Source organism: Ambystoma mexicanum, chromosome 12 (assembly GCF_040938575.1).
Source record: "Ambystoma mexicanum isolate Mex_15411 chromosome 12, UKY_AmexF1_1, whole genome shotgun sequence".
Lineage (NCBI taxonomy): Eukaryota > Metazoa > Chordata > Amphibia > Caudata > Ambystomatidae > Ambystoma > Ambystoma mexicanum.
Window position 1 is genome coordinate 1,027,468,416 of NC_090936.1, and position 288,358 is coordinate 1,027,756,773.

Sequence of the window (288,358 nt, forward strand, 5' to 3'; positions counted from 1 at the left end):
GTATGTCTGTCAATTTCCATCAGTGACAAACTCTGTCATTTTCAGCTAGTCCCTCACTATCAGTGTCAATATCTGTCAGTCTGTCAGACTCCCTGCTCACTATGTTCAGAGAGGCACAGCTTCACCTCAATGATGAGGCCCAACAAGTCTGAAACACGTGCATGGGGTTGCTGTTGGTACTCTTGTTCAGATAGGAATTGCCATAGCATTTCGGTGCTGGACTGCCCATGTGGGTGGGACAAAGACTGATATGCAAATGGATATCTCCCATCTGTGAAAGGTACAGTGAGCAAAGAGCGTGTGCTGCAAACTCTCATCTCAGAAAAGGTTATCATGCCATATTCTTTCTGGAGAGGAGCGCCTGCTACCTTTTTTGGAACTCTTTATGTCAGCATTAGTCTCTTGCAATGGCTGTCTCATGCTCTGTCAGTGTCAATCTCCCTCAGTGTCAGAGTCAATCTTGCTCAGTGACAGTCTCACTGAGTGTCAGTCTCTATCCCTGTCAGTCTCTGTGTGTCTTTCTCTGTAAGTTTCCATCAATATCAATCTCTCTCAGTGTCAGTGGTAGCCTATGTCATTCTGTCAAGGTCATTCTCCATTGCAAGTACGTCATAATCTCATTCTGTTTCAGTGCCAGTTTCTACCACCTTCAGTATGTCTCTGTCAATGCCAGCCTCCGTGATTCTCTTTCTGCCAGTGTTAGCCTCTGTCAATGGCAGTCTCTGTCGGTGGCAGTCTCTCTGTGCCCGTCTCCATCAGTGTCAATCTTAAACCGTCTCAGTGTCAATCAGTGTCAGTCTTTGTCCCTGCCAGTGTTAGTCGCTATTAGTATTTCCATGCCAGTTCCTGTCTTTCAGTGTCAGTAAATCTCTGTCTATCTCAGTGTCAGTTCTCGTTGCGAATGCCAGTCTCTGTCAGTCTCTCTCAGTGCTCGTTTCCCTGCCACTCTGTCAGTGTCAGACTCTCTCACTCGCTATCATGGTTATTCTGCCTCTCTGCCAATCACTCTCTGTTAGTGTGGGCCACTGCCTGTATGTCTTCCTATGTGACAGTGTAGCTGCCTCTCTCCATGACAATGGCCCTCATTACGACCCTGGCGGAATTCGGAAAACGATGGCGGAAATGCAATACCGCCATCGAATAGCGCTCGGTGCGACTATGACCCGTCACCGCAAAGTACGATGCCATTAGCGACACCGTAGTGAACGCCAACGCTAACTGCACCAAGCACGCGCGCGCGCGCCATGCCAAACCGTAAACACCACCATGGCGCAACGGTACGCCAATTCCGACCCCAGCGGACATGTACCTAACGCCATCAAGCATGGCGGAATGCACCATTCCGCCATGGTGAGAAGTACGGCATCGCGAATCAACCGTAAACGGCCCCACTGACTGCCCGTACACCGCTCCCTGCCCACAAAGTACAACTCCCCGTAGGTGCAACGAAGCCACAATGCAACCAGTGAAATGCACAAGTCACCCATGCATGCCAACGAACAAATGAACCTCAAGAGGGGCCAATGGGAGCTGCAGGGCACAGATGGCACGAATACAGAAGCCATCCCAATGGACATGACCACAGTCCCCCACCAAGAAACGCACGCAAACACAGGCACCTGTGACCAGCAATATTCAGAAAATCACAACATTCCACCAGTCCACCTGGCTGACCGGCATCTGTCACACAAAACCCAATCCCCCGCCCCTGAGCATGACAACATTCAAACTGTCATATTGGCAGCCCCCATCCCTGACCTCACGGGCTTCGTAGGCAAACGCGCCCAGTACAGGACCACGCAACAAAACTCCGAAGCTGGAACCCAATGCAGATCCCCTCACAATACATCGCTCCCCAAATAGGAATATGCCACATCACTTGCAAAGAAGAACGCTACACGGCCCATATCAGAATAGAATTTTAATGCACATCAATATCACCAAGCCCATACAGCCATCAGGCCATGAACTCCAAAACACATTTCACCATTGTGGGCTGCATCCGCAAGAAATGACCAGCCACTACTTGTGTGACGCCCTGTTCCCTCATGGTACACAGAGCCACATTCACGTACGAAAAGGCAACATGGAAGCGCACAGAACCGCAGGGCCGTCCCAATGGGGAGGCACTAGTCCAGCTGAAAGGCCGAAATGTTGCTCCGAGCCACCAGTACTGCGTAAGGGCATGTGGCCCATTGGCGATCGTCCCATAAGATCGTAATGCTGCTCCACTGATTAACACGAAGCAGCAGGTGTCGGGAGTAAAACCCATCTGCAGGAGTGGCATACAGATGGCAGTGGCAAAAGGGGAGGAGATACCTGTCAACCAAAAGAAAAGAAACAGAATAGAATGGCCATCAGAACTACATTCGAACAACTCACTTCAATGATCACACTAGATCCACAGCCATATGCATGCAAGCCCACTCCAAAGGATCATCACCACCCCAAAACCACTTGCGAATCATAACTATCTATATCGAGGTGAAAACACCATCACAAACGAGTGTACCTGTGCATGCGTCTGTGAAAACAGAATCCTTCAGATGGGATTGGTAACGTGCATGGACACAAGTGTCTGAAGGCGCGTCGAGACAGGGAGGGCTCAACAAGGCCAGATAGACGATGGTCCCACTATGGCAGCCCTGCATCACATAGCGCAGGGGGGGCGGACAGATCCCAAGAAGCCCTGTACATGGCAAACTCTGTATCAAATCACCTGCCCATGCATCCATTCATCATTCCCTCATCCCGTAATGAAAACGCCTGAATATTTACTCACATAACATTAGAAATATCCATTGAGTCTGTGCGTTATGCAGCCTGCAAAATCCACAGTGCCCCAGCACGTAATTCCAGTCTAGTGAAGTAACATGTATTTGGGAACGTCCTGCCTTATCGTCCACTACGCAATTGCGCATCCCATACTATTCATATCAATCATAGCATTCTCGCCATGGCCCCTGTCCCAAGGACATTGAACAATAGAACGTTATATTTGCAGTCAGACCTGTGGGCATCTCCTCGCCTGCAGCTGAAAACCGAAAGCGCCGCCCTTCGAATTCCTCATTTGCAACATCACGTCGAAGAGGCATCTGTGGCCGTTTGAAAACACTAATTAATCCATCGAGTGCGGCTGTGTGTGAAAATGGCAACTGCCTTCACCCACGAATGGGACGCCCCGCCCGTCGTTGCAACTCGGTACAGTGATGAATGAGGGCCCACCGTTACTCGAGTACTACGTTCCACTGACCCTTCACAACTCTGTTTGCGACTGCACAGATAGTATGTGAAACAATGGGACCACAGCAGAATGAACATATCAACCAATGTTACACGGCCATCGGGTACAAATACAAGATTGCAATAGCAAGATGCCATTCCACGAATTGCAGCGTTGTGCGCGGGACGTGCTCGGCCAAAGGGGAGAGCAGTTTGCACAGGTGGAATGAATCACCACAGGTGGAGGCCATTCAGCCTGAAAACACATAAATTGCACACCCAGTCTCCTCCCACAACCACACCCACTCCGAAATGCTACCGGCAGGACTCGCGATGTTGGCCCTGGGGGACCTGATAGCACTGCAAGTACTCCAACTCCAAGAAGAAGACGAACACCAACTACAACCGGTCGTACGGAGGAGACGCAGGAGGAGGAGGAGGCCAAGGCAGGGCCAGCAAGGGCCGCCAGCACAGCCACTACCACCACGCAGGCAGCCCGCAATCCCACGCCTCCGAGCACATCCGTTCAACCTCACTGATGAGCAGATCCACACCCTCTACCGTCTGGACCGGGACACCATAACCGCCATTGTGGACATGACACAGGCTGACCTTGTCAGCATGATAGATAGCCCAACCGCCATCCCACCCCTACTGAAGGTGGTGTCTGTACTCCACTTCCTGGCCACAGGCACCTACCAGCACACAGTCGGACAGTTGCATGGCATTTCACAGCCACTGTTCTCACGGACACTATTGCAAGTGCTCGATGCCCTCCTGAAGCACGCAGACGACTACATCTCTCTACCACGCTCGGAGCAGGAAATTACGAACACAAAAGTGGGATTCCATGCACTTGCCGGCATACCGGGTTGCATTGGTGCCATCGACTGCACCCATGTGGAATTGGTCGTCCCACATGCCATGGAGGCCCAGTACCGCAACCGAAAACAATTTCATTCTCTGAATGTACAAATGGTGTGTGACTCCAACAGGATCATTACACATTGTTGTGCCCGATTCCCTGGATCAACCCATGATTCTATGGTCTTGAGGAACTCTACAATACCACGCTACATGGAGCGACACGCAGGGAACAGATCCTGGCTACTCGGTGAGTCTCATTTCATGCATGATGATGTGGGGTATGTGATGCGGCAATGACCTGGCAGGAAGGGGGCGGGGGGGGTGTGCGTACGTAGCAATGGCATTCCACATAATTCGTTTATCGTCCACATACAGGTGATGCCGGATATCCACTGAAGAGATGGCTCCTCACACCAGTCCGGAACCCACAGAACCAGCATGAGGAGGACTACAACCATGCCCACTCACGTACCCGTGTAGTCATAGAACAGGCATTCGGCCTACTGAAGACTCGTTTCCGCTGCCTCAGCAGGTCTGGCGGGGCACTCCTGTACCGCCATGAGAAGGTTGCAAAGATGGTCATGGCATGTGTCATGCTCCACAACATGTGCGTACGTAGAAATGTGCCCATGCCCCCTGACGCAGAACTGCAAGCACCTGAAGATGGTCATGATGAGGGTGGGGATGTGGCAGCACCTCAGGGAGTCTGCGAGGCACCGGAGGCCCGTGACATTCGTCAGCATCTCATTGATGTATGCTTCTAGCACTCACGCCTGGTGGCTGATACATGGACACGGGACTCGTGGCACTGTGTGTGTCTGGGACATGCACAATATGGACTGTACGCCTATGATGGCCTAGTACACAAAGATCAATGTCCACACATCTCATTGGTTGATCGTGCACTTTTTATGGCATATGTGATATCATGTTGTACACCCTATCGACCCGCCACCCAAGTGAGCCCAACACACCCCCTCCACCCTCCCACCTCCCCCCCGAACACCAGTGTCCAAAGATGCTCATCGTCAGTGGGCAGTCGCTATTGCAAGCCCCCTCTGCGGGTATCAGGGGCACCCCTGCCTGTGGAGCGCAGGTTCCTCCCAGATCTACGTTGGGGGCTGCCCTGGACGGAACTTGCAACGGATGATGTCTCTGCCTGCTCACGTCCATGCATGTCCCTAAGGGTTTGCGAGAGCTCAGTGAGCACACGGCGCACTGCGGCAAGTTCGGCACATACGTCTTTGGACGTCGCATGCAGTTCCCCCCTCAGGCTCTCGGTGCTTCTCTCCATTTGGACTCTCAGGCTCTCGGTGCTACTCTCCATTTGTGCCCTTAGTGTCTCTGTACCTCTCTCCATTTCTGCCCTAAGTGTCTCAGTTGATGTTTCTATGTCTGCCTTAGTGCCCCCACATTCATCGGCATGGTCCTTGAGGAGCGTGGCCAGTTGCTGCTATTGCACTATTAACTGGTCGAGGGACTGTTGCCTCTGCTGGGCCATGGCCATTTGCGGGGGTGTCACAGAGGGGCTGTTGTCCTCATGTTGCCCTGCCACAGGGCTTGTGGGGGATGGCCAGTCGTCGTCTTGTGGGTGCCCCTGCGTGGTATCCTCATGTAGTACGGGATGGGACAGACAGGGGGATTGGGACAGGTCATGGATGGATCTGACTTCGACATCCCCGTCTTCTGTGTCGGAGCATGCTGCCATCAATGGGGTGTCACCTATGGTGCTGCTGCCACCGGAGGCAGTGCCTTCTGTGGCATCCGTTGGGGGGACCTGTGGTGGTGGTGTTGTGGGCATGCTGGCTGCTGGGGTGCCTGTTGATGTTCCCTCCTGTGTGCTGCCACCTGATTTGTGCTGCTGCCGTGTCTTGATGCGTGCAGCTGAGGTGGAGGGTCTTTGGCCGTTGGTCTTGGCCCTCTTTGCAGGTGTGCTGGTAGGGGTGTCCTGCAGCTCGTCGTTTGGATCGGACCCTGTGGTGGAGTAAAGGAGGGCGAGGGTTATTGGTGGGTCTGTGGGAATTGGAATGGCATTGTATCACATGCATTGGGGCGGTACCTGAGGGTGATTTGGGTCGGGGCCTTGGAGGTGCTTCCATTTGTGTGTGGAGTGAGGGTGCAGTTGTTTGGCAGCCTGCAGTTAGGGTGTGCCTGCTGCACGTGTAGTGCGTGTTTTAGGGGTTTTTAATTATTTATGTATTTATTGTGGGTTTTAACGTGCGCTATCAGGACGATGTGTGTGGACGTTCTCCTGGACATGTGTTTCTGTTGCACTATGGGGACACATGGTGCTTCACATGGATGGACTTTGTGGTTTTGGCATTGTTTCATTAGGCCCACCTACCTGATTCTTCGGATGTCTGCACTCCTTTCTCCATCCCTCCGACTCCCTCTATGCTCTCCATTCCGATGGTGGAGGCACAGATTTCTTCCCAGGGGGTCAGCTTGATGGGTGATTCCGACCCTCCCCCGGTGGCTGTGGCAATGTTGCGGTTGGCAGAGAGTATGCTGCGGACGCGTATCCGCAGGTCGTCCCATCGCTTACGGCATTGCTGTGGGGTGCGGGGTGCGGTCCCCACCGCACTTACCCGCTGTGCCACCAGAGCCCATATGGCCTTCTTGTTTGCGAGTGCCGTCCTGGTCATTTGCGTGGAGAAGACGACGGCAGCATTCTCCTGGAGGGTCTCTGTTAGCACGGTGAGTTCCTCACGGGAGAAGTGGACCTGCCGCTTGCGGTCGCACGCTTTCTTCGCTACTTTTCCCATTTTTCTTGGTTTCGCTAGGGTGGATGACGGGTTGGGTTGTGTCTCAGGGTAGTGATTTTAGTGGTTGTGTGGTTTTAGTGGTTTTATAGGTGTACGGCGGGTTGTTTCCCGTTCCGGGCCCGTGTTTTAACTTCCGTTTCCGTATATTTCCGGTCACCGTACTTTACGGTAGGCGCACACTGCGGTGTCCGCTGTGATGGGTGGCGGTATTGCACCTAGGGCGCCGTACGGCGGCGGTGTGGGCCGTTTTGGGTTCATTTCCGCCATCGCGGACTTTGCACTTCCGCCATGCCGTGGTGCTCGTGCCCGATGGGTCGGAATGGGCCGCACTTTGCTCCTTCTTGCAATGGCGGAAACGCTATTTACGCTGTGGCGGTCCGGTCAGTCACTTTCCGCCAGGGTCTGTGTCTGTCTCAGTGGCTCTGCCTCTTTCTCCTGTATGGGGTCTTGGTGCAGGCATTGATAGAAGTGTACCAAAAGAAGTAGTGGAACTGTGGTCTCGGCAGGGGAGAGGGGAGGTGGCAGCATAGTGCAACATGTGACAAGGTGTTGTGGCTGGGGCAATTCAATAGTTGAAGTGACTAGCAACTAAGGCTCCTATTAAAACTTTACACTTGCACAGGGACATGATTGACACATCCTCTATACAGAATGGCGAATATGGTCATAAAAAGTAGAGGAATGGTAAATAGATACAAATAAAAGCAGTGGAACACTGCTCCTGACCGTTCCTGCTCACTTCGATCACAGGGTGCAGGAGTGGCTTTTTGTAGTGGGAGGGGTCAAGCCTCTGGAAGCTGTGCACGAGCAACATTTTGCTGTTTGTTCCTGCTTTGTGCCTCCTTGCGTTATAATAAAGTCTTTGAAGCTGGGCGATGTGGGTGGAATTCCCAGCCACCACTGCACAGACATCCTTGGTGCATTAAATATGGAATATTTAGAGGCGTATTTTAAGGTGCGTCATTATTACTAGTCGAGTTGTATGTGTAGGGGTCAAAATGAAAGCCCTGCATACTTATTGTTGCTTAGATGAAAATTCATAGTAGTACGCACTCTTGTCCAGATGTATGATATCTCAACAAACTGTTAACTAGGCATTACTCAGTTAAAAACACTATAAAAGGCACAAACACTGGATCGAAATGGAGTGCATTAGAGAAAACACATTAGATCAAATTCACAATTCATGCCCCTTGGGCTGAGGCAATCCAAAAGGTCAATCCAACTAATCTCCCTCTGGAGTAGTCTCTTTTGTACATCTCCCCCTCTCGGACCCAGTTTGACCCCTACACATACAACTCAATGTTTTGATTCTGGCTGTGGTCCTGCAGATTGTGAACTGGTCAGTACCAGGAGTTTCATTGAATAACTCTGTAACATGATGGACCTGTGGTATGGCGATGTAATATGAGTCTTCAGCAACTGTATCACTCATTCAAGAATGTGAACGGCACAACCGGCAGGGTGACCAGTTGGATCCTCTAGCAGATTTGAATACTGATTGCTACGAAGTATATCACTCAAGGTGCAATGGAGAGTATAGTTTTACGAAATTTAACTATCCTGATTATTGTTGACAACCAGTTGACAACTTTTTTGACAGTCTATGAGGGTACGATGCAGGCAGGTGCCTGAGCATCGACACACCTGTGAAGACTGTCACTCTTTTGTAATCAAGCGGGGGTAGGGGCACTAAGCAGTTTTTTTACTGCCATTTTGCCCCTCCCTCCGCCACTCTTAATCCAGGTATACCTCCTCTCTGAGTTATTTTGCTAGACCCGACGTACCTGACCAAATTGACTCATTATACTGGATGGTGTTATTAGTTATTAAGCCAGTTTTACTGGCACGCAGATCTGGGAAGGGATGTGGATACACTACACGAGAACAGCAATGCGGCGCATGGTCCCTGCACATCCCTAGCAACAGTAGCTATGGTACGCACGCGCAGCACTGCGTCTGCCCTCAGTATATGCCTTAGGAGTTTAGTCGCTACACACAGAGTGTGGTTGGACCAACTTGATCGTTTGAGAATAGATGACCTAGTCGAGCCTTATTAAAGGATCTAATAGAAACATGATTGTTTTACGCATTACGATCGCGCCCATGATACGATGTCCCATACGAAGATGGCGCCTCGCACGGGTCGCGCATGCGTGGCTGCTCCCATGGCAACCTACTTTGCTTGGCAGAGCAGTGCAGCACGTCCTTGTAACAGGCGGCTTTCTTCGGCGTCCCTTGGGAAATTCCCTTCCAAGTAAGTTTCGAGTAAATACAGGCGATTACTGATCACAATCGTTGAATTATGCAATCAACATTGATACGAGAATAGTGGCAAACAGCCCACTCCAAAGCTTACGTTGATTACAGCCTATCTGGCTTGAGAGCATACAATCTAATATCACCCCTCTTTCCTTTTTCTCCAAACCTCCAGTTGCGCATTGTCAGAGCCACAGCCCGATACAGCCATTGCACCCGGCGAGACATTTGGTTCTTTTGACCGGGTGATAGATGATGAATTATATTAACAGCACTTGAGAGTTTGACCCTGCACCCTTGATCTAATACTCACAAACTGTTTTGCTATGTCACTTAAATCATACAGGTGGCCATGAATTATCTCTGCTTACCAAGGAAAGCAGGTCAGTCTATCTCCATTTTGGAGAGTTACCCCAAACTCTATATAAATCTAAAGAGTGTATCCTTATACTTTGTAGGAATCCCTACCGAATTTTGTTGAAACTAAAACACGTCCTGCCCTGAAGATGGATATCCAATAATCCGAAACACGTTGGCACTAATTACTTAATGGGAGTGTCTTTAGAAAAACTTCTGAGCAGAGTGAATGTAAAGGCTCAGAAACAGTGAAATACAAATTTGACAACTGTCTTGTATATGAATTACTCTATCATGTTATACTGAGATGAAGTGTACTTTACTTTTGTACTTTACCGCACATGGTTTGTTTTAGAGCATCCTTTTAGCTCAATTGAAATGCTGTCCTTTGTTTTTGTATTACAAACTGACTTGTATGAACTAATCTGTGAATTAAATTAGTTCTTTTACACACATCCAAGGTATTGGTGTGGTGTTAATTAAATCTGTTTATCAAATCTGTTGGCGATATGATGTAATAACAATCGGGTCTGCCTCACACCTGTTTGTTCTCAGCCGGATTCATTCTTGGTTGGAGACTCACAGCTAGACAGGGCTGAATGTACCCGGTTGACTAGTTGAACATTAGATCAAGCCAATCACACCATTCTGAAGACTGGTGAAAACTGAGCCTTGTCAAACAAATATTCCCGCGATGGAGTCTTTAGTCTCTGCAAGGCAGAATTACTACTTGGGACTAGTTCCCGCAAGGAGTGCAGCACAGTGTTACCGGCCAGCAACGGTCGGTGCATGTCTGTTCTTCAGTATTTTGAATCTCGAGTGGCCTCAAGCTTCTCCCTGCTGCAACTGAAATATCATATACCAGAATGACACAGAGTACATAAGACCCTTTGGGCAAATTTACCTATAGTAAACTCTAATTATTGTTGGTAGTGCCTCCCAACCAATTCTCTTTTCATCACTGATAACATCACATATCTAGGACCCTTTTTTATGTTCACTCACATATCTAGGCCAGGTGGTTTTGTTCATGAACAGTCAGAATATGGAAATTTAAAAGCTGCTACATATATAGACTTTAACATTGTTGTAAGTTCTTAAAGTATTTTCATTAGGGTTTGGTCTCAGCTCATGGTGCACATACACGGGGCTATAAGCAGGCCTCAAAAACACAATTCATTTATACATGAAGATGAACTTTAATATTATTGACATTTTCTGGTGCGGTTGTTTCTTTCTCCTTACTTTAGTGTTCCTGTATGTGCCTCTGAATTGTATGCATTCTGGGTCTTCATATGTATTCTTTGTATCTTTAACATTACTCAAAACTCTGATAAAGTACCATTCATTATTTTACTTTCCAAAATGATAAGATTAAAAATATTGTACTTGTGAATGCTGCAGCCATTGCCTATGCATATGTTCGATAAGGTTCCTGTATTAACAACACTCCGATTTAATGTTTTGTTTAGATGAGTACATTTTTTAATACATGAAGTTTGTGATAGCTCTCCCGATCACCCCTGACATCTTGTTACCAATATTATAAGTACAACCACTTGTAGGGACTGTTTATCAAAATTAATTTCATATATGAAGTCATCATTGATGTCATCAATGACATTTGTGATGTCATCTTCGATGTCATGGGTATTAGTCCTAGCAGTGCACGGTGGTGGCGCGAGTTATGGTTGCTCAGTTTCCAATAACTGGCGAATTTCTGGGGCTTTTTGATTTTACTGGCAACCATAATGTCCCTTTAATAACATTTTTTCACTGAATTTCATAGGTTTTTATTAGTGCAACTTTACCAAAGTGTCCCTTTAAAAACATTTTTTCACTGAATTTCATAGGTTTTTACTAGTGCAACTTAAACATAACGTCCCTTTAACAAAGTTTCTCCACTGAATTTCATAGGTTTTAACCTGTGCATCCTTAAATTGCTACAAGTTCCTTATATTATACTCACCCCCATTTAGCAGCTGTAAAGTCCGTAGACATTGTGATAGTCCGTGGACAGAACTTAGCATTAACAAAACTCAGAGGCAAGGGAAATAACAGAAAATGTTCTACCCATCATCCAACAAACACATATACATAAAACAACATCACTTATATTTACTGCACCCCAATATACCTTTTTGTACGAACCATCAGTTAAAAATGTACAAATTATTCCTTTCATTTATTACACTACATAATGGAATGCACCAAGCACAAACCATAACTGTAGAGCTCATATTATCACTTCAATATAACTCTTCATACAAACTCACATACACCAGGCGCTCATTCCAAAACAATCTCTCACCAAATAGTAAGTACACTGTACTTAATTCCCTATTATTATCCTTCATTATGTAAACATTTCTTATAAGCAAATGTCACATTTTTTTTTGATTGCGAAAAGGAACATCCAAAGGATACAATTTGAAAGTGGGTATCAAAGGAATTTATTAAACCTGATACATCTTTAATATGACTTGAATCATGATTTAATCTGCACTTACTGCAAAAAATTACATAGCAGGAAAGAACTTTTTAAGAACACATCTATAAAGGACAATTCATACTATTCAAACGTGCACCCATTCGTCCACAAACATCCATCAATCATCAATTCACTCATCCAAAACAACAATGTCTACATAATTGTAGACATCTTTCGCATACTGACAGGCTTTGCATTTCCTGCACTTGTTAAAGCCTGCAGTTGGTGTATGGAGCCAAGTTGGCCCAGTGGATGGAGTAAGTGAGCTCATAAAGCTGGAGACAAGATTGTCCTTAAGGGAGATAGAGCGTTGAAATGTTATATTCATCCCGTCTCCCAAAATCGCTCCCAAGTGTTCATCCAGTTGAAGAACATGCCAGTGTTTCCGCATGATCTGTTGTATATGCTGGGAAGTCGTGCCATAAGTGAGGATGAGTCGGGTCGCACTGTTACATATATCTAATGGTGGCAACACTTTAGTTATTAAAAGAGAGGTGCGATCCTGGTCCCTAGCTTTGTGATAGGCTCATTCAAGTATTCTTTTTGGATATCCACGCTGTTTGAATTTATGGGCCATACATGCACATTCTACGTCAAATGTCTCCAGCTTTGAACAGTTCCTTCTGATACGGATAAATTCGCCATACGGTATGCTCTATATAAGGGAGGTGGGATGATTGCTTTTGGCATGAAGCGGTATATTCGAACTTGTCAGTTTTCTATAGAGTTCTGTGACAAGTTCTTCCTGAGCCACTTTAACAAGAATATCGAGATACACGATAGCAGTCTTGTTGTACCTCTCTGTGAACTGGAAATTTAATTAATTATTATTCAATTTCTTGACGAATTCCAGCCACTCGGTACTTGTTCCGTCCCAGGTGATAAATAAATCATCTATATATCGCAGCCAAAGTATTATTTTAGCTGTGTTGCAGTTGTTGTCTGTATGCCATACCACAAACTTTTCCCACCAGCCCTTAAACAGATTGGCGTAAGTAGAGCAAATGTAGTCCCCATAGCTGTGCCCTGGAGCTGTACATAAAATTCTCTGTTAAATAAAAAGCAATTGTTTGTCAGACAAAGATGGATCATGTCTAATATCATTTGACTGTGTGATAAAAAGTTCATAGACCTCGTGTGGAGAAAATATTCAAACGCGCGCAGGCCATCTTTGTGTCTTATCAAGGTATACAGGGATACCACATCTCTGGTGGAGAGCAAGTATGTAGGTTCCCAAGTAATGGCATCAATTTTATTCAGAAAATCTTTGGTGTCTCTCAAATATGATGGAAGTGTGCTCACAAAGGACACCAAAGTCTCAAGTATTCTCATACAATGCCCCACAAAGTGTCTTAATAGGTCGGCCTGGGGGCTTCCTCATGCTCTTGTGTACTTTGGGCAAAAAGTAGATGGTAGGCATAACAGGGAACTTCGGGTGTAAATACTTCCACATGTCATCCTCCAGTAGCCCCTTGTCTTTATATATATTGAGCAAGTCAAAAAGATTCGTATTCATACCTGCAGTGGGATCTTCTTCTAATTTAGCATAGCAGGAATGGTCATTCAATTGTCTTGCTGCCTCCTTGATGTAATCCACATGGCTCATCACAACAATATTCATACCTTTGTCTGAAGGTTTAATGATGCAATCTGGTAATGTCCTAAGATGTTTAAGAACACTCTGTTCATGGTGGGTGAGGTTACCATTGTGGCTGCATTTGGTCTTTCTGATTGTTTTCAAGTCGTTAATCACTAAATCCTGGAAAGCTTCTATGTGTCCTCCCAGATTGAACATGGGATTGAATCTTGATTTGCACCTGAGTTGACTGGTCCCTGGCCAATCTGTACATATGTTCATGGAATTCCAGTCTAGATCTCTAATATCATCAGATGTCGGACAGATGTCGGACAGTCTGATCCCAGGTTTATGAGATTGCCGAATGTGGTCATATCCTCAATGGTAACAGGGGTATATCCCACGGGTGTTCCTTGTGCTGGTTGCTTGGATGGATTCTTGGCAAAAAAACATTTTAACCTGACTTTTCGCATATATTTATCAAAGTCTATTCGCGCTTCAGCATAGTTGTAATCACCGGTGGGGCAAAAATTGAGGCCACGATTTAATATTTTTTGATGGTCATTAGAAAGAGGATATGAGGAAAGGTTAATAATGGACATATCGTATATATATATATATATATATATCACTGAAAAAGTTAATAAAAGGACGTTGTGGTTACAAGTAAAATTGAAAAACCCCTGAAATTTGCTAGTTATGGTAAGCTAAGCAACCATAACTCACGCCACTACAATGCACTGCTAAGACTAACACCCAAGACATCAAAGATGACATCACAAATATCATTGATGACAGCAATGTCCTTGCCAATGCTCCTCACGAGTTTGCTCGAAATACGCCCATGTTTTATTTTTTAAAAAGTGTCAAAATGTATGTACATACAATAGTCATATAACTTAACCCCCACTTCACAAAATCCATTCAGTTTTTACATGAACATTGAAGGTTGGGGCTATAATCTTTCTCAAAACTTTTGTCAACATTCGTCAAATAGCATCAAAGTTACAAGCCATAAAATCAACACATTTTCTGGCCAATCAGAGGCCAGTCCTCGGACCGAACAGGGAAGTGAGTCTGCGGAGCAGACACAGATATCACTAATTTTTTGGCCTCACGTTTTGGTCATTAAAAAAAAAAAACTACTGGACGGATTTTCACCAAATTTACAAATGCACGCTTTCGGGACCAAGCCGCTGCTCCTGCGCACATTTGGTGAAAATCTGTCCAGCAGTTTGGGCTGTAGGTGTGAGCAACATTTTTTCCCCATTTAGTCTAGGGGAAAACAATACATTTTGGGACCGCCCCTATAACTTTGCCCCCCCTGGATCAAACCTCACCAAACATTGCAAACAATTTCAGAGTGGGCCATATGCTTTTTTTTTAAAGTTTGGTGTTGGTTCGTCCAGGGGGAGCAAAGTTATAAGCTGACCAAAAAATGCTCTTCCTATCGGTTTAGCAACTTAACTATAACTACACGGCCACTACATACGGTAGCTGCCCTGTACTAATTATTAAATTGCTCAACTCATACAAAGAACACTTTTTTGATGGCTTCTAAATTTGCCCCCCAGGCGACTCCTCACCAAACTTTGGAAAACAAGTATATGGTCCCCTCAGAATGTGCTTATGAAGTTTGTTGCGGTTTTGTCCTTGGGGCAAAGTTGCACGGATGGGTCCCAAAATGTGAGGAGTTCCTCATCAAATTAATGGGAAAAAAAGTTTGCTTGTGCCTACAGCCCAAACTGCTGAATGTATTTGTACCATATTTTCACTAGGAGCGGCGGTGTGGTCCCAAAAGTGTGGTTTTGTAAATTTGGTATAAATCTGTCCAGTAGTTTTTGGAAAAAATGGCCAGAAATTAAGTAAAGATTAATATGTGATATCTGGATTTGATCCACAGATTCATTTTTTCATTCTGAGTCGGCTGATACCTCTGGACCTACCAGGGTCTGGTGTGACGACCATGGACACAGTAGGTGCCCATTGATTGTATTTTCAAAAACTTGGAGGTGTTTTAGATTTTTTATAATGGTCGCCATGTTGGGTCAGCGGACAGCCACCAGTGTCCATGGATATCTCAGGGATGAAAAAGTTTGGAAAACACATTTGGCGTTATTTAGTGCCTGAAAGATAGCATGGAAAGGATGGGGGAGTGGAATAAAGTTGATATGGAACTCTTTTTATAGGTGAAAAAAGGGTTTGCAATAGTTCTTTAAAGTTATTGCTAAGTTTATTACATTTTAAAGACAAGATCATTATTTCATTCTGTTCAGTTGGGGTTTGGGATTGTATTTCTGATTGTTGGGATTATGTATACTTAATCTCTGGTGTAGTTTTCTATGTAAACTATTACTATAAGAAAAGTTCCCCATGAATTATATTATTTGCTAATATTGATAGATGTATTGTTTACCATTAGAGATTTTATCTTCACTCATTTCTTCTTTGGGAATGTTTACTTCTAGCCACTGAAGTGTGTTTTCCTTTTCTTTTAAAATAAAAAATGATGATATATTTTTAATCAGAAATGTTTATATAATGAGTGGTAATAATATATTTGGTTAAGTTGCTCAACTTATAGAAAGTGTACTTTTTGGCAGCTGATGAATGAGCAACAAAGTTTGCAGAGAGATGCATGCTAATTGGATGTTTGGAAATATGAGGTGCATCATAATTTTAGAAATGGTTGCCATATTGGATGGCTGGATCATAGTCTTTGTATGCGGACATCGTGGTGAGGAAAAGAAGTCTGGAAAATATATTTGGGGTTATTTTGTGGACGAAGGGGGCCTGGAAACTGTGGGGGAATGGAAAGCAGTTGATATTGAGCAATTTTTATAGGTCAAAAAAAGCTGGGCAGGTGCTGCTGTGTCCAGCGTTAATTTTCTGTCTGCAGATGTTATTGGGATTGTGGGGGAGGGGTCTGGGTGAGTCTTTTTATTTGAAGGTGTATTGTACATACTTTTTATATGGTTTAATTCTATTGTGGTGTTTGTGGCCAGTGGCCACATTCTTGGGGGCATGGCAGTAGGCTGTGCCCCCAAGAATCTGGCCACTGACAACATTCAGTACAGTAATATGTGTATAGTTATTATAGGTACTATAGGGGGAGAATACCATATTTGTAATATGGTGGGATGATATAATTGAAGTGTATGTGGTATTTATGATATTAGGACAATTGAGAATAGTGTTCCTTGATGTCTCCGCCGCCTTTCACACAGTCAACAATTCTATCCTCATTAAAAGGTTACATGATCACTTTAGCATCATGCACCGGGCATTAGACTGGATGGCCTGTTTTCCTCACTACCCGCCCTTCCCAGCTCCAACTGTGCCATTTCAAGTCCACCACCTCCCTGTCTACTTGCAGTGTACACCAGGGTTCTATCCTATCACTGTGGCTCTTCAATATCTATTTTGTCTCTCTGGCTCACCTGATGTCCTTCTTTTCTCATTTTCAGTGTTATGTTAATGACAATCAGCTGTCCTTAAACTTCCCTCTACTAATTTCTTCTCCTCGTTGTTTATCCCTGATTGTCTGACCGCCATCCAGGCTTTGTGTTTGGCTAATATTATTTGTCTGAATGCCAGTAAGGTGGAGTTCTTTCTTATTGTGACACTCTGTACTTCTACCCTCTGGCCGCCCTGTTTGGGCCCTCTATTCTCACCCATCCTGTGAGGCCCAAAACATTGAGGTCATTTTTAAGCCCTCCATCTGCTTTACCCCTTACATTTAGGAGCTTGTAAAAAATATACACTTTCAACTTCACCTCCTTATAGGCATTCTATCGTTCCTCACCTTCCCCCAGAAGCTCAATGTCTCTAAAGCCCTAGTCCTCTCTAGGCTGGACTACTGCAACAGCCTCTCGCTTAACCTCCCCTTTCGTTGTCTGTGCCCCCTTTGGCTAATCTAGAATAGGGTTGCAAGACTCCTCTGCCTGAGCAGTTAGCCAGTGGCCTCCCACTTTGGCATTCTTGGCACTTTCCTTCTGGGCTCCTATCAGCACTTGGCAATACCCACATCCTTTTCCATTCATATACTTCTCTTACTGCACAATGCATATGTATATTAATAGCAGTAGTGTGTACAATATTTTGGGATAAGCAAGAGAAATGCAGATGCAAACGATTTCTAGAACATTGTGAACTCGTGGTTGGGGTGTGGAAGTTTACTATGTTGATAGGGTTGCATTTGGAAGTGATTGGTGGGTAGATATGTGACTGTTTGAAAGCAGGAAATGAGGGAGTGTTACAAAAATAACAATGAAAATGGTAGAAGGGCTATCTTGTGCGATGGTTTGCATGTGAAATCCAGGTTTTTTATTGATGCGTGGCCTGAAAAGCGTACTGCAGACACCACAGATAGTCATGAAGGTCAATGGATTATGTTCCTTGTTAAGTAAAGTAGACTGAGTCTATGAGCTTATTTTTTTAGTTCTGTTTTTAGTTCTGTTTTTTAACTGTGAAAGGTGGTTCCTAAAGGAACCTTTTTTGGTGCTTTTTGATTTTGAATTATTTTGTATTTATTTTTTTGGAAGGACAGGCCAGGAAGTAAGTTGGGGGGTGGTGGGGTGAGGGAAGGGGCACCAACAACAGATATGGAGGTGCAAGTTGACAGCGAAAGATGTTGGGAGTGCGTTAAATCTAGAGGGCAGTGTTCCTCATTACAGCCTTGAAAGCACTTGGAACCTGGTGTGTTGCAGTATGTACAGAGTACTGTTGTTTTGGAAATATATCAGTTGTCAGCCTCTTTTATGGCTTGCAAGGTAGCTGGTGGGATTTTGTGCCCCACATGAGTAGCCTATGTGGTGGCAGTATTAGTTGAGGAAGATGAGGTAGAGGAGACAGCCTACTACTTCCTGAGAAAGGAACAGCCTTTATCAGGTGGTTGAATTTGGTGTGGCAGCGCAACGAGGTGGTCTCGTAGGAGTAAGCATGTGCTCTCTCCTGGATTACACATGGAAAATTAGTAAGAATAGGTCTAGGAGCTGTGCAAGGGTAAATTTTCAGCTTGAAGCTCCCTAAATCAGCTATAAATGCAGCTTCAAACTGTTCATAGATCACAGACCCATTTGTGAAGCATGGACCGATTTGTGAACATGTCATCAAGCCACGCAATGCATGTAGTGACATGACACTGGGCTTCTTTACAAGGCTGCGGCCAGACTTGCAAGATTTACCAGCACCTGGCTTGCCAGATTTACCGGGGAATTACAGCCCCAGCGGTCCGGAAAGTCAGGCGCCAGAAAAGTAAAATCCCCATTCCCATTGAGTCCCATAGGACTCAATGGGAATGGGGAGCATGGATGCACCAGCATCACGTGCAACAGGGCCGGTGCTTCCATGTAAATCTACGAGCGGGTGCCATCCCACCCGCCAAGTCAGACCTGGCGGGCTGGACGTCAGCCACTCGCAGACTCTGAGTGTGCCGGTCCGGTAACAACTGTCCCGCTAGGCTTACCAGCACCATTGTTACCATAACGGCACACGCGTAATGAGGCCCATTGTCTGGAAAGTCTGCGATGATGTCAGACCTTAGCGAACGTTGGCAAACAAGTTCCTACAAGGGGTTGTGTTTACAATATTGGTTTCACAATGTCAGGGGTGATAAGGAGACATATCATGAAGTACATCATGTATTAAAAAATGTACTCATGTAAACAAAACATTATTTTGGAGTGTTAATACAGGACCATAATCATATATAATTAATAATAATAATATTAATAATAATTATAGACACATGTAATGGCTGCAGCATGCACCATAGAAGTAAAGTATGTTGAATTTAGCAATTTTGGCTACTAAAATAATGAATGCAGCTTCAGCGTTTTTAGTAATGTTAAACATGGAATGCATAGTAATAATTCAAGACTTACTACTTAATTGTGTTAGTACAAACAATGCAAATGAAGATCCACAATGCATACAAATCAGAAGCACATTCAGGGAAAGTAAAGTTAGGCAAAAAAGAAACATCACCTGAAAATGTCAATAACATTAAATGTCTTCATTATGTATACGAATGAATTGTGTGTTTGAAGCCTGCTTATTGCTCAATACATGTGCACCATGAGCTGAGACCAAACCTTAAGGAAAGTACTTTAAGAACATCCAAGAAGGTCATTGTGTACATGTATAGCACATTTTCAATTTTCATATTCTGACTGTTAGTAAACAAAACCGCCTGGCCTACATATGTCAGTCAACAAAAATAAGTGGTCTAGATATGTGATGTCATCAATGATGTGATCAATGACATTTGTGATGTCATCTTTGATGTCCTGGGTGTTAGTGCTAGCAGTGCATGGTGATGGCGTGAGCTATGGTTGCTTAGCTTACCGTACCTGGTGACTTTCTGTTTTTTTGGGGGTTTACTTGTAACCATAACACCCCTTTAACAACTTTTTTTTCACTGAATTTCATAGGTTTTTATTAGTGTAACTTAACAATAACGTGCCTTTATCATAGCACTAGTACTACACATGATAACAGCCTGATATCGCACATGAGTCAGCTCCTCTAAGAAAGCTCTGCTGTGGAAGGTGGTATGTATTCTGGTCAGGGCCGCACCTCCTCTTTGATCTCTTTGTGAGGGCAGGTAACACCCTCCGGCCGACACAGCTGCACAACAGACAGATGTCATGGGCCAGGGCATCAAAGGAGCACATCCATTTAAAAGGAGTAGCCTCACGCCGGGGTGCTACATCGCTAAAGGTCTTTTTTCTCAGTGATAAGGGATGCAGGTGGGATTATTATATCCAGGAGGACTCTGCTCAATGGCAGAAGACTTCGACCATCTTGCTTCTCACTTTCTGTCCCTATCTTTCCTTCCTGTATATCCACTTCATCTGGAGCAAAGCACTTTGGGTGAGACATCAGAAAGGCAAAAGTACACTCCATTCAAGAACAGGGATCGGACCACTAAAGCAGGCTAGCTTTCGACCAAGCATTTGAGGACTTTTGCCTTTTAAAGAAGGGGGTCTCCCACCCATTCATAAGATTTGCTCAGATCCTCTCGGATCCATTAAGGCCACAGATTCACTCTGAACATCTCACTGGACTTCATTTGGGAACAATGTGCACTTATCTGATGCCTGAGGTGAATAATGCATTATAATCCAAATGAACAGTGTCCAAGAGCACACCTATGTTTAGTAAAAGTAGAAATCCATTTAGATGATGTAAAGCAACTTGGGTGCGTGGGAGGTAAAAATAGCCGGTCACATAGGCTAAGAAACAAAAGAAACTATAGATGGGACCCAAAAAATATTATTACCCAGTACTCTGCAGACCTTTGTACTGGTTGTACTGGTAAGAACTAGTCAGAACTTAATGAGTTTCATTAATGATTGGGATACAAGTATTCCATAAGTAAATTACAACTTAAACAATACATGAAATGCTGTAAATCCAACACAGATAATTATTATTTCTTAATGATTTAAGAATAAGGTCTCCCTTGCTTCCCCTGTGGTCTCCCTTGCTACCCCTAAAACACTTGTGCTCCAACATATAAAGCCCAAAACTCACGTGCAGAGTAAAAACACAGTGTTACTCAATGAACACAGTCAAAAAAGCAGAAAAGGCTGCACACAATGTGTTTCACCACCTACTGGTGGCTTGATCACACAGATGTGTTGCTGTTTTGGGCTATTCATACATACAAAATACAACTCTATGGTTTGAACAGACTTGTCCTTTTTTAATTTTTGCACAAATTGTCCTTCACATTGTTTCTTGGCTTTTGTGGCTGCCATTTTGTAATGTAGCAATATATAATGAGAAATGAATATCTCTCAAGGGCACAGATAGTTTAAACATTCCAAATATCACCCACATATTCCACAAGCATAGATACATTCAAACATATTGCTATAAATACAAATTGAAATAAAGTGACTATGTGCCTTGCAAAGTTGCATGTAAACACATTTAGCACCAGAGTGTGTACAAAGTGGCTAGATGTGAAAATAAGAAAGTAAACTGTAATCCAAAGTATCTAAGTACCTGGCATAAATTTGTAAGACAATCTCAGTCTCAGTTGTTTAAAGTGGTGATACAATGGTGATCACTATTTGTTCATAAAGTTTCTAATGAGAAAAACACACGTAATACATGGTTGGATAATGTACCGCTGGCCACAACTCAAAAACACTTCTCCTAATGCTCAGAGTTTTATAAAGTGACTATGTGCCATGCAACAATGTATGTAAACACATCTAGCATAATCCTAGATGGCAAGAACTAAATGTGCAAATGTGCATGTGAACTCTTTCCCAATGTACCTAAGTGTTCAGAATGAATGCCTGAAACAACTGCAGTTCACATTAGGATATAATGTGAAATGCATAAAGCTAAATGTATATACATTTTGCTTTATGCAGGCATTCATTCTGAACACTTAGGTATATATATATATCTATATCTATATCTATATCTATATATATATATATTCAGTGAAAAAACTTTGTTAAAGGGACGTTATGGTTAAGTTGTGCTACTGAAAACCTTTGAAATTCAGTAAAAAAACTTTGTTAAAGGGACGTTATGGTTAAGTTGCGCTACTAAAAACCTATGAAATTCAGTGAAAAAACTTTGTTAAAGGGACGTTATGGTTCAAAGTAAAACCGAAAAACCCCTGAAATTTGGCAGTTATGGTAACATAAGCAACCATAACTCGCGCCACCGTGCACTGCTAACACTAACACCTAGGACATCAAAGATGACATCACAAATGTCAATCTGCCACAGATTCGTCAATTGGCACCACATTTATAACCCTTTACAATATTTTGATACCCCCCCCTCTAATTTCTCACCCTCTTGACAGAATCCCACCAACCTTTGTAAAAAGCATTCAGCATTAGGTCTAGAATAAATTTCCCAAATTACATGCAGTTTCATTGAGTGGTGCCAAAGTTATAAGCCACTCAAAAACTGCTTTTCACCAACCCTGTTGGTGAAAAAGCAGTAATGCAGAAATAGGCACAGATGTCCTTGGACATCTGAAGTGTCTGCGGACACCACAGGACTGTCCTGGGACACCTTGAGTGTTTGCGGACTTTGGGGATGGAAAACACCTGTTTTTGGCCTCTTATGGCCATTTCCCATCCCATCCTCATCACCCCCACATCGCCCAAAGATTGTTTGTTGAGTTTGATAAAAGCAAGGGTGCGTTTTTCTTTTTTTTCCTACCGCAGTGTCTGCGGACAGCGGTAGGAATCCAACATGGCGGGGGAAACTGGCGCATTTCACGCTTTTCCCCATCCAATCATTGTGCGCTCCTGATGTCTGCAGACTTCACGTCACCCAGTTAACTGTCCGCATGACAGAACGAACAGGGAAATGGGTCAGCGGACCGAACCCAGATATCACTTGAAAAGAAAACTACTGATGGATTTACACCAAATTCACAAAAGCTCCCTTTCGGGACCAAGCCGCCGCTCCTGCCGCAAATCTGGTGAAAGTCTGGCCTGTAGGCATGAGCAAATTTTTTCCATTATGTCTATGGAAAAAATAATACTTTTGCGGCCCCACCTATAACTTTATCATCCCTGGACAAAACCTCACCAAAAAGATTCTGAGAGGGCCACATAATTTTTTTGCCAAGATTGGTGAGAATTCTTCCAGGGGGAGCGAAGTTATAAGCCGCCCAAAAAGTGCTCTTCCTGTGGGTTTAGGAACTTAACCATAAGTACACAGATGCTACCGCAGGCCGTGTAATATATATATATATATATATATATATATATATATATATATATATATATATATATATATATATATATATATTGTTTTTATATTTGTTTGTTCTTTTTAATAATGGAAGCTCCTGGGCTGTGGCTAGCAGTATGTGACTCTTTGTTTCTGGGGTGGCTGGCATTCTTGTTCAGGGCTAGTAAAAAAAAATATATATATATAAAACAGGAGGTTTCACAAGTGTAACACTTTGATCAGGTACCCTAAATAAGAAAGAATATGAATAACAATAATGTGTCTTTCTGGAATACTGTACAATACCTGCTAGACTCAAAAAAGTTGTATTTCAGGCACACTTCAGGGGGTGAGTCACTGTGCAGACAAAAACTTGTGAAAACCATTTAGAGTAGAATTAGCATCCATTTCGGACTAGGTTTTTTGCGGTTGTCTCTGTTACAATCATCACAAGACATTCCATCTTGGTGTCCTCTGTCACTTGACAAAATCCTTGTGCCTAAAAGCTAGTGTAAGTGTTGAAATGTTTGACCATAGCACATAAAGTGGCCCTTGATTTCAATGTGCCACAATTAATGCATTGTTGTAATATGCCTATCTTTCCTATGTCTCTGGCATTCTGTTCAGGATGTTTGTTTGCATGTATGAGGTAATGAGTCCCCAGAATACGGGATGCTGTGTGAGTGTGCCGCTTTCCCTGTGCAACTCTAAATTCTCTAACACACGGTTATGAACCCTCCCAATGGTTTGTATTTTGCCAACCGCTGAAGCCTGAAAAGTAGATCCAGACAGACCTGACATGTGGCCAACTTTGCACCAGACCTGCAGATGAAATGGCCTGCTGTTAAATCTCAGTTACCAGTCTAATGGTATCAACTACAGAGTGTAATTGCTTTCTGACTTTGAGAACATTCAACACAACAAAAAGGGTGCCTGGCTAGGCCCTGATATGCCCAGGTGGGTATATCATAGTATTTCACAAATAATCAGTGTGAGAGGTCACAGATAAGGTTCTTTGTTATGTTAATACACACTCATGCATTGAATGACAGATGAATGGAACTGTTGGGGTTACCAAAACTTGAACCCTTGGCTATTTATTTAGCAAGACAATTTCTCAGTATTTATACATTTTTACAAGACAAACCCAATAACAGACAGCTCTTTCACTTTGACAATGTGGTAGTACCACTGTGTACCATCCTCTTAGATGCAGGATTTAACTCAAAACAATGCACATTATCTATCATACATTACACAATATTTACAAACGAGCATGTGCTTTCCAGGGCATGATGTAAGTCTGGAATACCAAACAAAATACAATGTGACATGAATAACAAGACGATATAACAGGAAGGTTGACACTATAATGTAATGTTTCAGCCAAAAGTAGCTATTTCTTGAAGCTTTTAATGAGAGTGGCCTTCTTCAGGATGGGAGAGAAGTGTTCTCGGAGTCCGTAGGGTATCTGTCAAGGGGCAATGACAGTTGGAAGTGTGCGTTAGAACGGTATGTGATCTCGGTATGGGACTATTTTATGTCTTAAGATTAATATTAGACACTCAATTGAACTAAAGAACGCCACTGTCCCAATATGGAACGCTGGTGTAGAGTTTACCATCATTTACAAATGCTACAATAAGTGTCCGTAAACAGGTCCCTCTGTAATTGGTGGTGGCTGCTTGTTAAACAATGCTCCATGCCCACTACATGGGTGTTGGAGAATCCAATGGCTCTCTGTAAAATCAAATAATAGAAAGACAGAGGAGTGCCTGTGTCCATATAGGCATGTGGTGGTGCCCAGTAACCACACTAATTATTATCAGGAAAATCTCTTACCTCATGTGTACGTTACAGAGCACATCTATTGAGAGGTCCAGCTGAGAGTTCAAACGTGTATTTGTAATCGTCTTAATGCATGGATCTGCGGATAAACATATCGAAGATTGGTGTCATCCAATGCTTTGCGTTTAAATCCTACCCATCCCCCCTATTGTGACTAAAACAAAATCGGTTGGTTTGGTGCCGGCTGCAGAAGCGGCCCTTCTCTGGTCAGGTCATGCATATGGTATGCGCTCCGTGTAATATGGACATGCATTACATTGAAGGAACGGCATGCCTGTGTATGAATATGTGAGCGGTCCGCAGCCGCGGGTCCTGGACGAGTGTCAATTTCTGGGCGGTGAGAACTCGTGACATGGGAGAATTCTTTGTGCCGGGTAATCTAGTGTGACTAATACAGGGACGCGGTGAAGTGCAACCCAAGTGATTGCCGTATTACTTACTTGCGAGAGAGACAAGCCGGACCTACGCGCCTGTCTCATACGTGCATATTCTTGCAAAAATGCTGAGTGCGTGTTGCCGGGGCGACGTTCGTAAAAGCGAAACTAACTGTTCGCCTGAAAGTCTCTCCCCTGCTGGTAGTGTCCAATCCGGTCTGGAGAAATGGACCAATGGGCAGAGGGGTGTGTGCGCCAAGGTGCGCTGTCATACATTGTGTTGAGCTATTACTACTTTCAAATTGTTTCGAGTGTGATACCCGAGGACAATACATATATCCATAGCTCAGTGTTTGAGTGGTGATCGACACACAGGAATAGTGTTATACTGTCCTTCGCCATCTACGGGCCTACCATCATTCATGTGAGGTATCCTGGGATGTGTAGTTCTGATCAACAAAAGGTTTACAAAGCATTTCTCAAATCCATAGTGTGTGCGGTCCGTCTGGGAACATTTTTGATGTTATATCCCACTTTATGGTAGTTGAGATATATATTTGAATAGTAGGGACGTTTTTGACATACGCAGAAATATGAAAATAGATCTGAAAATATAATCGCCTATGCAGTGTGTATGTTGGCTCACATATCTTAGGACTTTACAGCACACATTTTGCATTGGCTAATTGCATGGGCAGTTAGAATTTTACAACACAAAACTTGCATTTTGGAGAGAGACCTATTGCATTTGGAAAAATACATTTTGCATTTGGTAAACACAATGGGACATTGTGAATATGTGTAAGAGCCAAGGATACAAATTAAAGCCATTTCCACGTGTAATGAGTATCTTGTCTAGTCTCAGAGTATGTTTTTCTCTCATATCATTGAATGTTGGGGTGGACGTGTTCCAATTGGGGAAGAAAACTAGAGAATTGCTGGCACATAACCTCAATCCTTATAAAGGTACCTCTCTCTCAGATGCCTGACATGGGTTATGCATGAGTCTTCTAGTTTATCCACTTGGCTCTAGTGGGACAAATAGCTCTAGTAGGCCATGTTTTGCTGGGCTGGGGGAGCCACAGGCATGTGTTAAGGCTAAGAGTGTGTTCTTGGAGCATGTTCATGTCCTCCCTCTCTGCTTGTTAGTTCCAGAATGTTTCCATTCCACTGTGATATTCAATCCATTTTTTACAGAGTCCAGTCTATGTACCCACTGCTGTTCCAATTTCGTGAGGGATGGGTTGATGTCGCCTCCTTTTTTTGTGGGGTCAATTGTTGTATAATCATCCAGGTTGGATCCTCATTGGTATGTCCAAATCTTGTGAAATGGTCTACCAGTGGTTTATCTGCAACCTTGTTTTTGATACACGACCTATGCTCACATATACTTTGTTTAATAGGTCTGATGGTTTTGCTGATGTAGATTAGATTGCAAGGGCATCTGATGACATAGATTACAAATTTGATTTCGCAGTTGGTGTGGTTTCTGAGGAGCCAATGAAAGTCCTTGTGTGTGAATGTTTTGCTCGATTTGGTGTGCTTGCAGGCCACACCTTGACCACAGCTGAAATTACCCACCACGGGTGGTAGATTCCATAGTGTGTTTATTTCTTTGTCAGTGTGTGCACCAATGTTTCCCTCAGGTTTTTGTTTTTCTTAAAGCAAACATGGGTTTCCTGTCTAAAGATCCCTAATTTCTGATGAGGTACCAATGTTTGTTGATGGATGATTTTGACAAATTGCTGAAACCCGGCAAGGCCAACTCAGCCTTTCATCCTCTGAAGTCGTTAAATGAGTACCGACACACGTTGGGTAATTTTGTATGTATATGTGTTCTACTATAATTATCTTAAACGTAATTGCAATATAATAACACAGCATTATCTTGTGGCCTTGGACGTCTGCCTGCATTCTCCGTAATTTGGTAATATGGGCCTAAACACACTGATATTAACGATACATATGGTGATCCATTCTTGTATGACATGTATATGACATTATAGTGATATCAAAACCATATTTTTCATAGTGCACTTAGGAACAATGCTATGTGATGCCACTTCCTGTTTTGTCAAAGGGTGAAAGGTTGTGTTCCATAGCTTCCGTGATTTCACTTTGGGGTCGGGTCAAATGACTTCACTTCCTGTGAGGTCATCATAGGTCAAGGGTCGTGTGATGTCACGTCCACTACCCCTTGATTTTTGGTGAAACTATGGCCCTGCCATATTCACTGCTGAAGATGCTTTATAGATGATATTTTCTTTGTTTGGCATGGCAGGAGTGAATCTGTACATCAGTTCACTACTTGGCTAAACCGATGGAATCCTAATCTTAATATCAAATTGAACTGGAACACTGAGGACTTTGTATTTCTTGATTTGCAATACACCATGTGAATAAGAACCTCTATACAATGTTGTTCACATTACCGACAGACAGACCTTACTAGAGTATTCTAGTCAACATCCGAGACAGTTGAGGGATATTCTGCCTTAAAGTCTGTTTTTGCGGTTGCGGTCCAATTGTACCTACAAACAAGATTATCAAACACAAGTCAATGATATGATCAAAACATTTCTTCAACGAGGATACTCATGATGTCTTTTGAAAAGAACAGCAAAAAGAGTATGGTATACCAACAGGAACACATTAATACACTTTCAGAACAATACCACAACTGATAATTCCCACTGTGCGTGTGTAACCACCTATTTGTGTTTCACCCACAAATTGAAACAAATGGACCACACATATTGAACTACTCTTGATATTGCTAAAGTTACAGAGCCACACCTGTTTTTTGCATTCAAAAAGGCTGCAACTTAAAAGACAAGCTGGTCAACCCGACTTCAAATTATTTTGGCTGGCTGGGACAAACCACTTTCGATGTGGTTGCTGCTCAGTATGCTCATTCATCAAGAAAAGAAAATAATTCACATACAATCAATTCAGGTGAACGCTGAAACAATGTACCACGTGCCAAACAAAAAATACCATCTACACTATCATATGTCCATACAATAGATAGTATATAGTGATGACTACATGCTGCACCACCACCCAAATTCTGAACACAGTTCAAGGATCAGGAACGCACAAATGCAAGGAACTCTGAAAAACAATTCAGAGTCAGCACACTCAGACAAGATAGCAGCAACATTTTGATTCTTAGTAGACTTTATAAACTAGAGCAACATTGGATCCATAGGTTGGACACGCATAATGTAGGGCTGAATGAACAACTAATCTGGGCCCTTTTACTTCAAAGATGAATGTTAGAAGTGATGCCTGCCTGGACGTTACTACACTCATTGCTGTGACCATTATGCGGCTGTCTCAGTTACAGCCCACCTGCTCTGATGTGCCCATGGTTTCACAACTGGACACACAGTGTAGTGTTTGACTGGGGGGTATACCACAGCATTGAGGGTTTGCACTGTGCTTTTCTAACATGTTCAAGTATGGTTTCCTATATGTCTCATGGCTGCACAATGACAATGCGAGCGATAGTGTGAATGTCTGTTTCTCAGACTATTGCGATTATATCTTTTTAAAGGAATTTGGCTTGGCGTGGGTACTTTTTAGCTATTGCAGATAACACCTTGTGCATTTAAATATATAATTTATTGTGATTTCACTGTATTTCAATATGGCCGTCCACTAGTGCCTTAGCCCAGTAACTAGTAGCAGCAGTACTGCTGCTAGAGAAGGCACCATTTTAAAGTTATTTGATTTAAGACTTGTGAATGTAGTACGACCTATGCATTTTGTCAACACTACACACCGAGACCTTTGTTCAGTGAGCATTGTGTAACGATATATGTAGAGACAACCCTTAACATGAGGAGTCGACCAGCCCACCCCACAAGATATAATTTATTTTGTTCAGGCTAGCCCTGTATATGACTCATATAGACAACACAAAGAGGAAGAAAACCCTGTACTATTTAACAAAATTAAATTAATACAGATTCATTTTCATTTCAATGTAATCAAGAGGTTATGCTCCCCCCTTACCCTCACAAGATATCTTATTCATCTAGTGTGGATTCCTGCAACTACCCATCATTCGTACAACCACACTCTCAATCGTACTAACACATGCTAACACAGACCCACATGTAGAGGGCCGAAGTTATACAATAGCAATTACAAAACAAGAAGACTAAATTGGAGTCTTAACAATCTGATCAGCTCCCCGTGTCTGTTTATTCAAATACAGCAAGCACTTTCAATAATGAACACTCCAGACCATTTCTCTGTAAAAGGTGGTGATTAAGAGAGATTAACACCTACGTCACAGTCATTTGTAAACAATAGGCCCCAAGCAGTTGGAAAATGCTAATCACCAAAACTCAATGACTTATGTCAGCTCGAGTTTTGGCTGTCGCTGTGATAATCAATATTTTGGTCACATAGGGCCTTCTTCAGGGCAAGAGAATGTTAGCATTGAACATGGTTCTGAACACAGTCAGAAATGTCTGCAAAATATGAAAAACAATATAAGTAACAATGTGTGTTAGATAAAAATTGACTTGAAAATAAAATATACAAGATGGAGCAATAAATGAGATTGCATCAAATAGAGTTCTCTGTCGGTTGACTGTCCAACATGCACACCTTCTTTTGGGCATGGAAGACAAGCAATGTGCCAGAAACAGCATTTACCAGGTCCTCTCTCCGACGGGTTCCCACAGAAAGTGCCACCACCGGGGAAACCTAAAATGCAGGCCAATGTTGTGATCCAATGTGAGTGGGTGACAGATTTGAGGAACCAACATGTTGTCTGGGTGATTCACAGATGGGGGACCTGCATGCCATCTAGTTCCTCAGGTATTAACATGCATGTGAGGAGAGAACATGTGTCACAGTATGCTGGGGAAGGGGGCACTAAAAGCAGCCTTACCTGGATAAAATGTTTGGTCCTGCACTGGGCTGTGTGTGCAGCCTGCAGAGTGGAGGATAGGGCAATGTATCCATACGTACCAGCAGCATACAAGGGCTGCCTGTGTGTGCAAAATATATCAGACACCTAAGAGTGAAAGTTAGACAGACAACGCATGAATCAAAGGTTTCATCTTGCGCCAATGAGAGAGTCCATGACGACGACATGTTGGTTGTACAATGGCTAAGAACGCTTACCTCAGAACAAGGAAGGGTGAATTAAGTAAGATCAAGACACTGGAGCCTGCTGCGTGGTGAAACCCTGCACAGTAACCGGATGAACCTGCTGTGTGGCATGTGGCCATTACTGCATCCATCAAGAAGCCAAAGATCGGAGTTGTAGGGATGGTTGTTAGCCAGCAGTGCTTGGCAGTTCTGCAAATACCTGTTCAAACAGTGTTGCGTTTGCATGAATATTTTCACCAGGTTGTCCTGGGAACTGGCAGATCCTGCTAGGCTAGGAGTGTGCCTGTGTTCAAGCGTCTCCTACATTGGCTCAGGACTGCAGGGTGCGCTTCCCTGGTGGCCATGTTGAGGAGGTGTGTGAATGGTGAATGTCTAGTCACTACCTGGGTTGGGAAAAAACAATGGTGGCTGTGTGACAGTTGTAAGATGTAACAAGTGTAAGATGTTGTTTGACAAGTGTGAAGTGTTGTTCATGGGATTGTGGGCCCATGATGCTGTGTATCCTGTGGATAGCAAGGGTAATCACGATCTGGACTGAGGCGTGCCTGTCCTGTTCAAGTAATAAGGCCTGACAATGGGATCCCATCAATCAGGCCATTAATGTGGGTTTTTAAATAAAATAATGGATCCAGGTCTGCTCCAATGTTAGGTGTCTTGCAGGGTTCAGAAAACCGAACATATCAGGTTTAAACTGACCTATCACTATCCATGTAATAGTGTTGTACCAGCGGTGCATTGGCTGTGCTTATTCTGATCTTACTGAGATTTTCCCCAATATGAGTGCCAATATTTCTTGTGACCATGCCAACATAAAGTAAGTCACAGGGACATGAGATCACATAAATCACATTCTTGGAATTACAATTGGTGAACCGTTGTAGAGTCCAGTTAATGTGCTGGTGTACAAAAGAGTAGTTGTTCTAGGTGAAGGCGCACACTGCGCAGTTTCCACATGTTGGCACCCTGATACTCTTATGTGGGACACTTGTCTGTCTGTGATGAGGGTTGCTTGTCTTGTGCCATCTCTGGTTCAGAATCTTGAGTGAACCAATTTATCCCTTATTTTAGGGCTCCGCTTGAGTTCAAATAGTAGCATTTGTGTGGTACATCATGTTGACGTAAACAGGTGCCAATATGTCTTCATCAGTTTGTGTATTTGGTTAGTTTGGGTTGAAAAAGTGGTCACACAGATAACTCTGTCTGTAGGATCAACAGGCTCTTTAGGGGTCAAGAGTGCATTGCGGTTGTTGAAGAAAGTCCTTTTTGCTGCATGTGTCAATATCTTTTGGGGATACCCACGCTGTCCCAATCTCTCTGCCAGGTTTTGAGCCTGGTCCTTGAAATTAGCCAAAAGTGTGCAGTTCCTTCTTAGTCTGAGGAATTGTCCATAGAGAAGGTTCTCAAGTATTGTCCTGGGGGGCTGCCTTAAAGTAGCAGCATGTTTCTTTCCATAGATCCTCAGAACAGATCTGTGTAGAGCAACCATTCCCTGTGGCTCATAGTCAAATGAAGGAATGGTATTTGGTGCCTAGTAAAATCGCTTGAGAAAGCCAGGTTAGGGTGGCACTGATTTAGCCATCTTACAAATCCCAGCAGCCCTTCTTCCTGTCCGACCCAGATGAAAATGATGTCATCCATATATCAATGTAAATGAGTTATAGATGTTGTGCATGGATAGTTATGAAAGGCATACATTTCTTCAACTTTGGCTATGAAGATGTTTGCCAAACTCAGGGCAAATGAAGCACACATGGCAGTGCCTTACTTTTGGAGGAAGAGTGTGGTGTCAAAACCAAAACAGTTGTTACAATGGGCAATTTCAAATAGAGCAATAATGAACGTGATAGAAATCACTTGCGGCAAATATCTGGTATCCAATCTGTTCTGCATGAACCTAAGTGCTTAATTCTGCAGGATGTTAGTGTACATTGAAGCAATATCAAGAGTTTCCAAGATATTGCTTCGCGGGGGCAAAAGCCATTTCTTCAAAAGTATTGATGGCAGATGTCGTATCTCTCAGATATGTTATGTTAGCCACATTTGTAGGGCGCACATTCACCCAAGGGGCATCTGGGCGCAAGGATCTCACTGCTGGCTAAGACAACTGACATCTAAAATAGCATCGTTTTCAAGGATCACCTAAATTAAAAGTGATTCTTGGTACACCTTAGAGCGAGCAGCAAATCGTTTCACAATTTACCAGTGGCAAAGGTAAACACTCGACCTCCAACTCTAGATAGCTGGATTTCCAGAACAGCCACTAAATGAGCACTTCAGGACCGATGAGTCTGTCCTGGGACCTAGGGAGGGAGAATATATTTTGGAGATAGTCGGCCCCCTGATGGTAAAATTCCAGATGAACTAAACACAAGGGGCCTCATTACAACCCAGGCGGTAAGTTACCGCCTGGGCCGTGACTTTACCACCATGGCGTAAACTATGTTTACACCATGGTGGTAGGCGGACTTACCCAAATGCCCAAACGATAGTCTCTCATAAGCTGCTGAAAGGCATTCTTCTCTGTGAGGCTATTCAAGCAGCACCACTTACACTCTGCCTAAGCTCCAGGTGTGCTGCTTTAAGTTCCTCAGTAAACCAAGGTTCTGAGGGGCATCTATGAGAATGAGTAAGTTTAAATGCAGTGGCCTGGTCAGCCACAGAGGTTAGTGTCTGAGAAAGAAAAGGACATGTCGGCCATCAGGGCATTCCTGCACCTGTCACTAATCAAGGACAACATCAGATTATGATCCACTGGGTGCCAATTGTGCCTCAGGGTGGCTGCTGATGAAAGGTTATCTAATACCTCTATTCTTTTAGTGAAGAATGGTACAAAGCAGTGGTCTGACCACAACACCTGCCTCACTGGGGAGACACAGATATTGGAATCAGATGAAAATATAAGGTCCAAGACACCACCCAGCAAGTGAGTCGGCTTACGTACGGAGTAGTGGAGACCAAGATCCAACTGCAAATCAAAAGACTGAGCTAACACTGGGGTCTTCAGAGAGTTGTACCTAATATTAAAGTCCCCCAGCACCACTAAATTGTTAAACTTAATTTGGAGGGATGCTACCAAGTTCAAGAATGGGTTGAAGAATGTAGACTAGGTACCAGGAAGGTGATATACAATTAGAAAATGTGAAGAGAATGACATGGATACCATAGAACAAACTACGAGAGTCTCCATCTTTAAGGTGCGAGGTATGGGGATCATAGACAATTGATCAACCATTTTAAAAATAATGGCTACTCCACCACCAGAATGGAGAGCTGCCTGATCCAGGTGGATAATGTTGTACTCATCAGGAAGTGCATGTGACAGAGTGGGTGCAGACATATCTGCAAGCCATGTCTCTGTCATGCAGACCACATCAGGTGAGTATTCAAACAGGAATGTGTAGATAAATGCAGCATGGGACACCAATGAGTGGCAGTTAATTAAAAAAAGCATTAAGTATGCACTTCCCATCAGGTGCACTAGCACTTCTGAAAGAATTAGCCGTGATGAAGTTCAAAGGTAGCACTGTATCTGGAGGAGACACATGGCTTTCCATGTATAACTGTATATGCAGCACTTCGTAAGTATCATTTCCCTGCACACTTGAAAATGCTAGCAGTTTTGAAATCAGATTAGACTTTTGATAATACTTTGGATTGATGGAACACTTCTTCCTTCTTTACCTTGATGCAATACAAATTCTCAGTCTTCTATTAGGGTCAGTTTCCAAGTCTCAGGAGAGAGTGTGCATCTTTCAATTAAGAATTACTCTTGGTTTCATTTAGCAACACACTTCTATACATAGCACCAAAAACCCAGACTTCAGTGACATTTGGCACCCCTCTCTTTAAGGGCCAGGTCTGAGGAATGGTGACAGTTAGGAATTGTGTTTTTAGACAAGATTGGCCCTTTCCTTTAGGGAAGTCTGGGGTTGACACGAAAAGTACCCAATTACATTAACAGACTATAGTTTTCAAAGTACACTGGGAATTAAATGTGTTAATTGTTAATGTTAACAAAATCACCCTGTGATGTTTGGCTATAGGATAATAATTAGAATTATTATTTATCAAATATACTAAGGATCTACTTCCTTGCTCCCACCTATTAACTGAGGTGAAGGTATTAAATCAAACCAATCCCCACTATTGGTTCTGTTGGACAAGCAACTTACAATGCAAATCTCTGGCTTTGGCGCTCCAGAAAATACATCAGTGTTTCAGGATCCTCTCTTGGGTAAGCACGGGGATCTGGCACTTCGGTTAAGGATAGCCAACAGCATTCATCCCACTGTTCTGCTCTCCTTTTCAAAAAGCTCAGCCTCTTTAGTCTTTCCCAATTTCTATCACCCAGGCAATGTTAAATCTTAATCCAGCTTTCAATATTAGCACCAACATGATGTTTATACAGCAGTTCTGACAAGGTTAGATTCTGCCACCTTCTTTCAGTAATCACCCAGATGATTTGTAGGCAGTTCTCTCCTTTCCCATTGTGTGAGGCATATTTACCCTCTAAGCCATGACCTCTGAAATATTAAAATTGGGAGGTGTTAACGTATTAGCCTTGAATTTGCATGTGACCCCTACAGTTCACTGCCCCCAAGGCTCAGCCCCTCTCTGCATAGGCCCCTGGAGTGATGAAGTTGAATTGATTGGTAGGATGAACCCACCCATGGTAGTTTTCATTGTACACTTTTACATTCTTAACCTAAAGAATCACTACATAACAAATACTTCTGTTTTACAAATAAACATAACAACATATATATTTTTGTGTTCCTCTAATCATTGCAGACTTTTTACCCCATTTCACAGGAAGTTGCAGGTCAGACTAGTGTTTTTCTGCACTTTACTCACAAATAAAAAAAGTTATTATCACGAAACTTGACAGGCAGTTACATGATTCACTAAGTGACCACCTCTACAACCTTTGGTCTTGTGACCATTTCTGGAGAGCTAGAAGCACATTTTAGGTTGTAGCAGGGTTTCCCAAAATCTAATTTTAATGAAAGTGTTGGCACAAACACAGCACTGGGATAAGCTTTAAAATGATGCATGTCTAATTTTTAGATTCGAAAGTTAATGGGCAAAATGTAAATCCTAATATAACCCTATAACTGTAGGATCATCAGGGTTAACCGAAAAGCCTGAAGGGCTAATGGAGGGCCTTACCATTGATGTGGAACCTCGGGAGGTTGGGCTACCTGCAACCTGGGCAGGACAAGTGGACCCAATAAGATCAAGAACTGCCACTAAGGAACAGCAAAGTAATGAACTGAGGTGGTGTGCATGTCTAATTCATATTAAATTGGTCAAAACAAATCTGACATCAAATAGCCCGTTCTTAAACAGAACCTAGCTCCTGGAGTTATTGCACATGGTCCCAGATTCAATGCTGATCTTTTCAAAAGATATTGTAAAAGTAGAACTGCCTGATATCGACAGTGTTGACAACTGGGTGGTAATGACCTGTTTCTCCAGTAGTTGTGGACAGGATTGGCAAGAACACCTTGGCTCTAAACCAACTTGGATTTGATATGCAAATATTCATCCCAGCCACACAGAAACCAGCCAATAATAAAGGAACTAAGGGTGAGGAATAGAGACCTAGTGCCGAAAAAAGCACCCTACAGTCAGATCTAAAGAGGCTGCCGGGATGTTGGAAAGAGGTTCCTACCCGCCTTCATTGACAGAAGAAAAAGATTTGCCCTAAAGGTCTGTCAATACTATCATGGAATTCCAGAGGGCATGGTTCCTTTTTATGTAACGCTGAGGTATTGAGGATAATGAGTGCCATGTCATGTTTTTGCATCCAGGAAACGTGGCTATGTGAGCCTTTTCATTAGATGGCTATACACTGATTTCACATCTGGCAAAGCATCCTATGTTGGGTAGACCAAAAGGTCGACTTTGTATAGGGCTGAAAACTTGGTGAAACATGGTGGAATACATGGTGGGCCCCCCAAATATGAAGTTCGTAGCAGCAACCATTTTGAATCCTAAGGATAGCCTATGACCAATTCTGGTGACAACTTTATACAACCCCCCAGAAGGTGCCCTGACAGCTGAAATTATGGCCATTTTGACCAGAACTCTCAGAGCATGGCAAATCACACACAAGGTGGGGGGTGGTGGTACCCCACAATTTTAATGTGGATTGCTGTCAAAATCAACTGAGAAATGGGGGAGAGAAGGTGAACAAAGGAATAAGGGGCTCTCAGAGAGCTAGGGAGTTTATGAGAATTATGGCTGAATCTTAACCCTATACAACCAGGTAAAGAGATACAAAGTATAACTTGGTCCAACAGTAAAACAACCTTGAGGATTGACTTCATTTTTGTGTACAGCTATATACTCTATCCTTTGTTTTCACTGTATATAAGACAGAACTGGTTTTATGTTTTGTGCCAGTTTCTCAAAAAGGCAGGATCGCTTTGACAAAAATTCCAATTGAGGGAAAAAGAAGTGAACCTGTATTGAGGGCACACAGAAATTCTGCATCTGGCAATTTAAAATGCCACCTCATAAGGTATTTACAACTTCTTTTAAGGGTTTGTTTATAATAGAAACTCAGTCTTTTGGGCATCAAAAATAAACATTGCAGTTGATATATGATCCTGCATTTGTCTACAGACATCTTAAATTGATTTTCAACAATTAAAACAAGGTTTAAAAACTGATGCGGTCTTCAATTGACACATTTGTTCTGAAGAGGCTGGGCAGAATATGCAGGCAAGTTCGGTCCCACTTGCTCCAAACCTCAAGTATCTTGAGTCAACCATTTTCCTAATGTCATATCTTTCTTGTGATTTATTATTTTTACTGTGTAGGGACATATTATCCTTTCTCATGTCTGTGTTGCTTTGTGATTAATTAATTCATACAAATCATCTGATGATGGTGGTTCTATGTGATATGGTTATGGAAAAAAGGCGATTTCTTTTTTTTTCTTGCACTTTATATGCAGGTAGAGACCCTCACAGCTCCCCCTTCTTCCCATACAATATTTAATTACCCAAACAACGCACCACACATACATTCATCGAAAGGGCAAAAAATACATTTGAAAAAATCATTCTTTTTGGCAGCAACACTGAATACCATGATGGTTTGGTCTAAAACACTCCATATTTCTAATTGTAAGCACTTTTTATGTGATTTATATAATTTAGTGATGTTGACAAAGCAGCAGTGTGTTGATTCACTATACTACATTATACATTAAGTGATTTATATGTATGCAAAAGATTCTTCGTGTATATTCAGTTCTGTGATTAGAATACATTAAGTTCAAATTAGCATAGCCCTCCCTTTTATGTTTGCCTGTCCAACTGTATGTGGTTAACCTATTAATAGTTCTTATAACATTGTTTGCAAAAGGGGGCTTGTCTATTTTGCATAGAGCCCTCACTGAACCTGAGGCGGCATAGCTGTGGGGAACAATGCTACACCATTGGCCTAGAATTGAGGTGTTATATCGTTGACCGTTTTTTCCTCCTTTGACCCTCTAAGCCTCCAGCTTTCAAAAAATGGAAATTTCCAACTCTACCTTCTAAAATGTACCCTGCCATTCTTAAATTTCCCCCACAAAGTGGAGGTGACCAATGCAAAGTTCCTTCTAAGGTTGACAACTGGAACTGTCGTAGGATGGTCCCCCCAAGCATCTACTCTTCATCGGATAATCCAGAAAAAGGCTGTGATGTTTTTCCTTGGTCTCACACAGAATTATCAGGTCATATCTACACAGAAATCCAAGTACTTCCAATCCAGATCTCTGAGACCCACCTCTTTTGGGTTCATAGTGGTTCTGAGCTTCTGGTAATGGAAACATGGATGCAGATCTCTATGATTTGTAAAGCACTCCGCTGCTTTCCAAAACTAGGTCCGTGCTCAACGAATACCCTAATAATAAAAATATTCTTTAAATAGTCCGTGGGCCCAACTGTTAAATTCTGTGCTTTAAGAGTAAAGCAAACATGACCAGTGTTGTCACTGGAGTACATTGAATGTAGGCCAAAACAGGCATGTAACGACACTTGTGATGTGTGCTCCTCCAATGATGCACAGCAAGTGTGCATTAAGCGCAAAGCAAGGATAAGTGTTATTAAGTGGATAGAGTGGCAAACATTCAATGTAGGACAGTGTAGCCAAGCAATAACACGTGTCATGTTTGCTTTACCCTTGAAGCACAGTAAGGGCAAAGCAACCCTAAGTGTTATTACATGGAAAGACTGGCCTACATGCAATGTAGGCTAATCTAGCCACATCATAACACTTCACTTACTATTTTTGGATTACCCTAATCCTGTCACTGTGAATTAAGCGTAAAGCAAACAAGAATGATATACCCCCAGCAGACTCCATCTCTAAATGTACTAGTGGGACTGACGCTCACACATGCACACAACAAATTCACCTGCACATTCGCACATCATTCATACTACTCCTTGCATGCACACATTCATATAAACAAGCATGACATACATACATCATTATACTACATAAATACATATATACACATTACATGAACATGCACTTACCTTACTTGCAGGCACCCTCCACTCACACCTCTGCTGCCAATTGGAGGAGTGCCCTCCCCTTGTCTTCCCAACGTAAACAAATGCTGAATGACAGGAGAGGACTACTCTCCTGATAGTCAGCGTGTCTATGCTGCTAGCACAATAATGGGAGGTAGTGGGGCCGGTCTACTGATGCCCTTCTAGCTTTTATTATTATTACGCCCTGATGAAATGACGGGGAGGAAGACCCCTGTGGATAAGCAAGATGACAGACCAGGGGAAATCCCACACCCAAAAACAGAAGAGACCAAAAATGTGACAAACTCTGGTTTCATTTAACAACACCCATATAAAACAGGACAGAACAAACATTAGGTACATTTCTGTGTCTCGCAGTGACTTCAAGCTTCACAACATCTTCAAAAGGTGTGTGACATCATCATTAACGTTTCATTGCACAACATCCTAGTAGTGATTAGTCATTGGTGGCTTTCTCTGCTTTGGCATTTTGGAAGGTTACCAGCATATGAGCACAATAGAAGGTGCTACTTATCCACAAGCCAGGACATTTAGCTTTCAACATTGCATTACCTTGTATCTTTTGTGCTAAGGAATGGATGAGAATGAAGGTCTCTGTCTGTCTGTATCTGGTTCTAATGAATAGACATTATCATCCAACTGTGGTTCACATCTGTGAAGACCACATTTTGGAATATTCTGATCAGCATTTATGAGGATGATTTTCACCCTTTTTACTGTGGGTGTCGTTACCTCTCTTGACCTTTAAAGAAGTGTTTGAGCTAATTTTCTCTCAATAATAAGTCTGAGTTGGTTGAAGTCTGACCTTCCAGCATTACTTGTTTCATTGCTAATCCAAATGGACTTTGTCTCACGCCTGGGAACTGAATCGGCTGTACCTTTTGGGTGCTGACTCAGGCCTTTGTTTCTTTTGTGGCCTTGGCAAACATATGCTCATATTGTCTATGCTGTTCAGCTGGGGTTTTCTGCTAACTCAGGGATCCATGTCCCCGGTCTACCTTAAAGCTTCTCCTCTGTCTCCACTCACCTACATGTGGCTGCGCCATCCATTATGTTTTACATGGCCACTCATTTTATTTACGTTCTGCACAACCAACCATTATGTGTAGTATTGTGCATCATATGTTTCAACATAGGAAGTGTGTGTATTCTCTAACCTGTTGGATGCAAGCATTTTCTTCATGTCGAAGTGCATTTTCACCTATTGGTTTTGAATCTTCGTGATGGTGTGTATGTGCTTTTTGTCTAAAGCACCTATGTTTGTCAGAGCTCAACAGTGATGTCATTTTGATCACAGCTCATTCATGTCCACAATAGCTTGTAGGTTTAGTGGTTCTTCGATCCCTGTGGGGTAAGGTTGGTAGGGTTTTTTTAGCGAGTATCATCTCTTCTATCTGCGATACGGTGGTGGCGGTGAGTCAAAGACCACCAGCGATGTTCACCTGCCATTTCTGTGGCATTGGGAAGGGGAGGCACCTACTAAAAGAATGACATGTGCAATTGTTTCTCTTCATTACCCCCTATGGTCGAGTCCTCAACCACATTTCTTGGAGGCCCCTCCCCAGAATTTAGTACCTTGGAGATCCATATCTTCGCCACTACTCTCAGGTTATCATGATACTTCACATGTTCGTCCACATTCCAGGTCATATTGCAGCACGCCCCATCTAGTTTATACCATACCTAATGTGTCACGTAATTGCAGGCACCCTGGGTTTAAAATAATGTTGTGCTTGGGGGAATAATGTGACTCTGTGCCAAGTGAGATTGGCACTACATCAATGGTTTGTGTTTGCTCCTCTGCATTAGTGTCCAAGTCTAATAATATTTTCATTCCTACTGTCTTCTGGGTAGTCTTCTTACTTTGTGTCGTAGCCATCTGATAACACAGAACAAACAACACTAATATTAGTGCACCTATGAGTACTTTGAAGCTGTTTCTCATCCAAGAGGGGATCCAGGAAAAGATATATGTGAGCCAATCATCATCCGTCCCCACTGCATGTTTCTCCTCCTCCATTCTGGTGTGCAGGTCTGATAATAAGGTTATGGCCTCTGTTAGGGTCCCATTTTTTCATCATGAGTAGGTGGGTGGGTAGGTACAATAGAATGGAATGATCTGTGTGCAAACCCAGCGCCCCCATTGCTGTGATGAGGTTGAGGACATTCTTGTTTTAAAGAGTCATGAGCCTTATGGCTCTGAGTGCCACCTTTATTGTGTTGAACCATTTCACTGTGGAGTTGATTGTAACAGCTCCCAACCGGTAATTTGCAACCATTTGGCATTTACATTTTCCTGTATGCCAGGAAGACCGAATCAAAGAAAATGTTTATCCTACTGAACAATCTGTGCTCCTCTAGTATTGCATCAAGTGCTGCCTCCATTTTGCTGGAGATATAATTGCCTCTCTTTACTCTGTTGAGTTCCAGAGATCTTGTCTTACTCTGATGTATATCCATTTTGGGAAACACATAATTTTGTATGTCCGGTTGGGGTATTACCAGGGCTGGTGTGTTCAGTAGTACTAGGAAACATATCCCTTCCCAATTCAAGGGCAACTGCATGTGAGCATTGAACCACAGACCCAAAAGTGCTCCAAAAGTAGTGTGGTGCCGACCTTCATACCAGGTATTTTCGATATGCGTTTGCAAACTTCATTTGATCCACCCTTTACTGGACCATCATTTTCCAAGCCAAGTGATGCATTCCTATGTGGTATTTTGGCATTCGGGTCCTGCTTCACTTTCTACTAGGTTGGGCAATTTGGAATACTTCTCCCATCCATTGAGGCACTCATCATTCTCCATCTGTACTACTTCTACTGGAATCGTCAAACATGTCTGTGCCTTAAATGTTATCAGCGCCTCAACCCACTAATATCCTGTCAACACCTGTCCATGTATTAATAGCTGAGGACTTTCCCAACACCCAGGCACTACCCCTAGCTCTTTGCTCCCTGTTTTGGGGCATTGCAACTCCTTCTGCATCTCTATTTTAGCATCCCCTCTGTTTGACCATCCAGTAAGCATTTTGTCTTTGCTCCAATATTCTTCTATTATTGCTTGTGTTTTTATGTGGCTATTCTCAAAAGATAATCTTTTTTGTGACATCGACTGCAAGGTGGCCTATTTCCCTTGGAATTGACCCCTACCCGTGCAGAGCGCCAAATGCATGGGCACTGTGCTCTAGTTGCTGGAATTCTGGTGGGCACAAATGTCATTGAGGCTGACATGGCATAGGGAATGTGAGAACACATGTAGCATCTCTCCCCTGAAATCTCTCTCCCCACACAGGTCATGTTCTGGTACCACATATTATTGGTCACGTGAGCCGAATTGGTCATATAGGATTTATTTATTGAGTGGAACTGTGATGGGCTGGGTCACTGCTTCAGTTACTAGAGGAACAGGGAGGACATGTGTGTACATCGGATTATGTGTGTGATAAAGATCATCCTTCTGTAATGCTAGGACGGCAAAGAGGTAGAGACAGCAGAATGTAAACAATATTGCCACATTGGTCTTTGCTGTTGAGTCCAATGTTGTAACTGTACACGTTCATTAGATGGTACTTGGGCTAAAAGCCTGTGCTTAGCAAATTTTACTAGGTTTATCATTATATATAATGTGTAATACTTTCAAGTTCATGTCTAAATTTCTAATGCTCACAGAAAGAACTGTATAAGTACCACAAGGAATATCCTCTAAAAAATAAACAGCATTTTTACATTTTTAGCAAAGCAAGAATTGGTGTTCTGCTCTTCTTGAGTATACTATAACTATTTATTACAAATGCAAGAATGGCATAACTGAATGCTTGAAAAGGCAGCATCTAGTGACTAGTTATTTTTTACTTGTCAAAAGTACACCTCGTCTTCTTTTACACTGCAGGTAGGAGTCTTTTTAAAGGCACATTTTGTGCAAGCAGATTCTTTTTCCTGTGTAAAAAACGACAGTGTGCTGGTTTGTGTGTGTGCTAATTGTCTGTTGATTCCTGTCTGCTCCTTGTCATTGCTCGGGTCTGCCACTCTGCTGTCTTCTTCTTCTGCTTGAGCTTCAATTTCTGGGACTTGGGGCAGAGGGATCTCAACTTTGCCAGCTTGATGTCTCCAATATTGATGCAGGCTTTCCTTCTGGCTACCTTTCAGCTGTGCGGGTGATATCTCTATGATGAAAGGTCCATCAAAACGTGGCTTGTTCCAGGTCTGGGTAAAGTTTACTATCAGTACTCTGTCCCCTGGGAATAGAGGAGAGGGTATGAGAAGTTCTTGAGACACTATTGTTGTGCTGTCTTCATCAATATTCTTCAACCTCCCCTGCCATGCTTTGATCTGTTGGGCAATTAAAGAAGCTCTAGCCATCCCAGGTGCAAGGTAATCATGCATTTCAGCTCCCAAAACAACAGAGGCATTCTGGGCGTGACTTAACGGTCTTGGGAAAGGAGCAAGAGGTATACGCATATGGTATCCTTTCACCAACTCATGAGGAGACAAGTGGTGATTTGAGCCAGGTTGGTTGCATAAGCCAAATAGTTCAAGGGGCAGGCAATGAAGCCATCCCTTTTTCAATGTCATGTTCAATTTGGCTATTTTATCTTTGAGGGTGATAAGCACAGGAAGATGTATGCTTAATCCCCAGCAGGATTGTGATGTTCACCAAATGTGGTCCATGGTCAGGTCTTCACACCCCCCCATCATGGGAATACATCTCTGACAAGGAAATTGGCAACACTGGAGCATCAGGGTGGGTGCATGGACTGGCTTTGATCCATCAAGAAAAGGGGCATACAACTACCAACATCTATCTGTAGCCATTGCAAGTTTGGATCATGTCTATATGATCTATATGCAAATGTTGGAAGGGTCCAGTTGGATGTATTGCTCCTCTCACTACTCGCAGGGAGTGCCCTGAAGCATATTTCTGGCAGACAACACAGTTGAAAATGAAGTCATCAATATGTTCTGACATGTTTGGAATAAACCAATCTTCTATGATCTGTGCTGCAAGACTCTCTTTACTTGTATGGGTTGGATGATGGAGCTGCTCTAATGCTACTTTCAGTAACACAAGGGACATAACCGGTTTGCCGGTGCTATCCTGTCACCACATTGCATTTGTGGGGGATTCTGAACACCCCATTCTCTTTCACAGTTCCTACTCTTCTGGCGGTGCCCATCCCTGAAGCTCTACTATCTGTGTGAAGGGCAATGAGTTCAAACCTTCCTTCACTACCACATTGCATGCGTGTGTGCATTTGATAGGTGGTGTGTCAAATTCAGTTATGTCAGGAAAGTATGCTGCTCATTTGGCCTCTGTGTCAGCTGCTTCATTGCTGTGGCAAATTATGTCCTCCCCCTTGTGTGGGCTGTACACTTAACCATGGCAATGGCCACTGGGAACTCTAGTGTGTCTATGAGCCTGTCCAAAAGGAGTGTGAGCTGCACTGGCATGCCATCAGCATGTAGGAAGCCCTGCCTCTTCCAACATGACAGTTCTGCATGCACTGTTGACTTCACGTAGGCGAAGCCGGGGTACACTGTGACCTCCTTGTCCTCCAGTGCCTCAAGTGCCACAATAAGTGCTAATAACACTGCTGCTTGTGCTGAACAATGTGAGGGCAATCTCACGCTCCCCACCACCTCAGAAATCCGATTCTGTCTCAAATTTACCACTGCTATCACAGGTGTCTCACCCTTGAAATCTGGTCAATTGTCAATGAACCTTCAATAAAAAACACTTCCCCCATCTCTGACATGGGATATGTCATCATAGTACTCTCTATACTTTGCTCAGTCATAAACATAATCTCCCTACTCCACTGGCTCTGCTATGAATGTTGCTGAGTTCACTACTCTGCATCACACTACCTTGACTGCTGGGTTCAATTTGGCACATTGGCATTGGATTTAAATCATATTCCTTGGTCTGTGTAACCACATCTTGAGTTCTGGTGTCCTGGTAGGATAAACTTTGGTGACCCAGAACTCAATAAGGGGTTATATAGACCAAGGAATATGATTTAATTTTGATGCCAATGTGCCAATTTATTAACAAGCAAGAGACTAAGAAGCAAACACAATTTTACTCCAGTGTTTAAGCTATACCCATTTCAAATTGACCTTATTTGGAAGCCACTGGGTTTGAGAACCAAGTAATTATAGCCTTGACAAAGACAAAGTGTCGAAACACAAATAGGCTGTGAACAAAACTACTTTGGAGGGAATTAAAACACTACGCTATGGTTTTGAACTTGAAGTTGCTGCATTTATTGAATTGTTAAATAACCCATACGTTCTCTGTCTCAATATACTATTGGCTAAGTGGGAGGCACTAGTGGAAATTCTGAATTGCACGTTAGCTGTGGGGTTTTTCGGGTTAACTCTAGCTCATAAGTGACGCTGCTGGCCTCCATTTTTCAATATTGTGCCCAAGCGCACTTATAAGTGGATCTACTCCAACTTGTATACTTTTCCTTGTACCAACTATCTGCCAAAACTGTCATCAACTGTACTGAATCCTTTCAACGCTGTTCTTCTATCTCACTATACATCAAGATATCATCCACAAAGTGATCTACTGTGCTATCAAGGTGTAGGTTCCCTACGTCCATCTGGACAACCCTGTTAAATTTAGAAGGGTACTCACTGTATCCTTGGGGTAAGGTTGTATGTTTCCACTTTCTATTTCTTGACTCCTCATGAAGGGGGATGGATAATAATGCATTGGATGGTATGTTGCATAATATTGTCGCTGGGTTGGGGACCAACAGAAATTCTGCCTAAACAATATTATTTAAATCTCCATGATCCCCCTGTTGCTTTTTTCACTGTGTACCCAGCTGTGTTACATTGGGATTCTGAGAGTACAAATAGCCCCTGCTGAACTAATGCAGAAATCGGTTCAAAAATACCCTTATCTGCTTCCTTGGACATTTGACATTGGATACTGGTTTACTCATGGCAAGATTGTTCCTGGCTTCAATTTGATCTTCACTGCCACAACTCCCTTCATTAGGCCCGCATCATAGGGACTACAAGTCCACAAAATGCTGGGTACCTGGGCCAGTCGTTCTCTAGAAATCATGGTGTCTTTTTTATCAGGGCCAACTTTTGTGGCACTTCCCTTTTCTCAATTCTCATCCAATAAGTAATGCTTATGAAAAACACCACTTCAATGTCCTCCTCATCATCATGATACAACTTTTCACCTGTCATGTCTGTCAGTCTGTGTCCCTCTTCTAAAGAATTATTGCCCGCCATGCTTTGCCCTTGTCATCAGATCTAGTGGGAATATTTGTACTTCCTCTTCGTCCATGTGGATCTCTGATCTAAACGAAATCCCTCTGGGTAATCTCAGTATTTTGTCCTGTATCCCAGGGAGCCATGCTACGAGATTCACCCCATACTGGAACAGCTTGCTGTAGCAATTCATTTGTATTTGTACTAGGCATTATGATGCCATTTGTGCTGTAATGTATTTCGATATGCAATTGGCATTGTTTATGTCAACGGTGCTGCCTGCATCTGCATGCCTGGATTGCTTGGGTTGAAAGACTGAGGAAGGTTTGTTTGGAATGGGGTGAGCTGTCAGCAGTTTGACTGGAGGGTGGCTGGCACTGGATGCAGACGGAACACCGGGTTAATAACCAATAAAACTTACCTGTATAATACTTCATGAAGTACTGTGCATACTTCATTTGGCGACGCGGATAACCCGGTGCGCAGGAAACTCACGAGCCAGAAGAGAGCTGACGCTCCGGATGAATGTTGAGATTCATCTGTGCTGACAGACGGAGAGGGGAGGCTGTGTGAAGCAGCAGTGGAGGCATCATCGAGCCGAGAATCGAGAGATTCGGAAAGCCAGCGGACTTTAGCGAGGAAAAGCGCATCGTACATGGTAACAAGGAGATTAGAGGAAATGACATTAAGACGTCACGCTATGTGACGCCATTTTGTCAGAATTGAGGAAGTCAGGCTGAAATCAATACAGCACGCTTCTTCCTTGTCTCAGTGAGATTTTGAGAGATATTGCTATCAGGAAGTGACAAGTAGAAAGACATTCAAGGCATCAGCATTCAGCCACCTGCGAGTTTTCTACCAGGTTCAGGCCAGCCAATCGTAGCATGGTCTGAATGGAAAGAGTTTTGAATAAACTATATTCAGACTGTTGAACACAAATGTTTGACACCCAAAAAGAAAAAAATGCTATTACTGCATGCTCTAGGTTTGGAAGGTCAGAGGAAAGATAGGGAGCTTCCAGAACTGACAGTGGATGAAGTAGGAGACAGCGTTGAGCATGAAAAAAAACTAAGGCAGTTAGACAGATACTATACACCGGAGATAAATGTTGCCATTAACAGATACAACTTCTACATGAGAGCCCAGAAGGAACAAGAGAGTATAGAGGGGTATATATCAGCTTTGAGATTATTGGCCCGCACATGTCGTTTTGGGAACTGTATCACTTTGGACAAATTGATTAGGGATCAAATAATAATTCACACAAGGGACTAGTTAATCCAAGACAGACTATGGATGGTGGGGAATCCATCCTTACCAGAGACAATTGCGATAGCGAAAAGGATAGAACACAGCCAATTATGCTCAAAAGTAATAAAAAATAAAAAACATGAAGCCACTCAAAACATGTTGCAACACTAAAGCAAGAATGTGCAAGAAGCAGAAGAATAAGGGTTAGTGAATGCAGTACGCACCAAAGAATGAGTTGAAGATATCACAAACAGGAGTAACAGCCATAGGATCAGAATACAAGGACATAAGAGGAAATTTTAAGAAATCTTGGGCAAGAAGTGACTCGAAGGCATATTCACCACAAACAAAAGATGGAGACAGGTGCTTCAATTGTGGCAGGTTAGGTCATAATCCATACTCTAGAAATTGCCCGGCGATTGTACAGAAGTGTGGGAACTGTGGAACAAAGTGACACTTTGCGTTATGTGCAGGCGTAAAAAGAGAGCATCAGTAGTACAAGAAGAAGAGTCTCATGTAGAAAGGGTCTTTGTGATTTAGGAACCACCTGGAGGAGAGTTTAAGTGTCCACAGTGTGAAGTCAATTTGGACAACTAGAAGTTAGTTGTCATGGTGGATAGTTGCTCATCTTACACTATCATCACAAAAGGGACTTGGTGGAAACTAATTACGTAGGGCAGGGGTGCACAACTGATTTTGACAGAGGGCCGAAAGTACCTTACATGAGGGCTATAGTGGGCCGAAAAGTAAAAGTGGGCGGGGCGGTAGGCGGGACATGTCAGGAGGCTTTTTCAACCCCCAATTTGTATTAAACACATGGAAAAAGATGTTTTTGAGGGGTAACGATTTTTATTGCATTTCAAACTTACATTTTGTACTACACATTTTCCATTGCTATCATTTATTTCGATTTAGTTATTGTATATCGTCTGTTTAATTAAATTATATATATTTTATTGACCCTTGATTGGACATTCCGTTATTTTGGACTGCTATAGTTTGCTGTTTGGGTTACCCAAGAGGAGTATGGCCTTCGTTGAGTCAGGTTTCCTCAAATAAGCAAAGGATGTACATCTCCTAACTGTGCCTGTTTTAGCTTTATTATTGAGTTCACTCTTGGAGTGCAACACTATGCCCCATGGCTCCCATCCCCAACCAAACACTATGCCCCATGGTCCCCTCACCCCCAACCAAACACTATGCCCCATGGCTCCCATCCCCAACCAAACACTATGCCCCATGGCCCCCTCACCCCGAACCAAACACTATGCCCCATGGGCCCCCTCACCCCCAACCAAACACTATGCCCCATGGGCCCCTCACCCCCAACCAAACACTATGCCCCATGGCTCCCACCCCCAACTTAACACTATGCCCCCTGTCCCTCACCCACCAAGCAAACACTATGCCCCCTGTCCCTCACCCACCAAGCAAACACTATGCCCCCTGTCCCTCACCCACCAAGCAAACACTATGCCCCCTGTCCCTCACCCACCAAGCAAACACTATGCCCCCTGTCCCTCACCCACCAAGCAAACACTATGCCCCCTGTCCCTCACCCACCAAGCAAACACTATGCCCCCTGACCCTCACCCACCAAGCAAACACTATGCCCCCTGTCCTTCACCCACCAAGCAAACACTATGCCCCCTGTCCCTCACCCCCAAACAAACACTATGCCCCCTGTCCCTCACCCCCCAACCAAACACTATGCCCCCTATCCCTCACCCCCAACCAAACACTATGCCCCATGGCCCCCTCACCCAAACCAAACACTATGCCCCATGGCCCCCTCACCCCCAACCAAACACTATACCCCAAACACACTCGCAAGCATGCACCCATACAGACCCGAACCCCCGCCCCCAACGCAGCACACACATTCTCAAGCATGAACCCATACAGACCCGAACCCCCGCCCCCAACGCAGCACACACATTCTCAAGCATGCACCCATACAGACCCGAACCCCCCACCCCCCAACTCAGCACACACACATGCACCCTTACAGACCCGAACCCCCCACCCCCCAACTCATCACACACACATGCACCCTTACAGACCTGAACCCCCACCCCCCAACTCAGCACACACACATGCACCCATACAGACCCGAACCCCCCACCCCCCAACTCAGCACACACACATGCACCCTTACAGACCCGAACCCCCCACCCCCCAACTCAGTACACACACATGCACCCTTACAGACCCGGACCCCCACCCCCCAACTCAGCACACACACATGCACCCATACAGACCCAAACCCCCCACCCCCCAACTCAGCACACACACATGCACCCATACAGACCTGAACCCCCACCCCCCAAATCAGCACACACACAGACCCGAACCCCCCCAACCCCAACTCAGCACACACACAAACATGCACCCATACAGACCCGAACCGCCACCCCCCCAACTCAGCACACAAAAAACATTCAAATCAAAACATTCATACACATCCGACACCCACCCCCACCCCCGCATTTCAACATACACACAAAATACATTCAAATACAAACATTCACACACATCAGACACACCCCCCACCCCCGCATCTCAACATACACACAAAATACATTCAAATCAAAACATTCATACACATCCGACACCCCTCCCACCCCCGCATCTCAACATACACACAAAATACATTCAAATCAAAACATTCATACACATCCGACACCCCTCCCACCCCCGCATCTCAACATACGCACAAAATACATTAAAATTCCAACATTCATACACATCCGACACCCCCCCCACCCCCGCATCTCAACATACGCACAAAATACATTAAAATTCCAACATTCATACACATCCGACACCCCCCCACCCCCGCATCTCAACATACACACAAAATACATTCAAATCAAAACATTCATACACATCCGACACCCCTCCCACCCCCGCATCTCAACATACGCACAAAATACATTAAAATTCCAACATTCATACACATCCGACACCCCCCCACCCCCGCATCTCAACATACACATAAAATGCATTCAAATTCCAACATTCATACACATCCGACACCCATCCCCGCATCTCAACACACACACAAAATACATTCAAATTCCAACATTCATACACATCCGACACCCCCCCATCCCCCCATCGCAACATACACACACAAACATAAAGTAAAACAGACCCAACACACAAACGCAAACAGACCACTTACCGGAGACGTGCTGGAAGGCAGGTAAGCAGGAACGCTGGAATCGTACTACGGCTGGCGTGGTCCAAGGCTGAAATGCCTTCCGGCATCAAGCCTTATGGACCACGCCAGCCGTAGTGCTGGCCCTCCATTGGGTCAGCACACACACACTACGTGGCTCGTAGGAGCAACGTGGTGCATGTGTGCTGAGCCAATGACGGCCAGTGTTTTGTCCGGCCCGGAAGACAACAAAGACTTTCCTAATGGAGGGCGGCCGCGGGCCGCCCTCCATTAGGAAAGTCTTTGTGCCTCGCGGGCCGGACAAAAGAGCATGGCGGGCCGCAACTGGCCCGCGGGCCGTATGTTGTGCACCCATGACGTAGGGCCTCGTATGTAATTTGAAGACACCTGACATAAGAAATCCAGGTGGGTTTGAAGGTTTGAAACTATAGATCAAGGGTTGGTTCACCAGCATAATACAATTCAAAGATTGACGAGCACAGGTGAAAGTGTATTTGGTGGAAAAAGGGGTGAATATAATCGGGTGGAGAGATCAGGCGGCATTGCGGATGAGGTTGGATCCTTGTGAGGAGGAGCCAGTATTGTTGGTGAGCAGCAACAATGAACAAGTGAAGGAAATTGTCTACAATCCAGAAAACATCTTTCAAGTGAAATTAGGTCTGCTAAAATATTTTTTTTCACAGAATAAGACTGAAGCGAGGAGCAGTGCCATTGACTAATACCAAGGCCAGGCTAATACCATTGCTTTAATTGGTAAAGTAGAGCAAGAACTGCAAAGACTTGAAATGGAGGATGTCATTGAGAAAATAGAGTCATCGCAGTGGGTGAGCCCTATTGTTGTAGCAATAAAAAAAGAATGGGAAGCTAAGGATATGTGTGGATTTAAGAGTCGTGAACAGGAACATTATTGCAGACATATCCTTTGCCAATCATTTCTGAAATGTTGAACTGCATTGAAGGTGCAGACACATTTACCAAATTGGACCTATCAAGTGCCAACCACCAAATATCCCTAACTAAAGATTGTAGAGACATTACTGATTTTATTACACCTTTTGGTTTATATCGATATAAACAAATGCCTTTTGGCTTAGCTTCTGCAGTAGCAGTGTTCCAGAGGGTTATGACACATGTGTTAAGGGGATTGGTTGGAACCTTAGTATATCAGGATGACATAATGATTTATGGCAAGGGTGCTGAAGAACATAACAGAAGAAAGAATGACGTGTTGTCCAGGTTGAGTGCTAGTGGATTGAAAGTGGAGCGGAGCAAATGCAAGTTCAAAGTAGAGGAAGTTGAATACTTAGGTCATATTGTGAATGGAAAGGAGTACAACCCCAAGGTGGAAGCCATGAAGGCAATCAAAGATTCTCCTGATCCCACTACGAAAGACAAACTCAGGTCGTTTCTTGGGTTATGTGAGTATTACAATATGTTTATAGAGAATTTCACCAGTATTACCAAACCATTGAGGAAGCAGTTGCGAAAGGATGTAAAATTCATTTGGGATAACGAATGCAAAGCTGCAGCTGAATGTATCAAAAGAGGGATTTGTGTAGCTGTAGAGTTAGGAGGGTCTGTATTTGGAAGACAGACACAACTCACTCCAGATGCCAGTGGAACTGGTTTAAGGGCTGTTTTGTCTCAGGTTACAGAAGATGGTCAGGACAAAATCATAAATCACGCATCCAGAACAATTACTGATACCGAGAGCAGATATTCAGTTATTGAAAAGGAAATTATATCTTGTGTCTGGGCAATTACTTACTTTAGAAAATACTTATGAGGACATAGATTTGTGGTGCACACTGATCACAAACCATTGCTAGAAGTACTTACAGTACAGGGTATGTGCAAAGCTACTTCTAGATTAGCCAGATTGAGTGTTAGATTACAAGATTACCAATTTATGGTGAGATATGTTCCAGAAAAAAAGAAATCAAATAGCAGATTTTTTGTCAAGACTGCCTTTGGTTGACTGCAATACAGATTCTAGTGAGGATATTGAAGTGGTGGCGACTGTGTTTGAAGTGACATCAAGGTAAGTGTGGTTAGATGAACTCACAAAAGACCAAACCTTAATCTAAGTCATGAATTTTACTACAATGGGGTGGCCAGATAAGAAGTTGTTGGATGATGAGTGCACAACATTCTGGTGAATTAAAGATGAATGTTGAGGATGAGCTACTACTTAGAGGAGACAGGTTGATTCCCCTGCAGGTGTTGCAAATGGATTTGATTGAGAAGGCTCATCATGTACAGCCAGGTATCTCAGGCATGAAGAACAATGTAAGAGCCAAATATTGGTGGCCGGGTGTTGACATAATGGTTGAAAGATTCATTATGAATTGCTGGCCTTGGAAAAATTGCGACAAGAGCTGCAAGAGCTCACAATGTTGCCCATCAGCATGTCCAATGTTGAATCACCATGGGACACAGTAAAGATCAACATGGTAGGGCCGTATGGAGATTTAATGCATGAGAATAGATGATTGTACTTGTGGCTTACTATTCCAGATGGATGGAGGTCAAATTAGTAAGCACAATTGACACCAATGAGATAATAACATTTTTATTGCAGGTATTCAAAAGGGAGGGCTACCCCAAAGTTGTGATAAGCGGCAATGGGGTCCAATTCATAAGTAAAGAAATGAAAGATTTTGCCAAGCATTTAGGAATTTATTGGAGGTTCTCAGCATACTATCATCCTCAAACCACTGGTTTGGTGGAAAGATGCAATAGAGTTTTGGTAGAAACAATTGAGCAAGCTGTGAGGAATAATATGCCTATAGAGGAGGCACTCAAGGAAATGATTTGGAGTAGTATGGTTTCTGTCAGAAGGGACACAGGTAAATCTCTGTTTGAAATGATGAGAGGTAGAGTGCCCAACATGTTGCTCAATCCTGTTTGGGTTAACAATAGAAAGGAGGAAAGGTGTGACAAGAAACGTATTGAATATGAAGAGGAGAGGAGGTTGAAAATTGCACTGGGTGATTTCGTTAGGATTAATAAAGGACGTGCTGTGAGAAAAGGTGAATCCAAATACTCTGACCCTGTGAAAGTAATAGAAGTGTTTAAGCGAGCTGTTAGAGTTCAAGGTGGCTCGGTGTGGAATATGGATAGGATCAGTAAATGGAATTGGGTAAGAGGTGGTGACATAGGTGTACGAGTCAATAGGAAAGAAAATAGAAGAGCAATTGAGTTATTTGAAGATGACACACATATGAAATTTAACGATGTGGATGTGCACCGAAGAGAGGATGTTTGTGACGTTGATGGTGAGAGAATTGTGCAGAGCACAAGAGTCGGGAAACCTCCAGTGTGGTCGAGAGAGTATGCAATGGATTAATGGATCATCACATCCTGGAGGGAGATATGTTCACAGTTGTATCTTGTGAGGGTATGTTAAGATTTGCATATACTCTCATTTTGTTCTTTCTTGTAACTTTATATTTTTGTTTATTTAATTGGTTCTGGGGGGGTGGATTAGTGTAGTAATTCATTTGTAATTCATTTGGATTTGTACCAGGCATTATGATGTCATGTGTGCTGTAATGTATTTCCATATGCAATTGGTGTTGTTTATGTCAATGGTGCTGCCTGCATCCGCATGCCTGGATTGTTTGGGTTGAAAGGCTGAGTGAGGTTTTTTTGGAACGGGGTGAGCTGTCGGCAGTTTGACTGGAGGCTGGCTGGCAGTGGATGCAGGCGGGCACCTGGTTGATGACCAATAAAACTTACCTGTATAATACTTCATTAAGTACTGTGAATACTTCACTTGGTATTCAGGGGTGCCCTCTCTGTGCTGTCTGAAAACAAAATGCTAGTATGAATTCCTGTGCTTTAATGTAATGGATCCCCGGGGTGGAAAACACGATTCCCTTGCCAGCGAATGAGATGGTCATGTTGAGTTTGCTCAACATGTCTCTTCCCATTATGTTGACTGGTATCTGGCGGAAATACAATAGTGGAATTGTGAAGTCGTGTTCCCGACAGTGAGGGGAAATTCGTCATTGAATGAAACCAAATTTGTGGCCCCAGAAAAGCCTTGTGCATTCATGGTAACATCTGATATTGGGACCCTCCCCTTCCTAACACAGGACCTGATTGCCCCCATTTCTACAAGAAAAGAGAACATTTTGTAAACTATGGTCACACTGACTCATGGCTCCTCTTACCGGTCAGGTGTAACAGATAGGATTGAACACATCAGGTCAGTCTGTGGGCTGTCCTATTGTAGGTATCAGTTCATCCATGTCCCTGTGTAAGGATTCCCTCCCTACACAGTCAGGAACTCTATCCTGGGTTTGGGTGTCTGCACTTCGGTAATTAGGCTCCATGTGGCCCTGGTGTTCTGCTGCTCAGTGACTGTTGTGTGTGCACGGTACTTGTTGTCCTGGTTGTGTTGGCAGCGCATATGTCTGATACTGTATGCGATCTTGAGCATAATAGTTGGGCTGTTCTGCGTACTGGGGATTGGGCCATCCGCCCTCTTGGGTTCTAACAATTCAGTTGCATTCCTCCCCTCTCCTTACTCATCCAGGCTATGTGACCCATCTTCCTGCATGCCCAGCATTGCATGAGGTGGTCCCTGTTCTGGGCTGCCACCCACCAAATCCTCCTCCTCCTTGTGGAGCCTGAAATCCACTCCTTCTCCCTCTGGGCATGCCCCCTATTACCCAGGGCAAACAATTGTACCCCCCCTTCTGTGAAGCTCCTTCTGCCATTGGCTGATCCTGCTGTGTGTCCTGCATAGCCACTCCCTCTTCACTTGTCAAAATAGCCGCTTCCATTGAATACTTTGCCAATTTTATCTGAACGGATTTTGCTTCAAGTCTTCTATCCTACAATATTTCCTGGCACACTCTTGCAACTGCTGGCAGTGGTGTACTATCATTAACTGGATCTCTGGCAATTGCTTTGTCTCATTCCCCACTAGTTTCTTCAATTGCCTCTGCACTGGCTCGGACAACCCCTGACATGATATGGTCTACTGTCTTGTCCCACAGCTCACAAGTCACAAGGAGCCAACGCTCTTGAATCTCTTGAATATATTCAATGGATTTTTCATCTTCCTTCATTTCTGACCTATCGGGATACTGTACCATACGGCAGCCCTACAATTATGAAAAGGCTCCCCATCATGCGCTGTTTTCTGTGCCATCACCCCAGGCTAGCCCACCAATGTCTAAATGTCGTCAGCTCTCTCCCCAATAATGGCAGTGAGCAAGCTTTTTATGTCACCCACTGCTATCCCTGCTGTGCATTTTTCTACCTCATTAATCAAATTTCCGGCCCCTGATGTCAACTTGCCTTTCTACTGTTTTTCCCCACGAGCTTGACTCTTTCCTCTGTGGAGACCCTCCTGTGCTCCTCATTACCTTGAGGGTGGCCCTGCTATGCCTCCTGCTCTGATACAGTGTCCCAATCATCCTTTGTATCCCTGCTCCTTCATCCTCATCAGGAAGTGTGTGATGTTTCATTATTTTTTTTCAATTCTCTAAAATGTCTCTCGCAGGTCCTCTCTCTTCTACTCCTGCTCCTTACTCATTTCATTCTCTCGGTGCATACACTCTTTAACAAGTCACTAAACATCTTTCCACCATCATGTTCTATCCTGTTCTATCTCCCTCTCTCGTTCCCTCTCCATTTCTCTCTTTGCTTTTTCTTTAGATTCCCTCTGTGCCTCCCTTTTCACCTCTTGTTCTCTCCCCCTCCCCCAGTCTTCTTGCTCCTTCTTCTAATTCTCTCCTCCTTCCAGTCCTTTGCCTTCCTTTCCCTTTCCTCCACTTCTTCTATCACCTTTTCCCATTCTCTTTCATCTGCCTCAAGATTCTTTCTCTGCTGTGCCTCGTCATTCCTCTTGTCCTGTTTCCCCCTCACTTCCGTCTCTCTGTCTTGTGTCATGTGGGCTTGTCCCATTGTGTTTGAGCAATATCTGTCCTCCCACCCATTCACTGGAACTGGTCACCACGCCTTCCCTGTCACTTTCTGACAACTTTGCCTGTAGCATGCACGGCTCTCTATATTCACTAAGTGTATGTCCTGGCTCCTGATTATTTAGTGTGGGTATATTTAGTGTGCCTTCACTACTATATGCACAGGGTGCATATACAGGGTTGGTTTAGCCTGCCACTGCTTTCAGTTCCTTCAATGGGTAAAATCCCTGTCCCGCAGTTAGTGGGCCAGTGCTCAGTGGAGTAACAGGAGGAGCTGTGGGTGTGCCGCCTCAAGTTGTGCTGGTTAAGTATCCTCTGTCTCTGGGGGAGGGCTCCACCATGTCCCTAAACATCTTACATAGCTCCAAAATTGCTTATCTATTGCTTAAATTATTTCCCTTATATGCAGCATGTAAATATAAAGGCAGGTGTTGCAGCATCGAATTTGAAAGACTGCCCTCCGGGGGCCAGGCTTTAACCATCTTCACCACTGTTTTGCGAGTCAATTTTGCATTATATTTACAAATCTTAGCCTTATACTGTGGAAGGATCTTGCACAGATTCATAAGGGGATCATCTCTCATGATGGCACGTCACTCTTTTGACTGCTGAAACTTAGTTGACCACAAAGAAGCATTGATTTCTACTCAAGAACAGTTGGACTCTACTCTCCAAATTTCTAATCAACAATAAATCTATATTCTTCAAATTTCAATACTTTCCGAACCTTTCCACAAGCCTACGCAGCTTCATCAATACTAATTGGGGTGTGCACCACACACACCGCCCACACACCAACCTCCGCCCTTAAGACAAACCAAAGCTTCACATGTTCCTCAAACACGAATCAAGAGCAATACCACATTTTTGCCCCTACCTCGGCCAACTCACACAGCTATCACTTCACCACAATCTTTGAGCCCCTACTGTGGGCAAATGAAACTCTTCCTGTTAATTCTCCAAATCCAATTCGCAGCTTACTACTGGCAGACACCTCTTTTTCGACTTAACCTCACCCCTTTTCACTGGTGCCAGTAGCCTAGAGGCATATCAAACATATGCCCTCTCAAATTCCCACAATATCCCAACAAACCCCATGGCAGTCTTTCTGCCTCTTTCTTAGGCAAGGAACCCGTCTCTTCTCTAATGGCTGACCCTCACAGCAAAGAGCTTTCTTCTATGCCCTACACATTAGATAACCATTCACTTTTTTTATATTTTATTATCTCAACCTACCACTCACTCCTCTCTGAGTTTTGTATTTTTTTTATTTTTTTTATTTACTGTGTTACACAGCAGTTATACAACAACATTTTAACACATAAGAAAAGCAGCCGATAAAATTAAAAAGAAGAAGAGTTTCCAGCCTACTGGCATGGGTTACCAAAAGAAGAACAACTTTTTCACATAGAATAGTGAAGAATATGATGTAGGGCTCATGGTCCCCCGCCCCCATAAAGTGTTCCCAAAGTGTTTCTTCAGAGAAAGAGTGATCTAGGCCAGCGGCTAGTCTGGCCACTGCCCGTAGGGACATTGTCAACACGCACAGAGTCGTCAAGTGCTGCAGTTTCCAAACCACCACTGCCACATAGCCTGCATAGCCATAGAGGCCTTCAGATTTGTGCCCACGCCCCTGTTACCTCCAAAGTTTTTACAGAGTGTGTTAAATGTACCATATCAGGGAGTTACACACAAAATGCTCCATATATTACAGAGTATTTCCCTGAGCCAAAATATACTCAGCGAACAGTCTTCTGTTCTTTGTTAGCTGCTCCGCAACATACTGTTCATGAAAATGTGCATGACCCACCTTTTTCATGGCCATTTTATAGCGGAGGGTAGGACCAGCAGATGGCAACTTGAGGTGCCACTGCCAACCACCGGTGCACAGATTGCACAATACGATACAGCACACTGCCCATTGCATGAGAAAATGTGCTCAATGCTGCCTTGAAAATTATGGATTTCAGTGTGCCGTCCACTGCGTTGGCCAGTCGTCAAAAGATGTTCAGCAAAGACATCTGATGGTTTGCTTTGCAGGAGTATACCTCGAACTCTGGAAAAATGGTCTGTACCGGTCTACAGCTAGACAAGCAAAATACTCTCTTTAGCAACATTATTTCAAGGGCTTCAACTTGCGTTTCGACACCGAAATGCCAACATTCAGCACCATACAAAAGTATGGGGCTAAGCTTAGCCAAAAATAGCTGGGTTAGAATTCCAGCTGAGTATCCCCCCAGTGCGTGCCAAACTCACAACTGATCCAATGGTCTGGGCACATCTGTCCTTGACGTGGGCGAGATGAGAGTTACCCCACAAACCTTCCTCAAAGTTAATCCCCAAATACTTGGATTCTCTGACTACCTCAAGGGGAACACCCTCTAAATGCCAGGGGATAGTAATCCTACGGCGGCCAGGTGGATGGAATACTAAGACCTTGGTTTTCTGAATATTGACTGTGAGGTCCAGGGAGTCACAAAAGCTCTTTAGGGAGTTTAGCGATGCCTGCCAACCTGCTGGGGTGAGGTCTAAAAGGATAATGTCATCAGCGTATCCAAGCCACTAGAGGGGAAAATCCCCCAAATTAGAGGGAATCGACTTGGAGTTTGCCATTGCGGTTCCCATGTCTGCAAGGTATAAGAACCAAAAAGGGAGCAAGATTGCAACCCTGTTTTAGACCTAGTGTCATCGGTATACAGGCAGAGAATGACCCAAATTGATGCAGTCTGATCTTAACTCGAGTTTCTGTGTGGAGCTGGATTATCATGAACAAGAGTCTGGCTGGAACATTCCAAGCTCACAGTTGTCAGAACTTTTTTCCGAATTTCGGTGTTGAAAGCGGCACTATAATCAATGAAGGCTGCATAAACGTGACATTGGCGTGTTGACCATGCCTGTTGGATTACAGCGTGCAATGCAAGGCAATTTGTCAACATACTTGAATCACATTGAAAACCAGTTTGGTTAAGTGGGGTTAGATTAGCCTCAGTAGCCCAGGACTGTAAATTGTCAAGGAGCATGCGTCCATGGATGCGTGTAAGGATCTTCGCGCCTTGAAACACTTGTGTATAGGCGCGTTATTAATGACATATCATACATCGAGCATTGCCAGGAGGTCGTAGTTACTTGTGAGAGAGCGTTCACCCTTCTTCCAAATAGGAATTTTTTCCACATTTTCGACCAGACTGATTCAGGAGCACACACAAGGTCACACTCAGGGTGGTCTCCATTTACTAGCTCTCAGAAAGGTGTGACTGCCTTTACTGAGAGTGGCCACCACCAAATTCTGTCGAGAATACTCCTGGTTATATCAGTGTTGTTTAAGCCATTTCAGATGTACATACTTGACTTGTTCAGACATAGCGCATGTGTAAAAGCAAGAGGAAATATCGAGGCTGAGTACCGCAAAAGGAAATACACCAAACACAGGTTTATAAAGGTTCATAGATCTTTATTCGACTGCACAGTTTACAAAGAAACAAATCAGATAGATATCTGGCCCTCAGTACATCACAGTGAATACCAGCCCTTCAGTGTGAGAAGTGAGAGGTACTGGACATATGGACATTCACACAGTTATACAGTTTTAGTAACAATGTCCAGCCCCTCTGCAAGTTAATAATCCATGGTCTAGAGTTCGTGCCGATTTCACTTATGGCTTATACGACAATATGCACACGGATTACATTCAGTTTACATACAAACAAGTTACAATGGCAACAGTGTATTCCCAGGTTTAGCAGTAAGCCTTAGCACATGTCCCTTCACAATGCAGTTCAGCCAGTGTCCACGTTCGATATTTACTTTACATTGTTTCGATGTCTGTTTGCAGATGAGGCTTATTGGTACAGACAATCCTAAAACCACAAGTCAGGCATGGGACAAGGTCTCTTTACCCAGTCCAAACAATCGGCCTGCGGACAGTCTATACATTAACTAAGGTGCAAGGGTTGGGAAGGCTCGGTTGCAAGTTGGAAACACAGTCCACCATTTTAGAACACAGAGTGTTCATTTGAACAGAAATCAAAATGGCGGATGATCCCAGAATGGCAGCGAAGTCAATCTAATATCGGAACATTTGAAACGTGGTTTTCTTTGCAGAGCGACTGGGATTAGGCCAATATATATTAGAAAGGAGCCACAATATGATTTCCCATTTAACACATGGGTATATGGCTCGAGTTGCATGTTCACGCCCCTGCGCAGCTCCCTCCTCTTAGTGACCACTATGTCATCCTAATGGTGCTGATGGTTGCGTTGGAGAAGGGTAGGTCTGTTTCTCCTGCTAGAATTATTTCTGAAAACGTGGTCAACAAATTAACAAATCAATTCACCAAAGTCGTGGATCACTTGCATGGGATTAAAGCCACCACTGTCAATACCCACAGAGTGAGAGCGGCTGATAAAGGAGTCCAGGGCAACACGTAAGTGTACTGAAGCCACAGCCAAACTCTTTTCATTCCAGGATTTACAGTTCAAGGAAGAGTTCACTGTTATATTACCAGTAATCTCAGGAGCCATTGGTGGTTCTGCGAAATTCAAGGACATACCTAGGCAAGAATGATCAGCCTCAAGCTGGGGATAAATCCCTTAATCAACCACAGGCCCTGCACCATAGGACTGGAAACCATTGTCCAAGATGCTGCTTGAATTAGGGCCAAAATGAGTACATTTAGAGGATTATCTGAGCAGGTGACACCATTAATCATGGCAAAATCGTAGGAGTAGAGGAGGGTTGCACACTTTTACATTAAAATGACTTAGAAAGAGCAATGTATTTAACAATCAAAAATATTTTAAAATACAGAAAGGTGTAAGCATGGGGGCTACCTTTGCACCCCAGGTGGCCAATCTTTACATGGCTACCTTCAAGACGAGATATGTTCCTGTTATACATCAAGTTACACCTGACAGCCATCCAGAATATGAGGAAAAACTACAAACTTGGAAGCGTTATATCAATGACGTTTTCATCATCTGCAAATGGTCCAGTGCATCCCTGATTGAATTTCACAAATGGTTGAATACCTGCAATAAAAATATAAACTTTACCATCGAATGGAGCAGAGACCAAGTACGTTTTCTAGACTTAATGATCAAAAAGCAGGTACATTTCAAGAAACGTCACTGTACAGAAAGAAAACCGACAAAAATACACTCCTGCATTACTCCAGCTTCCAGCTCCAGGCACTCAAGTATAACTTAGCGTGCGACCAATTTTTACAGATATGACGTAACTGTACAGCCAGAGGAGACGATGACATGCATGCACAACAACTAAAAGAACATCTACAGACACAAGGGTATCCGAGAAAAATTATAAAAGATAATCTGAAGGGGGCGGCCAATACAAATAGTGAGACGAGTCTCACTAAGATGGGAAAAAGCCCTAATGACCAACCGGTGTGTGTAACCACGTACAACCCCATCAGTAATGATATTTAAAAAATCATAAACCGGAACTGGAGTATAGTGCAGAACCCAGGGAGCCTTTCTAAAAGGCCAATGATTGCGTTCAAGTGAAACAGTAACCTGCGCCAAAGGCTGGTACACACTTACCGAGATGGACCAAAAGAACAAACCACCCTAAATCAGTGGGGTCTACCGCCGATAACTGGACACCACAGATGCAGCAATTGCGTAGTATGTCCACTGAGACCAAACATGTCTTTGAGTATGGTAACATCAAATAGGATTTAAAAAGCCACACAAATTGCGGGAAAAAAAATGTCATCTACATTATCTCGTGCCACTGTAATCTACTATATGTGGGAAAGACGATGCGAGGGATCAGAGTCAGGATAGGTGAACACCGGTGATGCAACAATGTGAGCGACAAGTCTCTGGTCGAACACTTAAAAAAAAAAGAATACAAGGACACAGATTTGAAATGGTTTGTGCTACAAACCATTAAATCCAGAAGCAGAGGAGGAGACATGGAAGCAGCACTGCATAAGCCGGAACAGTGTTGGATTTATTCCCTAAACACAGTCCACCACGGTCTACACATATTCGTAGAGTGGAATGCTTTAGTGACTCACTAAGCACCTAGATGCAAAACAGAAAGTGGGGCCATCGTACTTATTTTATGGACAAACAAGAGATGAAGACATCAGATGGTTCCCCCCACCCTGGTAGTAATAAGGATCTCACTATCCGTGCACACTAGACTACAAATCCCATAATACGCTTCAAGTTTATCAAAAACCACTGCAATGGCTTTTACACTGTCCAAATGTTAGAAGATACAAGGATATAAACTTCCATAATGCTCTTCACGTTTGCCAAAAACCATTGATGGTTTTACTCTGTTTAAATCTAAGAAGATACAAGGATATCACAATCCACGTATACAGGACTACAACTCCCATAATGTCTTGCGCGCATAGAAATATAAGAAACCAGAGTTTGGGAATAGACACGAGATACCATAGTTACCTCGCCCTATTGACAGTGGTAGAACATCAAGTAAGTTATGCCCGGTCCAAATTATGACATTAACGTAAGATGTACTTCGTGAGGATTTGGTCCTCTTTCTATGACCATGGACGTACCCATGCGGCGGTCTGCATTATACGAACAGCGGAGGCACGTACGCTCAATGCTGTTGACATCAGATAAGAAATCGGACCGAACACAGAAGTGCACAAGAGAAAGGTAAGCCAGGCGAATAGAAATAGTGGCCAGGGACTATACAACCTAGTGAAAATAGGTTAACTAGCTCGGGCCATGACTGTGTGCACACCAGATCATCCAATCTAGTGTGGGATACACACAGAATGCAAGTCCGGTTTGCGACTATCAGTAGAACTAACCAAGAAGTTACACATGACAAGGCCGGAATCCGGCAACCTGTATTAACTTACATATTTTATGTAAATTATCCCTATGTCGTTACAGAAACCACGTGCCTATCCGAATCCAAAGGACACTAGCACATGCTAGTTAGAAGATTTATCTCTCCCCGCACACGCAATCCAGACACCATGCAGATCTATAGCACGTAAGAGCAGGCTGTTACCTCACGATATACTATAGGCATAAGGCTAGATGTACAAATACTGCGTTCTCCGTCCCATTGGATAGGTGAATATCTGCCCAGCCTCAATGCAACCAAATCATTTGACATCACAGCAAGACGGTGTATGTCAATCCTGAGAGATCAGCATCTGTGAAAGCCAGCACTAGACGACACAGGCACACTAAAACATCCTGAATCAGTAACTAGCCTTGTTGACAAGAACACAAATTGGCTAATAGTCGTAAAGAAAGAAACCTAAAAACAGGCTATGGTGTTTTATGTTCCCCCTCTGCAGGACAGGGTGCATTGCATTGTGTACACGAGAGAGAAGTAGGTGGAAAGTACATCCACCTAAAAGTGTCACCTTTGGAACTTCTTGTCCTAGGTGAGTATATATGGGTAATTTGATTATTCTCTGAGCTTGCATTAATTGCACATTATTTGAGATGACTAGGTTCCCATAATTCATTATAATCAATGTATCATTATATTTGTAGATCACGGAGCACTCCCCATCTGTTATAGAGGAAAATAACACTCACCTGTTATCCTCCGTCTTGAGGAAGGTTGGCCAAACAACTGGGGCAAGACCATCTGCTCCCACAAAATACAACCGAAACACGTGTCAACAAACAACCATCCCCTATATGTGTATAGAGGGATAGATCTAAGAAATATTCGAGTGAAATTTAGGAAATATGTTTGTTATGTTGGCTTGGGTTACAATAGACATCTATGCCAGTATATGATTATTTTCGAGTATGAATATGCTATGCATGATTCATGAAAGAATAGTTGAATGGGAGAATGAATATGAGTTGGGCCTGTGATCAAGTTGATGAACTATTATAATGAAATGAAATGGAGATTTTGTATCGGTAAAAAATGTATGACCTATACATACCAAATCTTGTCATCATTGTCTATTGGTCAATTTTCGATTACCAGTGTGACTGAGCAGCCAGGCTTATCCCAAGAGGGGTAAATGTGAGCTGTAGAGCTATAGCAATGAAATCCACAAATACAAGTATCCAAGTAACACTTACACTCAAGGTTTTTGTTACAGTTATTTATTCATTTAACAGTAGTTTTTAAATAAGCATTCTTTAAAAAGGGCAATGTATGTAACAATCACATGCACTTTAAACATACTTTTTTAGAATCAACACAAAGCTTGTAGATACTCTTTATGGATGCTTCATACACACTTCCTACACCCTGAGGCAATTTAAATGCCATATCATATATCATACTTGTACACTTTGTAGATTCAGAGGTTTGTAGAAAGGAAAGGGAAGGAAGGGGGTTAAAAAGGTTCTCACAGCATGTGAACACTTAAATTGTTCAATTAAGTCTAGATGCAAACCTTTCCCAGAGATAATAGTTAGACACCAAGTTATCACCTATGAGGGACAGTAAGTATCAAAGTCAAATGGACTAGAAGAGCTTGCAGGGAGCCAGCACAGCCAAATTCAATTGGAACACAGTCTATGGAGCTCAGGCACTTCTTAGATCATACAATCGTGCACAAAGTTAAAGAGTTTGTTTAAGAAAAATCACTGTAGGGTCACGAGCTGTTACACTTGTGAAAGATAAAGCTGAAATCAACTCCAGAAAAGCAGCTACTGCACGTCTCAAATGGGAAGAGCAAAGATACAGACACTGAAGTAAGTACCCCAAGACCGAACAGTACCTTTGGTTAGAAGAAGAGTGGTCCAGCTATTTTCAGTCTGGTAGCAGATCCTGGGTTCCTGGGCCTCAGTCGTGGGGACAAGATGGAGGACGTCTGGAGGACTCCTGCTGCAGCAATTCGGAGGTCAGCGGCTGCTAGGAGCTCTTTTCAGATCAGCAGCACTTTCCAGTTTCAGCGCTTGGTAAACATCACCACCGTGGAACTTGGACAATGGTTGGGCTTTCTTTCACCTCTTGAGTCCCGTACTCTGGTGACGGGACTTATTCTCTGGTCATCCTGCTTCTGGAGGGTCCTGGTGAGACTCCTGGGGCTTCTGGCCAGATCACAGACATTGCACTCGACTACGGATTTCTCGACCCCTTGCACTCAGTTCCTACAGCAGCAAAGAAGTACAGCCAGTTGGAAAGGTGGTCCAGTGGAGTTTGTCTCTGGGTTAGTTGGTCCCACTAACCCAAGGGAAGTCGCCCCTTCCGTAGTTTCTCTTGTCGATTAGAAAAAAGAGTTTCAGCACAGCAGCAGGGCTTCACCAGCTAATTCAATGGTCCAGGAGGATGCAGCAAGCTTTGTTCGCAGTTTCTTCATCGGGTTGTTCTTCCCAGTGGTCGCCTCTGTCTTCAGTCCTAAAACCCTTGCCTTTTAAGCAGGTTTCTCCCATTCATGCATAGCCTAGCACTCACTCAAACAGCAGGGTGGCTGTCCTAAAAGGACAGCCAATCAGGACTGGGTGCATTCAGGCATTCCTTAAGATAAAGGACAGGGGCATTTCAGGAACCTCCCTCAGTTCCTGCCCTTTAAGACACACTGGAGCCAGAAGTGGATTTCAGTACTGAAGCCCACCAAAATCAAAATGAACAAAGGGCTCAATCCTGGCTTGACGCGCAGAGTAAAACCCAAGAAAGACCCCACAAACAGAAAATTGCAAAAAAAGAATACCAGGACCATTTTGACAAAATGGTCACCCATGGGTGCTATACTGCAGCTGAAGATTTAGCCTGCGGTAGAAAAGCACAATGGTAGAAAAATGTAAGCACTGCCACTAGCCATTTAAAGTAGTGAGGGTAACATAAAAAATGTTATATGAGTAGGTTGGAAAAGGGGCCACTAAGTAACCTCCATTTAAGATGGTGTGTGCTGGACCTACAAAGAGAAAAGGTAAGTAAAGTCAATTTCACTTAACTATTCTTGGGAACAGTAGTTCACACAAGAAAAGGTATTTAGACTTTAGGAGAAATCTAAAGGATCTCCCTGTGACACTGCACTGAAGGTGCTGTGTGTCACCATACAAAAGTAGATTCCTATGGAGTTTGTCAGACTCCAAAAACAAAGTAAACATATAATCCAAATCAGGTCAGAATCACATGAGAGAGTGAGAAAAAAAAGGCTCACTCACTCCAGGGTTAACATTAAAAAGTCCTCCAAAACAAAGGAAACATATAATTCAAATCAGGTAAGAACACATGAGAGAGTGAGAAAAAAAAGGGCTCACTCCCTCCAAGGTTAACATTAAAAAGTCCTAAGGTCGAGCAAACGAGCTGGGGGTCTCTAAGGTTGAAGGGAATTAGCACAGAAATGAGAATTCTCCCTAACACAGGTCACAGGGGTAACAGTGGGGGGTAAGGGTGATGCACCACACATTGCAGCTGCAATGGATTAAATCTACATATTGCCCAATGGCATTAGTAAAGAAACCTTCATTTCCGTCCCAACCAATGCTTTCACAAATGTCTGCCACCTATGTGAATGGACCTCAAACATTTGAGAGCAGCTACCAACCATTTCCACAAAAGAACTGTTAATTGTCTGAGGAAGATCCACATGTAGCAAAGCAAAAATAAATTGTATACATAGAGTAAGTACTCAACGGGGGACAATCAGATTATTACAAACAATCTTATTGGCCCTTGCTGTGTTCTTAACAGCCTGACAAGACTCCAGTTGCAGATGCATCCCTCTGTGTTCCTTCCACGAGTGGCCGAGATGGACAAGGAGAAGGGACTACATGCATTCCTTTCTCCTGTTCAATTGGCAGCCATTTTCTTTGTTTTCCTGTTTCTCTATTTTTCTAATGGATGCCATGGACAGGGAGAATGGACTACATGTAGTCCCATCTCACGTTCTATCGCAGACATCTTCTTTGTTTACTTTTGTTTTACTCTTTTCAATGGCCAACATGGAAAGGGAGAATGGACTTCATATCGGTGGGTATTTTGTTTTTCTTTTTTTCGATCGTTGAATCAAATAAAGACACTATTAGTACCCCGGTCCAATGGGCCTGAAAACTAATAGCAATAGGCCCCTCACCGGGGGGTCATTACTGCATCATTTAATAGCCTGGGGCCTTTGTTATGGCCTGTGCTTTGCTTGAACGTGTAACTATAGGCCTCCGGGCATGTGGGGTGCATTTAAGGCCCTAAACAGAAACCCCCTCCAAAAATGGCCCTGGTTGCTTTTATTTCATCTGAATGACATGAAGTTATGCACTCCATTGAAAAACGGCCCTGCGTTGTTTTGTTTTACCTAAACGACAAAAAGTTATGCACAACATCCAAAAACGGCCATTGTTTTACTTTTAATTCACATGAGGGGCAAGGATCTCAACATTATAACCCCACACAGCTTTTGCTTTCCATTTTATTTAAACAGCAGCCCTTGAAACACTGCAAACGAAAAAATAAAACGGCTTGCACACGTGTAAAAAAGAAAAATGTATTTAAAAAGACACTGTTAAAGGATAGTTCTGCTCACACAGAAATGGCAGAGAAAAATGCTGTGGGGACAGGGTTGACTAAGCAATGTACATTATGTTTCCACCCACAAGACTTCAACCACCTTGGAAGAGGCACATAATATTGGAAAAAAACAGTTGTTGGGCTCAGGCAGGAAACTTCTCAATTGAAAGCCCTGCTTCCCAATAGAAATCGCACCTACTAGAGAATCAGACTGAAATGACATGTGATGTACTGAGGGCGTTATAATTCCCTGCTCTGCCAGACTTGAAGGCAGGGGCACAGGGATTTCAAGGAAAGCAAGTGTGGCTAAAAACCTGACTGGGAAGTGTGAGTTCCTCCTGCACCCACTACCAAGGACAAACTGACAACCTCAAATGGGGTAATAAAAATCTGTGGTCACCGGCTGTGGGGGATATAGAGCCCCTCCCGCAGAGGGGGACCGATCCTCCCAATTAACATTAAAGAATTGAGTCCATTTTTAGGCATTTTTGTAGTAATTAGAATGAGAAATAATTTTGTTTTATGCTATGTTTTTATGTAATTTCCAGGCGATTTTTAAGAGCTAAACTGCATTTTCCTAGGACTCTGGGGATTGAAATTGCAAGTTAAGACTAGTTTCTGGTTGCTCGGAAGATGTGACAATTATGAGTTCTGATGGAAAGATGGAAGGTGAAATTAGGAACAAGCTTGATTGTTTGCAGAGTCATAACTGTTATACATATTATGAAATTGACAAAAATGCGCTGAAGGGCCATGCTACCTCGTACGGAGTTGGCGATTGGCTTACCTAATTTCCTATGACCCACTCAAACCGCGTATCTAATGCATATGTCAGGGGATAGTAGAAATATGAAGTTATGAGACATAACTGGGTTTTGTCAAAAAGTGGCAAAGAGAACAAAGAAGGCTAATAAATGCAAATAGACAGATGAAACTCTCTTCCCTTGAGCCAATCATGCCAGGGGGGTAGAGAGAGGAATGGTAAACTGTCGATTCCGATGGGTAGAGGTAATTATAGAGTACTCTCCCTAGATTGCAAAGTGAATGATGTCATTTGGGCTATATAGGGGGACTGCACTAAGTCAGGAGAGACACAGAAATCCGGGGAGACAGGAGAAGGAGGACAGAGAGGAGGCAGCTGAACCATACCATCTTTGAGAGTTCAGTGACCAGACCACTTCCCCAGCTGTCCAGAGTGTCCTGAGATCCAGCTGGCTTTCCAGAATCCCAAACCAAGGCAGAGTACAGGGACCAGACCCCTTGCTTAGTTATCCAGAGTGCCCTGAGATCCAGCTGGCTTTCCAGAATCCCAAACCAAGGCTTACTTTGTAAGTAGCAAATATCCCTAGCCCTAAAATGCATAAACCCTTTCGTTTTGTAGCATTGCATCCATTGAAAACCCCATTGAAAACCTAACTGAAAACTCATTTGAAAACCTCACACTGCTAACTCCCAATATGGTTCCTGGACAGGGCCTATAAAGCTTAATTAGAAAGTACAATGTTGGCAGATGCTTTGTACACAATTAGACAATACAGTGGCACAGTGAAGTAATTGCTAGTATACATCCTCTGTCCCAACATTCACCCTTGTGTAATCTTGTATTAAGAATAACATTCTACCCTCAATGTTCTAATAGGAATATTGCCCCTCTCTTTTGGGCTTCACCCAGACCTATTAACTTGGGCTGATAGATTTCAAGAACCTGGCGATGGACTCTGACTGCTTCATTATTTCTTAAATATAGTTAAGTGTTGCCTAGCAGAGGAGGGGCTGCTTACTGGAAAAGTGTCAGCACCTCACCTGTCATTTTGGGTATGATGAAAAGTACAATTCAGTTTCACAATGATAAACATTATTTACAGCTCATACTATGTAGCAAGCATTATACAGAAAAATAAATCATTATTATTATTATTATAATTATTATTATTATTATTATTATTATTATTATTATTATTATTATTATTAATAAAAATAGCTCAAGGAAGGACTCATAAAAAGGTAGATAGTTCTGAGGATGGATGGGTAGATCACTGCCATATTGGGGGCTGCGGTAGCTGATATGGTGCAGGGGCCACAGGGTACTTGGGCCCTGGAGGAGCTCGCCTAGCACACTTAATGCACAAACTATGTGTGCCTTAAAACAAAATGATTTCTACAATATAGAGTACTGTAAGGCTGTGATAGATCTCTGGTCATTTTCATGTTTTCATTTGTGTTATTATTTAAGGCAGCATGGAGCTTGCACCTTTCTTTCCCTTATTGAGGGTGCTGTATAGTTGGCTGCTAGGCCACTGTTCCCCAATCAACCAGCGAAGCAGAGTCTGAGGTCTGACAATAATTGTTATGCCTTGGCCGTGGACTGGTGATCATTAAGCAGCAGCAATGTGTGTGAAGTTGAACTATCAAGGTAGATTTAAAAAGGTTTTGTAACACACATGAGTGTTTGAAAGTGTTGCAGCAGTAGGTGTGTGTAATGTGGAATGTGTGTTGTTTACATGTTTGTGTGTGTGTTAGACAGGCCGGCTGTGTGTGTGCATGTCTAGCAGAAATAATTGTTTTGGTTTTACAAGAGGCGGGTGAAAAAAATAATGGCTTTTTAGTGACAGTTACTGGAATAGATTGTGTGTGTAGCGTCATAAGAGATTTACAGTCACCATGATGACATATATTGGGCCTCATTACGACCCTGGCGGAAAGTGACTGACCGGACCGCAACAGCGTAAATAGCGTTTCCGCCATTGCACGAAGGAGCAAAGTGCGGCCAATCACGACCCATCGGGCACGAGCATTACGCCATGGCGGAATCCTAAAGGCTGCGATGGCGGAAATGACCCCAAAACGGCCCTTACCGCCGCCGTACGCTGCACCAGGTGCAATACCGCCACCCATCTTAGCGGTCACCGTAATGAGCGGTCACCGTAACGAGCGTGCACCGCAAATTACGGCCACCGTAAATATACGGAAACGGAAGTAAAAGCATGTGGCCGGAACGGGAAACAGCACGCCGCACAACTATAAAATCCGAATCCCAACACAACCATAAAAAATCCGACCCTGACACACATCCCAACCCGTCAGCAACCCCAGTTAAAAAAATAAATATGGGAAAGGTAGCCAAGAAAGCGTGTGACCGCAAGCGGCAGGTACACTTCTCCCGAGAGGAACTGACCGTGCTCACCGAGACCCTCCAGGAAAATTCCGCCGTCGTCTTCTCCAGTCAAATGACCAGGACGGCCCTTGCCAACAAGAAGGCCATATGGGCCCTGGTGGCACAGCGCGTAAGTGCGGTGGGGACAACACCCCGCACGCCACAGCAATGTCGCAAGCGGTGGGACGACCTGCGGATCCGCGTACGCAGCATACTTTCTGCGAACAGGAACATCGCCACAGCTACCGGGGGGGGTTCAGAGTCGCCCATCAAGTTGACCCCCTGGGAGGAAATCTGCGCCTCCACCATAGGAATGGAGAGCATAGAGGGAGTCGGAGGGATGGAGAAAGGAGTGCCGACATCCGGAGAATCAGGTAGGTTGGCCAAGAGAAACAATGCGAAATCCACAAACCACGAACATGTGCAGTACCATGTGACCCCATAGTGCAATACATACTTTGCCCTGACAGCGCCCTCTAAAAGTCAGAATGAACAAACAAATCAATCAAGAAGCCATAAACAACCCCTACATGTGCAGCATGCACCCCCTAACTGCAGGCAGCCAAATGAATGCATCCCCAATCCACACGAAAATGAGACCACCTCCAAGGCCCAGTCCCAAATCAGCCTCATGTACCACCCCAATGCATTTGATACGTTGCCATTCCAAATCCGACAGACCCATAACTAACGCTCGCCCCTCTTTACTCCACCACAGGGTCCGATACCAACGACGAGCTGCAGGACACCCCTACCAGCACGCCTGCAAAGAGGGCCAGGACCAACGTCCCAAGAGCCTCCACCTCAGGTGCAAGGATCAAGACACGGCAGCAGCAGGAATCAAGTGGCAGCACACTGGAGGGGACTGCAACAGGCACCCCAGCAGCCAGCAAGTCCACAACCCCAGCACCACAGGTCCCCCCAAAGAACGTATCTGATGGCACTGCCTCTGGTGGTAGCAGCACCATAGGTGACACAGCTGTCATGCCAGCATGCTCCGACACGGAAAACAGTGCTGGCGACGTAGGTACCATCCATGACCTTTCCCAATCCCCCTGCATGTTCCATCCCCTACACCATGACGAAACCACGCAGGGGCACCCTGAAGACGACGACTGGCCAACCCCCACAAGTCCTGTGCCAAGGCAACATGTGTTGAGCAGCCCCCCTGTCACACCACCGCAAATGTCCATGGCCCAGCAGAGGCAACAGTCCCTCGACCTGCTGATCGAGCAACAGCAGGAAGCGTCCACGCTACTCAAGGACCATGCAAATGAATGCGGGGGTACCAGGGCAGCCATGGAAACATCCACCGAGACACTCAGGGCACAAATAGAGAAAAGTAGTGAGAGCCTCAGGGGAGAAATGGAGAGAAGCACCGAGAGCCTGAGAGCACAAATGGAGAAAAGCACCGAGAGCCTGAGGGGGGAACTGCATGCGACGTCCAAAGACGTTTGTGCTGAACTTGCTGCTGTGCGCCGTGTGCTCTCGGAGCTCTCACAAACCCTCAGAGACATGCATGGACGCGAGCAGGCAGAGACATCATCCGTGGCAAGTTCCGTCCAGGGCAGCCCCCAACGCAGATCTGGCAGGAACCTGCGCTCCACGGGCAGGGGTGCCCCTGATACCCGTAGAGGGGGCTTGCAATAGCGTCTACCCACGGACAGCATGCATATTTGGACACTGGTGTTGGGGGGGGAGGTAGTAGGGTGGAGGGGGTGTGTTGGGCTTCACTGGGTGGCGGGTCCATAGGGTGTATAAATCAAATCACATTAACAATACAGCACCTCATTATCATCCAATGACATGTGTGGACATTGATATTTGCGTACGAGGCCTTCATAGGCGTACAGTCCACAATGTGCCTGTACTACACACACACAGTGCCACAGGTCCCCTTTCCGTGTAATAGGCACCATGCGTGGTTGCTAGAAGCATGCATCTATGATGCTCTGTCGGATTGCACGTGCATCCTGTGCCTCATGGACTCCTTGAGGTGCCTCCACATCCCCACCCTCATCATCATCATCATCTTCAGGTGCATGCAGTACAGCGTCAGGGGGCATGGGCACATTCCTACGTATGCACATGTTGTGCAGCATGACACATGCCATGACCATCTTAGAAACCTTCTCATGGCTGTACATGAGTGCCCCGCCAGACCTGCTGAGGCTGCGGAAACGAGCCTTCAGTAGGCCGAATGCCTGTTCAATGACCACACGGGTACGTGAGTGGGCATGGTTGTAGTCCTCCTCATGCTCGTTCTGTGGGTTCCGGATTGGTGTAAGGAGCCATCTCTTCAGTGGATACCCGGCATCACCTGTATGAGACGAATAAAGGGTGTCAGTGGAATGATAGTGCTAAGTAGCCCCCCCCCCCCTGCAAGGTCATTGACGCATCAAATGGGCCACGATGTCATGCATGGAATGAGACTCACCGAGTAGCCAGGATCTGTGCCCTGCGTGTCGCTCCATGTAGCGTGGTATTCTTGTGTTCCTCAGGACCATAGAATCATGGGTAGATCCTGGAAATCTGGCACAACAATGCGTAAATATCTTGTTGGAGTCACACACCATTTGCACATTGATTGAATGAAATTGTTTCCGGTTGCGGTACTGGACCTCCATGGCATGTGGGACAACCAATTCAACATGGGTGCAGTCGATGGCACCAATGCAACCCGGGATGCCGCCAAGTGCATGGAATCCCACTTTAGCGTTGGTAATCTCCTGGTACGTGCGTGGTAGTGTGATGTGGTCGTCGGCGTGCTTCAGGAGGGCATCGTGCACTTGGAAGAGTGTCCGTGAGAACAGTGGCTGTGAAATGCCATGCAACTGTCCCACTGTGTGCTGGTAGGTGCCTGTGGCCAGGAAGTGGAGTGCAGACACCACCTTCAGTAGGGGTGGGATGGCGGTTGGGCTATCTATCATGCTCACGAGGTCAGCATGTGTCATGTCCACAATGGCGATTATGGTGTCCCGGTCCAAACGGTAGAGGGTGTGGATCTGCTCAGCAGTGAGGTTGAACGGATCGGCTCGGAGGCGTGGGATTGCGGGCCGCCTGCGTGGTGGTAGTGGCAGTGCTTGTGGGCCTTGCTGACCCTGCCTTGCCCTCCTCCTCCTCCTTCTCCTCCGTCTCCCCTGTGCGCCCGGTTGTTGTACCTGTTGTTGTTCGTCGTCTTCTTGTAGTTGTAGCACTTGCAGTGCTATCTGGTACCCCAGGCCCAACATCGCTAGTCCTGCCGGTAGCATTTTGGAGTGGGAGTGGTTGTGGGAGGGGTTTGGGTCTGCAATATATGTGCTGTCGGCCTGTATGGCCTCCACCTGTGCTGATTGAATGAATCTGTGGCAGATGCAATCCCTTCTGGCCGAGCACGTCCCGCACGTAAGGCTGCATTTGGCCGCATGGCATCTTGGGATTTGAATCATGTATCAAATCCCGATGGCAGTGTGATGTACTTTGACTGATCTTCATGCTATGCTCCCATTGTTACACATGCTATGATTGCAGCCGCTTACATACCTGTGAAGAGTCAGTGGTATGTAGGGCTCGATCGATGGCCGACCCTCATGCAGCACAGTAACGTACTTCACCGACGGGCGTGGCGTGCCATTTGTGATTGCAGCCAGTTAGCATCATGACACACAGCCGCACTACATTGATGTAATTGTGAATGCAAGCGTTCACAGAAGCCTTTTCGACGTAATGTTGCAAGTGAGGAATTCGAAGGCCAGCATTTTGGGTTTTGAAGTAGCGGCGAGGATACGCCCACAGGTCTGGCTGGGAATGTAACGTTCTATTGTAGAATGTCCTTGGGACATGGCCCATAACGAGCAGGCAATGAATGATATGAATTGAATGGGATGCGCAACAGCGTAGTGGACGATAAGGCAGGACGTTCCCAAATCCATCTTGCTTCACAACACTACAGATCCGGCCAGGGGCACAGTGGTTTTTGCGGACTGCATTACGCACAGACGCGATGGAAGTTTCACATATTATGTGAGTGAATATTCATGCGTTTTCATTGCGGGATGAGGGAATGATGTGTGGATGCATGGACTGATGATTCCGTTTAGGGTCTGCCATGTACATGGGTTTTTTGATTCACTCCCCTTCCCCTGCGTTATGTGATGCAAGGCTGCCATAGTGGGACATACGTCTATCTGCCCTTGTCGGATCCTCCCTGTCTCGACGCGCCTTCATACACTTGTGTCTAGGCACGTTACTAATCCCATGTCATGGGTTCTATCTTGACGGACGCATGCACAGTAACCGACGTTGACAATGGTGTATTTAGCTCGATTGGTTTCGTTATGATTCGATACTGATTTAGGGGTGTGTATATTCCTTTGGAGTGGGCTAGCATGCATATGGGTGTGGATTTGGTGTGTTGAATGAAGATTGTAATGCATCATGAGTCCCGTAATGCAATCGGTTGATTTGTGTTTCTTTTGGGTGACAGGTATCTCCTGCCCTATTGCAGATGCCATCTCTACGCCACTCCTCCAGATGGTTTTTACTCTCGACTCCTGCAGCTTCGGGTGAATCAGTGGAGCACCATTTCGATCATATGGGACGATCGCCAATGGGCCACATGCCCTTACGCTGTACTGGTGGCTAGGTGCAACATTTCGGCCTTTCAGCTCGACTAGTGCCTGCCTCATGGGACGGACCTGCGGTTCTTGCCGCTTCCATGTTGCCTTTTGGAACGTTGATGTAGGCCCTGTGTGCCATGATGGTACAGGGCGTCACACAAGTGGAAGCCGGTCAATTATTGCAGATGCAGCCCTCGGTGATGATGGTTGTTTTGGTGGTATTTTGCAAATTGCTGTGGGGCCTTTGTCATTTGGATGTGCATTTAAATTGTATTCCGATATTTGTCGTGTTGCGTTGTTCTTTGCAGGTGATGTGGCGATTTTCGCTTTGTGGCGGTATGTATTGCGTGATGATCTGCATTGTGTTCCGCCTTCTGAGTTGAGTTGTGTGGTACAGTACTGGCCGCGTTTGCCTACGTAGCACAGTATGGTCACGGATAGGGGCTGCCATTGTGACTGTTTACATGATGTGCTGTTCAGGGGCGGGGGATTGGCTTTTGGCCGACTGGTGCCTGTCAGCCAGGTCGATTGGTGGAATGATGGGTTGTTCAGAATGTGGCTGGTCACAGGTGACTGTGTTTGCGTGCGTTTGTTGGAGGGGGACTGGGGTCATGTCCATTGGAATGGCTTCTGTATTGATGCCATCTGTGCCCTGCAGCTCCCATCGGCCCCTCTTGGGATGAGCCTGGCTGCTCAGTCACTCTGCCGACTTGTGTGGTACATGCTTCTGCTGATGGTTGGTTTGTTTACTGGCATGAGTACAGGGCTGGTGCAATCCCCCTCAGGATGCTGTTTTGGATGTTGCCTTGCGCTGGTGGCAAGCGATGGGGGACTACTGTTGTTTTGTGTCATGTGTTCTTGATTTTCATTTTGATGTATTGTACCTTCACATGCCTGTGCTGCGTCAGTACGGCTATGGTGACATGCCGTACATGGATGCCCACTCACGGGGCGCTTTGAGCCCCTGCATGCTTTTCTACGTTGGCATGCATGGGTGAATTGTGGATTTCACTGGTTGCATAGTGTGAGTACATTGCGCCTGCCAGGAGTTGTGCAATGAGGCCAGGGAGTGGAGTACAGGCACTCAGTGGGCCATTTACGGTTGGTTCGCGTTGCCGTATTTCTCGCCATGGCGGAATGGTACTTTACGACGTGCTTGATGGCGTTCAGTACATGTCCGCTAGGGTCAGAATTCGCGTACCGTTGCGCCATGGCGGTGATTCCGGTTTTGCAAGGCGCGCGTGCGCGTACTTGGTGCAGTTAGCGTTGCCGTTCACTGCGGTGTCGCTAATGGCATCGTACTTTACGGTGACGGGTCATGATCGCAACGAGCGGTGTTCGATGGCGGTATTGCATTTCCGCCATCATTTTTCCATTTCCGCAAGGGTCGTAATGAGGCCCATTGTGTCTGGATGTTAATGAAAGTGGTATACAGTCCTCATACTGGCATAGATGGTGGCTGCTGGTTCATTAAAGTGATTGATAGTTACCATACTGGCATAGATTGTGTCTACAGCTTCATGAAAGTTATTTACAGTGACTGCAATTGCCATGAATACATTGTAGCTGCAACTTCATGAAAGTGATTCACAGGGAACTAGAATACTTGTGGCTGCAGCTTCATAAAAGTAACTTAAAGTGTCAATGCTAGCATATGTTGTCCACACAGGTATCATGAAAATGCAGTAAACTACTCCTGTGTGCTTTGGTGAACTGGCATTTACTGGATTTGTTCATGTTTCCAAGTGTTACCCTAGAGAATCTATTGTAAAGTTTAGGTCTTCTAACTATATTTTTCTAAAACATTTACCTTTAAAATAGGCCATTTCAAAAAAAAAAATTAAAACTTCTCGGTCAACAACTCTCACACAGACCTCCCACATTACTCGGAATCCATCTCTAAGCGTGGTTGCTGAAACTAATTCGTAGGAGACATTAATGTCCCTTCTCTGAAAATGTTCACCTGCTCCAATTGACCTTAAATAGCTTACAATGCTGGTGCCCTCTCAGGAGACACCAGCACTCCCAGCAACAAATTATGTCACTTCCACAGGAATGTGTACTGAATAATTTTACACACAGTGGTGACTGATACATTTGGACCCCCTTGTTCCTACACTAGGTGAAAGATGTAAGGTTTGATTAAAAACATATATATTTCATCTAGTGCAACGTTGAGTGCATGCCAGTGGCAGCATGGCCATTATGTCCATTGTGCATGCGCGGTGGCCCAATGCCGGCTACAGGAGTCTGGGGCTGGCCTGTGCTTCTTCAAAGAGCTAGGAGCGGCTGTTAACATGGCTCTTTGGGGGGCAACGCAGTTCGTGGTTTGACACTGACGTAGATATGACATGGAAGGGATGGGAAGACTAAGGACCATCATATGGTGATAAACGAGATGATAGGCTTCGCAACTGGACACATTTAATTTCATGAGTTGGGCCATGCATAAAGTTGTGTTTACCCTAGGTGACATTTCCCCATGTCTAGCAGTGCCAGAGAGTGCCAGTGTGCCCCCCCCCCCCAAAACAAAAATGTGCGAGCCTCTTTAAGCACATATACACTCGTAGTGCAAGGATGAATGTCTTTTAGACACTCAACTGTTCCGGCGCGGAAAGAGTGTGCTGTGTAGAAATTGGTCTTTGCATGTGCCTGGCAGCAATGGGAACAAGCCAAAGAAGAAGCAGGGGTTGAAAACCTGGCAGGTGCACCAAGCTAAAGTCCCGCCGTTGACAAGTTAAAGAGCTGCCAGTGACCACCTATTAATATCAAGGAAAGTCTGCTTGCTCCCCCTCCCAGCTCTCGACCTTACTACCCCCATCCCGTGGTAGGACAGCTCTTCTGCTCTACTTGAAGAGATCCTTCAAAGAACTCTTATAGAAGTCAGCAGGTGGCTTGATAATAGACACAGCATCCCTAGCCCTGACAAAAGTGGCTGCAGCTTGGGTCTGACAGCTGTGACTGCAGGGCGAGTTCTGACAGCAGGAAGTCCAATAACCGTGAATACCCCACTTGGACTGACAATAGTTACAGCATAAGGCTAGCCTGCAGCGACTCCGCCACAATCTGCAATAACTGTGCGTGCTGTGGGGGGCCAGGGATTATGCCATTTTCCATTTATCCTCCTTTAAAATGCACTGTAAGAAAAATGGAGCTGCCACGGCCCACTGGCACATCAACTTTTTAATACACTTTAATAAGAGCATTTGCTGTATTCGTAAAGGAAGCGTTTCCCAATCTTTAATGAAAGGAAAACTTTCTTTATCTTTTTGGCAATACTTTACCTATTGAATTTAAATGGCACTTGTCCCCACGGATCACCTCTTCTCTTCGCAACAGTGGGGTTCTATTGTGCATCGACCGGGGTTAAGAATATAGCATTGCAATGAGGTGGGTGGGCACCAGGATATATTGTTAGTCGATCTGTAATACCGGTGGGACCTTCAAGGGTAGCTTTGGTGCTCGCATGGCTGCTCCCTGTTCGCCTGCTTCCCTCTTGTGAAATGATGGCTGCCTGTAGACCGACGGTATGGATAAAGGACCAGAGTTCGTTGGGTCCCGGTGGTCCCTGAGCAGCAGCCCTAATGTCTTTCACCGGAGCAGTTCATTATGCCTTCCCTGTTCTCCTTCCAAACCTTTATTTCCGGGTCAAACATCGGACTGTCAAGCAGTGTGTGGGGGACCTCATGCCACCCTCAAATGCCTGCTGTTCTTGGATCCTAACTATATACGGACTGTTTCCCGCAGTTGCTCTTTACCTCTCTGCCCAACAGTACCTTGTGTCTGTGTTCGTATTGTCCTCTTTCTGTTTCCTTGCTTTTGACGCACAATCAGTGCATTCTCTGCATGGACCTTTGCTTTTAGTGATATACTGCCTACTTGCACGTGACTGTGTGCTCTATAAAAACGGACAAGCATACATACATTGGCCGCTCGGGTCTGAGCCAAAGCAATGCACTGTGGCTGCTTTTGTAGAACAACATTTCGTGTACGTTTAGAGTACATGCAACAAAAAAAACAAAAAAAACACATTAACTCGACAATGTTCTTAATCCAACAATAACTTCCCTTGACAAAACCCGAACAATAACAGTCTGACCAGGCTGAATTGTGTATTAAATGTAGAAATACAAAGTATATCCTTAGCAGGAGTTTGTGCCTGTCTGTGCCTGATGAAGAAACGGGTTCCTCCATTTTGTGGCCAGGATGCACACGGTTCTCCTCGCCATCTTTTTATGGGGCCATTAGCTTAGCCAGGGGCAGGGGACTGGCGAGATGAGCATCGCATACGGATGAACCTGTCTTGATTTTTTAAACTGGGGAAATCACTGTCAGATGCTGTGAAAATCAGACCCCTGTGGCTAGTTATCTGTTGTAGACTGCCTAACAATGCATTTTAAACATCTAATAAATCACCCAATCAACCCACGACTGGGGAAGCTGATGGCAAAACTTTATAACTCTTTTCCTAAGTTTCACTTTAAGTTTGTGGCTGTTAATGTCTTTTACTGTTGGCTGTGGAGGATGACTGGGCTGCTCAGTTGTAGGTCAATTTTTCCAAGGTTGGGAATCAATAACCTTATACTTCCTTTATGTGGAAGATTCTACATTACCGCATAGTGACACATTTTGATTTCAAAGAGAAATGGTGTACACCACCCCATACAGATTTTGTTTTACTGCCAAATAGGAAAGTATACATGTGAGGGGGTGCCATCTGTGAGGGTGTAGTAGCCAGAGGTTCTTTGGTTTTTAATAAAAACTGAGGCTGGTGATTCTGTCTCAGAAGTGAGATCTGCTAATCAGACGCCACTTTCATAATACTCTATAGTGAAAAGTTTATTGGAAACATATACCTTTTTTGGGACTATCCACTGACCCCCTAACATCTGCTATGAAGTTTTTCAACATGACAGGTTACAGAGGATATGAAACCTGTTGGAACTCAAAAATTGTAATAGCTAGGGGCTGACTTTAACTGTGGGCAACCCTGATTTAAATTACATATAACTGTTTCACCCCAATGCCTGGTGACAAAGTGATAATTATATAAATACATATATTTGGTTTGATAGTTTGGTCATGGGAACATATAATTACAAAGGACAAAACCATGTGATGTAATTATTTTAATTATTATTGGTGTGGAATAGTTAAATAAAAAACATGTCACACTATACACAATTAATTTATATACACATATTTGGAATACAATAGTTACAAATATAGATTTTATTTTTTTGAATCATCTAAAAGGAACACATTATTTATTTTAAAAAAACACATCACTTAAAAACCACACCCCCAAAAGACATATCACTAACACGTCTTCTAGCATATAGATACAAGTTAAAGTATAACATCAAATTCATCATATACAGAACAGAATATTACAAGTATTGTCATGTCTAATAATATCACCTGATTTGATGTAATTTTATAATCAGCTATGTTTCCAGTGACTCTTTCAACTGACAGGACCGTCTAGGTATCAGCTGTCTGGGACTGCGAGAACACCAAAATAAACCATTTGGGGCCAGCCCTAGAAAATCCCCTTTGTTTTGTCTGGGAATATATGCACCTTCACAAAAGAACAGTAAACATTCCAGTGTGAAACCAGTGCTTCAAATGTGAGCCCTGCCATAGCAATAAAGAGGACACACCAGGGTGGTAATTGCTAGAGACTCCATAATACAGGGCAGACAGAGGAGAGAGAATACTTACAGTAGACTTTTGAGCAGTTGCAGCAAAGAGAGGGGTTCCACTATCTTGGAATTTCTTACGACACTCACATTTCCTTCGCACTTTCCCCACTTCCGGCAGACACAGCACTATGGGACTGACATCATTAGTCAACGGCTCTTCTCACAGCATCCATAACTTGAAAATTACAGAAAGCTTCAAATGGACCAATCCTCTTCGGAAAATCGACTATATAAGGGGAGTAAAACAACCCCCTTGGTTGAGCCATGTTTGATTAATCCGTGGACATCAGAAGATGAAGGTTTCAACTGGAACTGTATTGTGCCACAATCTGCACACAATCATCTGTCATAGAGGTGAAGATAAAGGCTCCTGGGAGGTAGCAAGATCCTCCTTCCACCCATCCAAGAGAACCATTTGTGTTGAACCGCTGTGTGGGCAAGTTCTGCTGCTGTCTGAACACTGCTAGACAGGCTAGCCTGCTCACTAGAGGTAACAGCCCTGTTTTATGCTGGTTGTCAACCTCCTGGTGCAGAAGGGCATAAAAGGTCTCACCAAGAGCTTGAAGGCCCTGGACTGTGTTCTGCAGCAACCAAGAAGCCGGGGGACAGCTCTAGGCTCTGTTTACCTCCTCAAACCACTTTCAAGCAGATGCAGCCACTTTTGAGTCATTTTCAAGCAGCTCCCAGAGGACAACCAAAGATGGCTTTGGCACTCACTGCTTCTTAAATCCACTTTGAGCCACTGAGGTCTTGACTCACCTTCACCTGACTGTGCCACATTCATCTTTGAACTGATTGCTGCTTCAAACCTGCATCACATCGCTGAATCGTGTACTACTTACTCAACCACTATGCCCGCCTGATGTTTCTGCCGATTTGGGCCAGTCATCGCTATGGGACCTCACCGGTTCTCTGGACCACATCAAACCACATCAAACCAAATTGACTGTCTCAACAATGACTCGATCCTTTGGGAGCACTTGACTTGAACATCTCAACATGTTATGACGCAAGAGTTCATGCCTGATGCTGTTGAGGCCGCCAAAATAAATATGGAGGTACAGACAGTGGTTCTGTCCAACAGGCCTGGTTTAGAGGATCCTTGTGACAATTTCACATACTACTCTTTGGGCCTCATCACGAGTTGGGCAGTATCCTGGTGGTATTACCGCCGGGATACCGACAGGGCTAATAGCGTTAGCACCAGATCACGGGTTTGGCGGAACAGTAATTCCCCCTTCCCAATTGGGCCCAATGGGGAATTTTGGGTGCAACTACCATCAACGGTATTACCGCATGGTATTTGCACAGAAAATCAGCAAATTACCCAAAACCCATGATTTGGCAGACCTTAAATGGGGCGGTAATAGCGTTACCGCCACTTTTAAGGGTTACCACCAAACTCGTGATGAGGCTGTTTACGTTTTAAGTAGATCCATTTGATCTGGAACATTTCTGCAGAGACTATTGACTGTCTACCCCTCTATACAGACCCAGAGTGCCTCTTTCAACTTAGACTCTGCATATGCTGTGTCTTCTTTTACAATGGTGCGTTACTAATGTTTTAATTAGAATGTTTTATACTTTTAGTTTAATTAAAGACTCCTACATTTACAGAGTCTTGGTTGGACATTAATTTATTTTGGTTCTCCAGGATTATTAACATTTGGAAGCTTCTTTGCTAGAGCATAGCCCCCTTGAAGGGTATATATGGCCTGTGCTGGGCTCACTTTACCACAACAGGAGATATTGGTACACCTAATGACTGTACCTTTTTCATGTTTATGATTGAGAACACTGCTGATTTAAGTAGTAGTGTGGGGCTCAGTAGGGGATTCATACACTACTCATTCATCCAATCCTGCAGATCAGAAGTAATTTCATCACACTGGTGGACAGAGGTTGGGATCTAGCACAGATTGCTCATACAGCGCAGTCAGCCAAAATGAAATAACTGTACAGGCAATGCTAGAAACTTTGCCAGGTGTTTATTTTTTATTTTTGCAAAATGAAGTTTGGACATGATTCCATGAAGAGCTTTAAATCCAGCACCATTCGTAATATGCGTCAGGGAAGGGGCCTCCCATTTGGCAATATGATTAGTAAAACTGAAATGCTGAAAAGCAGTTCAAGATGATAAGGAAGCAATGATGGCTGAGCAGGACCAGGCAGTGGATGGTAACCTTGAGCCCCCAAGCCATGTATACATTCTAGTTAGGGAGACTGGGGGTAGTAGATCAGGAAAGTGTGAGTGCTAACTGTTACCACCATTTTTCCTAAAGGGTGGGATTGTGGTGCCCCAAAGATTCTGAGTTTGGATGAGGTACAAAGATTCTGCCAAGACGGAGGTTAGTCACACTGGAGATGACCTGGCTGCTGGAAAACTCCTTCTGGAAGAAAAGAGGTTAGCTGTAGCAGAACAGAAGAAGCAAACATTTGATAATGGTAGATCTGTTGAAGCTGGAGATTGATCAGAAAAGATTCCAAGCTATGGAACCCAAGCCATCCAAATACTCCATATGAGATGTAAAACATATATTTGATGGTTTGAGGCACTGGAATTAGCCTTCTAGTTCCAGGTGGTGCAGAAAGGATTGTGGGGTGCAGCTCTGATGAGCCACTTCCCGACTCAGGACACAGATGTCGTCATTCAGTTGTCTTCCAAAGAGAAGCCCATTTATTTTAAAATGAAAGCAGCAATGCCCAGGCAGTTTTGTAAGTTCTGATAGCAATACCCAAGGAGCTTTAGAGAACTCACAAAAAGGTACAATGAAACCTTTGAGGAGTTAGCATATTTGTCTCCGAAGTATATGTGTGGTTGAGTGACTGGAAACAGAGTGCACACATTTGGAAAATTGTTTCATTTGGTTTCATATGAGCATATCCTGAACAGTTGTGAGGCAAAGTTACATCGGCAACTAGTGAACAAGGCTACTACAGCCCCTACAGAGCTTTTAAAGGCTGCTGACTGCTATGTGAGTACTCATGTCAAGAAAAAGGTTCAGACAAGCAAACCCCCAACTGAAGAAAAGGCTATGACAAAAATAAAAACAAAGAGATTGCAGACAAAGGTTCTCATTCCTCTCCCAAGAAATGCCTCCAAAAAAGCTGAAGAGAAATCCCAGCTGCAGGACATGTAAGCCTCTAAAGAAAAACAAACTGATTGTGCCTTTAACACTATGGCACCAACAACCTCAACTTCCACATGATGTTTTTTTGTGTGAGGAGTTGAGGGGGGATCTGTTCTGTGAAGGCACACCGAACCGGGACATCATGAGTGGTTTATAAATGGAAACAACACTTCTGCACTGTGCACCATGGCTACTAGTGTCACAGCTGTCAGGTGACAATGGATGCAAGATGGGTAGTATATCGAAGGTACAGATTGTAATGTCAGAGGTTTTGATTGCCTCAGACAAGTCCAATGGCAATGTTACAGGTTTGCCAGAGAGGCAAAACCTCCACATGGAAAGTGGCAGTCAAGAACCCCATTACAATAGGTCTGTTTTAGGCATTGACATTCCTGACACTGACTTAGTCACAGAGGTTACTGCACAGAGCTAGAAAATAGGTGCTGGGTTCCCTAGTCCCAATACTCTACTTGCTGGAAAGTTCAGGAGACCTGCCCCACTGGTAGCCCCCAGCCTATGTCCACTGAGTCACCTGTCTCTATAGCAGAAACACCAGTGGCCACCAAACCACCCACTGTGATCGAGAGATACTGATTAAAGTCAGAGTTGCCTGCTGGTGTAGAAATAGAACCTGAGATGGTGGACATGGAAGTTTCAAACCTGAAGGGAATGTCAGAACTAAGAGATATTTCCTCAGCTGGAGACCCAAGACAGTCAGAGTGTGGCTGTTTTCCCATGCCACAGGAGGTTCCTACTGGACTTTGCTTCATAATTATCTGGTGGCTGATCACACAGGAGTGACCAAGGCATTTGACTTGTTACCCCAATTCATATCTGGATATATGTACTGGGCTACATATGAGAACGATACCTGTGATGTGGAGTGGGCAGTTTGCATGTTTAAACCCTGCATTTGATGAGTATCACTTTAGAGTCCAAACTGACCACATGCCTTGGAGGTGGGTACTGGCCATCCTATGGGAGAATCAAAAGGTTTTGCATTAGGCCATGTCCTTAAGAAGAGTCAATATGACACTACCGTCTAAGCCTCAAACTCAACACTCCAATGCAGATGGCCTTTCTATGGGCTTTTGACTTGAACATGAGCAAGACATTGAGAAGGATGGTAAGCAACAATTCTTGGCTGTGGCTGTGTAACAGAATGTTGTCTGTGAGTGCCTACTAGCCTGAACTTTTTGTTTATTTTTAATGCAAAATAATGCTTGTAATTCTATCATAGTACATAAGGTCTTCTAATCAGATCTCACTCTCATAATGTCCCATGCAGAAAAGCTTAGTGCAAACATGTATTTCTGTTTGGACTGTCTACTGTAACCCACACCTCCTCCCAAACCCCCTCAGCCCAGGAGGTGATGTGTAGTCTGGCTACATGATAGGGGACAGAGTGCCATGTGCATTCCTGCAAACAGCCTATTGGAACCCAAAATGTATAACAGTCATGGGTGTGATTTAACCGTGAGTAAGTATGATTTCATTTACATATAACTGTATGCCCCAAGGCCTGGTGGCAGATTAACACACACAGATGAACCAAATCTGGTTTAATATGATGATATATTGGATTTTACAATTTCAACAGCCACAACCCTGTGGTGCTCTTGTATTGTCAGCTTGGTTTCTAGTTACTCATTGCACTAACAAAGTTCTACGCGCAACAGCAATCTGAGACTGAGTTTGACTCCAAAACAAAACAATTTACTAGAGCCTTTTTGTCGCAGGGCAGACAGCGATCAGGGGGAGTTAAAGGAGCATGCTTAGTAGTTTCAGGCAGGAGAGGGTTTTTACTATCTTGTTATTTATTAGTTTACTCACATTTCCTTTGCCCCATAGCCCCCACTTCCTGCCATCCATGCGGTCTGGGACAGATATTACCAGACACATACTTTTTTCGCAGCAGCTATAATTATAACCTTACATGAGGCTTGAAATGGGTCAATCCACTGTGGCAAATTGACTATATAATGGGGGAAACCTCCCCTTTAGTTGAACCGTGTTTGATTCCTCTTTGGGCATCTGAAGAAGAAGCTTTTACCTGGGTGTTTATTGGGGTAAATTCTGAACACAGTTCTCTGCCATAGAGATGAAGATAAAGAATCCAAGGAGAAAGCAGGACCCATCCCAGTGTAACATTTGGAGTCAACTGCTGTGTGGAGGAGGTGACATCCCCTGTAAGGGTTCACTGTCAGGCTTTCTGGCTTAGAAGGGCAGAACAAGAACTCAGGGTGTGCCTGGAGACCCTGAATGGGGAACCCAAGGAACCAAAATGCCAACATAGAGCGATGAGCTCTGCTTACCACCTCAAACTGTTTTCAAATCAACTCAACCACTTTTGAGTCCTTCCCAAGCTGCCGCAAGACCCCAGTATCTGCCTTTGACACTCACTGTTTCTTCAATACTCTTCGAAAACATTGAGCGGTTGATGTGAACATCAGCTGGCTGCACTCCAGCAGACTTCGAGCCCATCCCACTGCAGAAACATGTTACACTGCCGGACCTTTTTGAACCGACATGACTACTTTGAGACCGCCAACTCGATTCCTCAGCCGATTCGTACTAATCACTGCTTCAGGACCACATTGAATCACAGGACCACATCAAAATGTCTACTTGCCTTTCTCAGCACTGAGTCAATCCACTGGGACCACCCTAATCATTCATCTCAATGCCATTTCTACTCATTGGAAAGCACCTGTTATAGTCTTGAAATAAACAGGCACTTCCACCAGCTGCTAGGTATTGCCATCATATTATGTACTCATGCCATTGCCTGATATTTATTTTTATATATAAAGTGCAGGAAGATGTGGCTTTCATGCTATCAGGCCATGAAGTTATAGAACAATGAGATATTTAGTGGAATGAGATTGTCTTCATATGCCCATGCTCCCCCATCACAAGTTAGCATTTGTCTTTACCTGGTAAGAACATACTCAATGGACAGGTGTTTCCTTCAAATTCCCAGGCACCGGCATTATTTGGTAGACATTTTCAGCACTCAACAGTTATTGTCATAGTTTTCGGAAAGTGAGTCGTGTAATGCCCAGGTGATCATACGGCACTGCTAACATAATCTAGGCTTCTTGATGTGTTGCCTTTGGACACTCACTACATTTTCTTCCAGGTTTGCTCAGCAAATGCCAAGATTCTCCTGACAATTGGCCGATGTTGCCATCATTTGCTCAGGTACTTACACCATTCAAACAGTATTGCCAACAGTTTGCGAGGTCTTCACACCATTTCCTAGCTATTCCCATTGATTGTGGTGGACCTCTCACCATTATCTAGTTATTGTCAACAATTTCCTAGGTACTCATACCAAATGGCATGTTTTACCATCAAATACCTAGATAGTCACACTAAACGCCAGTCGTTAATATGATTTGCCACACACATACACCATGTGCCACCTTTTGCAATGAGATGTCCTGCTACTCCCCTGATGATGTTTCTAGACATGTTCAATCTATAAAAGTCTCATCAAAGCAGGTTTTCCCCCGCTCATTCAGAACCATCAAGGACCACATTGACACCCTTGCTGCAGTCTTGGACGATTTCTGCAATCACTTCTTTGCTACTGTAACTTTCCCCTTTCCCCTTAAGCACTCCCTTGTGCACCCCTTCTAAAGAAGCCCTCAGCCGATCCTTCCTCTCTGGCTGACTATTTCCCTATCTCCATCACTCCTTTTCTGTGCAAACTCTTGGAAAAGCTGCCATCTCCCAGCTAAATCTGTATACAGAATACTGAATCTGTTGGTTGCCTCCACGACCATCAGTCTGGTTTCAGAGCTGCTAGAAGCACGTAAACGGCACTCCTGAACACCTGTGAAGACCTGCTCTCCAATCTTGACTCCCTTCTGCCCTCATTATCCTCAATCTGTCATCTACTTTTGGCAACGTCAACCATGCCATCCTGCTCAAATGCCTCTGTGACAACCTGGGTATCACTGATCAGGACCAGGCCTGGTTGACCTCCTTTCTGACAGACCGACCCTCCCAGAACCAACTGTGGTCTTTCCTCTCTTCAATCTCTCTCTCTATTTGTGGTTTTACCCATGGGTCTAATCCCTCTCCCTGGTTGTTCGACCAATACCTGGCACCTCTTGCCCACTGCATTGCTAATTTCTGCCCCAATTTTCAGTGTTATGCAGAAGACATCCAACTCTATTTTAGGCTCCCCTCAGCCACCTCTGCTCTTTCTCTCATACCAGACTGTCTGGCCGCAATTCGGGAATGGTCTGCCACCAAGAATCTCTGCTTTAATGACAGTAAGACTGAGATCCTCCTCATTGGGACAACTGCTCCCCCAATTCCTCCCTCTCTCTGGCCACCAACTCTGGGTCCTCTTCCTGCTCCTACTTTGAGGCTAAGAACCTTGGTGTCATCTTCGACTCAACCCAATCCTTCTCTACTCACATTTCTGACATCTCTAACAAGTCAAACTATCAGATGCACCTCCTCAGAAGTATTCTCCCTTTCTCACTTTCCCCCAGAGGTTCACTGTCTAAAAAGCTCCGGTCCTCTCTAGGCTGGACTACTGCAACAGCCTCCCTCTAGATCTGCCTGCCTCTACTCATCGACCTTTACAACTTATCCAGAAGACGACTGAGAGACCTGTCCTTGGCCTCAAGTCCAGCGATCGTATCTTTTTCAGCATGAAATCTCTACACTGACTCCCCGTGGCTGCAAGGATCAAGTTCAAGACCCTGTGCATCATCCACAAGGCTTTCTGGGGCATGGGACTGCTCTACCTCCACCTTTCTCTTCCTAAACATCGTCCTTCTTGAGCTCTCTGCTCATCCACTTCAAACGCTCTGAGGGTCAGACGCTTCTCCAAGCAGAGAGTTGGGGGCAGATCTCTCTCCTCAGCTGGGGCCTCCCTCTGGAACAGCCTCCCTGCCTCTCTCAAACCTAAGCAGAACCACCTCTGGTTCTGGAAGCAACTCAAGACCTTCCTTTTCACTTCCAATTTCTCTCTTCCTCTCCCCTGCTGATTTACTTGAATGCTCCACGCACTGGTCACCAAGATACCCTCTGCCAGGGGTGTTGCTAGGTCTGGAAATGATCAGGGGCTAAGCTAATGTCCGGACTTTTGGGACTTTGGGCTGGCTACCCTTTTGATTGTTGTCTCTGAGCTTTTATCTGAGGCTACAACCAAAAGGCCCGGGGCTATAGACCCCTCTGCTCCCCTACCCTAGCAACGCATCTGCCCTCTGAACTTGGGCCCAGGCTCCTGCAGGTCCAGTTGCCCTCGCACTTCGTCCAGGCCCCCACAAAACTTAAGGGTCTGTTCCTGCAACCCTGCAGTCCCTTCTCTCTGCACTTATGAGCCACATGCTGGCTGCACTTTTTGATTACCTGCACTTCTCCCTTCCTGTCCGACCCTGGTACTGTTCCCCTTCCGTCTTCCCTGCACCTGCACGATCTGCATGACACAAGGCCTAGCAAGATCGTTGTTTTGTCCTCCCTTTGTTTCCCCCTCCTTGTCTTGTCACACCTGGAAACACGTGTACAGGTGCGTTATAAATTCCCTATCATATCATACTCACAACATATGCCACGTTTTGGCATCCAATAACCAGATACTTGCTCTATTTGTCTCAACTTTCCCAGCTCGCAAGCTATTGCAATCCTCTTCACAGACATTTACACTATTTGCCATCAACTGCACGATCCCAGTGGAGAAAGGCTTTGGCATCCATGTAAACACATTCCACAAGACACCAGAAGACACCAGGACATATGCTTTTGTGTGGTTGGGTCTGTGAGACAGGAGAAAAGGATACGCTGTGTTCCCCTCCAATTCTTTGACATTTTGCCTCCAATCTTTGATGAAATGCTAAACACAAGTTTCTCTATTTGCTTTACCTTTGTTTATAAACAGAACAAGAGCTGCAAACTGTCATAAAGGAAGATGCATTTCAAGGAAGACTGTTGGTCACATACATTAAGTAGTTGGAGGCAGAAATCTGAGAAACTACGAGATCCTCATAAAGTATGTAATGCCATGAATTGTTTGCTGCTCGAAAAACCAGGGAACATGTATGCTTTGGCGTGTGGTTGTGACCAAATGTAGCAGTAGTTTCTCCAAGAGTCAAAGAGGCTAATTCACACAGAGTTTTCATATGAAGCTTTTCCATTGTAAAACGCTTATGTGCATTAGGCCCAAAGACATTTCACAATCATGTCAATAATGGATCGAAATCTAAACTGCTAGAGACATGCTTTTCACACCTACCCGGCTTCTGCTGTGTGGCAGATTATAGATGCTGGGAGAGAATTGTTCCCAAGTGCTGCTAACAGGCATCATGTTGGCAGAAGCTGCTGTTATGTATGTCCTCAATTTGTGAAGTCAATAGATACAGGCGACATCATACTGGCAAGTGGAGTTCCATACGTCCTTATGTAGTTTTGTCTTTAAATGTATTGAACACGAATATGCATGCTTCGTTCAGAAAAGCTGGTGATGGGGGCAACTCATAGAAGAGATCAATCCTTGCAAATGGTGCCTAACAAAAGGCCATGATAATAATTGAGCCGCCAATGACACAGGTAGTGGAGGGGGTAGATTATAATGAGGACATGGACCACGAGAGCACAAGTTGACATCATAAGATAAATACTGTATACAGATAATCATGATAATATACTGTTTACTAACAGTACACACAGTAGGCAAGAGATAATGATCAAGGAGAGAGATGATTTCAAAAGACTCCTTACAGGCAGATGAGATATAGTTTAAAGGCAAGTTTGAAGACAGGCAACAACAGGTGTAATGTTGAAACCGGGGGAGGCACCGCCATTGGAGAGATGCAGAGGGAGGAAGTGGGACGCCAGTCCATGGCAGTCAGGGAAAGGAGCTATAGTGCAGGCGAGGTGATCAAAGAGACTTATATAGGAAGTAGGGGGAGCGTTAGCTGGATTGGGAAGGGGGCTGGCCCATGGCTTTATTTAAACATAAGTAGAAGGGAATTGGAGAGGGTGACGAGAAGGGAACTTGTACTAATTTGAGAATGAATTTGTACTGATTGCTAAGCTTTAATAGCATAGGATGAGTTTACTAAGTTGACACGGTTCCAAAGAATTGCAATATAGTAGTGAGAAAGAGACCTCACTGGCGGCTAACAATGTAATTGATTCCTCTCAGTGCAAGGTTGGGAAACGGAAAGGTAGTGGAGTAGTTAGTGAGGAAGGGCATATTTCCCTAATGTTTAATAGTTGTAGACTTGCAGACATTGCTGTGGAGATGATAGATTGGTGAAGGCTGTGTTTGTTCTTGAAAAGGATGCCATTTCTTGGGTTATGGGGGATGGTGGGAGAATGTTGGGGGAAGGATAAGAGGAGGGAAAGAGTGGTGGATCATGATAGGTCAGAAGGTAGAGGACTTTGGTCTTGGAAGATTGGCACGTAGGATAATTAAATGTCATACAGTGTCACAATGAGTGAAAAGAGGTGTGCGGTCACGGATAAAGGTGTGAAAGGAGAAGAACATCTTAGTATCATCCTTGACTGTTTGGTATGAGAACACACAGGGGGAAATTAACTTCAAACGTGGAAGTGTAAAGAGTAATTTTTTTATTTAATTTGTTTAGCTGAATATACAACTTTTCAAATCATTTTTCTTTTCTTTTTCTTTCCTTGATACAATAAAACAAACATAAATCAGCATAAAACAACATAAAACAAGCATAATGCACAAAAAAATGAAACAAAACACAAATAATACACAGAAATAACAATATGACAAGACATACCCTACCATCAAAAAGAAAAGACTAAGTCGACACTGTATCGTAACTCATACAAGATGATAATGGAAATCAACATAGCACAGATGGTAAAATCATCAATAACTTTGATTTGATCTGGTGTATTCATAAAATATACACTTAATAAAATGAGTGCATTACACCCCTCTTAAGGCAACACTATAACACAATATACATTGTTACATAAAAATATTGTTGTTAGCGAGGTGACCTATCAAACTTTTCCAAAATAGGATGACGATTTCTTAATTGTTTCCAGGTACAGTCATCGGTAGAACACAGTGTAAAGAGTAATGATTAGTGAGCCAAGAAAGTTGAAAATGTCTGGCATTTGAGGTGCTAGTTCCAATAAATGAAGAATACATGGGGCCTCATTACAACCCAGGCGTTAAAATGCAAGGCGCTAACCCGCCTTGGTGCTAATTACGGCACCGTAATTTACGCTGCCGTAATTAGCGCCTTCCCCACTCCCATTATGCTCTATGGGGCAAAAATGGGAATGGGGAAAGGTAAATGGGGAATGGGGATTTACAGCCCCACTCACCTTGGAATGGGGCGGTAAATCCACCATCCACCATGGTGTAAACAGAGTTTACACCATGGTGGTAAAGTAGGGAACTTACCGCCTGGGTTGTAATGAGGCCCATGGTCTGAAAGGGATGTGGGAATGCAGGCAAATTCAGTGTATTGCATACCGAGGTGGGAGTAAGAGGAAAGAGGGGTGGTCAACGGTGTCATAGGCGGGTTCGAGGAGTTCATTGACTTCAAGGTAGCTGGTGATCCATGCCAAGACTGCCTTCTCAAGCACGTTGGACAATAGTTGACTGAGTTTTATTGATTGGCGTAGGGCTTTTGAAAATTGGAAGTACTATGGCTATTGGAAGTAGATATGGAAAACCCTAGCTTAAACTGAAAGGTTAAATAGGGATGGGAGGCAGTAGCATATAAGGGTGCTAGGGTCTTGAACATTTGAGAAATAAAATTATCCTGAAGGGGACACATAGATTGGTTTACCGTAGATAGAGGACCGGTTTGGCAGGGTGCTCCCATGAGAGGAGAAAATAGAGGTGTAGGACATTAAAGAGAAAGGAGGGGGTTTAGGATGTCTTGGGTCTTGAAGATCCTGGATGAGAAGTATAGGGCAAAGTCACCAGCAGACAGAGAGGAGGATAAGAGTGGGAGTGGTGGGGATGCATGGCCTGCAGAGTAGTGGGGTGTTTGAGGATGGGATGGGAAAGTGGAGATAAGTTTGGTGAGGTAGTTTTTTTTAGCTTTGTTCAGATTGGTAGACAGAACCGGGAGGATGACTTTCTAGGTTTTCAGGAATGAAGTTGAGTGTTCATTGCACTAACCTAGATGGATTAGCATAGAGGTCTTGAGACTGAGAATATCTAAGTTGAGGGCTGGGGTTGATGCCTGGGGGGTAAAGGTGTGAGTCAGGTGATGGTGCTCAAAGGTGGAGCTGAGGGATGACATGAGTATGTTCACTGTGAGTGGCTGGAGCGGTGCGAAAGTGAGCTGGACGGAACTGACACTGGCTAAATAGGGATCAAGGTGTTCAGGTTTCAAACTTCTGTTTACCTAATGGACAATTAATGGGAGAAAGAGTGGAGGTGGAAGTCGCATTGACGTGTAAGTGCAAGTGGTCAGCGGGAGCGGGATCCATGGAGAGGATGAAAGAGATGAGGAGGCTGAGAAGACGATAAAGCCCTGGGGGTTGCCATGGACGGTGGTCATTTGTTGATGGAGAGTGGTTCAGGGGCAGTCAACAAGTACAGATTTAAGATCGAGTTGGTGGTGGGAGATCTTAGAAAGTTTTAAGTCTCCTAATAGAGCAGTAGGGGCATTGTTGGAAAGGGATTAGAGAAGCAGGTCCAGATGCTTGAATAAGCAGTTGAGTGGACTAGGAAACCAACAGATATGTAGAATGTTGAGGGGACAGAGGGTATACAGAGAATGTGTTTTGGAAAAAACAGAACATTACAATGCAATATTTTGTAGCTGGAGCCATCTGTAGACAGCAATCGCCAAGAGCCTGCCCCACTAACTTCAGAATCATTTGTGAATAACAGTCATTGCCCTGATGTGACTCGCCTCATTCCTTACTAACTGTACAACTCAGTTGTCAGGTGTCCTTGAGCCAGTTTCCCTCAAAGTGTGTCCATGTTAACCTTACACAGATGAACCCAAAGGCCCCAACACCTTCTCCCTGGTTGTTTAACGCAAACATATGGCATTTACCCAACTTGATAGAGTCATTTGCATTTCCATTTCAGTTTTATATAGACGATGCAAAGATCTAGGATCATCTTGACTAAGTGACAGCCTAAAAGACGGATAACTCAGTACAGCTACAGTTGATCTTGGACTGTATATCCAGTATCAATGTATGCCTTAGCATGGACAAATCAGAGATCTTATTGTTGGAATGTCTAACTTAATCACTTAGCACCACATCAGCCTCAGTGATCTCAGAAAGGACACTAGGGGCTGTCTTTAATGATAACCTGTGTTCACTATTAGGTGAACACATTATCCAAAGTACATGTTACCATTTTCATTTACTCAGAAACATCAAACTATTCCATGCATTCTTTGACAGAGTGGAAACTATCAGGGACTCAGGCTAAGCTAGGTGAATTACTCACTAGTGTGCATACAGGGCAGAGCTGCCAAACAATACCTTGAAACTACTTCAGTTGATCCAGACCCAAGCAGCATGTCTGGTGTTTGGCATCAGAAAACAGGGTAATTTCACACCAGCTATTTAATCTGTATACTGTCTATCAATCGAACATAGAGCAATCTATCTACTCCTGTGCATATGACACAGGGCAATGTAGGTTGTGTGGCATGTGTACCTATCGACTTCTTGGCACATACACTCCCCAGTAGACTTTCACTGTGTCTGTATCTAGCTAGCTGTGTGACGAACCCTATGATGAGTCAACTTCCGGGGGCACCAGTGGTCCATGGATGAATATTGGTTTCTAAGCAATCAATCAGCCCCACACTTGTAGTACACCAGAAGGGACTATAACAGATTGGAACACAAGTCAATTATAAACCTCCTTATCCAATTTTGCTTAACGTGGACAGAACGGCAGGCTTATCGCTGCAAGGTCGTGTATCGTTGGCTATTTGCAACACAGTGAAAATACAATTATTACCAAATGATAAAAGGGACTGTCCAGTCAAAGTTCTATAAACATATCTACTTTGTTATTATTACAGCAGACAGTTCTAGCACACTACACAATACAGCCCACCCTGTATAGGAAGACAGAAGACAGACAGTTTCACGAAGGAAAGGGATGTACTCAGGATACTGACAGGAGGGTAGTCGGTAAAGCAATCACTCTTAACTGTTCAAGGTTATTTGGTTTCATCACCAAGGGATCAAGGGGTCGTAAATGTGACTTGAGGCCTTCGGAGAAGGACTAGGGGGACAGAACTACAATTTACCTGGTGCTTGAGATGATCTTGGTGCTAGACAGCATCAAGTCAGTTACAGGATGCTTTGCAGCTCCTGTGACAGAGTTCAACAGAGGAGAAAGCTGCGGGTATCAGGCGGCAGGCACTTCGTCAAACAAGGCTACACAGCATCTCAGGGTCAAGAATCGTTTTCTCCGTGCTGGTGGGTGGATCTGAAACGTTGATCGAGGTGCCTCAGACTGCTTTAGTGACTGCAGCATGACAACAGTCAGTGGTGCAGCCGGTCGCTGTTCGAGGGCTTGACTTCCTCGAAAATGTCCTTAAAAGATGGATGCTGGTTGATGCTTGTTGTGGGACTCCATCTAGCTTCTTCGCAGGGCTTGTGTCATCATTTAAGGTGGACAGGCAAAAGCTGAGAAGAGTGTTTGCAGGCAATGGCATAAGTGATCCTCCCAGGTTAGGCTGAACACAGCATTGTCATCTAAATAGGCAACACTGAAGTTTTCCAGACCAGACGAAACAAACTTGGTTAACCATCCTCTGAAAAGTGGCAGGGGAATTCTTCAATCCAAAGAGCATCACAGAGAACTGATAATGTCCTTCTGTGGTTGAGAATGTGGACCTCTCATTCGCTCCATATGTCAATCCAGCCTGCCAATGCCCCGCAGTGAGGTCAAGGGTAATCATGTACTTGGCAGCACCAAGCTTGTCAATGAGCTCATCTGCCTGAGGAATGGTGTGAGCATTTGTCTTTGTGACAGAATTGAGCCCCCTGTAGTCCACACAAAAGCAAACTTCAGGCTTCCCACCAGTGGTCTTTTTAGGGATGAGTACCACTGGGCTAGCCCAGGGGCTGTGGTATGGCTCTATCACTCCAGGGTACAGCATCTTGGAAACATCCTCCTTGATGGTGTCCCTGACCATATCGACGTCCAGTGAATCCTACTCTTCACCGCTTACTGTCTCCAGTGTTACATCATGGGTGCACCAGTATACGCGATTGAGAGTCAGAGAAAACAGACCAGCAAACTATCCCAGTAACCAGCGACAGTTTGGCAGTTGCTTTTCTGGCAGATCTGTTGCAAGGTTGACACCTTCAACTGACCCATCTGTGACTTCAGTGTGCAAGTGGTCTGCGATGGGATCGGTCTCCTCCTCAGTCTCACCATCAGTCACTAATGCCATGACCAATTCCTTCCAGCTATAATGGGGTTTTAGCCGATTGATATGAAAGACCCTGCACATCTGTTTAGGTCCTTTCACGTCAATGATATAATTCACCTCACTGACCTTTTCTAGCATGCAGTAAGGCCCTTGTCCACTTGTTCTGAAGGGCACTGGGTTTGTCAGGCTCCATAATCCACACCGACTGGCCTGGACAATAGACTTTCACTGTGGCCTTCTGGTTGTGTCAGTGCTTCATCAGCTCCTGATTGGCCTTTAGGTCCTTTTTTGGCTTTTCCATGTACTTTGCCATTCTAGACTGAAGGCTGAGTACATAGTACACCACATCTTGTGTAGGGGATGAGGGTTTGCTTTCCCATCCTTCTTTCACTAGACTGAGGGGACCTCATACCAGGTGTCCACACATAAGCTCAAAGGGGCTAAACCCTACTCCATTCTGTGGTACCTGCCTGTAGGCGAAAAGAAGACATGGCAGGAGAATATCCTATTTTCTTCTCCTCAGGTGCTCTTCCAAGCCACCTATCATGTCTTTCAGGGTATTGTTGAACCCCTCAAGAAGCCCATTTGTTTGTGGATGGAAGGATGTAGGGAACCTATAGGTGATTCTACACTCTTCCCACATAATCTTCATATACACTGAAACAACTTACTTGGGGAATCCAACACAGGAGAATTTTCCAATAATAGCCTTTGCAAACCATGGGGGCTTTTGGTGCTCCTCAGCGGGACAGCCTCAGGGTATCTTGTGGCTTAGTCCACCACCACCAAGATGTATCTGTTCCCTGAGCTGGTTTGAGGATCCAAAGGACCCACAATATCCATGCCTATTCTCTCGAAATGCACCCAACCATTAGTAGTGGAATTAATGGGGCCTGTGTGGCCACACCTGACTTGCCAGAAGCTTGATAAGTCAGGTAGGACCAGGCAAATTACTTAAACTTTACACCAAACTGCGGCCATTAAAAGTGTGCAGACAACCAGTCGGATGCCTTAGTCACTCGCAAGTGACCCACTAAAGGAATCAGGTGAGCCAAATGCAAAAGGTACTCTCTGTGGCATTGGGGAATCACCAAACTCCTGGTGCCCTCACCCTTAGTGTCTAGTGTCTTCTGGCTACATGTACAGGAGTCCATCCTCCCAGTACACTTTGAACACTCCAAGGGCCTCGCCCTTAGCCTGCTCCTCTGCCTGCTTCCACAGACACACAAGAGCTGGACACTCTTTCTGGTCTGTGAAGAAGTCAGTCTGACCTGGGCCCCAGCTGATGCGAACCCATCCAGCTTGGTCAGGCACTTCAGATCCACATGGTCCTCCTCCTCAGGTTCATGCACTGCGCCAGGCAGCTCTGAAGTCACTGTGTCCTCTGCTGCCAAAGTAGAGTCCTAAGTGGCTATTGGCCCCTCTCCCGCAGGAGTAGGTGACTCAGTAGTCTGTAGAACTGGAATAGGGGCTGCATGCTATTCCCGTCCTTCCAATGAGCCGGTTGGAAGCACTGTAGGCCCTAATGCTCTAGAGTGTTCAGTCTGGCTCTCTGTTTGGCCCTCGATCTGTGATACTTTTGTCCACAAGATGCTAGTGTAGGTCAACCTCACAATTTGTCAGTACATGCACACACTCAATCAAATTGTACAAGTGTGTGAATGCTTCAAATGTCTGCCCAACTTTCTTTCCAAGCTCTCTGAAGCTCTTGCGATACTGTTCTGGGGTTTTACAGAACTTCCTGTGGAGGGCTACCTTCATGCTTTCATAAACGGGCCTTTCCTCTGGAGTTAACTGAAGTATTGCATCAGTCCCTGGTGTCAGTATGCAACTAATCAGGGCTGCAGCCCAAGGTATCTCATCTACCTCCTGCAGCTGAAAAGCCATTTTTAGTCCTTCAATCCAGTCACAAATATCCTTCCCCACTTCATAAGCCTTCACTATGCACCTTGAAACACTTGTGTATAGGTGCGTTATAAATGCCTTATCATATCATATCTTATTCTATCTTATCATATCACTAAGACTTTGGGGATGTGCCATCAGAGCTTATCCTGGGCACTCTGGTTTGAGCCGCTACTGCTGCTTTTGCTGGAGATGGATCTGTTGGCATCCTTCTGCTATTCAAGCGCCAGCTTGCGCAGCTCTATGGTGACCATGTCCTGCTGTTTCTGTTCCTCTAGCGCTAGTCTCCTCTCCTCGAGCAGGAGCGTTCTAGCTGCTAACACATTAACAGACAGAACAATTACTGGGCCACTTAGAGACTCTGCTGAGGCCTGAGACCTGCAAGATGTCACACTAGCCCCTGTCCTCACTGACACTCTCGAGTGCTGAGAATCCACACTTCCCACCGGCAGGATGATTGGCGAGAAAAACTGCTCATGCGGTCGTCCTTGTCATTTCCCCCCTCTGGAAGGTCTTGTCCGTTTGGGCACACAGGGCCTTGCCCATCCCCTGGAGTCTACTCGACAACCGCCCTCACTTCTACCCAAGCTTGGAGGCTGGTCAGCAACTCAGGTTAATTAACCTTAGTGCTGTGGGGAAGTCCCCTCTCTTCATATAAGACACGCAGGACATCCCTGATCCAAGGCTCCAACTGACCTGACAGTTTGTCACCAATGTGACAAATAAATGTCTTTGGCACCAGTGGTATAGGGATGAATTCCACACCTCTAGTTCACCAGAAGCGATCTGAACAGATTGGAATAAGTCAATTATAAACCTCCTTGTCCAATTTTGGTAACGTGGATGTAACAGCAGGCTTATCTCTGCAAGGGCATGGATCATTGGTTAGTTGCAACACAGTGAAAATACAGTTATAACCCAATGATAAAAGGGACTGTCCGGTCAAGGTTGTATAAACATATATACTTTATTATTATTACAAAAGACAGTTCTAGTACACTACGAAATACAGCACAACCTGCAAAGGAACACAGAGGACAGACAGTTTCATGAAAGAAAGGGATGCACACTGGATACTGACGGGAGGGTAGTTGGTAAAACAAACAGTCTTAACGGTTCAAGGTTATTTGGTTTCAGCACCATGGGAGCAATAGGTCATAAATGTCACTAGGGGCCATCGGAGAAGAATCATTGTCTCTGTGCTGGTTGGCGGATCTGGGACAGCTTTAGTGACTTCAGCATGACAACAGTGGGACAGCCGGTCGCGGTTTGAGGGCCCGACTACCTTGAAAATGTGCTTAAAAGATGGATGCTGGTTGATGCTTTGTTGTGGCACTCCTCCTAGCTTCTTCGCGGGGCTTTTGTCATCCATTAAGGTGGATGGCTGAAAGATGAGGAGAGTCTTTGCAAGCAATGACCTTGTCCTTTGTTCTGAGACTCTCTGGCACTTCCCACCTAGGATGCTTGCTGGCAGAACCTAGCAGGGCCTGCTGTGTGCTGGCTGGGTACCGGTTCTGGAGCTGCTGGATGGGCCCTCTGAGTTCGGTATCTCCCTCTGTTCCCTGGGTGATATTTAGGGGAGGGATATCCCTTCCCTCTTGGGAATCCTAACCTTCCTTCACTGGCAGAGCTTTAAGGCAGACTGTACTTTCAGCCATGGTCCTAATGAGTCTTTCTTCTTACTTCTCTCAAAGTCGTCAGATGATCTGCTAAGTGAGGGATCAGCCCTTTTTTAAAGCCAAATGGGCCCAGTGGTTGGTGCTGGCTAAGCCTACCTTAAGGAACCAATCCTGGGCCCCCCACCAACAATCTTCTGTTATGCGTGAGGGAACCTTGGAACAGCCGGTTACATCGTGCTGTGTATGCATATGTATGACCGCTATGTGAAAAATTGATGAGGAAGAGATGCTTGTTACAAATAGACTATACTGGCATGAGCTGCCCAACAGACATCAATCACCAAATTAACAGCTGCACACCTTGAAATTGATCTCTGGTTCAGTTTGCTGTCTTCCTTTCTATGTTATGCAAGGCCCGCACCTCAGGATGACCTCCTGTGGAATTACCAGCAGCAAAGAGTGACCTGGCTGCTATTAAGCACCACTGGTGATTGATGGGTCATTGACACATAGAGACGCTGCACTTCCCACTGAAGATAGAGCCTCAACATAGAATATCGCCAAATCAAACACATTAGAGAAAACAACAATGAAATTATTGGAAACAACTAAGCCAACCTACACCAATGTGATCTAAAATCAAGAATGTGTTTTTTGTCCTGATGAGGGTCCTCACAGGCTACTTCCTTAAGTCAGGCCCGAAACTTGAGTCAACACGACAACAGTTTAAAATTCTCTCGGGAATGTGACTGTGTTTTCTTGCTTTACATAAAAATATGTGCCGACTCAATATATTAGAATGCTCTACAATATATGCCAACAGTATATTATGTATTCTCCATGAACTTCTAAGTGTTATTGTACTGATTCATGTTGTAGTGAGATAATTCGTGCTCAACCAGTTAATTGAGTGCCCAAACCCATATAAGGTACGGGAGCCTTATGTTCTTCTGTTTTCTAATGAGATACGTCAGGTTTGCTCCCCATTTACCTTCAGTATACCTGATTTCCCCCTAAGTCTATATAATAACAGTATATTATATAACTGATGCAATTGGTTGAGGACGACGATTATCGTCCAGCATCAAGGGTCTAAAGGTCAGACCTGCTAGTTTGTCCAAATAAATGGTTATTATTGCTCTTTTGCACAAGTATGAATGGGTTTTTTGAATGAGGTTGAAAGTGATTAATATGAGTGTGTTTGGATAATATTTCACAGTATGGTCTGGTCTATTTACACAATTAAATTGTACTATTTCAGTTTTTCTGTGTATTTGTTTAATCAAGGTCTTAAAGCAATGTAATGAGTGATTGCCATGTTTGTATTACTGTTTTTGCGATGATGATGATGTTTATAAAAGAAAAAAGAAAATAAAAACCATATAATCAATAAACAAATAATCTATGACAAAACTTACAAATGCAAAGAGAGTCAGTACATGTGTAGCAACACTTGTAGCTTTTGTATTATGCGTGAGGTCATAAGCAGAGTACTTTGCAACAGGAAACGTAACGGGTGACAACATGTACTGCTAAGTCCCACCCATCTTCCTGTCTGTTGTGGAACAAAGTGTCTTTCTGGTTAATTGAGCTCTCTGTGACTCTTGATCAAAGTGCAGGTCTCTCTTGAATTGTGTTGTGAGAACAGACTTCTCTATCCCTCAAATCACATATTTCTTCCCTGAGAAAGGGGGTCCCCCAGCAAGGGCTCCTACTGTAAATAGTTGCCCCAGACATGCCATTCACTGCCCATCATACAGAGGGGTGGAAACTAGCTTCAAGTTGACACATTGCATATCAAAGTGCTGCTAGGGTCCTGCCCCCTTCTGTCAGTTCTGCACTCATGCCTATCATAGGCCTGTTTAAATGAACTCTCATCAGTATGCGCTGCCACCAGCTGAGCTTTAGACAATAGAGAGGGCAGATCCATGGGGCCATTGATATTTTAATTAGGCTGGCCTTGGCCGGAGGAAGGTGTTGCCTTCCCCTGTCCTGAGATGGTTTGATGTACCCATGGCTGTCACATTCCAGCTAAATGGGACAGGGCGGTCTGCACCTGTATGCTGTGTCCCCCCAAGTACCCTTGTCTATGTGCTTGTTGTGCAGTGAGTAGAGGAAAATGTGTGCGTATTAGCCCACACATTTTCTGAGGTTGTTCTCCCATCATTCATTTTTATTCCAAAACTCCCCATGCAGATGGTCGAATTCCTCGCACAACCATAAAAATGATTAACTTCAGAATAATGTTGGCATATAGTGTTTGCTGGGCTGTGGAACTCGCTCCCAGAAAAAGAAAAATAACCCAGAGAAATACAGAAACTCCAAGAGCATACCGATGATTTGGGAAATAACTTAAAAGGTGCCTGTTCTACAAAGGTCCCTCTAGCTCCCAAACATCATCCCGCTAGGCAATATTGCATATGCATCTATTATCATCCCCAAGAGTTCCTCGTCTGACAATACGTATCTCACAATCGCTGGTGTTGCATATCCGCATTCTGAATAAGGACTTATAAGTAATGTGCCACCAATCAATATGAGAAAGGCACTTATGCCCATAACTAAATGTGCATGCAAATAACACAAAGTACAATGTTCCATGCTGGAAGTATGTGACTGATATGCTTGCTGCCAATGTAGATTCCTTTCTGTTTCTACTACCCCAGATCATCTCCACCACTGTTTCTATCCCTATACCCAACTATCATATAGCTACCACAAACCTGTGCCAATCCCTTTTGCTCACAGTGGTCTGAACAGAATGGTTCTACCTGTGCTGTGCTTTAAAACACTACAAACATATTAAGAAGACAAAATCATGCACATTTGCAATAATCAAATCTCCTGTACATGCTCAATAATACAAAACAATGAGAAAAGATGTGTTAAGGAAATTGGAGCAATGATGTACAATAGCTAATATTTTTACTGATATTGAGTCATTCAATTTTTCTGAATGTTTTTTTAGTGTCATTTTAACAAATGAAACCTCCAAATACAGAATGGTGGCATGCCTTATCAAGAAACCTCCCACCTGTTTAAAAAAAAACTACCCCAAACTCAAATGAACATGTTAGGGATGCCCTCCAGGGATTCTCTTTAAAGGTAAATAGGATCTTAAGATACATCATTTTTGGAATTGCTTCTACATTTTTTGAAGTTATCTGTAAATACATAGTTATGTATCCTATACATAACGTGCTCTATACAATAAGCACTAGAAATCTTTCCACTAAATTTAATAGACTGGTTGCCAAAGCTGGAGGCAAAAATACTGCGCTCTCTGCTTGGTCTTCCATCTAGTGTATCAATGGTTTCGGACGAAATGCCCGAATAAAAATTGCTGATCCTACCAAAAGACCTAAAACACACACCACGAAAAGTTCTAACTACTCAAATTTTGAACTTTTCGTGGTATGTGTTTAGGTGTTTCGGTGGGGTCGGTCCCCCGCAACACACCGCTCACTACAGTGAGCGGGTGTTGCGGTGGATATGCCCCAGACCCCTGCCAGAAGAAAAAAAATAAAAATAAAAAGCCTGGGGCTGTGGGGGTGTCCCCCGCAACACCCCACTCACTATAGTATACAGTAAAGTACAGTAAAGTGAGCGGGGTGTTGCGGGGGACACCCCTGCTGCAGCTGCCCAAAAAAAAAAAAAGAAAAGGTCCCTGCAGCGCCGGTTCCTGATCACGGAAGTGAAAGGGAACCGGCACTGCAGGGACACAGCGCAATGGAAGGAAAGGTAAGTAGGGTGGTGGGGGTATGTTGGGGGTGTAGGTGGGGGTGTGTTGTGGGTGTGTTGTGGGCGTGGGTGTATGTATGTATGGTTTTCTATTGGAGGTTCGCATGGGAAATGTACAAACATTTGTAGTGCGAACATTTCCCAAGCAAACTTTTCCATCTCTGACTTTTCCGCAATGGAAATATCACACAGATCTGTATCAGTAGAAGCAGTACACCTTGAATTAGGGATGCATTCACTGCTCTCACTATGGAAGATGGCGGCCTGCAAATTGTGGGTAAAAATACACTGAGGGGCTGACTATACTGAGCCTCACAATTCCCCACTTAATCCGTTGCAAGAAAAACATTTGGTACAGGCAACTTGGGAACATGGTGCACAACACTTTGAGGGTCTGGGAATCAAAAACCCTCCGGTAACCTGGAGAGGAAAACTCGATTACATGATATTTCAATAGGGGTGAACCACATGACTCAGCACTCCCGCCTTAACACGATTCATTCTCTAATTGAGACAAAATATTCTCCTGGTATTTGAAAATTCTGGGGCATAGGAGGAGAGCCCATGGGCTGAAAAGAGGCGTCGCCTGTGTGCCGGTACAGTGAAATCTCAGAGAAAACATACAAATTGCCCGGTTCTCATTAGAGAATATGAGAAGGGGTATACCAAGTTTAATATGCAAGAGGCAGACCAATTCTGAAATGCAATCTATGAGGCAGACTCACTTGTGATCACCACAGCAGCATTCCATGTCTAGCAAAAGGCCTGGGGAAACATCGACAGGGTCAACAGAGTCGCTGCACGCGGACAGATAGCACCGGGGTAGTTGCTAGATACATACTAGCTGGATAAACAGTTTTTTTAGGGGTAAATATGAATTTTATCTTGATAAGTAATATATTTTTCTTTTAATTCAAAAATTCACCCTTGTATGAAATGTATTGAAATGTTTTATGAATTGTGTTTTATAAACTGTGCATACCTTTTTAAAGCATAAAAGGTCAAACTTGACCAACAAGCACTCAATACAAAAAAAAATGTTACAAACAATATCCTATACATATAAGTCTCTTGTCATATAGGAAATGAAGCATTAACTTAATGGAGTGAAAGATGTCACGGAAGTTTCATCCTCCCATCCCAGTCCTGAAGCCATCTCAATGACAAAACACGGTTCATGGTTCAAAAACTTAAATATTAGGGTGATTGATGTAAACCTAAAAGGAGCATTGAGCCCAGTGTGCATGATATACTTAGTGATTAAGCCTACAACCAATGATCAGATATGAAGATCTGCTGTCAGTCGTATGCTCCCAAAATACTGTTTAGTTTTATGTATATCAGCCATGTTCTCTTATTGGTGCACGTGTCCCCTTCCTCTTTTTCAAAGCGAAATTTCGAAAGAGTACTACATGGCTATCCACCTTGGTATGATAAACTTCTGTCTGAAAGAGTGTATTGTTATTGTGGCTTCTTTTTTGATAGCGTGCGTTGCTCAGTGAGACAGGTGCATTACTCTTACTAAAGCTATATTATATAGTGGAAATGATTATCAGAGTGAACATTGGACTACTTTTTAAAGGGACAGTTTGCAATGTTAGTTGAATGAATTAATTTCCTTCACTTTTTTTCTTTTGTTCTTTTTATAATACACAGCATGTTGTCTCTCATAGTGTCTTTCCTTCCTGGGAAGTGTTGCACTCAGATTAACACCAAGGATTTGTTTCTTCTATGAGCACTACGTCACAGTTTTTTTTACATTATGGCCACAGATTGGTTGGTAGCGCTCAAAAAACCCAACATTTGTTAGAATGCACCCACACAGTGAAAAGTAACAAAACGCAGGGAATTAACAAACATGATTGGAAACCCTGCACCCTGATGATCTGGTCCCCGACAAGGTCTGTCAGAGCACCACATACAGAGCCTATCCACATCACCCTGACCACATACCAAGTGGACAACATCACCTTAAAGTGATGGCAACATTCCATCTGGACACAGTCACCAAATGCAATGCTTCTATCTCTGCTCTTCTCATTCTATTTATAACCATGAAAACAGGGCAACCTTTAACCCATTCAAACATCATATCTGCATTTTTCACCACTCTGCCGCCAGCAGCAGTCGGGGTGGTTCTTGTAAACATGCACCAAGCAACGCAACTCTTTCCCAGCAAGGGAGAGGTTTGAGAAAGAGAGATAGTAACAGAGAGCGAGATTCAAGGATGATACACTGCGTGCAGCATTTGAATAATAATCTGCTTAAGTCCCTTATATTTATGAAGATTGCATCTATGTGCTGTGCTTTAATCCACACTCAAGCAGAATGCAGCCTGCACGTTCAGCCTCGCTACCAAATGGTGAAACAGCTGTTCTAATAATCCCCATGTTCAACATTGGATTATACATTGTGCCCTTTGTGGCATCAGGACGCTTACGGTGTATCACTTTTAGACTTCTGCAAGTCTTCCTGGTACTTACATACCCATACAAGCCCTCACAGGATGACAGAGAAAGCAGGTACTATAAATGTCAGTCTTTAAAGTGTGGCTGTGGGCATCCTCCAAGACAGGTGCAGTCAGTCATGATGTATACTGCGGTGGGGACCCTGTAGCTCCCCTTCATATCTAGTGAGTTTCTGGATACCATAGCGACACAGATTGCTACTCTGTGAGGGCGGGAGAGTGCTCTGGTGTTCAGCCGTTGAGTGTGTATGCACTGCCGACAGACTCATCATTTCAAGAGCAATGCACTTCGCGTTATCATGCCTCATTTCTTTAGGAGAGCCCAGGGTGTTCCTATCACAGCATTCAATCAATGCAGCATTGTGTCCGTTTGCAGGCCTGTCACTGATCATTATTTTAGGGACTCTGGTTGCCTACTTCTCTATGTGCTATTTGTTTCTCTCTTCGCGGAATGTCCAGATCTGTGCCTTTTTCCAACTGATATCTGATCAAAGCGATGAGTTATACAGTGCAGCCACAGCCACTTTGCTTGCGTGAGCCTCTCTCTAAGATCTATGAAAAAGCATCCAACGCAGGAACTGAGGCCAGTGTGGATTTCAGTTGCCTTGCAAGTCTCCCAATTTAGGAGTTGAAGTGCAAGCGTGTCACCCACTCCAAAAGAACATCGTGAGTTATCGTAACGCTTCTTCCAGTTTTAAAGTACATATTGCACACCAGTTGAGTGGTGCTATATTTGTATTATACAGTAGTAAAAAAAAGCATGCACCATGGCACTGAATAGATGTTTTATACGGTATGCCATGAAATGCAAGGTTATGTTGTGATCAAAGAATCATTCACTATTAAATGAAAGAGTCAAAGCCTTGGGCCGAGTGGTTTGTTATTTGGCAGAGAAAAAAGTACTTGAATTGTGTGATAGATACAATAGATTAAGAGGCCAGCAGCAGAGATCTGATACAATCATAAAACTCTACCCATGGAAGGGAAACATTGCTGCTGCACTTTTAAAGGCACACACAGTGCCCGTCAAGGATTTTTCTTTCACACAGGAAGATACAATTGCATTCATTTAAGAGATGGTCGTAGGCACAGGCCGGCTACATAGATCTAAAGGACAGTCCGCCTGGCTTATGACTGACTCTACCTCAGCCCGAATGGCTTCATAGAAGATAAATCCAGAGTGTCCCGACCGTCATAGAGTCTACTTACCACTACCCCAGATGTGGTTGGGAGATCCCTTGGAGAACAGAGACAAGCTGTGAGTCAACTTGAGAGGGCTTGCCTTGTGTACTGAGGAGGCAGATCTCGGACTCTTGATGTGTGTGGGACTGTCCTGTCCTGAATGCGAAGTTTCAGGTATACAGGAAAAATATGTTCACCCTGGCTCTACTTCCCCCAAATGTGCAGATATAGGAGGCAACTGAAGCTTTCAAGCAGGTAGAGCGTGGAGTCTGAGCATCACAGAGCTAAAGAGGAAAATCTAGGCAGAACCATAGACTGGCTCGCTGACCTTAACTGCAACACCACCCTCACATCAACACCCCATACCACTGGACCAACCATCAAATTATCACCTTCATCATTGCCTCAGCCCCAACACAGACTATCACCACCTCCCCAGGGCCACCAGTGCTCAACAAGGAGCGTCTCCTCCCTCTGCTAACAACAGACTGCACACTCTGCCATCTCCTACCACCCTCTAACCCCAGTGCCGTGGTCGACCTCTACAATTCTGTCATCTTATCAGCAGTTGAATTCATCACCCACTCAAATGCTGCAGGGCCAAACCAACTGCTCACAAAAACTCTTGGTTCACCCCCAGTCTTCGAACCGCACGAGCCAAGAAGTGCACTGTCGAATCCGACTGGTGCAGATCTCCCACGCAGTCAACAAAACTCATTTTCTTATCATCTCCAAAAAATACAAATAGGCCATACACACAGCCAAAGTCATTGCATTCTCCGACAGAATTAACAAAGACGAGCCCCAATCACATAAACTGTTCACCATTCTACACAAATTGGAAGCCCCTACCATAAACTTGATCAAAGACGATGTCTGGTGGCAACAAATTCAGGACAGCCTCATGAACAAAATCACCTCCCTCCAGGATAAAATAAAAAAGAAACAAGCTACCATCCTCTCTAAATCATCCATCACTAATCGACCCTCCACCCAACGGTCTACCCTCCATCCGCCTCTCCTACCCCTTTCAGCTTCTACTCTGTCATTGAAGTTGAAATCTCCCAGATCACAGGTGGTCTTAAACAATCACAATGCCATGGTGTTACCTGTCCAGCTCCACTCATCAAGGAATACTCTGAAGCTCTCATTCCAATTATCACGTTGATCATCAACTCCTCCTTCAAAACCTGCTCAGTCCAAACCAACCCGAAGGAGGCCTGGATCTCATCACTCCTCAAATAAGCATCCATTGACACCACTACACCCACCAATTACCACCCCATCACCACCATCCCATTCTTACAACAAATCCTGGACTCCACCGTCTACATCCATATACAAGCCTACCTCGAAAAACAACAAGATCCTCAGTATGCGCCAATCAGGCTGTCGCCGGGTCACTACAAAGAATCTGGACTACTCAAACTAAAAAATAAAATGGATATGATATGATATGATATGATATGGCATTTATAACGCGCCTATACACAGGTGTTCCAAGGCGCGACGAGGCAGGGAGGGGGGAACAAGGGGAAGACAGACAACGATCCTACTAGGCCAGGTGTCATTCAGATCGCGCAAGTACAGGGGTAAAGGGAAGGGAAAAAGTGCAAGGGCAAGGGGAGGGAGGGAAGTGCAGTACAAGGTAAGTAGTATAAAATAAATAAAATAGGGCCAGCTGGTGGCAAGTGCAAGGTAAGTGCAGAAAAGTGCTGGGAGTGGGGACGCTAGGGATACAGAGACAGTCCCGCAGTGCAGGTGTTGCCAGGGAGGCAGTGCAAGTGGAGAGTGGCTGGGCCCAGTACCGAGGTCAGTGAGAGTGGCCCAGTTGCAGATTCAGTGCAGTTTAGTGAAGAATTTAGCAGGGGAGAGGGAGAGAGAAAGCAGAAGCAAAGAGGAAGGTTTTGAGGTGCTTCCGGAACCGGAGATGGTTCTTCTCAAGTTTCAGAGAGGCAGGAAGGCTGTTCCAGAGGGAGGAGGCCCCTGCCACAGAGAGAGATCTACCCCCAGCTCGTTGCTTCGAGAAGCGGCTGACCCTGAGGGAGTTGGAGAAGGATGAGCGAAGGGCTCGGGAAGGAAGATATTTAGGAAGAGAGAGTTGAAGGTATTCAGGCCCCAGGCCCCAGAAGGCCTTGTGGACAATGCAGAGGGTTTTGAACTTAATCCTTGCAGCCACTAGGAGCCAGTACAGAGATTTCAGTCCTGGAGAGATACGATCCCTGGGCTTGAGGCCAAAGACAAGTCTCGCAGTCCTGTTTTGGATAAGTTGCAGAGGGTGGAGAGTAGAGGCAAGCAGATTTGGATAGAGGCTGTTAAAATAGTCCAGCCCAGAGAGAACCAGGGCTCTGGATACGGTGAGCTTCTGAGGGAAGGAGAGGACAGGAAGAATACCTCTGAGGAGGTGCAGCTGATAGTGTGACTTCTTAGAGATATCAAAGATGTGAGGAGAGAAGGAGAGTGTGGAGTCGAAGATGACCCTGAGGTTTTTAGCCTTGCATGTGGGAGCAGGAAAATGACCAAGAGAGGCTGGCCAGAGAGCTGCAGGGAAGGAGGGAGTGGGTGTGCTGATGAGTAAAATCTCAGTCTTACTGGCATTAAGGCTGAGGTCATTGGCAGCACACCACTCCTGGATAACAGAAAGACAGAGATGAGGGAAGAAGAGGAGGAGACCGAGGGCAGTCTGAAAATGAGCTGGCTATCATCCGTATAGCACTGAAAATTGGGGCAGAGAGCGGCAATGTGGTGGGCAAGGATTGCCAGGTTTTGGTTGAACAGCCAGGGAGAGAGGTTAGATCCCTGGGGGACACCACACGTAGAGAAAAAGATATCAGAGAGGAAGGACCCAGTTGGACCTGGGAGGGTCGGTCAGAGAGGAAAGAAGTCAGCCACGCCAGAGCCTGACCAGTGATGCCCAGGTTATCCCAGAGACGGTTGAGCAGGATAGCATGGTTGACAGTGTCAAAGGCAGAAGAGAGATCAATCAAGATGAGGACACACGGGGTGTTGGAGTCAAGGTTAGAGAGCAGGTCTTCACGGATGTTCAGGAGAGCAGTTTCCGTGCTTCTGGCAGACCTGAAGCCAGACTGATGGTTATGAAGACAGCCAACAGATTTGGTAGGGAGATTAAGATGGGAGATGGCCAGTTTCTCCAGGAGCTTGCCCAGGAAGGGAGTGATTGAGATTGGGTGATAGTAGCCGGGCATGAGGGTTTGGCAGAGGGTTTCTTAAGAAGAGGGTGCACAAGAGAGTGCTTCAGGGGGGATGGGAAGACTCTGGTGGCAAAGGAGTGATTGCAGAAATCAGCCAGGGCAGGAGCCAGGGAGTCGATGTGGTCCTTGATAGTTTTGGAGGAACAGGGGTGAACCTGTTTCGATGAGACTTTCATAAATCGGACTTCTCTAGAGACCTTGTCTGCCGAGAAAAGGGGAAAGGCAGAGAAGGAGGGAGGGCGGTGGCTGTAGAAGGGCCAGAGAAAAAGCAGGGAATAGAGGGAGGGAGGCGATAGGAGGAGAGTGAGGACAGGATGTCCTGAGGTTTTGAAACGAAGTGAGAAGCCAGTGCGATGCAGAAGGCCTGGGAAGGGACAGGAGAGGCAGAGACTGTGGCAGGATTGGCCAGTTCTTTGCAGATTTTAAAGAGTTCAGCTGAGTTGTTAGATGCAGCAGAGATGCATGCTTGGATATGGGCTCTCTTCTTGGTGAGGATGGAGAGCCGGTATTGCCTTTGCAGCAGGCTGCAGGCCAGTTTGTCAGAGGATGAACATGAAGCACGCCATTTCCTCTCAGCCACCCTGCACTTGTGTTTTAGGGTGACGTGATCTGAGTCATACCAGGAGTTACGCTTGGCTTTGGGCTTCAGACGGATTCTCATGACAGGGGCAAGGATATCAAGAGTATCAGATATAGGAGAGTGAAGAATGGAGAGGGCTGTGTCAGGGTGAGAGTCAGCCAAAGGGTGAGGAGGGGTGAGAAGGTGGCAGTGAAAGCCTCAACTGACAAGCCTTCATGTGAGGTGGGAGGATAGGAGAAAGTAATCACTCCAGGAGAGAGGAGTGGAGAGAGGGACAGAGAGGGGAAGGTCAGAGAAGATCAGAGCATGTGGTGATATGCTGTCTGAACCACAAGATCTACATCTGTGAGGTCCGGTTGAACTATCCAACCGTCTGACCACAATATGTTGTGACAAAAGAGAGCCTTTGCGAGAGCCTCAACATTTATTATGAGATGGAAACCATTGTATTTCGTGTCTGCTCGGAAGATATTGATACCTACTAGGAAGATATTGCTCAACACATTCTCTGAGACATGAAATATTTCTTCTATGACTTCTACAATTTCCCATTTAATTATCATATGTTTGGACTGCAAGCACTGTGAAGGTGCCAATGGCTGAAGTGGTTTTGTCCTAAAATCTACATGGATGCCTGCACAACTTTCTATATCCATGGATCTTGAGAGATTTACATCCGACTGGACAGAAAATGTTTAATGTGTCTTGCAAATGAATAACGCAGAGAGGCTGTTACTTGTAAAGATAATTGTATTGTCAACACTTCTGGTGCATGATCTCTGGAACAGCCCTGTCTGTCAGAAGACCGTTTTCACTCTCCACTTAAAATTGGACTCTCTTGAACCATAAGGTGTGTAGTTATCTTGACCATGAGGCTTTTGTGAGTGGGTGGCCTATGGCCCCCACCCATGATCAGCAATGGTAGAAATCATAATTGTGAACATCTGCTGTAAAGATATCTGTGCCATGTCCATAGATTCTTGCCACCAAAGAGAATCTCTCCTGAGACTCAAGGATATGGCATTCAGCCAGCCCCCTTAGTTAGGTTTTAATATCCATGAATGTGTCCTTTCTCCTCTCTTGTATAATCAACAAAGTCACATCCCCATAAAAACACAGCTACTTCAGCCATATAGAATATCTGAATTGAGTTGGGGGGGGGGGGGGGTTTGAGGAATTATTTATTTATTTATGTATTATTGGTGACTTGTTATGTGCCTATACAGCAAGTACATACTGTTTCAAAGTGCTGATAGTGCAAAAGGAGGGAAAAACAGCAGAGGGAAAAAGGAGAAGCAACAAACCTACTTTGCTTGTGAGTATTCAGAATGTGCATGTGCAGCAAGGAAGAGGGCAGAGGAGAGAAGTGCATTTTCATGGGTGAGCCACAGATAAGTGCATGATAGAAGTGCATGGTGTGGAAAGTGCTATACGGCCTGGAGCCGCGATGGGCATAAATGCGAGCCTCCAAGGTGGAGGGAGTGACAGGGCAAGTGCTGACGGTAAATAGGAGCTGGGACGATTAGGTGTGGGAGGTCAGGGGCCCTGAGGAAGCATGAGGGCCCAGGACACCAATCACAGCAACTGTGAAATTAGCAGAGAATACATGAAGGAGGAGGTAAAGAGGAAAGTGTTCAATATGACATCAAATGAATTGTAACAAAGATTATTTAGATCCTGTGCAACATTGCACAATATGTTTGTTTGTTTGTTTATTTATGTCTATAGAGCACCTTAACCCGTAGCTATCCGGGCACATTGTCCAAAGGGAGAGTTACAGGTTACAGATGTCGCAGAAGTACACATGTTACGGGTTACAGGGGTAACAGGAGTACAGTTGTCACAAGAATACGCAATAGCAATAGGTACAAGATATTTCGAGCAACAAGTAAGAAAAACTAGAAAAAAAATAAATAAATACAGGTTATGCATGACACAGAGTGCCGGCCAGAGTTCTCAGGGGAGGTATTGGATAGCAGGAGAGCTGCAGTGGTCATTTACAGTTAGGCCTTCTCGATTACCCATATGATGGCGTAACTTCTAAAAATGGGGATGATTTGGTCATTTTCATAGAGAGAGGAATCGTGTTCCAAAGCTCCGCCGCTATGACTGGGAAGCTTGTACCTCCAGACTTTTGGAGTTTGTACCTCGGGACTAATAAGCCATAGAGTGGGACGACCTAGTCATTCTGGAGGAGTGACTGGAGTTGAACTTTTCTATTAAGTACATCGGGGATGCTAGGTTCAGAGATTTATGAATAATCAACATAGTTTTAAGTTGGATCATATCGTTGACAGAGAGCCATTTGTACTGTCTCCTAGTTTCAGATATATTATCTCTCCTTGAGATATTCAACGCAGACCTGAGTGTGTTATTTTGTAGGATTTGTAATTTGTTAAGCACATATTTACTTGCACCGAAATATAGTCTGTTACAATAATCCAGCTTGGATAATATTAAGGCTCCGGCAAGCGTGACTCAGCTCTCCTTAGAGACCAGAGGTTTGCAAGCCCAAACAATTTACCTGTGTAGGCATTAGCTGAGGCCGGAGCGTTCACTTGTTTTTGTAGGTTCAAGGAGGCGTCGAGAAAAAAGCCTAATCTTGTAACTTCTTTAGCCACAAGTATCTTGTTCCCATCAATGATAAAGGAGTCATAGTCTTTGTTCAATGTGTTTAGGTTTGCTGTGGAACCCACGATTAGCAACTCAGTTTTATCGTCATTCAGAAAAAGGCCATCAGTGGCGATCCATGCCTGAATGATTAGATACATTTTGTTCACCAATAGTACATCACTGTCATAAATGCCCGTCAATGGAAGGAGGATCTGGGTGTCGTCTGCACATTTAGTGTATGTGACACCCAGACCGTCCAGTTTGTCAAAAAGTGTGAAAATGTTGTCCAAGGTAAGTTAAACACAGGAGCCTTGGGGGACTCCACAGGTGATCGGAATAGGTTCCACTGCTGCTTAGGGCGAGAAGACTCTCATAGTCCTATTGTTAAGAAATTATTGTATCCAAGTGATGGCATTTTGTGAGAATTGAGGGGCTGATTGGTGGTTGCGTAGAATTCTATGGTCGACTATGTCGAACACCGCTGAAAGATCCAAAAGCAGTAATAAAGCAATTTTACCATTTTCCTTGAGTTCATCTATTTGTGCTTTTAGATCGATCAGCGCCATTTCACTCGTGTGTTGACGTTGAAATCCTGATTGGCGAGTCCCTAGGAGGTGGTTATTCTCCAAGTATTCCTGGATCTGTAGATAAGCTACCCTGTCAAAAAAAATGTGACTGTGGTGATAGGCTTATAGTTCGTAGGGATGGTAGGGTCCAATGATTGTTTTTAAGGAGTTGTAGCACCCAAGATTCCTTTAAATTGTTGGGTACTGTGCCTGAGGTAAATGATGTGTTGATGAATTTAGCTATGAATGGAACCAGGTCATCTTTGATTATTTGTGCTGGGCAAGCATCACCTTGGCAATTTGATGGTTTGAGGGACGCAATGACTTTTTTGTACTTCCACAGCTGAGACTTTAGCTAATTTAAAGCCATGGGGAGGTTTAACCATAGTCTTAGTCTTGTCGAAGTTATTCCCCAGAGTTTGGAGGTTATCAGGATTAACAATGTTTAAACACTTTTCCACAATTTTTGTTTGCATGGTGGCTATTTTACCGGTGAGAGCATTTTGAATGTTGGTGCACCAAATGTTATCTTTAATGCACAGGTCTAGCAGGGTGATAGGCATCTGTATTTCTTTGAGGATCACAAATATATGTTCTTAAACTGCTGAAATATCATGAAATTCTTTTCAAATCTTTTTCATGTTGTCTTTTCTACATATAGAGTAGATTTGTATGCATGTATCTTTGTATGAAAATGTTTGTGTGAGTATGTATGGTGATGAATGAGTGGATTGTTCACTGCAGAAATGAGGTTGGTCATCTGCATTGTTTTAAATTGTGTCTTTCCTGCAACCTAACTGTGTTTTAGAGTGCTGAATGACACATGATTGATTCAGGTTGCAAATGTTGTATCAAGTGAAATAAATAATTTGATATGTCAAATCTGAATAGAGTCCTCTGGATAATTTTTCAGTTTTCTCTGTTCCATAGGAGCAGCCAGTGGATGAGAGTGATTGACCACCTACCCTCTGTTTAGTGAAATGCTTAACACACAAATAGTTGGTGCTAGAGGATTGCAGAGGTCTCGAGGGAGAGTATTTAGTGAGATCAAGTTGAAGAGAGTGTGGTCGCCAGGCCCAAACAGCCTTGTGAATGATGCACAGGGATTTGAATTTCATCCGTGCAGCAACCGGGAGCCAGTGAAGACCTTCTTGGGAGATCGGAGAGATTGAACATAGTAGAGCCCTTCTGACCAACAGGTCCTTGAGTAGAAATGTCTGGAGTGCCAGGATTAGGATTTACAGATCACCCTGGGATCTTGTGAATTCAGAAGCAGGACACTGTTACTCTCTTTTGTCTTGGCAGTAATTGAAAGTTTTCACCATTCTGCTGTAGGTTATAAGTCAGGGACCACATTTGATTAGTACCTCTTAGTCATTTGTTGTACCTTCCCATTCCTAGGGATCTATTCTGTGTCATACTGTCACCTGTCTAAATAAGGGGTGTCTGGGCTGAGAGTTACCTTTGTGTTTTCATTTTTACTTGGGCTTGCCATACACTTGTTCACAACCTGTATCACATTTTCCACCTGCGTATTAGTGCTTCAGCAGGAATGGCCACGCTGTTCACAAAACAGATGTGAAGACAGTGAATGTGCTATAGATGTCAGACAATTCTGTGATAATGCATCCATTTGTAGAGGGCGTTATTCACCCAAAAATCAATTAAAGAAGCAAGGTTTTCTTTCCATTACTCATCTTTTTCTTTAATAATAATATCATCCTCATGGACCTGTGTCTGTTGCTGAACAAGTTTATCCTTGTTTACTTTGTCTGTAATGTACATGTACAGCTCTGGTGTTCCTGTCTCTGTGTTTATCATACCGGGACGAAGAGAGGGATGGTGTATTGTTAAGGTTCATTCCTCTAAAGATGTACAGAGAACGTCCCACAGAGTTCTGATAAAGAACTAGAGAGCCAACATTCCATACTTTACGAGAGCAAAATGTGAGGCATTTTCATTTATCAGCCATGGAAGCCATGCTGGTGGAGAAACTGACACAGGAAACAAATGGTAAGTTGTTACAAAATACGTACATCGAAGCATTTGTAGTTTCAAGGGAGTTTATTGATAAGTCTCCGGCAGGCTACCGCAGTCGAGCCTCCATCGCTGCATCTGCTCCGTTACGTTTTCCTGCATTCGAGAACAGAAGAATGCAGGGAAACGAAACGTTTGCAGGCTACAATTCCACATAATGTATTTAATACACTGTAACATCTCCCTTCCTAATACACAACTGAGGAACATGAAGAAAGAAGGAGGAAAGAAAGAAACCAAAGATTTAAGATTAAACATTAAATAAAACCATATATCTAGAGATAAAATAGCAAACAATTCCTAAAACAGAAACTGTACAAAGTGATATGCTTATCCCTTCTAAAATTATGAAAACCACTGCTGAAATAAAGGATACACCCTGGCTGTTAATTGCATCAGCATAGCGTTCCAATTCTCGTAAATGTCCCTGATATGTGGACCACAGTCAATAATAAATGAACCCTTCCTTAAAATTGGGTACGACTCTCCTGGGTCTTGAACCCTTTTCACCGTTACCGCTGGAAACCCCATCGTCCTCTCCATTTAGTTCTTTTCCACATCTTCTTTCTCTTCCTCTCTCATCCACACTTTGTCTGCATCTAACAGAATTATTGTCAATATGTTTTAATTCATTTTTCTCTGCTAAGGTGATATCATCACAAGACCACTTGTCTCCATTTTCCAAAACCACAGATTTCTGAGACGCTTGATAACTTTCTGAGGAGCACGAAACTTAGACTCTCCCTTCAAGACTCTTTTTGGTTCCTTTATTCTAACCCAATCCCCAGCTTTAGCATCATTTTCCTTCACGTGGTTATGCTGGTTATAGTACTTTTTGTATTGATCTTGTCTTTTTCTAACCCTCTCCATGATCTCATCCATGTTAATGTTAGCATCCTTCCCTGTAGACATCCAAGCTGGCTTGAGTCTATTGTTAGCAATTCTACCCCTCATCAAAGTGAAAGGTTCTATACCAGTGACAGAGTGGGGTGTAACTTTATATGTATCCAATGCTTCTTTCAGAGTATCTTTCCACGGTAGATTATTTGCTATTGCCAGCTGAATAGTTCCTTTTACAAAGCGATTCATCCTTTCTACAAGTCCATTGCTCATTGGATGGAACAAAGCTGTGGTTTTATGCTTGATGGCTCTATCACTTAAAAATGTTTGCATTTCCTGCGACACAAACTGAGTACTATTATCGGAAATCAGCTCTTGTGGATCACCCTCTCTACTAAAAATGTCTTCCAAAAATCTTGTAACCCTATATGTCGAAACTGATTCTTCCAATATTCCACATTCGACCCACTTTGATGTGTAATCAACTAAAACTATCAAATATATCTTCATGGGTTCCAACACTTCATACGGGCCAGCAATATCAATAGCTAGTTTAGACCATACTGCATCAGGCACATTTACAGGCTGAAGAGGTGTGACTCTTACTACTTTGCTTTTATCACTAGCTGCACAAGCAGAACATTCCTTAACCAGTGACTCTACATCGCCCCACATACTGGGCCACCAATATGTTCCTCTGACTCTCCTTTTCGTCAAATCTCTGCCAATATGTCCTTCATGAGCAATGTCCATGATTTTTTCCCTCAATGTCACGGGTGGTACAATACGATCACCGCGATAGACATATAGATCATCATATGATATTTCGTCTTTGATCTTTTCCCATAGCTTAATTCCATCTTGTACATTCTTCCATCCATCTGCTACAGCCTTTTTTAACATATCTTGTTCTGGGTCTGAATTGGTGGCTGCCACCCACTCTCCTTTATCAAAACCGGGATGAATCTGTGCAATAATGGAATCCATATCCTGATCTTCAACTAAACTCTCATCACTTGGCATTTCAAGGTATTCATCATTACAAGGCAACCGGGAAAAACAGTCAGCAACTTTGTTAGATCTGCCTGGAGTATATTTTATAACCACATTGTACTGCATAATGATCAAAGTCCATCTCCTAATGCGAGGTGATGTTAAGTGAGAGTTCTTGGGATTGAGCACATGGATGAGAGGTTTATGATCTGTTTTCAATTCAATAGGAACTCCCCAAATTAGCCCCTTGAAGTGTTCTAAGATCCATTTAACGCCTAGTGCCTCTTTTTCAATAGTGGAATAATTTCTCTCTGCTCCCTTTAAAGTTCTCGAAGCAAAAGCTATCGGGACAGGTGAACCATCATGGAATTGTTCCAGAACTCCACCCAAACCAACATTGCTTGCATCAACTGACAACACAGTTCTGGCCCCGGGGTTGAAGATCTTGAGTGTGGGTGCCTTATTGATCAGATTTTTTATATTGTCCAATTCCTTTTTACATTCTGCTGACCAATCAAATTTTGTGCCCTTGGTCATCATATTCCTCATGTGAACAGTTTTTTCTGCATAATGGTCAACAAACTTAGAATAATATTCAGTAAGACCAAGCAGACTTCTAAGCTGATCTTTATTAGTAGGATCAGGGATCTTCAGAATGGTATTTATCAGAGCTTCCTTGGGTCTTATGCCTTCTTCACTGATACAGTGGCCTAAATATGTAACCTCCTTCCTTTTAATTTTGCATTTCTCTATTTTTAGAGTTAGACCCCTTTGTTGAATTATCTGCAGAACTCCTAACCGTTTGGCATCATGATCTTCTTCACTCATGGCTGATATTAAAATGTCATCCTGAAAATAATGTACACCTTTTAAACCAGCAAACAGGTGCTGCATTAGTCTCTGGAATACGGCAGCTGCCGATGCCAGACCAAATGGCATCCTTTTATATCGAAAAGCCCCCAACGGTGTTATAAATGATGTAAGGTGTCTAGATTCATCATCTAATACAACCTGATGATATGCTGATGACAGGTCTAGGGTGGAGAAGAATTTTGCTGGTTCCATCGTTGTTAACATCTCTCCTATGTTGGGTAACGGATGGCGGTCAATCCATATGTTGTTGTTGAGATCTCTTAAGTCTACACACATCCTAATTGACCCCTCAGGCTTTCTCACAATGACAATTGGAGAAAGCCACTCTGAACTTTCGGTTCAATGATATTATGAGAGCATAATTTATCCAACTCCTTCTGAAGGGCCTCCCTTGTACCAATGGGAATATTACGCACTCTGTGGACAACTGGCTTAGCTCCCCTCCTCAATATTATTCGATGCTTAAAACCTTTCAAAGCTCCTATGCTGTCATTGAAAACCTTGGGAAAACTCTTCACCAGATCTTCAGCAGAATCACAATTAGTACTCATTACACCCATTATTGGTTCCTCTTCTCCAGGATGTATTCTAATTCCTAGTGACGCTTGCTCCCACCAACCAACTATTGAGTAACCTTCTTTGGCAACATAAAGTTTACAATAGGTCTTCCTTCCTTTGAAACACAATTTTACCCAGGCGTATCCAATTATGTCAATGGGAGTCTTCCCGTAGCCTGTGGCTTTGACAGTGGGCGTATGAAGTTTCTTTATGTCCATCTTCAACACATTTCCAAACGTATTTGTATCAACCATGGTATAAGGTGATCCTGTGTCAACCATCACCTGCAACATAGTATCATTTATAGTCATGGACACCCATGAGCCCATAGCATTTCCAGTTGTGGCAATAGTAAGTATGTGCACTCTATCTTCCAGGCCGCTGGTAATCGCAACAAGATCATTTGACGCAGAGGCTTCTTCTACTGTCCCTACTGATGCCATGGTCCCTCTGTTCCATTGGTCGTTGCTTCTCATGCTGTTATAACGTGAATTGTATCTGCCTCTACCCCTCACATTGCGGCAAACTTTACCGAAATGGCCCACATATCCACATTTGTAACACTCTACAGAATGAGCCGGGCATTCTTTCTCAATGTTCACATGTTTCGCCCATCCACATTTAAAACACTTGTTATGTGATCTTTGAAATGGCTCTCTGTTTTGTCTCCAATTTGAGTTGAAATCTGACTTTACCACCTTTTTCACCACAGCAACAAGTGCATCTTCATTACTGTCGTATTTTCCCTCACTGGTGACATGTACAGATTTAATATCAACACTGTCATTCTTATTCTGAATCTCCTTCATACACTTCTCTCCAAGTTCAAATGTCCGCGCTATTTCAATGGCTTGCTCTAAGGATGGGTTCTTAGCTTGCCAAAGACGTTGTTGTATACGGTTGTCAGCCACATGCAGTACTAATTGATCCCTCATATACTCATCAGCCACACCAGTGAATTCACATGTCGAAATGAGTCCTCTAAGAGCTGCAATATAATCATCAACAGATTCACTTTTGCTTCCTGGACAGAAACCTATATCTTTCTAGAACAATGTTTGTTTTATTACCAAAATGTTTGTTCAATTTTAACAACGCAATCTCATATTTCCTTGAATGGGAGGCAGAGTCCCCAGCCCCTAGTTCATTAAAACTAGGCTCCGGCAAAGTCCTGAAAATTCTTAAGACTTCTGCACCTATACAGTTCAGCAAAGTAGCTTCCTTGACATCATCATTGTATTTTGCACCACCTACCGCTCTTAGATAAACTTGAAAGCTGTCTAGCCACTGTTCCCAGGGGCATGTCGAATTTCCAGGCAAGGGTAGGAATTTCATTGGGGCCACAACACTCTGCATGGCTGCTGATGCTATATATATTTGTAGGCGCCCAGGCTTCTTCCAGATTTGTCTTTTGCTTTTATTTCCTCTACTTGTTTACTTCTCTCTTTATTTTTTTTTTAAAGTTCAAGTTTATTGTGCAGCCCCCATTCCTCTTTTTATGAGCACTGCTGCAAACTCATGGAGCCAGAACAATGGAACACGTCCCAGCTGATTGTAGCAAATGTCCAATGATGACCTTTTTGCTCGCTGCTGAAGTCTTTGGCAATGACACAACTTGCTGAAACCGCCTTATGCACATCTACCGAACATTACGTTTCACGAAGGCACTTGTATCTATTTGTATATATGGTTGCCATGGTGATTCTGCTGAAGTCACTCAAGATGGAGGCACGTCCACCCACGTCGTTGGGTCCTTTACTCTAAGAATCCAAGTACGGCTCGTTTAGATAGCCGTTAGCAGCCCGCGCGCACACTTACACTGCTACCTTCAAACGCAAGGTACAGAGACAATTATATATTTCTTTCTGTCCCTCCGTACCTGTCGACATCGCCTTTGTCATCACTAAGTGTCCGATGTTAAAATCGTGTTTGGAGTTCGCAGGGAAACACCGTAATTATATGAGGAAGTGCGCATCCAGTCGGAGACTCCCACCGTACGTGCTAAAGAGTGTTCCTCGTCGCCATTGTTACAAAATACATACATCGAAGCATTTGTAGTTTCAAGGGAGTTTATTGATAAGTCTCCGGCAGGCTACCGCAGTCGAGCCTCCATCGCTGCATCTGCTCCGTTACGTTTTCCTGCATTCGAGAACAGAAGAATGCAGGGAAACGAAACATTCGCAGGCTACAATTCCACATAATGTATTTAATACACTGTAACATAAGTGAAAGTTGTTTTCCAACAGCATGTTATCCAGGGCTGTCACCGCTTCTGTTAGAATGTAGACCCTATAGTGCTTTATTAGAACTCTGTGGGACGTCCTCGCTTCAGTCCAACAAACACACCGGTGCCTGCCGAACATCTCAGTGGTTCTTGTGGAGAATCCTGGTGTTCAAAACTCGATTTTCGAGGTATTCATTGGCAACTGAAAACACTGACCTATAATGAAACATGAAATGATCCATCAGTCATGTATTAGATTTGGATTTCTCCATTAGCGGCAAAAACAGTTACATTTAAATACATACAAGCATACATCATCATGTTACAAATATATGACATGAGAAGAATCCATTGTGGTGGACATGCAACACCAGCTTTCCATGATAGAAGTACAGTGCCTTACCCACTAGTGCACTGTGAACCATGTGTTCATTACAAATGCCCAGTACACTGTCTCCATTAGAATAAAGGCTCATCCGAATTCGGGAACAGAAAGAGAAGAGGCTGACTGGTGGGTGGGCAATGGATATACACAAGAACGAGAGCAATGTGTATGACTGAACATGAGCACATGGGGTGGAGGTTGAACAATAACTATTCTGGGAGTGATGGTTCCTGGGTGAAATATTTTTATTGCTGGTAGAAAAATAAGCAAGAACACAAAATGCCTAATAGGAAGCCTCTGTGACATGCCTTAGAATCTCTCTCCAACCATTGATAGAAAATTGTCCACAATGTTCCAGTCCTCTAAAAGTATAGAAAGTGAAAGTAACTAACGATGTAATAGTTAATTATTGCTCCATCTCCAATATCCCATTCATAGCAGGAAAAAGAAAGTAAACATTACATTTCCTCAACTAATGAAATACAGTGAAGACACAAATCTATTCTATGACAACCAGTACAGCTTCCATTTTAACAGTGGCGGCTGGTGAATGTTGGAACAGGAGGGGTATACATATTTGTCCCAGATATGCCAGGGCGAGCAAGCATAGCAAGGGCGCCTGAACCACTCAAGGAGGGTGCAGGGGTGTTCACAACCAATAATTTATTTTAAATAATGCCTGAAAATGGTGCTTTTTAGAGCAAACTGTTTAGAAAATTGGGTAAAAAGCCAAACAGTTTGCCATTGGGTTTTGTAGGGTGAAAAAATCCAATAGATGCACGTCACAATGCCTCTTGTCACAATATGTGCATAATAAAACATTTTCACACTGGCTGTGCCCATATATTTACATGCTGGCTGCACCAGTATAGCCTATTATTCCCATATAACAACATACTCATGTTTGCTTTGTGCATAATGCTAGTAATGACACTATAAGAAAACATGTCCGTGTTTGTTTGGCCAATATATGGCAGTAACCCCACATACAAACATAATTCAGTTTACTTTACCATTAGAAATGCATGCCAAAGTATGAAAACATTTCCAAACTGGCTGCACTAAAATGTGAGTCGAGCTACATAATAACACTTATCATGCTTGCTTTATCAAAGATGCCCAAAACAAAATGTCATACCACAATAAGACAATTCTATACTGGCTGCCTTGAAATGCCAGTCTAGCTACATAATAACACTTATGCTTGTTTAACCAAAGATGACTAATACAAAATGTCATGCCACAGTAAGAATAATACCACTGATCCTGCTTGCTTTATCAAAGATGCACAATACAAAATCTTGTGCCGCAGTACAAAATGGCTAGACTGGTTGCATTAAAAATGGCAGTCTTGCTTCGTAATAACATGTATCATGCTTGCTTTACCAAAGATGCCCAAAACACAATGTCATACCACAATAAGAAATGACTCCACTGGCTGCATTGGAATGCCAGCCTAGCTACATAATAACACTTATGATTGTTTTTACCAAAGATGCCTAATACAAAATGTCATGCCACAGTAAGAATAATACCACTGATCCTGCTTGCTTTATCAAAGATGCACAATACAAAATCTTGTGCCGCAGTACAAAATGGCTAGACTGGTTGCATTAAAAATGGCAGTCTTGCTTCGTAATAACATGTATCATGCTTGCTTTACCAAAGATGCCCAAAACACAATGTCATACCACAATAAGAAATGACTCGACTGGCTGCATTAGAATGCCAGCCTAGCTACATAATAACACTTATGATTGTTTTTACCAAAGATGCCCAATACAAAATGTCATGAGAACTGGATAGACTGGTTGCATAGAAAAATGCCACTCTTGCTTTGTAAAAACTCTTATCACGCTTGCTTTGCCAAAGATGCCTAATACAAAATGTCATACAACAATAAGAAATGTCTAGACTGGTTGCATTGAAATGCCAGTCTAGCTACATATTAACACTTATCATGCTTGCTTTAGCAAAGATGTACAATACAAAATGTTATGCCACAGAAAGAATAAAACCACTGATCATGATTGCATTAGCAAAGCTGGTCAATATAAAATGTCATACCACGATAAGAAATAGCTAGACGGGCTGCATTAACATGCAAGTCTAGCTACCTAATGACACATATCATCCTTGCTTTTTCAACCATGTGCAGTAAAAAATTCCATGCCTGCTACATGGTGTGCCAGAGTCTGGCAGTCAGACACAATCACATTAATGATGAATGTGATTATGTGTGATTGAGAGGTGCTGGGGCACAAAGGGCAGATGGGTGTCAGGATCTGGGGTCACAGGGTACAGTCATGGCATTTTTGTTGGGCATAGATGTCAAGGAAAAACTGCCATGCCCGCCCCCTGAGGCCAAGAGTGCCTCACAGTCGCACATTCATTGTGTGCATGCGAGTTGCTGGGGGGGCCCAACCATAGTATTGTTTACTGGGCATCTATCAGATGCCCATTAATAAATGGCATTCCTTCCCTCATTGCACTCCAGCACCTAACATGCACAGATAATCAATTGTGTGTATATGCAAGGCACTAGGGGGCTTAGCGCTCAGGCTTGACATTGCATGTGAGGAGCTTGGAATCCCAGCGGACTGGAGTGGCATTCTTTACTGGGAATACCCAGTAAAAAATGCCATGCCTGCCCCCGGGTCCCAGTGCCTCACACGAACATGATGAATGTGATATGTGTGTATACATGGCGCAGGGTGGCACTGGGGTAAGGCATGTTTATTTTTTTTATTTTTTTACAGCACATATATCATAGATACCAGCAAAAAAAAATGATATGCCTGCAACCTGGGTCCCGAGCTCCTCTTTCACACACACAATCAATGTGGTTATGTGTGTATGCCAGGCACTGGGGTTCCAGAGGGCGGGATGGTATTTTGTACTGGTCATCTATCATAGATGTCCAGTAACAAAATACCATGCCTCACCCCGAGGCACCGTAGCGGCAAACACACACACACACACAATCAAAGTGATAATGTGTGTATGCAAGGCACTGTGAGGCGAAGGGTGCAGGTATGGTATTTTTGACTAGATATCCATCATAGATGTCCAGTAAAAATATTCCATCCCTGGTCCATGGGCCCCACAGCAACTCAGACGGAGAGCTGATTTTGACCGGTGGGGAGGGGGGTTGTGCAACGAAGGCATTTTTAAAATGCCTTTGTTGTACAAACCTCCTACCCCACTCACCAAACTCATCTCAGACCAGCACAAACAAAAACACACACACTTACACAACATACACAAAGCAAGCACTCACTGTCTCATTCACAGTCACAAGCACCCATCATGCACTCACTCATAACACACGCATACATGCATCCATACACATATTCAAATAATAAATAAATGAACATTCACACACGCACATTTACACAACATACACACAGCTAGCACTCTCTCTCTCATTCACACAAACACCCATCATGCACTCACTCATAACATAAGCATATATGCATCCATACACATATTTAAATAATAAATAAATGAACATACAAACACACACATTTATGCAACATGCAAATGGCAATCACGCTCTCATTTTCACCAGCATCCATCATCATGCATTCATTCACCTAGCAGCACAAGCATGCACGCATCCATACACATAATTTTAATTAAAGAAACAGAACATAAACAAATGTACCTTCTGCCGTAGTACTTTCCGTAACAGCACTCATGCCCCTGCTGGCACGAACAGGAATCAGGAAGATTCCTGGTTTCTGCAAATGCGTAGAGGGGCCTGAGCATTGGTGACGAGACGCCCCACTCCAGCCTGCTCTGTCTGTATGTGCGAGGAGGCCAGGAGCGCCCCCTTGCAGACATGCAGACATGCAGTTCCCCAGCCAGCATTTCCAATGAGCCATGTAAGGCTGTGGAAGCAAACGCCCCCAGCCTTGCATGACACATTGAGCTTGCACGGCTGGGGAACTTTAACTGTTTCCCTTTGACAGTTAAGAGCACTCCCTCAGCTGAAAAAACAGCAGAGGGAGTGATCGTATTTCACTGGGCTGGCACCTGCATAATGAGTGAGAGAGGGCCTAGACCTGATGTGTTGACACCCCCTCACCCATTATCGACTAGCCGCCCCTGCATTTTAAAAGCAATTCGAGAACATTTCAGCATAATGGTCTGCAATGGTAATCCAATGACCTACAAGACTGACCAACCCAGGTGAAAATAAAACACCTCATAACCCCCTCTTCCAGCTTAACATGGCGGTACCTCATTGACTCATTATTTCGTGATTGCTGTTCAATCTGTAGGTTAGATCATTAGCCACCATAATCACATCAGTACCACGCCCCCTACAAATGTATGTGGACGAATGAGTTCAGAAATTACCTTCTTTGGAGCCCCTACTTCCCATTCACTACCTTTTAATTGCCCTCCACAGATGGGGCCACCCCCATCGTGGGTGTTAAAGCAACAAACACCTAGTTACTTTTGGGGCAATAATTCTTCTTGAAATCAAACCAGTCATATAAATAAATAACCACACCAACTTCGTTTCAGCAACACAATTATTTGTTACCTCAAAATGCCACTAAGGGTGAACGTGACCAGAGAATTACTCCTGTAAAAAGAAAGCACTACTCTACTCTACTCTAAAACCTCATACCATCATAAATGTCTAGTTCTAAAACGTTTTTATTACCTGAGGTTTTGAAGCTCTCAGCTGGTCACCAATAGAACATACACTTATGTTCACAAAGCTGTGAATTATTCACTGAACCCTAGGGGGAAATAGATATACTTGTCATATATGAAGCATCAACAAGCAGCAACCCACTTCGAACCTTGGGCTCATCAAGGACTAACAACCTCATAAAAGCACATACAGCAAAAACATTGCAATGGCTCCAGCAACATTCTTTTATCAGTCTACCCATATTACTGGCATTTCTTAACCCTCTGCCTAATGGCACGTTGCAGCATTTTACTGCAATGACACAATACAAAACTACAAAATAAAAGGAATACTTTAAGGATTGCATATGCGGCCCTCGACTGGACGTTGCTTTAGTTAGGGAGTCAGCGAAGAGCACAGGAAACAAATCATAAAACACCTAGATTGCCTTCACAAACATAATAACATGGCTGTCCACAATCTCAAAGACTGATGGTTGAAATCCATTACCTCCTCTGCCTGCTGCTCACTGTGCTTATCAGGCTCTGTCTCACCCATGCTATAAATATGATAATTAACACATGACATATGCTGAGGATTCCTTTATCAATGTATCTAGGAAAACCTATTGGTTGCTAGGCAAATGATTGTTTCTGCCATCTGGGTGCTCCCCTTCAATGATAAACACACTCTGATATAAATACAATGGTAAACAGTGTCAGCTCTCCAAACGTTTGTATTATAAAATAGAGACATTATCTTTAACGAGATTCATGAGTTAACAACTGGCTGTGGTGTTTACATTATGGTCATCAGAAAAGATATGTGAAATTGTATATGCAAAATATAATTACATTGGTGAGAAAAGTAATCTCACCCACAGGATGAGTACTGGATATCCAATCAACAGGTTTGATATATATATATATAGTTATGGTTAAGTTGGTGTTTCCATAGGAAGAGCACTTTTTGGGCGGCTTATAACGTTGCTCCCCCTGGACGAATCCTCACCAAACTTTGCAAAAAAAGTATATGGCCCACTCTGATTTTGTGTTCGATTTCTCTGCGGACATCACGGGTGTTCTGAAATGTTCTAAATAAACTGAATGGGGTTGTTCTGAATACTCAATATGTGTCCGTTTTGTTCGGAAGCAAGCTGAAACTGTTCTAAGAACACTCGCAGTGTCCGGAAATGTTCGTAAATAAACAAAATGGGGTGTCCTGGGGACGCTGTCCGTATTGTTCTCTTGCAAATTGAATGTGTTCTAAGAATTCTCACAGTGTCCTAAAATTTTCGTAAATAAACAAAATGGGGGTGTTCTGAGGACTCTGTCCGTATTGTTCGCTGTCAAGTTGAAAATGTTCTAAGAACTCTTGCGTTGTCCTGAAATGTTCGTAGGGGGTTCCTGAGGATGCTGTCCGTATTGTTCTCTGGCAATTTGAATGTGTTCTAAGAACACTCACAGTGTCCTGAAATGTTCGTAAATAAACAAAATGGGGGTGTTCTGAGGACGCTGTCCGTATTGTTCTCTGGCAAGTTGAATGTGTTCTAAGAACTCTTGCGGTGTCCTGAAATGTTTGCAAATAAACAAAATGGGGGTGTTCTGAGGACGCTGTCCGTAGTGTTCTTTGTCAAGCTGATTGTGTTTTAAGTACACTCGTGGTGTCCTGAAATGTTCGCAAAATAAACAAAATGGGGGTGTTCTGAGGACTCTGTCTGTATTGTTCGATGGTAAGTTGAATGTGTTCTGAGAACACTCGTGGTGTCCTGAGATGTTCGTAGGGGGTGTCCTGAAGACGCTGTCCGTATTGTTCATTGTCAAGTTGAAAATGTTCTAAGAACTCTCGCGGTGTCCTGAAATGTTCGTAAATAAACAAAACAGGGGTGTTCTGAGGACTCTTTCCGTATTGTTCATTGTAAAATTGGAAGTGTTCTAAGAACTCTGGCGTTGTCCTGAAATGTTCATAGGGGGTGTCCTGAAGATGATGTCCGTATTGTTTGCTGGCAAGTTGAAAGTGTTCTAAGAACACTCATAATGTCCGCAGACATTAAAAGTTTCCATAGGCTATAGTTGAAATGTTTGACTCTATAGGTGTGATATGCTGCGGTGGTTGTGGCCAGGGCATAGAGTGTTGGGTGCATGGCCATTTGGCCATGCACCCAACACTCTATGCCCTGGCCACAACCACCGCAGCATACCACACTTATAGTTGCTTATAACTTTTGGTCAAAAACAAATTTATAAGGAACAAAGTTATAATATACTATGGGTGTGATATGCTGCGATGGTTGTGGCCAGGGCATAGAGTGTATAATATACTTACTGTTTGGTTTAGTAACTGGAGTACATGTATTTCTTGTTAATTTCTATGATAAAAGAAAATAGCATGTTAGTATTAGTATTTTGTAATGACTTATTACATTGTATAATCAACTTTTTTTGTTTTTGGACCCTCATATTCAGTAGATTAGAAACCAGAGTACTGTGCAATTTGCCCCATTGGGTCTGCGGGAGAAAAAAAAATCCATGTTGGATAGAAAAAAAACTTTTTCTGTTATGCTACAGTTTATTTGTTTGTTTGTTTTCAGTGTTCACTTGTTGTTTCTGGGTAATGCCTTATACATTGGCTTGTTGCATTTTTTTGGAGCAGTAACATATTATTTATTTGTTTGGATATTATAAAATTTTGGAGCAGTTAGATACCAGTAGGTGTATTCTAACTGCCTATTTTTTGATATGTTTTAGTGGTATTGATTTATCTGTTTGGATATTGTTAAATTTTGGGACAGTTATATACCAATTGGCATATTTTAACTGTCTATTTTTTTATATATTTTCGTGGTATTGATTTATCTGTTTGGATATTGTTAAAATTTGGGACAGTTAGATACCAATTGGCGTATTCTAACTGTCTATTTTTAGCTCTAATTTGCTGGTATTCATTTATCTGATTAGTTGTTGTAGAATCGTTGGGCAGTTAGATAGCTTTTGGAATATTCTAAGAGTTTACATTTTTTTTACTACAAGTTTACTTAGGGTTTAAGTACAGTTTAGTTATCAAATTTTGGTTTTAAGAACATTAAATAAGCGTTTGTAAGATTTGCTGGTAATCTCTGCTTTAGAGTAATGGTACTATCATTACATTGAAACCATCCACATTACTTTTTTATATATGCAGTGTAGTGCCCTGAATTGGTTGTGGCTCCTGCGTGGTAGATTATACCTATTGTTGTGAAGGTTTTCTTCCCAAGTGATATCTGACCATGTGTGAATCCAGTCAGCTTGCAGTTGTTTTTGGTACCATCTGCATTGTAACGTAGAAGCATTAGTATTGCGTATTTACTACGTGTTTGTTTTAGTAACGTGGAACGATTATCTGAATTGCAGGTAGAACATAATCTACCATGGTTTGCATTTTGTACAAGTTGCTGAAATGGAATGGATTCACAATTAGATATTGATATATATATACAAAGCGTTCATTGGGGATTTGTTCTTCTGTCACATTGTCGCAGAGAGTGCATGTATGTTTCCACATGTATGAAATCTGGAAGATTTCATTTATAGGTATGTTTTTGTTTTCCAGTACTTGTAGTAAGTACATTAGACATTCTTGTGGATCTTCCTGTGAGTTCATAGTGAATTTCACCATTCCAGCACAGTAGTCCAATTGTTGTCTTATTCCATAAACACTATGGGCCTCATTACGACCTTGGCGGAGGTCCATGGCGCTATTGGCACCATGGACCATGGCGCTAAGTTGCCAACTCCGCCATGGGGGTTGGCGGACTTACCGCCCCATTCCGACCTTGGCGGGGCGGTAAGTCCCCAATCCCCATTTACCCTTCCCCATTCCCATTTTTGCCCCATAGGGCATAATGGGAGTGGGGAAGGCGTTAATTACGCCACCGTAAATTACGGTGGCGTAATTAACATCAAGGTCCCTTAGCGCCATGGATTTTTACACCTGCTAAAAGCAGGTGTTAGATCCGCCATGGCGCTAAGGGATCTCGTACTCAGGCGGTAAGGGTCGGCAATGTTTACGCTGGCGTAAACCCCTTACCGCCTGGGTCGTAATGAGGCCCTATATGTGTTATCAGGATTGTTTGCTGCATTTCTGTGAAGTACTAACATTTGCAAACACTATGGGTCTGTACTGTGTAAGTAAATGTTGTCAACAATTGGTGGCAATTGAAATAGAATATTCATTGCTACATTTGCATAGCAACTTACACCAACTATATTTGAGAGTTTAAATGGACCAGGTAGTTCTGTATCTGACTGCTTTTTTTGGAGTTTGTCTTCCTTCTTTTAAGAAGTACCTGGTTTACTTTCACTAATGGATTCTTTTTTGCTTGTGGTATTTGATGAAGTATTAGTTTCTTTTACTCACTTTGGAGGATTTGCAGTGACATCCTGTTGCATTTCTGTTTGATTTACTTTTCTTTTATAACGTTTTACTTTTTGTGGAACAGAATATGTGTTTAGAAGGAGGTGTATAGTGAGTGAAGTCTATTGTATTCTAAAATGCAAGGAATATCAGCGTTTACTTTACTTGCATCAAAGTTGATTAGAAATAGACCGTCAAGTGTATGTAAGCGTGATAGTGCTACGTAGGTCATGCCTTCTTTAAAGACTGTGTTACCAATATCTATCATTGCTTTGTCTAGGGTAAGACCTTGCGATTGATGAATTGTGACTGCGTATGCAAGAGTTAGAGAAAATGTTTCTCTGCGTACATACATGTCTTTGAAGAGAAGGAATCGAGCTGTTGAGCGTCCTCTCCTTTTTACTTCTGAAAGTTTGTGAAAGAGAATATTGACAAACTGAATTTTGTTGTCACGTGGGTATGTTTGAAAGCCAACAACTGTACCCAGTGCTCCATTAACTAGTCCTTGGTCCACGTCAAGGTTACGTTTAAGCATTACTCTGCAATTTAAGGATAAATTGAATATCTTTTCTAAGCCTGCTGTGTTTGAGATTGATTTTTCTAAACTATTTAGCCTTGTTGTGGCTTGGTCACACATAGGTATTGTCATACCACGTACATCTAGTTTGTCTGTGGCGCTAATTTCCATTATTGGTTGCATTTCTTTACTTAACATTATTTCATTGAATTTGAAACAGCTTGCAAGAGTTGTCATTAAGGCCATACAATTGACATTTTTGTGGGCTTATTGTTCCATAACATCTGTAGCACATACATTATCGCCATAAAGTGCTTTAATGTGCCGGGTTTTCAATATTGCTTCTGCTTCTTTAGAAAGTATACCAACTCTGATACTTTTTAAGATGTTGGCATAAGTGAGATCTGCAGATTGCCACATGTTTTCTGTTAATTCTCTGTATTGGAAATGTTGCCAAAGGTTGACATCTCCAATGCTGCCAACAGTTTTACGGCAGAGTTTGTGTCCTAATGTTTTAAAAATAGGCTCACCTTTTACTGGTGTCAATTGAAGAAGATCTCCGAAAACAATAATGTGTTTTCCTGCAAAGAGCTCTTCTTAGTTTGTTTTGAGTACTTCTTGTAATCTGAGGTGAATCAAAGCCAACATTAAGTTGGAGACCATGCTCACTTCATCTATTAGTAGCATTTTCATTTGTTTCAATACTCTGCGTAGTTCCATTGCAGCTTCTGCAGAAAGTTTGTAATAGTCTAATTTGTTCTGGTGTTCTACTGGCAATAGTAGTAATCAGTGTAACGTGACAGCACCTATGTTGTAGGCAGCTAAACCTGTGGGGGCAGTGACAACAGCTGACAGTTTGTTGTTTGTCAATTGTTGAAGGAACTTACTGATGATTTTGATTAGGAATGTTTTGCCAGAACCAGCTTCACCACTGACGTACAGTAGTATAGGTTTATAATTATGGCAGGAACATTCTTCATTTTCATGTTGTACACCATGTGCAATTTGTTTTGTTACTTCTTGAAAAATGCTACGTTGCTCATTGTTTAGTTTTGATTGTAGTATACTTAAGTCTTCTTTATCTTTATACTGACACATGGTGTTTTCTACTTCTATCACAGCTAATTCTGTCTCATTTATTATTAGTGGATCTCCCAGTGGTTTTTGGCTTCCTGTTACAGAAGGTTGACTACTGTCAGGAGTTTCTTTATCTAGTTGGGCCTGGAGTTCTTCTTCGTGTTGCTGTTCATTGTGCAACATTGTTTTGTACTGTGTAAAGTTCACATCAGTTATAGTGCTTTCATTTGCTTTGAAAGCATCTTCATATGAGTCATAGTTATCTAGTATTTCTTCTTCTTTTCTCCATGGTTTAAAGAGTTGTTGCAGGGACATATAATATACTTCTTTATGTTGAGGAGTCTTTAATGACAATTTGATATGATTAATTAAATTTGGTTTAGTGAGTTTAACTAAGCTGCCTTCACAGTTTGTCACTCTGTATTTACCTTTTTTTCATCCGGTTTTATATTATTTTTGTATGTGTAGTTTTGGGCTATGTGGTATAGACACATGGTTTCCAAAGTATTACTTCTGTTTGGGTAGTATGTGTCCAATACATAGTTTTTTAAAATGTCTTGGCTGTTGGGATCACGTTTAGCTATTGTTTCTATATCGTCATAGGATTTTAGAACTCTTTTTCTAGACTTAGCTGGACCAAGACTTAGCCATACTATATTTTCAGATTTACCATACAATGCAGTACCAGTTAAACCATCAGCTGCTTCATATGATCCACATTCTCTATGGGAGAGCATTTATATGCCCAAGCTGTATAATTTCTGAGACACTGTTTTATCTGATGACAGGTCATTCCAGAGGTCTTGGAGCTCTATCTTTTCTGCTTTGGTTAAGTATGCTGTGACATATCGTGCAACTGCAGTAGAATTGTCTGCAATGTACTGCACATCTATGTTTGCATTCCATAAGTGGGCAATGATTGCATTGTAATCATTGATATATGTTTATTCTTCTTTTCTTTTTATGTAATATGTATTTTTAGGTGACTTACCTTTAACAGTATGTCTAACTGAAGACATGAGGTTGTTCACTTGACCTGTATTTGTAACTGGTCTAGGGAAACCAAATCGGCATTTGGTGTAGTATTTCCCTTTGTTTTTGTATTTGCGACTACAATATTTTCCACATTTGTGTCTTTGAAATTGTAAAATGTGTGCATGAAGATCACTATTTGTTGCTTCCAATGGAATTTCACAAGTGACATATTTTTCAATAAACTGTAAAACAGTGGCATCACTGTCTTGACCAAATTTAGGAGCATCTTTAATCCATAAAAGCATGTGGATATGTGGTGCTCCTCTGGCTTGGTATTCTTTTTTCCAAAAGAAGTGTTGCACTTCTCCAAGGGGAGGAACAGTTTTATTACAAATAAAATGTAGCATAGCAATGAAGCGATGGTGAAAATATCTTGAAACATTAACAGGATCCAAAGAACAAAGTTCTCCAGGTGTTAGTATATCTATGTTTGTTTTGTTTTTGTTTGATATGCGTAGGAAATCATGTAAATCTTCCCATGCATATTCTGCACAACTTAATGTAACAAACCAAGTCGGTGGCCCAAGGTTTCTGATCATACAACGTACATCTCCATGACTTCGAAACGAGTACTCTTTAGTACCACGCATATTTGCTAATAGATTTGTAATATTTGATTGTAAAACCTCATCCTTTTGTTGCACTTTTTGTAATAATTGTGTAGCTCTCATATTTTGAAAGTGTGATCCTGATCTTAATATGTGTGCAACTCCGTAACATAAAGTTGCTAGTTCACTTTCAAAGAGTAGGTGGAATATGTATTCCACATTTTGTCTAAATCTGGTATCTTCAGAGTACATCCGTAATGAGCGGTATTCTGAAGCTGATATTTGAATAGGTCTATCATCGTACCTTCCTCCTTTGCCATTAGGAAAGAGTAGAGGAAAAGCATGTGCTTCTATACTTTTTTCCCATATGCTGATTGGTGATCCTTTTGTTTGACGCATTTGGTACGTTTCCAGTGCATCTTCTATGGTGTCATTAGAGTGCAAAGGATGAATTGTATAATGGTCTAAAGTATTTGATATTGAAGCAGGATCAAGGAGCTCAAATTGACCAGCTTCTTGTGTTTCTTGAATTATTTCAGTTGTTTCCTTCAAGTTTTCTTCAATATTAATTTCTTTGTAATATTCATTATTCTCTTTAAGATATTGCAAGGCATGTCTAACTTTATGTAAATCTACCAGCTGTTGCCATATTTTTTTGTCTTTTGTAGGTACTCCATTTACTAAGATAATTAAAGATTGCTGCATTGGATGTTGCACTCCTAGAGTATGCACATTTTCTTTTAAATCTAATGGTAAATAAACTACTTTTCCACAAATGCCTTTTACCAATTCAGAGGGAGGTAATTTTGCTGTTTTTGGTTGAAGGCGTATTATTGCTTGAAATGGGTGCACTGTTTGAATTATGATGCTCTCATATAAATTAAGTTGTTGTAGGGGTTTTGGTAGTGGGTATAATTCCAAATTATTTGTGATAGCACGTAAAGGAGTTTGGTTGTTGTCAAGCTTTGTAGTGCAGTAACTGCAAAGTATTAAGGGGTCAGTTATTTCGTATTTGTTTTCTGCTACAAGGTAGAGAGCTAATTCAAACCATTTAGAATCTTCATTGTCTTCTATTTTGTATGATAGGTCTACAGTTTTTGTGTTACTTTATAAAAAGTTCTGTGGCAACATACACACACATGGTTTGGTACTTCAGCTGATGTACTTTTAAATTTGAGTATTTCTTTTTTGTATGTGTTTAGTAAAAGGTTTCCATGTGTAGAATTGTTGCTAATTTGGTTTAAAGCTATTTCATTCTGAAGTGACTTTCACTTCCAAAATATTTTTTCTGGATATAGTCAATTTCTTCAAGTAGGTATTTTGCTGTACCATGTAGAAGAATGTTATTTAAATTTGCTAGTGCTAAAGAAGGACTTTTAGCATAGTACAGTTTATAAACTAGATTTCTTATAGTTGAATGATGTGTTGGTATCCTTTTGATATCATGGAAGGTGGTTTTACAAGTAGGTCCTGTAATGCAGGCCAATGAATGTCCTGGTAGTCCTGTGTACTTGCGCACTGGACAGGTATCCATATTTTGCAGTAGTTTAATTTTGATTTTGTCTTTGCTTTTTAAATATTGATTGAGGAATTGGCATAAAGACTTGAAAAATGGTTTGGGAATGTTACACATTGACGTGCATGGCCATTTGTACACTAGATGTTCTGATTCAGTTTAATGGAGGGGTAATTCTAAGTTTTCAGGGCATATTTTTATAAGGAGGACTTCTTGTTCCATTATGGTATTATTCACTTTTTCATAACCTCGACCACTGCTATGTATGGCAATTGTATTTGTTTGCTTTTGTTTGTACGCTTCTTCATTAAAATATGGTTCTGTGCTCGTAGTGTGATTCCATTCACCTCCGCAGATACTTAAGAAGTTCTTTCTGTTGACATTTCGTTTATTGAGAAGTTTTTTTTGTAATTTAGATATTAGTTTTGTTAGTAGTTTAATTTTGTTTAACACTAAAATAAATAACTTTCTTTTGAGAAGAATTGCACTATCTATCAATGCTTCTAACATTAATTTCCTACGATAGGTTTGAAGGGTTGAACCTGGTTTCTCTCCTGTTTTTATAAGATTTTGAAGGACTCTATGACGGAACATTTTGGCTAAAATACTTTTCTTGGTATGCTTACTTTGAACTTTATCAAGATTTATAGAAGCAGTTTTATCTGTAGTAATAGCTGATTTTTTGTTAATTGTTTTCTGGTTTGTTTTACATTTTGATAGAGGAGGCAATGTTTTTCCACTTGAAACTTCTTTTGTTTCACTAAATGACTGTATCAGCTGTTTTGTTTCAACTTTTTTTTACAAATTCCGATAGATACGGATGCTTATGTTGGACACTTTTATTTTCATTTGCTCTACTTCTGCGTTGCTTTCTCTGGACTTGACTTTTGGTAGGCATTCTTTAGAGTCCGTTGAAAAAATAAAGAAGAAATGGGTTGGGGTGTTCTGCAATGTATGTGTGCTGTGTGCATGAGTGTTTGAGTAAGATGATAAAGATGTATGTAATGGTGTGTGATTGTGAATTGGGAACTACAATGAGTAGGGAAGGGTATTCTTGAATTTATATGCTACTAAACTGGGGTTCAGATGACAGAAAAAAGTAAGCTAGTGGTGTGGAGAAGTACAAATAGTAAATCTAATGTATACAATTAAAACAGTTGTTTGTTCTATAATATCCAAATTGCCAAATTGTAGCGGTTGAGTTGGGTAATTTGTGTGTCCAAAAATAGGAATTTGTGGGCCATTCTGTCTGTAAATCGCTGTTTAAGACATGGGGATTTTTGGACAGAATGGTGCGCAATCTATATTTTTAGGCACAGAAATAGCATGAATTAACTTTAGAGTATGTTTCAGTAATAATCCAAATATTATTGTGATATTCTACTTAGTTTTTTCTAAAATGAACAGGTTACTTCTTAGTTCTTCTTTGTTCTTTAAATTCGGTTGCTTCTTTTCAGGAGAATGGTCTTCATTGCAATTGTAATAGAAAAAAATTAGTAATTTTGTTTGTATATAGCACTGTTTTTAATTTAGACATTGATTCTTTTAATTGCAATCCTCAGCGCCTTCCTCAAAACCATTAAAACTATCTTATTTACATAAGATACGTCGCAGTTCAATACATATGATATGTTCTTAATGAACAAATTGTATTGTAATGACTAACTTTAGCAAACAAAATGTCTTTACTATGTTTGTGAAATTCATAATGTACCACTGAATGCCACTATTTCTGTAACTTAGCTCTTCCAGGTAATAGTGCCTCAATGTCATGCTTAAATTAAAGTAATTGTATAAATAAATACATAAAACAAAAATATTAAGTCAGTTTGAAAATGTGTTCATGTATTGTACAGAAAATATGCATACCTGTAGTTTGTGTTCATGCATTTGGATATGCATGGAGCTGCAAGTAGAAATCTTGGAGACTTGTACAGTATTTCTTGTAGATGGTGCTTGCCAATGATATGACACTTGTACTCAGAGAGATTCACAGTAAATTTGCAGTGCTGATCTATGATGATGCAGTTAGATGTAGAGGTCTTGAATGTGATTGGTGGATGGTCATGTGACTTCTTAGCTACATCCAATGAGGCAATGGCACAGAAAGTGAAGTGGAAATGGTAGAAGGGCTGTTCATGTTAGATATGTCCGCGGACATGGCGGTAGTTTGCGGACATCAGGTGTTACATCCGGGGATTTGTGGGTTCAGAAGTCATGCAAATGAGAATGAGCACTGAAAGGGATTGGTCAGGAATGTTTAGTGGGTGTGTTGTGCCAGGAGAGAGTTGCTCAGATACTCTTTTTGCTGAGAGAACAACAGGTAGCTATGGCTGTGTGTTTCAGAAAACAGATCGTTTGGATTTTGGGAGAATCATGGATACATTGGTTGAAGGTGCATGCAGAAAGCTGTGGAGTAGCTGTAGATCTTGGATTTCCACATGTGGAAGTACACTGGCATGGAGTACGTGGAATGAAGCGGTTGGACTTGCTACCTCTTTGTGCTACTTTGGAGACAGAGCAACATCCAGACATAATTGTAATTCATTGCCGAGGGAACAGTTTAGGACATGTGTCTGGAATTTCTTTGCAATTTTCTATGAAAGAAGGACTTGGGAAGGTCATGGACGTGTTTCCTAATTCTCAAGTAATATTTTCACGGATTGCACAGAGACAAATGCGGCTTCTTCTTCTTCATTTGGTCCACAAATGGAAAAAGCAAGGCGCAATGTTAATAAGGCTGTTTGTGCCTTTCTAAGAGATTTTGGCATGTCCTCTTTTCCTAATGAAAATATTATGTTTCGTAATACATACATTTTTCGCAGAGATGGAGTCCATCTTACTTATGCTGGCAATCAGATTTTTTTGACAAATATACAAAATGCATTACGACCTTTTTTAGATTTACAGCATCCATTTTGAAGTAGGTGTTAAGTATTTATAGTTTTTGACATACAAACACCTCCCAAAGGCTCTTTTCAGAGCCACCACTTCCTACCAGAGAAAATTGCAATGGTTATGATAGGGTATCAACCCAATTTTTTTGATGTCCGCGGACTTCTAAAAAATACAAAGGGCCCTGCTTTATTTATTTTCACTTCTATTTTTTAACTGTGAAAGGCAGCTCTGAAAAGAGCCTTATTTTTTTTAATTTTTGTAATTTTGTATTTTTTTTTTGTTTTTTATACACGACACATTAGGAGAGGAGGGGAAAGGAGGGTAAAGGGGGGGACACCAACCACAGGGATAAGAAAGGGCGAGCAGAGAGAGGAGGATTTAGAGTGGGTTTTATTTGGGTAGTGAGCAGGTCTTCTCATGCTCTGAGACGATAGTCTCAAAAGCACTGCGAAGTCGCTCCCCCTGCAGAGTACTGTGTCGCAGTACATACATACAACTGTGACCCTCGAAAGGTAAGGGTCATCAGAATTCTGTATGGCCTGTGAGGCAGCTTGAGGAAGATGCTGTCCCACAGAGGTGGTCCTTGTGGTGACAGGATCAGAAACAGAGGATGAAGTAGAGGAAATCAACCTACTACGTTCTTCGCAAGGTAAAACCTTGTGAATAGCCACAGAGTGAAATGACCTCAGTTGTCGCTTCATGGTAGTGGTCCCAAAGCTGTACGAACAGTGCCTCCCGCGACTGAGTATCATTTTGCACTCATTGCAGGTGACACAGTTCGCACGAGCCTAAGGACCATTCCCATGAATGGAAAACAACCGCCACACCCAAGGCTCACGCCTAGTGCGGGTAGTAGGGATTTCCTCTACCTAATTTTCCTCATCCTCTTCTTACTCCTCTGCATCCTCACTCCTGTTCCCCTCTTCAGGCACTTGGGGAGGTGTTGGTGGTGGAGGGGGTGGGGGAGGTGCTGAAGCAGGTGCAAAACCAGGTGGCAGTAGTGCAGCCATGGATGCCATCAAAGATGAGATGGAAATCTGCAGTTTGCAGTTGGCAGCAAAATTCGCTGTGCTCTGTACAAAGGCAGAAACACAATGAGAATAAGCTCTAGGGCATGGTCTTTTATAGGGGTGCTTGTACGCAGTTCGCAGACATGCGCGCTGTCCGCGGACAGATCGAACACAAAAAAATGTTCAAAAAGTTTTAAAAAGTATGTAGAAACTCAGGATTACTATGTGGGACTTGTGCCATGGTGAGTTTTTATGGAAAAATATTGTGGATTACTTGATAATGTACTTTTAAATTGTTCGGGGACACGAACAGTGTCCGCATTCAGAACACACGATCAGCATGGGCGCGGTCACATGTTCGCGAAGGAAGCGGCTGTCCGCAGGACACCAAATGCACGGACATTGGTTTGCTCATGCACGTTGATGTTCTACGGATACTGTTCTTGTCCTGAAGTAATTAAAAGTGCGTCACACGTCAAACGAACAGTTACGGACAGGCGTTTGTTCAACTTGTTTGAGAACAATACGGATAGACATAGCGTCCTCAGGACACCTCCATTTTTGTTTCTTTACGAACATTTCAGAACACTGCGTGTGTTCTTAGAACAGTTTCAACTTGCTAGCGAACAGTACGGACAGGTATAGTGTTCTTCAGGACACCTCCATTTTTGTTTATTTACGAACATTTCAGGACACCGCGTGTGTTCTTAGAACAGTTTCAACCTGTTAGCGAACAGTACAGACAGGTATAGTGTTCTTCAGGACACCTCCATTTTCGTTTAATTACGAACATTTCAGGACACCAATTGTGTTCTAAGAACAGTTTCAACTTGCTAGCGAACAGTATAGGCTGGTAGTAGAGAAACTCCCAGAACCCCCTTGTTTTTGCATATTAAGTAGCTTTGGGTTTTCACCCTAACTTACTAAGGTAATCCAGACGTGGAACCCTTGCTCACTGTTCCTAGAGAGGCACAGCTCCACCTCACTGACGAGGCCCAACCAGGCCGAAACACGTGTCTGGGGTTGCTGTTGGTACTCTTGTTCAGAAGAGAATTGCCAGACATTTCGGTGCTGGACTGCCCTTGGGCAGGACAAAGACTGATATGTACTGGAAATTTCTCTTCTGTGAAAGGATGGTGAGCTAAAACTCTGGTTGAGACTCTAACCCGGGATATAGGCCGGTAGTAGAGAAACTCCCAGAACCCCCTTGTTTTTGCATATTAAGTAGCTTTGGGTTTTCACCCTAAATTACTAGGGTAATCCAGTCGTGGAACCCTTGCTCACTGTTCCTAGAGAGGCACAGCTCCACCTCACTGATGAGGCCCAACCAGGCCGAAACACGTGTCTGGGGTTGCTGTTGGTACTCTTGTTCAGAAGAGAATTGCCAGACATTTCGGTGCTGGACTGCCCTTGGGCAGGACAAAGACTGATATGTACTAGAAATTTCTCTTCTGTGAAAGGATGGTGAGCTAAAACTCTGGTTGAGACTCTAACCCGGGATATAGGCCGGTAGTTGAGAAACTCCCAGAACCCCTTTGTTTTTGCATATTAAGTAGCTTTGGGTTTTCACCCTAAGTTACTAGGGTAATCCAGACGTGGAACCCTTGCTCACTGCTCCTAGAGAGGCACAGCTCCACCTCACTGACGAGGCCCAACCAGGCCGAAACACGTGTCTGGGGTTGCTGTTGGTACTCTTGTTCAGAAGAGAATTGCAAGACATTTCGGTGCTGGACTGCCCTTGGGCAGGACAAAGACTGATATGTACTGGAAATTTCTCTTCTGTGAAAGGATGCTGAGTTAAAACTCTGGTTGAGACTCTAACCCGGGATATAGGCCGGTAGTAGAGAAACTCCCAGAACCCCCTTGTTTTTGCATATTCCATTTTTAGAACATATTGTATTTAAATGAATGGTTAGTGTGTTACATATATGGGTTACATTTCTTATGTATTACTACATATAATGTGTATGTGTGTTGCTTTTTGAATTTGTTAAATGTTCCTATGTTATGATATAACAATCAAACATACCCCCCCAGAGTTTTTAGGTAGTGGTACTGTTCTCCGAACATGTCCGCGGACATTAAAAGAGTTTGCGGACATCAAGTTCAGTAGAAGAGGTTCAGTATGTTCCATATTACATGTACATAAAGTCAAAGTTAAAGGGACGTTATGGTTAAGTTGTGCTACTAAAAACCTATGAAATTCAGTGAAAGAACTTTGTTAAAGGGACGTTATGGTTAATTTGTGCTACTAAAAACCTATGAAATTCAGTGAAAAAGCTTTGTTAAAGGGATGTTATGATTAAGTTGCGCTACTAAAAACCTATGAAATTCAGTGAAAAAAACGTTGTTAAAGGGACGTTATGGTTCCAAGTAAAACCGAAAAACCCTTGAAATTCGCCAGTTATGGTAAGCTAAGCAACCATAACTCGCGCCACCACCGTGCACTGCTAAGACTAACACCCAGGACATCAAAGATGACATCACAAATGTCATTGAACCCTATGACCATATTACCACAAGCACACTTTTCGTCCCTTTCAAATCTATGCTAATTTCGAATAACTTTACCACAAAGCGAGTCCCAGGTGGACATGGCCACTTTAATCCTATGTTTTGTCCCTTGTGGTCATAGCCAGTAGCAAGATTGTCCGGATCATGACCTTATTCCATGACCCGGATAATCTGGCCACTGCCCATGGCCACAGGCTACCCCTCAGTCACTAAAGGTATACCACTATTGTTTGTAGCTACATTATGACACTTGTTAAATAATAAAACACTGACACATTTGCTAAACCATGCTTGTAGGTCCTTGCCAATGCTCCTTACGCAAGTTTGCTGGAAATCCACCCATGTTTTATTTTTTCAAAAGTGTCAAATGTATGCACATACAATAGCCATATAACCTAGCCCCCACTTGACAAAATCCATTCAGACTTTACGAAAAAACATCTAAATCTAGATCTATAACCTTTTTGCAAACCTTTGTGTAGATTTGTCAAATGGCACCTCATTTATAAGCCTTTACATTATTTTGGGACACCCCTCTAATTTTTACCCCTCTTTACAAAATCATGCAAAACTCGGAAAAACATTCATATCTACTTGTATTATCAGTTTCCCAAATTAAATGAGGATTTGTCAAATGGCGGCTCATTTATAAGCCTTTACATTATTTTAGAATCCCCCCTCTAATTTTGCCCCCTCAAGACAGAATCCCACCAAACTTTGCATACTCACTCAGAATCAGCCCAGGAATATACATGCAGCTCCATTAAGTGGCGCCAAAGTTATAAGCCATCCAAGAACTGCAATTCACCAACCCTGTAATGCCAAGGTGTTCGCAAACTTTCACATGACTGTTCGCAAACATCCGAACTGTTCGCGGACTTTCGCGGCAGAAAACACCTGTTTTTTTTGCTTCTTGCAGCCATATCCCATCCCCTCCTCATCACCCCTCACCTCTCCATAGATTATTTGATAAGTTTGACAAGTGGAATGCTGTGTTTTTTCATATGTTTTTACCGTGATGTCCACGGACACTGGTCTCTGTCCACGAATCCAAGATGGCAGGCGTTTCCAAAAATCTGACGCACTTCACGCTCCTCACCTTCCAATCAGCGAACATGTTGCATGTCCGCTGACATGACGCAAGCCGATTAGCCAATCAGGACACTGTCTGCAGAGCAAACAGGGAAGTGTGTCCACGGACCGGACATAAATAGCACTCATTTTTTGTGACCTACTTTTAGGTCATTTTTAAAAAAAACTACTGGATGGATTTTCACCAATATTTACAAAAGCTAATTCTCGGAACCAAGCCGCTGCTCCTGCCGCAAATTTGGTGAAAATCCATCCAGCGGTTTGGGCTGTAGGCATGAGCAAACTTTGCAAAAAGAATCAGAGTGAGCCATATACTCATATATTTTTGCAAAGTTTGGTGAGGATTCGTTCAGGGAGAGCAAAGTTATAAGCCGCCCAAAAAGTGCTCTTCATATGGCCGTGTAATATCACTTTAATGCTAAATGTATTACTTATATTAATTTATATTTATTTGAAGAACTGGGGTGCCAATTTCTAACAGAAAGGTTTTAGAATGAAACTTTTGCAAATGGTGGAAGCATTCACATGAAGGGTGTCTGCACAACAGTACAAAGATTAGAACAAGTGGTGAGCCAGTTTATTGGGGTGCAACACATTGGACCATATACCAGGGACAAATGAAAACCAACAGGACATTCCATATATAAGACAACAGATGACTTGCAAAGGTATCTTTAACAGAAGGGGCATGTGCTTCAAAGTAAAGAAGAGTACTATTTAAATATACAAAATTACATTATTAAGTGTCACTGGAGACAGTGGTGGGGTTCAAGCATGGAGGATGCGGGAGAGGGCAGTTGTAGCTCTCACTTAAGCAAGTAAGTGAAGTTTAAGCCATGCTTTGAAAAGATGCACAGTTGGGCTGGTTTTTATTGATAAGGGCAGTAGATTCAAAAGCAGCGGTCGAGTAGGGGGAAAGAGAGCAAGTGAGAGGACGCACAGGGAGGGAATGGGGTGGAGAGGCTGAGGCCAATGGAGGATGGAAGGTAACATGATGGTGAGTAAACTAAGATACAATCAGACAGGTACTGGAAAGTGAGAGCATTGATAGTAGTGTAGACTAGTAGAAGGAACTTAAAAAGTGAGCAATTGTGCATGGAGAGCCAACGTGGGGGTGGAGTGGGTTAGGTTTTAGATTGTGTGGTTAGCAAAGTTGAGGACTTTGTCTAGAGGGAGAACATAGTAGATAGGAATGCCAAGGAGTAAGCTTGAGCAGTAATCAATTTAATGAGTACGAGAGTGGAGATTAGTTTTTTTGTAGAATGGTTAGTAAGCAAAGGACACATTTATAGAATGTTGAGTAGGTTAATGTGATCAGTAAAGGCAGTGGTAGTAAGTAATTGCTGCAGTTGTAGGTTGCTATCAAAAAGACCCCCAAACACAAGGCTTACATGAGAGAGCAAGAAGGTCAGGCAGGAAGGAAATAGGAGAGGGGAGGGATAAACCTGGAAGCCAGAAAAGAGTTCCATTTATGAAGAGTTCCGCAAGAGGCAGTGGTCAGCGATTAATTGACAAATTTAACTTTTGGATCTTCGGAATGTGCATATGAATGGATGGGATTACACCAGAGTAATGCTGAGTCCAAATAACAGAGCCAACTCAGGAAGATGGGAAGCTACTGTTTAATTAACAATTTTCTAAAACAGGGAGGTTACAAGAACATCACTGGACTTACACTCAGTCTCTCAATGATCTCCACACAAAATATTGTCATTAGATCAAATAATGTGTCAGAGTGACATCATACTACTTGGCAATAGTGAAAAACCTATCAAGGGTCGGGATTGGTTAAGGGAGACATCTAAAAATAGTTTTTCTATTTAGCTTTGATCGTTATTGGCTGTCCGTTATCAGGTGGAAAACTTATGCCTACCTCTAAAAACATGTCATTTCAGAAACACTTAGAAACACAGTTTCACATTGGTCTTGAATCTATAAGGTCCTCCATTATATGGACTGATCTAATTGGTTGGCACACTTGTGCAATGTCTGGAACATTCGGTTCATTTAGTAGCACATAAGCCCAGATCCAGGTGCAAGGAGATAGGACATGAAACTACCTCACCACCCAATTAGCCCAGCATCTCTTCTGCCATGAACTTGTCATTGTATTTGGCCTTGCAGCGTATCCTTGTCTTGAGAATGTACAGGAGTGAGGGCACTCGCTATCGTGTCTGGACCTCCAAGTTCAAGCTTTATTCCATCCTTGGCTCACGTGAAAGGAGACCACAATTTGGTCTCTTTTGCAGCTTTTAAATGCTCTAAATGAACTAAAGCTTGACATCCTTTTTGTTCTTTCTTGCACCTTGATGTGACAAGGTTCATCCTCTGCATACTCATTCTTCTTCAGAATAGATAGCTGACCTTGCTTCTTGAATCTTGACTCCAGGCCAAGCAGCCTCATCATGCAGCTATGAGCCTAACATTCTTGCTGCAACACAGTTTTGCATTACCACTTCATGGGTTGTGACTTACTTAATCCATGATACCAATGTCCATTTCCTGTACAATGGCGGCTTTGCCTGCATTCTATTCACTACTCATATGTGGCTTCTATTATGACTTAATCTACCTTGCATTTCAGCATCTGTACATTTATTTAACGGTTGTTCTCTGCAGCACTTTGTGCATGTATAATCTTCTTTCATACTTGAGTGTTCACTTGATCCTTACTTCATCATCAGCCCTCTAGGATCCTTACATCATTTTCAGCCAGCATCTCGAGATGTGGTGCACACTTTCTTTATGATGTCACTAGCTCTTCTTTGCTACTTTTCATATTCCTTCATGGAGTTCCTCCAGCAGGTTATCGTCACTTCAGGAGTACATTCAGTAGGGCTGTCTCAATCGGTATCATCTTTCAAACACTCGCTGCGGTATTGGTATTATGGCTGGTGTCCAGCACAGCACAATCTCATGTCTCCAATACAGGGGGATTAAGGGGGCAGGATTGACTGAAGATATACACAGCTGCTCCTCTGCATTTCCCCCTCTAGTTGAGTCCTCGACCACCTCCTCCCGTTTGTCTGCTCCTTTGTATTTTATCTTGAAAAAAAATGATTTGGTTTCCATATCTTCATCACCCTCCTCAGGGTGCCTGCTGTTTTGATGTGTTTATCCACACTCCAGGTCCTGTAACTATATTGTCCACTTGGGTTACAGTAGACCCATCGACCCATGTATTTCTTATGATCCTTTAGATACCAGAACAGTGTTCCCTCAGGTGCTGCAATGCTGGCCTTTATGTAATCTCTGATGGCGTCATCAGTCACCTCCTTGGATTTTGGTTCATCCTTGGCATCAATCATGATCTTCATTCCTACTTCTTTCTTAGCAATTTTCTTACATTGTGCAATTATTATCCTTATAGAATCCAAATATGATTATCACCAATATTGCTCCAAGGAACTTGAACACGTTTTCCATTCAATAAGGAATCCATGAGAACAGTTAGGCGAACCCACTGTCATCGTCAATGGCTGATGTCCTGTCCACCATTTTTATGTGTAAATATGTCAACATTGATTTGGCCTCTGTCAACGTCCCATTCTCTCCGTCATGAAATGGTGTGAATGTGCAACATGATGGCCCAATCCTGGTGCAAACACCTCCTTCCATGGCCGTGATCATGTCAAAGACATATCTGTTCTGGAGGGTCATCAACCTCATGCCCTCAATTCTTCTTTTATTGCGTTAAATCCCATTAGAGTGGCATTGATTGTTTGCAGCAGCTCCCATCTGGTAATTTGTAACCATCTGGCATTTACAGCAGTCTGCATCCCAGTCATGAACATAGATGTGAACAATACTGCAGCTTTACTGAACAATTTGTGCTCATCAGGTATATCATCAAATACTTTTGATTTTGCTGAGAAATAGTTTGATCTTCTCTTTCACCGTAGTTCTATTCACCTTTTTTTTCTCATGTGGTTATCTACTTTTTGAAATTCTTCAATCTTCAGATCACTTTGTGGGATCACAAATACTGGAACATGGATGTACACTAGAGAGCACACTCCACCCCAATTCCTGAGTAGTTCATATGTGCTCTAGATCCGCAGGCCCAATACCAATCCATTAGGGCAGCCTTCCCTCTGCTCATTCCTGGAACACCCATGATATTTTTACTCCCCTTATTGTGTCCTACATAATGTTTTCCTTTGCTTTGAAAGCATATGGTCGCAATAATTAATTAACTATGAATACTGGCCCAGCTTCATCCTCCACCCATGTCAGCAGTTTAGAGTACTTAGACCATGACTTCAAGCACTCATCGTTCTGTTCTCCTTGTACTGCTTCCTTTCTCAGTAGATGAGCTGCACATGACTTCATTTCATCTTCCCATCCTTTACTGGTATGCACTCGCCCATAGGTCAGCAGCTGTGACCGTTCACAGCATCCAAGCATTCCAGTCTTCTCCGTCATGTCAGAACAGTTAATTCTCTTCATTTCTTCAATGATCACTTCATCCTGGCGTGCAGCAGAATAAACAAGCATCCTATATGTCCATCCAGGTTCCTTCTCCATTTGTGTAGTTTTGATATGTTCATCCTGTGATGGAAACAACTGTCTTGATCTCCATTGCAACATTGTCCAGCTCCCTTGGAACTGTCCTCTGGTTGTACACGCCGGCATCTCTTTTGAAATGAAGGTTTTGACAGTATTCATGGCATTGGGGATGATAGGGCAGAAATAGCAATTCTCATCAGATGTACTCCCCCCACTTTTTTCATGTGCTGATACCACATGTTATTCCCCAGGTGAGCTGCATTATCACGGTAGGTATTTATCCCCGGATTATCTTCTTTTGCAATTCTCTTTTGTCACTTAACATGATCATAGAGATTAACAAAATTATCATAATTGTTGCCCGCACTTGGAAGAATCATAGACAATCTTTTTCAAAATGCGATTAGTAGGAAAATAGATTTTCAGAAGTGTAAGATACAGAAAGATAAGGAAAATACACATGCATATGTATATTATGCATACAAGTCTGGAGACCTATTGTTGTGCTATCCCAATGCTTGCTGAGCTAGTGCTCTCTCTATAATAACATTATCCTCGTCTTGAATCCTTTTTACTTCAAGCATTAGATTTCACATCTGTAATTGCACAATCTGCTCAATGATCGCTGCTAAGAGTCTCCATATCACTGGACCATTCTAGGGATCATGCAAAAAGGTGTGAAAGTTAACAGCTCTCCTAACAAGGGCAGGGTAGGATTGAAGTATGAACACGAAAAAATAGCAACCACAAGACATTTGTGTTACTGTCAACAGGTACCATGTATTTTATGAATTAAAACAGTTGTTCCCCATGTAATGAATCTTGATATTGATATCTCTTCCAATTTCTAATCAGGAACTACCGTTTAGGCATAACGCTGATGCAATATTCATTTCTCCAAAGAATATCTAAAAATTCATTTGAGCCAGTGGAATTTCTCTGCAAGTCATTGCACTTCCTGCTAAAATATATAACGAGTGTTCATTGAATTCCAGTTCAAAGAAATATGTGCTAATCACTCGCTGCTTTATAATCCTTCTTCTTGGTCATCGATCAAGTCTGCACACGTGGAAATTCTTCCTCTTGTCTTGCTTCTGGGTCAGCAACCGCTGGGGGGAGGGTTTTGCCTTTAGAAACTTTCATATCACCTTGATGCAGCCAAGCTCATCTCCCTGATACCTTATATGTAGAAGGGGAGACTTCCTCAACAACAAAGGGGCCATTGAACCTAGGTTTGTGCCACCTTCTGGTACATTTATTTTTATTTTTATACGCATTAGGTCTCCGACATATAACTTTGGTGGTGGCAATAGTTCACTTGGATTGATCACTGGATCATCCTCTTCTGTGTTCCTCGACCTCTCCCTCCAATGCTTGACTTGATCTGAAATAAAAGAAATACTGGTAGTCATGCAAGTCAAATATTCATACATTTCATCACCTAGAGTCTTTGCTACACTCTGGGCATCACTCCTAACTCTAGATGGAGGCATAAAAAAGGCATCCTGATGCAACGCCATGTCAGTAACTCATGAGGGGTGAGGTGGTAGTCAAAAACTGGCTGATTCCAAAGGGCATATATAGCTTGGGGTAGGCAATATAGCCACCCTTTGTAAAAGTCAATATCATCTGGTAGATCCTCTCTTTGAGAAGGATGTTGAGTCTCTCACATATCCCACTTTCATGTGATATGCAGAATAATATGTGTGCTTTATACTCAGTAGAAGTCCTACTTGTTTTAATAACTCATTGACAAAATGTGGCCCATTATCGGATGTTAGTACTTCGCACACACCCCATCTCGGAAGGACTTCACACACTAGAAACTTTGCTGCGCAAGTAGCATCAGGGTGTGCACATGGACTGGCATTGATCCACCTAGAGAAGAGGCACACCACCACTAATAAATACCTGTATCCATTACTTGCCTGCTGAATATCGACATAGTCGATATGTAAATGCTGCAATGGTCCATGTCCCTAGCAGTAAATCTTTGATACACAATGCAATTCACCATGAACTGTTCAACAAGTTCCAGTAGATTAGGAATGAACCAGTCCTCTCCAATAGTGGCAGCAAGACTTTCTCTGGTTATATGCACGGGGTAATTCAGTTTCGGAAAGTGCGACTTTCAATAATGCCACCGGCACCACTGGCTTTCCAGTGCTTTTCTGCTACCATAATGCTTCTGTGGGGATAAAGAAAACCCCCTTTGTTTCCATAGCTCTTGCCCTTCTTGTGGGGCCTTGCCCTGGATCTCTATTAGCTGCATAATTGAGCATATTAAACCCCTCTCATACTGACATGCTTCTAGTTAATCCTTCTTTAATATCTTCAGATTCAAAACTTGAAATATCTTGGGAATATGCAACCCTTTTGGCTTCTTTGTCTGTGGCTTCATTTCTCCGAGAGATAAAGTCTGTTTGTTTACTATGTGCTGCACATTTTATGACCGCTATGACTACTCGGATTTGTAGTGCTTTAATGAGCCTGTCCAATAAGGATGCATGTTGTACTGGAGAGCCGTATGCGTGGAGATAGCCCCTTCTTTTCCAACGTTACAGCCCTGCATGTACGGTTGACATCACATGGGTGGAGTCACTGTATACTGTAACTTCCTGCCCTTCATGTTTCTCGAGTGCGACAATATGTGCTAATAATTCTGCTGCTTGCGCTGAAAAGTGAGATTGTAGTCTTGCACTTGCCACTACTTCAAATTCACCATTTAGTCTGTGCCTTACCACTGCAGAGCCTGAATGCCTCTCCCCACTAGTCTGATCAAGTTCAAAGAACCGTCATTAAAAAGAATCCCCCGCCAAAGCATTCTCTTTCAGAAGAGATATGTCATCATAGAATTCAACATAATTTGCAAAGTCATGCACATGATCACTTTCTTCTACTGGTTCAGCTACAAACGTATCTGGGTTCACTATTTTACATCTTACTATTTTAATCGCTGGATTGGAAATCATTACTTCGTAACCTGAAATTCTTTGGGATGTTAATGTGCCCTGGTGTGTCTCTAAAATGGCAAATTAGGCATGCTCCATGAATCATAGAGCAGCACATGACAATACTTTTGGACTTTTATATTGCAAATGCAGCAGTAGCCAAGGACTGTTCGCATGGGAAAGTCCTCTCATAACTGGTTCTAAAATCCTGCTGTAGTAAGCCAATGTTGTCCTTTGCGTGAGCACTGCTTTTATTACTGCCCCATTCATGTGTGAAAGCAAATAAAATCACTTGCTACAGTTGAGATTCCCTAAAACTGGAGCTGTACAAATTGCTCCATTCAACTCCTCAAATCCTTCCTCCATTTCTTCAGTCCATTCTATCTTTTCCTTACCAACTTGTGCTTTTACACTTTCAAAAGTGGCTTGGTATATGTGTTGTAGTCAAATACCGAGGCTCTGCAGCAATTGCACATGCCCAGAAATTGCTGCATTTGTCTCACTGTGTTCAGTTTTGGTGGTTTCATAATTGCCTCAGCCCTTTCAGTTGTCACCTTCTTTCCTTCATGTGAAATTAACTGACCTATGTGCAGAAACTCTTCCTGGCAATACTATAATTTCTCTTTGTCCACTTTATTTCCTTTGTCTGCTAAAATAGTCATTAGTTGGACAGAGTCTTGCCTAATTTCATCCTCTGTTGTACTGCAAATCAATATTCCATCTACTTATTGTATCACCACACTTTTAAGATTGACATTGCCTAGATCAATCTGTATGACCTTGTTAAAGATCGATGGCGACTCACAATACCCTTGAGGAAGACGGTTATCTTTTAGTCTTTTTTGTCTGAAAGTAAAGGAAGGTAGGTCTTGCTAGGCTTATGCAACGGGAATCGATCACCATAAAATACTGAGCTTGGGGGGGCGCTGTTGCGCACGTAGAAAATGGCTCCCTAAACCCGTTGCTCCTCCATCACCTCATGATCCTGCGCTTGAAGATCCATTCATAGGCTGTCTAGAGGGCTGAAACCTGCTGTAGCGGTTGCCGGAGAACTTATCCACAACTTGTGAAAATCTGGGTCCGCTGAGGTACCGGACTGCTGAGATCTGGCTGTCAACAAATCCGCCGACATGAGCATCGGTGTCGTGCTGACGCGCGGCACCAGGGGAACCTACTCGGAGGCCATGGTTGCTGAGCGCTGCGGGCCGCAAGTGGGCGGAGTCTATGCTGGAGGCCCGCACCCAGCCCTGCTGTACAGCCCGCTCTCTTCACAAGGTGGCACCTTTCGATCCTGTAGAAGCCCCAGCTCTAATCTGCCCTCTGCGCCGACCTGCTTGACACTTGCCTCCCCTTGATCCCGGAGTACCGTGGCTCCCGCCCACACATAGACCCGCAGACGGCAGAGCTGGACAAACAAGTAAGCGGCCAGCGAGAGGTGGGAGGGGGGACACGGTGTGCCGGTCCTGCCGTGTTTTAACACATTAAGCGATTTTCTACGCTGGATGCCCCCGGCAAACAATTCATTGAGATCCGATAATCTGGGACTGCGGTCCTCCTGATCCCTACCCACCTCTCTAGGCCTGTACACACACTGTGAGGTCGATTGGAACACACCAGGCAGCTCGGCGTGCTCAGCTCTCTTTTGATTGAAGTGTTGCCTCGCTGCCGCCATACTGCGGCTACGCGGAGCTTCTTGATACGCCCTGCAGGCTTGGCAGAACCTCGTGGTTCTAATGTACGGACCGTGACGCTTGGAGGTGCGCTGGACCTCGCCCACCGTCCGAGGTTTGGACCCTCCTCAGCTCTTTTGACATACTCAATATACACACGCGACTCGCCGTGGGCATGGGGGAACCAAGTAAGTCAAACAGGGCATCCAAAACCCCCGCCGGCAGGAAGAAGGGCCCTATGGACACATTTACCAACACGGCTAGTCACGCTGTGACGGTAGACACACATCCGGACGAGGGTGCTCAGGGCGAGCAAGACGTGGTGGACAGAGAAGATAAATTGACCGCACTAGTACAGAACGGATTCCTTGCAGTGAACACTAAGCTGGACGAAATAGTTGCCACCATCGGCTCTTTGAGAGCCAGAATAGACAAGGAAAGTGCGCGTGTCATGGAGACTGAGAGCAGGATAAGTGTGAATGAAGATACTATTGCCCACCACAGTCGAGATATATCCTACATCAAAGACACGATGAACAAACTACAGAGCAAATGTAAAGACCTCGAATCCAGGTCGAGGAGCAACAATGTCCGCGTGGTCGGAGAGGCGGAATCCTTCGGCAGGGGCCAAATGGAGAAACATGTGGAGGAACTTTTCAAAACCTTATTCGGGCCCGAATCGCTCTCTGAACATTTTCTGGTGGAGGGGGTGCATCATACTCTAACACCGGTACCCAAACCAGGAGCCCCGCCACGTACAATAATTGCCCGCCTTCTGAATTACAGAGACAGAGATACAATCCTTTGGTTGGCACGGGAGGCCAGTACATTGCAATATGAGGGGAACCGTATACATATATACCCAGATTTCTCTGCCTCTGTCCAGGCAAATAGATGCTCTTATGAACCAGTTAAGAAACTCCTTAGAGCATGACAGATCCCATACGCCTTGATGTTCCTGGCCAAAATGAGAATTCAACATGCAGGAAGAGTGCTTTTTTTTGAAAACCCGTCTGAAGCCCAGTCTTACATTGAGTCCTCTATTCCCCTCCCTCCAAGGGGGGAACGACCTGCGCCAAACAATAGACCCTGGCCGGCAGACTAAGATTTTAGCACTCTGCTGATCTGGTTGCAACTGGTATGGGCCCTACTTCAGGGTCACTGGTAAATTGATACAAAAGATGGCCATCTTCTGTGTTTGGTGATGGATGTGAGCCGGGGATGGTGGTCATGTGAGGCAACATGACTACCCCAGGAATTTTCCATAAGTTGAGGGACAAACATCGTCAAGTTGGGGGAGACGATGAGGGTGATGGGCATGATGGGGAGTTTGGATTGGGTTGTTGTCAATGCAATATCCCATGGTTTGAATTGGGAAAGGCCCCCCACAGTATGGCACCTTGCCCTGGGAGGACTATTGGGGGATCTGGTTATAGTTTATTGGTTAAACAAGTGGTCTGTGAGATTCTGACACAATTCATGTTATTTGAAAGATACATCCAAGAGGTTGGAGATGCTATTCAAACATTTCTACGTAGGACTTGGACCATGCATTAAGGGTTAAACTGTTGTCATGGAATGTAAGGGGACTGAATAATCGGTTGAAGACTAAGAAGGTTGGAAGTTATATTGTCAGACATGGTGCTCAAATTGTTATGCTGCAAGAAACGCATACTGTTGATGCTGGCAATGAGTGCATACTTCCCGGCTGGGGCAAATCCAGGTTTTGTACAAACTACTCATCTCAGTCCAGGGGTGTCGCCACGCTCATACATCAAAATCTGGGATTTTGCCCCGATGGCCATAAGTTAGATCCCCCTGGTAGATATGCTCTGGTGTGGGGCTCGATTGCAGGTCAACGGATGCTACTGGTAAACACATATGGCCCGAACATTGATGACCCCGCCTTTTATACTAAAATATACCAATTGCTGTCTGCCATTGATATTCCTATTATAGTCTGGGGTGGGGACTTCAACATCTCTATGGACCCTAAACTGGATAGATCCAGCACGGTTGTTAGATCACCAAGTAGGGCTGTTCTAACTTTGCGACATGTCCTTACCCAGCTCTCCCTCGATGACGCCTGGCGAGTGATGATCCGAAAGGAAAGGCCTACACATACTTCTCTACGGTTCACGATTCCGAGTCCAGAATTGATTATTGGTTTGTTTCCCCCACTATGCTTGCTGTAACAGAGTCGTGTGAGATACTTCCCTGTACACTGTCTGACCACTCCCCGATAACACTTGAGGTTGCGATTCAAAACTGCCCTAGATCTCCCAGAAGATGAAGGATGCCCGGGGGGGTTGCTGACTGACCCTGGGGTAGTGGAGGGGCTACACACCGAAATTGCAGAGTTCCTCGAAATTAATATGGGCTCGGTTGATAGATCTTCCACGGTATGGGAATCCTTTAAGGTCTGGCCTAGGGGGACGCTTCTATCCAAATCCATGGGTCTCCTGAAAGGGGTTAGGGCTGATTTGACCCAATCTGAGGGTGAACTGGGGAAACCTGAGGACGAGTGCGCTCGTACACACGATAAAACCATACTAGCTGGAATACAACAACAACTCCAGGAATTTGTCAGACTAGCTGCTAGGGAAGTACAATACATGGCAGCCCCGGTCCAAGCCCGTAAATATGGTGAAGGTAACAAAGCGGGAAGGAAACTGTCTAAATTACTGAAACAGGACATGCACCCTATTCGAATTACTAGTATACAAACGTCTGGCGGAGAGGTTGTGCTGAATGAGAGTGGGATCTATGCTGAGTTTGCTAAATTTTATCAACAGCTGTATAGCAATAGAGACACTAAGACGATCACGGAAATCAGGGCATACTTGGAGACGCTGACAATACCGAAACTCCCTGAAGAGACCCGCCTGGCAATGGACCAACCACTCACTACTGACGAGCTTGCTGAGGTGATTAAGGACTTGGCATCCAATAAAGCCCCAGGGCTAGACGGCTTGGGAGCTGAGTTTTACAAGGAGTTTAGTGCGGAACTCGTTCCATTGTTATTGCGGGTTTGGGAGGAATCCCTCCAATGTAAAATACTGCCCCCGTCCATGAGAGAGGCCCTAATAACTGTTCTCCCCAAACCGCGCTGCCCGCCCCAGGACATGTCGTCATATAGGCCACTATCTCTTATCAACACAGATGCTAAGATATTTGCCAAAGTACTGGCCAGTAGGCTTCTGCCGGCAGTTCCTACACTTGTACACCCTGACCAGTATGGGTTCATCCCCACTAGATCTACGGCTCTTAACCTTCGTAGGCTCTTTGGTATTATGGCCCAAATAGACCCGGGCAGAAACGCTGTAGCTGTATCATTAGACGCGGAAAAGGCCTTCGATTCTGTGTCGTGGGCCTACTTGCTGGCAGTGCTGGAGGCATTTGGTGTTGGCCCTAACTTCATTAGATACATGGAATTACTCTACACGGAACCTGGATTTGTTTTTATTGGGAAGGGGCACCAGGCAAGGCTGCCCATTCTCGCCCATACTATTTGCCTTGACAATAGAGCCAATGGCTATAACAGTCCGACTGCAACACTCTAACAGGGGCATCGACCTTAAGGGGGCTACTCAGCTTATCTCGCTATACGCGGACGATATGCTTTTATACATTTGTGAACCAGAAAACAACTTAGCACCTATTATGGCTGAGATTCAAGAGTTCACCGTACACTTGGGGTACTCCATAAACAGAGACAAGTCGGAGGTTTTCCCCCTCACACCGTCAGCCGGCCGTCCCGGCTCCATGTGTGGTTTGAAGTGGTCTGGGAGTCCATCCGATATCTGGGGATACTTGTCTCACGTGGGAAACACACGCTGTGAACAGACAACTACGATGCCACACTACAGGCCTTGAAGACTAAATTGCTGTTATGGGACCGCCTGCCAATGTCCTTGCATGGTAGCGTGGCAGTCCTAAAAATGATAGCCTGCCCAAATTATTATACCTATTCGTGAACATCCCGATATGGCCGGGAAGACCCTTCTTTAATAAACTCAGATCCATGGCGACGACCTTTCTTTGGAATGGGAAGACTCCAAGAATGGGGTGGGAAAAACTAACTGAACCGTACTCCGCAGGCGGCTTAGCAGCACCTAACTTTGAACTTTACTATCATGTTTCCCAGGCCCAGTTCTCAAAATATTGGTATGCCAAGGACGAGGGCCCCCACATGTGGAGGTAGAGGAGCTCACCACTTCCCCCACGAACATACAGTCCGTAATCTTTGATGCACACTACAGGGACTCATGCGACTTCAACCCGGTGAGCTGTACAATTGGCACACGGAAGGCTATATTTAAAAGACTGGGAGTAGAGGCCCCGTATAACCCTGAGGTTTCCCTCTGGAACTACCCTAACATGATACCAACACACGACGCCAGCCTACGAGAGGCCTGGGATCCAAGTGGAGAGATGAGACTGGGAGATATGTTTATAGATGGGAAGTTTGCGACCCTTCAGCTGATCATGGGGGCTCTTGGCGGGGGCCCACTTAGGACACTGCAGTACTATCGTATGAGATCGGCCTTCTAGAAGTGCTGGGCGTCTTTCCCTGATGAACCCCCCTACGCACCCATGCGTGCAGATGATAACAGCGGGCGACCGACTGGGGGTGTCCAGTCTGTACACTGTAATACAGGCACACACACCCTCGACCAACCTGATCAAAGGTAAATGGGAGAGTGATCTCCAAATCCCTATAGACGATAAAACCTGGGAAAGGTACTGTTCCCTTACCAAGAGGGTTTCCCTGAATGCTGGGCTACGCCTTATACAATTTAAAATTATAAACAGATTACACTACACACCGGCCAAGATAGCAAAGTTTGTTCCAGATAGTCCAGGCAAATGTCCCAAAAGCAAGGCGGATCAGGCTGGTTCATTTCACATGGACTGGGGCTGTCCGGTGGTGGCTGGCTTCTGGAGGGAGGTGGCGGAGTTACTTGAGGAGGTTACACAAATCCCCCCTGCATTGACCCCACAGAAATATTTATTCGGAGATATAGGCAAGTGCTCCGAAAAAACCAGAAGACTATTTAATGTTTTGTGCGCAGTTGCCAAAAAATGTATACTACAGCAATGGAAAAATGCTGCGCCACCCACTGTAAAGCAGTTCCTCCGGGAATTGACATATGTAAACGAGGCTGAAGAACAATTTGTCCTCACCCGCCCATCGGCTAGTATACCTAAAGATATTTGGGGGCCCTTCAGAATGTTTTTGTGTGATATGATCTCCGATGAAGATGAAGCTATGTAAATGTACCACCAAATGTACCACCTTGATGAGATGTATGATATCTGTACCGATTTTCTGTTTTGTCATGTTTATTTCTAGCTTTAAGGTAAAGCTTTAACTGTGTTATGTATCTTCTGGACCACTAATAAAAAAAAGTGTTAATAAAAAAAAAACTGAGCTTCAACTGGGATACTACACAATATTGTTGCAGGATTAGGAACTAATGGAAACTTGGCTGATTAAGAGGCCTGAGGTCCTGGATAAATCTCCACAATCCCACTTTAGATTTTTTAATTGGATGAACCGCAGTATTGCACAATGACTCTGATGGCACTAGGATACCGTGATTCATCAGTGCGGAAATAGGGCCTCATTACGACCCAGGCGGTAAGGGGTTAACGGTGCCGTAAAAGGTGGCGGCGCCGCTAACCCCTTACCGCCTAATTACGAGGACTCTTTGCGGGTCCCGACCTTAACGGCTGTTTTTTACCAGCCGTTAAGGATTGGATCCGCAAAGGGACCTTGGAGGTATTTACGGTACCGCAATTTGCAGTACTGTAACTACCGCCTTCCCCATTTCCATTGAGCCCTATGGGGGCAAAAATGGGAATGGGAAAGGGCCAATTGTGAATTTGGAATTACCGCCCCGCCAACCTTGGAATGGGGCAGTAATTCCGCCATTCACCATGGCGCAATCGGTAAAATACCGGCGGCAACCATGGTGCTGCTAGCGCCATGGTTAACGCCTGGGTCGTAATGAGGCACATAGTCTGGAATATGCCCTCATCAGCTTTTCGGGACATGAGGTACTGTTTCGCTCAGGGTAAAATTGCTCCTGGTATAAGCTTTTTTTTACCCTCCCCTATTCCCTTCAATAGACTCACATTATGGAGGCCAGTGGTCCACAGTACACTTGGCACCTTTTCTAGATCTTCCTGGAAAAATGCTGGTCATTGCCACATTATCACCATTCACTGTGGGATTTCTCTTTTCTCAATCCTTATCCAATATGTAATGCTCATAAAAAACATCACTTCATCATCGATACGTTCTTCTCTGAACATTTCTTCATCTATTATGTCAGTCAATATGTACCACTCTTCAAGAGCTATCACCATTCTCCATGACCTACCTTCATCATCCACCCCTTCAAGCATTGCTATTACCCCTCGTACTATAGCTGCTTCCAGTTCTATAGGAATAGTCTGCCCTTTTTTTGAATGCATAGGTATTTGTGGTCTAAATAGAAATTCATCAGGTATCCTCACAATCTTCCCTACTAACCAAGGGAGCCAAGTCAACAAAATGCTCCCTCCATACAGGAAGACTTCCGGATCTACCAGGACTCCTCAAAGAGCCACTTACCCTGTGATTGCCAGTATAACATTTTCTACGTTTAAATAGTGTATTCCTGGAGTCAAGCACACTATTCCCTGATCAGTGAATGAAATCATCATGTTGCGTTTTGTCATCAAATCTGTTCCCAAAATGTTATCTGGTGTCTGTTTTGAATATAACAAGGGAATGGACATGTCACAATCCCCTATAGAATCCGTTAACTTATCAGTAAAATGAACTAAACTTGTAGTTGCAGAGAACCCTTGAGCATTCATGGCAATACTTAACATTAGATATTTTCCCTCTTGTATGCACGAGCGAGTCACCCAAGTGTCTAGTTCCTCTTGGGGGTCTGGTGTCACAGATAGTACTGAACACAGGGATTCACCCTGTGAACTGTCCAATTGAGGTTATAATCTCATCCCTGTCCCTGTGAAAGTGTTTCCTCCTACCACAGTAACACCCCATATCCTAGGTGTAAGTATGTGCCCTGTATTCCCGTTTTGCTGTGTTTGCATAGGTGCTTATTGTGACTGTCTTTGCGGAGGGGACATTTGTACTTGTACCTGCTGTTGTACTTGCTGTACTTGTGGCACCTGTGCCTGATAGGATGTGTGGTGGGTAAGCTGTCCCCCCTCTTGAAAACTGCCCATTCTGTACACTCCCTCGGCTCCTGCATGTGTGTGCAATATGCCCTGTTATTCCACAATTCCAACACACTGGGAGTGGCTCTCTGGCAAACCCTCCTTGATTATATCCTCTCTATGCATACAGCTCTCATTCTGAGTGTTCTGAAATCCACCTGGTTATTCTGAAATCCACCTCCTTTTCCCCTAAAACCTATACCTCTGCCTTGTGGTGCAAACCCATACACCCTTGATCCATTGAATTATTCACCTGTGATGCACCCGTTGACTCTTGCATTTGCACTCCTTCTCTACTTGTCAATACCACTCCATCTTCAGCAAATTTTGAATAAAACCTCTGAACTAATTTGGCTCCCTCAATGTTTCTATTCACCTCCTTCTTTTTGTTCTTCTCTTGAAATAACTGACAATGATGCACAATTGTTAACTGTATCTCAGCTCATGGACTCATTTCCACCCCCACTTGTTTTTTCAACTGTCTTTGTACTGTTTCTGGCAAACACTGACACAAAATATGATAAACTAGTGCCACTGTCTTTTCCCACGGTTCACAGGTTTCAAGATGCCATTTCTCCTACATATCTTGAATATAAGCAATAGGGTCTTCATCCTTTTTCATTTTTCATGTCATAATTGCACCCATATGTGAAGTGGCAAGATATTGTACCCTGGGAGCCCTCCAAACATCTGCCCTTCAATTATTAAGTGGCGCTCCGTCATGCGCTGTGTATTGTGCTGTCACACTTGTGTACCTCGCTCGCCTCTATATGTCATGAGCCCTTTCCCCAAGAATAGCTGCCAGTAGACCTTTTATGTCTCCTGTGGCCAGCATGTTTCCTCATGTAATTTTTCTAATTCATGTATCCATTTCCCTGCCCCCAAAGTCAAACTAGGGAGCTTGCATTTTAAGCTGTCCTTATCCATCTGCGGCCATGGAATGTAATGCGGTCTTGCTCCCCCCTCTCTAATAAGGGGAACTGCAAGAACCCCATCCCATAGTCGGATCCCACTATTTGTCTATCTATGGCATGGGTAATCGTCCCTATCCGCCTTTTTGCTGGGAGTGACCTTAACCTGCTTACATTTGGTGGAGACTGTCCCTTCTCACTGCATGATCGTCTTTGGGGGAGCTCAGGATATGATATGGGATCTGGTGTTTGTTCTTTAGGACATTCCAGCTCTTACCATCTAACATCCTTATCCATCTGTTGACTTCCAAGAGGAGGCACACACACCTTCTCCCTCTGCCTCATAACTGACTCTCGTTCCTCGTCTGACATTTCTAAACCCCAACTAGTGTGACTATCATCCCCCTTGCCTCTAACTAGATGTTATCTACTCAAAGACAGTGCTCAGCGTTCCTCAGTAAACATGTTTTCCTCTTCAGTTCATAGTTGAGATACTGGGATCGATTACCGCTCCCTCGAGTTCCATACTCGCTATGCTGTGCTGATCTATTTTATCGATTCTTTCTCCCGTGCCTTCCGCATCATATCTTTTTTCCTCTAGTGCTATTCTATGTGTTTCTGGCAGTATCTCCTTTATCGGGAGACTCTCCCTTACCCTATCCCATTGTATTTTTTCACTCAGCCTCATTTGTTACTTCAGGATGTGACTGGCATCCAGACCTCGCTGCCTCCTATTCTGTTTTATTTCTTTCTCCAATTACCTTTGCTTTCTCACATCCCTTCTAGCCTTTTCTTCCTCCTGCCTTCGTTCAACCCTTCTTACTTCCTGTCTTTGTTCTTCTTCTCTCCTTCTCTGTAACCTTCTGTGTTTCACTCTTTGTGCATCTTCCTCCTGTTTCCTTTTTTCCTTCCTAGCCCTTTCTTCTATCGCTCTTTGTCTACTGTCATACTTTCTTTGTTCCAGTGCCCACTTTTCATCTTGTTCTAGTTCCTCTATGTATATCTGTTCCTGTCGATCCCTGATTTCCTTTCCTTTCTGATTCTCCCTCAATCTGCTTTCTTGTTCCCGGTCCTTCTCTTATTGCTCGTCCTTATCTTCTCCCTGCCCAACCTCCTCAATGCTTTTCCCATCTAACTTGAGTAATATCTGTCTTCCAATCCATTTGTTCTGTAGAAGTGTTACCTCATCAGCCCTATCCTTTTCTCCCTGCCTTGCTTAATTTCTCAGTCTATATCTGTTGATATATTCAACCTCTCGCCTTTTTCTTCCTTATCTCGTACAAACTTCCTTTCTTTTACTCTCCTCTGGACTGTTGTCACTAATGTAAGTGAAGGGTTCACATGTCGGGTTACTATACCCGCCGCCGCTTTCAGTTCCTTTAAAGGGTAAACTCCTATTTCTTCTATAGAAACACTCTTAATCTCGGACAAGGTTAGAGGAGCTGAGGGCTCAATGCCCTCTCCCTTAAGCTGATTAAGCAGCCACTCCTTCGGTGGCGGGTCCTTCCTTTCCTCCTGGTACATCTTCTAAAGTTCTAAAATTGCCAACTTTTTCTATAATTTCATTCCTGTGTAGGCAGCCTGCACGTATGTGGTCATATGATGCAATACCGTGTTTGACAATGAAAGCCCTTGTGGCCATGGCATGAACATTTTATCCGCTATGCCCTTTAACCATTCTGCACTGTAAAGATTGAGCTGGGGCGCATGTATTGGCAGGGTCTTACAAAGGTGCATGAGAGGAGTGTCCTCCATAATAACAGGTCTCAATTTACTGTCGATACTTACCAGATTGTTAAATAAACCTTTTATTTTATCTTAAATCACCACCTTTCATTTTTAAAACACCAAATATGAGCAAGCACCATTAATCACTGCTCAATCCTCTTTTGTTTCAATGACCTATCTGTATTTTGAATGGCGCCAATCGTTTACTACACCTTAACTTCAAACACAGTTACTTCCAACTTTTTATAGGTCTATTACTTCTTAATACTTCACAAAGCAAATAACACTTAAAATAAACACATACTACACATTAATAACCCCTGTGATCACCTTCCCTTCATTATTAACCATTTATTATAAGGGTTATACGTCTCTTGCCTCTACTTATTTTGCCCTATACAGGGCTTAAGATGTCACCTTTCACAGTCCTGACCGTGCGTATCCCCCTATCATTTATACTCCCATTGGAGTTTGAGTTGTGTTCCCTTGAACTAGGAATACTTAGGCATATCTTTATCTACACAAGATTTCCTGTTACTCAAAATATCACAATCCTGCCCCTTTATTTTGCCATTTCCCTTATTCTACTTACATTTGTTAATCAACTTGAGGCCTTCGGTATAGACTCCTCTTCAATCCGACCACTTTGCCTTCTGTCAGCAGAGCACCTGTGCAAACCGAGCAGGGACTTCTTCAAATAGGGACCTTCCCACCATCCAAATTCTTCTTGCAAGCTTATTTCTATCGGCCGCTATCCACAGGAAACTCTGTGATCTTCCAGCTATTGGTGGAAGATGTCAGATTGTCAGAAACACTGGAGCCAAACTGGTATGGATCTTGAAATCATCTGCACTACCACCACGTGAGCTTATGGCCCTTAGGAACGTGCATATGGAATTATGGAATTACACCAGAGTAATTCTGAGTCCAAATAATGGAACCAACTCATGAAGATTACAAAGTACTGTTTTATTAACAATGATCAAAAACAGGGAGGTTACATCAATATCAACGGACGTACGCTCAGTTTCTCAATGATCTATACACAAAATATGGACCTTATACTAAATAATGTGTCAGAGTAACATCATACTACATGGCAATAGTGAAAAACCTATCAAGGGTCGAGATTGGTTAAGGGAGATATCTAAGTATACATTTCTATAGTAGCTAGGACCGTTATTGGTTGTCCATTATCAGGTGGACAATTTATACCTACCTCTAAAAACATGTAATTTCAGAAACATTTAGATACAGAGATTCTCATTGGTCTTAAAACTATAAGGTCCTTTGTTATATGAACTGATATAATTGATGAAAATTCAGTTAATTTAGCAGCACGTAAGCCCAAACCCAGTTGCAAGGAGATAGGACATGAAACTATCTCACCACACAATTAGCCCAACATCTCTCATTGCCCCTGCCTTCTGCCGTGAAATTGTCTTTGTATTTGGCCTTCCAGATTATCCTTGCCTTGAGAATGCCCAGGAGTGAGGGCACTCGCTATCATGTCTGGAACTCAAATGTCAAGCTCTATTTCCATCCTTGGGTCACGTGACAGGAGACCACAATTCGGTCCATTTTTCAGTTTTTAATTGCTCTAAATGAATTACAGCTTGGCATCCTTTGTATTCTTTCTTCCACTTTAACGCAAGAAAATTGCGCATTCTCCACATACTCGTTCTTCTTCAGAATAGATAGCTGACCTTGCATTTTGAATCTTGACTCCAGGCCAGGCATCCTCGCCATGTAGCCATGAGCCTATTCTTCTTGGTGCAACACAGTTTTCCATTCCCGCTTCATGGGTTTTGACTTACTTAATTCAAGATACCAATGTCCAATTGCTGTACAATGGCAGCTTCACCTGCATTCTACTCACTACTGATAGCTGGCGACTTAATCTACCTTGCCTTTCAGCAACTGTACATTTATTGAACAGTTGTTCTCTACAGCACTTTGTGCACGTGTAATCTTCTTCTTTCATACGCAAGAGTTCAATTGATCCTTACTTCATCATCAGCCCTCTAGGATCCATCCACACATTATCTCCAGACCCCATCTCGAGACATCATGCACACTTTTGTTATGATGTTACTAGCTCTTCTTTGATCCTTTTCATATTCTTTCAGGGAGTTCCTCCTGCAGGTTATCATCACTTCGGTGCTACATTCGGTAGGGCTGTCACAATGTGTATCTTCTTTCAAACACTCGCTGCGGTTTTGGTATTATGGCTGGTGCCAGGCACGGCATGATCTCATGTCTCCAATACAGGGGAGTCAAGGGGGCGGGATCACCTGCAGATGTACACAGCTGCTCCTCTACAAAATTAAAGTGAGAGAGTTTGTAATCCATTCCGAGATGGCTGGGGTGAAGCAGGGGAATTCAAACAAATATTCGAGTGTCATTAGCCAACAATTTATAGTGAAAAGAAAAGGATGAGATAAGTCGATAGGTTTTCCAATGATAAATGTATAGAGGTTGAAGAGCAGAGGTCCAAGGAGGGATGCCGATGGGGAGAGGGGTGGGGTCAGAGGTTTCTGAGTTTCTAGTTACTTAAAAGGATCATCCTTCCAGGTAGGAAGGGTTGTAGATAAGATCAGATTTGTTAAACTCAAAGTCCTGTAGAGTGAGAATGAGAGAAGAGTGGTTGATAGTGTTGGGAGCAGAAGAAATATTCAAATGGATGAGTATAGAAGAGGGTTTGGAGTGGTGAGCATTAGAGAGAAAGTTGGAGACATGTATGAGTGGAGTCTAAGTGGAGTATTTACTCCAGTTTGAATTGGTTCTCCAAGGCCATTATCCTCAAGGTAGTTAATGATCCAGTCGAAGACAACACGCTCAAGGACATTCGAATAATGGGGAAGAGAGACACTTGGCGATAGTTTGCTGGAATGTTTGGGCGAGCATAGGGTTTCTTCAATAGTGGTAAGACAGTGGAAGATTTATAGGAAACATGGAAAAGTACAGCAGAGAGATAGGCTAAACAGGTCGCCCAGGAATCTTGACGAGATCAACAGTCAAGAAGAGATTAGCGCAACAACAGCATCAGACCTAGTAGTCAACTTATCAGATCATAATTTGACTAGAGAAGAGATTTCTGTACTGAATAAGGGCCTTTCCTTTGCACCTGCAATTCACACTAACTATGTAGAGTTTCAAGTTGATTTGTTCAAATTTGTGCGAAAATTGAAATAAATAAAAATACTTTGCAACACAAGTACGTTTGTTCATACCATTTGAAACACAAGAACCACTGAGTAACCTGACTTTGTCAGACCTCAAGAAGATTGAGGTTCTAACGTCACTCAATACCGAAGGGAATTCATACCTGGATTCGATCTGTGCAGACTTAGGAGTGCATTCTAGGAATTTGTAAATTCGGGAACTAAAAGATTCATCTAAATTTACACCGCATTTTGCTACTGAAAATGTGATTGATATCTTTCACAAATCCATGATTAGAGACATTTATAGTACAATGGATGAATACAAGTTCTCAAAGGGTATCTCAAGAAATTCAACAAAGTGACATACAATCTTACCAAAGACGAATTCAAAGCTCTTGATTCCTTGACGAAGAGTCAATTGATTACCATTAATGAAGCTGATAAAGGGGGGAATGTGTTAGTACTTAATACAAAGGACTATATCCAAATGGGTATGACACATCTTAACACACCACAATGTTACAAAATCCTAAAAACTAATCCTACCAAAAATATAGTCACGGAGTTGGGTAATCTAATTTCAAAATGGCATTCTATGGAACTCTTAATGGATGAGGAGAAAAAGTTTCTTACTATTACCAATCTAACAATGCCGACTAGACACACAATGTGGACTATAATTATGTGTGCTGACTTTGATTTGTACAGTGTGAACAAGTAGCTTGTGAATATTAGTATCAAGCGCGGAGATAGCGTTGCAATATCTGATTTATTTTCACTACAGTGTGAACCCGTGTGGAGAGTTCTCAGATCGCGAGACTCCCGCTGCTGATGTTGAACTTGTGCTAATTATGCTAAATAACCTAATAGGTTGGTGAATAGTGCGCAGATTCGAGTATCAATCCACAGAATTTTCTAGGATAGGCTAAACAGCTCTTTGTCAATTTAGTGAGTAAAAGGGTCTATAGGAGTGCAAGATGGGTTGGCACGTGGAGGATGGCTGATAATTCAATAGTAGAGGTAGAGAAGATGTAGATGAAAGTAGAGGAAATGGGGACAGAGAGTTGACATAAGAAGGGTTGGGGAAGGAGAGAGAGGAGGGCTGTGAGAGTGTTACACATTTCAGAAGTTTTAGAGGAAAAGTAGTGAGCAAAGTCATTAATTGAAAGGTAGGAGGCAATGGATATTGGCTTTGGAGTTGTGAGCAAAGTGTGGAGGGTAGATGAAGTTTGTAGGGGTGATTTCAAAAGGAGATTAGGTTTGTGAAATAGGGGGATTGTGTCGAGTTCAGTGCAGAGGTTAGGGCAGTAAGGTAATTTATGAAGTTTTAGTTTAGTTTGAGTGTCCATACTTTGCTCCAGCATTGTAGGTCACAGCACATGTTTGTTTTGAGGGTATGTATTACAGAGGTGATCCAAGACTGAGGACGAAGACAGAAGGTGTGAATGTATGAGCAGGATAGTATTGGTCAAATGGATTCATAAGTGCATAGTGAAAGTCAGATAATGCACGGTCAATGGATGAGGCATGAATAGAGGAAAGGGACAGAAGAGAGGTCCTTACATCATTAAGGTAAGAGGAAAGAAAGTCCTGCCTGACATTCCTCTTATTCGTTGAAGAAGGTAGATGTGAAGTAGAAAGTGGAGGGACTGAGATGTTAAAATGAACAATGGAATGTTCAGAGGGAAAAATGTCAATGGAGAGGTTAGAGGAGGAGAATTAATTAGAGGGAACAACAAGTTCATGAGAGTTCCCAACAGAGTGTGGAGGTTGGTGGTAGAGGGAGTGGTCAGATAGGAGGGAGTTAATTTCAAGGCAGGTGGCTGCATTGGGCTTGGGGAGGTTAGGATCTCCCAGCATGTCAACAGGAATGCCAGTAAGAAGTGACTCATGGAGAAGGGTCAGATCAGCCAAGAATGAGTTGAGAAGACCATTGGGTAGATTGAGAGCCAGAACACTGAGAGGGATATGTGCGAGGACTTGAACAGTCTCATGTTAAAAAGGTGATGAATTGATGTGAGACAAGGGTATGGTTCAGTTTTCAGCGACTTTTCAATAAGGATCCCCATGCACCTGCCCTTCCCAACATGTCGGGAAGAATGGGATAAAAAGGAGTAGAGTCAGTGTGGAGAGCTGCTAGTGTAGCAGAGTCATGTGGGGAGAACCATGCTTCTGTGAAAGCAAGAAGTGAACGTTAAGGGTGATAAGAGTTGAAGTGGTCAGTTATGAAGGCAGACTTGTTGCAGAGAGATTCTTCATTCCATAGTGATAGGAGACGAGAGTGAGGAGCAGGTGTTGTGTGGTAGACAAGGGGCAATGATGTGGTTGGAGATCCTGGGATCACGGGCGAGTCTTATTTGATGGGTGTTGGTGCAGAGGGGAGGAGGACGATGGGGAGCCAGAGTGTGCTGAACAAGCTACATCAAGTTGAGACTGAAGGCTATGAGGAAACAAAAGCAAAACAGTAGTAGAATGAAGAATAGAGCAAAATCGAGATGCATGATGAAGAATAGAAGAAATAGGCGTGTGAAGCAATGAAGAAAGGATGCAGCCGAAGAGAGAGCATACATGGTTGAGCAGAAAGGGATGGATGGTTGATTGAGTGAAAGCATGTATACATTCTGAGTTGGACTAGAATGTGTCTACAGGCAACCACAAAATAGTTAACAGGCCCAAACCAGCAATGTTAATTGTTAGGAGAAGTTGCAATGATAGGATAGTCAATGTGTGGAAGGATCCCTATGCATGGAAGCCAGATAAAGAGTGAGCTTGGCAAAGTCCTAGCCTGAGCAAGAATACATTTTCATTTGTATGTTTGGACTATATAAATACCCTGCTTGGATTAAAAATTCAAAGTGATCGAATGTATCTTTCTGAGTCACTGAACACCATTGTGGAATTGTTTTAGCCCAAGGTAGCTGAGAATGTCTCAAGACGTGCGTGATTTCCAGGCACTGATGGACGATTGGATTTAGAAGATGTTGGACACAACTGTTTGTTACTATGTATCAATAGAGGAACAGGGAAATACTGTTAAGCCCTAAATCTTCAAATAAAAGCTCATCGTTATCAGGAGAAGCCAGTGATTGCCATGAATGTTATGAGGAATCAGGAATGAGACGCAGACACAGATGACTCATGAAATGATATGCTATGATATGATATAAGTCATTCATAACGTGTCTGTACACAAGTGTTTCCAGCCATGAAAAGACAATGGAGGGAAGACAAGACAAACGATCTTACTAGGTCTTGTGTTATTCAGATCTTGCAAGTGTGAGAACGAGAAGTGCAAGGGGAAAGGGAGGGGGGGAAGTGCACTGGAGAGTGGAGGGCAAAATAGAGATTCTCTGAGTAGGTGCCACCGGGCAGTGCGGCTCTGGGTAGTGCAGGGAGAACAAGGAACTGCAGGGTTACAGGTACAGCCCCTAAGTGCGTAGTAGGCCTGGAGGTAGTGAAAGGGTGACTGATCAATAAAGAGCCTGGTACCCAGTGAGACGCTAAGGGTTGCCAAGCAACCAGTAGATACAGCAGACAGGTAGGTCAGCAGGGGAGGGAGAGAGAAAGCAGAGGAGAAGAGGAACATTTTGAGATGCTTCTGGAACTTCAGCGGGTCCGGCTCAAGTGTGAGAGGGGCAGGGAGGCCATTCCAGAGGGAGTTACCTGCAAAGGAGAGAGATCTACCCCCCACTCTCTGCCTGGAGAGCTGGAGGTAGCTGAGCAAAGGGATTGAGAAGGAAGGTATTTTGGAAGAGAGCAACGGATGTAGTGCAGGCCCCTGCCCCAGAAAGCCTTGTGGACAATGCAAAGGGTCTTTAACTTGATCCTTGAAGCCACTGGGAGACAGTGGAAATATTTCAGGTCTGAAGAGATGCGGTCCTTGAGCTTGATGCCAGGGATAAATCTCACCGTCCTTTTCTGGATTAGGTACAGAGGGCAGAATGTAGAAGAAGGCAGATTGCGAAAGAGGTTGTTGCAGTAGTCCAGCCTAGAGAGAACCAAGGGTCTGGAGACAGTGAGCTTCTGGGGGAAAGTGAGAAAGGGAAGAGTCCCTTTGAGGAGGTGCAGCGGGTAGTGGGACTTCTTGGCAATGTCAGAGATGTAAGGCGAGAAAGAGAGAGTGGAGTCGAAGATGTGATATCAAAGTTTTTTACCTCGCAGGAAGGCAAAGGAAGAGGAGCCATGGGGGCAGCCAGAGTGAGAGAGGGAAAACAGGGCCAGGGGTCCCAATGAGAAGAGTCTCCATCTTACTGGCATTAAGGCAGATTTCGTTGGAGGTGCACCAATCATGAATCACAGATAGACAGTCAGAAATGAGAAAGAGAGAAGAGGAGGCTGAGGGGAACCTGAAGGAAAGATGACTGTCATCCGTGTAACACTGAGAGATGGAGTAGAAGGTAGACATCAGGTGGGCCAAAGGGGCCAAGTAGAGGTTGAACAACCAGGGTGAGAGGATAGAGCCCTGGGGAACACTGCAGGTAGAGAGAGAGGTAGCAGAGAGAAAGGGACCAAGTTGGACCTGGGTGGGGTGCCCAAGAGGAAGAAGGTCAGCCACTCCAGGGCCTGATCCATAATGCCCAGGTTCTGACAGAGTCGATTGATCAGGATGCCATGGTTGACCTTGTTGAAAGCAGAGGAAAGATCAAGCAGGATGAGTACAGAAGGAATGCTGGAATCAAGGTTAGAGAGCAGATCTTTATGGGTGTTCAGGGGAGCAGTTTCCATGTTTCTGGCAGCTCTGATGGCAGACTGATGGCCATGGAGACAGCCAACAGATTCAGTGTGGAGGGTAAGCTGGGAGATGGCCAACTTTTCCAAGAGTTTGCTCAGGAAAGGCGTGATGGAGATTGGGAGATAGTTTGCCGGGCAGGTAGGATCAGCCAACGGCTTCTTGAGGAGGGATTGCACAAGGGAGCGCTTAAGGGGAAAGTGGAAAGTTCCAGTCGCAAAAGAGTAATTAAAGAAATTGGCAAAGGCTCGAGCAAGGGTGTCAATATGGTCCTTGATGTTTGATATATACTTTTATTTAAATAACTAGCTGATATACCCCCCATTGCCCGGGCTTCAATTCCCTCATGGGTACAGGTCACTGTGCAAAATATGGTGCATATTGGTAAAACAGTGTGGAATTATAAGGAACAACACTTCGCCAAGCCACAAACCCACAAACAAAAGCTGACTTTTGTCAAAATCCGGGGAAATGGGTGGGGTGTCCAAATGTCATGTAGCCAGTAAAGTCCGGAGGGTCCTAACGGGTGACTGTGCAAAATGTGGTGCATATTGGTAAAACGGTTTGGAAATGTATAAGGAACATACGCGAAGCCACAAGCCAACCAACGCATTTTCACTTTTGCTGAAATCCAGGGAAAGGAGTGGGATGTCATAATGCCATATCACCAGTAATATCCAGAGAATCCTAACAGGTGACTGTGCAACATTTTGTGCAAATTGTTGAAACAGTGTGGAATTGTATAGGGAACTTACGCAAAGCCACAAACCCACACCCAAAAGTTCACTTTTGATGAAATCCAGGGAAAGGGGAGGGCTTTCCAGATGTCTTACAATCAGACCAGGGGACTCATTCCGAGATTGGACTGCCTCCAATAACGGTACCGGCACCGGTCTCGTTCAATGGGGACTTACCGGTGTAGTCCGACCTTTGTGGGACCGGTAAATCCCCATTGAAAAAAACATTCCCCATTCCCATTGAGCCCCTATAGGGCTCAATGGGAATGGGGAAGTAGCTAATAATGGTACCGCAATTTGCGGTACCATTATTAGCTCTGAATTCCCTTAGCGGGTCCCGTCCATAACGTCCGTAAAACCAGGCATTGAAGGAGGGACCCGCTAAGGGAACTCATAGTAGGGCGGTAAGGGATTACTGGCACCGGTCTCCTTAACGGTGCCCGGTATCCCTTACCACCCTACTCGTAATGAGGCCCTTTGTGTCGATGGTCATAATCTGGCAGATACACCAGCAGGTCTACAAAAGGCCCTCTCAACAGTTGAGCGCAAATGAAAAAATCTAAAACTGAAGCTAAATGTTGAGTAATCTAAGATCATGGTCTATCGGCCTTGTTCGTCCAAATGAGGGCCAGCTTCTTAGAGAATAGATAATGCCCTGCTTGAACGGCTTAATCATTTTCATTACCTGAGGAAATCGGTAGTTGGGTGCCTTAAATAGTAAAATAGAGCACGAGCATGGAAACATCTAATGGGGCTATTAATTATTTTGTTGTGTACCATGGTAGCGGAGCGGTTTTTCTCCAGCTCTTAATTTATTTAAGAAACAATCATCTCAAGCTGCTTCCTATGGTGCAGAGGTATGGGGTTTTTATGGCTTCTAACAATTTACAATATTGTGAGAGAATTTTTTTTAAAAAAAACTGTTACTCTTACCCTCAAGTACACTGTCCTTGTTATTAGACCTTGAGTTAGGTATTTTACTTGTGGTGATCAAGGTGAAGATTGATCCAGCTAGATACTGTCTAAGATTGTGGAGCCAGGAAGGCTTAGCTTCTTATTGTGAGGCATTGATACATTTCTTATGCCTGGAGGGAGACAGAGTTCAAAAGGGAGACAGAGTTCAAAATGGCCTATCCATATAAAACAGTGGGCCTCATTATAAGTTTGCTGGTCTGGGAACTACTGTACCAGTAAGCTTGCCGGTAACGTAGTTCTCGGACCGGCAAACTACGAGTTGTGCTTGCAGCTGCTTTTCTGCACACCATGTCAGATGCACCGGCAGCGTTATAAACAGGGCTGGTGCATCCGATCTCCCCATTCCCATTCAGCCCTATGGGGCCGAATGGGAACGGGGAGCATATTTTTTTCAGCACCTGCGAATGGGCAAATATTGGGTCTGGCGGGGCCAGAATGCCCCGGTAATTGCCCATTCATGGGCACCATTCATTTTTGGAAGTTTGGCGGCAGTCTGCCGGTTATACCGGGAAGGCTACCGCCAAACTTATAATGAGGTGTCTTTTTAATCTTAACTTTAGTAATCTCTGAATGAACCAACTTCCTGATGGGCAGTGGGAAGAAAGATTGTAAATCTGGCTATTAACAGCCAGTTAATACATTATTTAATTTGTGATGCTTTGAATTTGACTGTTGGACCAGATAACATTAGTGGCAGACTGTCTAAAGCTGGTATAATGTTTACTGATCTAATTAGCCCGGTTTATGAAAAATCCCTATACTTTCACTTTAGATTATGGACGCTTGCGGTTGTAAGCGTTACTAACCGCTGGAGACCTCAGGAGTCTGCTATGTGTCTGTTGTGTAAGATCCCCATAGAACATGTAATGCATTTTATGCTGCTCTGGCAAAACACTTTGATGTTGAGACACAAATATTTGAGACCAATCTTAACTTCAGCTGGGATTCATAACACAAGTGAGGTGCTGTTATAGCTAAGTAACCCCCAAAGTGCTTGTGTTGTATTTGACACAGCTCGTTATATTCATAAAGCATGGTTAGTGACGACAAGAATTGTCTACTAATGCATGGGGTGATAACAGCCTGAGTTGAAATAGTCCCTCTCTTTTGAAGGCAAGTGAAATTGTTGTTGGGATGTATCGAGGATACAAGTAGGGCTATCCTTATGACTCGTCTCTTAGCATATATGAATAGTTATGTTTTTACAATAATTTTATAATATATTGACAGTTATATTCTGTTTTAACAATGTTTAATGAATAACTATTTAATATTGTATATTGTGTTGAGATGCTTTTATGGTTTTATGACCAAAATAATTATTACTAATCCCAAAAGGGGTCCTTTTGACTCTAAAAATGAGGATTCAAACTGACATATACCATTCGTAATCTTGTTTCCACTCGTACTCATGCAGTAAATCCTCCAGATAGAGTTGTGATAACTGTAACCGATTTTGACAATATGTTTTTAGAAATACTGCAAGAATACTGCCAAAATCTTTCTAAGGAATCATAATTCTAAGAATTACAAGCACTGATGGTTTGGTACTCGGCACCTAACATTCAATAATCCACTCCATTGTTGGAACAAGTCAGAAGAACATAATGTTACAGATACTATATTTGTCATTGACATTTGCAATATTGGCCCACATGCAATTATCTTAGATGTATTAACTTGTTTCTCATCCAGTCACACCCATGTAGTTCATGTTCCTCATCACAAATCATAGGTGAGAGGGCAACCAAAAGCATACCATCCATGTACCGTAAATCAGAACTGCACATCGGCACGGAGCAATACGTTCATTTTTCACACTTAATGTTACAGCCCACTGACCTGCTCCATCCAGCGCTTAGACATCTGTAATTAAAGGTAGCACGATACATGGCATCATTTGATGTGATCCAATGCACTGTTTCTTTCTGCGCTAGCTCTCATACAGTACATTTAATAATGTATTTGTTCTCTCTATTATATAAACTGACATAAAGGCATAAAGAAAAAAACCTACTGTACACCATCGTTATTGGGCTGCAAACCCCACATTGACTGATTTACGTTGTAGTGTGCATAAAAAACACAATAGACTATTTAATGTGTGTCGTCAAGTCATTGCAGTGAGGACAGCTGATATTTCAGCTGCAACACAGATCTAGCATCACCTTTAAAAAGTGGCTCATTGGACTTACATGGGTATCTGAAAGTACAATAAAACAAGATGAAAGGGATTGTTGGTGTTCAGAACCACACACAGCAATTTGATTTCTCGTGTACAGTGCAGCCTCCACCATTTCCGACACTACATCACTTACTTTGTCTTGATATATTAATATCCTTTTCTGTTGACAGTGTGATAAGAGAAAAAGAATTGTGTGAGCGGATATCCAATTATTAAGACCTATAGCTGAATTGTTATCAATGGTTGAGACACTGGCAAAAACCTCCCTTCAGCTTGGCCCTCATCCCTGACCCAATCATTTGTGTCATTTCACAGTAGCAGTAAAATGGAGAGTACATCAGGATTACGTTCCTCACGAGTTGCAATGGACAAAGAAATAATGTGGTTTTGTGAAAGGTCTTTTTGAAGCCTGTTGGGGAAGGGAACGTTAGGATCATAAAGTATGGAGTTCAATTGCTTCACTGAACACAGGGTGTACCACAGCAATTAAGGATAGGCACCTCAATAATCAAAGCCATTTAGCTTTTACATCTCAGGTAGAGACAAAGGCCTTCATTACGAGTTTGGCGGTAACCATGCCGCTATTGGCGGCATGGCTGCCGCCGAAATCGCGTCGGGTCCGGGTCCTCGGAATGAGGACTTACCGGGCCATTCTGAGTTCGGAAGGCCCGGTAATTCCTCCCTCCGAGGACCCAGACACAGTCCTTCCCCATTTCCATTTCAGCCCCCATATGGCTGAATGGGAATGGGAGAGGGAGCAAACAACGGGCCATTACGAGATGTCCCGTTGTTTGCTCCCTCTTCCCCTCGCGGGACCCGGTGAGCACGCCTGGTTTTCCCAGGCGTGCTTACCGTGTCCTGCGAGGGGAACTCGTAATGCGGCGGTACGGAGTGAACGGCGCCGGCACCTTTTACGGCGCTGTTCACTCCGTACCGCCAGGGTCGCAATGAGGCCCAAACTGTCTTCTAAAAGATTAAAATCCAAACTCGGCAAGAAGACAGAGGCCACACGACCTCTATTCCAGTACCATGCACCTTTCAGGAGGTTGAATCATCATACCATTTCAGTGGAGCACCCTGTCAACACTCAGTCAACATTACATTAGATTTCCAATAGACCACACTCACTTTCACTTTCTTTCTCTGAGCTCTTTTTCTCTCTGTCTCTCTATTTTCATCCCTCTCTGCCTCTCTCTCTGCCTCTCACTGTCTCTTTCGCTCTCTTGTTATGCCTCTGTCTCATTCTAACGTTCTTTCTGTGGGTGAAAATCGTGTTGTCTAGGCGCAAGTTGCTAGAACAATCCCAGCTGTGCTAACAGCAGTGTGACCAGAGAAGCAAAGACACAGACATTCTCATAGAGGGAGGTGGGCAATGTGTTTTCCTGGTCAATGGTAGAATGAAAGTAGCAACAACAGCGGTCTCCACTCACATTGGGACTCAGAGCTGGTATTTTAAGTTATACTTTGTCATTGTGTGCATACTGCAGGAATGACACATACTACTGAGAGTATACTGTCTGTACTTGGGTAAAGTGAAAGTGGATAGGCTCTGGAAGGTTTGTCAACTTTCTGACAAACTGTCATGTGCGCGGGCACCTGGAAACAGTGACATCGTTTCCATTGGAGCGGCCATAGACTGTTCCAACATGTCGTTTTTTATGGTAAGGTGGCGGTCTAGTCTTTCCACGTTTCAGTTGCGGCGCACGACTAGCTGGGAGGTACTTATTCCCTGTCCTCCCAGCTACCCGTGAATTGCAACATCTGGGATACGCTTTGCTTTCTCCAGCGTGTGTTTCAGCTCTCTCTTTCCTACGTTTCGCACTCTGGTGTAAATTTCCTTCTCCGCTTCCTATTTGCTTACCTTGTCAGTGTGGGCGCTCTGTCCCCACACTGCCTCTTTGCCTATTTCTACGCTCTTCTGTTCCTCGCCCCTGTGAGCTTCTCTCCTCCTCCTTGCTTCTGTACTTTCGGTTTCCCTTGTTTACTTCTGGATACTTTCCTTCCATTTTAGCTTCCCAATATTTGTAGTGGCGGCAGCCCTCTTTCTCTGCTACCGCTGCATGGTCTGTTTGCCTGCCACTCATACCTACTTTTGGATTGTGCTCCTGGTGACCGGAAGTTGCTACTACCTGACCTGGAATTCCTTCTGGACTTGTTCATCTTAATCTTCCATCAAGTTTAACATCCAGTACGGCATCGAACTGGCTGATGTTTTTTTTCTAGCCTGTGCCTTTTTCCCCTCTCTTATTTACCTGCCTCGGTAGAGGGGCAACAGCTCACAGGTGGCCACTGTGGCTTCCTGTCGAGGTAGGTTCTCTGCCTCATCTACATGCCAGTACCGTGAGTCAGTACATTACAAGACGGATTCCAGTTCTACAGGTGAGGAGTCGGAGGAGAGTAGTGGGTCTGAAGACTCTGAACCATATTGTGACACAAACATTGTAAGAGACCACATGATCTACAACTGTGTTTTATGTTACTTATATGTGTTTGTGCATACTGTAACTAATGTGATTTTTCAGCAGCACTACCAAACAATAAATGTCCAGCCCACAAAACTAAACATTGGCTTGGCACTTACAGAAGACACAGAATAACAGATTTAATCTGAGCACGACCCTTTCCAAGAAGCAAGGGCATTTTGAGTTTCAAAATGATGTGTATTCTCAACAAACTGAGCTAGTAAAAAGGAACATAATTGTACTAATAATGTAGACATGTTCATTAAAATTGCATAGTGTTTATTTCTATTGATGAGTTCCAGTTTATAGTGCATTCCAAATCCAAATATTACACTTTTCTTACTGAGGAAAGCACAACCAGGAATGTGCATGTAAAATATTTTCTGATAGAAGGTTATCATTCCAATACCGATAGTCTTGTGAAGTCCTGTTATAAAACGTGTGCATCCACACAAAATGATAAGTAATTGTGTGCTAATGTTATTTTTTCATATAAATAAATGTATAAAGATTGGATTATTTACTATATATTTTATTTACTATCAAGAGGCCACACCTACCCCACCCAAACATACCTTCTGTGCGGTCATAGACTATGTAATATCCACAATTAAATGTGACCAAAGGTGTGCTGCGTTGTGTCATATAAATGTATTAAGTAATAAAGGGGGCACAAATACAACTAGATTTCTCTTTTACCACAGATTATTCTGAGTTATGCGTGTATTCCAATGGAAACATGTGTTTCCAATGGGCTCAACATTAACATAGTATGTTTGATTCTCCCGGTAAAACCCACAACACAAACTGAGTAAATTGCGTTACTTGGACGAGATAGAATCTAATTTTACAACGTCAACTAGAAATATCAGATGTATTTGTTTAAATTAAACATAAGGACCAGTCAACATGTTTCCCACTGTTTGTGCTACACTTAATTTTTACAAACTAAGTGCCTCGGCAGGCCCTGTGTTTTCTTGTTTTTTAATCTCACTTGTCGTAATTACTTCTATTGTTTGAGGCCAATTATTATCCAGTTACTTCCGTATGTAGATACTCAAATATGAAGTGATTTTTTATTAATTATGTGTTCTTCCTCTTTGCGTTGCTACAGCTATTGCACGTGCTCTACACATATTGCTCCAAATTAGCCCACAGGCTTCAATGTAAATACATGTGGCAGTGCAGGTTTTGATAGTCCTCGACAAATGTAACAGCTCTGACAATGTAAAGAGGAGTAACAATTAATTAATAACTAAATTCATCATCCAAAACAATGTGTATAGCAAAAGTCATGTAATAATTGACTTGTGTTTAAATTTCTGACCAAACTGACTCACACTGTTCTCTCTCCCATCTGAGTAGTTTTCTCAATCTGCCATTCAAAGCACATTTCCCCAAAACCTGCAACTAATCTCTAGCTGCATCGCATTGAAGATGGACATGCTTTACCTTCATACATGCAACACATGAATCCCCTTTGCACAACATGATGGACCAGTCATAATATCATCAGGGCACTGGTGCCTAAAGCATTCTAGGTAAAAGCCCTGTTCCCTTCAGCAACTGACATTCTTTGCTCCCAGCCCAAGGTTTACACAAGAGGCAGTCATCTTGGAACTGTGGTGCTGTTAATTAAATACTGTGGAAACTGCAGCGATAATTGGGATCAAATGATTAAAAAATATTTGTGTTGGTTGTGTTGTTTTTTCCCATTATGATATTGAACCTTTGTTAAAATGTGCCAAAAAATAATACATGCAGCACCCCGGGCCAGCTACCGTGCATTAGAACTTTAACCTCCTGAGGAGGACATGGACACCTCCAGGGTGCGGGGTGACCTCGGCCATGACCGGGTGGATGGTTAATATTTGGGCTTGGTTATTGTGAGGTGCGGACCCAGAACACCCCAGATGGCCTCGGGGAGCCCTAGCTGGGACTCACCCTGACTGCCTTCCTATATGGGTGTTCAGCTGCTGTGCTTGGTGGTACTGTCATTCTTCTCTGGGCCTCAGTGGCCAATCGGTTCAGGCCCTGTGCTCTGGTCTGCCAAAGCCAGGTCCTGCATGAGCATCAGCTGCTGGCCTTGGCCTGCATTTGGGCCCCTTGGGCACCACCTGTACTGGGCCCCCTGGCCACATCAAGGGGGAGGGGTTTGCTTGCCTCCTTCCTGGGGCATGAGTCCGGGTGCTGAGGAGGCATCTGCCATCTGTGCCACACAGAGACCCCCTAGGATGACACTTCACATCAACTATTAAGACACCAAAAAATGGGGGCTTATGGAGCCCGGCCAGGGCCAAATGTAGGAGTCAGTCGGGCGAGCCGTGACTTAGGCAATCTGGTCCTACCGCCCAGACAGATGGCTGAGTAAAACTAACCTGTCTGACAAAGGTCTGAACATAGCTAAACCTAGCTCCCCTTCCGTATTATTGGGTTAAAAATCCAAGTCTCTTTGAATTCTGCCTCTGCTTCACAATGATAGGAAGAGAGGACATTGAAGGATCAGTAAGCAATGTTGCTATGAATGCTTGGCCGCCACAAGGCAGTTATCCCTGAAGTAATTTTTTGGACACCTCCTCCTTGAAACCCCAAAAGACAGAAGGATTTAGTGGCCCCGCTTTTATGCAAATCAAGATCAAGTCAGATTTGCCCTTCTGCCCTGCAGAAGGTTTCTGACCTCCCTGAGCTCGCCTTACGACGCCTGAATTATCGTTTGACCGGTGTACCACCCCTGTCAAACTCCCAATCTGACACTGTCTCCAAAGCAGATCGTGACAGACAGGCACCAGCTGCTTGAAGCCAGAAGTGAGAGCCCCAAGGGGATTGCCCCCCGCCTCACCAGGAATAAGAGTAGTGGTATTTCACATGGGAGGCAAGAATTGGGAGGTCTACACAAAAGTGTCAGGCCTCCCTATAGAATCAACTGGAGACACATTTCAAATTGGCACCTTTCCAGATGCCCAAAGCAGGCCGGCCATGTGGTCCTATCATTCATTCCTATGGCCAACTACTAGATGGCTGGGCTCAGAGCATGGCCATCTGGTAGTGCAATGCATTCCAATGATCCTGGCCTGGAAGAGCCCCTGGCACCCTGGCAAAGGAATGGCAGGCCGCCAGGATGTGCGAGTACCTCTGCTGGGCAGGGAGATGTTGGACCCATGTACAAGACAAGGGCAGGAGGCAGCAACCCTGGTCATCCAGGAGCTCTGGCCGAGGAACGATAGTGCTTCTCCCTCCCGGGAGGGACATGGACCCGGTCAGGGTGCGCCAGGACTGCTGCTGTGCATGGGGATGGTTGACCCAAATGCAAGACAGACGTCCAAGGGAGGGTGATGACTCTGACTGTCCTGGAGCTGTGGCCAAGGCATGTTAGAGCTTTTCACTCCATGGATAGACATGAAATCTGTCTGGGCACCGCTGGACTGCTGCTGGACAGGTGGATGGTCAACACACATGCAAGGAAAGCACAGAAGGAAGGAGGCAGAACACCCAGACATTCTGGAGCTCTGGCTGCTACGCGTTTGGGTTTTTCCCACCAGGGAGGGATCGGACCCTGCCAGGGCACCCCAGGACTGCCGCTGGGCAAGGGGACGGTCAATCCAAGGGAGGAGGCAGCACCCACAACTGTCCTGGAGCTCTGGCCACTGTGCACTAGATCTATCGACAGAGGGAAGGGGACCCTGCTGCGGCATGTTGGTTCCTCCACTGGGCATTTCCATACATAGCTACTATGTTTTCCTGTTCCATGCAGAATATTTGAGACAGTTCTGTTTTTTCCTGCACTGCATGCTGGGACTTGTAGACCCACCCTTGCAATGGGAAAAACAAAACTACAAATCCCAGCATGTAATTGGAAGCAAAAACCCAGGTCTGGCTCGAGGAGTCACGCATGGAACTGGAAAACCTGGCAGAGAGGGAAGGTACATTTGTCGGATAGTGTGTGAAACTTTGTGCACAGCATGTATCTGAATGGATGAGAGAGGTTATATGCCTGGGTAGACGTACACTATATACAGCTTCATGGCCCTCCTGTGCTTTAATTATCCTAAAACATACTAGGTTTGGGATCAATTTATGGATATGTTTAAATCAATATCATTTGAGAATGTCTTCATCATTTAATAAAAAATGTTTTCTAAATGTACAACTATACTCAGTGTGCTACTGAACATGTTGACATACAGAGGGACAAGTGAGAAATGTGGGGCAGTTGTTTTTTTTGTGTGTCAAGTTAGATGCAGACCATACACTAGATTTTTTAAGGTTGTGTGAAGTTCATTATCATAACCTAAAAAAGATAGTTTGGTCATGGGTCTTAAAAATGTGAGCACCAGCCTGAACAACAAAAATAAAACAGACTATTGCCAAATCTTTTGCAGACAGAGGATCCCCAAAATTGCTAAAGGAAAAACGTGTATAACGTGTATAAGGGCATCTCTTATATTGAAATAAAAGGATGTGATTACATTTAATGGAGCATGCAGCCATAATACAGTAAAGATATCCTTCAACATTTCCATACCTGCCAAAACAACGGAAGGAGGCCACATGCGTGAACTAATAGACTATCCTCTTGACTATCCTCTTGCAACCAAATACCACACCAAAGCTCCAAAGACCCATAATGCATCTTCTCATTTGGCGGTGAAAGCTCTTAACGTTGACAAAGGTCTTCGGTCCATTTTACAATTACACAATTTTTTCATATTCCTGGTGTTTCGAAGACCTGAATGTGAAATTGCAGCTATGTTAACATTTTGGTGTAAGTTTATGATGTTAATCTTTCAATCAAAGTGACCGTGCTAAGCATTTATTTATAAATATGGATGCAAAATGGTGCAGCACCTGCAACGTTGCGCTAGAATCCGCAAGGAATGTGAGATACCATTTTAATAATGAATGTAGATCTAGTTGCAGATATTGAACTAGTTTTAGTCTCAGGTTGCCAGGTTATGTTTAAGGCACCAGTGAGGTTTTATGGGATATTTTTGCACATCTTTTTGAGTTCAGAATAACTGCCTGCTTTGTTTACAAATGATGCCAAATTCCTTTGTGGTGGCTGCTGAAACACACAACACACAGATGTTGCTTAACATAGCTGTTAAAAGAGAAGGGGACTGTATGTATCAATATACCTCTTCTAATGACAACTTTTCACTTGTATCGCAGTTTTTTTACCTTGCTTAAGTATCCCTCCCTTTTAGGCTGTTTTGCATTAAGACTATTGGCGCTATTGGATAGTTTGCCACTGATGGCCATGTCCTTAATACACGTTATGGAAACTGTATCCAATGCAGGAGGCTTGCACTCAGCTGCCAGTGCACATTGCACTGAAATTATCACCCTGTGAAAGGGCTTGATGGGTATGATACATCCCGCGGGCCACACGTTTGACACCCCTGTTGTAGAGAGGGATGTCTCTGACAGAGCATCAGCGGTAGCTTTGCAGGAGGTACAGCATGCGCATTGGCTGTAACATTCAATTGTTTCTTTCCCATACATTGCCTTGTTGTAGGAAGAATGATGAATGTGATATTCATATAATGACAGAGTTAATAGGCAGTGGCGGGAGACTGAACAGAATGGAGGCATGTGTTGCTGGAATATCGCTTCCTGCGTGTGATCCATACTGATCATAACAATGTATTCGTGTTATGATGGGCTCATTGGGCAAATCATTACCAAGACATGTTCGCATATTTTTTCACTAAATATGATGTCTGCCATCAAGTATTTACCAGGGGCAAGCAAAACGAAGGCTGGTTTCCTGTCCAAATACATCATTGGAATAAGTTGACTTTTTCTTTCATTGCTCTTGAGTTGATTATGGGCACTGTATTTTCTTTTTTATAGGAGGTAACACTGCATTCTAATGGCAGAGAGATAGATGTATTATCCTCCAAAACATTGTATCTGAAGTTGACGAATAGCAATTTTATATCTGGTTATAAACTCCAAAGACAGATTTTGAAAAGGTGCTATAATAAAGCACAAGCCGGTGGTATAGGTGATAAAGCTGCTATGGAGACATACCACATTTTCTGGTGGTCTAGATTGGCTGCTTACATCAATCAGAATAAATCATCTCAGATGTGGGGAGGGATGTCATGGCCTCAGGAGGTTGCTAGAGCCGCAAAATACTATTTCCCCTGATTGTATTGTCATCTACAGCTACCTAAAGTTTGTATGGTACAAATGGTTTTATTGGATGCCTTCTCAAAAATGTTGCATTTTCTGATAAATGTTACTCGCTTAAGGGGTTTACTTTACTGAGCACTCATTTATACCATTGATACTTTGATATATATGTTTATTGCAGTACAATTCTGTGAGTATATATACATATTCAGTGAAAACCTTTGTTTAAGGGACGCTATGGTTAAGTTGCACTAATAAAAACATAAATTCAGTAATAAAACGTCAACGGGATGTTATGGTTAAGTTCCACTAGTGAAAATCTAACACAATCAGTGGAAAAAACTTTCTTAAAGAGTTAATATGGTTCCAAGTAAAATAATTAATAAAAGAATGTTGCCAGTTATGGTAGGTAAGTAACCAGTGTACACCACTAAGAGTAACACCCACATCATTGTTGTAGCATGGAGTAAAGACACTGAACATGTTGAAAGAGCAACACATAGGTGAATTAGAAGGAAAAATGAAGAAGGTCTGTAAACTCTGTATTTATGAAAGCAACAGTGCGATTGCATAGAGTATGTAACATAATGGAATGCACCAAGAAGAAACATAAGCTGTGCTTCCAACAGTATTACTTCAGTCCTGCTTTACATACAAACTGAGAAGCAACTGTCAGCGGGACAACTGCAAAGTACTGACAGCACAAATGTACTACAAAGTGGTAGGTACACTACATTTGTCCTATAATTGTGCAGTTTGTTCAGTGTGCAATACTAGGAAAAATGATTTCTCTTTTTTTACATAGAAATGGCAAGCACCCTGGAGTGGTTTGAAGAAAATGTCCCCCGGGATGAAATGAGTGAAGGCAGTAACTCCATTGGTACACAATACAGTTTGAAATGTAAGACAATTAGTACACATTGCTTCACATGTACCTGGCACATATTATTTTCTTTAACAGTACATACAGGAAATTAAGGGAATGCCCCAGAAGCAGCAGCTCCTCCACAAGTCTATGACCACATAGAACACCAAAGTAACAGTGTACAAAATCAGCTAGTGAGCCTGGAGGCAAAAAATGACCAATTAAGGAACACTTTTTCTGACTTGAAAGATTTTGTTCAGAGACATATAATGGACAATATTAAATACCACTGCCCAACCTGCACCTGTACCCCTTCCCCCTGTCCCAGCCAACCATCCCCAGAAATTCCCAGTAAGCAAATATGTTGTGATGAGACCTCAATTCCTTCCTCCCCTGATGCCCAACCTGTGGAAAACCCCAATTCCCCTGTATAAGTCTCAATTTTTGCTACTCCTTCCCTTTCCTAATTGTGTATATTTATGCGTGTAAATAAAGTTCTATGTGTATACTGTTGCTCTGTGTGTGTTTTTTTTTTTTTAAAAGCCCCGTTATGAGTCTGCGGAGTGCGTGACTGTCCAGATTGTCGGCAATTCAACAAAATGGCGGTGTCCTATAGACACTGCGCCAGTCGGGAAAGTCTGCATTCAAAATGGAGTTGTCCGTAGGGCTCCGCTCCTGTCCGGATGTCCGCAAAGCTGTGATGTACCTTTAATTAGTTCGGAGACCCCATCCCTGTCCGGCGGATGCTCATCTCATTCCCTGTGTCCTATGGACAACGTGCCTGACTGGCATGTCTGCAAAGTTGTGGTGTACTTTTGATTAGTTCAGGGACACCAACCCTGTGTGGCGGACACTTGGGCGCATGCGCATCTCATCCCCTGGGTCCTACAAACACTGCGCCTGTTTGGAACTGTCCGCCGCATGTGTGTCACACTTTTAGTCAATTTGGGGACCTAAACACTGTCCGTATGTCACCTATGCGCATGCACACAACGGATCCTGTGCTCTGGATGTCCTACAGACAGCTGTCCCATTCGCGAACATCTGTGATGTCATCTGACCGCACCCATGCTGAGCGTCGGTTCTTATTCGCGGACAGGATCTGGGCACCCAAACAGCAAAAAAGGGCTTTTTTGAGCAATCCAATGTGGTTTACTGTGAGACTTCACTCTTGCAGAGGTCGCAAACCAGGCCCCTGGCAATCGGGACACTTTTTGAGCACAACTTGGATTTTGAAGTGTCCGTGGAGCGTGCAACTTTTTCGCAAAGCACTCCCCAGCATCCCCATAACAAGCCACACCCCAGTGCTGCTCCTCATTCTGTCTTGGATTTCCAGAACAGAACAACTGCTGTCATTGGCTTTTTATTGTTGCATTACTTGGCATTGATGTTGTTTGTGGCTGACCATAACTATCTGGCAAATTGCTGTGTTACTACTGTTCCTGGTTCCAGACAACATTTCCTAGAAAATGGCATCCATGGCTACCTCTCATGCTACAGCACCCCCACCCCTACCAACACCACCACCACCTCCCCAAGGGTCTGGTGAGGGGAACAGGTATGGCAGTGCAGAGGAGGAAGAAGAGGAAGAAGAGAATGAGATCATAGAAGTACCCACTACCTGCTGCCCATGCAAGTCTTGGGTGTGGAGGCTTTTTACCACCGTTGGTGGTAATTCCAAGGCTAGTGCAGCCATGTTTTGCTGCAATTAGTGCGGTATGGTACTCAGTCTCTGCAAACCTGGGCTGTACAGTTATGGGGCTACCTTCACGCGCAACACCTAAAATCCAGCCACTAAGCAGCAGTATGGAGGGTCATCCCTTTCGAACAGGGTTGTAGGTTGAGTTCCAGTGCAGCATCCTCAACATCTGCTCCTGTCACCACAAGGGAAACTCTTGTGTGAGAGAGGATTTCTCAAGCAGTCTTGCAGGCCATACGCATGGCAGTAGATCCTTACTTCAAAGGTCACTGTTTAGTGTGTATATTGTGGGGCAGTACTCTGCGGGGTGAGCAGTTCCGTAGTGGTTTTGAGGCTGCAGACCATGAAGGAACATGCCTCCTACCTCAATGATGCACACCCAACATCTTCCTCTCTCATCTGCCCTTTGTTATCCCTGTGAATTGTGCCCCTTCCATACCGTCCCTACCATTCCTTCCCTTGTGTGTCATGTTTAAGAAATAAAAAATAAATACAAAAAACTGAAAAATAAAAAATAAAAAAGGATCTTTTCAGAGCCACGTTCTGCAGTTTAAAAATAGAAGTGCCAATGAAATTGTGCAGTGCCCTGGCGATTCCGAGAAGTCCGGAGACAGCACGGTAGTCCGCAGGCTTCTAAAGGCATGCAGGGGGGGCAGCATGCAAACCATTGCATTCTTTTCTAGGAGAAAGTGGTGGCAGTGAAAAGAGCCTTTTTGGGGTTCCTTAGTTGTTTATGAAAGGTCTAAAGTGGACAACACCAACTCAAAAATGCTTGCTATAGTTGCAAAAAGAGCTGCAAAGCATTTTGTACATTTCACAAAAAACACTGATTACCCGCATCAGTAAGATGGACTCCATCTCTTTGAAAAATGTTGGTGTTACCAAATGTAATATTTTTATTGTGGAAAGAGGCTCAAACAGCCTTGTTGACATTGCGCCTCGCATTCTCCATTTGCGGACCAAAGGAAGAGGAGCACAGCCACATCTGTCTCTGGGCAATGCAAGAAATAATTACTTGGGAGTTTGGGAACATGTCCATGGCTTTCTCAAGTTCCTCCTTCATCGCAAACTGCAATGAGATTCCAGTAACATGTCCTAAACTGTTCCCTCCAGAATGAACAATAATAATATCTGGATGATTCTGCATCACCAAAGTGGCACAAACAGGAAGCAAATCCAGCCACCTCATGCCACACACTCCATTCCAGTGCACATCCACATGAGAGAATCCAAGATGTGCAGCCGCTCCACAATGCTCTGCATACTCCTGTAACCAACGTGTCCATGAGTCCCCCAAAATCCATAAACGCTGCCTCCTGAAAGACACAGCCACAGCCATAGCCATCTGCACTCCTCTCAAAAAACAGACCTTCTGGCATAATCTCTCCTTGCACACCACACCCAGGAAACCTTATTGACCAATCCCCTGGCCTTCACAGTCCCATTTCCATGCTTGCCATCCTGAAAAGCCTTGGATGTGCACGTGCATCCATGAACTATTGCGGTGTCCGTGGACATTTTGTGCAATGCACGGGGTGGGTAAAGAAATTTCAACTAGGGTAGGAGATTTCCTCTCTAGTGGTGGCTCTGAAAAGAACATTTTTTAAAGGTGCTTGAAAACAAATACCTTTTATTCTGTATTTTTCTTGGGGGGGGGGGTTGTCTTCTTATCCTCCGTACTGCCTTACAGCAACCTCTGCAAAGCATCTCTTAGATTCTCAAAGAAAGAAGCGTTGACAAGAATGGACAATTAAACACCATCTGCAGTAAAATAGTGCACACTAACGGAGTTAATGTTGTCGTTGGAGAAAACAAACATCTCAGCACGCCGCAGAACTTTACCCATGCCTCTATTCACAAGGTACCTTCCAACATTTTGCTGGGTATTGAAGACATTGGGGTTGTTCCATTTTGCTCTTGGTAGCATTTCAAAAAAGAAAAAAAAAACGCCTTTGCACTTGGGAAAAGCAGCATAAGTTCCTCCACCAAAAACTTCAATACAGGAATCAAACTTGGGCACTGATGTACCCCAAATGCTCTCCTCCACAGTGCACCACCAAAACATCAGGACTACCAAAGTAGCCATGTTTCTACAAAGAGGAAGCAATGTCTGCAAATTGCATCCATGCACACTCCGCCATAAAGCCTCCAGGCCTGGAAAATCAAGTTCTGTAGAAACACCTCTTGCTTTTGCATACCTCTCCATCCAGATCAGAAACAAAGCAATCACCCACTATCCATACAATAACTCCAACCATCTTCACCACACAACCAACAAAGCAATGAAAACAGATTTACCCTCCCTTCCTGTAAAGCACACCCTTAACCCCTGATTGGCTAATCCCCACAGTACACTCCCATTTCCATGCCAGGCATGCTAAAAAGCCCTGGATGTTGCATGTGTGATCCACAAACTACTGTGGTGTCTGCGGATCCCATAAAACAAGGCAGCCGTTCTTCCCTTTCCACTTTACACTTTACAATACTCTCTGATTGACTACTGGTAAGTAGTTCCACGACCGTCCACCAATCATATCCAAGATCTCTACATCTAACTCCAGCTACTCAGTACAGCACTGCAGATGTACTGTTGAACATTCATAGCACAAGTCTCATATGATTCCCAAACACCTGCATTCAGAAGTACTGTAAAACTCTCAAAGATGTCTACTTCCAGATTCATCTACATCTACATCCAGCAACACAAACTACAGGTATGCATATGTTTTGTAATGCACATAGAAAATGAAAACTGCATGTATGTTACCAAAGCATAGCAAGTACATATATTGCATGCTTATGAACAGGGTGCCTCCCATGTGCCCTGCATAGCCTACCAAATAATCATACTGCCATTTGTACAATCTCTTCACATCAACTGACAGTTACTTACAATGCTGTTTACTTTCACATTTTCCTTTTACTGCCCACTAGCATAACAGATGCAAACCACATATTTCAATTTCAGCACCACTGCCTGTGATTTACTTGTACACAAAACCACATTGGGAACATTTCCACAGCACATGCAAGTGCCAGATGCTATGTGAAATGCCCAGAATGCACACAAATAAGGGAAACTGCATGCATATTATGAACGCATGCCAGGCACATGGATTGCACAATTGACAAAATACACCATTGGAGGAAAGCACAGAAATGTACGTGTACATTTGAATATCTGTAAATTTGAATACACAACTTCAACAACAGAAAAAAAAATGTCTGCATTCATGTAGTGAGCATCTATATGTGAGAAGGTTGTGAGAAAGTTAACAAAATGTCAGACACGGTAGCATTCTCCTTTCCAATCTCTACATCTTTCTGGCCTTTTTCTCACTCTACTATGACTTCCACTAATTCATTTCCGAAACAAATCGTGCAAAAACATCTAACACATTTCAAAACTGCACACCATAGGCCACAGTTATCACTGCTGCACTGGCTCCCATACCAACAATGCTAATACTTCCTAGTCCTCATTCGTATGCAGTGGTCTACAATTGCACACACACGATAACATTTCCTGCCAACAAATCCTCCTACAATCTAGAACAATACTCTTACTGCTATTGTTGTACCATTAACCCACATACCCACTAACCTCTTTCTTTTGCAATTACAGTGAAAAACCGCCTCCTAAAAGCCAGTGACGTCTCTGCTGGAAGATAAAACCCAGAAGAAATGTACTCTTCGCATACAAAAAAGTATGTGCAGTAATGTTGTAGTGTTCTGCCTGTTACTCAGACAGTGTGTGTTATTGTGCTGTAGCCTAGAAAATGTTATTCAAGCCCAAAGCACTCACTTCACCCTTACTCATTGCACCTTGCCAGTTCCACTGTTTCTGTTGTCATCAGAACACCAGTATTTAAACACCCACTAGTTTTATGAAAATATTGCAATGTCCTTGCTCCTTCAAGCACATTGCACTCTTATGCACACTGAAGAAAACCTTTCCCACAGGAACAGACAAACATAGCAGTACAGCCTTCCCAACCAAACTAACAGCCCTTTGCACAACCACACTCCTCTATGTATTCCTACCCTCATATTCAGACATTCATGCACAGTACACACAAATACATTGAACAACTTCCAAACCCACACTTTCTGTTTTTCTCCAACAGACACAAGACAATACCTACAAAAAAGCAACTCCATAGAAAACAATGAAGAAATAGAGCAGATCAAGCTCAAGCCATGCAAAATGCCCATCCACCTCTAGGAGACTTTCTACAAGAAGTTCAAGCAAAACAGCTAATACATTCACTAAGCAAAACAGAACCAGGTAGAAGGGAGCAAGGTGTGACTTCTCTTTCAAAATGTAAAACTAAAAGTAAATGTATAAAGAAGAATGCAACTACCAGTAGTGTAAACACGACATCTACTGATGGAACATAGCTACAAGTAAGCATTCCAGAAAATGTATTTTACAAATAAAAAACCACCATAGAATACTTCAAAACCTTATAAAAACAGGGGAGAAATTACACCCCACCCTTCAAACATACTGCAGAAAACTGATCCTGGAAGCTCTCATAGACAGTGCAATGCTCCTCAAAGGGAGATTATTTATATTAGTTTTAAACAGAATGAAACAACTAACAAAATTAATTAGTAAACTACTAAATGTACTTTACATCAGATGCAATATCATCATAGATACCTTTGCAAATGTCTGTGCAGGTGAGTGGAATCACGCTACCAACACAGAGCCATATTTCAATGATGAGGCATATAATCAAGAGCAGACCAACCCAATCACTATACATAGCAGTGGGCGAGGGTATGAAAAGTTAGACAATACCATTATCGAAGAAGAAATGCTGATTGCAAGAATATCCCCAGCAAATTTACAATCAACTCTCCATTCCACCGAACCAATAGTTCCCGTCTACAAATGGCCATGCACATCAATGTGTAACACGGGAAAACATTCTTTCAAATTTTTGCAGCAGTTTCTTAATCAGTATGTGAAAGCCAAAGACAAATTCAAAATTAAAATTTTAAAAACTATGGACTCCTGTCCAGTGAGGAAATACACAGGACTACGAGGACATTCATTAGCCTTCATTTCTGGACCTGCTTGCAAAAGCCCCTTCCACCACACCAAAAGGTTAGCAACACACCATTCTAATGTATGAAATCTCGTTCAGAGACTGTACTATGCAAAAAGTCCTGCTTTAGCACTGGACCATTTAAATGACATTCTCCTACATGGTACATCCAAAGAACTGCTTGAAGAAATAGACCACATCCATAGCAAATATTTTGGAACTGAAGATCACTTATAAAATCCAGTAACTTTAGAAAAGAGTAGCGACAACCTTACAGATGTCAACCTTCTATTACACGCGTACAAAAAAGAAATAGCAAGGTTTAAAAGCATATGTGCTGAAGTACCAAACCAAGTATGTGTGTGTGTTGCAGAAGAACATTTTATACAAAGAGCACCAGAATTGTAGATATAATGTATAAAAATAGAAGACAATGAGCACCCCAATGGTCACAATTAGCTCTCTATTTTATAGCAGTAAAATGACTAACCCTTCAATACTTTGCACAAACTGCACTGCAAAACTTGACAATAACCAAATGCCTTTGCGGGCTATCACTAAAAACTTGGAAATATTACCATTGCCAAAAGCACTTCAACAGCTCAATTTATATGAGAGCATTATAATCCAAACAGTGCACCCATTTCAAGCGATAATACACCTTCAGTCAAAAACAGCGAAGTTGCCTTCCTCTGACTTTCTGAAAGGCATTTGTGGCAAAGGAGTTTATTTGCCATTAGATCTCAAAGAAAAAGTAGACACTCTAGGAGTGCAATGGCCAATAGATCAATATTTAATTATCCTAGTAAATGGTCTACCTACAAAAGACAAACAAAACTGGCAGCATCTAGTAGACTTAAACAAAGTTAGAGAAACCCTGCTCTTAAAGACAACAATGAATACTACAAAGAAATCAACATTGAAGAAATCCTGAGAGAAACCACCAAAATAATTTGGGATTCCTCATCAACTGGTCAATTTGAACTTCTAGATCCTACGACAGCCTCCAGTATTTTAGACCAGTATACAATTCACGAAAGGCATTGAAAACAAGCTTGTTCAGATGAACTGTTTATCTAGGACATTAATTTTTGGGTAGACAGCTGTATCATCTTAATTGTAAACATCTATGTCTTCCTGTGAGCGCCCAATGCCTGCAGGCTTTCGGAGCTATACAAATTCATAAATAAACTGCACTCCAAAAACACCATAGATGATGCACTAGCAACATATCAAATGCGGCAAACCAAAGGATCTCCAATCAGCATACGGGAAAAAAGTGTGAAAGCACGAGCCTATCCTCTGGAAAAGGTGGAAAGTAGGATGAAAGATGCACATAAATAACAGGATCAGTATACCGCTCTTTACGAATGTATTCTGAAGACCCCAGTTTCAGACAAAACGTTGATTACATATTTCACCTCCTCTTTGAAAGTTTATTAGCAACTCTATATTACAGAGTTGCACACACACTAAATACAGGTTCCAATTTTCTAAACATGTCTGCTACGCAGCTACTTCAAAGGTGCAAGAGAAAGATGAAGTTTTACAGTCAAGTATTACAAAAATCTTGGCAAACTTGTGTGGTATGAAAGAATACCTTTTCAGATTCATGCAGATGAATGGTGTATGCTTCGCATCCTTGCCCCACCCACATGGTGTGTCACTTTAAGTTGTGCAGAGTATGCATGGGAAGACTTGCACAATTTCCTATGCATTACAAACAAAAACAAAGCAGGTATAGACATGAAAACACCAGGAGAATTCTGCTTTCTTGACCCTGTAAATGCATCCAGGTACTTCCATCATCGCTTCATTGCCATGCTGCACTTCATTTGTAATAACACGATTCCTCCCCTGTGAGAAGTGGAACATTTCATTTTTTTTGGAGAAAGGAATATCAAGCCAGAGGAGCACCACACATCTACATGCTTTTGTGGATTAAACATGCTTCTATATTTGGTCAGGGCAGTGATGCACTGTTTTGCAGTTCATTCACAAACATGTAACTTGCGAAATACCTTCAGAAAGTACACATAATGACATACATGCACACATTTTGCAGTTTCAAAGACACAAGTGAGACAAGTATTGTTGGCATAAATATAAAAACAAAGGCAAATACTACACCAAAGGCCACTTTGGTTTCCCTAGACCCGTTGCAGCAAAATGACAAGTAAACAGCTTCAAGTCTTCTGTTAGAAACAGTGTGAAAGGCAAATAGCCTAAGAACAAATACTTTATAAAAAGAACAGAAGCATCAAAGCACATCAATGATTACAATGCAATCATTGTCCTCCTATGTAATGCAAACATAGATGTGCAGTACATTGCAGACAATGTCAATGCAGTTGCACGGTGTGTCACACCCTACTTAGCCAAAGCAGAGAAAACAGTGCTGAAAGACCTCTGGGATGACATATCATCTGACAGAACACTGTCACAGATATTTTACAGCTTCTGCATAAAAATGCTCTAGCATTGAGAATGTGGCTGCTACGAAGCTGCAGGCTGTTTAATTGGCAACGCCTTGTATGGCACATCTGGAAACATAGTCTGGCTAAGCCTTGGTCCTGCTGCATCCAGAAAAAGAGTTCTCAAATCATTCCAAGACATAGAAACAATAGCCAAAAACAATCCCAAAAGCCATGACATTTTGAAAAATAACTTTTTGGAACATACTACCCAAACAGGAGTACTGCTTTGGAAACCATGTGCCTATACCACATAGCCCAAAACTCCTCATACAAAAATAGTATTAAACCAGATGAGAAAACAGGTAAATACAAAGTCAAACGTTGTGAGGGTAGCCCTGTTAAACTTGCCAAATGCAGCCTGATTAATCATATGAAGCTATCATTAAAAACTCCTCAACATAGAGAACTATACTACATGTCCCTGTTGCAACTTTTTAAACCATGGAGAAAAGAAGATTTATTGGATACCCATGCCTCCTAGGAAGATGCTTTCAATGCAAGTGAAAGAACTATAACAGATATAAACTTGTCATGATGCCTACCCCCGGGGAACCAGATCAAGTCCAGCAACCCCAGAAGCAGGCATCAAGTTATTCCAAGCAAGCCCAACAACCCCTGCTAGGGGCTATTTTGGTGCAGTCCTGGCGTCTATGGCGCCAGGCTCATATGGAGAGTCAGTCCTGGCTCCATAGCCACCAGGCTGATAGATTAAAACTTACCTGATGCAGACCATGCAGCAAATTTACCTGATGCAGACCATGCTGCAAGAACTCCAAGCCAAAAGAGGCTTGGAAGGGATTACTTTAACTAGGGATTATTTTTTACTCGGGTGGGGTCGGGGAGGAATACTTACCTGGGACTACTTTGGAGGCTATTTAAACCACACCCAAAGAGCAGAACACGCTTCGCGTTATTCTGCATCCAGCAGCGTAACGCTTACTGTGCCTGCAAGTCTGCATCCAGTCTTCTGCCACGCCCGCCTCGGGTCTGGAGCTCCTAGAAAAAGGGAGTTAGAAGGAGAAAAGGTTAGAACAAGAGCAATACCTTTGATCCTTACCTGAATTCCTGATCCACCGCGCCTTCTAGCTGGAAGAAAGAAGTTATTTTATGCGTGTCGCCTCGCCTGTTGCAGCACCGCGCTGAACTCACCGGCCTTCGCAGCATCTTCACTATCCACCGCATCCTTCTGCATGTTCCCGCCGCACTCCGGCACCTAAGGGGAACACAAGAACAGCAAGGTGAGCCAAGGGAATAAACAGAAGCCAATATTAGTTACCCCCCCATAGACTTACCTGATTTGACCGCCGGGGGTACTATTCCTCTTCACGGGTCGGCGTAGCCTCCACCGCATCTTCGCCGTACCCCAGCCCCTAAGGGGAACAAAAGGACAGCAAGATGAAACAAAGGGACAAACAAGGGGAATCCTTCTCACCACAATAGACTTACCTAATTTTACCGCCGGAGGCATTATTCCCCGAGACTTCATAATTTCTCTCAGCACCTAAATGAGGGAGAAAGCAACAGGTTACATACTGAGATTATTTTATCGAACTGTGTTGGATAATACAAATCCTTACCTGAATGCTACCGTTTGCCACTAGGAACTCTTCGCTAGGGTCAAGTAGCAACCTGCAAGGAATAGGACAAGAGTGAAAGTCAGACATTTGAACTCTTACGAACTATATACTTACAGCGTCTTGCTGGAAATCTCAGAGTCAATGTTGTTCTGGAACTCACCAATCCCTTCGAACCAGTGAAGCAACTGGTTATCTACGCGCCCGTGTGCTCAATGCAGGATGAAGAGCTCATCTTTCCAAACCATCAGGTGAGACTATAAGAGGGGACATTAAAGGTGATCAGTGGGGAGAACAGCGGGGGTGGGGGTTAACACTCAACTCCATGGGTGGTTAATTCCCTTTTTCCATTTGCAGAAGAATACTCCTACGGGTCAAGCAAACGAAGCTAGGTGGGCCAGTCCAGTCTGTCATCTCGGCACTACGCGTCACATTGGTGGAGACCGCAGCTGTCCAGTTCAGATCGACGCCCCTTTGGGAGCCAGGTGAGCGTAACAAAACTTTACACAGTACAAAAACATGTTAGACAATTAACACCAACAAAAAGACAAACCTCAAGCACAACTATATTTGGCCACTCCTGAGAGCAGTCAACCTTCTCTTACAGGAAGCCAAGAACCAATTGGACAGCCACCATTGGCAAATGAGGCAGAATTAGCCATGACTGAAGTAGAAAACACCATGTGTCAGTATGAGTAATCTGCAGAAAATGTTGCTCTACTGAAATCACAACTAAACAAAGAGCAGCGTAGCATTTTCCTAAAAGCAACTATAGAAATTGAACATGGTGCACAGCACAAAACTAAAACTTGTACCTTGCAAAACTATAAACCTGTATTCCCGTATGTAAGTGGTCAAGCTGGTTCAGGCAAAACATTCTTAAACAAAATCATCAGCAAGTTTCTCCAACACTTGACAAACAACAATCTTTCAGCTATTGCAACTGCCCCCGCAGGTTTATCTGCCTCATCATTGGTGGTGCTACTTCACACCAATTGCTACTCCTTCCAGTAGAACACCAAAACAAATTAGACTACTACAAACTTTCAGCAGAAGCTACTATGGAGCTACGCAGAGTTTTGAAACAAATGAAAATGCTCCTAATAGATAATGTGAGCATGGTGTCCAAACTAATGTTGGCTTTGATTCACCTCAGATTGCAAGAGTTCCTTAAAACAGACTACGAAGAACTCTTTGGTGGAAAACACATTATTGTTTGCAGAGATCTTCAATTAACACCAGTGAATGGGAACCTATTTTTAAAACCTTAGGACACAAACTGTGCCATAAGACACTTGGCAGCATAGGAAATGTACATCTCTGGCAACATTTCCAATACAGAGAACTAACTGAAAACATGCATCAGTTAGGAGACCTCACCTATGCCAACATTTTGAAAAGCATTTGGATTGGTTCTCTTTCTAAGGAAGCACAGTCAATCTTAAATAGTAGACTGATGTCTTGGAACAATTAGCATACAAAAATGTAAACTATATGTCCTTAATGCCAGCCCTAGCAGCTGTGCACAATTCAATGAAACAATGTTGAAAAAAGAAATGCAACCACTGGTGCAAATTTACTCCACAGACAAACCAGACGTGCATGGTATGACAGTACCTATATGTAAACAAGCCACTGCACGACTAAATACCTTAGAAAACTCTATCTCTAACACAGCTGGTTTGTTGAAAATGTTAACATTGTGTTTAAACTGTAGAGTAATGTTAAAGCATGGAGCACATTTTGGTTAATGGAGCACTTGGTACAGTTGTTGGCTTCCAGACATACCCACATGACAACAGCATTCAGTTTGTCAATATTCACTCTGACAAACTTTCAGAAGTTAAAAGGATAGGACGCTCAACAGCCCAATTTCTTCTTTTCAAAGACATGTATGTACGCAGAGAACAGTTTTCTCTGTCTCGAGCATACACAGTCACTATTCATAAATCACAAGGTCTAACCCTAGATCAAGCATTGATTGACATTGGCAGCACAGTCTTTAAAGAAGGCATGAGTTACGTAGCACTGTCACGCCTTTGTACACTTGAAGGACTATTTCTAGTCAATTTTGAGGCAAGTAAGGTAAAGGCTGACATTCCTTACATCTAGAGTACAACCGACTACATGAACTCTACACACCCCATCTCAAAAGTACCCTGTTCCTCAAAAAGGCAAACATTGTAAAAGAAAACTATTGGAAACACAAGTTATACATGATCTCCCAACAGTACAACCAAACAAATTGAAAGCAGCTGGTACTCCATCAATTACCACAATCACAGAAGGATGTACTAAAAAGGCAAATGCATACCCAACTGCACAAAAAAGAGAACTACCTCTTCAAAGAAACCATGTGGACTTCCATCAAATGACTCAGACACAAAACTGCCTGGTCCACTAAAATTTTCCAATACAACTGGTGTAAATTGCTATGCAAATGTAGCAATCAATGTTCTATTCCAATTGCCATCAATTGTTTAAAACATTTACTTAAACGGTGCAGACCAGTTGTGTTTGCAAATGCTACTCCTTCACAGAAATGCAACAAACAAGCCTGAGAACACGTACAGTGTCTCAGGAATAAGGCAGGAATTGGATTACTGTGCGGGAATGGTGAGATTCACTATACACACACACAAGAAGATCCACAAGAATTTCTAATGTACTTACCGCAAGTACTGGAATGCAAAAACATACCTATAAATGACATTTTCCAGATTTCATACATGTGGAAACATACATGCACTCTCTGCAGTCATGTGGTGCAGGAAAAAGTCCATAATGAGCGCTTTGTGTATGTATCTATACCTAACTGTGAATCCATTCCATTTCAGCATCTCATACAAAATGCAAACCATGGCATATTATGTATTACTTGCAATTCAGACAATTGTTCCACCTGACAGATACAATCACATAGCCAATACGTAATGGTAATTCTTTTGCAATACAATGCAGATGGTATCAAAAATAACTGCAAGCTTCCTAGCTTCACACATTGGCAGGTATCACCGGGCAAGTAAACCTTCACAACAGTAGGCATAATCTACTGCACGGGCGCCATACCAATGCAGGCCACTATACTGCATACATTAAAAAGAAATATAGATGGTTTGAATGCAATGATACTTACATTCCTCTGAAGCCGAGATTACTAGCAAATCTTGCAAATACCTATTTAATATTCTGGAAACCAAAATGTGCTCACTGATCTGAGTATGATGGTCTACAAACTGTCCTCAATAACCTTTGAAACCACCAACTGGTAGATTAAGGCAACAGCAGTTTAACAATGCCCATACCAATGCAAGAAATGTGCAACTACATGTAACCACACCCATAGTGCTGCAAAGGCACTTCACAATCATGCAAAATGTAAATCCACCAACAGAATTAATTTGCTTGAAGACATACCCTGCAAAACTGAGAAACTGTAAACAGAATATGCCAACTGGTATCTAACTGCAGCCATAATACTACAATATTATTTCCCATTACTAGACAATTTGAAATCCACCAGCAAAAATTAAAATTCTTCTGAGGAATCCCTTAAGCACTTATTAAGTATAAAGAACCAGCATAAACCAACTAGCATCTTACTGCAGCCCAGTACTACAATATTACTTCCAGCGGTCAAACTGACATAATCAACCTTCAGCAATCACAGTGCTACAAACATACCCTCAAGAACTTTCAAACTACCAACAGTTAGAATATGCCAAAAGGTATCTAACTGCCCCCACAATCCTGCAATATTACTTTGGAATACCACAGTACTTAGAAAACATCAACAGCAAGCAAACACACAAACAAATACTGCTAAAAAGTGTAAACAGATAAACAGTTAGAATACGCCAACTGGTATCTAACTGCAACCATAGTATCACCACTTCCAACGGGAAAATCATACACATTTCAATTCCTCCTACTGCAACAGTGCTTATAACCAGAATACCTCATACATATGCACCTTAAACATTGCTCTGAGTAGTGCACACACCACTGAAACAGAGTGTGCCACATAACAACAAATTAACTTAGACCTTTTTTCCCAAAGTCCCAATGATTATGCGAACAGACACAGGAATTGATTATGAAGAGGGTTCAGTCTGTTCAACTGTGGCGAGCTACCTTAGTTTTAGGATATTATTTTGTGTGTTTGAAGAAGAGGATGTAGAGGATCTCAAAGATTGGGAAGAATTACTTAAAACAACATCAAAAGAAATGATTCATAGATTATATACACCAAAAGAATCCATGCAAAACTGTTAGATGAGATAGAAATGATCAAAACAACAATAGAGGATCTTAACCTTCCTGAATCCACCTTCAAAAACTATCAAATAATGGATGAGTATTTGAGTAATTATGAGAAAGAAATCAAAATGAAAAAACAGGCATTCCTACGTGATGAACGGGACTTAAAATTTAAACGGGTCTACACATTTCAAAACAAATTTAGAACACAACCTTCCAATAGACAACAGCCTAGAAAAACAACAACCCAAACTAAACAGCATGAGGAAACCACCTCCGAATCATCGGAGCTGGATAGTGAAAGTGAAAAACCAACAGCACCCACAGCAGGGGAATGCACATCAGAAGATAATACTCCATACTCTTTTTTAGAGGAATACCAAAAACACAGGCAAGCAAGGGCCTATCCCCTTTACCAGAGCACACAGCAACTCAGAAACCAACAAAAACAATTTGGAGACACAAATGGTGGCCAACAAAATGGGGCAGGAGGGGCAAGAACAGAACAAATAAAAGACAACAAATAAAAGACAACCCAAAAGGAATGTGTACACGATCCAAAAACTCAAACCAAAAGAAAACTTAGTTCTCAATCTTTCAGACATGAGAATCTCAGAGGAACTGAACTCAGCACTTAATAAAGGGTTGTCCTTCAGTCCTACTAACAGACTGGACTTCTTTCATACAAATGTGGATCTTCAAAAATTCAGCAGATTACTTAAATTAAAAAAATACTTTGCAACTCAAAAAGGCAAAAAAGAACAAACACCGAAAGCCCCAATATCGGAACTCACGATACAAGATACAGAAAACAAAGTAAGTTTACTCAACATTGGGGACACTGAAGAAACTCACACTATGGAATCATTTCTCACAGACCTTGATATTGACACAGGACAAACAGCATCATCACAACTCAAACCAAGATATTCCTTCACTCCACATAACACTATAGAGAATGTAGTAGATATATTTACACTTGCAGTGGAAAAAGACCTAAGGAAAGTCTACATTCAGAACCAACAAGACAGAAGGAAATACTATAACCTCACCAAAAAAGAAAGAACTGCAATTTTGGATCTCAGCAAAAATTACAACATAACGATAAAGGAGGCAAAATCGTTCTTTTGAATATGCAAGACTACATAAAATGGCAGAAAAACATCTGAATGACTCAACGTGTTATACAAAACTTAAAGATGACCCTTTACTAGCAATAAAGGCAGAATGGAATCAGATGAGTACTGACTGGTATGGGAAAGGCCTTCTCTCAGAAGAAGAACTAGACTTTTTGAAGTGTAAACACCCAGTACTTGCCACAATCTACTTCCTACCTAAAATACATAAAAGCTACGCTACAATACCTTCCAGCAGACCGATAATTAATGCATTGGAGCAGTTACGGAACCCATCTCAGCATACATTGACCGCTTTCTACAACTTCTGGCAGCAAATCTAGCATCATATGTACAAGACACAAAACACATTATACAACAGTTGGAACACATCAATTGGGAAGACAACTACAGACTAGTAACTTTTGATTTAACGGCTTTATACACCAGTATATTACACATGAAAGGCCTGGAGACAACTACATACTTTCTAAAAGCAATATTTATCTCGTATCTGGAACAGAACAACATGATACTTGAAATGCTGAACTTTGTTCTACACAACAATATATTCATGTTCAATAACATCATTTATAAGCAATGCCAGGGCACTGCCATGGGAGCAAAATTCGCACCCGCCTATGTGAACCTGTACATGGGCAGCTTCGAACTCAAGCATGCTTGGCTGCACAAGGCATTTACTGAAGACAACAACATTGTATTTTGGGGCAGGTACATTGACGATATTCTGGTAATATGGAATGGAAATCAAGCAACCTTGCTAGACTATCACACATATCTTAACAATAATAATTATAATTTAAAACTCACAATGGAAGAAAGCACCAACCAGATCCATTTCCTTGATCTGGAACACTACATCGAAAACAACAAAATCCAAACAAAACTCTACATAAAACCTACTACAGGAAACAGTATTCTTCATGCCCTCAGTAATCATCTACCACACACAATTAAGAATATACCATATGGAGAATTCATCAGAATAAAACACAACTGTATCCAAGAAAAAGAAATGCACAAGCATATGGAGACAGCAACTCTTAAATTTCTAAAAAGAGGATACAACAAAAATCAATTGAAACAAGCCCAAGCCAACGTCAAACAACGTACCCGAAAAGACCTCTTGCAGAACAAATAAAAAAATTGACAAACAGAGAAACAAGAAAGCAAAATAAGATTTGTAACTATATATAGCAAGATCTTGAGGAAGATATTATATAAACACTGGAATATATTTACATTGGACACAGACCTCGAGAAATATGTTGAAGCTTACCCCCTCATCACCTATCGGAAAGCCAGAAATTTAAAACAAATCTTATGCCCTTCACACTTCATACAAGGTGCATCGTCCAAAGGCAAAACCCAACTATGGCTACAAGATAAACTCAAAGGATTTTTCAAGTGTGGACAATGCAATTACTGTAAATTTGCAGAAAACAGCAAAAAAGAAATCTGTTTACCCAATGGTAAAATACACACAATTATGGACTTTATGAATTGCAATACGAATACGAACTATAAAATTTATGCTGTCAAATGCATATGCTCAAAGATCTACATTGGCAGCACAGTAAGGCCTCTAAAGATTCGAATCTCAGAACATTTCCGTACCATCAGAAATAGAGACATAAGGTATCCACTTGGAAAACACTTGAACACCCAGCAGAAGACATAAACGGGATAAGATTTTTTGGCATAGAACAGGTAAACATTGGCCAAAGAGGAGGCAACAGGGAGAGAAAACTCCGGCAACATGAAGCCAAATGGATTTGTATCCTAGACTGCTGCAATCACGTACTAAATTTCGATACAGAAATGGACCATTTTATTTAGACCAAATGTGTAATATAGAGCTCTCTTTGAATTTATGAAACTGAATGTGTAATTGCCTATTGACACACAAAACAATGATCTGGTATGCAAACTGTAAATTAGCATGCATCATCACTCAGTATAAGTATGGTTAATCACTCAGCATCATGATCTCTTGTAATGCTCACCTGGCTCCCACGGAGGCGCTGGTCTAGTCTGGGTTGCTGTGACCTCTTCTAAGGTGATGCGCAGGGTTCGGAAGACGGTCTGGACCGGGCCCCCAAATCTGGCTTGTCTGGCTCGCAGAAGTATCCTTCTGTAGGCGAAAATAGGGGATTAACTGTCTGCGGGGTAATGCAATCGGCCTCCCTCTTTCCCCTCTCACCCTCCTCGAAACCCTTCTGTGATTCCCCGTAGCATCTCACCTTAGGGTCTGGAAGGACGAGCTCTCCATCCTGCTTCTGATGCAGGGGCGCGTTGGTATCCAGTTACTTCACTGGATTTTTGGATTGGTGAGAACCAAACTTGCTTGGCTTCCAGGTAAGTTTTTTGATAAGAGGTTCCCCTTGTGTCCATGCATTAATGTACTAATGCTAGTGTCTTTTTCCCCATAGGGGCCGGGGTACGGAATGGCGGGGAACAGGCACCGACCCGAGATGAGAGGTGAAATCCTTGTAGAAATCAGGTAAGTCTTTAATGAGCGTTTTTTGGTAATGTCTTTTTATTCGTTCATTAACGCTGATTTCCTTTTTCCCCTTAGGGGCCGGGATCCGGAAATGCCAGGATGTGGCGCGGACCCGAAATGAAGAGGGAATGAATCAACAGGTAAGTCTTAACATGGAGATTTAGCTTTCCTTATTCCCTTCTCTCTCACACCTTTTGTTCTTGCCTTTTTCTCCCTAGGTGCTGGGGCGTGACTGCGAATCCGGATGGTCGCTGCTGAAAATGGAGGTGCCCTGTAAAGGTGAGTGGAAAGCGGCGCTGCAGCGATCGTCGCGATGAGCTTTTAAATAAATGTCTTCCTTTTCAGAATTGTCGGCGAGATGTCTCCGGGATGCGGATTTAGCAGGTAAGGACTTTTCCTTCTTCTGTTCTCTTCTTCTCTTCCTTTGCAGGTGATCCAGGATGCTGGCAGGCGTGGCAGAAGTCAGGATGCAGGAGCAGACACAGTGAGTGTCCAGCTGCTAGATGCAGAACAATGCGAAGCACTTGTGGCTGTTCGGGTGGGGTTTAAATAGCCTTGGAAGAAGTTCCAGGTATGTATCCTTACTCCAATTAGGTATGTATCCTTCCCCGACCACGCCCGGATGGAAAATTAGTCCCACAGGCAAAGTAGTTCCCTTCGGCCTCAAGGAGACGGGGATCCTCCAGCATGGTCTGCATCAGGTACGTGCACCCAAGCACTCCCATTATGACCCTGGCGCCTATGGCGCCAGGACTGATGTCTTTTATGAGCCTGGCGCCATAAGCACCAGGATACTGTCCAAAGGGCCCTACATGGGGTTGCTGGGTCTTTCCTTGGGGACTGGATGTCCGCTTTCGGGGACGCAGGGCTTGAACCGGCTCCCCGGGAGCGGGCATCATGACATCTCTATAATTTTCTAAATTAAAAAATGTCAAAAAGTGAGGAGACAGTTCGGGTGAAATATAGCCCAATGTTTAAAAAAAACTTGCAAACAATTCACACTTAGAGAATTCTCTGATATGGGATGGATTAACACTTTTCCCGATCCAAAATGGCGACCGGGACACTTGCGTTGCGTCTGGAGCATCGTGACGTCATCACGTTGCGTCGCGCCGCTCCAGACACACCATTTAGAGCGGCCATTTTGGGAGATGCATCGGACAATCGAATCCGATGCATCTCTCTAAAATCGAGCCAAAACCGAGGACTAAACAAGCACAATTCAGGTAAGCCTCACAATGCCAATGCTTTGATTACTTTAGTTTAACAACAGGAAGATGAAATATCTACAATGACTGTAATTCTTGAAAATGGTCCAGTTACATTACAGAGACCCTGTGGTACACTCTTAGTCCAGTAACACTTTACCATGCAGATATTTAAGCATGGATTATTTTAGCTAAACAATAGAAAGATGTAATTTTGAAAGGGTCTGTCATCTATTGAAAATGGTCTTGTTACTTTATAGAGATCCTATGGTACACTGTCAAACCAGTGAAACCTGGCTATGCAGACATCAAAGAAAGGAACTGAAGGAGCACAAACACATAAGGAAGCATAGCACAAGTAAGTGATATTAAACATGTACTTAACGGCATTTGGCATAAGGTGTAATAAGGGCAAACTAATATTAGGGTCATTTCTCTTGTTCCCTTTTTCTTATTTTTATTGCAGAATTGGCATTACAAACAATGTTTTTTTATACACATAAGCAATTCCCTCCTGAAGAACCATGCAAAAGAAAGTATGGGGAAACACGTGTAGAGGGTGCTAGTTCAAATAACAGCAACAAAAGTGTATGCAAACAAAGCCTATGTATCTTTTCCTGTTTTTGAGCAACAAATGAGAAAGAAAATGAATTTATGATTTTCAAGAATTTGCAAACAAAAAAGAAAACAATTGCATTAATAAAAAGGAATGAAGTAATTCTGAAAAGTTTTCTCTTGAACACAATCTATATTTGGAGCGCAAAAGTGGAGTGTCTGTGATTTTTTCTTCTACAAAACACAGGAACTGAGCACCTTGCACAGTACAGTTGCTTAAAGCATAGTACTTGTGAAGTACTATTTATGAGGGTGCACAAAGTACAGAAAGGTCTGCAATGCAATACTACATTACGAGGTACCTATGTAACATGTTATGTTTTCTTGTATCACAGAGAATGAAACAACAATTTCTACTGCATTTCCACATACCACAATATTCAAATCTGCTATTGCCGCTTAAACAGTATTCTGCAGTGCATGCAAAAAAGGTGCACAGGTCCTCAACAATACATACAGTGATTATACAATTATTGGTGTCATACTTCTTTGTAATCTGCAAACTGCATTCTACACACATATTTGTGCAATCCATATGCCAGTGTCACAATTTTGAATGCATGACTGTATTATGCTGCGGTGGATCTGGCCAGGCCCTAGACTCTTGGGTGTATGGCCTGACCTCCGGCCATGCACCCAAGAGTCTAGGGCCTTGCCACAACCACCACAGCATAATGCAGTCATGCATGCAAACATCTGCCCACTGACCACAACCCACAAACATATCACAACCGCCTGTAGCCCTATCCTCTTCAGTTGACATACTGTTACAGTACTTCCAGCCAGAGTACAAACTCTTGGGTGCATGGCCTTGCACCCAAGACCCTACTGACTGCCCACAACCAATACTGAATAATACAGTGCAGTACCCAAGAATCTGCCCAGTGGCCACAACCCAGAGACATGAGGAATGCACCTAAATCCCTGACCACTTCACATACAATTGCATTACTCCCATCCACTGCACAGACTATTATACACCCAAGAATTGCAGGGCAGTCCAACAAGCCACCTGCCACACACCCTGTCCACTTTTGCACACATACTATTACTCTACTTGCAGCCAGTATCCACACTCTTGGGTGCACCCTGGACTCCAGTAGCTGCCACAGTTACTACAACATAATACAACCACACACCCAAGAATCTGCCCAGAGTCCACAACCCTCAACCAGTCCAATAAACCAGCTGGCACACACTCTGTCCACTTCTATACACATACTATTACACTACTTGCAGCCAGTGGACAGATTCTTGGGTACAGGTAGTAGCTTGTCGCAATCACCACAGCATAATACACCCATGCACCCAACAGTCTGTACACTGGCCACAAACCACACATGTAAGCCAGCCGCCTGATGCCCTGTTCACTTCTGTACAGATAGTATTCCAGTACATAGAACCAGTCATCACACTCTTGGGTCCAATAAGCCAGCCACCTGAGGCCCTGTGCACTTTTCTAGACATACTATTACTGTACATCAAACGGTAGGCAGACTTTTGGACTCTTGGGTGCATGGCCTCCAACCATTCACCCAAGACTGTAGTAGTGGCCATAATTACCTCCTACTGCATAGACTATTATAAACTCAAAAATCACAGGACAGCCAAACAAGCCACCCTCCCCACACCCTGTCCACTTTTGTACACATACTATTACACTACTTGCAGCCAGTCGGCTAACTCTTGGATGCAAGGTCTGCCGCCATGCACCCAAGAGTCTAGTAGCTAGTCACAATCACCACAGCATAATGCAGCCATCACCCAACAATCCATACACTGGCCACAACCCACACACATAGGCCAGCCACCTGAGCCCTGTCCACTTCTGTACACATCGTGTTGCAGTACATGTGACCAGTCACCACACTCTTGGGTGCAGTAACTCAGCTGCCCGAGGCCCTGTTCACTTCTCTACACATTCTATTACAGTACTTCAACCAGTGGACAGACTCTTGGACTCTTGGGTGCTGCACCCAAGCTTGTAGTAGCTGGCCACAATTACCTCCCACTACCACAGACTATCATACACCCAAGAAACTCAGAACACCCAACAAGGCACCTTCCACAAACCTTGTCCACTTGTGTACACATACTATTACACTACTTGCAGCCAGTGGGCAGACTCTTGGGTGCTTGGGGTCTAGTAGCTGGTCACAATAACCACAACATAATACAGCCATGCACCCAGCAATCTGTGCACTAGTCACAACCCACACACATAAGCCAGACGCCTGAGGCCCTGTCCACTTATGTACACATATTATTCCAGTAGAGTCAACCAGTCAGCACACTCTTGGGTGCAGTAAGCCAGCCACCTGAGGCCCTGTTCACTTCTCTACACATACTTTTACAGTACTTCAACCAGTTGGACGACTATTGGACTCTTGGGTGCATTGCTTATGGCCATGCACCCAAGACTGTAGTAGCTGGACACAATTACCTCCCACTCCACACACTATCATAAGCCCCAGAATCTCAGGACAGCCCAACTAGCCAACTGCCACACACCCTGTCCACTTGTGTACACATACTATTACACTACTTGCAGCCAGTGGGCAGACTTTTGGGTGCCTGGCCTCCAGCCATGCACACAAGAGTCTAGTAGCTGGTCACAATCGCCACAGCATAATACAGCCATCACCCAACTATCTGTACACTGACCACAACCCACACACATAAGCCAGCCAACTGAAGGCCTGTACACTTCTGTACACATAATATTCCAGTACATGCATGCAGTCGGCACACTCTTGGTGCAATCCATATGCCAGTGTCACATTCTTCAGAGCATGGCCGTATTATGCTTTGGTGGTTGTGGCCATGCACCCAAGAGTCTAGGGCCTGGCCACAACCACTGCAGCATAATAAGGCCATGCACCCTAAAATCTCCCCAGTGGCACCAACCCACACACATAAGGCAGCTGCCTGAGGCCATGTCCACTTCTGTTCACATACTATTACACTACTTGCACCCACTGCACAGACTCTCATACACCCAAGAATTTCAGGGCAGTCCAATAAGCCAGCTGCCACATGCCCTATGCACTTGCCCACACATACTATTACAGTACTCTGCACCCAAGAGTCCAGTAGCTGGCCACAAACAGCATAGCATAATTCATCCTATACAAACATCCTCATATTATCTACATTCCACTCCTCTACCCTAATAAAGCCTGCCTGCAGTCACCACATTAGCCGGAAAAGAAGTCGGTTGGTCCAAACCCTTTAGACAAGTATGAAAGTGTGCAGAACACAAAGTCATCTTCTTCTTCTGCGTTATATGCCCTACTGTTAATCAATTGTCCACAACTGTTTGTGATAGTTATCAAGAACAATTTCTGAAGATATACTGTGTGAACCATAGGTTTACTTTATGATAATACTAGATCAACATCACATAGATTGAAGACATGAAGTAACAGTCTAATTTACAAAGTGATGACTTTAAGACACATACATGTCATACCATACATACATCGAAAAATCATATTGTACAAATCTTGAAAATACATGCACAAGTCATGAACATGTATGTACAAGACAGTCCTAATTATACAGTTCCCAATATATACTGGAAAGCAGATGACATATGTATCATTCTAAGTCACCCATATTGATATAGCCATCATGAATCACGTATACATTGGGCCTCATTACGACCCAGGCGTTAAGGGTTAACTGAGGTTTTTTTTTTGAGGCCATTGTATTCTACTCTGTGTTCTTTTGTACACTACAGGGTCACCCCTTTGTTATTTGTAGAAAGGAAACCTACTACAAAAGCCGGGTATTATATAGTGTACAAAAGAACACAGAGTAGAATACAATGGCCTCAAAAAAAAAACCTCAGTCTGTATAATTACCTTATAATGGATAATAAATCCAGTGGCTCACTGTTTAAAAAGAACAACATACAAAATAGCATTGCTTCTTGGCATTCCCCAGCAAATAGATCCTAAATGGCTCTTTTCTATTCTCAGAAAAAGTGTACATTTGCTGGAAAATTTAGCATTCAAATCGGCTGCTCTCCTTTTTCTGGGCAAGACATTAGACATTTACAATTTAGCCTGCCTATTTGCCTGAGCATTTTGACTGACCTGCTCCATAGCTACAAGACACACAGGTGGGATTTTCTGGCATTTGCCATTAGGTTTGATCAGCACGAGAAGTACCACACTCTGCACTTCCCCATATTATTATTATTATTATTATTATTTTTATTCATTCCCTTCAACCTTCCTCCCTTACCAACACCCACTCCTCCTCCCATTCTCCCTTAGGCATGTTAGACGCTGCTGCATATTGCTATGCTTTGTCCATTTATTTTTTTACACTTATAACTGCTTTTCCCTGCTCTCTGATGACTAACATAGTTGTATGTTACATCTTGAGATAGCAACTGTGTTCACTTATACCCTGCTTTGGTCTATTTGTTTTTGTCTCCTCTACAGGAGACAGAGCAGCCTATCCACACAGTGCCCCTATTCTTGGGCATGTTTTGGAAGACAGACTCACTGCATGATTGATTAGATGGTCCTGAAGAAGATGGTTTGATTTCCCCTACTCCATCGAAACCGGTCCATCCTATTGGTCATGGGCGGTTCCATGGCCATTCCTAGATATCCCCAACAATAAGGGGTGATATCCTATAAGTAATGCAACACCAGTTCATCACTCACAAGTTGTGAGCTTTATATAGTGTTTTACACCTATGGGCATTAATGTACTAAACCATTTGCCCCTTTTAGATGTTAACCACATCCACCACTCCATCTAAATTTCCTTAAGGTGAATAAAATACAGACCGAAAATCCCATGGATATTTAAATGCTCATGTAAGCTATCATAGCTGTGTTGGACAGTGATCTTATAACTAGTCTTGCCACATCAGGAAACATTGGAGTTGGATGTGTTCTTTTGTTGGTTGCTCTCCTTTTCAGTATTTTCTGTCCAGAAGCACTAATGCAGGTCGGGGCATCAATACTTTTGGTAGATTGAGGGACAGCTTCTCTTTACCCTATCCCTATTAGATAGGCATTGCACCATACGCTGCCTAGGGATAGGCACCTCTGTGTAGGGAAAGGGTGTTCTTCCAACAAGGGGTAGACGTGCAGCAATGTTTTCTCCTAAGAATCGCTTGTATTGTAATACAGCATTAAAATAGGCCCTGACTCAATAGTAGAGTAATTATAAGTAATTATTCTGTTTATGAAAAACATGCACGATTATTGAGATGTTGCTAATAATTAAATGTGACAGACTTAACAAACAAAGAACAGACTAAGGTTACAAAGTTAAGTCAGAACTTGAATTGGGGATTTTATGCTTGGCCCTTGTCTCCTTGGTCGAGCCATCACTGGGTTGCATCTAGTCTCCGAGGCTCTGGCTTAAACGTTTAGTGTTTGGGATTTCTGTACCCAGAATGAAAATGATTTCTCAAAGGACTCTTACTCCATCACTTGAGGAGCTCAAGACTCATCTCTCCAGCATGTGGCAAGTTCTCCAATCAGGATTTTAAGGCGTTTAAGACTCCTTCATCCTGAATGTGCTAGATTTGACAAAGATGTATCTGTATAAGAGGGTATCCAAACCTGCAAATCTCAACACAGTATTTGCATTTTAGTTTGCTATAGTAATCAGGACTACAGATCATATTATGCATTATTTAACTGGGGGATAACTCCTCGGTTCGCTTTGGGAATTCGGATTTGGTTTCCTAGTATGCAGCTATTCACTCAGTGATGCCTTCCTCAATTGACTCAAGGAATTAATCAGTGTTTTACATAGTGCCGTCTACTCTAGCACTGTTGTCACATAACTTAACTCCTCCTGAGAATCCTGCAGTGAGAGGTAGCACTTGACGTCTCTGTATGCTGCATTTCAGATAGGATTGTCTTTCCCAGCTTGTTCTGGGAATTCAGACTTCATTTGTCAGTTTATAGTGTTTAACGTAGTGTTTTCTATCTCAATGAACTCTACGAATTAGGAGTGGTTGCACAAGTACGTAGCATTTCCCACAGTGTTGTCTTTCAAAATTGGTTCTGTGAGTTACAACTCAGTGCCCCACATTTCACATGGTGTTTTCTTTCTTAGTTTGTTTTGGAAATTGGCACTGTGTATGTAACCCAGCAAAAGGCAGGGGTTGCTAAAGTACCTTTCAATTGTAAGTGCATGTGAAGAATGAAGTAATAATTAACCCATGATTTATTTCTGGAGGTTTATGCCCTTGCGCAAATAAATAAATAAACAAATAAACAAAACAAAACCAAACTAAATAAATAAATGAAAAGAATAATAAATACATGCTTAATGACTCAAATAACATAAATAAATACAAATTAAAGGCATGTGTAGTTGGTAAAATAAGCGGGTTGGTGTCATATGTTGTAACTGTGTCCTGTGTTCTATGCGTGCAAGATGTGAACCAGCAGGTGTCATCCCATTTCACGTTCATTTTTTATTGCCCATTCCGGTCATCCATCTTGTGTAATTTTTGGGTTTGGATTCTTAGAGACTGACGCAATGGATGGGGTTAGAGTCGGCCACTGTGTTGTATATTGCCCTCCTTAAGTGAAGACAGGAGCCGTAATAGAATTGCACCAGTGGTTTATTTATGCTGGAGTGCAATAACGAATTTAAGCTGCAACAACAATGGCCAACGGGCCTAACCTTGCTGAGGTTAAGGATTCCTCAGGATACATGAATCAGAGGCTTTAAAGTCCCGTGCTCGGAGGAGCCGGGGAGACGCCTCTGCTTGCGTCTTGAGCTCGTCCCGTAATCCGCGCGTAATGCGCGGGGGCAGAGCCGTGTTTGCTCACGAGGTCTCGCGAGAGCGGGGCTCTCGCGATCGCTCTACACACCTCCCTTCTTCAATGCAGAACGAGTTCATTGTAATACATAGTCATTGTATCTCACCGGTCTTCTGTGTTCCCTTCGGGGTCTCTCACCAGTTCCAGGGCAAGGTCCCTGCTGCTCAGGTTCTGGGTTTAGATATGGTTCTTCTGGTTCTGTCTCGGTTTCTTCTCTTTCTCCGTCGTTTCCTTCGGGTTTTCGTTCGTCGTTTCCCCCATAGTCCTTTTCGGCTTCTACATGTGGTGTCTCTGGGGTTCTCGCCTTTTCTTGCCTCCGCTGGTATAATGCTACTCTTTCAAAGTTCCATGCGCGCCCGTCTTCTGTGCGGACATGATTGGTCCCTTTGTGAGTTACTTTTATGGGCTGACTATACCGGGATCCTGTGGTTTGATCTTTTCTTGGTAGTTTTATTTTCACCCAGTCCCCTTTTCCTATGTCGGGCGCTTGCTTTGTCCGCCTTCTTTCGTCGCTCCACGATTTCATGCGTGACTTGTTTTTCTCAATGCGCCATACTACTTCCGCCATGTTCACTGCTTCATCTTCCCTTACTTTCGACAGCCATGGTGGGATGAGCGTAGATGCAGCACTCCTCCCTCTCAACATTTTGAACGGGGATATTTGTGTAATTCCGTTTGGCGTGAGCCTGTGGGCCGCTATGGCTTCTTTGGTGGTTTTGAGTGGGTCCATGCCGGAAGCCGTGGCCAGTGGGATGGCACCCTTTATGAATCTATTTGCCCTCTCGACGAGTCCATTGGCTTGGGGGTGATACAGGGCCGCTTTCTTTTGTTTAATGTGATTCCTTTTTAAAAATTCTTCCATGTCTTTAGAAACTAGTTGTACCCCATTGTCTGTGACGACATCTTTGGGGAGGCTTTCCCTTTGAAAAATTTCTGTGAGTACTTCTATGACTGTCTCAGTAGTTATGTTTGGTACAAACTCTGCTTCCACCCACTTGGATAGATAGTCGACAAGTACTATGCCATATCTGTGTTCTGTCGCCATCGCCTCCAGGGGCCCTATAAAGTCGATGCCCACTTTGGACCATACTGCTTCTGGTATCTCGGTGGGTATGAGGGGTGCCTGGCGAACCTTGGGTCTTTTGTCGCTATTCAGGCATTCGTGGCAGCGTTCTATCATAGCACGAATTTCTTGATCCATGGACGGCCACCAGTAGGCTTCTCTCACCCTGCGACGTGTCATCGTGTTCCCCAAATGTCCCGCATGGGCCCTACAGAGTATAGTGCATCTCATTCCTGTTGGGGGGATGATTTGGTCTGTCTTTAAGATTATCCCCCCTGTTTCCGACAACTCATCTTGCACTTTCCAATATGGTCTCATTCGTTCGGGCAGCGTTTTTTCATATGGCCACCCTTCCCTGATACATCCGCGAATCTTTGCCATGGTGGGGTCTTTCCCATCTTCTTCTTCCCAATGTCTTTCGCTGAGTTCCAGGTACTCTGGTGCCGTTAGGTCTGTGATAGATGCAACTATGCATTCCCCATATAGGAACGGGGTAGTCTCCTCTTTGCCCACCGGCAGCCTCGACATGCAGTCGGCTTGGGAGTTTTTCCAGCCTGAGATGTGCTGGATTTCAAATGTGTACTCCTGTAGTTTAGCTGCAATGCGGGCTAGTCTGGGCGTGGATGCCTTGGTGCCTCCTGGACTGAGCATGTGGATGAGCGGCTTGTGATCTGTCACCAGCTTAAACTTTGTGCCCCACACGTATGTTCGGAAATGTTCGACTGCCCATGCGCATGCGAGCATTTCTTTTTCAATGGTGGAATAGTTCTGTTCTGCCTCTGACAGTGCCTTTGAGGCAAAGGCCACTACATGTTCGGTATCACCTCTCTTCTGCGTTAGCACTGCCCCCAGTCCGTACGCACTGGCGTCTGTTGTGATTACTGTTTCCCACTCTGGGTTAAAAGGTTGAAGACATGGGGCTTTCACTATGTGCTGTTTTATGGTTTCCGTCGCCCTCTTCTGGGGCTCTCGCCACGTGAATTCCGACCCTTTCTTGAGCAGATCTCGGAGAGGTGTGGTGATTTCTGAAAACCTGGGTATGAATTTTGCATAGTATTCGGCCAATCCTAAAAATGACCTCACCTCTTCTTTAGTGGTGGGTTCCGGAGCTTTGGTGATGGCCTGCAGGAGGTTCTGTTTGGGACTGATCCCTTTTTCCGATATCTTGTACCCTAAGTATTCGACTTCTTTCACCCCGAATGAACATTTTTCGTGGCGTAGGCGCACTCCTGCTTCTTGTAACTTGTTGAGAACTAATTTGAGCGTGGCATCGTGCGTCTGTTCATCTCTGGCATATACCAGGATGTCATCCTGGAAATATACCACGTTTTTAACTTTCCGTAGCAGGACATCCATCATGCGTTGGAAGGCAGATGCAGCTGACGACAGCCCGAAAGGCATTTTGGTGAATTGGTATGTACCAAAAGGAGTGATGAATGCCGTAAGGGGTTTTGATTCTTCGTGCAGCTGTATTTGGTGGTATGCATTTCTCATGTCCAGTTTAGAGAATATTTTGGCTTCTTTCATTAGTAAAATGAGTTCATGAATGCTCGGGAGCGGGTAGTTGTCCGTAATGACTTCTAGGTTTAAACTGCGCAGGTCTATGCACACCCTTAATTCTTGTGATTGGGGTTTCTTTATGAGGACGACTGGGCTCAGCCATTCGGATGCTTCAATTTCTTCTATTACCCCTTCTGTTTTCATTTTGTACAGCTGTTGCTTTAGGGTGTCTCTTGCTGTGGCTGGTACTGGTCTCACCCGGTGTTTGACTGGGACCGCATTCCTTTTGAGCACAATTTTGTGAAGAAAATTTTTGATGTGCCCCGGCTCCTCCGAGAAAAGTGTTGGGTAATCGCTCTTGACAATTGACCCGTTCCTTGCACTGACAGACAGGACCTGATCTTCTGTACTGGGGTCTAGTTTGATTTTTAACTTGTCTTGGTGTCCCAACCCAAAACCGCTGGACCTTCGTGACTGAAATAGACTCGGGTGGTGGTTTCTCTCCCTTTGAATTCGACTTTTCCATTAATGTAACCTAACAGTTCAACTGACGCCCCTCCAAACACAGTGGGCTTGTGTCGCGTGGTGAGAACTTGCACTTTCTCCTTTCCCACCATTTCTTTGTATGTACGCAGGGGTAAAATGGTGAGATCTGACCCGGAGTCTGCCATGACTCTTGTCTCTTTTCCGTCGATTTTGATTAGGCAATGGGGCTTCTCTCTCCTGGCCCGTGTGCTGTTCACCATAATGACTGTGGGTCTTCCTTCATCTTCTGAGGAGGATTCTCTTGCCACCGTTCGATCTGTGGTGAGGCTGGTGACTTTCTTGTTTCTCCATCGACACACTATGGAGAAGTGCCCGATGCGTTTGCAGATGGAGCACTCCTTGTCTCTGGCTGGGCACTCCCGGTCAAACGCCAAGTGCTTCGTGCTGGTGCACCTGTGGCACTTGAGTGGTTCTTTCTTGTTTCCTCTCACCTCTCTCGTGTCAGCTGTCGACTTTTCTTTTCTTATGTGGAAGCCCACCGCTTGAATTTCGGCGGGACCCTGGGCCCCTGCATATTCCTTTCTTCTTCCCGCCGTTTCTTCTACCGCTCTGGCGATCTCGACGGCTTTCTCTAACTGTAGCTCCTTTTCGAGGATAAATTTATCTTGGACCTTTCGACTGTTAGTGTGTAGGACCAACATATCGCATATGCGGTTCTCTGCATCGGTGCCCAATTTACACAAGGCTGCTAATTCCCTCAATTTGGTGACATAGTCATCGACGGGTTCAGACTGGTCCTGTTTCCGAGTGTAAAACCGTATTCTGTGGAGCACTGTTTTCTCCTTACTGGCGAATCTCTTAATGATTCTCCTGACCGCCTCTTTGAACACATCATCATTGTCATCATTTACAGGAATCGGGGTAAGGCCCTTGAATATTCTTTGCCCTTCCACTCCTAGGGCATTGAGTAACATGGCCCTGCGTCTTGCCGCCGAAAACCCTGCTCCGCCCATAGCCTCCACGTATGTCATAAACAGGGGCTGCCATTGCGGCCATGGAATAGCAGGCCTACCTGGCGTTTGCAGAAAGGGTGGCGGTGGCGTGGCTCCTTGCATGCTTCCGTGCGGGTTGTGGTGGTGATCCTCGTCGCCAATTTATGTTGTATATTGCCCTCCTTAAGTGAAGACAGGAGCCGTAATAGAATTGCACCAGTGGTTTATTTATGCTGGAGTGCAATAACGAATTTAAGCTGCAACAACAATGGCCAACGGGCCTAACCTTGCTGAGGTTAAGGATTCCTCAGGATACATGAATCAGAGGCTTTAAAGTCCCGTGCTCGGAGGAGCCGGGGAGATGCCTCTGCTTGCGTCTTGAGCTCGTCCCGTAATCCGCGCGTTACGCGCGGGGGCGGAGCCGTGTTTGCTCACGAGGTCTCGCGAGAGCGGGGCTCTCGCGATCGCTCTACACACTGGTTTGGGGAGCGGAAGTGTCCCTGAGGTGATTTTACCTCATATGCCCTGCTAGCACCCCAAGGGTTTGTGTGGGTGAAAGATCCCATGAGAGACTTGGGCCAGAGAATGGCACTGGGTCGGTGACAGGAGATGTAGAAAATGCTGAGGGGATATTTACCCTCTGGCCGGTCTCTGTCTGGGCTGTACAGGCCAGCCCGGACTCTTTCAGCTTTTCTTTCCCTCTTGGGGGGGAAGGAGCGGCGGCGAGCCCTGCTCTGAAGGGCGGGGCTCGGGGCTCATGAGCTGGGATCACTCGAGTGCAATGGGTACCGGCTGAGTCGGAGCGTCATCGCTTCCCTTGGTGTCCTGTGTTTCAGTGAGAAGGCGTGGTGCGACATCTGAGGGTAGTCGAGGTCGAGTGGTTTACTTGCTCGCAGCTACCTCTTTCCTAGATTTTGGTGGTCTGGTACATATTGTGTATCAGGGAGGTAGGAGGTGAGAGTTTTGTGTGGGAGGAGGAACTTATATCTCTGTCAGTGTTTATTTATCCGCTGCGTGGGCACTGTGCAATTTGGGTGGCCGATTTTATAAGCAAGTTTAAAGCTTTTCTGTGTTATATTTGCCAACCCAGCTCTTTTGAAATTTTGAAAATAATATATTAATATACATTTATATATGTAGTGTATTTTATTCATTCTAAGCAATGTGTTGGGTTCGTTCTCGGAGAACCCCTAAACCTTGAGAGAGGTTGTTGCAGGTGGATAGGGAAGAAGCTCTCATGCTTTGCAGCTTTCTGGTGCGTTTATGTCTCCATGTTGCCGGACCAAGAGGACAAGTAAATTGCAAGGAGTTTAGACGTATGGTTGTTAGTTACCACTCTCTTTAGCAAGAGGTGGTAGGATAAAGCCACGCTGTCTGAGTTCCCTCACTCAGTTTCACATATCAAGCAAGCACAACATCTCAAAAGAGTGGAAAAATAATGCTGCCAAACACGGGTGGTTATTGCTCCCCTCTCTGTCTATGTGTACTGTCTATCAGTGTGGTGTGGTAGACTGCAACTGCTACTAGTCGAGCCATATACTCTTAAAGTGTGTCAGTATATAAAGTGTACCGCAAAATTAATGGGAGGTTTTAACCAGGCAGGGGTTGTATAATAACGACAAGTTATATATGTGAGAACCAATGACTTTGAAATCCCCAGTTCATAGGAATTATTTACCTGCTCTAATTTACCATTAATTTACCATTCGGTTGTATGGGTTTGTTTTCTTTATTTTCCAACCTACCAGTGACCTCCGAGTATTTATAAGTATGGTGGGTGGCAAATCCGTTTTCTTTCAAGACATCTGTTGAGAGGGTCTTTCTGATGAAATAAGTAGACACTATTCATTTTATTTTTATTTCTGCTCAGTATAGAAGTGCCACCCATCCATTGGCAATGAAATTATGCTATTTATTTATGCTCAATATATAAGTGCCCCCCGTCCATTGTTAATTAAATTATGCTGTTCATTTATTTATGTTTAATATATAAGCGCCAACCATCCATTGTCAATGAAAGGATGCTATTTATTCATTAACCTTCAATATATATCTGACACAAATCAATTGTCAATGTATTTATGCTATTTGTTGATATATTCATTTATGTCAACGATATAAAAGCCTTTCATCAGATGGAACAAATTCACACTTAGTAGCATTCAAGAATGATCAGATTCATATAGAGAGCAGTGATAGTGGTGCACACAGAGTACAAAGGATTTCTAGAAGGTAGCCCAACAACACTCTCATGAAGGTTGCCCACCTACACAGTCACAGATTATGCCTCCTAAGTCTCATATTGGCACATAGGTGCAGTAGGGTGTGGGTCCATTTTTAATGGATCTCCTAAGGTTGCTAACTTAGAGTTGTACTCAAAACTCCACCGTAGTGTATCTATTACACTCAATGGCACACACACCTTACACTTTGGAGGCACTGCTGAGATACAGGGGGCATTCACATCACTTAGAAGGACCTCCTGACAGGTGCCTCACAAGCTATATTGGTGGTATATTATACTTAGATAACCTGGAGCAGGACTATGTGTTACATTGGGTGCACGCTGAAGGGCTCAATCCTGAAGTTTGTTTCGTAGTGGGCGGGGTACCCTTACATACCACTTCTAATGAAATCCTGGCTATGACTGGCCCCTTTGAACTCCTCACGGGAAAGGTGAAAAGTGTGGTGTGCATTCCTGGGCAGGACACTAAATGTTATATGCTGTGTTGTGGCTGTAATTCTATTTCAGGTAAAGGCCTGCCCACTGAGATTTGAGTTGGGGGACCGCTGATTATTTGCCCTGTCTAGACTTTGGACGCTTGGCACGGAATACCTCAGCACCCTGAAACTACTACCATGACCAAGGATGCCGTAGTCATTGCTGCTGCTGTAGCAGAGGTGGTTAGAGCAGCAATGGAGCAACAACCCACACCCTCTTTCATGGCGGAACATGGAACCTACACTAGACTTTGGCCATTTTCAGGAGAAAAGCCTTTTCAAAAGGGAGAGGAGGCCTATGAACTGTGATCAGACCTCACCAACTTAAAGTTACAAGACTGGAAAGTGTCAGATCAGGAAAGGAGGCGACGAGTAGTCGACACTCTAAGGGGGCCGCAATTCCAGACTGTACAGTCACTTCAAGCTTAGACCCTACTTCCCAGCAAGTAATGAAAGCTTTGGAGGGGGCTTTTGGAACTATTGAGCCACAATAGGATCTAATGATGAGGTTCCATGCCACCACCTTGAAACCTGAGGAAAAGCTGTCTGACTACTTGGTAAGGATGGAACACATTTTACGGCTGGCCTACCAGAGAGGACTGGTGGAGATGTCCAGATTGAACCGATGTCAAATGAAAGAACTACTCAGAGGTTTTAAGGAAGCTGCCATACCGGTACTACAGTTCAGATTATGGGAGAAACTGGAGAGCCTACCCTCTCACAAAGAACTGTTGAGGTCTACCAGGGCTCTAGAAGAGCAAACGGGTGACCACCTTGTGCAGAGTCATCCTGTACAAGGGAGGATACCTCCACATGATCCTCAAACGTATCAGCAGAAGCATGTAGAAGAGTTACAGTAGTTGGTCAGGAAACTTCAAGAACAACTAGCAGCCCACAAGAGCCTGCTGCCTAACCAGGACAGGGGGGAGAGGTGCCTATCCACTATCCGGAGAATGGAAGAGTCATGCTTATCGGCAGGCACACGAGCCCATAGAATTCTCCTCACAGCCTACCAAGCCTTCAACACTATGGAAATGTTGTCATAGATGTGAAGCTGATGATCATTCTACTCACTTATGTGACGGAGATCCACACTATGCCAGAGTAGCTGCTTGATTTGAGTCACTAAAACCCACTCCTGCAAGGGCATTGTTGGGAAACGATCAGGAGGCTCTAGAGGAGAAGCAATTAGAACCTTGTCATCAAGAGTGAGTTCCAATAGAATCTACACAGACAACTCGACATGGAAGTCAAACTCTGTATTTAAGTTCATCGATAAACCAAATAAGGCTCAGTTAGGTCCTACCGCTGACCATCTCTGTCAGTCTCAAGAGCTCCGTACCCTAAGGCTGAACTGCCAGCAAACTGTTTCAGGCTGAGTACCAAAGCACCTACGCACAGTGACATTGCTACAGGCCTCATTGGGCCCACCATGACCTTTACAGTCGACCTTGAGGGGTGAAGAACCATAGCATTATTCGACAGTGGCTCACAGGTCACCATTGTGTACAAGCTGTACTATCACCAGCATATGCCACACCTACCGTTGGAACCACTAGAAGGGCTGAATCTGATGGGCGGTGGAGATGCTGCCTGTAGATACCTGAGATGCATCCATATAAAGATCCATTTTACACAAGAAGTGGCTAGAATAAACACTACTTTGAACACCCTGACATTGGTGTGCACCACAAATAACCATAATCCTGAAGTGCCATTGGTTATGGGCACCAACTCTGCACTGTTTGGTATGTTAGCCAAGCTGTTTAGAGAGATGGCCGGCTCAGAGTTTGCCAGAAGACTGAAGATGCATCCCGCCTGCAAATAGGCCTACGCCAAGAGTGGCATAGAGAAGCATGATCAACCTGAAGGACCTGTGGGAGACGTGACCACCGCCAATCATGGTCAAGCTGACATATCACCTGGAAAGACTGTGATGGACAAACAAGGGGGGTTCTGGGAGTGTCTTTTTACCGGCCTATATCCCGGGTTAGAGTCTCAACCAACCAAAGTCTTTAGCTCACCATCCTTTCACAGAAGAGAAATGTCCACAACATATCAGGCTTTGCTCTGCCAGACAATTCTCTTCTGAACAAGAGTACCAACAGCAACCCCAGACACATGTTTCGGTCTGGTTGGGCCTCGTCAGTGAGGTGGAGCTGTGCCTCTCTAAGATCAGTGAGCAAGGGTTCCTCTTCTGGATTACCCTAGTGATTTAGGGTGAAAACCCAAAGCTACTTAATATGCACAAACAAGGGGGGACCTGGGAGTATCTCTTTACCGGCCTATATCCTGGGTTAGAGTCTCAACCAGTGTCTTTTGCTCACCATCCTTTCACAGCTGTGCCTGTGGTTATGAGTAATTCAAAACCTTCCAGCCATCATCTTTTTGTTTTGTTAAAGTCACCCTGTGTGGGACTGGTATGCCCATATGTGGGTTCTGAGTCTGCCGTGCCTAGAGACCCAAGCTACTCCTCACTACCGATAACACCTAACAAGGCTGTAACATGGCTGGGGATGCTTGTGGTCTCGTACAGAAGGGATGTGATCTACCAGTTTGGGCTAGACTACACCTTTTGGAGTAGGAACAAGCAAGATTTGCATATGGTTTTTCCCCTTCTGTAATGGCTTGGCAGGCTGAAAAACGATGGTCTAGAGGGTTGCCCAGAGCTGTGCCCCTGGTTAAAATTAATTCAATATCTTCCGTCCATCAGCTTTTTGTTTTTCTAAAGACTGTGTTGGAGACTGGCTGAGTATGCCTCTGAGAGCATGATTGTACAGAAGGTTGGTGATGGAGGCTCCTGAGGACGAAGACATACCTTGAGGTCTGTTGGTGAAACACACTTTAGTAACTGACATAGACCAAAGGCTGAAGTACATCCGAATTCCTATTACCAACATGCACAGTTCCATTTTACAGACTCGGTGGCCCGGGCTACGGTAACACAGAGTGATTATCTTCATTTTGGTGTCCAGAAAATCAACTTCAGAGACTAACCCTTGTCAGAATGAGAAAAAGAACATCTCCAAAAACCGTTGTTGCTTTGTGCCGAAGAGTTCTCCACTAATGACTGGGATATCAGTGAAACACGAGGAGTGGTGCACCACATTCGGTTGAATGATGACACCCGATTCCGAGAGAGGTCACGAAGATTAGCACCTGCCGATGTGAAGGACGTTCACCACCATCTTGAGGAGCTATTAAATGCCAGATTAATTAAAGAGTCCATATGCCCTTTTTCCTCGCCTATAGTGGTAGCTCGGAAGAAAACAATGATGTGTGGCTGTGCTACTGGCGCCTGAACAGCAGAACAGTCCCTGACTAATACACCACGCCTCAAGTAGATGGAAGCCTTAGATTGTCTGACGGGAAGCAAGTGGTTCTCGTCCTGGACCTAAGGAGTGGGTACTACCAAATTCTGATGCTGCCAGAAGACAAAGAAAAGACTGCTTTCATTTGCCTGTTGAGGTTATACCAGTTCACCTGTATGCCCCAAGGGATTTTGGGAGCTCCAGCTACTTTTCAACGACTGATGAAAAGAACCATGGGTGATAGGAATGTACTAGAGGTCCTGGTCTACATTGATGATGTGGTTGTTTTTGGGAAGACCCTGGAGAACATCACCAAAGACTACTAAAGTTCTTGGATCGACTCCAGCAGCAAGGTCTGAAGATGTCCTTAGTGTCAATTTTGCTGGACCAGCGTGAAGTACATCGACCATGTGGTGTCAGTAGACAGAGTTAGTGTGGACCCCGCCAAAATGAAAGCTCTCCTTAACTGGCAAAACCCCAGAAACTGCGAGAGATACAGAATTTCCTGCCAGGTTTCGCTAACATAGCCCGGCCACTCATTGAACTAACCAAGGGCTATCCTGCTCCACAGAAAGCCACAAAATAATGGCAAGGCACTATACCATCCAAAAGAAAGTTTTGGGCTACGGTGGAGTGACAAATTCAAATGAGCCTTAGCTCAGGTGAAGAAGAGCTTTTCTGAAGAGCCCGTTCTGGCCTATGCAGATCCTCAACTACCGTATATTCTGCATGTAGAGGTCAGTTATGATAGTCTGGGTGCCGTGCTATACCAGGAACAGCAGGGCTTGATCAGACCTGTGGCATTTGCCAGACGCCCACTAAGCCCATCTGAAATACACTACCCAAATCACAAGCTAGAATTTCTGGCCCTCTAGTGGGCAGTGATCGAAAAGCTGCATGATTACCTTTACAGAGCATCATCCACCGTAAGAACTGATAATAATCAGCTGAGCTACATCCTCACATCTGCCAAGTTGGATGCCTTGGGTCATCGCTGGCTGGCAGTGTTATTAGCTTACACCTTCCAGTTAGAGTACCACCCTGGAGTTAACATATCGATGCTGATGCTCTAGCCAGAAGGCCGCCTTCCAGAGAGAGACAGGAATTTTCACACACAGAGATGGCGACTGTGGCCGCTGTGAGGGGTATTTGTTTAAATGAATTTTTCCGACCTGCTGAACCGACTCATTTTGTCGACTGCATCGGAGGGACAGCTAATCGGGTTCCTGTGAGTTATTGCGATGCCACCAGTATGATGGCTCCAAAACTAACCCATATGCCCAAGTCTGAGTTAAGACAATTGCAACTGAAGGACACTGAGATATGTGAGGTACTTAAAGCCAAAGAAAATACTGCTGAGGTACCACCAGGCAATTTCAACCTGGCAATTTGACAAAGTTACAGCCTAGAGTGGAAGCCACCAGTGTTAAAATGTGGGTTGCTGTTCAAGGAATGCCAAGTTGAAGGGTGGCTGATTCACAGGTTTCAGATTCCTCGACCGTTCCATCCAATGGTTCTGAGGGCTCTACATGATCGGCATGGCCATCTGGGAAGCAAACACACACTGGATTTAATCAGAAGCTGTTTCTATTGGCCCCGATTGGTCCCTGAGGTATAAGAATAATGCTGAACATGTGCGAAGTGAATCGCCAGGGAAACGCTCATCCATCCATCCAGCGGCAGCACTCCAACACCTACAGAGATCTGGACTGATGGATTTAGTCTGTGTTGACTTCCTGAGCCTTGAAATAGACACCAGCGGTACTCAGAAGGTTCTGGTGGTGACCAGCCATTTTACACAGTATGCCCAAGCATAGCCAACGAGAGACCAAAAGGCCACCACGATAGGCAAAGTGCAGTGGAACACATTATTTGTACATTGCGGTTGACCAGCACACTTTCATTCCCATCAGGGGCCAGACTTTGAATCTTAACATAATTAAAGAACATATGCACTTGACTGGTGTAAGGAATACCATAACCTCCCCATATCTCCCCCAAGGTGATGCGCAAGATGAACGTTTCAATTGTACATTACTGAGTATGCTGTGCACCCTGACTGCCAAAGAGAAATCCCAGTGGCGTCAACATATGTCAACATTGGTTCACACCTACATTTGTATGAAAATTAACAGTGCTGGCTTCACCCCCTATCAGCTGATCTTTGGGAGAGGTGCCCCAGTTGCCCATAAACTTGAGTTTTGCAGTCTCTGCCGATGGTACTGGTGAGGAAAACTAATGGAAGTATGTCAAAGACCTTCAAGATCAACTGAATCAAGCTTTCCAGCTGGCCCAAGCCACTGCTTAACAAAATGCTAGGGAAAACGAGGAGGTATGATGGCAATGTCAGGTTCCAAAACCTACAGACTGGTGAATGGGTGCTCATAAGAAGCTTAGGAAAAAGAAAACGTAATTATTGGGGATCATTGGGAGTCACAGCCCTATATTGTTGAGTGCCAGTCACCAGGACTGCCCATGTTCAGGCTGAGAGAAGTAGGGAAACCTAGATATGCAAAAACTCTCTATCGAAATCACCTCATGCCCATAGGGGATAATGTGGAGATGGATCCGGCCTCTGCCAAAGATCCTCTTTCCCCCAGTAAGAGGATCACCAGAAGTAGGCAGCCAGAGTCACTGTCAGAGGAACTCTCCAGCACCACAGAACCAACTACTGTACAATCAGTGGTTTCCAGCTCCCTTTCACGAGCAGTCAATTATGCTCCCATAAAGGCATGTGACAGAAAAGAAATATCCTATCGCCATGGAAGACTGAATTAGTGAAAAATCCTGCAAACAAGAAACAGAAAAGGCAACTATCCATGATTGTGCAAGTACTACTTGCTACAATGCTGCACAGACACTATGGGCCTAAATCATGGAACGTTTTAGGGTGATGCATAGTGACTTTGCACTGCAAAAATACACTTTGCACCAAACTGTGAATCAGGATGTTCGTTGGAAATTCCATGAATTGGATCCTAGAGCTCTAAAGAGCCAAAGATTACCTGATATTAGGTGCAGTGCTCAAGGCTGGATGCCACACCAACAATCTGACCCCAATGCCTTGGGCTACAGTGGCAACCCTTGATGCCACAGACCATAACCATTGATTGTACTCTCACTCGTGTTAGACTGCACCTTTTCCTGCAGGCCTCGGTGCTAGTTGTGGTGCATAACAAAGCCTGCCCAAGCCAAGGGTAGAAATAGAAATCATACTATTCCAAGTTTGGGCCACACGTGCTGCACAGTTTCTTTCATGTGAATCTATTGTGGGGGTGGAGGAGAGGGCATACTAAAAACACAACATTTATTGTATTTCGATTAAAATTCCTCTCTACGTTGGAACAGAAGAAAGACATTTCTATTGTGTGTGTCTCATGCCAGAAACACAAACGTAAAAATACAATTTCAAGTAAGATACCTCTCCACGTTGGAACAGAAGAAAGACATTTCTATTTTGTGTGTCTCATGCCTTAAACACACAAAGAAAAAATACAATTTCGAGTAAAATATCTCACCACGTTGGAAAAGAAGAAAGACATTTCTATTATGTGTGTCTCATTCTAGAAACACAAACAAAACAATTAAAATTCGAGTCCTGCCTGTGCTGGAAATAGAAACAAGAATGTTAAAATGCAGGTGCGTCTCACAAGGTCCATTTGTGATAGGAATATTTATTTTCTGTTTCTGGCGTGGGTATTCCACATGCTGGAAATAGCAAGCGGTCCAAAACAATGGAAATAAGGTTTATTTTGTTGCTGACGGTTCTCAGGCTAGTAGTAGAATAAATGCCTTTTCTCTCCAGAGCCAGGGGCTTCCTGGCGATAGAACAAACTATGCAAATAGAAGGGGTGTTTTGCAGCCAGCAAAGCTCTCATTTGGTGACTGCTCAATTAGTTATATGAAAAGTTATTTATTCTACTCGTTTCAAAAGACAAGAGAATGTTGTCAGCATGAGTAGTTCCCATAGGGTTGTGTGGCTACTACACACACAAATTGCAGAAGTATAAAGATATGAGAAGAAGTTACTCAAATGCGCCAACTTCAATGATGTTTTTGAAGATATATGTTGGTGAGTCAAATAACCATCAACTGAATAGTTTTTAGTTTGAGTCCATATTTAAAATGTGAAGGAAAAGAAAAACCATTCCAAAATTGTTGATGCGCTCAAAAAATTATTTAATTGAAAAAGTGGTGTTATTATCACAGCTTATAGTATCCAATTTAAGTTTCTCTCTCAAATTATGAAAATAAACACAATTTTGTGTTCTTACAGAACATAGTCAGATACTGTATTCTGTGTTACATTTAGTTATACTCCCCATAGTTGTGTTCTCGACATGTGTTCCCCATTGTAAATGTAAATTGTTCATCAGGAGAAAGGGGTAGTTTCTGTTAGAGATGGATAGAAAAAGAAAAAAGAAAATGATATAAAATTATTCTAAAAAAGTGAAGAATGGTTAAAAAGTTGTATTGATTAAGTTTGTTACTATTCAAATAATAATAGTACAAGAGAAGTGACAATTTTTATGACTCACCCTGATTTAATTGCATTTCTCGTTAGAATCCTTAGATAATATCCAAATAATAATGTGTTTAGCAAGGCAATAACTCTGTTAAATTAGCCTCTTTGACTTCAGCAGAAATGTGTTTGATTTATGTCCAAAATAAAGCAACTGCAGGGAAAAGAGAGAGAATATATACCCTCCATTTGGGTATGGAAACAATTTTAGTGTTGAAACAATTACAAAGGTTTGTAATGAAATGTAAGCTTACCTAGTAAGTCCATAGTTTCCTGGAAAGGGGTAATAAAGGGTACATCTCGCTGTGATAACCAGTGTAATAGCTTCCTGGTCTGATTGCACGGCATCTATGGCTTTATGCACGCTTTTTATAGTGTCTGCGGTGCGCGGTGACATCATCGCGTCACGCACAATATCTAATGTGGTGTGATGATATCACAGCGTTATTTACGTTCCCGGCGGCCATTTTTAGAGCAAAAATGCTTGTATGTAGTAAAAGGTATTAGGCTTGGTGATATCTGGACATAAGTTCAATTAATCAAAGTATCTTGAATTGGAAGCTAGATGGGTATAAATTAAAGGTGAATTATTAAGTAATATTTATGTTTACTCTTTATGCATTTTTATTCTGGATTTGAAGAAAACATTGCTTACTTGCTTAGAGAGGTTCCTAAAGGCTAGGACAGATTGAGTAAAGAGCAGAAAAGAAGGACATGAAGCAAAGAGGCCAATTTCTACGAGGTTAGGAAGAAGTCAACTAGTTATCATCAAAATAACAAACATTGCAGATGTAGTTCAACAAGGTAGGTAATGAATAAGAAGACATCAATTCAAACAAAGGAAATTCCACCTATGAAATCAGATAATTGGCATCCAAACCAATATTGTATTTTTTGCTTCAAATAGTTGCATTTGAGGACATAGTTTCAAATTGTTGACTTATTAAGTTCCCCCATGTTACAAAAAACATGGATAGTTTATAACCAATTATACATTTCTGTGTCACAATTCAGACCTGATACACACGTGTCCATGATGCAAATCCATTTACATTCTTGTTTGCGTAACAGTTCTTCCTTATTGCCCCCTCTCGGGGGTGAAAGTATTTTCTCCAAGCCAAAAATCTTAAGGTTTCAGATTTTGAAGGATGGGTGATATGTGGTGATATGAACCGATATGGGGATCTAAGGTCTTCATTTCGGATAGCCCTGATGTGTTCAAACATTCTCGCCTTCAGTTTCCTATGGTGCTGCCAATGTAAAGTCTTCTACAAATCCATTCAATCCCATATATGATAAATGTTGAGTTACAGTTCATCAGATGATTGATTTGTTTTGTTTTTCCATTTGGAAGATGAATCTCCTTTTTTCCTTGATCAATGAATGGGCATAACTTACAATGTCCACATTTAAAAGTGCCCTTAATAGAGTTCTGAAAAATATCTTTCTTTCACTAGGAAGCAGGCTAAGAAAGCTTGGGCTGATCAAGTTTTTAATAGTGGGTGCTCTCGGAAAACAAATATTTGGAGAGTTGGCAAGATGTTTCTGTAGACTGGAATCTGTGAGGAGAATATTCCAATATTCAGAGAGTATCCATTTGATAATGTTAGCTTCAGTGCTGTAGGTGGTAATGAACTGGGTTTTCTGTCTGGGAGTACCAGTTTTTTGTTTGTCTGTAAGTAGAGATTCTCTCGGGACTTGCTCTGCTTTGTTTATTGCTGTTTTTATATTTCTTGATCCATAGCCTCTCTGTTTAAATTTTAGAATTGTCCTTTGCAAATTGTCTTGGAAGATGAGAGGTGTGCTGCAATTTCTCTTTATCCTAAGGATCTCCCCATATGGAATGTTAGTGATGGTGTGTCTATGATGGTGTGATGTGGCGAAGAGGAGACTATTGCCGGCCAACGGTTTTGTAAAAAAATTAGTTTGGATCTGTGCATTTTACACAAATAGTTCGAGGTCCAAAACCTTCATAGAACAAACTATATCTACATGGGGCCTCATTACGACCCAGGCGGTAAGGGAATACCAGTACCAGTAAGGGCACTGGTGCTGGTAATCCCTTGCCGCCCTATTCTGAGGTCCCTTTGCGGGTCCTCCCTTAACGCCTGGTTTTACCAGGCGTTAAGGACAGGACCCGCAAAGGGACTTTGGAGCTAATAACGGTACCACAATTAGCGGTACCGTTATTAGCGCCTTCCCCATTCCCATTGAGCCTTATGGGTGCTCAAATGGGAATGGGGAAGGGCCATGGTGAATGGGGAATTATCGCCCCCGCCAACCTTGGAATGGGGCTGTAATTGCTCCATTCACCATGGCGGAATTGGTAAGGTTTTGGAGGCAACCATGGCGCAAATAGCGCCATGGTTACCGCCTGGGTCGTAAAGAGGCCCATGGTCTGCCCGAGATAGAGCGATGTGTTTGTAAAATCATGACTCACTCTGATGCGGCCTACCATGGACAGGTGCATTTAAGTGGAGCATGATTTGGGTTCTTAGTGGATCGCATCCCGCCCTTCTCATCATGTACCGCTTGCTCGAACATTTTCATCTGAATCCTTCAACTGTTTGTTGGTTACGCAAGCTATAACACACCTGATGCAAAATAGGCACAAATTAGATACTGCAGAATTACAATCACATATATGCACACAAATATGCACGCACAACTATTTTGTTTTGTCTGAAACACTATGGGGGTCATTTTGGATTGGCCTTTCAATAGCACAGAAGGGACTACTTGCTGTTGCATGTATGCATACGCAGGTCCCTTCCATCTCTTTTGATTTCTTTTTTCAATGGATGTAAGTATAACAAGGAAGTAAGAGTGGATCTGGGTTTCAATGTTTTATTAACGCCAACCAGTTGAATCGGAAATGTCTCCTGCCATATATCTTCATGATGTGAGGAATTTACCTGGATTCCTGTGGAATCCACCTGCCCTTTACATATGCAAAATGCATGCAGATTCCATAGGAATCCAGAGCTTCTCCAACCACACCAAAATCTAGTGCAGATGGAAATGCTGTTGTATTTGTGTTGCAGAGAAGATCAGGGTGGCAGATACATTAATTACCCCCTTGTTCTATTAGCTTGCCCCAGTACTTACTAAATGAGGGCCTGTGACACGTGCACCACATGTGATGCGCTTTTTTTTTTACATCCCTTCTTCAAGGAAACACTCACATACACCTATCACCCTAGAGAGTTGAATACTAGATTCGGGCAGCGTCCCCGCTCCCCTTCAAACACGTGTGCCTGGATAAATGCTGCAAGTTGAACGCAGGGCCTCTTTTTCTGATACAGACGATTTTCATTCTACAGCTCAGCTGTGTTGCTAGTGTGCCCCAAAACTGGACCCCAGGGAAGCGGCATATGACTCCCATCTTCCTTTAATTTTTCTGTGCATAACACATTAAGGTTATAATTCAGAGGTTGTCCTAAAAGAAGTGTGGAAAGTCGACGTCCTCCCCTAAAGTTTAAAGCACATGCATTCTGAGGTGGGTAGAAGTATTGGAGGGGAGACATTGTGATTTCCTGCAGCACAAGCTGATCAAGTCTCTCCTTGTGGGAGAAAAATATGCATCTGTGGCAGTGTGAGCATTTCTTTAGAGACTGCCACTTTTCTAATTTTCTAAAGTGTCCTTAATCTTTCAGCAATTTAGAAAAGTGGTTCTACAGTCTAGGAAATGCTATTTTGAAACAGGGGAAAAAGGTGCAATAGAAGACAACAACAATTCAGAGGTGTCATAGTTTATTTCTGTTTATATGTGCAACACCGTGATTTTGAAAGGAGAATCTCATAGCTGGGCCTGCCCTGCACTTCTCATGGTTGCTAAGGCTGTTGTCAAGCAGTAAATCAGGAAAATGCAAAAGTTGTGGCTTTGATGCCAGGCCACCACATGATGCTTTTAAGGAAAGTCTTCGTCCTGTATGGAAGAGGACTTTCCTATGATTTGCCTGCACCTAACAATCAAGTCCTAAGAGGTGGACAGATCATGGAGCCACAGTGTCGTCTGTGGCATGACCCTGAATGTTGTCAGAATCTCTGTTACCAAAGTCTCTAGCAGAGGTACAGGAGTTTGACTGCTTTGATGGTGTTGGCATCTTCCAGGCACGGCTGTTTGAATAAGCTAGGTACCTAATATGTGTCATCCATGCATGCAGAACAGACACATGTGGCTGTTGCGAGCTCTGATAATCCAGACACAGAGGAGAAAAGCGCAACTAGATTTCCATGGGTGAATATTTGAAAATGTATGTGTTTTGCTGTCTCCAAGGACACACTTGCTCACAAGTTACACAGCTGTCATGGCTCCCATGCTGCTTACGGTGCGGACAGAGTTTGGGGTGCGGAAGGGGGTGGGGCAATTGTGCTTTCAGAAGGAAAGACACCTCTTTCTCTTAAATTTCTGTCCCAGAGACTGCAGATGTTACACATTGCTCAGGCAAAGATCTGCTTAATTTAAGTGCACTAAAGATTAGCAGTTATGCAAGATGTAATTATGAATATTGTGGCAATGAAGGCTTAGTTGTTGATGTACGCATGTATTCAAATGCGATGCCTCTTTGTACTCATGTCTGCACTCTGAAAACCTCCCAACTGTTAAAGTACTGTTATGGAAAAGTTATATATTGAAAAAAGAAAAACACAATCTAAGTAACATCAGTATCCTTCTGTTGAACCGAAGGCACCACATTTACTGTGGTGACATTTGTTTAGGGTATAGGCAAGTAACTTCATTGACATTCTAAACACCACAGTAAATGAAACTGAAGGTAAAGCAGGATTTTGGCGATTCACTCGTGTTGTAAAAGCTTAATAAACATCCAGCTATCACACACTGCCAATTATTACAATCGAATAATGGAAAGGCAAGAAGGTAGAGTCTATACACATGTATACCAGGATGATCAGGGATATGTTAGAATGTACTCTGCATAAAACATATTTCTCTTTGATGGGGTTATTTACAGGCAATGCATCAATGTAAGGAAACTTGATGATGGGAAAATACAAGACAACCCACTAACAGTCACATGGCTCCTTAACATTGGAATAACATGCGCTAATGTGGAAACGTTAAATGGATGACATATGTCTAATATGGCCAGGTGGTAGAGCACAATTGGGTAAATAATAAGATATGATATAATCACTGCATTTTGAGACTTAATTATCTATATTAAAAATGGAAAGATGGAAACAAAAACTTATAGAAAGGAGATGGAATTCAATTCTGTCCCACATGCTTCCAACAGTCTTCAAGCTTCGAGAAAAACGGAACAGCAGTAAAAATAGTGAAAGAGACGAAAAAACAATAGGCAACAGGTTTCTTAAATGTGGCTATGGCATCAGCCTGCCTGAATGAAAGAGGACTACACACAGATTCATAAATAATGTTCTCGTGCCTATATCACTTAATGCCAGAGACCAGCTTCTAAGAGCAAGAGCAGGATTTTAACCTGTGTTGTTCTGCATTGTCTTGGTTCCAAAACACACATGTTGCCCCTGAGCTACCCAATCAACCCAAATACACATGATAAGATATTATGCAATGGTCTGGGGAAAGACTCAGGATGAATACATCTTCTGTAACCATTGGGTAATGTTGATGATCTTATCTTAGATGATAGACCGAGCAACACATACTGCAGAGCCCTCACTATAATGAATGGTGTCAGCCCTGGCTACATGGTTCCCATTGAACTAACTTTGCAAAGTACTTTGATATCAAGAAGAAATGCAGGCTTGTATAAATGTGCCACCAGCTCCACGTGCAATTATGCTTTGGATAAAAGTGATAAGTGTGTAACTTAAACCCAAAAGAAAATTGTAATAAAAAATGATTAAATGCAAAAGTACATTTTATTTTTACATAGATAACACAACATTGGAAACTGAAGAAAACACATCCATTCCATATAATCATTATAAATAATGGGCACTAACCTTTATCTGGAACAAAAAGGAGTATTGACAATATTCCAATGTTTTGGATTTAAACAGGGAGATTTGTCCAACAGAGGTGGTGATCAGGAGAAACATGAGACAATTGGAAGCAACTCTTTTCATTTTTTTATTTTTACAGGTTCATAACTTAGTCAGGCACATCACGCACAATATAATATACATGTAACCATGAGGGAGTCCATTTGCATCACACCTACACAAAAAAAAAATCTGAATATAGTATAAATCAAACATTAGGACTAATAAAGCATAGAAAACGGAACCAAAAAGTGCACATATATACATACCACAGTGCCTCATATTATAACAATGCCCCCATCAGCAAACTTGTATCCGTATTCCCCACACATTCAACTGCTACTTTTCAGTCTCTGAAGACCCCGCCGCATTGGACTGAGTAAGGACAAAAGAATGGAAGGGGTCCCAGATATCTCGAGGCCTTGTGAGAGCGGTTACCATAGCGCAGTAGTCCCGCACCAGGTCATTGGCACTTTTTTGGCATTACATGTGGGTGGAGCGGGGCTAGTCCATTTTAAAAGGATACATCTCTTTGCTAAAATCATGCCGAGCGAGAGCAGCCTTCTGTAACCCCTGGAAAGTCCTGGTAGCCAACCAAACATGCAGCACAATAGATCTCGCGGCACAGTGTGCCCCACTATAGCAAATAAAACATTGCTACCACACCATCGAAGAAAAAACACTCAACTCTGGACAGGACCAAATCATATGGCTAACGTTTGCAGCCTCCAAAGGGCACCTAGGAAATTTTCCATCTTTGGTTAAATCAAAAAGCATATGTCGGGAGTGAGTGAGATATGCCTGGTGTAGTGTTTTAAATTAGATCATTCTAAACCTAGTATTGACAGACCAAGTGTGTAAAATCTGACAAAGCTGATCCCAATGTTTATCAGTAAAATCAAAACCTGCCTGCTCTACCCACCTTGGCCTTCATGGCAGAATCGTCCTAAGTGACTCTTGTTGAACAATTCAGTAAATTGCATAAAGAATGTTACGACTGCCTGCCGCGCTGATGAGGACTGTAACAATGGGTGGAAGGGCGCTCAAACGTTAAAAGTCGGTGACCATGCCTGGAAAGAGTACAAACTCGATAGTATTGGAGTATAGGCCCAAAACCTGACCCTGACTTTGTATCAAACAGTTCATGAGTAACAAAGCATCTGTCGGGATATAAATCATACATGAAGTGGACCCAGTCATTGTATTGCAATGGATTAATCGTAAGATGGCGTCAATACCGGAGTAGGACAGCAGAATTACCCAGGTCTTGAATCGTGCTGTAAAACCATGCCCTCAAAGGTCAGAGAATGCACCTTTTTGAAGTTCATTATTAATGTAAGTGGTTAATTGTATCATACTGACTCTTCTGTATCATTCTCATTGAGGTTTGCTATGTTTGGGGCTCTATTTTTGGGACAGGGATACTATGCTAAAGTCCCTGTCCAAAGCTGCACAGCTGTATGGAAATAATTCTTGTCTCCACCTTTGTGGCCAGATGTTGCTTACTAAATTACGTGGTGATTAATTTGGGTTTTGATGTAAATATGAGACAGTGAGGCTCATTACAAGTCCGGCGGTAACCTGCCTGGTTGCCACTGGACTAGTAACACTGTTTCCGCCACCTGAGATCCCGGTGCCACTGGTACATTACAAGTCCCGGGGCACCGCAATATCAAAGTGTAAGTCCCCATTCCCATAGAGTGCCATAGGACTCCATAAGAATGGGGACTTGGAAGCACAAGCACCGTTGTTAACAGTGCCCGTGCTTCCATAAAAACTTTGCGGGCGGATGCCGTTACACCCAGCAGGTCAGACCTGTCAAGCGCAATGGACCTTGCACGCAGTCTTGTAGTGTGGTGATCTGAAAAGGCTGCCAGTACAGTGTGACACTTATTCCAGACTGGCAACCTTGTAATGAGGCACATTGACTTTTCTAGGCTGGTTCCTTTGACCTATAAAATGCACTAGTGCTCACTCTTTTGGATAGAAAATCTCTCCCCCTGCCCCTAGGTTCAATCTGGTGAAAAAGGGGCTTTTGGGTACCAGTTTGGGAAGGAGATTTGTGAAATAATATTGCAATGATTGGGTTGTGGTTTGTTTTCAGCCCCTGCCTTGGTATTTTTTTAATGTTCTTGTCCAAGGAGCATGAGTAGTGCCACTCAGTCCCTGCTTGTTTTACAGGGTATTGTTCTTAGAGAAACAATTCTGTCAATGTTACAGTCTACCCCTGGCTGTTTCATTTAGCATGTGATGGTTGCCTGTGTGGAATATATTTACCCACTCAGCAGTACTTCCCCACATCACCAAGTTGCACATCTGCACTCACCAGGAAAATGGCTGTGCTGGCTCCTGTGAGCACCATAGCCTCAAAACTGCGTTTGGCAGCTGCAACAATATGGCTGCACCATCTAGCCAAGCACATATTGGGCAGGATGGAACAGGGGGGGACACTGAGGGAGCTTGCCAGTGTGTTCTTACATATACAAAAGAAATAGAGTGAAAAAAAGCAGTGCTGCTTTGCTGCCAGCCCCAAAGTCCCCATAAAATGATGCTGCTCTAACGCTATTTTCATCTGTCCTTCCTGAAAGTACTGTTATTAATAAGGCCCTGCCATGCCCATTCATATCCCCATTTTACTTCAGCAAAACCAAGTATGACCCCGGAATGACAGGCTCTGCCAAACCAAATCTGAGAAAAACCTAGAGAACTCAAAGATTAAACTATCTAAAAGAGAATTTAAAGTAAAAATGAATGACCCCAGTGATCAACCCACCACTCTCCTTGTAGAGCACTCTGGTTAGAGCGAAGATAAAGGGGGTCATTCTTGGAATTCAGCAGACAAATGAGGCATGCGGTTGGCGCACAGAGTGTGCGTGTGGCAGTCTGCGCCAGCCGCGTGTGCCAAAACCCATTTTAGCACACAGCGTATTCATGGATACTTACATCCATAACCAGCCGTGGCGCAGAGTGGCGCAGCGACCCTGCAGCGCCAGTTACGCCCCCAAACCCGCCCCATGCGCCAAAAATATTGCCAAAATCCAGTACATGGTGCAAAGGCCAATGGACCAGCATACAGCCCCCAATCACGAAAACGCATGGAAAACTCCCCACGCACCCCTCTAAATAAGCGTTCCCCGCTCGCGCCAGTGAAATCGCATGAAAAACTCCCTTTGAACCCCTCTGAATATGTGTACCCCACTCGTACTAGCAAAATTGTGTGGAAAACTCCCTGCACACCCCTCTGAATACGCATACCCCACTCGTCCCAGCGCAATCGTGTGTAAAACTCCCCGCGCACCTCTCGGAATACGCATACCCCACTCATGCCAGAGAAATTGCATGTAAACCTCACTGCGCACCCCTCCGAATACGCGTACCCCGCTAGAGCTAGCAATATAATGTGTAAAACTCCCAGCGCACCCCTCGGAATACTCGTACCCCGCTCGCGCCATCAAAATCATATGTAAAACTCCCCGTGCACCCCTCCGAATATGTGTACCCCGCTGCATCAGGTAAAATGCGTGGAAAAAGTCCCCTCTGTGGTATGGGCTGCCTGCGTGGCATGGGCTGGGGTGATGGGCTGCCTGCGGACCATAGACTGGGGTGATGGGCTGCCTGCGGGGCATGCACAGGGGTGATGGACTGCCTGCGGGGCATGGACTGGGGTGATGGGCTGCCTGTGCGTATTCCAGAGGTGCGGGGGGAGTTTTACATTTGATAGTCCTTGTGCGAGTGGGGTAAGTGTATTCCGGGGGTGCGCAGGGAGTTTCACACGCGATTTGGCAGTGTGTGCCCTCCCGGGTGTGCCCCCCTCCCCATGCCCCGCAGGCAGCCCACACCACAGGGGACCACCCCACACCCCTGGCCATGCCTTGCAGGCAGCCCATCACCCCAGTCCATGGCCCGCAGGTAGCCCATCACCCCTGGCCATGCTCCGCAGGCAGCCCATCACCCCAGGCCATGGTCCGCAGGCAGCCCATCACCCCAGTCCATGCCCCGCCGGCAGCCCATCACCCCAGTCCATGCACCACAGACAGCCCATCACCCCTGGCCATGCCCCCCAGGCAGACCATCACCCCTGGCCATGCCCCGCAGGCAATACATCACCCCATACCATGCCCCACAGGCAGGCTACATGGCACAATGCACTTGGTAGCCCCGACACATGTCCCCACCCCACCCCCAGTGATGGGCACCTGCCAGCAGGCCCCGACTCAGGCGCCACCATCCCCCCACCCACCCCCATTGACGGGCACCTGCCAGCAGGCCCGACTCATGTGCCCCCTATCCCCCCACCCACCCCCATTGAGGGGCACCTGCCAGCAGGCACCGACTCATGTCCCCACATGCCCCCACACACCCCCATTGAGGGGCCCCTGCCAGCAGGCCCCGACACATGGCCCACCAAACAACATGTCCTAACAAAACAGACCCATGGTCCTAATGCCAACCCAAATCCCCCCTACCCCCCAGTACAAGCACGCAAGCATCCACTGCACCAACTCCCAAATTACCCATGCCATGAGAGTCTTAAAAGAACCACTATGGCCATGCATAAATGCACAACAGAGCCACGCAGTGGCAACACATGACTGAGGAAATGTTCTTTGAGACATGCACAAAACCAATGATAGTACACAACACCAATCATGAAGTTAAAATAAATGTATTAAAAACAGAATGAAATAACATAATGAAAATTAAACTTGCAAATTGATAAATAATGAAAGCAAATCCAAAAAAAAGGAAAATCCAATGAAAAACAAAAATTCACGACATGAAAAAATAAAAGTGGTCCATCGCCAATGTCAATATGAATTAAATAATCAAAAAAAAGAAAACCATTGATCCATGGGATTTGTAAAAAAAGAAAGTATGTACAAGTCCTGAACTATATACAATTCAAGTCCAAAGGGTCCATGATCCCCAAACAAAAAGAAACCTACAAAAAGTCCTATGAATAAAAAACTATATACATAAAGTGGAGCAAAGTCCATGAACTCCAAAAAAAAGATAAAACAAAGGAAACCTAACCCTAGAGAACTATGTACAAAGGTGGTGGGCAAGTCCTACAGCTCAGTTGTTGATGTTTCGGGCCAGGGCATCATCGAATTCCACGTCAATGTTCCATTGGCGGGCCTCTTCCCTGGCCTCGAGGTCTCGCAGGGATGCAGCCATGGCCTCCTCCAACTCCCTGCGAGTTGCCTCGAGGCACTCAGCCCGCCTCAATGCCCTGCGCATGGAGTTCTCCGCCCTGACCATAGTGAGCCGTGCTTCCTCCATCCGCCGCTGTTCCGCATCTATCTGCTGGCCCAACCGCTGCCACATGGAAGACACTCCCAATCCAGGGTCCTCCTGCCCTCCGTCGATGCCTGCCCCTGTGATGTTGATGGCCCCGAGCCATCATCGCTCCCACCCTGAGCCTGCTGCTGTCTCCAATGCAAATGCCTCTGTCACCACAATGGCCTCCAGGCTGATGGAATCCTCTAGGGCTGCTGTGCACGTGCCCTGCTTGATGATGCATGTACGTCCTCCATCTGCTGGGGTCCAGTTGGTGGGTTGGCCACCCCTGCTGGACCTCCGACTCTCGACTGTAGCCGGAATGTGTCCTCCACCAGCCTGGCCGCTGGCTCAGGGGCATCTCCACAGGGTGACCAGGTGATATTTGAGCAGGAAGATGGCACGGAGGACGACTGGCGCATAGGGGGTTCAGTTGAGGAGGAGGTCACTAGAAGATCCAGCACACGGAGGAACCCAGCACCAGTGACCTGCCCTAGTAGGCTGATGCGGTCAATGAGGTATTCAAAATGACGTGCATTTTCCTCACGAGAGCTCTGCACGTCATCCCGAATACCACGTTAGCGCAACACCACCCCAGCTAGGACAGGCTCAATCCGGTCACGGATTTCCACGTCCGCAGGGATAGGAAGGCCAGTTGTCGCTCGCGCATCCCCTCCCGGAAAACGGGTCTGGACGAAGGCATCCCTGCTGGTGCAGGATGATGCAGTCACAGGATCGGGGACAGGATTACACACAGGCACCTCTGTGGCGGCCTGTGCTGCCTCCTGTCCCTGCCCCTGGACTGCACCACTATAGCAGCAGTGGAATCCCCCCTCCAGGCCCCATGCGTGGGCCTTCCACAGCCTCCTCTTCCACCAAACCCCCACCAACCTGGATGATTCCATGCCATCTTCCTCCATAGGCCCCTTTGGGGACTCAGCTGCCCCTACTGCTGCCAAGGAGTCCACCTCCAACCTCCACCTCTTGGACCTACCCTCGGCAGCTGCGGCACCCGACTCCACACTCCCGGAAGAGATGACTATGTAGGAGGAGAGCTGGGCCTTGCATCTCCAGCTGGCGGTGGGATCCCTGCCACTGTGCTCCACAGCACCGTCTCCGCCCTCTTCATCAGTCGATGCTACAGACAGGGAGAGACAGAACACAGGCATCAGGGCACTGTACTATGGTCGGATACACAGTGACTGTTGAACATGAGTGGCAGTGTCAAACTTCACAGATGGCATCACACTCCCCAACACTCATATCATTTGAACCCACACACATGCACAAATTGACAGGAATCATGCAGCAGGCAGCAGCATTCATACACACACACCAGCAGGAACATCCAAAGGTTGGCATGATGTCAGAAGCAACATGGGGAGTGCCGAACACATGCACACACACCAACAGATAGGCATGCATCTGTACATCTCCACCTCCTGTCACACTGCAATCATCGGCAAATATGTCACATCTGCCAATCAGGTTCCTACATTTCTGTGTCACATGCATCCATGGCATACCACTGCTGCACACATGTGAAACACTCACATGCACATGTATGCCGTGCACGCACATGAAGGTGGAACCAGCATCCATGTGTCACACCCCAACCATGCCATAGTGCATACACAGTAATACAAACATGTGTGCAACTCAACATGCAGTTGTGCATCATGCTTTGGAACACATACACCATTGAAGTGCATCACACATGACAGGACTCACATGCAGCACGGTCATGTCCCTGCACATACACATCCATACATGGCCCTTTTCAGACATATGTCCAAGCTGCACACTCCTGGCACACCTCATCATGCACTGCGTCCAATAAGTATGCATGGACACTTACCGTTTGACTCCGGACCGGTCTCCCTCTCGATGACCTGGCGGCAAAGGGCTGGGTTAATGCGTTCCAGGACCCTCATGTCATCGGTGGACCCGGCGCCTCACTGCATCCGCTGCTTCCAAGAGGCACCGGGCCTTCCTGAGGGTCCTGGACCTGAAGTCCTCCAAGCACTTACGGACATGTTGTAGGTCGAGGGTTGCCACCCCCTCCACGTGGATGGCAACCATGATGTCCAGCCAGATCCTCTCCTGTCCATCCTTATCGGCGCGCCTTCTTCCGTAGAGGGCATCATAATGTCCCACGACTTGCTCCACTAGGATTTCAACCTCTCCTGCTGTGAAGCTGGCAGACCTCTGCCTCGCTGGCTGGGGGTGGCCAGTGGTCTCTGATGGTGTTTCCCCTGACATGGGAAACCCTGAGGCAGATGTGGGTGGGCAACTGGGTCCTGCTGCTGGGCTGTGGAGCGATGGTACTTCAGTCGGGAGTCTTCTGTTCCATCAGGAGTGGTCACAGCAACTGGACCCCTGCAGATGGTTGACGTGCAGGCACCAAATAGCAGGGCACGTGGCCAACAGGCAGGCAGGCAGGCAGCAGCAGAAGGCTGGTGGGAGATGGCTCAGGGCTCTGGGGGGCAGGAAAATGGCCTTCTGGGCAGGAGCATGGTCTTCCGTGTGTTGTCGCGTGGCCAGCTTGAAACGGAGTGATTTGGCACGTGAAAAAACAGCACATCAGCGTGTTATTCGAGAAAAGGCCTTGAGTGCGTAAGCGCATATGTGACGTAACGCGCGCAGGCATTACCTTCCGCACGTGTAAATGGTCCGCGCGGGTCTACAGCACGCTGTACGTGCTTTCAGAGTGTGTTTTTCCTACTTTGGGGTTCACACGCACGCGATTACTTCACAGCGGTTACATTGCCTACGCATATTTATTTTCAACACAGCCGGTGAGTCCCGCACGCTATTGCATGCTATTTTTCCCACTGCAGGAACCCCTGTTTGGCGTACCCCATTTATTGACTTCATAGTAGCCTGTGTGTTAATCGCGTATGTTTTTTTGTGTTCCTGGGTGCCACAGCATACTGCGTGGGGGTTGTTTTTACATTCACGTGGGCTACAGGGGTTGCGTATACATTTTTCTTGTATTTTTGGGGTGGCTGAGCATTGCGTGAGGGTCATTTATCCACAGGGTCCACAGGCAGCCTTGCAGGTGCTTCTACCATCACGTACCCTGCCCCCTTCACCCCAATTGACCAGGACAATTGTTCAGTGCACCTCCCATTGGCAGTAGTACATCCGTGCAATGGTTGTGAGGCCACCAAAGGTTATGGGGGGCTCAGCTGGGTGTCCCGCCAGTGTTGGGAGTGGTTGGGCACGTGGCCGGGGTGACCAGGGAGTACGTGGAGTCCAGGATGGCCGTAGGGCCACATGGGTGCAATCTAAGGCACCGAGCACTTTGGGGAAGTGTGCCACCCTGTAAAAGTCCTGACCCACGGCCTGCCTTTCTGAGGGTGTTCTGGGCTTGTATATGTGCCTGCGGACTGAGGGTCATGCAGTCATGATTGCCAACACCTGGTGTAGGCAGCATGACTGCGTGGGCTGTGAGACCCCCCCACTGTGGAAGTGGTCCACTGAAATGACCCAGTGGCCAAGAAATGCAGTACATTAAGCACCCTTTCCAAGGGGCTCAGTGCTTGGGAGCAGAAGGTGGGTGATGTGAGGTCATCCTCCCACTCAGTGACCAGGTCTAGGATGATTCGAGGTGAAAAATGAATTAAGATGAAATAAGAAATAAATAAAAAAATATAAAATGAAATCTGGTCATCAGGCATCCTGGAAAGGCTGGTCCTGGGCAAATAAATGTGGGGCCTGGCTATTCTCCTCCTGCTGCGGTGTCCCATGATCAGTGCTGAGGGAAATAGGACATTCATCGTAGCTCTATATACGTGTTTGTAGTTTGTGCACACTTTTGTACTGCGCGGGGACTCTTCCCCCTGCCTTCGTGTGGCGGACGTGTTTCCACCTGTGCGTGTCTTTTCCCAATTTGATTCCATGAATACGTGTTGTTCGAGTGCGTGTGGGCGTTCCGTGTATTTCCCAGCAGTTCCTCCCCAGTTACGCCCTCATTTTCATGCGTTGTTCCCCATTCTGCGTGTTCCACCCCCTTTTTGGTGGGTGCGCTACACGTTGTGCGCTTTCCCTGTGCGCGTCTTGCACAGCATTCGGGATGTTGCAGTGACGTGTGCACCAGTGTGCGCCACCCGCGGATTTGGCACACATCCCGTGGAAAACATGCGCAGGGCCTTCCATGAATCGCACACGTGTGCGTGCGCTGGATTTTTCACGGTTTCGCCAGCTTGCGCCACAAATTTCGGTGCACATTTGTTCCATGAATCGGCCCCAAAATCTTTAAAGTAAATCCTACATTGGGTGAAAAAATGTACACAGGAATTAAAATGATACACCACCAGCTTGTCAAAGCAAACCCCAAACCCCAAAAGGATCAGCAGAATATAATTTTATCAAACCCCACAAATTAAACATTTACCATGAACACCTACAAGAATATGTTCAATCCCCTAAGCACTCTTAATTTTACCTCTACACTCAACAAGTCTGAATTGATCCTTCGCAACATATCTAGCTGGTTGAAAAAATTAAGGATTGAAGAAGGGCCATCTCCAAAACCTTTCATCAATGCCTCACCATATTCAGGAGAAAACCTTGTGAAAAAAACATGCATCCATTACTTTAAAGCAGTGTTCAGTCGTGTCACAGTAAGTTTCAATTATGAAAGAACTAACATCAAAAGATCCCTAAAAATCAATCCTGTAACATTCATCAAAATAAGTGTGCCTAGCAAAATTCACATTGAATATATGTACAATAGGGTTTCAATTGCACGAAATATAGGTAAACCGTTAAATGTAAATAAGCCAGCAAGTCCCAATCCCAAAAACATGTAAATAAACCTCAATCAAAATAAATGTTCAGGAATTTCAACCAAGATGACTTAAACCATAAATGGTATTACAGCAAATCTGTGTCGCTGGCATGTTCAATAAGTCTAAAAAAAAAGTCATTCTGTAAATCCTTAAAGGTTTAACCGTGCACATGTTTCAGTCATAACCAGAGTGTAATGCATAAGGGTTCAAGAAAATAGTCAAATCAAAATAAATACATCCATATGGAAGGATAAAATGTAATAGAAACACCATGCAGAACTGTGGGGCAAGCAGAAAGTCCGACCCCTGTGATGCCGTGGTACGCAGCCTTATCCCTGGAGACATGCAAGTCATTCACTCACCAGTTCAATTCCAATCCCCAAATATAGTGTGGCTGAAAACTGGTCATCTGTCTGGAGGCATCCAACTCCCAGAGTAAAGCAGACCGACACAACACATACGTTTTCTCTTCAAGCCGCGATCTGTACAAAGCGGACTTCCTGGGTCAGCTGACCGCCATGACGCTAGGTCCTTTACTCCAAACGCGTTCAGCTGAGAAGCCGAGGAAGCGAAGAATTACATCACATGTGACAATGAAGCTTTAAACGTAACTGAACACTGATCCTTTTTAAACCACGCTGCCCAGCACCCTTACGCTGCAGGTAATCATCTTGAAATAATACGAACTAATTAGGCAGAGCTGCGTAATGGTTCCACACATCAGTATGCAGCATGCATTCAGCGCACAGAAAAAGCACGGTTCGAAAGTATGTATTTGAAGCGGAGAAACGTTAAACTGGCCTATTCTCACAGCGCCATTTGTAAAAAGCAAAACACGGTCTTTAAACAAGAAAATTAGAAATAAATATGTTAACCATAACACATCAGGGCGATCACAAGGGGTCCAAAAACAAATCTAATTAAGGGGAATAGAGGCAGCCATCCCTCCTTTGGGTTGTTCTAGCCAGTGCAGGGCTTGAGCAGGGTCAGAAGTGCTCTTCTCACCTTCAGGCAGTACAACCGTCAGCGAGTTACATTTGGTCATGAATGCTTTCAAATTTAGCTGTTTGGCCAGATCCTTTGCCCTTTTAAAATACTTCCTTAGAAGTACAATTTCTTTAGGAAAATCTGGGTATATAAAAACAGGTTTTCCTTTAAAAACAGCTTTTCCTGTCGATCTAGCAGAGCCCAACAGACTTTCTTTTGATTTTTAATTCAAAAAGGTCACAAGGATGTGTCTTGCCTTTGACCCCAGATGTTTATAAATCTTGAAAGCATTGTCAATATCACCCGGAGAAATGGAAACACAGTTGAAACTTTACTTTAAAATGTGGATGACCAAAGGGATCAAATCTTCCTTATCAGCCAAGTCCTCCACACCAACCAGTCTGATGTTTTTTGCCGGTACTTTCATTTCCAGTTCCAAACGCAAATCTTTTTCTTTCTGTAAATCAGACTTCAGATTGTTGTAAGCCTGAAAGCTGCCCGTAATTTCAGTGCTCATAGAAAGTGATGATTTTTCCAAATCCGACACTCTGCCATCCAGTTGACATGTTTTCAAGTTGAGATCAGCTGGAGACTGTTTAAACTCACTGATATCCAGGGCCACCTGGAGAAGAATTTTGTAGACATCCTGAATGTTAGGAGTATCATCCATTTCCAAAAGCGTTTTTTTTTTTTTTTGAAGCAGGATTCTCAACCTCTTCTATCTTCTTCTTTGAGTACATAATATCTTGAAAATATCTTCAGGGAGAGGTCCAGGAGCTGCTGGACTAGGCTACTACTCAACCACTCGCCATTCCAGAATCCTCATCTTGCTGATTCTAACTACAAGGCCTAAGCATTGCTGATCCTATTCCAGCAAGGCCTCAATTCTGAAATCCCACTAAAATCCCAAATAACTTAAAGGAAAAAGCTGTGGTATTCTTGTGGGAAGAGTCCTACGATCAGCCTGGCTTGCTGCCCACTAACTGCTTGCCCACTGACTGCATCCAGTGGTACCTGTGCCATCCAGTGACCTGAATTGCCCAGCTGTTCGCTACCCGGTGACCAGACCTTGCCCAGCTGACTTTTGCCAGGGGCGCCATGATGTGGTGACCAGACCCTGTTGACTGTCCAAAAATCCCAAAACCAAAAAGTGGACTGTGAGTATAATCCCCCCCCATAGAAACACATAGCCTATCTTGTCTTGCCTATGTCCTTATCCCACTCTCTAAGTAGTCATATTTAACCTTGGTAATTTGTTGAAACTGTTAGAACTAGCCTCATATCCTGTCCTTAATGTTTAAGTGCTAGCGCCATCTCTTTTCAATTTTGTCTGGTGTAAATTATAAGCCCTTAGTTATATTTGGAGTAATCAAACTAATTTCCATATATTTTATTGTTGGGGTTGAGTACTGGGGTGGGTGACAAGGTTGACCTCGCAAATCAACCTTGGAGCTTACTGTGTTCCTCTTTAACAATATAGTCTCGATAATTCCGTTTTAAGTAATATTTTCCTTTCTTTCAAAACAAAGTTTCATTTTAACTGCTCTATTTTCATAAAACTGAACCCCATTCCACCCCGAAAATCTCATCCAAATATTAAGCTACTACCATCCATTCACTTCTGTAATATCCCTGTGATATACATCTATCCCGCAGCCCACAAACCACACTCCAAATCAGAGTATTTCACCCGTTTTTCAAAGAAACCGTTTTTGACATTTTAAACGGGAATTGGGTAAATTGCAAAGTTTCCAACGTGTCATTTGTCTGCAGCATGTTTTAATTTCCACTCATTTTCGAGTTCTATGCTTCTTGTTAATCCATTGCTTGTGATTGCTATTGTTTGTGTATTGTTGCCTTAGTGAGAAATTATATTTACTTCAAAGTTTTTACCGCATATTAATAATTTATTTGCCATTTTCGAGTGCCATTTCATGCTATTGCAAGGGGTTTAAAATGTGCCTCTTAGTTTGTGAGGGAAGGTCGGATTTTGATTCCTTTTGCTCCCCCTTATTCCTGACTACCTGCTGCTTCTTTCTATCCACACACAATTGTGGGTTGAGGGAATATTGCAGGGGTAAACCTTAACTTGGGTGCTATCTCTCCTAATTCAAAAAGTGCTCCTATTCATTTGTGCTTTGTATTTGTTGTGCTAGAAGGTTAACCAAGTGCATTGCTAACATTTCTATTGTAATTATCACCCCATTGGTGATTGCTGCCCCATATTAAACATTGTATGATTTCATTTGATTTTAAACATAAATAAGTATTTTATTTTCACCAACCAGCCTGGTTCATGGACCATTGTTACCTGGGGTATTTGAAAAAGGGGGTGTGATACAAGTTGTGTACCATCTCAATTTGCATAAAATAAGGAGGCAGGCATCTCAGTTGTGCGCTACATACTAGGCGTGCGTTGCTCGATTGAAATCCTTAACACCTGTCTTGACGTGCTTTCATTTAGAGCCCAGGAATGTACCTGTGCAGCTTTGCCATGCAACGTTGTTACCACTCCATAAATGATGGCACAGACATATAGGTCAGAAAGGGGGGAGCGAAGGGGGCTGAAAATGGCTGAGCATGGGCCTGGGAGAGAGTGGAGAAAGGGAGGCAGTAGCACGGAGGAAAACCTCAAGGAGCAGAAGGGGGCACAGGAGCAGCAGAACCTTGAATAAGGGGAGTGAGGCTGAAGGGGATGGGTGGTGAAGGGACCCATCGTAGGTGCCCTCGGCAAACCTTCAAAGGGGATTCCTGGAGGCAAGTCAGGTATGAATGGGGAGCCCCCCTTTGACTTACAGGAAAGAGTAGGAGGCACAGCTTCACAAATGCAAGTCCGGTTAACTCCATGCAAGTATCTTAGCGTGCAGTGGCCAACAAATATGGAACCCTTATGAATACAGAATGAGAATGTGTGCTTAGGTAATATTCACCCCTGCAAACTACCTCTGGTTTAGGGTTTTTATTATTTCCTATTAATTGGCAGAATGACCTCTGTATTATTCAATATCTTGTATTCCCCCATCCTGATTGCCTCAATATTAACTGGCATTTCTTACGACTCAGGTGTTAAATTTCCTGTTTTCATTGTTCCCCAATGTTTCTTTCGGAGAGATAACCTTTGACCAATGGGTACAACAAATCATTCCCATTTTGGATGGCTGTCTCACATGGTTCCAAAATCAGATTTACAGTTTAGAATATGGGCTTCAACTTTGCTGGATGGATTTTGGCTTGTATATAATTTCTTCATCTTCCCAGTCAATGACTTACATTTCTGTGTTAGGATGGGTTCCTTGAGGCCAGCATGTAACTTCCTCTGCTTTCTCTTTGGCTATGAATCAAGCAGGGTGTTTATTTTGGGAAAGGAGTTCCTCTTCATGTTTTTCTCAGGAAGGACTTATATAGCTCTTATGGCACTGCCTTGATCTGTGTCCTGGGGCGGATGGCAGATTGCAGGATTTGTTTGTCTTTGAACAATATATTCATCCTTACCAGACTACATAGGTGCCTATGTTCGGGGATTTCATTGGTTAGGCTGCACCCAACTACTGTGACTTGCTTTTCTTCTGCTTCACAGCTTGATGTACCAATGGCTTTGGTGTTCCTTTGCTGTTTAGTAAGAAATGTGACAAGGAAGAGGGACCAGGATACCTTGATAATATGGGTAATCTCCATTAATCCAAACCCTACTCTTCTTTTCCCCATTATTTACATCCCTCTCATCATCCCATTGTTGGGGTCATCAAACTATTCAAACACAGCTTGGATATGGAGAGGAAGGTCTCTGGGGCAGGGGGGCCCATTATAAGTGTTAGATGATTAGGAACATGATTTAAATAAAAACAAGAAAATGAGCAGCATGTGCTGTTCCTGTCATAAAATGCAGGCATAGAAGGAACTGATATCAGGAGGAGTAAGTCTTGGAGTAATGAACATTATCCTATGTAAAAAGTGCATCAGTGCACCAGCCGCATGTCGTAAATCCATCACGATTATATGCTTTTTAGACACTGTGCATAAGTCCCTCTTCCACTAAATTAAACCCTTTGTCCATGTGTGTCTCTTTCAGTGCTACAACCTCCAGGTTTCTTCTACTGCAGCTCTCTCGCCACATCTCTGGCAATCTCACTCCAACTCTCTCCCTTCTTTCCAACTCTCTCTTTCCGTACTTCCTCTCTCCTGATATTGTCACAAATTTGATTCTGCTCTGCAGGTGTCCCGGGATGAGTACGAGTAAAATGGCCCACTCGGCCCTCACACTTCTACAAACTAAAACACAATGCAATCATAAAGGTAAAACAGGGATAGTTTAGAAATATAACTTGTTCGCCTTTTAGAGTAATGTGGGCCGAGGAAAGGCTATGCTCTTAAGTGGGGTGTGATGGTGAACCACTAGTGACCCAAACAACACATTGGCCCTCATTACGACCCTGGCGGAAAGTGACTGACCGGACCGCCACAGCGTAAATAGCGTTTCCGCCATTGCACGAAGGAGCAAAGTGCGGCCCATTCCGACCCATCGGGCACGAGCACCACGGCATGGCGGAAGTGCAAAGTCCGCGATGGCGGAAATGACCCCAAAACGGCCCACACCGCCGCCGTACGGCGCCCTAGGTGCAATACCGCCACCCATCACAGCGGACACCGCAGTGTGCGCCTACCGGAAAGTACGGTGACCGGAAATATACGGAAACGGAAGTTAAAACATGGGCCCGGAACGGGAAACATCCCGCCGTACACCTATAAAACCACTAAAACCACACAACCACTAAAATCACTACCCTGAAACACACCCCAACCCGTCATCCACCCTAGCGAAACCAAGAAAAATGGGAAAAGTAGCGAAGAAAGCGTGCGACCGCAAGCGGCAGGTCCACTTCTCCCGTGAGGAACTCACCGTGCTAACAGAGACCCTCCAGGAGAATGCTGCCGTCGTCTTCTGCACGCAAATGACCAGGACGGCACTTGCAAACAAGAAGGCCATATGGGCTCTGGTGGCACAGCGGGTAAGTGCGGTGGGGACCGCACCCCGCACCCCACAGCAATGCCGCAAGCGATGGGACGACCTGCGGATACGCGTCCGCAGCATACTCTCTGCCAACCGCAACATTGCCACAGCCACCGGGGGAGGTCCTGAATCACCCATCAAGTTGACCCCCTGGGAAGAAATCTGTGCCTCCACCATCGGAATGGAGAGCATAGAGGGAGTCGGAGGGATGGAGAAAGGAGTGCAGACATCCGAAGATTCAGGTAGGTGGGCCAAATAAAACAATGCCAAATCCACAAAGTCCATCCATGTGAAGTACCATGCGTCCACATAGTGCAACAGAAACACATGTCCAGGAGAACGTCCACACACATCGGCCTGATAGCGCACGTTAAAACCCACAATAAATACATAAATAATTAAAAACCCCTAAAACACGCACTACACGTGCAGCAGGCACACCCTAACTGCAGGCTGCCAAACAACTGCACCCTCACTCCACACACAAATGAAAGCACCTCCAAGGCCCCGACCCAAATCACCCTCAGGTACCACCCCAATGCATGTGATACAATGCCATTCCAATTCCCACAGACCCATCAATAACCCTCGCCCTCCTTTACTCCACCACAGGGTCCGATCCAAACGACGAGCTTCAGGACACCCCTACCAGCACACCTGCAAAGAGGGCCAAGACCAACGGCCAAAGACCCTCCACCTCAGCTGCACGCATCAAGACATGGCAGCAGCACAAATCAGGTGGCAGCACAGAGGAGGGAACATCAACAGGCACCCCAGCAGCCAGCATGCCCACAACACCACCACCACAGGTCCCCCCAACGGATGCCACAGAAGGCACTGCCTCTGGTGGCAGCAGCACCATAGGTGACACCCCATTGATGGCAGCATGCTCCGACACAGAAGACGGGGATGTCGAAGTCAGATCCATCCATGAACTGTCCCAATCCCCCTGTCTGTCCCATCCCGTACAACATGAGGATACCACGCAGGGGCACCCACAAGACGACGACTGGCCATCCCCCACAAGCCCTGTGGCAAGGCAACATGAGGACAACAGCCCCTCTGTGACACCCCCGCAAATGGCCATGGCCCAGCAGAGGCAACAGTCCCTCGACCAGTTAATCGTGCAACAGCAGCAACTGGCCACGCTCCTCAAGGACCATGCCGATGAATGTGGGGGCACTAAGGCAGACATAGAAACATCAACTGAGACACTTAGGGCAGAAATGGAGAGAGGTACAGAGACACTAAGGGCACAAATGGAGAGTAGCACCGAGAGCCTGGGAGTCCAAATGGAGAGATGCACCGAGAGCCTGAGGGGGGAACTTCATGCGACGTCCAAGGACGTATGTGCCGAACTTGCCGCAGCGCGCCGTGTGCTCACTGAGCTCTCGCAAACCCTTAGGGACATGCATGGACGTGAGCAGGCAGAGACATCATCCGTTGCAAGTTCCGTCCAGGGCAGCCCCCAACGTAGATCTGGGAGGAACCTGCGCTCCACAGGCAGGGGTGCCCCTGATACCCGCAGAGGGGGCTTGCAATAGCGACTGCCCACTGACAATGAGCATCTTTGGACACTGGTGTTCGGGGGGGAGGTAGGAGGGTGGAGGGGGTGTGTTGGGCTCACTTGGGTGGCGGGTCGATAGGGTGTACAACATGATATCACATATGCCATAAACAGTGCACGATCAACCAATGAGATGTGTGGACATTGATCTTTGTGTACTAGGCCATCATAGGCGTACAGTCCATATTGTGCATGTCCCAGACACACACAGTACCACGAGTCCCGTGTCCATGTATCAGCCACCAGGCGTGAGTGCTAGAAGCATACATCAATGAGATGCTGACGAATGTCACGGCCCTCCGGTGCCTCGCCGACTCCTTGAGGTGCTGCCACATCCCCACCCTCATCATGACCATCATCAGGTGCTTGCAGTTCTGCGTCAGGGGGCATGGGCACATTTCTACGTACGCACATGTTGTGGAGCATGACACATGCCATGATCATCTTTGCAACCTTCTCATGGCGGTACAGGAGTGCCCCGCCAGACCTGCTGAGGCAGCGGAAACGACCCTTCAGTAGGCCGAATGCCTGTTCAATGACTACACGGGTACGTGAGTGGGCATGGTTGTAGTCCTCCTCATGCTGGTCCCGTGGGTTCCGGACTGGTGTGAGGAGCCATCTCTTCAGTGGATATCCAGCATCACCTGTATGTGGACGAGAAACGTATGTTGTGGAATGCCATTGCTACGTACGCACACCCCCCTCCCCCTTCCTGCCAGGTCATTGCCGAATCACATACCCCACATTATCATGCATGTAATGAGACTCACCGAGTAGCCAGGATCTGTTCCCTGCGTGTCGCTCCATGTAGCGTGGTATTGTAGAGTTCCTCAAGACCATAGAATCATGGGTTGATCCAGGGAATCGGGCACAACAATGTGTAATGATCCTGTTGGAGTCACACACCATTTGTACATTCAGAGAATGAAATTGTTTTCGGTTGCGGTACTGGGCCTCCATGGCATGTGGGACGACCAATTCCACATGGGTGCAGTCGATGGCACCAATGCAACCCGGTATGCCGGCAAGTGCATGGAATCCCACTTTTGTGTTGGTAATTTCCTGCTCCGAGCGTGGTAGAGAGATGTAGTCGTCTGCGTGCTGCAGGAGGGCATCGAGCACTTGCAATAGTGTCTGTGAGAACAGTGGCTGAGAAATGCCATGCAACTGTCCGACTGTGTGCTGGTAGGTGCCTGTGGCCAGGAAGTGGAGTACAGACACCACCTTCAGTAGGGGTGGGATGGCGGTTGGGCTATCTATCATGCTGACAAGGTCAGCCTGTGTCATGTCCACAATGGCGGCTATGGTGTCCCGGTCCAGGCGGTAGAGGGTGTGGATCTGCTCATCAGTGAGGTTGAACGGATGTGCTCGGAGGCGTGGGATTGCGGGCTGCCTGCGTGGTGGTAGTGGCTGTGCTGGCGGCCCTTGCTGGCCCTGCCTTGCCCTCCTCCTCCTCCTGCGTCTCCTCCGTGCGGCCGGTTGTAGTTGGTGTTCGTCTTCTTCTTGGAGTTGGAGTACTTGCAGTGCTATCAGGTCCCCCAGGGCCAACATCGCGAGTCCTGCCGGTAGCATTTCGGTGTGGTTGTGGGAGGAGACTGGCTGTGCAATTTATGTGTTTTCAGGCTGTATGGCCTCCACCTGTGGTGATTAATTCCACCTGTGCAAACTGCTCTCCCCTTTGGCCGAGCACGTCCCGCGCACAACGCTGCAATTCGGGGAATGGCATCTTGCTATTGCAATCATGTATTTGTACCCGATGGCCGTGTAAGATTGGTTGATATGTTCATTCTGCTGTGGTCCCATTGTTTCACATACTATCTGTGCAGTCGCGAACAGACTTGTGAAGGGTCAGTGGAACGTAGTACTCGAGTAACGGTGGGCCCTCATGCATCAATGTACCGAGTTGCAACGACGGGCGGGGCGTCCCATTTGTGGGTGAAGGCAGTTGCCATTTTCACACACAGCCGCACTCGATGGAATGATTAGTGATTTCAAACGGCCACAGATGCCTCTTCGACGTGATGTTGCAAATGAGGAATTCGAAGGGCGGCGCTTTCGGTTTTCAGCTAGCGGCGAGGAAATGCCCACAGGTCTGACTGCAAATATAACGTACTATTGTTCAATGTCCTTGAGACAGGGGCCATGGCGAGGATGCAATGATTGATATGAATAGTTTGGGATGCGCAATAGCGACGTGGGCGATGAGGCCGGACGTTCCCAAATACATGTTACTTCACTACACTGGAATTACGGGCTGGGGCACTGTGGATTTTGCAGGCTGCATAACGCACAGACTCAATGGATATTTCTAATGTTATGTGAGTAAATATTCAGGCGTTTTAATCCCGGGATGAGGGAATGATGAATGGATGCATGGGCAGGTGATTTGAGACAGAGTTTGCCATGTACAGGGCTTCTTGGGATCTATCCGCCTCCCCTACGCTATGTGATGCAGGGCTGCCATAGTGGGACCATCGTCTATCTGGCCTTGTTGAGCCCTCCCTGTCTCGACGCGCCCTCAGACACTTGTGTCCATGCACGTTAACATTCCCATCTGATGGATTCTGTTTTGACAGACGCATGCACAGGTACACTCGTTTGTGATGGTGTTTGCACCTCGATATAGATGGTTATGAGTCGCAAGTGGTTTTGGGGTGGTGATGATCCTTTGGAGTGGGCTAGCATGCATATGGCTGTGGATTTAGTGTGATCATTGAAGTGAGTTGTTCGAATGTTTTCTGATGGCCATTCTGTTCTCTTTCTTTTCTTTTGGTTGACAGGTATCTCCTCCCCTTTTGCCACTGCCATCTGTATGCCACTCCTGCAGATGGGTTTTACTCCCGACACCTGCTGCTTCGTGTTAATCAGTGGAGCAGCATTACGATCTTATGGGACGATCGCCAATGGGCCACATGCCCTTACGCAGTACTGGTGGCTCGGAGCAACATTTCGGCCTTTCAGCTGGACTAGTGCCTCCCCATTGGGACGGCCCTGCGGTTCTGTGCGCTTCCATGTTGCCTTTTCGTACGTGAATGTGGCTCTGTGTACCATGAGGGAACAGGGCGTCACACAAGTAGTGGCTGGTCATTTCTTGCGGATGCAGCCCACAATGGTGCAAAGTGTTTTGGAGTTCATGGCCTGATGGCTGTATGGGCTTGGTGATTTTGATGTGCATTAAATTTCTATTCTGATTTGGCCCGTGTAGCGTTCTTCTTTGCAAGTGATGTGGCATATGCCTATTTGGGGGGCGATGTATTGTGAGGAGATCTGCATTGGGTTCCAGCTTCGGAGTTTAGTTACGTGGTACTGTACTGGGCGCGTTTGCCTACGAAGCCCGTGAGGTCAGGGATGGGGGCTGCCAATATGACTGTTTGAATGTTGTCATGCTCAGGGGCGGGGGATTGGGTTTTGTGTAACAGATGCCGGTCAGCCAGGTGGACTGGTGGAATGATGTGATTCTCGGAATATTGCTGGTCACAGGTGCCTGTGTTTGCGTGCGTTTCTTGGTGGGGGACTGTGGTCATGTCCATTGGGATGGCTTCTGTATTCGTGCCATCTGTGCCCTGCTGCTCCCATTGGCCCCTGTTGTGTTTCTTTTGTTCGTTGGCATGCATGGGTGACTTGTACATTTCACTGGTTGCATTGTGACTTCATTGCACCTACGGGGAGTTGTACTTTGTGGGCAGGGAGCGGTGTACAGGCACTCAGTGGGGCCGTTTACGGTTGATTCGCGATGCCGTACTTCTCACCATGGCGGAATGGTACATTCCGCCATGCTTGATGGCGTTAGGTACATGTCCGCTAGGGTCGGAATTAGCGTACCCTTGCGCCATGGTGGTATTTACGGTTTGGCATGGCGCGCGCGCGTGCTTGGTGCAGTTAGCGTTGGCGTTCACTACGGTGTCGCTAATGGCTTCGTACTTTGCGGTGACGGGTCATAGTCGCACCGAGCGCTATTCGATGGCGGTATTGCATTTCCGCCATCGTTTTCCGAATTCCGCAAGGGTCGTAATGAGGGCCATTGTCACAGTCCATAATAAAAGGAATGTTCAATCAAGTGTCTATAAAAATATATATACTTTAGTAAAACACACCATCTGCACATAGAATGAATAGAAACTACTGTACAAACCCCACACCAAAGGAAGAACTTAGAAGATGCAACAGATGAAAGAAAGTAGCTTAATTCCAGGGGTGGTAGGTAAATCAATAGCCACAAAAAGGATATATCTTGAATGAAAACTGTAGCAATCATGACCTAACCAGTCTCTAGGGCCAAAGGGGACCAAGGAGGCCATTCAGAGTCAACAGTAGCTGGATTCAGTTCTTTGTGGGTTGACAGAGTGAGACCCGGTGTCGAACTTAGATGCGAGTGGATCAAGCTAATTTCAGGCACGGTGGATCATGTAGGCCCAAGCAGCAAATGGGCGTCGAGTAGGGTTGAAGTTAGTTGCTCTGTGTGGTAGAAAGGTGACTTTCAAGATGCAGGGCAGGGCAGTCCCAGAAATGCTTTACATTTGGCCAGGCCGAGTCAGGCTTTAGCCACTGGGAGTGATGCTCCATCAGTTTGCGTTGGCAGATGACGGTTATCGAATTAGTGATCTTGGGTGCATACAGGTGCGGTCAATGAGGCAGCAAAGCTGGGTTGAGCCCTGGTTATAACCCCTCTTTAGAGTCGGTGTGTGATTCTCCAGTGATTTGGTTTGGGTCCTGGCGTCAAGCAGTTGCTTCAGGCCTAAAGGTGATTAGCTTTAGCTATGACATGACTCAGTGTCAAGCTAATTTAAAGTGCAAGTAAGTTCGAAGACGCTGAGGAGCGCAACAACTAGCTCTGATGACTTCCCTCTTGTTCCAGGTGCAGCAAACACAGAGAGACCAGTTCAGTGGGGTAGAACAAGGAGCTTTGGCATGTCTAGCACTTTCGTTGTTGTGAGGCCGACTCAGGTAGACACAAGGATGGGATGATTCTGTTCAGACGACTCAGGTGGACACAAGGATGGGATGATTCTGTTCAGCCGACTAAGGTGGACACAAGGATGGGATGATTCTGTTCAGGGTCTGCTCTTCCAGCTCCAGATATTCCATTGCAGAGTAGTAAGTCCTTGTCCACAGCAGAGGTCACCCCTGTGGTGCCCTGGGAGTGAGTAGGGAACAGACCTTCATCCTGTCTTGGATGATTCCTTCTTAACTTCAGGCTGAGGGCTTTAGAAAGTGCATCTTTCCCATAGGAAGTCCAGTGAGTTATTCACAGCGAATCTTTGCCTTTAAAGGATCCAAGAGAATCTGAGAGAATCGGAAGAAGGGGTGGGAGACCCCTACTTTTATAGGCAAAACTCCTCAGGTGATTGCACTAAATCTTGCCTGCGTTAGTGGTCCAATCACTGCTCTTGAATGGAGGGGACTTTGCTCTTTTGATATAACACAGAACATGCTTTGCTCCAGCAAAAGTTGATGGGACAGGAAAGAGAGAAACTAAATGGTGGAAGTCTCCTTCCAGTGACCAGACCCCTCCTGCATATTATAATCCCACCCCTTCCATTCTCACTAGGAAAAAAGGCATTTAGAGATGCAGCACCGTGGTGTGAGGCTTCTCCTTTTGAATGGGTTGCTCCTTTGATACCCAGCCCCAGGACAGCTGCCCGCTGTGCAGCTGTCTCATATGGAGGGTGTTACCTTCCCTCACAAAGAGATCAAAGAGGAGGCCTGTCCCTCCAGGTTCCTGTCCTGCCATGTGGCAGACTACACCCTGGATGACCAGAATACACATCACCTTCCACAGCAGCGCTGATTCACAGGAGCTGACACATGTGCAATATCAATTGGGATGTGGCAACCATGACCATAAGTAGTACCATGAACTACGTCTAAACTAAGGCATTGCTTGGGTGATCCATCAGGTATGGAAAATAGCTTTTGTGAAATTACATATAGGCAAGAATTACAGTTTGGACATGCCCCAGCGGGCAGACGCTCAGATTGTAGCAATAATTGGGGAAATCTGTGATGCCAGATGTACTGCTGCAGGACAGATACAGTATCGATCAAGTCATCCTAAACCCAAAGGCCCCTTATTGAGACAATGGCTGCAGGACTTGCAGAGGTGGGTGTTGGTGGAGAAACTGATTGCACACAAACGAGGGAGGAGTGAGGAAGAGAACTATCTGGAACTGGAATGGGCACACTTCTTAATGCTTTACAAACGTCCCCCAATGATTTGCCACCCTGAGATTATGTGAAGACATTGACATCGGAGGGACACTCAAAGGTCATTCAGGATGGAATTACAGCAGACTGGACTTGTAAAAGATATCCAAAGGGCTTGTTCTCATTTGTGTTGAATAGATGAAGATATGTTTTATGATTCATGCATGGCTTAGAGAGGGAAGGGGAGAGGAGAGAAGGTTGTTGGAATTTGTTCCGATTGTTTTTCTTTTTCTTTGTTCCCTTGTTGTTATAAATGCCAATAAACAGATTAAAAATAAGAAATAAGGCATTTCTGCATGTTAGAGATTATCCTGCCTCTATCATGAGTTACGTATGAGCATTGTAGTTTTGGTACAGGGGTGCACATCTTAAATGACGCCTCTGCACGGCAGAGACTTGTATATCGCTGCCACTGTCAAATGGGCATGTTTGACCTCTGAACCTGCTCGGTGCCACGGCTAGAGCAGGCTCTGTGAATCAGGATCTGATGTAGCAGGAAACAGATATATACTGTGCTTTCTGGCAGGGAGTTTATGAAAGGGAAATCTGATCAGCAGATTACCCTTTCAGGGATGGAATTACCTGCATCATTGTATTATTTAATACACATCAAAAAAGCCGGGCCTTTGCACCCTTGCCAGATGGCAATTCCTCACAGACATGCCCACCAATCCTATCTCCCATCACTTAATCTTCCTTTGCCTCTCTCGCTTTACACATCTCCCACTTGCTCTGCTCCTCTCCACTCCATTTCCTCTCTTTCTCCATCGTCCTCTTTGTTAATACTTCTTTCCATCTCTATCGTCCTACCCGCAGCCCCCATATCTCTCTTCCTCTCACCACCTCTTTTGCGTGTGCTGCCAGACGCATACATATGTCGATTAATGCTTTAAAAATAACCCTTTTCTCGCTGATGCTGGGTTGAGCTCACAATTAAGTGCTGCTTAAGTGCAGTAATTTGCTGCTTTTGCATATGATTAGATGAAGGCTGGTTACATGAAAAATGCCTCTGTCGTTCTTTGCGAGAACCCTCAAATGGATGCTTGCTCTGCACTGCACAGTCCCAGAGGCTCTCGCTGGCCATTGTTGTCAGGAACTCATTGGTGACCTCCTTAGAGGTGAATTGTTCTCTGTCTCTGCTCCCATCCCCTGAGCTCGGCAATCCCCTGTTAGGGTTGATCTCTGATTTGTTTGGCTTGCTGCTAACCAGCGTGACACGCTATACAAGGCATCTCACTAAGCAGGTGCGCTGTGACAGGCAGCCCATCTTCAGCTGTTCCACCGCTTGCTCCTGCTTCATGCTCACTGACTGCCTCGTCTCCAGGGGCGGCAGGGACATGCACACCTCTGCCATTAGATTCATGCTCTGCCCTTCCATACAGATGTGCTGCTGCTTGACAAACCAAACACACGCTCTCGTTCTGTCAAAGAGAGATTGCCTGGGATTTTGTAACAGAACTCTGCACACGCAGTTTCCCCATCCTTAATTATAAGCCGTTACAACGCTCACATAAAAAGTTATTTTACAAAATAATGCTAACTAATCCGCACAGTATTTAAGTACTGATTTAAAGAGCTGCTTCAAAGTGACTTCAGTATGTAATAGGGTGCAACAAGAAACCAAATAAATAAGTCAAGGTTTAAACCTGCCTTTCCTGGTTGCTGAAACATTTTCGAAAAGGTTATGTGTTTGTTGCCTCTATCAAGCTGTTTTTTTTGTAATAAAAACTCCTTAACCCACTGTGCCTTCAGCCACTTGATTTCTTTGAAATACAACATCTCAGCACAACCTCGAATTAGTGCATAGCTTATCTCTCTTTTTTAAATTGTATACAGGCACACTAATGACAAGCAGAAACATCCTACTATCATTTTGAAAAGAAAAGCTATGGACCAGAAGTGAAATGTTGTTTATTGTATCGGGGACATTTGTAGAAAAGTTTAAGGTAAATACCTGAATAGTGAGAATGTATCTGCCAAAGAAATCTGGGAAAAAAACTGCTTGGCTTTGCCAATGCTTGTTGACTTGGCTATTGCAGGGTCACATACACAGAGTCTGACGGAGCCCTACTCCGTGGTCTATGCTACTTAGTCCCATCATATGTCTTCCCCTTCATGTGTCACACAACTCTAGTCACTTTACTGTCAATCATTCCCACTTCCATAGTAGTTACTCTCCCCAACTCTCTTCAATGTTAGCAACAATTTGTTTTTATATACTGCTTGTGTCTGCAGTTTCACTGTTTTAAAAATCTGCAAATATATAATCTGCTGTTAATGTTTCCGAACTTAAAAGTACTCAATTCAGAGCCGTGGCCTGCAACCAAGCAAGATGGTCGTGGCCATCGTAATATTAACTTTCAGGATGTTTATATCATAGCTGATTAATAATAGACTGTGCTTCTTTCTGGAGTGATTTTACAAAGCACTGCTTTCTATTATGATAGCTTCACTGCATGTGACTCCGTGACGGTTGCGGCGGCGGAGGAGACCGGAATCCCCAACAACGTTGTTTGCGGCTTGTGCCTCGCTGGACAGCGTGTCTCCCCTAACTTAGCTGGGGGTTTTGAAGCTAGGACACGCCATGGCAGAGAAATGGCTTTCGGAAACGGGGAAATTCTGTGCCATCATCCGAGCAGCTGACCTGAGCTCAGCCATGTCAGCTGAGAAGAACATACAGCTTCACACTGAGCACAAGAGTGTGGTTGCAGTCTAACAGAGAGGCCTTCTCATGACTGATGCCTAAACTCGCTTGCTGGTACTGTCTACTTTTTCTTCATGCAGTCTGCCTCATCATGAGTTTGGCGGTAACCCTTAAATGTGGAGGTAACGCTATTACAGCCGCATTTATGCGTCTGCCAAATTACGGTTTTGGCAGGATTTTCCCCCAGCTCTGACCTGTGGGTAAATCTGCTGTGAATTTGCCAATCTTCGGCGCTAGTGCTGCGTGCTAATACTGCCGACGGTAGTAGTGCTAAAAATTCCCCTTTGGGCTCAATGGGAAATTCCCAAATGGGCCCAATGGGGAATTACTGCCAAAACCGTGATCCGGTGCCAATAGCGCCGGGGGATTTGGTGATAATGCTAATAGCCGCAGTGGTACCCCGGCGGTATTACCACCAGGATACCACCCAACTCGTGATGAGGCCCTGTGTCTGTTTACAACTTGAGTTTCTCACTCAAAAACACATTTCTGCTTTATTATTTTATAATGAGTGAAAGAAATTCTCTTGCCTCCCCGTGGAATGAACTTCTCTTAATATGGGGATGGAAAACATCTTAAATGAGCTAGTTACCATACAATCCTCAATCTCAATGTTAGACTCCAGATCTCTGGCGTTACAAGATGATGTTGGGGTTTTCAAAATGTGAAATTAAATTATGAATGGAAGATTGAATGAGGTAAAATAATGCATATCCACTACTGAGGACAGATTAGCGGTATTGGAGCATATGCAGCATAAACTATCTCATATGGAGACAGAAATATTGAATTTAGAGGGCGGGAACCGAAGAGACAACATAAGAATCTATGTGATCCCAGAAACATCTGAGCACATTGACCCTATCAATTCTTATGTGAGTGCATCCTAAAGTGCTAAATATCTCTTTCACTGTAGAATTTCAAATAGCGCACAAAATTAGACCTTAGCTCACTAATAATTCCTCTCCCAGGCTTTTCATTGCTTGTCTGCTTTGCCATAACCAAGCATGTCCAATTCTTCAAGCAGCAAAGAAGCAATCCCCTCTAACCTTCCAAGGTAAAAAAATATATTTTTCTCCAGATGTTTTAAAATCTTCTCAGGACAACAGGAAAACCTTTTGCAGTTGAGACCAGCATTGAAAAAACTGGACATTAAGTATGCTTTATTGGAGCCAGCAAGAATGATCCTCACTCCTCATGGCATGATCAAGGAATATTTTTGGACATACAAGAATTCTTGGACGGAATCATGGATGGTCCAACCATTTGACCGTGTCTCATCACCTTTTATGTTTGAATTCATGAAATGGCATGGATTTAGCCCTACATTGCTAAATATATCAAACTTCTTTTACTCATCTCCCTCTACTAGACTTTTCATTAATTATACTTTCGCTCAACCATTTCCTATTAAGCATAGTACTAGACAAGGTTGCCCACTTGCCCCATTATTATTTATTTTGGCCTTGGAATCTTTGTTGAAAAACATTAATTCTAACGATGATATTAAAGATAATACTATAAATAATGGGGGAAAATGTGGGCTCTAGAATGGAACACTCCTGTGCTGAGCTCTATTCATTTGCTGGTTATCTGGTTATCTCTAATTATTCCATTCAAGGTCACAGGTGTGGAAAGGTGAGCCCAAGCCCGTTCATAATGAAAAATTGGAAATTCCTGGTTACCTTGCTGCGATTAGTTTTCATAGAGTTTTGTAATTACAAGAAATTACATGCTAGATACAGTGTCTGAGATAGTGTTTTTTTTAATATACATAGGGTAGACAGGTAGCCTACAGCTATCCCATTCCCTCAATTATGCCTTTGGTTTAATCTTAATAAGACTGACTACAAAAGATATATTACTCTTATAAACTTAATCATTAAAACTTTACCTTCTTACAATCAGAAAGAACCACATAAATTCATACACCTATTAATTCAATATGCATCCACTAAAGCATCTAAACTATACTTTGTTCTCATGTATCCCAAAGAAGAAGATCGTTTCAATTTGGAAATGTACAAACCATGGAAATAAGACTGGAATAGACATCCTTCATCTGACATTTGGGTTATGACTCAGTCTTTTAACACGTAAATAGCTGCTAATCTCACACATTCTCACTAGTTTATTGTTCAGAGAGCTTATTTAACTTCTGTTAGATTATGAAAAATATCTAACACTACTTCTAATTTGTGTTGGTTGTGTCAATCCCCACTTGCTGATTTCATTCATTCCATATTTAAATGTAAAAATGTTTACACTTTTTGGGAACAAATTCGGTAATGTATGCAACAACTGTTTTCATTTCAAGATCTTTAAATTTGGGCAATGTTATGGTTGGTGTTTTGTTAACACTTTTATGATGTCCATTCAATCTCCAGATTTGTTCTGCTTTTTCATCTATGTTGCTTTCCACCTTATTGCAACAAACTAGAAAACTTCTCAGAAACTATTTTACAATCTTTGGTGTAACTCTATCTGATCTTTTCACAGAATTGAGAGAATGGCTGCAACTATCCTGCAGGAATTTACCAAACTTTAACAGCAAATGGAAAGTTTTTGCAGAATATTTAACATAGATTTTCGCTTACAGGTTATACCTGTAAACCTTTCTTTCTTACCTATTTTTCCCTTGTATTTCTCTCCTGTCATTCCTATCTGTTAAATTTAAAGTCAATTTAAATTACTTAGTATTTCCAATATAATATTCTATTTTTTTTTTAATTAATTTATTGTGATATAACCACATTTGGGTTTTCTACACATATAAAAAAGAAAGCAGTAACAGTAACTCAGAAATTCTGTACACACTATTTAGGGGAGTGATAGATAACAGAGTAATTCCCCCTTTTTGGAGGTCGGCAATCATCATCCCCATCTTCAAGAAGGGAGATCGAAGAAATCCAACAAGCTACAGACCAATCACGTTGCTGGACGTGGAGAGCAAGCTGTTCACCAGTCTAGTACTAAGAGAATTGGAAATCTGGGCAAGAGAAAATAATATAATCCCAAACAACAAACAGGGTTCAGAAGAGGCCACTCAACATCTTTGAATGGTATTATACTTGCCTCACTGATAAACTATAAAGATAAAAAAAAATGTAGGAAGACTCTATGGGGCGTTTGTTGACCTGTCAAGCGCCTTTGATATGGTGAACCGGGACAAGCTCTGGCTCAAGATGGAAAGGAAAGGGGCCTGAAAATTCTGAGAAATATTCTAGTAAACCTTCATGAGGGAAACACAGCCAGAGTAAGACTTAGCACAGCTGGATATTTGTCAGAGTATATAAGTATAAATAGAAGAGTCAGACAAGGATGTATGGTGGCACCATTAATCTTTACGCTTTACTTGGGAGATTTCGGACCGGTCATAGAGTCCTCAGCATTGGCAAGTTCTAAAGTGGGTTCACTAGCCATAAAATGGCTTATGTACGCAGATGACATAGTCCTGCTAGACAGGACTCCTGTCGGTCTGCAAAGACTGTTAAAGGCACTCGATCTGTACATGAAAGCAAACGATCTGGTGATAAACCTGGAGAAATCAAGGGTGGTAGTCTTTGGACAAAAGGGCATTAAAGAATTCAAATATTCTTGGCCAATAGGAGGTTGTGTGATCCCTGTGGTAAAATAATTTATATACCTTGGCTTCACTTTGTATGCAGCCCCCATAGCTGAAACACAATACAGGGAATTATTGGCTGAATGCACACAATTGATAGCCCAAATGAAGAAGATCTCTAGTCTGTATGGTAAATTCTCTATCATGCCAATGAAAACGTTTTATGTGGCAAAAGTCATTCCCGTACTGTTATATGGAATTGAGGCAAAACCGCTCTTATGGTCAAAGGACTGGCAAAAACTGGATAGTTCTATCTGGAAGCAGGTATTAGGTCTGCCCAAAGGCCTCCACACGCCTACACTTAGATATGAACTAGGTTTAAAATCCCTTAAGAGCGCAGCAGAGTGGAAATTACTTTCCTTATATAGATCTATTTTGGTGCCAATAACTAATACATTGTTTAAAGACTTTTTAGACAGCTTGAACTCAGACACCTCAATAACCTTGAGAGAACTTAAGCAGATGGCAGAAGACCTGCTGTTTTATTGTGAATTAGATCAATCTACACTAATTACAAACCCATTGAAAGTTAAGAAAGCCCTGACAATGAGAGATTGGATCACCACAGTGGACACAGTGAGGTCATCTTCCATTCCCACATCCTTCTTTAAGTATGGGAAAAAGCAGGGTTTTGTTCCGAGGTATCTGACAAAGTTCCCAGATGTAAAAGGAAGGCTGAATTTCATGAGAGTACGCCTGAACTTGATTAAAACGGGTGCAGTATTGATCAAATGGGGTCTCACAGAAGGGACTCGGAGTCTATGCATGGAATGCTCTGACCCAAGCAAACAAACACTTGAACATTTATTGAGATTCTGCAAAGGCACCTGGGACATTAGGGTTGAAGATCTGGGTACCTCAGTTCGATCACTTGATCGGTTCTCATCAAGTGCATTTTGGGAAAGAATGATTGCTGGTCACAAAATCAAATTGACTCTAAATGTAATAAGAGTATTGCAACATTCAGGTTGTATGCCACAAAAATATTGGTAAATTAGTTATCTTACTGGAGAGGAGAAACGTTTGAATTATTATTTTACTCCTGATTGTTATTGTTCAATTTTAACTCAACATTTATTTTTAATTATGTGAGAATTGTATGAATGTGATGAATAGGGTGTAATGGAAACTGAGTTACTGTTACTGCTTTCTTTTTTATATGTGTAAAAAACCCAAATGTGGTTATATCACAATAAATTAATTTAAAAAATAATATTCTACTTTACACTATGCACTGTTATCGTATTTATTCATTAGTTCTATACTGCATTCAATAATCTTCACCATTATTGTTTGCTAAAAATGTATGTTTTCATCATCATTTTGATGTATTCTTCAAATTGCTAATACAAATCATTTAACATAAAAATAGTACTAATTTCATTAACATCAGAAAGGATGAAAGGCAGAGCTGGCACTGCTAACATTTAAACATGCATATTTAGTTTGAACTTGGATGCCAACAGACATACAGGTATGATAATTTGCAACGGTACCATTTGCATTGGTGAAATTGTGATCCATGGCGATCATCAGCAGAGGTCTCAAAAGGATCAGATTGTGAACAGGAATCACGCACCAGCAATCAGAACGTGTGGGTGACACAGGAGGAAATGTACATTGAGTGCCAGGAAGAGTGGTCTGGAATGCAATGTGATTTACCATGTATTATGAAAGAACATTGTCCTATGACAGATATGATGATTTGTCATGTTAATTTTGTTGGATGAGTCAAGGAACAATTAGACTTGAGTGCGTAGTCTGCAGGCGCTCACTCTTTCCTAATTCTTCTCTCCAGATGGCCACCTTCTATCAGCCACCAGGACAGACCACTCTCTTCCTCTCAGAATGGGTGACCTGGCCTCCTCTCTACTCTCTCCCTCCTCTCAACTCCTCCTGCTGGGTGACCTCAATATCCATCTGGACTCTCCTGACTCCTCAGGACCTTTTTGAAACCTATGCAATTCTCTCTCCCTCTCTATTCTGGCTCCAAGGACACTGCGGCCCATACTTTGGATGTTTTCATCTCTACCGGCATCCCTCTCTCTAGCCATCTCACTTCCTCTCTCTCTTGGACAGACCACTCTTTTCTCTCTTCATACTTGAAGCTCTCCTCTCCTCTTGCATCAGCACACCTGGCATGGCCCCTCGGTTTCAAAGTCACCAGATCCATGACAAGAGTTATACCGGCTGCCTTTGCGTCCACCTACTCTCTACCTCTTCAATCTCTCTATCTCTATCGCCCTTGATACTCTTGCCCCTGTCATGAGGGTCAGACTGAAGCTTTCCAAAAAGTCCAACTCTTGGTACAACTCTGATCTGGCTGCCCTTAAACAGAAGTAGAGGGCAGCTGAGCGGAAATGGAATTCATCAGGCGGACCCTCTAACAAACTGGCCTGCCACCTCCTTCAAAAGCAAAATCGAACCTGCATCCACACCAAGAAAAGAGCCTTTATTCAAGCCTGCATCTCCGTGGCATCAAACAACAAGCCCAAACTTTCCCAGTATGTCTCCCCTGTCAGTCCTATCTATAATATTTAATTTTGTCAATTTAAATTATTTACAGGCCGATTCATGGAATAATTAGCGCGGCGCAAGTGGCCAAAAACGTGCGATTCGCAGTGGAATAGCGAAAATCGCAGTGGAATAGCGAAAATCGCACGAAAAGCAGCGCACATCGATTCATGTAAGGCCGTGCGCGAGAAAACCATCGGACGTGCGATAAGAAAGTGCGCGGCGCACGTTGGCGCACAGGCCATCTAACGGCATGCGCCAGGTCACAGCGAAAATCGCACAGTCCACAGCTAAAATCGCACATAGCGCGTCGCACGCAACAAAAGTAGGCGGAACACGGGGCGTAACACTCGGAATGGGGAACAACTTGCCAAAATGTGGGCGTCACGGGGGAAGCACAGGGTAAAAGTGCGCAGAACGCCCACACGCTCGCCTACAACACGTATTCATGGAATAGAATAGGTCAAAAAAGCGCACGCTCAAACCAGCGCACAGGCACAAACACGACCGCCACAAGAAAGCAGGCGGTAGCGTCTCAGCGGCTGTAAGAAATGTGCGCCAAAAGGAGCGCCAACAAATAGCACCCATATACTGACATGATGAATGTCCTATACTGTGGCCCTCCAGGACGAATGAGGTGCAAAGGGGTACCCACAAACACGGACACGCTGACAAAAAATACGTGTGCGCGGGAAGTCTCACACGCGATTTGGCCGGGTACGTGGATTTCAGGGGTGCGCGGGAAGGTCCACACGCGATTACAGCAGGGTTCGTGCATTTCAGGGGTGCGCGGGAATTTCCACACGCGAATAGCCTGGCCGCGTGTATTTCAGGGGTGCGCGGGAAGTTCCACAAGCGATTACAGCAGGGTACGTGTATTTCAGGGGTGCGCGGGAATTTCCACACGCGAATAGCCTGGCCAAGTGTATTTCAGGGGTGCGCGGGAAGTCCCACACGCGATTAGAGCAGGGTACGTGTATTTCAGGGGTGCGCGGGAAGTTCCACACGCGAATAGCCTGGCCGCGTGTATTTCAGGGGTGCGCGGGAAGTCCCACACGCGATTACAGCAGGGTACGTGTATTTCAGGGGTGCGCGGGAAGTTCCACACGCGAATAGCCTGGCTGCGTGTATTTCAGGGATGCGCGGGAAGTTCCACACGCGAATAGCCTGGGCGCGTGTATTTCAGGGGTGCGCGGGAATTTCCACACGCGAATAGGCTGGGCGCGTGTATTACAGGGGTGCGCGGGAAGTCCCACACGCGATTACAGCAGGGTACGTGTATTTCAGGGGTGCGCGGGAAGTTCCACACACGAATAGCCTGGCCGCGTGTATTTCAGGGGTGCGCGGGAAGTCCCACACGCGATTACAGCAGGGTACGTGTATTTCAGGGTTGCGCGGGAAGTTCCACACGCGAATAGCCTGGCCGCGTGTATTTCAGGGGTGCGCAGGAAGTTCCACACGCGAATAGCCTGGGCGCGTGTATTTCAGGGAGGCGCGGGAATTTCCACACGCGAATAGGCTGGGCGCGTGTATTACAGGGGTGCGCGGGAAGTCCCACACACGATTACAGCAGGGTACGTGTATTTCAGGGGTGCGCGGGAAGTTCCACACGCGAATAGCCTGGCCGCGTGTATTTCAGGGGTGCGCGGGAATTATCACATGCAATTTGGCTTGGTACGTGTATTACAGGGGTGCGTGCGAAGTTACACACGCGATTAGGCTGGGTGGGTCCTGTCACCCTCGACGGCCCCTGCAGGCAGCCCACAAAACAGGGGACTACCCTGCACACCTGCTCATGTCTCCCACCACCCCCACCCCCCACCATCCAGGGGCAGCCTCCACCAGGCCCCCACCCATGTCCCCTATCACCCCCACCCCCCAGCAGTGCAGGGGCAGCCTCCACCAGGCCCCCACTCATGTCTCCCACCACCCCCCGCCCCCACCATCCAGGGGCACCCTCCACCAGGCCCCTACTCATGTCACCCACCATCCCCACCCCCCCAGTCACCAGGGGCACCCTCCACCAGGCCCCCACTCATGTCTCCCACCACCCCCACCCCCCTGCCACCAGGGGCACCCTCCACCAGGCCCCCACTCATGTCTCCCACCACCCCCACCCCCCCGCCACCAGGGGCAGCCTCCACCAGGCCCCCACCCATGTCTCCCACCACCCCCACCCCCCAGCAGTGCAGGGGCACCCTCCACCAGGCCCCCACTCATGTCTCCCACCACCCCCACCCCCCAGCAGTGCAGGGGCAGCCTCCACCAGGCCCCCACTCATGTCTCCCACCACCCCCACCCCCCAACATCCAGGGGCACCCTCCACCAGGCCCCCACTCATGTCACCCACCACCCCCACCCCCCCGCCACCAGGGGCAGCCTCCACCAGGCCCCCACCCATGTCTCCAACCACCCCCACCCCCCACCATCCAGGGGCACCCTCCACCAGGCCCCCACTCATGTCACCCACCACCCCCACCCCCCAGTCACCAGGGGCACCCTCCACCAGGCCCCCACTCATGTCCCCTATCACCCCCACCCCCCAGCAGTGCAGGGGCAGCCTCCACCAGGCCCCCACCCATGTCTCCCACCACCCCCACCCTCCCGCCACCAGGGGCAGCCTCCACCAGGCCCCCACTCATGTCACCCACCACCCCCACCCCCCCAGTCACCAGGGGCACCCTCCACCAGGCCCCCACTCATGTCTCCCACCACCCCCACCCCCCCGCCACCAGGGGCACCCTCCACCAGGCCCCCACTCATGTCTCCCACCACCCCCACCCCCCGCCACCAGGGGCAGCCTCCACCAGGCCCCCACCCATGTCTCCCACCACCCCCACCCCCCAGCAGTGCAGGGGCACCCTCCACCAGGCCCCCACTCATGTCTCCCACCACCCCCACCCCCCAGCAGTGCAGGGGCAGCCTCCACCAGGCCCCCACCCATGTCCCCTATCACCCCCACCCCCCAGCAGTGCAGGGGCAGCCTCCACCAGGCCCCCACTCATGTCTCCCACCACCCCTACCCCCCACCATCCAGGGGCACCCTCCACCAGGCCCCCACTCATGTCACCCACCACCCCCACCCCCCCGCCACCAGGGGCAGCCTCCACCAGGCCCCCACCCATGTCTCCCACCACCCCCACCCCCCACCATCCAGGGGCACCCTCCACCAGGCCCCCACTCATGTCACCCACCACCCCCACCCCCCCAGTCACCAGGGGCACCCTCCACCAGGCCCCCACTCATGTCCCCTATCACCCCCACCCCCCAGCAGTGCAGGGGCAGCCTCCACCAGGCCCCCACCCATGTCTCCAACCACCCCCACCCTCCCGCCACCAGGGGCAGCCTCCACCAGGCCCCCACCCATGCCTCCCACCACCCCCACCCCCCCGCCACCAGGGGCACCCTCCACCAGGCCCCCACTCATGTCACCCACCACCCCCACCCCCCCGCCACCAGGGGCACCCTCCACCAGGCCCCCACTCATGTCACCCACCACCCCCACCCCCCCAGTCACCAGGGGCAGCCTCCACCAGGCCCCCACCCATGTCTCCCACCACCCCCACCCCCCAGCAGTGCAGGGGCACCCTCCACCAGGCCCCCACTCATGTCTCCCACCACCCCCACCCCCCAGCAGTGCAGGGGCAGCCTCCACCAGGCCCCCACCCATGTCTCCCACCACCCCCACCCCACAGCAGTGCAGGGGCAGCCTCCACCAGGCCCCCACTCATGTCACCCACCACCCCCACCCCCCCAGTCACCAGGGGCACCCTCCACCAGGCCCCCACTCATGTCCCCTATCACCCCCACCCCCCAGCAGTGCAGGGGCAGCCTCCACCAGGCCCCCACTCATGTCACCCACCACCCCCACAGTCACCAGGGGCACCCTCCACCAGGCCCCCACTCATGTCTCCCACCACCCCCACCCCCCCGCCACCAGGGGCACCCTCCACCAGGCCCCCACTCATGTCTCCCACCACCCCCACCCCCCCGCCACCAGGAGCACCCTCCACCAGGCCCCCACTCATGTCTCCCACCACCCCCACCCCCCCGCCACCAGGGGCAGCCTCCACCAGGCCCCCACTCATGTCTCCCACCACCCCCACCCCCCACCATCCAGGGGCACCCTCCACCAGGCCCCCACTCATGTCACCCACCACCCCCACCCCCCGCCACCAGGGGCAGCCTCCACCAGGCCCCCACCCATGTCTCCCACCACCCCCACCCCCCACCATCCAGGGGCACCCTCCACCAGGCCCCCACTCATGTCACCCACCACCCCCACCCCCCCAGTCACCAGGGGCACCCTCCACCAGGCCCCCACTCATGTCCCCTATCACCCCCACCCCCCAGCAGTGCAGGGGCAGCCTCCACCAGGCCCCCACCCATGTCTCCCACCACCCCCACCCTCCCGCCACCAGGGGCAGCCTCCACCAGGCCCCCACTCATGTCACCCACCACCCCCACCCCCCCAGTCACCAGGGGCACCCTACACCAGGCCCCCACTCATGTCTCCCACCACCCCCACCCCCCCGCCACCAGGGGCACCCTCCACCAGGCCCCCACTCATGTCTCCCACCACCCCCACCACCAGGGGCAGCCTCCACCAGGCCCCCACCCATGTCTCCCACCACCCCCAACCCCCAGCAGTGCAGGGGCACCCTCCACCAGGCCCCCACTCATGTCTCCCACCACCCCCAACCCCCAGCAGTGCAGGGGCAGCCTCCACCAGGCCCCCACCCATGTCCCCTATCACCCCCACCCCCCAGCAGTGCAGGGGCAGCCTCCACCAGGCCCCCACTCATGTCTCCCACCACCCCCACCCCCCACCATCCAGGGGCACCCTCCACCAGGCCCCCACTCATGTCACCCACCACTCCAACCCCCCCGCCACCAGGGGCAGCCTCCACCAGGCCCCCATCCATGTCTCCCACCACCCCCACCCCCCACCATCCAGGGGCACCCTCCACCAGGCCCCCACTCATGTCCCCTATCAACCCCACCCCCCAGCAGTGCAGGGGCAGCCTCCACCAGGCCCCCACCCATGTCTCCCACCACCCCCACCCTCCCGCCACCAGGGGCAGCCTCCACCAGGCCCCCACCCATGCCTCCCACCACCCCCACCCCCCCGCCACCAGGGGCACCCTCCACCAGGCCCCCACTCATGTCACCCACCACCCCCACCCCCCCGCCACCAGGGGCACCCTCCACCAGGCCCCCACTCATGTCACCCACCACCCCCACCCCCCCAGTCACCAGGGGCAGCCTCCACCAGGCCCCCACCCATGTCTCCCACCACCCCCACCCCCCAGCAGTGCAGGGGCACCCTCCACCAGGCCCCCACTCATGTCTCCCACCACCCCCACCCCCCAGCAGTGCAGGGGCAGCCTCCACCAGGCCCCCACCCATGTCTCCCACCACCCCCACCCCCCAGCAGTGCAGGGGCAGCCTCCACCAGGCCCCCACTCATGTCACCCACCACCCCCACCCCCCCAGTCACCAGGGGCACCCTCCACCAGGCCCCCACTCATGTCCCCTATCACCCCCACCCCCCAGCAGTGCAGGGGCAGCCTCCACCAGGCCCCCACCCATGTCTCCCACCACCCCCACCCCCCAGCAGTGCAGGGGCAGCCTCCACCAGGCCCCCACTCATGTCACCCACCACCCCCACAGTCACCAGGGGCACCCTCCACCAGGCCCCCACTCATGTCTCCCACCACCCCCACCCCCCGCCACCAGGGGCACCCTCCACCAGGCCCCCACTCATGTCTCCCACCACCCCCACCCCCCCGCCACCAGGGGCACCCTCCACCAGGCCCCCACTCATGTCTCCCACCACCCCCACCCCCCCGCCACCAGGGGCAGCCTCCACCAGGCCCCCACTCATGTCTCCCACCACCCCCACCCCCCCGCCACCAGGGGCAGCCTCCACCAGGCCCCCACCCATGTCTCCCACCACCCCCACCCCCCAGCAGTGCAGGGGCACCCTCCACCAGGCCCCCACTCATGTCTCCCACCACCCCCACCCCCCAGCAGTGCAGGGGCAGCCTCCACCAGGCCCCCACCCATGTCCCCTATCACCCCCACCCCCCAGCAGTGCAGGGGCAGCCTCCACCAGGCCCCCACTCATGTCTCCCACCACCCCCACCCCCACCATCCAGGGGCACCCTCCACCAGGCCCCCACTCATGTCACCCACCACCCCCACCCCCCAGTCACCAGGGGCACCCTCCACCAGGCCCCCACTCATGTCTCCCACCACCCCCACCCCTCAGCACTGTGGGGAACCTGCCAGCAGGCCCCCACACATGTCCCCCTGGCCCCAGGTCCTGACGATACACAATCATGGCAGTAATGGCCAGCATACCCAGCACAAACACCCAGGCAAGTATTGCATCCACCCACATAGTGAATGCAATCACATGACACAACCCCAATGCCAAGTATGCAAAAGAACACATGTCCGTCACACACACATACACAATGGGTGCAAGTGAATGTAAAAACCCATATCATGACATGTAACAAACCAATGAGAAAATAACACAAGTGTAAGAAAATATAAAAAATGTATTAAATACCAAAAATAAGAGAACTTTTCAAACATACAACGATGTGGCTAAGTAAATAAATGGTCCATGTCCGAGAACAAAAGTGATAAACAAAAAAACAAAGGAATAAAAAATTAAAATGAATTTGTCCAAAGCAATATCATGTCATAGGAAATTAATGAAAAACCATTACGTCAATTTGAAAACAATAAGAAATCAAAAAAATGTATCTCCCAAAAAAACAAACTATATACAGGAATGTTCCAGGGTCCATGAGCCCAACACCAAAAATGAAACCTACCACTAACTAATGAAAAATATATGTACAAAAAAGTGGCCATTGTCCGAGCGGTCCAAAATAATAAAAATAAATAAAGGAAACCTAGCACTAACTAACTAAATAACTATATACAAAGGCAGCGGGCAAATCCTGCGGCTCACTTGGTGATGTTGCTGGCCAGGGCATCATCGAACTCCATGTCGATGTCCTGGACGCGGGACTCTGTCCTGGCCCCGAGGTCTCGCAGGGACAACCCCATGTCCACCTCAAACTCCCTGCGAGCTTCCTCGAGGCACTCAGCCCGCCTCAATGCCCGACGCATGGAGAACTCCGCCCTGACCATGGCGAGCCGCTCCTCTTCCGCCCGCTGCCGCTCCGCACCTATCCGCTGGCCAAACTCCTCCCACACGGAACACACCACCATCCCAGGGTTGCCCTGCCCTCCGGCCGATGCCTGCCCCTCTGATCTTGATGGCCCCGAGCCATGATGCCTCCCACGTCGAGCCCGCTGCTGCCTCCGACGCCACTGCCTCTGCCAGCACGACGGCATCCAGGCTGATGGAAACCACCGACGCCGTCGTGCACGTGCCCTGCCCGATGATGCCGTCACATCTTCCATCTGCTGGGGTCCACTTGCTGTGTTGTCCACCCCTGCTGGACCTCCGACTCCCAACTGTGGCAGGGATGGGATCCCCACCGAGCTGGCTGCATTGGTTGGGGCAGGTCCACAGGAGGCCCTGGTGGCATCTGGGCCGGAAGACGGCAAGGAGAACGACCGGTGGATAGCCTGCACAGAGGAGGAGAGGGCCGTCAGATTGGCCAACACATGCAGGAAACCCCCGAACATGGCCGATCCCAATTGGGCCACGTCGGCACGGTGCACTTCGTGATGACGTGCGTGCTCCTCCCGGGAAGCACGCACGTCATCACGAATCACAGCCGTGCGCATCGCGACCCCAATCAGGACCTTCTCCACGCGGTCAGGGGTTACCACGTCCGCAGGTGGAGGGGAGTCAGGTGACATGGACATCCCCTCTACCTGCGGACGGGCCTGGGACGGGGCATCCCTGCTGGTGCATGGTGGTGCACTCACAGGGTCAGGGACAGTGACATGCACAGGCCCCTCCACGGTGACCTGTGCTGCCTCCTGGCCCTGGCCCTGGACTGCACCACTTGCACCAGCAGGGATGCTCCCACCAGGCCCCATGTGTGCACCAGTGTCGGCCTCCTCCTCCTCTGTGCAAACCACCAACCTGGATGGCTCCTCACCGTCTCCCGCCGTAGCAGGCCCCTGTGGGGGCTCACCCACCCCTTCCGCTGCAGCCGTGGGGGCATCCCCGCCGCCTTGCTCCACAGCGCCGTCTCCGCCCTCTTCTTCACTAGCCGCTGCGTAGAGGGAGACAAAGGACACAAGCATCAGGCTACTGTACAATGGTCCCCTAGACAGGAAGCAATAGCAGATGAGCACCACTGTCAAAGTACACTTCCATCATGTCCCTCCACAACACATGGGTCAGTCCAGGCAAAACACACACAGTAACAGGCATGGTGCATGCCATGGACATTTCCATGCATGTCCAATGGACTCTAGAAACATTCAATGATATGTAACTCACATGCATCATGGCTCATGCATATCACATGCACACACTTCACCTCAGTCACATCCATCTGGCCCCAAACACACCGAACACAGGCGAAACAAGGGTAAGTTGGGTGTGTCACTGAATCTGTGCATTGTCACACACATGTGTCATGCATCCATGGCATGCACAAGTCACAGACACGCAGGTCAGGCACACAGACATGGCTACCATATATGTACCTGGCATCAGCACCCATCCTTCACCCCCATCCATGTCCAGGTACAGAGACTGGCATGCTCTCATGTCCACAATCTGCATAGGGCTCCCCATGCCGCATTTCAACACATGCAACAACCATGTGGGTCACACATCACTGGTCGCACATGCATTACCATGATGTCCCTGCACACATACATGCATACATGGCCCATGGCACACATACAGGCAAGTATCATAGAACCAGCACACCGCAACATGCCCTGTCTCACACAGTAATGCTTGGACACATACCGCTCAACTCCAGACGGGCCTCCCTCTCAAGGACCTGGGCGTGGAGCGCTGGGCGTACGCGTTCCAGGACCCTCTTCTGGATGGAACTCATGCGGCCCCGGCCCCCCTCCACGAGGCGCCGGGCCTTCACAAGGGTCCTGGACCTCAAGTCCTCCCAGCGCTTCTTGATCTTCTGGACGTTGCGGGTTGCCACCCCCTCCGCGTTGATGGCAACCACACAGTCGGCCCAGATCCTCTCCCGTCCTTCCTTGCTGGCGCGGGACGATCCAAAGAGGGCATCATACTGCCCCAGGACATGCTCCACCAGGACACCAACTTCGGTGGCAGTGAAGCTGGTGCCCCTCTGCCCCTCTGGCCTGGGGTTGCCACTGGTGCCAGATGTCGAAGTGCCCGACATGGCAACCCCAGAGGCAGGTGTGGGTGGGCAACTGGGTCCTGGGGCTGGGCTGTGGAGCGATGTAATCCCAGTTGGGAGTCTTCAGTTCCAGCAGGGGTGGACACAGCAACTGGACCCCTTCAGATGGCTGATGTGCAGGCACCAAATGGCAGGGCACGGTGGCAGCAGGCAGGCAGGCAGGCAGCAGCAGATAGCACGTGGGAGGCTGCTCGGGGCACTGGGGGGCAGTAACTCGGCCTTCTGGGCAGGAGCGTGGTGTTCCGTGTGTTTTCGGGTGGCCAGCTTGATACGGAGTGATTTGGCACGTGAAAATCCTGCACGTCAGCGTGAAATCCGAGGAAAGGCCCTTAGCGCGTAAGCGCGTCAGCACGCATACGCGATTCTATTGGACCAGAGTCCCTCAGCGCGTAAGCGCGTCTGACGTGACCCGCACGGGCGTTCCCCACTCAGCACGTGATGACGGAACACACGTGGAAATACTGCACGTCAGAGTGTCATCGCGTGATTGGCCTATGTACGTGTATTTCATTGCGTGTAATTGGACAAAAGTGCGCGTACATGCGATTGGCCTATGCACGTGTATTTCAGGGGTGCGCGGGCACTTACACACGCAAGTACGTCAGCGCACCTGTATGGCTGCTGCGTGGGAATTTCCACACGCTATTGGAGTGGGAACTAGATTCCAGGGGTGCGCGGGTCACACGCTGTATCCCGTGGTGCGTGTGAATTTCCACACGCTATTGGACTGGGAACTGGATTCCAGGGGTGCGCGGGTCACACGCTGTATCCCGTGGTGCGTGTGAATTTCCACACGCTATTGGACTGGGAACTGGATTCCAGGGGTGCGCGGATCACACGCTCGCCTAGAACACGCGCAAAGCATAAAATTGCGGACTTTAACAATAACAAGCTCAGACGCCAGGATGAACATACCGTTCCTAGCAGCAGTGGCAGTGGGCTACCAAAGGAGGAGGAGGAGGATAGTCAGGGCCAGAATATTCACACCCAGAACCAGCCTTTTCGGGATGCCTGATGACCAGGTGTATGGGAGGTACAGGTTTCCACCACACATCATACTGGACCTGGTGACTGAGTGGGAGGATGACCTCACATCACCCACCCTGTGCTCCCAAGCACTCAGCCCCCTGGAGAAGGTCCTCAATGTACTGCACTTCTTAGCCACTGGATCATTTCAGCGGACAAGTGCCATAGTGCGTGGGGTGTCACAGGCCACCCAGTCACGCTGCCTACACCAGGTCTTGAACATCATGACTGCACGCCCATCAGTCCGCAGGCACATATACCTGCCCAGAACACCTGCAGAAAGGCATGATGCCGCCCTAGATTTTTACGCTGTGGCACGATTCCCCAAAGTGCTAGGTGCCATCGACTGCACCCATGTGGCTCTACGTCCCCCCAGGGCATCTGAGCACATCTATAGGAACCGCAAGCACTGGCATTCCATCAACGTGCAGGTAGCATGTAATGCCAAGGGAATCATCACCTCAGTATATGCCAACTATCCCGGCTCCACCCACGACAGCTTCATTTACCGAATGTCCACCCTAAGCCGGGACCTAGAAGCTGGGCGGCATGGCGATACATGGCTGCTTGGTGAGTATGTATGCCACTGCACATGCATGCATGTTGGATACTGAGCAAGGTCACAACCCCACCAATGATACCAATCACCACCTCCACAGGGGACAGTGCCTACCCTCTCAGCCCCCACATGATGACGCCAATTCGGAACCCCACCACGCCACCCCAGGTAAGATATAACACAGCCCACATTACAACCAGGGGCATAGTGGAGCGCACATTCGGAGTGCTAAAGTCACGCTTTCGCTCCCTTGACCGTTCTGGCGGGCAGCTGTTATACGCTCCCCCAGTAGTGTGCAGGATCATAGTGGCAGCATGTGTCCTGCACAACGTTGCAACATGCCGGGGCCTGGCCGTGGACATGGTGGTGGCCCCACATCCCCAACCACATGCACAGCCGCTGCGCATGGGAGGGGAAAGGGCACGGGGGGAGGCAGCCCGTACACAGCTAGTGGCTAATTACTTCACATAGAAATCACACCCCTGTGGAGTGCACACTGCCCTGGCACATTCCATCTGACAATCAATGATGACTCAACCTGACACTGATCCTGAATGTCTGGAGAATGAACCGGGAATACCATGTCAGCCTGAGATTGTTCACCTGGAAGTGTCACAATGTGTGCATCCCTACCCACACAGACACCACCAATGCAGTTTTGTGAAGTTACACATTGAAGCAGCTAAAATGAATACCCACTTGCAAAATGCAACAAGAGGACAGTGCCATGTCAGCCAACCCAACCCCAGCACCGCCACACGACACACCGTGCCATGTCATGCTAATTGCAGGTAAACAAAGTAATCCCCACAACATGACATCAGTCTCACTATGTACAGTGGCACTATTAGAAACCTGCAACACCTGAAATGCTCACAGCAATGCCGGACCAGCAACATACTTGAGCACGTAGTACCATTAACATGACATCACAAATGTTACATATTAGTAGTCTCACCACCTGGAAATGCCTGCACTCCCACCACTACCAACTGTGCAGTGTTGTCGCCATGTAGAGTTGTAGGTGCACTGCTGCCAACATGGTCCCCATCTCCAGACTAGAGGTCCTTGTATGGACATGAGGAAGGGACCTGCAAATTGGGAGGTAGACACAGAAGAAGAGTTACACATCAATGCAACATGCAGTGTACAACACAACAGCAATATGCACTATGAATGTATACACAGTATTGACTACAGACTGGCCACACAGCTCATGGGAGTCCAACGTCACTGTGTAATTCACTGTCACTTGGGCACACCCTTTGCAAGCCCATGGAAACGGGAAGCAGGAGGGGTGTGTGTGACTCAAACCCAAGCATCTGAACCAAATACATTACAAGCCTGCATGTGCCCAGCCACAATGCAGCGTATGCCCACAGGAACCACGGAAGCCAACAGATCGAAGCCAACAGATCGAAGCCAACAGATCGTCCCAAAAAAATTGGGAATAAAAGAAATCAAAATAAAAATAAAAATAAGAAACAATCAAAAATGGCCATTGATGGGCCCAGGGGGGTTGGGGAGGCCACCCAGGAGGTCCGAGGACAGGATGCACACCAGAACCCACCTGCGTGGATCCTGGGAAGATAAAACACCTCCATGGGCTCATGGCCCACACGGCTACCCTATTGTGGGAGTATCACTGCTGTCGCTATTATCACCCTGTGCAGCTGCATCCGGAGGTGGTTGCACTATGGGAGGCAGCCCACGCAAGGCCCTAGTCTGCTCCTCCATGGCTGCAAGCATGCGGGTGTGGTAGGTCTGGTTCTGGAGGATGAGTGTGCGGAGGTCCCCATGCAACAACTCACGGGATGCCCGGATCTCCGCCCTCGTTGCCTGCATCTCAGCTGAGAGCGTACGGGTGAGACGCTCCAGCTGCTGTTCTGTCCTTTGGTGTGTTGAAGCCTCAAGCTCAACAAGAGTCGTCCTGAGGTGAAGGAGCTCCTGCCTCAGGGCTTCCCTGTGGCCCTGGGACTCAATGGAGATGGCCTCCTGCAGAGTCGCCAGTGCCGCCCGCCTGTCCCTGTTGGACCCCAACATGTCCTCCCTGTGTGACTGGCAGATGGAGTCGGTTGCCTGCTCTAGTCGCTCCATCAGCCTTTCTGGGGGGACAATGGAAGTGGCCACCCTATCCATGGCCTGAGCCATCATCTCGGATGATGCAGCCTGTTGGGTTGCCATACCGTAAATGGATTGCTCCCATGCGGTATTGCTGGGTGGCGTACGGCCACCACGTCGGCGGGCACCACACCTGTCTGGGGCAAGGCGGACTGCGCCTTGCTGTGCCGGCACTGCCTGAGGCTGCAGGACTGCATTCCCCCTCTGATCTGCTGGCCCAGGAACAGGATCAGATGTCGCGGAGTGTGACCCTGCATCCGTAACCACCAAAGGCCTAGCTGCCAACACTGACATCCCCATTGAGGGTTCTGACCCTGGTGCAGGTGGGTGGGACAGAACAGATTCCCTCCCTGGAACACTCACCTGCGACGGCACGTAGGTCTCATCATCCGAGTCAACAGCTGAGTACAGCTCGGGGGAGGTGCAGCCAGAGACACCCCTTGAGAGCACGAACTGCAGCACTTGTGGGTTTTCACCCACCAGCACACCACGTCCCTCACTGGTGGTTGGTCGGCCCTCGGACCCCTCCTGGCTCTGCACCATCTCCACAACCCCAGCAGTATCAGGTGCGTCTTCCCCTGCAATGACATAATGACAAAGAAATGGAAACCCGCATTAGCACCATGGCACACAATGAGGGCTGTGAAACAAGAGAACCAGTACTTGCTTGACACATGTCCCACATGACTAAGACCCTCCCATGCATGCACCCTCAGTGCGTATGAAGGGCAGGCAAATGGCACACACTCATTACACAAAGATGGAAGATGAACACATTTCATGCATGCTGCCTGGCAGTGGCATCACACATTGCCGTGTGATTGCCAGGAGACACACACATGCCATCACACAGATGGCATGTGCCATTGCTATTGAGTGTAGATGGAGAGGAGGGCAGCACTTATTCGTTCTGTCCAGTTCCCACATGCAATAGCTTTTCTAATTCTGACAGGTCTGCTTTATCACCTGGAGCTGCCAGTCCAATATGGTCCAATTGCACAGGGACATGTGTGAACATATGATATCCAGGTAACAAAGTAACTCCACTTTACCATGGCCATGCCATACATGTGACTAGAGGACTGAGGAATGCCTAGTATAAGTGGTGGAATGCATACAATCTGTCTGATTGAACATAGGAAAATAATCAACAATGTAGTGGCAAGGTGACACTTCAAGGCCAACTTGGGTGCTGTTGGGCTAGATGTCTACTGTTGGCAGAAGGGATACTGCAATGGCGAAATGCAGCTGCCCAGGATGTCTTGCATGAAGCACATGGCTGACCCATTCGACTCAGGCGCACACACTCTCACCTGGCACACAAACAGATGCCCTCACACACACACCGTGCACATGGATGACACACACATGCATGTGCACTCACCGGACAATGCCTCGTAATCAGGCAGATCTCCCACGCCTTGGATCTGTTCCTCCGTGACGTAGGTCCCAGCGACTGACTCATGTGGAGTGAGTTCCATGTCTTCTACTGGAGACCCACCTCCAGTCACTAGAGTTGCGGCATGACTTGAGGCCAGCTTCTTCTTTGCCCTGCGCTTTAGGTCATTCCAGCGCTTGTAGCAATCATTGGCTGTGCGCCTCACGATTCCAAGGGCACTTACGATGTCCGCAATGGTCTGCCAGTGTGCCTGGCGTTGTGCAGGTGTGGTCTTGGATCCTGCAACAATGACCATCTCGTTATCATGTCCGGACACATACTCGACAAGTGCATTCAGTTCCACATCCGTGAAGCTGGGCTTCCTCGACGGACCGGACTGTGTAGCCGTGTCGGGGGCATCAGCCTGTGCCGGACGAGCACTCTTCCTCTTCCGCTTGGAAGGTGGTGGTGATCCTGAGTGTCCTGCGCCGCTCTGGACACTAGGGGCAGGAGCCCTGGTGGGCTCTGTATCAGGTGTGTGGGATTGCACACTCAGCATGGGAGTTGGTGCAGGCATTGGCTCAAGTGTAATGGTGTCATGGGGAATGTCAGCAGAATGGACTAGGACGGACACTGTCCTGGCTGGGTGTGTGAGAGCTGGGGTGGATGGAGCTGCAGCTGCCCCTGCAGCCTCTCCGCCCTGCCTACTTGGGGCAGCAGATGACCTTGCTGCCCCAGATCCACGTGGCATGATAGCATCAACGTGCACCAGCGCACGTGTCGTAGCCCTGCTGACCTGGAAGTCAGCCATGGAGTCAGCCAGGTCTGGTGCCACAATGGGCTGGTCCAACAAGGGCTGAGCATGGATGGTGTCAGCCACTTCAGCCTCAACGGGAGGGGGGGATGATGGGTGCCCTTGACTGGTCCTCCACACATGGGGGGACAGGCTCACCCTGCAAGTTACGACCACGTCCCCTACCCGATCCACCACGGCCACCACTTGTGGCTCTTCCACCTTTGCCACCCTTACGGAATCCTCGCCTCCCAGCCATGGCACTGATATTAATGTGCGTATGGGAGTGGCTGTAGACAATTGTCCTGGGCAATTGGGGGCCAAAGGGGTTGGGTACCAGATGGTAATTGTACCCTAGTGCTCTAGCACGGCTGATTGTAACCCCTGGGGAAAGATGACGGGTCACGCAACGCACAGGAGGCCCAAAAAAGGGAGACGACGTGCACGCAACCCCTCCTAGACCACGTGTGCAGAAAGAAAAACCTGCACTACGCTGTGGCACCCAGTAACACAAGAATGAACGTATGCGTGTCACACGCAGCCTAGAATGACCTCTGAAGGGGTATGCTACACACGGGGCAAGCACAGAAGTTGGATACGTGCGTGACTCACCGTCTGCCAGGTAAAAGAGCGTGAAAAATGAGCGCGTTTGGCTGGCTAAACCCCCGCCAAAAGAAGATGTGTACGCTGTCTGAGAAGACAGGACAACAGTAGAAGGGGACACTGTTTGAGCGAACAGGCCCAGGTAAACCAGTACAAGAGGAAAAATAGAGAAAAAGCTGTCAGAGGTAACAGGGAGTACGAACTGGAAACGCTGTGAAGTAAATCGCGTGTGAAACGACAAGAAGTACAGAATTCACCCACTCGCTCTCCACGAAAAGCACGTACAAGGAAATGGTGTTCTACATGTACCTTATATACAGGCCCACACGTACAGCGTCACTTACGCGGCGTGTACGTTCACCAATCACACGCTTTGTCACTCCTGCGTGTAGATCCATTTTCACCAATCACACGCTTTGTCACTTCTGCGTGTAGATCCATTTTCACCAATCACACGCTTTGTCACTTCTGCGTGTAGATCCATTTTCACCAATCACACGCTTTGACACTGGGACGTGTCACGCAACAATTTCCTGCACGTGCAGGTGACTATAGGCGCGCATATGCTGTTGACGGGTTTACGCGCTAAGGGCCTTTCCTCGATTCACACGCTGACGTGTGGGATTTCACTCCCTATCAGGCTGTCCACGCGTTCACACACGAGAGACCACGCTCCTGGCCAGGAGGCCAAATTACTGCCACCCAGAGCCCTGAGCACGCTCCCACCTGCCATCTGCTGCTGCATGACTGCCTGCTGGCCACGTGCCCCACAGTGCTGGTGGGTGGGGGTGTTGGGAGACATGGGTGGGGGCCTGGTGGAGGCTGCCCCTGGTGGCGGGGGGGTGGGGGTGGTGGGGGTCATGGGTGGGGGCCTGGTGGAGGCTGCCCCTGCACTGCTGGGGGTTGGGGGTGGTGGGAGGCATGGGTGGGGGCCTGGTGGAGGCTGCCCCTGGTGGCGGGGGGGGGGTGGGGGTGGTGGGAGACATGGGTGGGGGCCTGGTGGAGGCTGCCCCTGGTGGCGGGGGGGGTGGGGGTGGTGGGAGACATGGGTGGGGGCCTGGTGGAGGCTGCCCCTGGTGGCGGGGGGGTGGGGGTGGTGGGAGACATGGGTGGGGGCCTGGTGGAGGCTTCCCCTGCACTGCTGGGGGTTGGGGGTGGTGGGAGGCATGGGTGGGGGCCTGGTGGAGGCTGCCCCTGGTGGCGGGAGGGTGGGGGTGGTGGGAGACATGAGTGGGGGCCTGGTGGAGGCTGCCCCTGCACTGCTGGGGGGTGGGGGTGGTGGGAGACATGGGTGGGGGCCTGGTGGAGGCTGCCCCTGCACTGCTGGGGGGTGGGGGTGGTGGGAGACATGAGTGGGGGCCTGGTGGAGGGTGCCCCTGCACTGCTGGGGGGTGGGGGTGGTGGGAGACATGGGTGGGGGCCTGGTGGAGGCTGCCCCTGGTGACTGGGGGGGTGGGGGTGGTGGGTGACATGAGTGGGGGCCTGGTGGAGGGTGCCCCTGGTGGCGGGGGGGTGGGGGTGGTGGGTGTCATGAGTGGGGGCCTGGTGGAGGGTGCCCCTGGTGGCGGGGGGTGGGGGTGGTGGGAGGCATGGGTGGGGGCCTGGTGGAGGCTGCCCCTGGTGGCGGGAGGGTGGGGGTGGTGGGAGACATGGGTGGGGGCCTGGTGGAGGCTGCCCCTGCACTGCTGGGGGGTGGGGGTGATAGGGGACATGAGTGGGGGCCTGGTGGAGGGTGCCCCTGGTGACTGGGGGGGTGGGGGTGGTGGGTGACATGAGTGGGGGCCTGGTGGAGGGTGCCCCTGGATGGTGGGGGGTGTGGGTGGTGGGAGACATGGGTGGGGGCCTGGTGGAGGCTGCCCCTGGTGGCGGGGGGGTGGGGGTGGTGGGTGACATGAGTGGGGGCCTGGTGGAGGGTGCCCCTGGATGGTGGGGGGTGGGGGTGGTGGGAGACATGAGTGGGGGCCTGGTGGAGGCTGCCCCTGCACTGCTGGGGGGTGGGGGTGATAGGGGACATGGGTGGGGGCCTGGTGGAGGCTGCCCCTGCACTGCTGGGGGGTGGGGGTGGTCGGTGACATGAGTGGGGGCCTGGTGGAGGGTGCCCCTGCACTGCTGGGGGGTGGGGGTGGTGGGAGACATGGGTGGGGGCCTGGTGGAGGCTGCCCCTGGTGGCGGGGGGGTGGGGGTGGTGGGAGACATGAGTGAGGGCCTGGTGGAGGGTGCCCCTGGTGGCGGGGGGGTGGGGGTGGTGGGAGACATGGGTGGGGGCCTGGTGGAGGGTGCCCCTGGTGACTGGGGGGGTGGGGGTGGTGGGTGACATGAGTGGGGGCCTGGTGGAGGCTGCCCCTGGTGGCGGGAGGGTGGGGGTGGTGGGAGACATGGGTGGGGGCCTGGTGGAGGCTGCCCCTGCACTGCTGGGGGGTGGGGGTGATAGGGGACATGAGTGGGGGCCTGGTGGAGGGTGCCCCTGGTGACTGGGGGGGGTGGGGGTGGTGGGTGACATGAGTGGGGGCCTGGTGGAGGGTGCCCCTGGATGGTGGGGGGTGGGGGTGGTGGGAGACATGGGTGGGGGCCTGGTGGAGGCTGCCCCTGGTGGCGGGGGGGTGGGGGTGGTGGGTGACATGAGTGGGGGCCTGGTGGAGGGTGCCCCTGGATGGTGGGGGGTGGGGGTGGTGGGAGACATGGGTGGGGGCCATTGTGGAGGCTGCCCCTGGTGGCGGGGGGGTGGGGGTGGTGGGAGACATGGGTGGGGGCCTGGTGGAGGCTGCCCCTGCACTGCTGGGGGTTGGGGGTGGTGGGAGGCATGGGTGGGGGCCTGGTGGAGGCTGCCCCTGCACTGCTGGGGGTTGGGGGTGGTGGGAGGCATGGGTGGGGGCCTGGTGGAGGCTGCCCCTGCACTGCTGGGGGTTGGGGGTGGTGGGAGGCATGGGTGGGGGCCTGGTGGAGGCTGCCCCTGGTGGCGGGGGGGTGGGGGTGGTGGGAGACATGGGTGGGGGCCTGGTGGAGGCTGCCCCTGCACTGCTGGGGGGTGGGGGTGCAGGGGGACATGAGCAGGTGTGCAGGGTAGTCCCCTGTTTTGTAGGCTGCCTGCAGGGGCCGTGGAGGGTCTAAAGGGAACACCTGTGAGGACCCACCCAGCCTAATCGCGTGTGACTTCCCACGCACCCCTGTAATACACGTACCCAGCCAAATTGCGTGTGATGATTCCCACGCACCCCTGTAATACACGTACCCAGCCAAATCGCGTGTGATAATTCCTGCGCACCCCTGTAATACACGTACCTGGCCAAATCGCATCCCTGTAATACACGTACCCAGCCGAATCGCGTGTAAAACTTCCCGTGTACCCCTCTAATACACATACACAGCCAAATCGCATGTGATAATTCCCGCGTACCCCTGTGATACACGTGCCCTGGCTAATCGCGTGTAAAACTTCCCGCCTACCCCTGTAATACACGTACCCTGGCCAATCGCGTGTTAAACTTCCCGCGTACCCCTGTAATACACGTACCCTGGCTAATCGCGTGTATAACTTCACGCGTACCCCTGATATGCACGTTACCCGCTTTGCGTTCCTTGTTTGGCAGCCCTGTAAACTGGTCCAGGGTTAGCGCAGCCCTTTGCGATGATTTAGCGATTTTGATGGCTTTTCCTTGCGGGAGGGCGTTCTTGGGGGCGTTACTGGCGCTGCTGCAGGGTCGCTGCGATACTCTGCGCCACGGCTGGTTTGGGAGCCTAAAATCCATGAATACGCTGTGCGCGGAAATCGGTTTTAGCGCACGTGCCTGGCGCAGTCAATCGCACGCGGACACTCTGCGCCAGCCGCTTGCGACACTTTTCTGCGAAATTCTATGAATTACCCTGTAAGTATTTGCAATATAATATTATATTTTACACTGTGCACTGTTATATATATTCCTTAGTTCTATACGGCATTTGATAATCTTCCCTGTTATTAATTGTTTGCGAACAATATGTGTGTTCATAATAATATTGTTGTATTCTTCAAATTACTAGTACACATATTTTGACATAAACAAATAGTATTCATTTCATTAACATCAGAAAGGATGAAAGGCTGTGCTGGCACTGCTGGCATTTGAACATGCATAGTTAGTTTGAACTTGGATGCCAGCAATCATACAAACAGGGTCAAACAGGGTGCATTGATTCATAACAATTAACCTGCATGCCCATGTTGCTGTGCACATTCCGATTCACTGATTTGAAGAAGTGCAGTAGTAGAATGAGGGCTGGGGCATGTTGAGGATGGACAACCACAGTTCAAAGCACATTCCTGATTCACAGTGGGACATGCTTTCACCTACAGCAGCACCTGCCCTCAATCTCCTGCAAAGCAGTGGCAAGGGTATATGCAATAGGAAGCTCTGCTTGCCACCTGACCGCATTGTCCTGCACCAGCGAGAAACACACATACTTTGCAGGTGTACCTCCAAAACGGACATGTACCCTTTAAGGCCGGGCACTGAAAATGTGCTCACTGATGCCACATGGGTAGAGGGTTAAATAGGGCCAGCGAGCCAGCACATGTCTGGGTATCAAGAAAACACTCAACAGTTATGCATTGGGTGCTGTTTTTGTGGCCTTTAGACCTGCAGCCAACCCCTTGTTTTGAATAAGGCACTTGCAAGTTGGGAACGTAAGGAGCAGAGATGTGTAGGGCCAAGTGCCGGGCTCATTATGAACCCCAGTTCCTTTGAGACCCGAGTACATAAGATGCATTTACTAAAGCATTTGTGATGGACCCTGTTACTGTCAGAGTAAATATTTTCCGTTCCTATGCACAATAGTAATTCTTATTGGTAATCAGTGGCACAGCGGCCTATGCATGGAAGAGGTACTGCTTAAATTAGAAAAAAATACAACTGCGTTAATCATATTTATTTGTGTACGTGGTTTTACAGAATTTTTTTTAAATGTGATATATGAATTTGCTTTAAATTGTTGGCAGTAGGGGGTTAACGGCACTGGTAAGGATGCCAGCGCCGTTAACCCCCTACCGCCGCATTCCCAGGTCCCTTAGCGGGTCCCACTAGGGCCGGCTTGTTTTACCAGCCACCCGTAGCGGGACCGCTAAGGGACCAGGGAGCTAATAATGGGCCCGCAATTTGCGGAAACGTTATTAGCTCCTTATCCATTCACATTGAGCCCTATGGGGGCTCGAATGGGGAATGGTTTTCGAAATGGGGACTTACTGGGTCTGCAAGGGTCGGAATGTCCCGGTTAGTCCCCATTCCGACACCACGGACCAGGACACGGGTTTGGAGGCAGCCATGGTGCTATTAGCACCATGGCTGCCTCCAAACTCGTAATGATCCCCATTGTCTGTTAGTGAGAAGGTTCATTGAAACCATTGGCACTTAAATACGTTTGAAAATAAATAGTCATTTTTATGTAAAGAGTTTTGAAGGGAACACCAGTTAGGAAAGCTGACAAACTGCTGCTCCTCTAACATTGTTCCTTCGTTCCCACTCTCATTTCTGAAACATAGGAAGAATCAGAGCTCTCGCCATAGTCGTCTACCGAGGAACCCAGTCTGCGAACTATAGTTTACCCTAAGGCATAATCGATCAAGCAAGCATCTCTTATGCTCACAGACTTTCATACTTCATGAAAAAAAGCTGAAGTGACTGACGTGCCTCAAGGAGAGGGATGGGCTGAATTTATACAGCCCGAAGAAAGTCATCAAGTGCAGCCACGTGGCTAGAATGTATATTGAATGTTGCGAACCGGCGCCATGTGCAGACCGGCCACTAGATGCTCCCTTACTCCCGGGATTAGGGTTCTGCGACCTGTACATATTGAGGAATGTGATTCCCCAGGCGCCTCTTTATTGATTAGGATGCCTAGAGCTGCTTTGAGTTGTAGTCCAAAAAATCTAAAGAGGCATCATTTGCAGACCCCTGACATACGATAACGAGACCATAATGTACAATTGTGCATCCCACCATTGCAAGAATCATTGAACGTGACTATAGTGCTTTAGCTAAAACCTTTTTGCCATGTTAAAGTCCAGAAAAAAGCCAATACGTTTATTAAGACAGAAGTCAAAGACTTCTCATATATTTGCAGTGCTAAGAGTATTTTCAATTCCGGTGAACATTTCCCAGAGTGCCTCCCGCCACTCCCTGTTTGCAATTTGAACTTTCTTAAATAAAATTGCTTTGTTGCCTTATGTGTTGCTCCAAGACTTGAGAACTACGAGAGTTGTACATGCTTTTCCAGCTATTAACTTCCATTATTTTGCTATGGAAGCCTTTTATTCCCAACATTGAAATCACGGATGTATTTTGATTTCCAGAAGAATGGATTACATCCAAAGTAAAAGTAATGGTATGTTAAACATTCCTCTTATGCAAAGAGTTCATTGAAGCACTGTATGACTCCCCCATTTCCCATTGTTATGAATGTTATCCTAAAATCTTAAACCCATTTAGCTCCAGTAGTTTGAACATAATTTGTGGGAGGCAGGGGGAGCAGTTACTACCCCTGACTGCCCGTTATTACCCTTGGCTGTGCTCTTTTGACCGCTACTCTGCAGTGACAACTCAAGGGATAAATCGCTAACACATATTTCAAAAAGCTTCTTAAGGTGCACTGCTATCATCGTCTAACCCTGTTTCAAATGTAAAAATTGCTCCACTATAGAATACAGAACTGTGTGCTGAAAGGATGGCAGTCCAAAACCCACAGATTAAAAAGCAATCCAAACGACCAAAATAATCACTGCACCTCTTTGCAAGGAAAACAAGGTTTATTAAATGCAAAAAAGTGTCTCAGGTGGTTCCGTAGAAACAAACTGACACAGAGCTCATCTTATCTCAAGGCTTTACACCTTTTACAGTGGAAAAAACGCTAATTAACACTACTACACATAATAATGAGTACAACATAATCCCACCACCCTCATTAACTTCCACCTAAAGAACATGATAATCCCTCCCTATAGTCCCTTAACCAATTGGCCACATCGACACTACCCTTGTTCCCCTAGACACATGGCCCCCTACATCGTCACTGCTGCACCCAATAGGTGATTGGTGGGTTTGTAGCGACAAGTTCGCAAATTTGGGACCGTCACGTGATGTGCACCCTCCTGTTCCAGATGCGATGAAACACCCTTGGCGAGCCCAACCCTGCTTTTGATTAGACAATAGGTTTCCTAATTAACCCAGACGTCATGGCGCACACAAACTGCACCCCCAACCTTGTAGTAAATGTATTGGCAGGTCCTCTGCTCCTCCTTTCTCGAATCACAAGATGTTACAGAAACAGCTCTATTCTTCGTCTCCTCTCTACCCCAGGTACCCAAGGACAACGTGACCAGGGCACCGCTCTTGAATCTGAATTTTGAGGATTTGTTTGCTTAAGTTATGTGTCTAGGTGCAATT